At 41.0% G+C, this 243,793-nt stretch overlaps 2 protein-coding genes across 2 annotated transcripts; both read right to left on the bottom strand.

Moving 5' to 3' along the window:
• Window positions 1–554: 554 nt before the first annotated feature.
• dcbld2 (discoidin, CUB and LCCL domain containing 2) lies at window positions 555–116,609 on the bottom strand. Its single transcript, XM_060833688.1, has 15 exons — window positions 116,385–116,609; window positions 95,945–96,172; window positions 91,355–91,492; window positions 45,443–45,494; window positions 42,882–42,954; window positions 29,538–29,671; window positions 27,473–27,513; window positions 22,454–22,669; window positions 18,315–18,439; window positions 16,782–16,938; window positions 14,658–14,777; window positions 12,531–12,624; window positions 12,050–12,099; window positions 10,184–10,321; window positions 555–5,852 (listed from the first exon to the last, which is right to left on the bottom strand). Exons 1-15 carry the CDS (start codon window positions 116,476–116,478, stop codon window positions 5,404–5,406), a joined length of 2,109 nt encoding a protein of 702 aa, XP_060689671.1. The 5' UTR covers window positions 116,479–116,609; the 3' UTR covers window positions 555–5,403.
• Window positions 56,864–59,662, bottom strand: LOC132820883 (RING-box protein 1-like). Its single transcript, XM_060833242.1, has 2 exons — window positions 59,649–59,662; window positions 56,864–57,345 (listed from the first exon to the last, which is right to left on the bottom strand). Exons 1-2 carry the CDS (start codon window positions 59,660–59,662, stop codon window positions 57,042–57,044), a joined length of 318 nt encoding a protein of 105 aa, XP_060689225.1. The 3' UTR covers window positions 56,864–57,041.
• Window positions 116,610–243,793: the final 127,184 nt, after the last annotated feature.

Raw genomic sequence — 243,793 nt, 5'->3', positions numbered from 1 at the left:
TATTATAAAGGATGTAAGAATACAACATAATCTAGTAAAGCAAATTTATTACAATTCTTTAAGGAGGTTACACACAGGACAGGTAAAGGGGAGGCGGTGGATCTAATATATCAGTATTTCCATAAGGTGTTTGAGAAAGTACCTCACGTTAGGTCAGCCATGATCTCATTGAATGGTGGAGCAGACCCAATGGGTAACAGCCTCTGTTGCTCCTCCATCCTAAGCTCTAAGAGTATATTTAGCAATTGAGCCACAGGCATGCTTTTCCACTCTTATTTATGACTGGCAGGCAAACTGCCCTTTTACTATCTGACTGGTGTAAAATGATGAGCCAATCACCAGAAAGCAGTGTTATTTTATTATAGATAGAACTTCACTTCAATTGACAGTTGTTTTAACTGTGACAGTACAGTACTCGCACTAAATAATTTTAAAAAGTACTATAAGTAAAAAGGAGCAAAATTAGTGGCTTCTACATTGTGTAGAACTGTCGACAATAAATTCAATAAAGCAGTTTTGCTGACACATACAAAATGAACACAGGAAACTTGATGCAAATTTTGCACTGTAACAAGTAAACGAAGAAAGATCATTTATTAAGTACACTGATGTGATGACAGGGCTGCAACTGTGAAATCTATTTAGGAGCAGGGTCTGCAGTTCCAGCATAAAAACTGATTACCACAAAAATAAATTGAGGTGCATTTTAAGAAATGGTCTTGACAAAGGGTGATAGGTGACTTTACATGGGATTCATGTCACCAGTTCACACATAACAAGCTTTGGTGGTAAAATCATTGACCTTTAGCACTGAACCACTTTGTGATCAGGTTTAGGACTATTTTGAGTTCAAAGTAAAATTCTAGTTTGCTTCAAATTTTGTGTGGCAAACACAGACTGATTAAAGTCAGCTTCAGCCTTTTTTTGGGTTTGTTGTCACTCTTTAAATGACTGAATTAAAATCAGCACACAAAGCTGACTTCTAAGTAATGGTGAAGTTGAGATGGGATGAGATATGCTGATGATGAAAAAGCAAGGTTACATTTTGAAGTAAGGGAATGAGAAGCACCAAAGCTATTTTTAAGAAATTGCTGCTAGCTGACTCTCCTTTTCCCATGATACAATTCAACAAGTACATTTTTAAAAACAAGATATCATTTTGTTGTGCTGGCAAACATGCTAATGAAAACAAATGCACCTTGCAATGTAATACGGTGGAGGAAATACTAATTCAAACTATTATTTCACAGAAATAAATCATTTTGAGAGACATATTATTCCTTACAGCAAAATACATTAAACTTATTAGAATAAAGAAGCTTCTCTTGAAATGACAGTAGTTCTAACCTTCTGTGACAATTTAGGAACTCTTAATTCATCAGAAAAAGGTACCTTGCTAACAACATAGACTGCCCATATATCGTTTTATTTTGCTATATCCTCAGTCTCAATGGGTAAAGTATCCCAGCAAGCTGTGAGCCACCAGTGTTGTTTCAGATTTGCTTCTTTCCATCTTGTTTTTAAACTCAGTCCTTGAATGGGGCTGAGCTAGACCAAACAACTGTTTCAATTATGGTTGTCACACGTGGTTTTGGATTGGACTGTCTGTGTTTATCTCTGTGAGTGGGGCGTCTGGAAATTTAAAATTATGTCCAGTTTTCATTTTTAAGGAATTTCCATTTCCCCCCCAACTTCTGTGCCTCACTGCAGAAGCAATACTGAAATGATAAAGGCTTCAACATATTTGTCATTCTCAAATATACTTCTGAATTGAAGCCTTGATTCCCACCAGCACTTGATTTTGAAATAGCATCAACTCTAACCTCAGGGCCATTCCAGTTATGCTCACATTAAACCAGGTTTTCTTTTACAATACAGCATTTTGCAAACTAAAATTCATTTGAAATTTTAAGACGTACATCCTTCAAATCTCAGGCTATGAATTCTGAGAAACATCATGCTTCAGCTGGTGGAACTACAGAGTCTGAATGCACAAAGATTACAGCTGCATTCTCCCCATAATTACATATTAAAGATTAAAGAGGGAATAGTTGGTTTAGATTATGTGCACTTGACTAAAATAAAGAGTTAAAGAGAAGAGAATCAGGTCTCCTTACTGAGTGAGAGCAATTTTTGGGTGACCTCATTTCATCTACTTAATTTGAAGTGATTGAGAGAGTTAGGCTAAAAAAGCCATTCACTCTGTTTGCCTTTGTTCCAGAATAACAAAACAATCCAATATAAAATCCAACTCCAAGGAGTTCAGTGCCCCTTCTCAAACTGCTATTCTGAGCAACGTTGCATTTGTTGATCAATACCCTCTAAGTTGGTAAAAAATGTTAAATTTTAGGATGAAATAATTAAGGAGCAAATAATGCACCTTGCTAACAGCAAGTGGGTGTCCCCTAAAGTTTATTATTACTCAGTGGTATAAAACTGGGTTAAAAACTGGAGGCACACAGCAATCAGACGGAGGGAGAAGCAGAGTTAACATTTCAGTCCAATGATCGTTCACCAGAACTGCAGTTCCTAAGTTTGTTGTAAAAGCCTAACCCGCTGCATTTACAGACTCTCTTATGGGCAAAGAATATATATAATAATATATTAAGTTTAATGAAATCTTAAAAAGGTTAAATTTAAATGAAACTCAGATATTGAGGACATTCAAAATAAACCTTGATTTTTTTTTCCATTTCAAAATAAATGGCTTTAACCCAATAGCATCATGAAATGTGCAACAATCCAGCTTAACACAAGTTTAGGACTGTGGGATGACTTTCCCACTCTGAACTGTTAGAACCACAGTAATGTGAGAACCAGCTTGGTTTCAACCAGGTAGATGCCACCATTGAGACTTGAGGGTGCCATTTGTTTCTCACCCATCAGTTACTTTCACCTGATAACCTATGTATAAACGTTTCAATCGCAAATCAGCAGATCATCAAAAAAAATTTCTTCCGCTCTATGCATATGATCTAAATTCTACCAAAATATACAAACAATAAATTGACTACAGTACATGCTGAGGTAAGACAACCAAAAAAAAATACATTCTTGTAGAGAATGACTCATACCAGGGGTTTTAATGACAAACACCACGCTGGGCTGAAAATAAGCAATCTTATTTAAGGTGTAATGTGATGCATGACAGCTTTGCTCAAACAACAACAAAGGGACAGAAATATTAAATGGAGACCCATTACAGTCAATTTTATAATAAAATTGGAATTGCAAATGGCAAGAGTACAAAATAAACGTCTTTTTTCAGATTCCTTCCTCACTGAATGTAGACAAATGTTTTATATAAAATTCAATATGAATAAACATGCAGGTTGGTTCAGTATCTTTTCGGATTTGGATGTATTTCTTACGAGATCGAATTACCATCAGAAGCTGGCATAGCGAATCGATTCACAGCATCATTTACTGTCAGTATAAAAGGGGATTCTTATTGGCAGGCAGGTGGAAGGAATAGGTGCTGAGATGCAGACAAAAATAAATAAAATGATTAATAGGAAAAGTTTCTTTTCTTAACTCTGCTCTTGAGATTGAGTTTGACTTGATAGGAGTGCAACTTGGAAATGCTGACCCTCTGTCTGTGCTTGTGATCAGCAAAGCTCTGTGCCAGGTGCTGAATGGCTGAAAATTTACCTAACTTCGATTCAGTGCAGAGATGGTGGATAATTCTGGTCAATATTGGTGGTCAGCCTGGCAGGATGTCCTAGTCGCTTAGCAACAATGCAGTGTTGGCTAAGGAGTCCCTGCAACCGCAAATGGGTTTTGTATTGGTTAGACAAGTTACCCTCAACTATTATTAGATTAGATTAGATTAGTTACAGTGTGGAAACAGGCCCTTCGGCCCAACAAGTCCACACCAACCTGCCGAAGTGCAACCCACCCAGACCCATTCCCCTACATTTACCTCTTAACCTAACACTACGGGCAATTTAGCTTTGGCCAATTCACCTAACCTGCACATTTTTTGGGCTGTGGGAGGAAACTGGAGCACCCGGAGGAAACCCAAACAGACACGGGGAGAACGTGCAAACTCCACACAGTCAGTCGCCTCAGGCGGGAACTGAACCCGGGTCTCTGATGCTGCAAGGCAACAGTGCTAACCACTGTGCCACCGTGCCGCCTTATGCAGCAAGTTTTGTTTTTTGTCTTGTATAAAACTTAATAACTATGTAAGCTTGATCACTTAGACAAGGATTTCCATTTATCCGAGCAAAACGTTTCATTCAGAACCTACCTACGTTGGTGGCCGAATCACCCCTCTCTCAAATTATGGTAATGACAGCCAAAATAGCATTAAAACCAGGCTTCCAATGGCAGAGACATAACTGTGTATAAGAAACACTTAAAGCTGTTCCCTTATTGTTCCCAGCTCATTCAGGAGGATGAAGGCATTAGAAAATAAATCAGTGGATATCTAGACAGCTATAGTGCACATCCTGCATTAAAGTCCTTGGAAGCAAAATTCTGCATTAACTGAGCAAGTGTCTGAGGAAGCAGTTAGACAACTATTATGGCTGCTCTGTGTTTCATTGGAAAGTTAAACCCCAATACCATCAAATGTGTGATACGAAGATTCATTTTAATTTGCTGCAGCATTTTTAGAGAAAACTGACAGTCGCTGACTATCCGGAAGAGATATCATAAATTGCCGTTGAATAAACAAACACAGTGTCGGAGCAAAATTACTGCAGGGGCTGGAATCTGTACTGAAAACAAAATATGCTGGCGATCACAGTGGGTCAGGCTAATATTTTGAGTCTAGGTGGTTCTGAAGAAGGGTGATCTCGACTCCAAGTGTTAGCTTGCTCTTTCTCCATGGATGCTGCATGACCCACTATGATCGCTAGCATCCATTTTTTTTCAGTAAATTGCTGTTGCCAGCTGTTTGCACTGTTACTCTATGGGTCAGGGCAGGAGGTTGACAAAATCCCCGAGGAATTTCAGGGCTTGCATCAAAAGCCACCAAAACAGGCTCTCAGTTCTGTTAAGAAAAACAGCAGTGTTAAAATGAGAGAGGTGCGTCTCTTCTGCACATTGTAGAACAGGTTCTGGCAGGAAATGAGCTGAGCTAAAGCTAATGAACTGACCAGTATTAACATTTTGTCATAATGTGGCGCATTATCTAACCCTTTGGTACCAGGTGACATTAAACATTAAACCAGTATGAATCAACCTCTACATTCCAGGCACATGCAGTTGAATGGCAACATTCAAGAAGAATCCATCTTCAATCCATTCCAGGGTAACAGGCAACACTTTCTTAGCAGTCATCATGGCCCCAGCTTGCCTATCCATTTGCTTTGGACAATCAGTTATTTCGCTGCAGCAATGCATTCTGTTCTCCCCACCAAAAATGTCCTCTGTATGTGGTCTCCTTTCAGAAGTTCAGTTCGCATCTGATGTTGCTGATATGTGTGGTACACTAATTGGTACTTGGTATCCAAGTTCCTCTGTAGGCATTGGGACTACCACTCCTTTTGGTGTATCGTAGCCAGCCTGACCCGAAGAAGCACCCTCAGTTATGGGTGATAATGTGCTTAGACTGCCCACCACTGAAGGCCCTGTGCTCCCCACTGATTTAAAGGTGGAGGCTGCTGCTGATGCCAAGGTTCCGGTTGGATGACCGGAAATTTCCATTATGATCGGAGTGGCATACTCAGGGCTTGAAACTGGCAAGGGTTCTGCGTACGCATGATAAATCTCTGACACAGGAGCATCATAGTGACCATCCCCATCCGGCTCACTGTAGCCTGCTTCCGGATCTTCTTCGGGTTTAAAAGTGGATCCCTGTCGTAAGGTACCGGCTACTCCTGCCACAAGTGGCTGGGCATATTCTGTAAACACACAAAATCAGACCATTATCCCTCAGAGTGATGAGTGGAATGACCTTCTCTGCACTTTTGTCCAAGTAACAATAGTTCACAGTCTGCAAATACTATTCTCAGTCTCTGCCATGACATCTTTTCTTGTGATATTGCTACCAAATGAACCAACATTTACAAGAGACCCAGAACCCCTTAGGGTCATTTTGAAATAAACTGCTGCTCACAATTTTAAAAAAATATTCATTCACAGGATCTGGGTGGCCATGGCTCGGCCAAGATTTATTGCCCATCTCTAATTGCCCAGAGGGCAGTTAAATGTCGACCACATTGCTGGGGGTCTGGAGTCATGTGTAAACCAGACCACATTAATGAACTAGATGGGTTTTTCCTGATAGTCAAATCAACAATGGTTTCATGGTCATCATTAGATTCCTACTTTCAAATATCTATTGAATTGAAATTCCACCACCAGGATTCAAACCCAGGTCGCCAGAACATTACCAAGGCCTCTGGATTAATAGTCTAGCAATCATCCCAGTAGGCCATTACCTCCCTCAAATTTGGTTACAGCTTAGCAGAACTGTGACTTCCATGTGTGAAGGCGGTGTTTGATATACTTTCTTTTATTGGTCAGAGTATTGAGTACAGGAGTTGGCAGGTTATGTTGTGGCTGTACAGGACATTGGTTAGGCCACTGTTGGAATATTGTGTGCAATTCTGGTCTCCTCCTTATCGGAAACATGTTGCAAAACTTGAAAGGATTTACAAGCATGTTGCTAGGGTTGAGGATTTGTGCCATAGGGAGAGGCTAAACAGGCTGGGGCTGTTTTCCCTGGAGTGTCAGAGGTTGAGGGGTGACCTTATAGAGGTTTACAAAATTATGAGGAGCATGGATAGGGTAAATAGACAAAGTCTTTTCCCTGGGGTCGGGGAGTCCAAAACTAGAGGGCATAGGTTTAGGGTGAGAGGGGAAAGATATAAAACAGACCTAAGAGGCAACGTGTTCACACAGAGGGTGGTATGTGTATGGAATGAGCTGCTAGAGGAAGTAGTGGAGGTTGGTACAATTGCAACATTTAAAAGGCATTTAGGTGGGTATATGAATAAGAAGGGTTGTGAAGGAAATGGACCAGGTGCTGGCAGGTGGGACTAGATTGGGTTGGGATATCTGGTCGGCATGGAAGGGTTGGACTGAAGGATCTGTTTCCGTGTTGTACATCTCTATGACTCTATGTTGGGTGGGATTCGAGGAGGATTTGCTCATACTGTTGCAATTCCCAGGGAAATGGGAACCTAAGAGGGAATTCTGATACAATAAAAGTTGATTATGGAAAGTAGAAACTCTCCTATTAAAGTTGGTAACAGCACAATCAAATCTGAGAATCAACCAGGATCAAATTAATACAATTGTTAAAAAGCCAGAATTCAAAACTATCCGAATACTCATATCATTCACAAGATAGGTAAATTGGCAGCATTAATTCAAGTAAAAGAGTAGGATTTAATTGTTATTACAGAGACATGGATGCAGGATGACCAAGAGCGTGATCTCAACATTTAAGGATATTGAATATTTCGGAGGAATAGGCAAAAAGGAAATAGAGTGTTCATATTTAAACATCTATACTTGATTAATTAGGAGTGGTGGTCTTCCCTGTCCTTTAGTAAGTTGCCCCAGGCCCAGGTATAGCATTATGTTCAGGCAGAACCCATACATTTTCAGTCGTGATGGCAGGAGAGCTAGACTTGAGGGATAATGGCTGTTGACAGAGGTAGGGGTCTTTAGACAGAGTTCTTGTGCTTTCTAGAAGCACACATAAGGAAGGTCATGAGAAACCACCTCATACTTTGTTTTCCCGACTGACCACTGAAACTGAAAAGACCAGGCCCCCTACTCCCCCCCCCCCCCCCCCCCCCCCAAGTAACTGAACAGAGAGAACAAAGATGTGGAAAAACGAGAAGAGCTACCCCTGGGCAGATCTCTGGTGGTGTTAGCCCTGCTATGCCAGCTAGTGGTTGGGGTAGTTCACTGCCACACTGCTGCACCACCTCTCCTTTTGTTGCCCAGATCTTAAGGTTCATTTGGTTTCTGGTGCTAGAGGAAAACCACTTGTTAATTCGTGACAACAATGAGGGTGTAGTTTATTGCATGATACTTCAATGGTAAGTTAGACATTGTTACTACAGCTATTGTCAGACCTGTGGATGCAGGAAATCCTCACTTAAAAATCTATGGTTGCACTCCTAAAAATTGCGGCCTGAAGTGGAGCAACTTTAACTGAAGCACTGATTACACCAAATCAATATTAAAGCCAGAGTTAGGCTTATGCTGGCATTATTTGCTTGGAAAGAAAAAAATGCATAAATTGAAATACTGTACGTACAGTACAGTACAGAAATACTGTGTAGTTCTAGCTGAAACAAATTGCAAACTAAAGTAATTTACAAAGTATAAAATAAACACTTTAGTTCAGTACTTCAGGATCTTTATTATCGGAAAACAACTTTAAGACATCAAGTTGAAATGATGTTACATTCTTAAATGCTTACACAAATGAAGTACTCTTTTAAAATAATATACATTTTAAAATAAGCACAATGTAATTGTAATTACTACAAATGAATGTTAAAATACAAATTCATCTGATGAAGTTATAACTGACCAGACACCATCTAGTGGCAGCAGCTGGTCAGTGGAGGCAGAACTACTTGCATCAACCAAAATCTGTCACGAGGTGGAGCCCAGGAGCCCACTCCAAGCTTTAAACTGTAGGCAGCAGAGAAAACCAACACCAGAGGTTTAAAAAGTAGCAACTTAGAAGTAAGAATGGGAGCTGGGCTGGGGGAACTGAAAAAAGGTGGAGGGACAGTGCAGGAATGGAAGCAACTGGGAAATTGGAGAGCAGGAGTGACCACCTTCAGAAGGACAAATAAACTGAAGGTTATAGCCTCGAACTACTTAGAAAAATCAATTTACTGGGGTCTGGGAGGAGGACAAGTTTGAAACAACTACTTTCTGATAGTAAACACAATCTTAGTGAGTCAGTTAGCTCAGGTGGCTGGATGGTTGGTGAGAGATGCCAACAAGGTGGGTTCAATTCCTGCACTAAGGTTACCATGAAAGAATCTCCTTCTCAAACCCACCCCTCACTTGAGGTGTGGTGACCCTCAGATTAAACCAGCACCAGTTATCTCTCTCTTTGGTCTGGTAGGACTATGGTGACTTTACCCTCACTCTCAGTGAGAACTGACTTTGTTCTCTCCCCTGTGCCATAAGTCAACTTGCCAGCATGCAACCCAGCATTTTGGGCAAGATCAAAACCATTCACCCACAAACTTTATTCAAATTTGAAGGAGCTCTGTTGCCAATATTTAACAGATATTTGTTGGAACTTCAATTCTGTGACTGTGCACCTTGTAGATGGACTGCAGCAACTCACCAGAGCTCTTTTCACAGAACCTTCTAAACCCACAACCACTACCTCTCAGAAGGACAAGGGTAGATGATGTATGGGAACACCATTTCTTGCAAGTTGCTTTCCAAGTCACACACCCTCCTGACTTGGAAATGTATCATCATTCCTTCACTGTCACTGGGTCAAAATCCCAGAACTCCCTTTCCAACAACACCATATTTGTTCTTGTGCTACATGGACTGCAATAATTCAAGATGGCAGCTCACAAAGCACTTTCTCCAGGGCAATTGGGACAGGCAACAACTGCTGGCAAGACCAACAATGCCAGTGTCCCAAGAATGAATAACGAGCACTCCGTGATATGGAAGAATTATTGAAGGAGTTATTTAAGCAAAGGAAAACACACATGAAAAAAAAAATCAGTAATGAGAATAAGCAAAAGGCATCAATTTTAAACAAACATAACGGTCACGTGAAGGGTCAGCACATTAAGCCATCTAAAGACTTCATATTTAGCTGGTTTTACGGCATTTGATGTGGAAAAGAACTTGTTTGAAACCTTCCCAACCATTCATCTTTGTAACAATTTATTCTGTAGCTGTGACCATAAAAAGATACCACAGTCGATTCTGCTAAACACAGTAGTTCAGTTCCCATGCAATCCCATGTTATAAGAAAATCACGTAATAGCAGCACCATTCAAATTAATGGGGCCAAAATCATGTTAAAACCAATACACCCTTTAAAAATTCACACTTTAGAAACTGTGTCCCCAGTTCATCAATCGTGTTATAATGAATTCCTGTTAACTAAACGTATGTTAGAGCCGAATGACCTGTACTAATCCAGTGTTGCATTGAGTGGTTTCATGTCACTGCCGCTGCTAAGAATCGAATAATCTTGACATTAATCACTGATGCATACCTGCAGGTTCTGTCTGGATCATTGTGCTGGCATTCCGGGCTCTCAGGCGGCTCATCTCGCTGCTGCTGTAGCGCACAGAGGTGTCATCAGGCTCAGCATTTTTCGCAGGTAGAAACTGCTTCATTCCTTTCCACCAGCCTGTGCCATAATTCCCAATTAGTTAAATCGTCACATACAGTACCGCTGGGCAGAAGAGCTAAACAGGAGATCTACATTCTTGGAATGTTATCAGCAATGCTGATACTTGGATAGTTCATAGAATCCCTTCAGTGTGGAAGCAGGATATTCAGTAGATAGTCATATTGGTGCAAATTGTTTTACCTTATATCAGTGCAGAGTGAATAGCTCTGTGCCAAACCCACCAACTATTGAAAATTTCTTTCTCCCAACAAGAAATACTGATGCAATGCTATTTCATACTTTCCTGCCAGCACTTCCTGAATCTATTTAGTCATCGAGTAACTCTTTCTGAGTTACCTATTACAATTTCATTACAATTCTGACCTATTGTTTCTGAGCAGGCTCTTTGGAAGAGCTGAGCAATTAGTTTCACTCCTCTCTTTCTGTTTTAGCATTGCACATGCCTCCCCATCATGCATTTATCCACTTTCCATTTAGGAACTGCAATTAAATCTGCTCACACTACCATTTCAACCAGTGTCACAACACACATTTGTTCAATCAATTTCAGGAAAAAGAAAAATTGAAATAGAAAATGCTAAGGAGAAGAAAAGCTACTATGGTGGCCCAGTGGTTAGCACTGCTGCCTCACAACGCCAGAGACCCCGGTTCAATTCCCGCCTCAGGCAACTGTCTGTGTGGAGTTTGCACATTCTCCCAGTGTCTGCGTGGGTTTCCTGCGGGTGGTCTGGTTTCCTCCTACAGTCCAAAAATGTGCAGGTTAGTTGAATTGACCACGCTAAATTGCCCGTAGTGTTAGGTGAAGGGGTAAATGTAGTGAATGGGTCTGGGTAGGTTGCTCTTTGGAGGGTTGGTGTGGACTTGTTGGGCCGAAGGGCCTGTTTCCACACTGTAAGTAATCTAATCTAAAAGCCCATCTTCCATTTGAAACGGCAAATGGGGTCTGGATCACTCCAGGATTTTCCAACTGTGATTCATTTGCTGGCAATGGACATGCTTCCCTATGGCACTGTATTTGTGCATATGGAGAATCATCAACACAGATCTCTGAAATAATTACTCAATCGTAAAACTCTCATTAAACCACAAAATCATGTTAGCTAGCTTGGTGCCCTCTGGGTCCTGGTCACTACTTCCTGATAAACACCTGAGCTTGCTTTGTGGTGCTTGTCCTTGCATTTTGCTCCATGATTTAATAAAGGTGATGCTGGAAATCATACGGATAAACTTTATAGAAGCTAGAGACATGAGATTTCCTTTAAATTTTTAGGAATAGCTCAGAGATCTTGCCTTCCATCCAAACAGAACTTCCGTTTTATTCTTTTACCTTGCCCTTTCCTGCCGTACTTGCTTACAACTTGATGCATCTATAATTTTTCCTGATTTGATGAAAGTCCTTGACCAGAAACGTTAGCTCTCTTTCTCACGCCATGGATCCTGTCAGACTTGTTGAGTATTCCCTGTCCTTATTTCAGATTTCCAGCACCTGCAGTACCTTGCTTTTCAAAACACTGCATTCAATCACAGGTTTGCTGCCATTCTGTGACCATCACAGCTTGATAGCACTACCAAACGGACCATTTTACATTCAGAGATCAGTTCCCAGACTTGTACACTTAATTTAGGTGAGTGCAGTTTTATTAGTCTTTTGGATGAGATGCTAAACTACGCTCCCAAGTGTCTATTTGGAGGTAGCAGATCGAAAGGGTCCAAAGTGTTACTCACCTACTCGATCCCAGTAGGGCAGGCTGTATGGCCCTGTTACAGGCTTCTTTCTGCAATGGAAATGGCTTCAGTTAGTAGATGAATGAATGGGATGTAATACTTCATAGATAATGCATGGCACCCAGTTGGTAAATTCTTGCATATTACCCCATAGACAATGTGTAACTGGAATAAAGGCTTTTAGTATCAAGAGTTTATATATTCAGAAAGAACTGTGTCTGCCAAAACCCCCATAACGCATAAGTTAATAAATGATAATGAATGAAAAAAAACTCTTCCAAGTTTTGCTTACACATTTCTGAAGTTCATTAAGTCAGTGTTAACCATTTGATATACAAAAGCCTGATTTAATTGATAAATTACACTTTATCATTAAATTATTGGGAATAATATTTCAAAAGTTTAAACAAGGACATTTCTTTTTCCAGAAAGAATATAATGTTTATGCAATTCCCGACTCCTTGGCTGACCATTTGCTCACCTGTTTCTCCAATGCCAGCCACATACAAGGACCACTATAAGGCTAGTAAGCACCATGACTAACACAGGCACCAGGACGGCTGCCAACGCCACATCTGAAACCCATTGAAAACAGCTGCAGTTCAGCTAAAGCCAAGTACAGACTAACGTTTTGAAAAAAAAAGATCCATTAGGCCAGTAATCTCATATTTCTGTGTTTAAATCTGAAATGTGAAACTGAAATTTGTTTGCAAACACTTCGAACGTCTCTAGTGAACAGTAACATTTATCCTCTCAAAAGTTCACAGCGCACTTACAGTGCAATAATATTGGTTGTATTTGTATCAAAGGTGTTATACAAGAGGTATTTACTAACATTTTATATTGATTTTTTTTCATCTTTATAAATCAGAATGGTAATAATAATTCCAATGTGCAAGTCCTCCAGAAAATTATTCCACTTTATTTCAATCATCTTTAACTTCTCTTTCAAGCTGAAGGTGAATTATTCACTCAAAAGTGAGCTGGATACACAACTGAAGAACTGATTCTGTTATGAAGCATGTTTTAAATTATATGACATGCTGACAGAATGCAGATGGGAGAAACTGTAAAGAGGACTTAAAGAGGGATTACGTTGCTCAAATGTTAGCTTGCTGATTACCAGAGACACAGAATGCCTTGGGAAAAGTTTGCTGTTATATCAATAGGTCTGTGATTTCCGATATGGCGAGGAAGAACTGTTTGTTTAGTGTATGGATTCTTCTGTGGATGAAGAACAGTAGAGGTCCTTTGCAGGTTGTTATATCAGTAGACAAATCATAGCAAACTTAAGCTAACGCAATGCAATGGCTAACTCTATTTTTGAATTGCTGTAATTCTATTGCCAACTTGGGATCTATAACAAAAAAAAGGTAACTTTCTTAATTGATTGAATTCCCTGGGTCATCATTCTGCTATGAGCTTTGTAATGAAAGGTATTTAAACACTTAATCTGTCAATGCGATGGTTTAATGGTAACTAACTGAATTCCACTCTGAACTGCTGGGTAATCAGGTCAGAGGATTCATAACAGGACTACCGAGCATTTATAAATTAAGTCTCATTGGTAGGTCAAAAATAATGCATCATAAGGTCCTAAGATAACAAAGAATTTAGATAAGGAAGGAATCAAATTCAATCCTTGTATGACATTAGAGTAAATTGATCTCAGCTGGGAATGCTGACACAAATAGCACAGAAATGTTTACAGTTCCAACATCTGTGATGATCCACAAGGCAAACTGACCATCATTGTTAGTACTCATATATAAAAGACCAACCACAAGGAAAGGCTGGAGCACCACTCTGTTGGAATCATACCCAGCTACAGACCGCCACCTTCAGGACAGAAGGCTTAAAGGACAAAAGAAAGATTAAGTTTTATTTTGCAAAAAAAAAGTAAATTCAATTATGTTTATAATTCAATCAATGTCTTATGACAGCTGAACAAATTAACTCACATGTACTTCGCGAATTTTCAAAAAATTGAATTTTGTAATTTCCTTTTGTTTCAGCAAATCACAAAACTTACAGCTTTATTTATCACACGCAAAGGAACTATTAGACTCTATAATCAGCAACACTGATGCAATTTAAAAAATCAAATGCTGATTTTAATTGGATGAGATTTGACTTTTGTTTTAAAAACTTTAATGTTATAGATCCCAATCCACCATTTTACCATTTTTCTGTTAAATTGAAAATCTTTCTCCAACTGTATTGTATTATATAGCTCTCCTACGCTGTGTCTGGCAATAGATTACAAAGCCCCTTTCACTAATTCTGATTTGACTTAATTAAAGCAAGTTTTGCAGATTGTCTTAGTGATGCTCACACCATTTGTTTTTCACTGAGAAGTTGTGTCAGTGAAGTTTAAGAATTGATAATAATTGTCACTTTTTGGTAAGATAATAAAATAGTTATTGCAGGCATCTCACTGTATAGTTAAAATAATTTTGATTTTTAAGGAAGTCCTTACTATTCTCGTAATATTTCCAATTTGGTGTATTAAGACCCCCATTCCTATAATACAGCTGACTAATGTTGGTGGGTGAATAACTACCAATGCTCCAGTAAGTAAAGGACCTCACAGATGGTTTTGGCATACCTTTGGTTACCTTAGGAGTCACTGAATTATTCTTGAGTACTGGTGTAAATGTAGTTTCGGTAAATTTTGGAGGATTTCCTGTGCTGCGCAGTGGAGGCAGAGACTGAGATGGAGCTCGAGCTACAAAAACAAGCATAAGAAACAGGATGTAATTTTGGTCAATACCTCAGGAAATATTTTACATGCAGTCAGACCACACCTGGGTATTGTGCGCAGTTTTGGGCCCCATATTTCAGGATGGATGTACTGGCCCTGGAGCGTGTTCAGAGGAGGTTCATGAGAATGGTCCCATGAATGAAAAACATAAATATATGATGAACGTTTGAGGACTCTGGATCTATACTTGATGGAGTTTAGGAGGATGAGGAGGGATGTACTTGAAATTTATAGACTACTGAATGGCCTGGACAGGGTAGATGTTGGGAAAATGTTTCTATTGATAGGAGAGACGAGGACCTGAGGGTACAGCCTTAGAGTAAAGGGAAGACCTTTTAGAATGGAGATAAGGAGAAATCTCTTCAGCCAGAGAGTGGTGAATCTAAGGAACTCATTGCCACAGAAGGCTGTGGAGGCCAGGTCATTGAGTATATTTAAGACTGAGATAGATAAGTTCTTGAGTATCAAGGGGATCAAGAGTTACAGAGAGGAAGGAGGAGAATGGGGTTGAAGAACTTATCAGCCATGATTGAATGGCAGAGCAGACTCAATGGGCTGAATATCCTAATTTCTGCTCCTATGTCTTACTGTCTTATATTGCGATGGCTTGTTTCGGAGGACCAGTCTTCTCTTCTATGAGCTGGAATCAGTAATGTGACTATATAATTTTGTACCTTCTCTAAATCACCCCAGGAATAACTCCTACAGGAGGAAAACAATAAGCATAACACAGACTCAATTTAACACAACAACAATGAGAATGTTTCCTGCACTGTCATCTGCATGCAACAATTGTCTGGAAATAGCTGGAGTGAAGGGCTTACGTGTAGAAGAACTGTACACACTGGCAGTAACTATACCATCCTTATCAAGGCATTGGATTGTACTTTTAAGAGACAACAGTCAAATCTCAATTCTTAGTTAATAAAGAGAAGTGCAGCTTGGTAGAGTTTAGATGTATCAGTGAGTGTCACATGAATTAAACTGTTTAAAAAAAAAGGAGTATTGAGAAAGCATTTACTGATCACACATTCAAGAGTTCTTCAATCTAAGCAACTAGTGGAACCCTGGAAATTGTCAAACATATTACAGTTTTCACTGTGTAGAGTATTCACCTTGCAATAAATGTAGAAGACACGATTCAGACATGAAATTTGTTAGTAAGACTGAAGTAAGCTGGAAGGGAGCAGGATTGATGGTGTCTGGGGCAAGCAATGATATATGCCTTCATGGGATCTATCTTGCTGACCCCACCAAAGCTAAGAGAGATAAATGGAGGTCCTTCACAGTTCAATACTGATGTTTTCACCTGTGCCACAAGAGGAAAATCTGGGAGGTTCTAGTGCAATGGGTGGACAACATTGATATGTGTGGTATTTGTTGATTTTTCTTCAGGTATCTTGGCCTCAACCTCTGACTAGACCGCTTAGGTAGTCCCCATTATGGTATTACCAAAAGAATTTACTGCGTAAATGCATGGTCCCAAATTCAGTAGCTTCTACTAAGAAATCTCTTACATTGCTAGCTATATTTTGATACGGTGAAGATTTTACAGTAAATAGGCTGTTGCTGAATCCATAGAATAAGGCTGGACCTACTGGATCCAGCTCCCACACACTCCTGACAATGGCAGCACATGACTGCACTAGGGAAGCTGATGGTTACAGCTCTCAGGTCACACGTGGTATTATATACTGCATTGAAAAGCACTATTGAGATACGGACCTAGGGGAGACAGAAGGGATTAGTTTAATTTGGCGTCATGTTCGACACAACATGCTGGCCGACCCAGCAGTGCCCACATCCATTGAACAATTTAAAAAAAAAATTCCTTTTAGTATTTTAGCATTGCTGGCATGGTCAATTTTATTATCCATCCCTAATTCAGAAAGTGGGGGCTTTCTGCCACTTTGAATCACTGCATCTATGTATATGCACTTTGGCACCTAATAATTTAAGAGGTCTTACCCAATGAAGGTTGGTATAACTGGCAACCTAATAACTCTACTTTCAGTGCTGCCTTCTGGTGCCACTCTACTGGATTAATCTGGATGTAACGGGCAACAATGGGTGGGATAAAGTTGTTCCGAACTTCTTGGTAGTTGTTAGAGTTTCCTCGGAATATCTGTAGAAATTAATAAAAAGTAAACCATGGTTTTTGTCCCCGCCATGAAATCCATCTTTATGAAAATATTGTCGTTCCACTGTACCTTTCTTCTAGGTTTTTTTTATTGCGACAATACTCTTTCCTGGTTGAGAGCATCAGAAGATGGGGAGAGGTTTTCAGAAGGTGGGGGAGGGGTCGTTGGCACCCACATTTAATCATTCCCCATTGTAATTTTTAACCAATTATAGGCAAGAGCAAGCCTGGGCGGAGCATCTGTTGTGACATTATTTTATTCACTCCTAGTCAGGAAACTGGTTGTCACACAAAACCCTAAATGCCAGAAATGTGTAAATCAGGCATGCAGATGTTGCCCTGAGATGTGAAAATCACTTCAGAGTTAAACAGAACATCACTTTCTCGTACAAACTCGGAATCTTTACAGACACAGAGTGAAATATGCAGTGGAATTCGTCACTCTCACCAGGAGATGCATTCACTATCTGGGGAATGACTGCCGAACCATTCTACAATTTCAGCACCATTCAGGGCTACCCTGAGTCCTTGAACACCAGAAATTCCTCTTGGGAACAGATCCCGACTCAGAGGAACTTCCAGCTTTCAAGCCAGGCAATCAGCAGCTCTCCTGTATCTAGAACCAGGGGTCACAGTCTCAGGATCAGGGGTAGGCCACTTAGAACAGGGATAAGGAAAAATTTCTTCACCCAGAGAGTGGTGAACCTGTGGCATTCTCTGGCACAGAAAATGATCGAGGTCAAAACATGAATACAAATACTGAGGTCACACACCCAACGATCACCAAAAATTGCATGTTTTCCATTTACTATTCAAAAATGCAACTGCCATCCAAATTCTAAATTAGCTATGTGGCCAGTTGGTAATAATATATTGGAAAAGACTGGTTTGTCAGAAAACCACAGGCTTATTGCCTTGGAAGTTCCCTTCCATTCATGTCAACAAATGGAAAATGCAGTGAAGGCACTCACGATTTGTTGGTAAGTCATCTACTAACTTTAAAACTTAGATTTTAGAAGGGTCCACCCATTGTTTTCTTATATGCAAAGATACATGTTGACATAAACAATACCAGTGGAAAGTACCGAGAATCAAACACTCTAAATTACTGCAGTTCCCACACAACCATGAATATATCACTTGCACTTTAAAGTCCTGAAAAAGCAAAACATGTTTCAAATTCAAACAGCACTTGTATTATTGAAACACCCCAATGTTTATTAGCCCACAAATAAAAGGCATAAACACCTATTTCAGAAATATTAAGCATTAGGACGGAGTATGGTGGAGAGCTGTTGCGGAGATTTTTAAAAATCAAAAAACTTTGCTTTACCAACAGCAACTCACTTTAGTGTACTAACCATGTCCAGGTCACTGTTGGCTTCTTTATATACCTTCCAATCCTGCCCCTCGTGACGGGACAGGATTCTGTAAGCAGAGACATAAAAAGAATATTCACCCAGGGTGGAACCTGTAGTAATTATACCTGAGGATAGAAACAACATACTTAAACATAAAAGTCTAAAACTAGGAGTCAGTTAAAGTTACTGAGACTCAGTTGGCCCTGATGCAAAAAACCTTTAGAAAATGTATTGACTTGCAGCAAACCAGTTCAGAGCAACGTCATTCCTTTACCCTCACTGTCTTGATACCATTATCTAATAGTGGGAACTGGGTGGAGAATGATCAACATCACATTTCAGTAAAGCCTTTTGAATTAGAAGAAAACAGGATCAGCAGAGTTTGATCTTAAACATTATTGATAAAAGAAAACAAACAACGGATAATAAGAATCAACCTTTTGTACATACATATCAGTAATGAGGTCAGTAATTTGGTAATACAGTCAGTGCTGTCAAAATGCTCTACATGCATTGTAAATTCAAACAGCTCAACTTCTAAATGGGACCTCTGCAACACGTCTATAATGACATGTTGTGTCTGCAATGGTCATGAATCTCAATTTATTTATTCATTATACCAAATTTCATTAGCATGGAATAGAAATATTTACATTCATATTTGCATTGTTAAAAGCCATTCTCTCCATTTCAAGTATTGCCACTGGCTTGCATTTTATGCTAATTTGAAAACGTCAAGAGGAAATGTTATTAACTCTGTTCCTAAGTTAATTGGATTTCCTGGATACACCAAATATTGGTAATTGAGGGGATTGGAATGCATTTCTAGAAAGGAAAAGACTCTATTTTTGTCCATTTCCAGTGTAATCCCAGGATGTTCTCACTGATAAATTGAAAAACTGAAGAAAAGTAACAGAGAAGAAAATAGTGAGGTGTATTGTATAGAAGCAGCTCACATACACTGGCACTGGTGCTGGATAGACATAAACAAAAACAAAAATCGTCATTTCTGCGGACAATACAAAGATTGGTGAAGTTGCAGATAGTGAGGAGATTTGTCAAAAGATACAGCAGGATTTAGGTCAGTTGGAGGCATGGGCAGAAAAATGGCAGATGGAGTTTAATCCGGACAAATTTGAGGTGATGCATTTTGGAATGTCAAGTACAGGTCATTCACTGAAGGTGGCAGCACAGGTAGGAAAGGTAGTAAAAACGGCCTATGGCATGCTTGCCTTCACTGGAAGGGCCATTGAGTATAAGGATAGACAAGTTTTGCTGCAGCTTTATAGAACTTTAATTAGGCCACACTTGGAATGTTGCTTTTGTTCTGGTCACCATGCTACCAGAAGGGTGTGGATGCTTTGGACAGGGTACAGAAAAGGTTTACCAGGATGTTGCCTAGTGTGTGGGATTTTAGCAATAAAGAAAGGTTGGATAGACTGGGATTGTTTTCACTGGAACACAAGAGGTTGAGGAGTGACCTAATATGAGTTTATAAGATTCCAGTCATGGGATCTATCTTGCTGGCATGGAATTTGTGGGCGGCACGGTGGCACAGTGGTTAGCACTGCTGCCTCACAGCGCCTGTAGACCCGGGTTCAATTCCCGACTCAGGCGACTGACTGTGTGGAGTTTGCACGTTCTCCCCGTGTCTGCGTGGGTTTCCTCCGGGTGCTCCGGTTTCCTCCCACAGTCACAAAGATGTGCGGGTCAGGTGAATTGGCCATGCTAAATTGTAGTGTTAGGTAAGGGATAAATGTAGGGGTATGGGTGGGTTGCGCTTCGGCGGGTCGGTGTGGACTTGTTGGGCCGAAGGGCCTGTTTCCACACTGTAAGTCTAATCTAATCTAAACATATGAGGCATTTTCCAAGGGTGCAGGAGGTCAATTACTAGGGAACACAGGTTCAAGGTGAGAGGAGGGAAGTTTAAAACAGAGTATGAGGCAAGGCTTTCACACAAAGGGTGGTGAGTGCCTGGAACGTGCTGTCAGAGGTGGTGGTGGAAGCAGACAATAGCAGCATTCAAGTAGCACTGAACGAAGACATGAATAGGAAGGAAATAGGAGATATGGATCCTATAAGTGAAGACAGTTGCTGTTGCTCTAGTAATCCAATTCCCAACTTCTGAAAGCCTATCCAGCAAAGATACCTAACATGTCAGGAGAAAGTGAGGACTGCAGATGCTGGAGATCAGAGCTGAAAATGTGTTGCTGGAAAAGCGCAGCAGGTCAGGCAGCATCGAGCGAGCAGGTGAATCGACGTTTCAGGCATGAGCCTGAAGGGCTCATGCCCGAAACGTCGATTCTTCTGCTCCTTGGATGCTGCCTGACCTGCTGCGCTTTTCCAGCAACACATTTTCAGCAGTAACTAACATGTCAGCAGTGTTTTGGAATACTTTCAACTTGCCTGGTTAAGCGCAGCTCCAAGAGATTTGAAACCTCCAGGACAAAGAGCCTGCTTGAGTGACACCCCATCTATCATCTTAAACATTCACTCACTCACTCACGCTGCCCCACAATGTGTACCATCAGGAAGACACACTGCAGCAACTCAACAAGGCTACTTCAATAGCATCTTCCAAACTCAGGCGATATTAGTAGAATGAGGATAGTAAATGCATGGAAATACAGTCACATCATCCTGATTTGGAACTATCTTTTACTGCACTGGGCTAAGATTCTCAACGCTCTCCTTAACAGCACTGCAGATACACTTACACCATGAGAAAGCCACTCACTTCTACCTTCTCAAGGATAACTGGGGATGGTCAATAACTGCTAGCATATTACTTGCATATTAACATTGCGATTCATGCTAGAAATGTCTGTTGTTCAATAATTTCAGTTTGTAAAACTAATTAGAAATTCCTGATCTTTCTTACAACTGTATTCTGCAAACATCTACAATCAGTTTAAGGTTTGATAATAAGTATATCCCAAGGCAATATGCTAGCATTTTCAGATGGTTCATAAACCTGGTTCACTCAAAGCCCCTTCCTCTTGCCTCACTGTTGGCAGTCTGCAGAACAGAGATTGCACTGACCATGTATTTCATTAACTGTGGAGGGCTCTGAACACCCAAATGTTGTGAAAAAAAATCATCTAGACTCGTACTCTGGAATTCAAACTTAACACGTCCGGTCCCTCAGTTCCTTTAGAGACCTCCTTAAAACCCACTCCTTTAACCCAAGTTTTCCAATCCCTTTTTTTCTCCCAGCACTTCTGTTCCCTTGCCATTCTATAAAAGGCCACTGTATGTCTTTCTATATATTGCAAGTTGTTTAATCATAGCCTTATCATTAATGTGTGCACACCATAATCTATTTTGTGGTAATCTACTAACCCAATAACATTGGCTGGTGTTTCACCCAGTCCTGAAGAAGGGCTGCACCCGAAACATTGGCTTCTCCACCTCCTGATGCTGCCTGGCTTGCTGTGTTCTTCCAGCCTCCAGTTTGTCTACCTTGGATCCCAATTTCTGCAGTTATTTTTGTCTCTAACCGCCATTTATGTAGCAGCTTTCATATATTGTTCTTGTGAAGTGTCTTGCAAAGCTATCAAACAGAACTTAAGACCGGGTCACATAAGGAGATTCAGATAGACAAGTGTGAGGAGAGAGGAGTGTAAAGGTGACAAGGTCTACACAGGCAGATTTCAGCCAAGGGCTTTGCAGAAGGCGGAAATCCCATTTTAAACAGAGACCATTTCAAATGGATGACCAGCTCCCCACGATTTTCTGGAATGAAATGCTGACTATGTCCTGCTCTAAATTAACATTTAAGTTAAGCTCACACTTATATGAGATAGATGTATTCAGTTCTGATAGTTCCCACCGTCAGAAATTGAATCCACTGCAAATTGGGTTGAGATCTAGGCTGTTAGAACAACCTGTTTTAAAAACCCAACCTTGAGATCCTTCTCTATAAACCTATCCTCCATACCAGCAAAATATAAAGGAACTGGACTCCAGGTGTCACTCTTTGCAGCCAGGCTCCCCACACAGAGTAAAGGCTACCAGATAAAATAAGGAAAGCATGTGCCACAAGGCTTCCAATGCCATGGTGACCAACCTGAAACTTTTAATAGGTCTACATATAAAATCAATCTCTTCCAATGACAAGTTTCAGACAGTCAAGTTACCGGTTATTTTTTTCTCTTTCTTCAAGTCTATCTGTAGCCACTGTGGTTCATCAGTATGAAATGCAGCCCAGGGTGAACCAGGCTTTTTCAGGCGAGCCTTTTCTGGTCCCCAGACGTGAAACTGTCCCGAAGGGTCATGCCATTGTAGTACAGAGGATGCATTAATTTGGCTGTCGCCAATGACACCAGACTCCATTCCCAAGGTTCCATAGCAACCTATAGACCATAGAGCAAACATCTGAAATTATCAGATTGTTAACTGCCAAGTACATACAGAGAGTAAAACCACATAATTTTTTTAAAAATAAAGCAAAGACCAGTAGCTTGCAGCGTATCAGGTGAGAATTATTATTTTCAGTATTATCTGTACCTTTTAATTTCACGATGAGACATGAGATTCAGGATGATGGTGAGCTCCCTTCTTGAAGTGCTGGGAGCCATATAGCATTGGTATACCTGCAGTGTTTTTCGAGGTTGGTACAGAGAGTTTGTACTGAGCAACAATGATGGAATAGCGACAGCATTCCGACTAACCTTTTTAAAATTAATTTGTGGAATGTGGGCATCACTGGCTAGCACTTTGTTGCCTGCTCCTTGTTGCCCTTGAGCATGTGAAGATGGTGGTGAGCTGCCTTCTGAAACCCTGCAGTCCACTTTCTCTGGGTTGACCCCAGAAGGCAATCCTTTGAGTGTTGGCCAACACAGTGCCGACGGAAGAGGTTATCAGGCACCAAATACATGAGCCTGTCCATCAGAGTTAGTTCACCAAGAGTAGAGCTTCTATGCTGTTAGATGCAATTCCATGAAGGACATTTGTGCTGGTCTAGCCGTCATCCTATATGATCCTCAAGATTTGAAGTTAGCATTGCTCTCAATGATCCTAATGCAGCAGAGGAAGGTGGTCAATTCACTCTTATAGACCAGGACTTCATGGACTTTGAGGTTCCTGTTATCAAAGACACACTGTCTTGTGCTGGACTTTTTCATCAATGGTACTTCCTTGAGAGAGGTGGCTAACAGGAAGTGCTGCGCATACTCCAGTCACCTGTCCATGTGGATAGTACAGGGAAGGTCACTGGAGGACTCCCTTACCACTTTAAACATGTAGGTGATGTTGAAAATGGTGAGCATCTTTTGCATATCCCGTGCAGAGTGATCCATCATCAAACGATGATCTACAAATCAAAGGTTGTGGATGTTTGTGGGGGTGAGTTTGGCTTTTGCATGGCTGTAATCAAGATTGTAGAGCTTTCCATCAGTTTGATATTGAACACTGACAATGAGAGGCATGTCTCCTTGGCTGGGTTGGACTATAACGTTCAGAGGAACAGAGGAATCTTGGTGTTCAAGTACATAGATCCCTCAAAGTTGCCACCTAAGTGGATAGGGTTATTAAGAAAGCATATGGTATTTTAGCTTTCATTAATGGGGGATCGGGTTTAAGAGCCGAGCTACAGCTCTACAAGTCCCTGGTGAGACCACACTTGGAATATTGTGTCCAGTTCTGGTCTCCCTACTGTAGGAAAGATACAGACTTTGGACAGGGTGCAAAGAAGGTTTAACAAGATGCTGCCTGGACTGGAGAGCTTGCCTTACGAAGAGAGATTGACTAAGCTCGGACTTTTCTCTCTGGAGAGAAGGAGGGAGAGATGTGACCTGATCGAGGTATACAAGGTAATGAAAGGCATGGGTGGAGTCAATCGCCAGAGACTTTTACCCAGGGCAGGATTTACTGGCACGAGAGGGTCATAGTTTTATGATGACAGGATAAAGATATAGAGGGGTATAGAACCTTTACGCAAAAAGTTGTGAATGCATGGAATGCATTGCCAGTGGTGGTGGTGGAAGAAGAGTCATTAGGGACATTTAAATGACTGCTGGACATGCACATGGACAGCAGTGAATTGAGGGGTGCGTAGGTTAAGTTATTTTATTTTACATTAGGAATAATCTTCGGCACAACATCATGAGCCAAAAGGCCTATTCTGTGCTGTACTTTTCTATGTTCTGTGTTCTAGACAGTTGACAAACAAAGTGGTGCTGATCACACAGCCAGGTCTCATGCAAGGATGTGAAAGGTCTCAGTTTAGATCCTCCACTCAGGGCAGTAGCTCTTATATCATCATGCTGACAGGATGGAGACAAATTTCAACAGGCAACCAAAGAGCTGGAGGACAATTTATCTCCACATGATATTGATCACCCGAGCCTGAATATTGCTTAGGTCTTACTGCACACTTCAGACCACTACATCATCAAAGTAATGGCAATAAACTGAAGGCAATTAACAATGAACATCCCGCTCCTGACTAGTATAACACCTTGCTGCTAATTAAGTACCAGTTTATATTGTTGCTGATAATGCTTGCAATCGCTTTAATGCCCAGCAACAACAAACACAGTCATCAGTAATCAACTTTGCTCCAGAACATCTCTGCAAAAGTTCCTCAGGGTAGATAATTCTAATCATCAATTCAGAGATGTTATTACACACCTTTGGAACAGGTGGGACTTGAACCCAAGTCTCCCAGCTCAGAGGTAGGGACACCTTCACAGTGTCACAGGAGCCCTTAATTTCTTGGGGTAATGTCTCAGGACCAACCACCTTTAGCTGATTCAATAATCACATGGTCAGAACTGGGTATACTTGATGACTGCGCAATATTCAGCAGCATTCACGATACCTCATACTTAAGTTGTTTGTGCCCAAATACAGCAAGGCTTGGACAATAGCCTTGTTTAAGCTGACAAGGGGCAAATAGCATTTGTGTCAGTCAGGTGTCAGGCATTCTTGATGAAGGGCATCTCCCCGAAACGTTGATTCTCCTGCTCCTTGGATGCTGCCTGACCTGCCATGCTTTTCCAGCACCACAATCTCGTCTCAGGTGTCAGGCAATGACCATCTCCAACTAAATAGAACCTCTTGACATTTAGAAGCATGTTTAATTGCTAAATCATCCATATCAACATCCTGGGGGTTATGACTGCCCAGAAGCTAGCCACAAAAAGTGTGTGATTTCTATACAAGTCAGAGGCTGGGCATTTCTGAGTGAGTAACTCAATTTGTCAATCTAGACACTGTCCACCAATTACATGGAACAAATAAGGAGTCTGATGGGCTATTATCTATTTATCTGGATGGGTACAGACCCAAAATCACTCAAGAAGCTCAATACCAACCAGGACAAAACATCCTGCATGATTAGCATCCAATTCATCACATCCAACAGTCCTGTTCTTCATCACCAAAACAGAGTGTCTCACCAAACCTCCTTCAACAGCAAGATGTTAGCCCTTACCCTCCACCATCTAGGACAAGGACAGATGCAATGGGCATACTGTCATCAGTAAGTTCCCCCTTTCAGCTGCACTCCATTCTGATTTGGAATGGTACTGCTGTTACTTCACTGTTCTTGGGTAAAAAATCCTGGAACTCCATCCCAAACAGCATTTCAGGTGCCCTGACACACTCAAAAATTGTGGCAATACAAAAAAGCAGCTTGCTACTACCTTCTCCAGGGCAATTTCGGATTGGGCAATAAATTGTGGTCTGAACAACAATGTCCACATTCCATTAACATATAATAAACTAAAGGCTGTGGAGTGATAATGGAGTGATAAGTGGCCAAACTGAATTTGTCATGCTTTTTATGAGCAATATACACCTAGCCGATGATCCACACAATTAGCTAGATGCCAAAGTAATAGTTGTACTGGGACATCTTGGCTTGTGGTGCAGTAAATATGGGAGCACCAGTCTTCAGTTGTTGTCAGTGTCCATAGCCTTTGATAGCCCATAGAATTGGCTGAAAAATGGCATCTGAGATGTTGGGAAATTCTGACCTTTGATGACCTGTTACTAAACAATAGACTCGATATGGCAGTACTTTATTTAGCCATAACAACGTTCAGTTCATAGTTTAGAGTTGGAAACACACAAATGTTTCCCACATCATCTAATTAAAATCCACAGTACATAGACTCTGACCAGTTAGTTCAGAGCCAGTGCCAAGAGTGGGGAGAATTCCCGAGACTCCTGTTTATATCTGTCAGCCAGGACTCCCTGATTGGGGTGGTTAACCTGGGTCAATCAAGAAACTCACATTCCATGAGGTCCACCTGGCCAACTTTATTTCAATCAACACAGAAGGGGAGGATTTGATTTGATTGAACACAAGAAACAGAGGCAAGAACAGGCCATGCAGCTCCTCAAATTTCCTCTGCCTTTCAAAACAATCATGGTCTACCTTCTGCCTCAACTCCTTTTCACTGCTCAAACCCAATATTTCTTGATCTCCACCAAGGCCTAAAATGTAGCTTCACCTTAAATGAGTCTAACAATGGAGCATCCATAACCTTACTTCCAACATCTGTTCAGTGGAGACATTTTTTCTCACCTCAATCCCAAATGACCCCACCCATGTTCTAGACTCTCTAGCATGGGAAAACAACCCTTTCATGCTCATCCTGCCAAGCCTTTTCAGAATCCTGCGAGTAGCATTTGATCAAGTACTGACCCAGAAAGACTTGAATGTTTGCAGACCACTGTTCTGAGTCAGCTAATCCCAGCTGAGGAAGTTGTTACAACATTTTAATTGGCCTCTGTTTCCCAGTGCTGCAGAGTGGGAATGAATTATTTGTCAGCTTCCAACCACTTTGTTGGAAGATGTATATATGTGATGGCAAAATCAAGTGGGGCTGTGACGCCCGATTGGTTCCAGATACTCTGGAGGCTTATTGATGTAAAATGGCTATTTACACAAGGGCTGCCCCAACCTTTGGAACGGTATCCAGCATGTGTTATGGGTTCTTGGAACAAACAGAGGATAATAGGAATATTACACCTGTAAATATAGATGAATGCATTGGAACCAAGGTGTACTATGTCAACAGGCAGTAGGAGCAATTTGCAAAGACATTAATGTTACTTGAGTGTTGTATTTAGGAACTGAGAGACACTTAATACTGAAGGTAACATGCAAACAAAGTCACTGTAGACATCTTTGGCTGAATACTCACCATTGGTCTTGAACGTGAACAGACTAGCTGATAATGGTCCACTGCAAAATTAAAGAAAATAATAGATTAAATTATAAGTACTGTGAAGGACAATTTCTCAGAATTTATCATTTTACACATTCTAACAAAGCTACCAAATGTTAATTATACCGTGCTAAAATAATTCCATTACTTTTCTATAGAATATTTAAGAAATTATATACATAAAGGAAATGGCATCTCACTGGTCTGTCAGAATAACAGAGGTATCAATAAGTAAAAGATACACAATGCTGTTTCCAGGCAACAGTTATTGGCAGAAATAGTAAGAAAAGTCTCTGGTGGTGATGTTCAGCATACAACTGGAAGGTAAAACTCCAATAGCTGTGCTAACTAATGGAGGAAAGGTATTGGAGGAAGATAATGTGAATTACATTGCCAACCATATCACGGAGGTTCAAGCAGGGCAGATATATCACAATCATAAGCCCTCCCAATATTTAAGAGTGGGGTGGGGGCCAGTTTTGCCCAGCTCCACATGTTGTGCAGATTTAACATTACAGCACAGGTCTTTTATCCCCACATCATTAGGTTCCCACATGGTAGGGTATGGCTACCTGCTGGGGGGACAGCATTCCACAGGCTGGATTGCGTGTGTGTAAGCAAGGTTTGGGGAGGAGCTGATCTCCAAGCACAGACAGGAGTAGTGTTTTGAAATAAACTGTTAAGCAGGATTTCTTCTTCCATGTTTCTTTTGAAATCAAGTGCTGTAAACTTGGGGCAGAGCTGCTGGGCTCAGAGCAGACAATATAGCTAGCTTTGTTTTTTTAATATGCAGACAGGAACACACAGATCCAGGGTTTGCAAGTGTTTCTCAGTTGGTGAACTGGGATTTCAAAGGAAGATCCAGTCTTAATGGCTGCAAAAGCTTGAGTTCTCTCTTTTCTGTCTTCAAGTTTCTTTTCCTTTCTCCTAGTCTGCAGATCAAATGAGGGAGATTTTGTGGAATTTGCCTTTACCAAGGATGTTCATAGGATGTAGCTACATTGGAATAGCTAATCAGTAGTAGTTAATATATACATTACTTTGTTAAGCATTTTGAGTGTGTTATACCTTACAGTTAAGCCATTTTATTCTATTTCTGTACTTTAACTGCAGTACAAAATAAAGGGTGTCTTGCTTAAAGCTGAATAGTTTCACCATGTGAATTGCATCTGGAACACAACACCTTACACTAAAGGAAGAAAAATTAAGGGTCTAAGCTACCTGCTTGTCTTGTTTGAGGTGGTTTGGTCTGGTCGATAACAAAAGGCAAGGAAGAAGTATTTAGTAAGCCATGAAGCAGCACTATAGTACTCTTAATCCACAAGAAGCTGATCAGGGTTCATTCTGGAAGTTCATTTAAATCTGAGGCAGGAGCTTCATTAAGATATTTAAGAGTCCAATGTGGTCCTGGAAATAGTTTGGTTATATGACCCTAAAATGGTGGACCAGGTTTCACACTTTCAAAATATTCGATTTCACTTTACCTGAATCCATATATTTTGGGTAAATGAGATGGAAACTATGGTTTTGATGCAAGATTATATTTAAAACCTTAACCTTTCTCCTGCAGGTATTGATCAAACTCCTGTGCGTTTCTGACTATTCTCATTTTTATTCAGCTGACCAACATTCACATTTTGTCCTTCTATTTATCTCAGCTTTGTAGTTCCCAATTTCAGCGACACTGTCGCAATGAAGTATCAGGCTAAAGATTAATTAATCTCTGTCTCCCGCCACTTTCATGAAAGAAACTAGAAACAATGAGTAAATCAAATGCAAAGCTTTCAGCAAAGCTGAATTTGCACAAGTGTTGTGCAGTCGAGATTGTTTTGCCTTTTCAGTTGCATGAACCTGTGCCAACAAAGGAGGAGGAGGCACAATGGGGGATTTTCAAAAGGAAGCTAACATGAAACTGTGGATCCGTGAATAATCACATTTAGAGTTTCTCCAGAAGATGTATTTATCACTCCTCCAAATCTCATAAACAAATGATCACAGCATTAAATACTTTTCTCCCCTCCCCCTCAATGAATGAGCTTACAGTTTTGAGGAGACATTATTTGCAAGAGTGCTTTCATAGTACGGAATGCCTTTACTCATGACAACATTGATCCGGCCACCCAGGAAGTTTGACACGACACCAGCATGAACAGCAGCCATACACAGCAAGGACGACTGCAAAAGAAATGACACTAAATAGTTACAAAATCAAATAACATTTTAAGGAGTCAAATCATGTCTGTTTTCACTTTTCTTTTCAAAGACAGTTTTTGTTTTACTTACAACTGATTGATTGCCATGGTTAAGGTCAAGAGTTCAAACTTGAAGCAGTTCACTTAAAGGCTGGGTATTCAGGTTTAAGAAAGGAAATCAAGCTTTTTGTTTTCATCAGAAGATAACAAATTTAAGTATGTTACCTGGATAGACTTTTGACAGCAAGATCGAATTCTGATCACTTTCCCCAATTTTCCACTGAAACTGCAGTGTGATCTCTCTCACTGTGTGTAATGTTTACCAAAATATGTGGTGAGAAGCAGTTATTTACATTGATTCACCATGGCTTCTATCAACGTTCCACTGAATTCAAGATGGAGAATCCTGAAAGGTTCTATTATCTTCTCCTGACTTTCAAAAATCTTCTGATTTGCAAAAATTGTGTACTTCAATTGTTAACCATTACTTTGGTGTTGAGCTGACAGTAAAAGAACTTTTAATGGTTGATAATTTTTCCACTTACGAACAACTGTATATTTTTACACATTAATATATACCTTTTGACTGCACAATTGATGGAAGAGTACTCTAGCACATCCAGTTTTCTTGGTATGACTGTCTTTTACACCAGGAGCTGTTTAGACTTTCCTACCTCAAGCTTAGAACTGCAATTCATTCAAAATAAACTTGCACACCCTAATGGGAAGTTGTGGACAGAGAAATATGTAAATAACTGCCCAACTGTACCTGGCCTACAAACAGATTAGTTGTTTGCCTCCAACTAAAGTCTCAAACCTCTAGGTCCATAGTTGTATGCCAGTTTGAGGTAAGTTTCTTTTAAAATATATTTTCTAATCAAGCTATCCAGTGATTCTATTACAGACCTATGGAGCCTTGGACCTGGGTTTCTTGGTCTAAACTGTTTTAACTGTTCTCTCACTGATTAACTGTGGAGAGTGCCTTAACACAACGTAGGAGCAGAATAGCTGCACTTACACTGGATGGTAAGTGGTGACAATAGGGATTCACATTTATTCAAAACACTCTGGAAAAGTATGAGAAATAGAACTACAGGAGTAATATGGAGCTAATAACTACAGGAAGTCCTGATGAAGGGCTTATGCCAGAAATCTCAATTCTCCTGTTCCTCGGATGCTGCTTGACCTGCTGTTTTTCCAGCACCACACTCTCAAACCTGGTCTCCAGCATCTGCAGACTCACTTTCTCCTACAAGAATAATATGGTGCACATGTTTCTGATGGATCAATAATGAATTATGAAAATAAACAACGGTAGATCAAGGGAGTCACAATAAAATAAGCAGAATTCATTCGAAAGGGTTGTAATATTGTTTAGCTTCAAGGTAAGCACTAGTTTGTTTAAAGGAATCCATGAAAACATGTAACATGATATACTGGAACCCAATTACGTACAGATTTCTCAATTTCTGCTCATATTTACAGTCTGCAGACAATGAAACTGTCCTGACAAAATCAACAGGAATATGAAGGGAACCTGGCAACCTCACAATTCATACTGAGATAAGGCAAAGGGGCAAATGCACACTAATTTCTATCAGGATGAACCGGGGATTTGTTGAATTTTTATAAAATGCCAAGAGAGAAAGAACATGCTTCAATTGCTTGGATTCTTTTAATTCAAGTGAGAAATTTACAGGTGCAGACAGAAATCTAGATGTTTGGATGGCATTTGTGTATCTATATTTAGCACTTTACCTGCAACCTCCCCTACCCCCACCTCCATTCCTGAAGAAGGGTTATATCCGAACTGTTGACTTCTGCTGCCTCTTCCAGCCTACTTTGGAGTCTAACTCTGCAGGTTTTTTTTAAAAAAATCTATTTTAAGAGTAATCAAGGTTGCCTATTTTAAAATTCATTAAGCGTCCATATGAATTTGATGCACGAATGGACCATTCAATACGATCATAGCTGATCTGCTTGTGTTTTGAATTGCACATTTCCATCCACCCTAACATCCTTCGATTTCCTTACCGAACAAGGGTCTACCTCCACTTTAAAATATTCAATGATCCAGCCTCCGTCATCTTCTTGGCTAGAGTTGCAAAGTTGCAAAATCCTCCAAGAAAAAAACCTCCTCATCACCGCTGTGAAAATCTTAATTTATTAGACTCATCCTTTTCTGGGCTCATTCACAAAAGGAAACATTCTTTCCACGTCCAACCTTACAAGAATGCTCAGGATCTATTTTCCATCAATCAAGTCACACCCTTGTCCTTCTGAATCGCCGTACCATCAAGCATCATCTGTCCAATCTTTCTTCACAAGGCAATCCGCTCATTCCAGGTAAAAAACGAAAAGAACCGTAGATGCCGTAAATCAGAGACTCAAACAGAATTGCCGGAAAAGCTCAGCAGGTCCAGCAGCATCTCTGCAGAGAATCAGAGTCCATGTTTCGGGTCAGGTGACCCCTCCTCAGAACACAATGCAGGGTCACTTGACCCGAAATGTTAACTCTGATTCTCTCCACAGATGCTGCCACTCCTGTTGAGCTTTTCTAGCAATTTCTATTTGTGCTCATTCCAGCTATCAATTGAGTAGATTTCCTCTAAACTATTTCGCAATGTGTTTATGTCCTGCCATAAATAAGGAAACCAAAACTGCACAGAGATGTGATTGTGCAAATCCCTTAAACAACTGAATCCTTACTTTTACTGAATTTCTGTCAAGCTCAAATGACCCTTAATTATTTGCTTACAAATGGTACCCAGCTGCCATTCTTGGGATCTGCCCACCCTCAATTATGGGGATGAACGCAAGGGTGGAATAAGATGATAGTGGATTAGCTGCCCCACCTACTTCATATGTGCACCCCCCCCCAATCCAGCCCTATAAACACTTGGAGATGGTACACAATATCCAGACTATTGGAACTGTGAAAATCATTGGAACTGTTGATAGGACTTTCCAAACATTTCAGGAAAATCTGTCAAATATGTGAAGATATTTAAAATTCCTGCCATTCAAACCTGTGAAAATAATTGTCTGAAGTTTTTAAAAACAAATCATTGCTTGCTATTTCATTCTGTCTGCTGGTTTTTAAGTCTATCTACTTTGGATCCCAACATCTGCAGAGTTTTTAAAAATCTATTTTAAAAGCAACTAATGTTTTAAAAGCTGTCATTTTTTCGACCCTTGTGTTCGTCCTCATAATAAAGAGTGGGCAGATCCCAAGAAATAGTGCAATATGACTGATTACCCAACCCTTCATAGTCAACGCTTGATTGGCAAGTCGAAATAATTACAGATTCTGAGAGAAAAGGCCTTGAATTATAGTGCATACAGTCATTAGCATTTATAATTGAAGGTATTTAAATGGAATTATTATTTTTATGACATGATTTTTCATTCTGCATTAGAGACTGAGAACTTCATAAATCTTCATTACAGCACAGGTCCATGATAGATACTGAGTGATTCGTCAAGTTACGTTTAAGGCCACATGGTGTATGCGTGTGTGTTGGAGCATTGTGGCATAGATGGGCATGAAGATAGGTACAGATAGATGGGTACAGGGCTCTCCAGTGGATAGACAGCACAAGTTGGCATTGATGGGGCATGAGTAATGTGAGATGCTTTGAGGGCTGGAGGGATGTTTAGTTGTTTATTGCTTTTTAAACAAAGTTGCAAAGCCTTGAGACAGGCCATCTGACAACACACCTCCGCACTAATTCTGAGGCTGATTTCCAGAAACACCCCAACGAACTCCACACCCAATTCTGGAATGAAATGCCAGGGCATTTTCTCCTGGGTTACGTTTACAGAGCCAGGAAACAACAGGGCATGGTGGCCCCAATCTGGGAGCAAAAGTTCAGCCCTATCTTCTCGTTTCCTGGGAACTGGTATTTGTTTGACATCTTCCAGCTGCTCTGAAGCAGTGACAGTGTCACCAGCTACTTGACATTAGCACTAATAACACCATGAAAAAATGTAAGCCACAGTGCATCTTTGACAGATTTCCACAAACCACCATCTGCAAAAACATTTTCAAACCGTAAGTTGAATGAGTGCATTGGGCCTTACCACTGGAATGACTGAAACAGGGTCTGCTCGGAATCCTGCATGCGTGGGTGTCTGACCACAAATCACGAGTCAGTGCTGTATCAGGCACTGTGTAATCTCTTTATCTAATAAGAGACCACAACTGGAAGAAATGAGCACTGAACCGAAGTGAATAAAGCTAGAATGCGGAATGCACAATATTGCATTTTCCACTTGAAAGTGACCCAGTCGTCAGTTGCGAAGTGTTGGTTTCAGCTGGTTCTGCTGTATTTAGTGTCTGCTTCCCGATCAGTCTCCCCACAAAAATGTTCTTTCCAAAAATGGTCACAAGACAATTTCTTCAAAAGAACATTTTGGAATTCTACATGCAATTAAATTTGTTAAAAAATTTAACATTACCATTGCAAGGTTTTAGTTAGGTAGCTTTTATGAAACATAAGAACATAAGATGTAAGAGCAGAAATTGGTTCATTGAGTCTACTCCACCATTCACTGAGATCGTGGCTGATCTGATGGCTCAACTTTCCTGGTTTTTCTCCATAAACAGTGCTGTTTATATGACAATGAGTGTTCACATTACAGAAGAGGTGGTGCTGAAAGTTCAAAACGTATTAAGAGAGATAAATCCCTGGAACCTGAAGTGTCTCCCATGGATTTTTGGGAGGCTAGGGAGGAAATTGCAGGGCATCTAGCAGAGATATTTGTATCAACAGCCATGGGTTAACTGCCCAAAAATTGAAGGGTGGTTAATGTTGTGCCACTATTTAAGAAAGGGTGCAGGGAAATGATTGGGAACTACAGACCAATGAGCCAAACATCCATGGTGGAGATGTTGTTTGAGGGGATTCTGCAAGACAGGATCTACAGACATTGAGAGGAAAAGATTCATTTGGAATAATCAGCTTGGCTTTGTGCGTGGGAAACCCAGTGTCTTGGGAAATTGATTTGAGTTTTTTGACGGGGTGACAAAAAAAGTAGACGAAGGCAGTGTGGTTGATGTTCTCCACATAGACTTTAGCAAGGCCTTTGACAAGGTACGGCATGGTAGGTTGTTGAAGAAGGAGAGCTGGCCAATTAGCTACAAAATTGGCTGACAATAGAAGGCAGAGGGTGATGGTAGAGGGTTGCTTTTCAGACTGGAGATCTGTAACCAGTGGTGTGCCATAGGGATTGGTGCTGGGTCCTCTATTATTCATCATTTATGTAAATGATTTTGATGATGATCTAGGAGGTATGGTTAGTAAGTTGGATGATACAGTGGGCAGTGAAGGTTAGCTGGGAATGCAATGAGACCTTGATCAACTGGGCCAGTGGGCTGACGAACGGCAGATGGAGTTTAGATTAGATTCCCTACCATGTGGAAACAGGCCCTTCGGCCCAACAGGTCCACACTGATCCTCCAAACGGCAACTCACCCAGACCCATTTCCCTCTGACTAATACACCACACATGATGGGCAATTTAGCACGGCCAATGCATTTGGTCTGCATATCTTTTTTGGATTGTGGGAGGAAACTGGAGCACCCGGAGAAAACCCATACAAACATGGGGAGAATGTGCAAACTCCACAAAGACGGTTGCCCGAGGCTGGAATCAAACCTGGATACCTGGCACTGTGAGGCAGCAGTGTTAACCACTGAACCACCGTGCCATCATTTCATTTAGATAAGTGAGAGGCACTGTATTTTGGTAAGCGAATCCAGAGCAGGACTTAGACAGTCAATGGAAGGGCCCTGGCGATTGTTATAGAACAAAGAGGTCTCGTGATACAGCTTCATAGCTCCTTGAAAATGGAATCACGGGTATGCAGGACAGTCAAGGCGGCTTTCGGCATGCTAGGTTTCATCAGTCAGAGCACTGAGTATAGGCGATGGCACCTTTTGTTGCAGCTGTCCAAGACGTTGGTGAGGCCACATTTGGAGTATAGTATGCAATTCTGGTCACCCTACTAGAGAAAGGATATTATTAAACATGAAATAGTGCAGAAAAGATTTACTGGGATGCTACCTGGACTGGAAGGTTCGAGTTTATGGAGGGGTTGGAGAGGATGGGACTTTTTTCACTGGAGCATCGGAGAGAGAGGGGTGACCTGACAGAGGTATATAAAATCATAAGAGGTATAGATAGGGTGACAGCTTTTGCCCATGGCAGGGGAATCTAAAACTAGAGGGCATAGGTTTAAGGTGAGAGGGGAGAAACACAATAGACACTACGGGGACAATTTTGTCACACAGAGGGTGGAGAGTGTCAGGACTAGGCTGCCAGAGGTAGTGGTGGAAGCAAGTACAATTTTGTCATTCAAGAAACATTTAGACAGGTTCATGGATGGGACAGATAGATATGGAGGGATATGGACCACATGCAGGAAAATGTGACTAGTTTAAATTCTGGAAACCAGACAGCATGGGCAAGTTGGGCTGAATGGTCTGTTTCCATGCTACAGACTCTATGACCACTAATTCCCTTACTGATTAAATATCTGTCCAGTTCAGCCTTGAACATACTTAATGAAAATTAAGGTTTGGGGCAGATAAACAGCCAAAACTGCCTTGCTGTTGTCAGAAACCTGTCAATAGGCACTTTAATACAGATGTGTTTTCTGATGAAAGGTGGCACTAGCTTCATCAATAAATATAAATTGTGGCCTTATGATGTAATTAGGACATCAGCTTGAACTGGATATCATTGGAGGTCAACCTGCAGAGGAGGGTAAAAGGAGTTTATTGGCTGGATTGTGTGGGTGGGTGTGTTTGCAGTTGGTTAGTGAAGATGGGGTAGTTTACCATTACAATTTAAGCTCGTTCCCCCATTGCTTCGAGGAGGTATGCATGCCCCATTGTCACGCATTAACATATCTTTCCCTGGCTATGGTAATTCAACCTCAAATGATAATCGATACGCAGCTTTAATATATCTACGTAATAGAAAAGATGAATGCTAAAATTATGAAGAGGAGCAGAGAGGGCTGCGAGTTCACTACACAAGGATTTCAATGTGGCAGGACAAGTTGAGAAGACTGTTCATAAAGTATAAGGATCCTCAAGAATTATTAACAGGGAACTATTTTTCTGCAGCAAGTTATTAAGATCTGAAAGATGACAGAAGTAATTAGTATATCAAATATATTAGATGTATACTCACAAAGGAGGAATTTTCAGAGTAACTGGGAGAGACAGAAAAGTGGGACTGGCTGATCATCTCTTTTAAAAAATTCAATGGCTTGCTTCTGTACTGAGAGATAATGGCCAGTTCTCTTTGAAAAGTAATCCACCGCATGTGAAGCGCTTTGAACATTTCAATATGATGAGGAGTTAGATAAATACATGTTATTTGAACTATACCCAGGCTTAGCCTGGTCAGTATCTAAGGAGTTAAATCGTCAGACTGTCTTGACATAGGGATCCACGACCTGCAGTGCAATAAATAACGCCGTGTAGTGCAGTCCATCACTGTGGAGGAGAGGCCCCAACATATTCCTGCTAGAAATGCACTTTCCATTGGCTGAGGAGTGACCCTCAATTATCTGAAAGTCAGTAATTTGTCTCAGTCAGCAGCTGCAGGAAGTTGTAGGAGGTGAAAGGGCTCGTGGGAGTGGGTGTAGGGACAATGAGAGGAAGAGACAAGCACAGTGCAGGAGGGCAGAAGTTTAAATCAATCTTACTTATTTGATTTCACTTTTGAAGGCTTGAGGAATTTTAATTCTTTTTCCCAAAGTTTTATCCGTGTCTTTTTTTTTGTTTGACTCATTCTCAAAAATCAGTACCACTAAATGAATTCAGTGGGGGGTATTCCACAAAGCCTCTGAATAAACAAGTTTTATCCAAATCTCATTACTGGCTTCATATTTCCTTAACCTTTGTGTTCTCTTTGGTATTCAATGAAATCAACCCGATGAGTCCACTTTGTGGAATGCATGTAGTCAGCACTCTGTAAAGCTAAAGAGCGAAGTGGCTGGGTGCACTCTGTGCCCTCTGTTCCACTTATTCCTGCAGATTGTTGGAACCCAGCTGTTTCTGTGTAAGCTCTAAAGCAAGACCCGGTAAACCTCATCAAGTGAATATTTCTGCATAGTTGAAAGAAGTTTTCCAACAGCTAAGCTTGGCACCAACTAACAGTGCTGTGGGTACATCTAACTCTAGACCAATTCATCGTGAAGTCTGTGATCTCCAGCAGGGAATTACCGAATATCTTACCCGCAGCTGAGTGATCGCAACTTACTGTAGTACAGACTAAACTCCAGACCCTCCCATTATCCAACAAAAAAAACTTCAGTTCAAATATGCTTTTCAATCAATGAATCTTACGTAAAGAACATGTTAGAATTCCCTCTCATTCTAGCTAATTGGGAAAAAAAGGATTTTCAGTTACATGCAACTTTTCATAACCTCAAGATGTCCCCAAGAGTTTTATCATCAATTATGTGCTTTTTCCCTAAGCAGAGTAACAAATGGTTGGTGTCAAAGTCTTGCCTGCCACAACCTGGAACATTTCTTAATGCTTAATTACCAAAGCAATGTGTCAAAGGACATTTATGGGAAAGACTGTCATCATACATTGTGCTTGTTCTGTAGTATCATGCGTTTTAAAAAATACTGTACATCAAGAAATTAACACAATCGTACATGCACTTTCATGAAAAATTAATTTTGTTGAGACACTTTTGTGGTTTAATGTATAATGTAGAGACTCAAGTTAGATTTAAATACAACTAGAACAGTATTTCTTTAACAATACCATTTTTGTTACCATAAAGCAAAACTATGACAAAAGTAACACTTTCACCCAGGCTTTGTTTTAAAATACTATTAATACTTTCACATCAGTCAAGATCTAAGCAACACTGTGATCATTTCACCAAAAATAAGCCTACTAACTACAATATACAATCCAATAGGGGTATCTTGCAGAAAGGTACCGGAGGGTCTGTATGTTGAAAGTCACATATGTTGCTTGCCAACATTCCAAATCCACGCAAACTATTATCTTCCACTACGCAGTAAAATACTTACTTTTCAATTATACATCAAACTGTAAAAACATTCAGATTTAGTTTAATGGTGTCATTTGATGCTCTCAACAGTCGTCTGATATTGGAACACAGAACAGTATAGCATAGCACAGGCCCTTCAAACCTCCATGTTGTGCTGATCTTTTATCCTGCTCTAAGGTCAAACTAACCTACATACCCTTCACTGTACTATCTTCCATGTGCTTATCCAAGAGGCGCTTAAACGTCCCTAATGCATCTGACTCTACTGCTACTGCCGGCACTGCATGACATGCACCAACCATTCTGTGTAAAGAAACTATCACTGACATCTCCTTTAAACCTTCCTCCAATCACCTTAAAATTATGCCGCCTCATGATGGCCATTTCCTCAGTGGGAAAAGTCTCTGACTATTCACTCTATCTATGCTTCTCATCATCTTATACACCTCGATCAAGTCACTTCTCATCCTTCTTCGCTCTAATGAGAAAAACCCAAGCTCCCTCAACCTTTCTTCAAATGACATGCCCTGCAGTCCGGCAGCATCCTGGTAAATCTCCTCTGCACCCACTCTACAGCTCCCACATCTTTCCGATAATGAGGTGACCGGAACTGAACACAATATTCCAAGAGTGGTTGAATCAGGGCTCTATAGAGCTGCAGCATAATCTTGTGGCTCTTAAACTCAATTCCCCAGCTAATGAAAGCCAACACACCATGTGCCTTCTTAACAATTTTATCAACTTGGGTGGCAACTTTGAGGGAATCTATGAACATGGTTCCCAAGATCCCTCTGTTCCTCCATACTGCCGAGAATCCTGCCTCCCTGTACCCTGCATTCAAAATTGACCTTCCAAAGTGAGTCACTTCACATTTTTCCAGGTTGACTTCCATCTGCCACTTCAAGCCCAGCTCTGCATCCTGTCAATGTCCCATTACAACCTAAAATAGCCTCCATACTCTCCACAACTTCACCACCCTTAATGTCTTCGGCAAACTTACTAACCTACCCTTCCACTTTCTCATCCAAGTCATTTATAAAAATCACAAAGAGTAGAAGTTCTAGAACTAATCCCTGCAGAACACCACTGATCACCAAGTTCCAGGCTGAATACTTTTCATCTACCACCACCCTCTGTCTTCTATGGGCCAGCTAATTCTGTATTTAGACAGCCAGATTTCCCTGTATCCCATGCCTCCTTACTTCCTGAATGAGCCTACCATGGGGAACCTTATCAAACACTTTGCTAAAATCCATGTACAGCAAATCTACTCCTCTACCTTCATCAATGTGTTTTGTCGTATCCTGTAAGAATTCAATAAGATTTGTGAGGCATGATCTGCCCCTCACAAAGCTATGCTGACAATCTCTAATCAAACAATGGTTTTCCAGGTAATCATAAATCCTGTCCCTGAGAATCGTCTCCAATACTTTGTCCACCACAGACGAAAGACTGACTGACTTGTAATTCCTAAGACTATTCCTATTCTCTTTCTTGAACAAGTGAATAACATTTGCCATTCACCAAACATCTGGCACTACTCCAGCAGACAATGAGGATGCAAAGATCATTGCCAAAGGTGCAGCAATGTCTTCCCTTGCTTCCTATAGTAACCTAGAGTATATCTTGTCTGGCCCAGCGGATTTACTTGTCCTTGTTTTGCAAAATTTTCAGCACAACTTCCTTCCTAACATCAACCTGTTCAAGCATATCAGTCCGTTTCATGCTGTCCCTCTCAGTAATAAATACTGAAGCAAAGTATTCATTAAGGACCTCCCCTACCTTCTCCGACTCCAGGCGCTAGTTCCCTCCGCTATCCCAGATCAGCCCTACCATCCTCTTTTTCTTCACAAAAGTGTAGAATGCCTTGGGGTTTTCCTTAATCCTACCTACTAAAGCTTTATCATGCTCCTTTCTAGCTCCCCTAAGTCCATTCCTCAGTTCCTTCCTGGCTACCTTGTAACCCTCTTGAGTCCTTGCCTCCTCAACCTTAAGTAAGCTTCTTTCTTCCTCTAGCCTAGATGTTCCTCTAGCCTAATTGCATTGTAATTCTCCCTCTCCCAATTAAATACTTTCCCATACCATCTGCTCCCATCTATCTACGAGTATGGCAAAGGTCAGGGAGTTGTGATCACTATCACCAAAATGCTCGCCCACCTGGCATGGTTCGTTGTGAAGCACCAAATCCAATATGGCCTCCCCTCTAGTCTGCCTGTCTACATATTCTTAAGGTGTGAGGAGAAAGTTTTAAAAAGGACATGAGGGGCAACCTTTGTTTTTTTAAAGCACACAGTGTGGTTCACCAGAAGTAGCGGTGGTCACAGGTACAGTCACAACATTTAAAAGACATTTGGATAAGTACATAAATAGGAAGGTTTTGGACGAATATGGGCCTAACACAAGCAAGTGGGATTAGTTTAATTTGGTGTGGACTACTTGGACCAAACAGTCTGTTTACATGCTGTATGACTCTATGACAGGTATTGTTTCTGATAGCTGATAGTCAAATACTAACACTTGTTCACTAAAACTTGGATTTCAACAGTCTAGCAAGGTAAGGTTGGTCTTCACCATGTGTGGTTTTCAACAAAAAAGTTTTACATCCTAATTCAAAACTTAAAAGTTGAGAAATTGGCTTGGAGGATATTTTATTTTAATGCCAAGGCTGGAGGGAAAGGGAAGCATCCTTATCCTGGACTACTTAATGGAATAAGAGAAGTTACTATTTAACAAAACTGAAATGCTTCAAATAATTTGTCATCTTAAAAATATTAACTCTACTTCCACAAATTCTATTTGGAGCTGAATACATAAAATGGTTGCATTGACTGAATGCTTGTAAACTTCTGACTATTTTGAAGTACACTACATGAGCTATTCTACTATTGTCAGGCTCCAACCTGTAAAACATTTTGTTTTGATATGCTCTCCAACTAGACTATATAATGTAATTACATTTAAAATACACTATTTGTACATGCATAACCTCCCAAAGCAGCTCAGGCAATACATTATTTTTGAAAGGTTGTCACTGCTGTTATAAAGATTAATGTGGTAGCTGCCTTGCATTTAGTAAGATCCCACAAACATCAATGAACAAATGGTCAAATGTAGCTTATGTCAAGAGCTGCTGGCTAATCAGAGACCATTAATTCTGCTGAGCAACATACCACTGAGGACATAGTGAAGCCATGGAACATTGTTGGATTCCAAGAAATGAGTGAATGAGGGCAGGACAGTGCTCACTGGAAACAAAGGCCAGTAGCAAGGACTGGAGTTGGCTCTTAGCAGGCCCCACCCATGAGATACTGGGCCTCTTGATAAGGCATTAAATGCTTCTTAATCTACTTCTGAACCTTGCAAGGACTGTTACACAGGCTTGCTTGTCATGTTTCCCTCAAGCCCTTTGTTCTCCACTTAAAGGTTCCAACTGGCGATGGGAAGGAAAACATGCAGAATTCTCACTCACTACCCTCTTGCTAGATTAAATACCCTTTGTTGAAATCAAGGCGGATCAGAACTCAATTCTGCACAGATAAAGCAACTCGAGGAAGAGGTGAAACCTTTAAATTATGATAGTATTGGTATTAAATTGATAGTATTGGAGATCTGTGGAATCTTTCTGGATGGATGAAAGAAAGTGGGTCAAAGTGATTTATATTGGGAGCTTGTGAAATATTTCTTCCTTTTTAATTTGGACTAAATGGAGATGAAGTAAAGAATGATAAATTGTAAAAATGCCAAAAGCATACTGATTCTCTGAAGCGTTCTATCAGACAAATTGTAACCATGTTCCTCAGTGACTGCAACTCTGAAAGTTGTATTCTATTATTCATAATATGGAGAAGTCAAAAATGCCTTAAAAGAGGTAATTAGTAGAACAGATGGGAGTGATATATTAGTGAGAATTATGCCCCATAAGACGAAACAAATGCAATTTGTAAAGCAACAGATAACAGAAGTCAACCAGAGATAACAAATTGTAATAACTGGGTGACATCTAAACTCTTACAATATTCATCAAATTAGCTGTGGATCTCCGGGTGCACATCAGTCCGCATAAAGTACATCATAATTAAAGACTTTCATTAGGCTAATATTCAACAACATGTTTGCTGTCTGTCAATCTCTCTGTACTTACATCACGATAGCCATGAGGGATGGTTCCTGAAATGTCACCAAAAGGGGTCAAGCACCCTGCAGGACAGTACTTGCTGGAAATAAGAAACAAAGTCAGTCAAGCTGTGAATATAACCTACTCCGTTAGTGTGTTAAGGACAAAGAGTCAAGGAGGCAACAATGACTGAGCACAAGTTTAACATAATCAGAAAAAAAGGGTAGATCAGAAAGTTATTCTTTATGGAGGCGAGTCAAAATATAAAAACCACCTTTACAAACTATTGCTTTAGCAGAATAAATAAGCATTCCTAACAGACAGTTATTTAAACAAACTGCACATTGCAGAGTGTAGATCAAATTGAGGAAAACCTCAACAAAGAGTTGAAATACAAGAGAGCCTGTTTCTGTGCCAAAATGTTACAGTCCTGAAGCAGCTGCTGGGAACCCTACTGTGAGTTCACTGATACCCCTGTATTTTCCAAAGCCACAAAATCAGTCAGTGTAACACAGTTGGTACAGTTATATACTGATACCCAGGTTAGTACAAATTTTGAGCAGCGCTCCATTACCTCAAGTTTAGGTTTCAGCTTAGGTTTCAGCAAGGGGACACAACACTAACCTGGAGAAATGCCTCCCAGTGCCTCTAGACATCAGGTTCCTAAAGTTCTGTACCTCTGGGGGCTTCCTCATCTGACATCTTTGTCTGATGAAGATCAACTGATTGAGATTGAGTGCTATGATTAGTCAATAACTCTTGTTGTATCATGCAACCGCAACCATTGGTAGAAGGTGAGCAAAAACCCAATTTGCTTCCATCCAGCACTGTTCCTATGAGCTAGCTGCAAAGGCAAATGTTCTCTGTAGTTCTGGAGGGATCAAGAATTAATGTCAAGTCTATGCAATCCATACTAAGACAAATGGATCTCTCTCTGATTATTCCTCTGTAACTTCCCATCCTTAAGGTCAACAAGGATGAATTCCAGAGAAATGCTTGCATGACTTCAGCTTGCTGAAAGTGAATTTTGCATTCCTCTGAAATGCATTGCTGTAGAAGAGAAAGCAATAAAAGTAGTAAAAATAAAAACAAATTTTCCAGAAGTCTAAAACAAAGGTCCGACACATGTATGTTTAAAATTGTTTCATAAGCCAGCTTCAAGAAATTCTAACGTGGAAGTTGAAAGGTCCTTTTGCTCTGACTAGCTTATAGGGCCCTTTAGCAGTTTCTACACATTTCTAAAGTTAACAGTAGAATATTGCAAGTAGGTTCAATTTTGCTACTTCTTGCTGCCTTTATGAAACTCTTGCAGACCAGGAATGAAGATCCAATTGTCTGGGCACAGCCTAATGCAAAATAACGGAGTGGCACAGTCAGCACACAGGTTGAAGTGCAGATTGAAATTGCAAACAACATCAAACTTCATATATATTCATATCAATCATAATCTGTTGGTAACAATGATCTTCCTGGCATAAGTTCATTAGAATTTGAACCATGAACACATTTCTGTAGTAACTTAGCAACTTGGATATCAGTAAAAGATAATAAGTGAAAGAGAATATTAGAAAGCTATACAAAATGACACTGAAACTAAGGCCTTAAATATTATTACTGCCCATGTGTTAATCGAGCACATAAATAAATCATCCTGCTTAGTGTTCTCTATCCTCGCCAAGTCAAAGAATAGTGCTTTCGAACCATCACTGCATAATATGATTAAACACCGATGCATGATTTTCTCTTTCTCCTTGAGAAAGGCCAAGTCCTCTTATCTCACAACTTGAGTTAGTGTCCAACAGTAGCAACGTCTTTGTGCAACATAATATGCCTTGTACTGTCTGATGCATCAACCTGTTCAGAAATAAGGCTTAAAAACAACACACGCACACGGGTGGGACACAGTAGGTCAAAACAGGGAGACTGAGGGAGCTAGGATAGGTGGATACTTACAAGAATACGTCTAATAGGATAGGAGACTGCGGAAACTTATTTTGAAAGTGATGATGACATTCATTGCCAGAGTTACAGCTTGATGCAGAAACCATACAACCATTTTGATAGGTGCAAAGGAAAATAAAATACAGGATATGGCACAGAGAAGGCCAATGAGATTGGAAATTACTGCTCACAAAGATGATAAACACCAGGAGAAAGTGAGGTCTGCAGATGCTGGAGATCAGAGATGAAAATGTGTTGCTGGAAAAGCGCAGGAGGTCCTGAAGAAGGGCATATGCCCGAAACGTCGATTCTCCTGCTCCTTGGATGCTGCCTGACCTGCTGCGCTTTTCCAGCAACACATTTTCAGCGATGATAAACACCAACCAAGCATCCTTTTATTGTACTATAAGTCTCTGCAATTGGTGAAAGTTTTGTTAAGAATACTTTGGACTTCGTTTATCTTGGATCAAACTTGATTTTCTCTGTTAAAAGGCAATATTATTGTGTTTTAGGAAAAGGAAACTCTATCCAGAATAAAATCCTGCACTCGTTACAGAAAATATGAAGGAAATCCTTTCACCGCTTCAAAGTGTCCTTTGTTCACTCCACTAAAACAAATTCTAAACCTAACCTGTTTGAATCCTCACCTGAACTCAGGCTCTGTAAAGTGGCTCCCTTTGTCCAAACAAGTAATTAAATCTGTAGAGAAAATTTGAGAATGAATTAGGCCAATACCAATCAAAAAGACAGACATTACAAATAATTGACAGACAGGTTTGATCTTGCACACTTTTACCAGTTTTGGACCTGGAGCTGTTTTTTTCATCCACTTTGATAAATTGGAATCAGACTCCACAGAAACTAAGCATAAGACGGAGGAGCCAAAGTAGGCTATGTGGCTCACCAATTGATCATGACTGATCTGATAACTCTCTGCTCAGTTTCCTGCCTTATCCACATGCCTCTATTCCCTTACTGATTAAACAGCTATCTCCACCTTCAGTATATTTGATAACATGGCCTTGACAACCCTACATGCTAAAGATTTCCATATTCACTACCCTACGAGAACAGAAATTCCTCCTCAACCTTGTTTTAAAATGGTCAATTCCTCTGTCTCCAATCCCTCTGACAAGTGGACATAAACCTTTCTGCATCTATGCAATCATGCCCCTAAAGAGTCTTATGTGTTCTGGATGTAGGTTTGCTCACTGAGCTGAAAGATTAGTTTCCAGCTCAGCGAGCAAACCTACATCCAGAACCTCAACCTCAACTACAAATCTTCTCAAAACAAATCTTATATGTTTCAATAAGGTCTCCACTCATTTTTCAAACCTCTAAAGATTCCAAGTCTAACCTACTCAAACTCTCCCGCGAGCAAAAATGAACTCCATACTCAGAATCACAGCTAGTGAAACCTCCCTAAACTGTTTCAATGTCAGTATGTTGTTCCTTGGATAAAAAGACCCAAAACTGTTCACAGGATTCTAGCTGTTGTCTGACTGGTGCCTTGTGTAGTTTCAGCAAAATCTTTCCTCTTTTTAAAAAAATTCCATTCTCTTTGAAATAAAAGCCAATAGCATATATACCATCTCTATTACCCACTGAACTAGAATGCTACCTTTCTCTGATTCATGCACAAAGACTGCCAAATCACTCTCTGCAGCTTTCCTTGTTATTAAAGTTCTGCTCCTCCATTTTTCCTGCCACATTTTCTCACATTACATTCCATCTACTAGATTTTTGCATACTCATTTAGTCAGAGATGTACAGCACCTTTTGGCCTGCCTATATCCCTCTGTTCACTTTTTGTAACATCCTCACTACTTGCCTTCCTACCTATTTGTGTATCATCTGCCAACTTGGCAATAGTACATTTGCTTTCATAGTTATTAACATAAATTGTAAATAATTGTGACTTCAGTACTGATCACTGTTGCACTCCACTGGTTATTAGTTCCCTATTTTTTATATAAAACACATATATATATATCTCTACTGGTTCCCCTTTATCTATCTTGCTTGTCATCTCCTCAAGAAACTTAAAATAGATTTGGCAGGCCTGATATCTCTTCCTGAAGCCATGCTGACTCTACTTGACAATTTAATAATGTTCTATTTTGACCAGTTGATATATTTAAACAATTTAGTAATGTTGGAATGCTAAACTTGAAATTGGATGTCCTTAACCTGAAGACTGATGCAAATTATTTATTCAGCTCCTCTGCCATTTCCTGACTATTGTTTTCCTAATCTATAACCTACTTTCCCTTTGGCCTCTCTTCCATTTTACAAATTTAAAGAAACTCTCACTGTCATTTTATATATAAACTGCTTGCTCTTAGTCTACTTTCTCCATTTTTTTTGACAAAGAGATGGAACATTAGCAGTTTGGAGAACGTGTGACTTTGCAGAATTGCTACATGTTCATTGCAAGCCAAACACAATTATAGAATAGAAACCAATGACAATATATAGCAGGATCAAATATCAAACTTTATAATAGAAATAGGCAGATACATTTCATATGTCACAGGAAATGCAATCAGAAACTATTGTGTGCATTTTGACCACAGCGAGTTCTAATTCATGAGTTTTCCTTTACTCACTTCTACAAAAACAGTTACTATCAGGCAGCAATAATTGCTCAGCTTCCTGAACTGTTACAATCCATTCAGTGAGGGTACACCTATAGTGTTGCTAGAAAGGGAGTTCCAGGACTTTGACTGAGCTACAGAGAAGAAATACAATACAGTTGCAAGTCAGAATGGTGCATAACCTAACAGGCAAAGTTGCATGTGATGGCGTTCCCATGCTTCTGCTGACCTTGTGAATGAAGAAGTTGAGAAACTGGAAGATGATGCTGAATGCTGCAATGCACCTTGTATAGAGTTGATAATGTTGTCAGTGTGCAGCAGTGTGGGGTGAGTGCTGGATAAACAGACTACATCGCCCTAAATGACATCAAGCTTCTCAATGGAGATGCACCCACCCATGCAAGTGAAGAGTATTCCACTACATTCCAGGCTTTGGAGTCAGGTTCTTTCCATAACTGATACAGCAGCTATTCCACTTTTATTCTGTACATCAGGAGAGTTGATGCATGCTGTACACATATCCTGACCATTTAACTGAATGACCATATTATCAGACATAGCGTATGAAATGTTACCATATGAGGCTGTTTGCCCTCAGCTGCTGTGACAGAAAATGGAGCTCTCTGTTAAGTGCAGCAAGCCTGGCTGCTGTGGTCAGTTAATCAATGAGCTCCATTACTACTAATGATATAGCAAGGTCAGCTCTGCACTTTAGTGACTCCAACTTGAGCCACATTATGACCACCGCAAACCTCAGAACCAGTAGCCAAATATGAATGTCTTAGAAAATTAGATGGAAAGCCCCAGCTCAAATTTTAAGTGGACTGCTGGGATCAACTAAATTTTGAACAATCACAAATCCATGTCTATGGAAAAAATTGTGAAAATGATCCAAGTGAAAACTTTACAAAAATGTATCAAGATGTTAGTATTTACTATCACATAGCATAGCAATGTGGAACTGTATGTATATGCCAACAAGGAGATTGCAGAGAGGCACCTCTGACTTAAAATATTTATATTGGCTTCCTACTTTCCACATCATAGAGACCCCTGCATCTCTTTAATCACAGTGCGCTTTGACAGGATAGTGACACCTGTGGAAGCTGCCAATGACATTTGCAAGATTTTTTAAAACATTAATCAATGCACACTGCAAGACATAAATTACATCCAACTTGATGAATCTGACTCCCTTTTTTCCTTGCTATATACCCTTCAAGTTGGAAAAACAGGTAGGAAAAATGAATTTGCTGGATTAGGAGGTTGAAAACAACTTAACTCTATTAGGAGAAAATGCAAACCTAGATGACGGAAAAATAGGACATCACTAAACAGTTCACACTTATAAAAGCATAGATAAAATCACAAAGAATTGACTACACTAAATATCCTTTCAAACATTTCAATTTGAGTTTTATTTTTTTAAACATGTTGGTATTGTAACAAATAAAAAAAAATGACTCTGTAATAAGAATCATTGTGAAAATATTCTCATCACAAATTACAATCTGGCTTTCTTAACTATGTTTAACATTTCCTTCTGTTCATGGTCGGGGCTTTTAGAAACAAGAATCCATACAGAGCAATGAACTTGAATCGCTATCTAAGGAATATTTAATATATCCAATATGTTTTCCATCCTGTCACCTCATGATGTGGAAAGATGATTTATCCCAAGGGTTTTAAAGAAGGCCTCATTTGAATGCATGACATTTCAGAATACCCTGTACAACACACTCAGAATTTAACAATGAACCTAAGTCCTTCCCTTTTTAACCCGCATTACATAGAGAAAAGTGAAATTTACAACTGTACGTTGTTTTGTCCAGTTCAGGCCCCAAGTTCCTATATAATCTTATGCACATTCATAATCATCTCAACATCACTAAATTAACCAAGGAATTTCTTTAGTCCCCAAAACATATATTATTCATAAAACAAAGATGCATGTAGAACAATTCAAATATGCTGCCCACTGGTGTGTTTACAGGAAGGGGTTGACCTGTAAAATTCCTTGGGTGCTCACTGTGCCATCCTCACACCCTTCACCAATCTCTCTTCAATTTTACAAGTTGGTGAGGCATAGCAACTATTGGCTACTGAAGGGTCATTTCCCATTCAGCCTCAGTTCTGGACAAAACTGTCACAGACAGTGGTCTGCTCCATTGTGATAGCTGCCCATTGCTTTTCTGAATCCCTCATCACACAGTCTCCGATTTTGGAATGTGCCAGTGGTGGACACTTAGTTGTCAGCAAATTACAGGAATGCTAAACAGCCTCTTTCACTCAGCTGTTGAAATTTATTTTTGTGCCCATCCATTGATCAACCCACAGAACACAAGAGCCCTATATGATGGAGTTACTCAGTATGTCTTTTCAGACATCACAAGGAGATGGACAAAGGTCTCTTCCTCACAGAAGCCACATTGAGGGCAGTACGCAAACACATTACGAAGAAGGGGATCATGCAGGGATTTGAAAAACCACTGAAAACTTCAAAATAGCAATTTTGCTGGATTGGGAGCCAGCATCAGTCAGCAATCAATGATGAAGACTTGTGATTTAGGTTATGGGCAACTTTGGAAGATCTTAAAGTCTACAAAGGGTAACAGATGTGAGATTATCCAGAACATTGGAAGAGCAAAGCCTAGGAGGTTTAAAGAATGCCTAAAAGAGGGCTTCAGCAGCTGGTGTCCAAAGGCAGTGGTGAAGGAGGACAATGTTACAGAAGTGGAAACATGTGTCTTGATGACGAACTGGAGATGGGCACAGAAGTCCAACTCAGGATTTTAAAAAGTTAACAAGGTTGAAAATGGTTCAGGGTCAGACAGTGGCCAGGGTAAGGATGGAGAATGTGGCTGAAAATAAACTATAAATGTCTAAAATTAACAAAGGAGGAAATATAGTGGTACTGAACTAAAATGGACAACAGAATGGACTTCCAGTTTACTTCAGCCAGACAATCCCAATTGCAGTATAAGGAAAAAAAGACAAAAAAAGAGAGAGAATAGTCTAAAGTAAATACAGAGAAGATGCTGCACAACTTCCCGTTTGGTAGATCTTTTCTTCAGAATTTTGAAAAATGCCAAGAAAAGGAGGAAGACAAATGATGATACATTGAGCTTAATCTATGTAACTGTAGAGTACAACAGTAAATGCTTACTTATATGCAACTGACATCATGATTAGCTGTAAAACAGCTAGCTGATTATTCCCTAAACACGTGTAAAAGGTCATCACTGAGCAGGAACGGAACGCACTCCCACACTCTCCTTGCCCCCAGCCACTCCCACTGAGGGAACTGTTATCACTTCTGTACCAAAGAACAAGCAGATCAAAAAATGAATCAAAATTTTTACTAAGAATATGAATTCTTGTGCTGCGCTTGATTATTTGAAAAATAGCGAAGGTCCTGCATAATCTCATCACCAAGGAGTGAGACTTCCCATGGTGGTGGGGGTGGAAGGAGGTGGGAGCAGAGAAATGGGATAAGAATTTTAACTAGCTAACTATGTTTTCAACAGAGAGGGAAATTATATATTATGGACTACAGTATGGTCTGTGGATACCTGAGAGTTTGGTAAATGAGCTGATGATAGCAGCACTGAGACAGACAACATCACTATGATGTAGGCAGCCATGATGCTGATGGACTACCAGTAAGGTGCTCTACTGTTCAACTGCAGGTATATTTCAAGCTGTAGCATTATCACTGGGAACAGCCTGTAACTGAAATAGAAGATCTGATCCATAGGGTTATTGTGGACCCTAAACTATTATTACACCATAACTATTGCACTCAAACTGGAACTGAGGAGTATTAGTACAGAGAAAACTGTTACAGCACTCTGCTGTATGCTTACCACAGTTTAGACCCATCATTGAAAAAGAATAATAAAATAATAACTGACTTTGACTTCAATTCAAAATTACTCTCTCCAGGACACACAGAAAAACTTGGTGAGTCAGTGCAGTCAGTAAAACCACCTGTGTGCAGGCTTGCTCTTCTTTTCAGATTTACATTCTGATTTCGTGCCAAAAATACTATTATGTTGCAATCTAGCCCAAGACATTGGCTATTGACATAGGTCAAAGTGGCAATAGATATGTTGTGATTAATCTGACTGACTGAGTGTTCAAAACACAGCAGAGTTATTGGTGAGTTGAAATGAACAAATTAGTGCAAAGAGCATGACCTATCAAACTCTCTTGGCCTGTTGTAAGTAGCAACAAATGTAGAGAGGCTTGAAAAGCACTGTCCTTGTTACAATTGTCTCTCGATGTAACCTACTGGAGTTTCTCTTAATGTTGGATGGCAACACTGATTTGTATTTTTTGCTGGAATTAGTTTTTTTTAAAACGACAATATTCCTTTGACGTTAACTGCAGCACTCTTTCCTCAGAAATTATTAATTTCAGTTGAGCTGAGGGTGTTACTTTAGTGTCAATAAATAAATAAAAAGTGAGACTTATATATACACAATTCCAAATATTTCAGCCTATGTGCAGTCAAATATGCTTTTCAAAACCACAGGCCAGATTTTTGCCTCTTCAAAAAGGCAGGAATAAGCTCTCAAAACATAGGGCATGGTTTTATTTTGCAGGAGATCATATTTTATTCTTGACATTATGTCATTCTTGAGTGTAGTAGGAATTGGGTACAAAACTTACATACATTGCCTCCAGTGCCTGAGTCCCCATTAAAAAGGCCCAAAAGATCATGTGCCATTGAATGCCAGAATTCTCTCCTCCAAGGAGAGTTTGCAACCACTTGGGTAAGCCTACTGTCTATTAGACACTAGATTTCCATGTGCAAGTGTTTTAATGGTTCAGGCAAGTTGAACTATTGAATCGACCATCATTATGTAGGCTTTTACATCCTTTACTGTACTTTTGCTATTAAAAAATGTCCACATTTCTTTTCATTCCATTTGCAAGTCAAAGGTTTACTCAGAGTTGACATTTAGAAGCTTCATGTGTCTGCAAAGTCCTAGCCTCAGATTTAAGATCGGGAAGAGCATCAGTGAAGGTTGGTTTGTCTTTCTTTATCAGACAAAGCAGCTTTTTTTTCAATTTGTTCTTTGGATGGGTTTATACAAAGACTAGCATTTAATGTCTATTCCAAATTGTCCCTTCAGAACATGGAGGAACAATTCCAATTCCACTCAGTGCAACAAGGTGACAAGCTAACCAACAAAAATATTTTGAAATCAAGTTGCTTGGAGCTAAGAACACAGAAGTGCTCACCACAGTAAGACATTCCTTCAGTGGAGAGCAATCTTTTCCAGTACTCAAGACAGTTCAAATGTGAGGTAGCGAATGACTGCCACTTTTATACTAACGATGGATCAGCTAACTGAAGTATTAGTACACACAGCTGAGGGCACAGATCAAACCTACATTAAATGCCTCAAAACAGAAGTAGATATGGTAATAAACAGTCAAAGTTTAAACGGAAAACCATTATCCTGTGCATCTTGTGCGTTTGTGCTCCTGAGATATATATCCTGCTCTTCTTCTCTAAAACAAAATTTTAAAAAATATTGTTTTTTCCAGAATGTACCTCCATATTTGCAACTGCTTATTAGGCTGTATCTACAGCAGCAAAATCTCATCAGAGTAGTCCTGGCACATATTCCACTCAGGGCAATATAATTTTCCAACGCGTCATAAAACAGGCATTAGGATCTGTTCATGAAGTCTTTAAACCACCTCATACTGTTTCAGCTTGCTAAATTTCTGCTCAAGAAAGGAACTTAGAACACCACTGATTTGTAGCCTTGCACAGTTAATTTTCCATATACCAGTGATAATGTACTTCACCTGCTTGGCTCTTGATGTGGTACCTTATGCCAGTCACAGCATGGATAACCTAAGTGCATTCTACTATATCCCTAGCTATTGGGATAAACCAATGAAGTGAAATTAATATGGGCCATATTGTAATGATTAGTAGAAGGAACTTGTTACAGAAGACTTTCAGAATGTGTGTCTGCACTCTGATCACATAAATAGTCTAACAAGATAGCTTTCTTCATAAATGAAAGGGACTGAGCTAAATTAGAAAAGGTCAGGATCTTAGTATGTAATAATGTTGAAAAATCTTCTCTCAGAAATGCCACCCCTTCAACGAATGGCTCATGTTGTTTCTTTAGTCTTCACTCCATTGCCTACCTCTCACCTATAAGGCACACAATTCACTCGATTCCTTGGCATTAGGCAACAATAGATTTTTTTTTCTTAAATAGGGTTATGACAGTAAAACTGACAGAGTTTGGGATTGATTACAGTTATTTAGAGTCTACAATAGTCTGTATGGTTTTAATTTAAGTTCAGTTCCAATGATTTAAGAGCCAACTTTGGCAACGATGTCAAGCATCTTCCAGTTTTGTGTGTAGGATTGGCAGAGTGGGATATTGTGAAGGTGATAAGTATTTCATTTGAATTAATATAAAAATGATAACTCAGCCAACCCCAACCTTTAAATTGGGAGTAAGGGTCACATAAAGCAGGTACGGCTTAAGTCTCACATTTTTACTAATTTATTGTACCCTCTTGATCCTTTCCTGTTTATCACGTGGATTATACGACCCTCCCATTTCTTGGGGGCACAGAGATTGTTATACACTCCCAAAACTGCATTAATGACACTAAAGCAGCTAGCTGTCAGTAAATAAGAAAATCCCTCAATAATAATTTCTTTTCAGTGGGAATGTGTTGTGTTTGTACCAGACACACACTGGTGACAAATCTCAGATCAGGAGATCAATAATGGGAATCATATACTGAAATCCCATTGACATTATGACACAGGCCAAATAGATCACGGGACAGTCTTCTGAAATATTACAAAGGAATTCAAAAATAACACATACAATAATACTCTAACATTCAGGATACATGCAGCATTGGAACCAATAGCAGTGGAGATGATAGGAATGAAGAAGGAGACTGAAACCAGCCCTGTAACTGGGAGTGGGGCTACACCGATAGTGGAAGAAGGAAAGGGAACACACATTTCTGCACCAAAAAGAAAATATAAGTATTGCTTAACTTGGCCCACATTTGATCATAAATCCTTGTTATAGCAAATGCTGAGATCCTAACAAAGACAAGGTCTTACTCTAGCGACCTCTCAGTTGGTCTATTAGCCAGCAGATTCACAACGTTAATAACCCAGTCTTCATTTCACATATGAACTGAGAACCACAGGAGATAAAGTCTGGCTTTTCTTTGGTGTGCTCTGATTCTAAAGTATTCAGGAATTACATACACTTCTTCGCTTTTACAGGAGGCAGAACCCTGCAGAAAGCACTTACTGTTAAACAAAGAGAATAAAGTTTAAAGGCTAATTAAAAGAAAAAAATGGACAAGAAAAAAACCAGCACAAAATTACCAAATCTTTGGGGCTGGAAATGGTCAAACTGCTTGTTCAACATTTAAGAATTTGAAAAACAAATAATTGTCTTTCACTTCCTATGAGCAGGTAAGAGGAAACAATCTTTGATAACAAAAGACATGCTCTATTCTCATGTTGTTACAGTTAGGAAGGTCAACACATTTTCCCTTCTCTCCCTATAGGGAAAACATGCATTCTTCAACTGAGACACTTCCTCGGGATAGCCCTAACCAGACTTAAAGGGAGAACCTGAGCAGTTTTGCTCTCCTATAACAGTGAAGTGTTGTTCCAAATGAATGTGTTACTGTTGGTATTCAAATAGTTTCTCATTTTTATTACATGGACATTAATTTCAATAACAACACAAGGTGGAGTAATTAGTGGTGGCTGTTGGGATCAAAGTTTCTTATAACCACTGGAACCAACAAGCAGATTCAAGTACAATTCTACATACTAGACTGGCTCATTGTCTAAATACACACAGACTCAGCTACTCCGAAGGTGAGAAAGTCATCAGAGAAGTGGAGACCTCAGTCCAGTGGTCTTCCCAGGAATGGAGGCTGTATGCTGCTTCTTTATAAGGGTTACCAGACTCTTCTGCAAGGAATTTCTCTCATTCCCTAGAATCCATTCCATGCTCTCTCGGGAATGAAGTCATATTTGCAAGTAACCTTGACTGATAGTGCTGAAGTAATCATAACAATTTCCAGGGAGCACATATTTATATGGAACAGGTACATGTTCTGGTTGTAGTTGGATACTGAGGGAAGGGAATCCCTTTCTGATGTGTCCTGAAATAATTCCATGAAGGCCGGTGTCCAGTGACAAAGTCACCCCTTATTTACAGATGCACAGTATGTGGCACTGACTAAGCTAGCACTGAGCCGGTTCCTAGAGTGACTAGAACCCTTGACATTCCTGTTTTATTAAATCTTTTATCTTTCCCCAATATTCCTGTTTTTTTTTCAAAGCTTAAAGTAATTTATTAAGTGACAAACATTACAAACATATGCCTTTTCAAAATATACACAAATTACTTTAGACAATATTAAGTGAAAAAATGAAAGCTTCAAGCCAATAGATTTGGAATTAAAAATCAATACACTTACAGGTGTTTTGTGCAGGATAATATTGCATAATTGTATTTTATCAAGCAGAAGCCAACATTCTCCAAAAAATGTCAAGAAAAACAAACTGACATTTTATTTTAGAATATAGATGTTCTAAATTCAGTTTGTCTTAAATGAGAGAAAAAAATAGACTTCATGGTGCATTGGCAAACATTGTTACAAGTGTACAAGATAACAGACAGTTTGGTTAACATTAGTTCTCTAAACCACTCTTAGCTTGGGATGGCAAAGATGATTGATGAAAAAAGTGATGTTTGCTTAAAATCAGGTTACAAATATAAAGATTAGCTATTTAACATTGCAGCACAGGCAAGGTTATAATAATTTTCTTCCTGGTTTATAAATGTAGAAACCAAAATTAGGTCACCAATAGCTTCACATGTTGCAATACATGCATTTTCATAAAATCCACTAAGCTGGCCGATAGGTCTACTGAATTGATCAATTGTTCTCTTGAGTAACAGTCTTTGTAGGAGGAATGATTTCCCCATATTTGCTGGTAAAGGTAACACCTACTTTCTTTTTATGCCCAGTTCTTTCATCAAAACAGTTGCAGGAGTCAAAGGGTGGACTATACAAATGAAGGCTGACTGCCACCTCTGTATGACTCAGATTTTCAACTCTGTGCACCCCAAGTGAATCATTGATGTAGGTACATTGATTTTCTTGTAGAATGGTCTCAAGCTTCTTGTTCAGTTTTTTTCCTTTGCCATCAGGCCAACATTCCTGTTTATTTTTTTTCTGTTAAAGATTTTTTAAAATTAAATATAATACATAAAGAAAATCCTCATGTTATTCTATCCACAATGCAGAATGGGGTGGGAAAGCAAAACAAAAGTTTGTACAGAGTATGCTCTACACTATAATAGTGAGTACAGCTTTCAGATGGTTACCTTAAACCTAAGGTGAAACATTTGCAACTGCAGAAGGTTAAAAATATCTCTTTTTTTAAGAAACGGGCAGAGTTTATGGTCAAGTCTTTGCTATTTAAATAAACACTCTTCACTTAAAGATTCTGGGAAGGGGGAGCAGAGTGAGTGGAATGCTGATGCCACAGGACAGTGCAGCAGGGACGTTGCTATCAGCGAAAATTGAGGTATGATGCTGCTGTTTCCATTTAATGGCCATACTTCTGGAATTCCCACTCCCTGTTGTCCAAGGGGCAAACCTGTCTGGTCTTCAGCCAACGTGAAATGCAGTGAAAATGGAAGGCATGATTACACACACCCCAAGCAACAGTGCACTCCTCTGAAGTCGCCGAAGCCTGGTTTGCCTGACATTCTATACAGAGGTCCATGATGTGATTCCGGCAAATGGCACAGTTATCCACCACAATGTCCCAGGCCCAGAGGGCTACTGCATTCCACTTTTTAACCTCAAAGCGCTTCTTCCAGCCACTGTTGGTAGTCAGGCAGGGCTCTCTGATTGGGCCAGGTTAACAGCTCCAATCAGGAGCTCATATTCTATGAGATCCACCTGGCTGAGATGGTTCCAATCACTGCATGTCTCACTAGCTGGGTGCTGTGTACCCTGATGATGCACTGTACCCAAAGGGGAATTTAGTGGAATCCAATGGCCCTCAGGTGCTAAATGAATGTACTGTCCATCTCTGGCAAACAGGACATCAGTGATCAGCATGATGTACTGAGCAAATACTTTGGAGATGCTACTGAAGAAGCAGTTCCCAAATTATAAGTTGCAACACCTGATGAAGTCAAAGTAATAGCTTCTGTGAGTCATGAGTGCCCCTTTTTAGTGACAGTGGAGAGGAGATTATCCAGTTTAAAGACTCTGGCAGGGTAGCACTGTACTCATTGGATGATGCTGCCAAAGAGCAAGGGGTGGACATGAGCTCAAAATGCCCTGTAATCTTAGGGAACACATTTAGCAGTGAGTACTAAGCAGGTCAGGATGTGAATGCACCACTTTAATATAGCAAGAGCCAACAAAGTTTAAACCAGTAAAAAAAAGTGATTGCAACCTGGAGTGCAAGCAACGTCATGTAGCTGAGCTAGAAAATGACTAGTGGATTCAAACCGTACAAACGTACAAACTTTTGAAAAAAGTATTTATGGAATGTGGACATCGCTGGCTGGGCTAACAGTTACTATCCATTCCCAGTTACCCTTGAGAAGGTGGTGGTTAGCTGTCTTCTGCAGTCCATTTTGTACAGATACATGCACAATGTTGTTAGGGAGGGAATTCCAGGATTTTGACCGAATGACACTGAAGGAATGATGATATATTTCCATGTGAGGACAGTGCTTGACTTGGAGAGGAGTTTTCAGGTGGTGATGTTGCCATGTATCTCCTGCCTTTATTCTTCAGATAGTAATGGCCATGGATTTGAAAAGTGCAGTCTAAGGAGTGTTGGGGAGTTCTTAACAGTGCATCTTGTAGAAGATACACACTGCTGCTTTTCTGTTTTGGTGGTGGAAAAACTAAATGCTTTGGACATTGTACCAGTCAGTTGGCTGCTTTGTCCTGGATGGTGTCAAGCCTAAATATTGTTGGAGCTGCACTTATTCAGGTAAGTAGGGAGTATTTCATCACACTTCTGATCTGGGGCCTGTACATGGTAGACAGTCTTTGGAGAGTTAGGTGGTGAGTTACTTGCAGCAGGAGTCCTGGCCTTTGACCTGCTCTTACAGTCGCAGTATTTATATGGCTAACCCAGTTTAGTTTCTGATCAATGGTAATCTTGAGGATGTTGATCTTGTGGTACTTCAATGCTATTGAATGTCATGGGGTGATAGATTATCTTTTGCTGGAGATGCTCATTGCCCACTCTGTGTGTGGTGTGAATATTACTTGCCATTTGCTAGCCCAAAGCGTGAATATGGTTCAGGTTTAGCTGCCGTTGTACATTGAGAGCTTCAGCACGAGCAGTCTCAAATGGTGCTGAACATTGAGTAAGCATCAGTGAATGTCCCCATGCTGACGTTATTCATTATTGATAATTGATAAAGATGAAGATGGTTGGGCCTCTGTCACTACCCCAAGGAGCTAGAAAATATCTCCCCTGAAGAACTGAGGACTTAGAGGAGTAGTAAAGTAGGCCATTCAGTCCTTCCAGCCTCATTCAATTAGACCATGGTTAATGTGACTTTCACTTCAACACCACATTTCTGCCTATCTTTAATAACCTTTCATACCCTTGTTCATTAAGAATTTCCTGCCTCTAGCTTAAAAATATTCAACGACTCTGCTTAATCTGCCCAAAGACTCAAACCTCAAAGTAATTATCCTAATCTGCTTTAAATTGTTGACCTCTTGTTTATAAACCCACGTTTAAGATTCTCCTTCCTCTATCCACTCTGTCAAGTCACTTCAGAATCTCATTGCTTTCAATCAAGCTGCCTCTTACTTTTCAAACTCCAGCAAATACAGGCCTAGCCTGGCATTTTCTAATCTCATAAAGCAATATGCCCACTTCGGAAATTATTCTGTTAAACATTCTCTGAACTGCTTTCAACACATTTACATCCTCCCTCAAATTAGGAGATCAACCTGTACATTGTACTCAAATACTGTGTATGACTGCTGTGGTATCATCAATCATTATCAGCCCTGTGTAAAGGAAACATAATCTTCTGATTTTTGTCCTGAATTCCTTTCACTATAATCATAGAATCCTTACACTGTGAAAACTGTGAAACAGTTCAATGAATACACACCAACCTTCCAAAGAGCATTCCACCCAGTCCTATTCCCTACCCATTACCCTGCATTCCCCATGGCTACCCTGCACATCCCTGGACGCTATGGTCAATTTAGCATGGTCAAACCACCTGACCTGAACATCTTTAGACTATGGGAGGAAATCAGAGCACCCGATGGAAACCTGTGCAGACACAGGGAGAATGAGCAAACTCCACACAGACACACACATCTGAGGCTGGAATCGAACCAGTGTCCCTGGAGCTGTGAGGCAGCAGTGTTTACCACTGAGCCACCATGCCACCCTAATCTATAACAGTGTGCTTTCCTAATTATTGTTGTGAATATGGCAGGTTTCTGCTTCAGTTTGCCTGTTGAACCAGTTTCATATGCTGGAAAGATGACTCTTTTGCACAGGCAATGGCAATTAAATCAAAAAGGTGGAAATCTCCAAATTGCTGAAACCATCATGCTAAAACATACCGCGAGAAACGCAATTTGAAATCAATGGGCGTGATGATGATGTGTATGGGGAGCAGTATAGCACAGGCTGCCTCTGGGCCAGGACTGTGCCAAAGTAGGCTAGTTAGAAGGCCCACCTCAATTTGCTGTGACTTTGTTTCAGTTGTGTGATGTTCAAGTTGCTCTTGTCCAAACCCCTGCACCCTGACAATCACATTCCCATGTGAACTTGTTGACTGCAGATGCTGGAAACCAGATTCTGGATTAGTGGTGCTGGAAGAGCACAGCAGTTCAGGCAGCATCCGAGGAGCAGTAAAATCAACGTTTTGGGCAAAAGCCCTTCATCAGGAATACAGGCAGAGAGCCTGAAGGGTGGAGAGATAAGTGAGAGGAGGGTGGGGGTGGGGAGAAAGTAGCATAGAGTCCAATAGGTGAGTGGGGAAGGGGATGAAGGTGATAGGTCGGTGGGGGGTGTGGGTGGAGTGGATAGGTGGAAAAGATAGGCAGGAAGGACAAGTCATGGGGACAGTGCTGAGCTGGAAGTTTGGAACTAGGGTGAGGTGGGGGAAGGGGAAATAAGGAAACTATTGAAGTCCACATTGATGCGCTAGTGTTGAAGTGTTCCGAGGCAGAAGATGAGGCATTCTTCCTCCAGGCATCTGATGGTGAGGGAGCAGCAGTGAAGGAGGCGCAGGAACTCCATATCCTCGGCAGAGTGGGAGGGGGAGTTGAAATGTTGGGCCACAGGGCGGTGTGGTTGATTGGTGCGGGTGTCCCGGAGATGTTCCCTAAAGCGCTCTGCTAGGAGGCATCCAGTCTCCTCAATGTAGAGGAGATCGCATCGGCAGCAACGGATACAATAAATGATATTGGTGGATATGCAGGTAAAACTTTGATGGATGTGGAAGGCACCTTTAGGGCCTTGGATGGAGGTGAGGGAGGAGGTGTGGGCGCAGATTTTGCAATTCCTGCGGTGGCAGGGGAAGGTGCCAGGATGGAAGGGTGTGGACCTGACCAGGTGGTCATGGAGGGAACGGTCTTTGCGGAAGGCAGAAAGGGGTGAGGAGGGTGGTGGGGTCTGTTTGGAGGTGGGGGAAAGGTCGGCGGATGATTTGGTTTATGCGAAGGTTGGTAGGGTGGAAGGTGAGCACCAGGGGCGTTCTGTCCTTGTTACGGCTGGAGGGGTGGGGTCTGAGGGCGGAGGTGCGGGATGTGGACGAGATGCTTTCGAGGGCATCTTTAACCATGTGGGAAGGAAAATTGCGGTCTCTGTGTGTTCTGTGGTGGAACTGGTCCTCCTGGGAGCAGATACGGCGGAGGAGGAGGAATTGGGAATACGGGATGGCATTTTTGCAAGAGGTAGGATGGGAAGAGGTGTAATCCAGGTAGCTGTGGGAGTTGGTGGGTTTGTAAAAAATGTCGGTGTCAAGTCGGTCGTCATTAATGGAGATGGAGAGGTCCAGGAAGCGGAGGGAGGTGTCAGAGATGGTCCAGATAAATTTAAGGTCAGGGTGGAATGTGTTGGTGTAGTTGATAAATTGCTCAACTTCCTTGCGGGAGCATGAGGTGGCGCCAATGCAGTCATCAATGTTGCGGAGGAAGAGGTGGGGAGTGGTGCCGGTGTAATTACGGAAGATCAACTGTTCTACGTAGCCAACAAAGAGACAAGCATAGCTGGGGCCCATACGTGTGCCCATGGTACCCCTTTGGTCTGGAGGAAGTGGGAGGATTTGAAGGAGAAATTGTTTAGGGTGAGGACCAGTTCGGCCAAACGAATGAGTGTTGGTGGAAGGGTACTGTGGGGGACGTCTAGAGAGGAAAAAATGGAGGGCTTGGAGGCCCAGGTCATGGCGGATGGAGGTGTAGAGGGATTGGATATCCATGGTGAAAATGAGGCGTTGGGGGCTGGGGAAACAGAAGTCTTGGAGGAGGTGGAGGGCATGGGTGGCGTCTCAAACGTATGTGGGGAGTTCCTGGACTAGGGGGGATAGGACATTGTCAAGGTAGGTAGAAATGAGTTCAGTGGGGCAGGAGCATGCTGAGACAATGGGTCGGCCAGGGTGGTCAGGTGTGTGGATCTTGGGAAGGAGGTAGAACCGGACAGTGCAGGGTTCCCAGACTATGAGGTTGGAAGCTGTGGGTGGGAGATCTCCTGAGGTTCAGTATGGTCTGGGAGATGATGGTTTGGTGATGGGGGGGTTGGGTCATGGTCAAGGGGCGGTAGGAAGAGGTGTCCTTGTGTTGGTGTTTGGCTTCAGCGGTGTAGAGGTCAGTGCTCCAGACTACCACTGCACCCCCTTTATCTGCTGGCTTGATGGTGAGGTCAGGATTGGAGGGCTGTGCGTTGTGAGGGTGAGAGGTGGAGTGGGGGTAGACAGGTTGAGGCGGTTAATGTCACTGTGGCAGTTGGAAATGGAGAGGTCGAGGGCAGGTATTAGGCCAGCGCGGGACGTCCAGGTGGATGGAGTCTGTTGGAGGTGGGCGAAGGGGTCCTCGGAAGGTGGGCATGCCATCTCCACAGCCACTCACCAGTATCCATTGTGGGTAGACCTCAGCACACCAAGTTGTCTTGGCAGCCTAATCTCCTACAACTCTGTCCCATTATGCCAGGGTTCTGACCTCATTGGATGCCAGTGCCCACTCTCCTTCCTCTCAGTGATGCACCAAAAGCAACCTCTGCCCTTTTCAAAACTCTTAGAAGCCTGTGATCATGCACCAGAGCAGGCCTGATATGCTTCCAACTTTGTAGCCACTTCCCCTTAGCTTCTGAAACCCAATCGCCACTTTAAACTTGTTGATGAGAGAGTAGGGTTCTTGCCCCATTCTCCACTGCCACCATGGTAACTCCTACAGGCAGTGGAATTAGTGCCTTGGCATTAACTCTGCTAGGAGTTGGAGTTTGCAGGGGTGATACCAGATTCAGAGCGGCACGGTGGTTCAGTGGTTAGCACTGCTGACTCACAGCGCCAGAGACCCAGGTTCAATTCCCGCCTCAGGCAACTGTGTGGAGTTTGCACATTCTCCCTGTGTCTGCGTGGGTTTCCTCCAGGTGCTCCAGTTTCCTCCCACAATCCAAAAGATGTGCAGGTTAGGTGAATTAGTCATGCTAAATTGCCTGCAGTGTTAGGGGAATGGGTCTGGCTGGGTTGCTCTTTGGAGGATCGGTGTGGACTTGTTGGGCCAAAGGGCCTGTTTCCACACTGTAGGGAATCTAACAAAAAAAAATCTAATCTAATGCAGTGTGGAATCAAGGCAATGGAGAATTCCTTGCCAATATGACGGAGAGTACTACTTCCACTACTCCCAGCTCCACCTTCAGGAAAGTTAATTGTTTTATTTGTTGTGGGCAATTGCTCAACCTTTGTAAATCAATTTTACAGAATGGTCATTCAAATAGATTTTAGAATCCCTGTTTTAGACACAAAAGGGCCAACGATTGTTTGAAAGATACTGATTTTGCCCTGACCCAATGTAATTGAAGGTGAAATCCAGCTAGGAACATGTATATTTCCTGCTGCCATTTGGATTTCAGTAGTCCTATGGTAATATCTGAACTAAAGCGCCCGGACCAAACTCTAGGGCTCCAATAATCTACACAAAATAATCTACACAGCTTGTCTTGCACCATCATTTTGAGCTACTCAGCACAACAAAACAAACAACAGTACAGTACACACACAATGTCACTGTAATACCAGGCCTGACAGAACCCTTGGAGGTGACAACTCCTGGAAGACCCTTGCTCAGAAGGAACCAACTTGGAGGAACATAAGTCTTCAAGAACACCCAATGGCAAGAGGAAGTAGGGAAAAGGAACCCGAGAAAGGAAAGACAACAATCAAAGCCAATGATCAATTCCACCTGCTTGAAACATCTGCCAAATTTGTAGCCAAAGATATGACTCTAGTATCAGTCACACAAGGACCCACAGAACCCATGACAGTGACAGGGAACTTCCTGGGTGCACAATCTTACTTGTTAGCGAGTGATTGCTGACAATGAATGTCTTGCCTTCCCATTGCTGTTGTGAGACTGTTGTGTAGCTTGCAAACTAAAATAAATGTTTCAAGAAGGGATTATTGAAACACAACCACAAACCACATTGCTAACATTAAATGCTACCATTTTTCGACATGTCCGCCCATCGCCCTTTTATATGTGCACAATATAATTCTATCTCCCAGCAGAAAGGCTAAGATAGCATAGATCCATCTAATAAATTGAAGCACATTAACTAAAATGACAGGCAACCAATAGCTCTTAACACAAGGTCAGCCAGGGCTTTTAGATTACACCACTAATGGAGGAAATTTATACCTACTCATATTTCCTACATTCCGATCAATATCAGAGTGGCTAAGATGGATTGACGTGAGCATGCTGCATGAAAAGTCTGGATGTACTTCTATTTCTCATCTGCCAATTGCTAACCAACTAACATAAGCTGACTTCTCTCAGTGTAATGCCTGACATCTGTGCAGAGTCCATAATTATTGTCAGAGAAGCTCTGATGTGCAAATTTCTGCCATTTCTGACAGAAGAAAGTTGAATCAAGAATTATGATTCACATTAAGGGATGGTTTTGCACTAAAGATGTTTGCCCATGTTTCTTATGTGACAATATTTACATCAATGTAATTATCACTGCAATATTCATGCTACAATGGGAGGGGCAAAATTTGATTTTCTGCTCTGATTCAAACTTTCGCAGGCCCTTTGCTGCTTTGTGACATCTGGAAAGGCTACAGGAAGAGCTGAAATACATTTCTAAAAAGGAGGAGGGTGCAGAAAGAAAACAAATAAGTTCATCAGTCCTCAATAGTCTTGAACTGCACTAAATTACAGTTTCCTCATTTCCCCTTCCCCCACATCATCCTAGTTTCAAACTTCCAGCTCAGCACTGTCACCATGACTTGTCCGGACTTGTCCGACCTGCCTATCTTCTTTTCTACCTATCCACTCCATCCTTTCCTCCCTGACCTATCACCTTCATCTTCTTCCCCACTCACCCACTGTACTCTATGCTACTCTCTCCCCACCAGGGAGAAAAAGTGAGGTCTGCAGATGCTGGAGATCAGAGCTGAAAATGTGTTGCTGGAAAAGCGCAGCAGGTCAGGCAGCATCCAAGGAACAGGAAATTCGACGTTTCGGGCATAAGCCCTTCCTGATGAAGGGCTTATGCCCAAAACATCGAATTTCCTGTTCCTTGGATACTCTCTCCCCACCCCCAACCTCCCCAAGCTTATCTCTCCACACTTCAGTCTCTCTGCCTTTATTCCTGATGAAGGGCTTTTGCCCGCAACGTCGATTTCACTGCTTGTTGGATGCTGCCTGAACTGCTGTGCTCTTCCAGCACCACTGATCCAGAATCTGGTTTCCGTCATCTGCAGTCATTGTTTTTACCCTGTGATCAAATGCCTGGTCTCAACACAACAGCTCTCTTTGGGAAAACAGCAATACTGCATCCTACTCTTCCAGACAGCCCATTAAGAATGCTTACGTATTCTTCCAGTGAACAATTTAAATCAATGCCAAATTTTAAGATTACACAGTGGTTTTCTGTATTGGATTACAGTCAAGCATCAAAAAGGTACTTTTCCCAGCCGAAAAATTAGCAAAGACAAAATAAACACCCAGACTAAAGGGTGACTTAGATATTAGGTGGAGAAATTTGCAGAAGTATTTAACAGACTTTTAAATCTTTTACCTACCTCATGCAGAGTACATGCCATGAAAATGTGAGTGAACCAACATCAGAGAAGATGGCAGTGAAAACATTACCATTGTTAGCAACATCCTGAGGTTCAGGACACCATCAGCTAGGGCGATGATCAGTTCTGGCCATTAGCTTTTTAGCAAGGGTTACTGGATAATGTTTGGCCACTGAGTGCAATCTAAATTGAGCTCATTTGATCAAATATTCTCAAGGCTGTCCCAGAACCAAAAGCCTTTGGGATGTGAGGGACGAAAATGAATGGAAGATTTTTAAAAAGCCCAAATTAAATATAGAGAATGCTGGAAATTAAAATGGATTGCAATTCAGTCAGCACTACAAACAACAAGTTGCATTTATATAATAACCCTGCTAACATTTAAAGTAGTAAAATATCTGAAGGTAGTTCAAACAAGGCAATGTTTGACAGATGGCAAAAAGTTTGCCAAAAAGAGATTGGTTTTAAAGAGCATAATTAAAGGACAAAAGAGGGGCAGAGAAGTCTAGCAAGGGAATATAATCACGTTAATAATAAGGTTAATAATCAATTGCTCATCAGAAATCGATTAATTCTGTGGGATAGTTTATTTGAAATAATGAACCCCATGACAAATTATGAAGCAGGCATTACTGCAAGCCAACTGATTTCTCAGAGTGCAGCTTGTAGATCCACTAAGTCTTTAAAGGTGAACTCTCTTAAAAGGTTAGGAACATACACACCTTTTCTTAGAATATACGGGAACGTTGCATATATTCTCAATTACAAGTGGGCCTGCAACACTCTATATGTAATTTGCTGATGGGTTCAGATCTCCTGATGGTGACTCTGTCCTGAGATGTTGTTGATTTCCACAGTCAGTAATATTGCCAGTTGTCCCTGTTTGTTTTGTCAAGCTTTTTCTCACCATGGTTTATAGCTGCTGTTTCAGAACGCACCTATCCTGATGCACAACAGTCAAGCTTTCTTTCAGATTGACAGCTGGCTGATCTCAGTCTTCAAGCTATTGCAAATGATTCAGGGTTTCTTGGTGTGTGCTGTTTTGTTCCTTAAGCACATTCACTTCATTTTGGAGCTTCTGCTTTTACATCCTGGATTCTTCAAATTCTGTCAATGTTTCAACCTTCTGTTGGTCCAATATAATTTTCTTCTTTGTAATCTCCTCTGAAATAAGTCCAGTCTTTCCAAATCTTTTTTATTTCTGCTTTCTTGGAAGCCTGGTCCACTTCTATTTTCTGCTTAGGTTGTTGCTTGTTTGGCTTTAGATTCTCATAGTTATAGACATGCACAGCATGGAAACAGACCCTTCGATCCAACCTGTCCATGCCGACCAGTTATCCCAACCCAATCTAGTCCATCCTGCCAGCACCCAGTCCATATCCCTCCAAACCCTTCCTATTTATATACTCATCCAAATGCCTCTTAAATGTTGCAATTATACCAGCCTCCACCACTTCCTCTGGCAGCTCATTCCATACACGTACCACCCTCTGGGTGAAAAAGTTACCACTTTTTGGTCCCTTTTAAATCTTTCACCTCGCACCCTAAACTTATGCCCTCTAGTTCTGGACTCCCCCACCCCAGGGAAAAGACTTTGTCTATTTATCCTATCCATGGTCCCCATAATTTTGTAAATCTCTATAAGGTCACCTCTCAGCCTCTGCGCTCCAGGGAAAACAGCCTCAGCCTCTCCCTATAGCTCAAACCCTGACAACATCTTTGTAAATCTTTTCTGAACCCTATCAAGTTTCACAACATCTTTCCAATAGGAAGGAGACCAGAATTGCATGCATTCTGGTTGAGTTATTTCAATGGAGTATCAATGCTGACGTTTACTTCTGAAGGAACCACCTCATTTCAATTTCTACCTCCTATTCACTTGTTTGTACAGTCTCCACCAATTTGTGCACTTCTGTCAATTGGTTTTGCATCTACCATAGTCTTAAGGGTTTAGATAGAGAGGAATTGTATAAGACTGTACAAGAACATTTGCTGATTCAGTATGTGGGTGTGCTTACCAGAGAAGGTGCAAAACTTGATCTACTCTTGGGAATGAAGGCAGGGTGGGTGACTGAGGTGTCAGTGGGGAAGCACTTTGGGGCCAGGGACCATAATTCTATTAGTTTTAAAACTGTAATGGAAAAGGATAGACCAGATCTAAAAATTGAAGTTATAAATTGGAGGAAGGCTAATTTTGAAGGTATTAGGCAAGAACTTTCGAAAGCCGACTGGGCGTGGATGTCCACAGTTAAAAGGATGGCTGGAAAATGGGAAGCCTTCAGAAATGAGATAACGAGAGTCCAGAGGCAGTATATTCCTGTTAGAATGAAAGGAAAGGTTGGTAGGTACAGGACATGCTGGATGACTACAGAAATTGAGGGTTTGATTAAGAAAAAGAAAGCATATGTCAGGTATAGACAGGAGAGATTGAGTGAATATAAAGGCAGTAGGAACATACATAAGAGGGAAATCAGGAGAGCAAAAAGGGGACATGAGATAGCTTTGGCAAATAAAATTAAGGAGAATCCAAAGGGTTTTTAGAAATATGTTAAGGACAAAAGAGTAACTAGGGAGAGAATAGGGCCTCTCAAAGATCAGCAAGGCAGCTTTTGTGTGGAGCCGCAGGAGATGGGGGAGATACTAAATGAGTATTTTGCATCAGTATTTATTGTGGAAAAGGACATGGAAGTTATAGAATGTGAGGAAATAGACGGTGACATATTGAAAAAAGTCCATATTAGAGGAGGAAGTGCTGGATGTCTTGAAATGCATCAAGGTGGATGAATCTGCAGAACCTGATCAGGTGTAATCTAGAACTCTGGGAAGCTAGGGAAGTGATTGCTGGCCCCCTTACTGAGATAGACACAGGTGAGGCGCCAGAAGACCAGAGGTTGGCTGACGTGGTGCCACTATTTAAGGAAGTTGATAAGGACGTCGGTGGTGGGCAAGTTTGAATTTATCCTGAACCAGATGTTCAGCCTTTCCTTCTTGAACTTTCATTTTGCACCTTTTTTTTGTTTATTCATTGCCCATCCCTAATTGCCTGCAGGGCAGTTAAGCGTCAACCACATTGCTGAAGGTCTGGAGTCACATGTAGGCCAGACCAGGTGAGGATGGCAGATTCATTAGTGAACCAGTCCAAGAATCGACAATAGGATTCATTATTAAGCTCTTAATTCCAGATTTTTCTTGAATTCAGATTCCACCATATGCCATGGTGGGATTTGAACACAGAAACCCTGTTCTGAAGGAAGGTTGCTGGACCTGAAACGTGAACCTGATTTCTCTCCACAGATGCTGCCAGACCTGCTGAACCTTTCTGGGAATTTCCATTTTTGTTTCGGATTTCTAGCATCTGCAGTTCTTTCATCTTTCTCCCCCCCAGAACATTACTTGGGTCTCTGGATTAACAGTCCAGCAATAATACCTCTCGGCTGTCATCTCCCCACAGGCTTTCACTAAATGACATAAATTCTAATTCTAAATAGACTATGAATTGGTCTTCTAATGTGATCTGTAAAAATTGAGACTTATTAGCTGTTCAGGCATTACTCTGGCATGTTAACTTTGTTTAGACCTTCATCCTCAATTGTTACAAAAAATCTCAATGGCTCTATTTTTTGCACTGAATGTACTCAAACCTTGAAAGCATAGCTATGAACATGGTTTAAACCTTTTGAATTCTGTTAGGAGATCTGCTGTACCCCAATATAAACTGGGGATTTTTGCGGACATTTTGCTGATATGCATTTCACTTTCCCTTGCTTACAATGAGCAAGAACACAACTTGGTCACTTGCCTTTCACAACTGTGTGTAGTGACTTCTTGACATAATTTGTCAGCAAGTTATGTTCTCAACACTCTCCAACACTGTAACGAACAAAGTCAGATGGGGTTGGCTTATGTATTTCAGTATACTATAATAATGGTGTGTCTCACGTCCAGATTAAATCACTTGCTAGCTAATCAAGAATGACAGGCTTCAACACCCAATATTTTCTTCCACTATTCATCATGCAATGTTAGTAATGGTCTAATAATCATACATCAGGAATAGCTCAATTCCTTCGGTTAATTTTATTTAACACAGCAAAACACATTATACTTACTGAAGCAGACATAGCAACTCAATCGATTTGTGTATAGATTAGTGTTAATTAGCGATTTTAGCTTGACAGTTTAAGGCATAGCCACTATTAGTGGGGCAATTAAAAATCAGCGATGAAGAAGACATCAGAAAGAGATAAATACAGATCTTAAGAAGATTGCAGTGGTGAGAGGATGTTATAGAGGGGCAAGGCCATGTATAGATTTGAGAATAGGAATGATCACTTTAAAATCAAGACTTGGCTTAACAGGGAGCTAATATAAATTAATTTATAGAGGAGGTTGGTTGAACAAGACTTGGTGCTTGTTAAGGGCAGTAGAGTGTTGGATGACCTCAATGTTTATAGAGGATAGAATGCAGGAGAGTGGTGAGGACTGCATTGGAATGGAGAAGTCTACAGCTAGCAAAAAGACTATGAGGTTTTAGCACATCAGCTAAAATACAGTGGGGTCAGCTGTTGTAATAGTGGTGGTAATAGCTGGTCTTAGTGATAGTGCAGATATATGGTCAGAAACTCAACTTGGTGTCAAAAATGAACAGCGGGCTCATGCCCGAAATTTCGATTCTCTTGCTCCTTGGATGCTGCGCTTTTCCAGCAACACATTTTCAGGTCAAAATGAACAGTCTGGTTCAGCCTCACAGAGTTATCAAGGTATTGGAGCTAGGGAGTGGAGTTTGTAGTAGCGACTGTAAATAACAACTTCACAACATTTTCTTGCTTATCCAATATAAGATTCCTGAAAGCAGTCTGGCAATTCAGTGACAGTGCAGGAGTCAAGAGAGGTGGAAAATGCAAGTTAATGCGATAACAGCCTGCACTTATAATGTACCTTCTGGTGCTATATAATGATTCACCCTTTTGAAAAAGGGTTTGAACACAACATTGTAACTCAGACGCAAGGGTGCTTAAGATGACACCTTTTATTTCAAGGCAGCAGACTAACAAGTCACACTTGAAAAGTTTAATGGTCTTGTTTATTCATATGCTAATTAACCAGCTCTGAATTTCAAGCTCTTTAACATTTTGTACGTGCACAGTTAAACACACTCCAAGCAGCAGGATGAACATTTTTGAAACTTTTTCATAATAAATAAATTCATTTCATTGCATTACACAATTGAAAAGGAAAGTAAAATAAAATGAAAAAGGGAAGGGTATTGTGAATGTTTTTTTTTCAATTAGTTCTGGTTGGTCTCTGGGAACAGGCAATTGACCATAGCACCAACAGATGGGATAGAATCTGCTCTCTTTCTTGCAGCTGTTAAGACTGAGTTTGGTCAGGCTGTATGCAGTTCTCAGCAGACATCAGTTCATAACTTTGTCATTAAATATGCCACAAATAACACTAATAGGGTAGTCTAGCTCTGTGAGGTCAGAGGACAGTCAATACAGGAAATAGCAAAGACATTGTGTCACTGCAAAGATTCCATTTTAATGTTGAATCAATTTAGGTCTAAGTAATCATAGGGCAGCTGTACTATATAACCAATGCTATGGATAACCCAGAAGTGTCTGATTCTGTCATGAGCTCAAAGTGCAAGAATGTACTGTTAGCTCTCCTGTTGATAAGTAGAAACATTGATTTATGCAGGCTGTCAAAGTATTCATGGATTTGTGTGGTTGCAGACATAACCAGGCTGGATTCACCCCTGCTTTGATCACTTGGTTGTAGAGATACTTGGGCTATATCATGAGCAAAATTGAGAATTTGTGGCCCATCAGTAACACATCCCTGCAGAAACTGTAGATATTGAGTTACCAGAACCTCTTATATAAAACGATTGATAGGTGGTTTTCTGCAGCGTTGATTGCTCCCCCCACCCACCTCCCCCATTCTTTGTTTTCTATATCAGCAGCAGACACAGCTAAAAAAGGGACAGTTTAAGACTTGACTTGAGTGGTAGATAGGGAAGGAGCTGGAGGTATTTTCAATGCTGAATCCCATTGGAATGAGCGAAGTATTTGGATTGCATTATTTGAAGTATACTTCAGTTGTTCTAAGTATGCAGGTTTCCTTAAGATCTTTGAAACTTTATTTAACTTTCTTTCCAGGTACTTCCAAACGACGAAACCAAAATGTCATAATTTTTAAGTTACAAGTATTTCACTAATGGAGTTAAAAGCAATTGTCAATATCAGATTTATGTCTGTACATTTTGTGACCATTAAAAACAATGAACAACCCAAAGGTGACAGCTTATAACCATTTGACTCTAGTGAGCAATAATCTGTAAATTTCTTTGACATCAGATAAGCAATAACCAGGTACCTCTTGGTGGGTCAGAAATGCTAATAATTCAGTTATAGTCTCCTTCAGAGACAAACATCACCAAGGAAACTCTTACACAATACAATTGTGAGTTAGATCTATCATACAAAGTTGTGTTATTGATTCTACATTAACCCCTGGAATGGAATATGGGCATTTACCTTTCTGCAAAATAAGCTAACTGCTTCCCCCCACAGTATTGAATGCAACTGCCCTTTTAACCACATAATTTTGAAACTATAAACAGTTAAGGGGGTCAGCACTGCTGCATACCACATCTACAGGCAAAATCTGCACTCCTAACTCTGGGGTGCATAAGGAAAAAGTCTCTGTTATGACACAGCAGTGAACCCTTCTGTTAATTAAACCAAACACCCAGAAAAGCTCATCTCACATTGTAATCTGTTAAAATGAGTGACAGAGAGCTAAATTCCACAATTTAAAGAAATAATATCAATTTATTCCTTAACTCTAAAAGTGAACATTAAACAACTATTCACAACTCTAAGCCCCCTTTTCTCTTAACTGCTTATTATCTGCCTCCCGTTATTAATACCTATAACAATATACTGTTCCATTTTTTAAAAAATGCATTAAAATTACATCAACTTAATTTCAAAACCATAGTCAAGCAGCTGTTGTTGTCGGTGTCTGTCTTTTTTCGGTTAAAGATCTCCCTGTGTCGTCATCTTTCTTTTACTGTGAATATTTTTCATAGGAGAAAGGTACCTTTGATAGAGTGTGTTTTTGGATGGCAGTTACTCTGCCTGACTTTCAAACTGCCCGATTATTTTTAATATCCCTAACTTCGGTGGTCATGAAGTGCTTCGAAAGATTGGTCATGGTATTAATCAGCTCCAGCCTCCCCACTACTCTTGACCCACTCCAATTTGCTATCAGACCAACAGATCCATATTACTTGCCCATCATCCCTCCCTAGAACATCTTGACACTAAGAACAGCTATGTAAGAATCCTACTTATTGACTACAGTTCAGCCTTCAACACTATTATCCACTACAACTAAATTAGTGATCTCGGACACTAACCCCGACTCTCTGCAACTGGATCCTCAATTTTCTGACCCATAGCCACAATCTGTGAAGATTGGGGATAATATTTCATCCTCACTAACACTCAATACATGAGCTCCCCAGGGGTGCATACTCAGCCCCCTGCTATACTCACTGTATACCCATGACTGCGTCACCAATAACAGACTAATGCCATTTACAAGTTCGCTGATGACACCACCATAGTTGATCAAATCTCAGATGGTGATAAAACAGACTACAGATAGGAGGAGGAAGACCTGGGAAAATGGTGCACTGAAAACAACCTAGCTCTCAGTGTTTGCAAAAACAAGGAAGTCACTATTGACTTTCGGCGGGATGTTACTCATACCCTGCTACACATTGACAGCACAGAGGTGGAACGTGTGGAGAGTGTCAAGCTCCTGGAAGAGGTCAACCACAACAAGCTTTCTTGCACTCTTCATGTGGATGCACTGGTTACAAAGGCCCAACAAGGTCTTTTCTTCTTCAGACAGCTGACGAAATTTTGGCATGATGGCGAATACCCTTGCCAACTTTTATAGATGCACCATCGAGAGCATTCTGTCTGGATGTATTACTACCTGGTATGGCAACTGTACCATTCAAGATTGGAGATGGTTACAGAGAGTGGTGAACTCAGCCCGGACAATCAAAGGCCAACCTCCTATCCACAGAATCCATTTACCAGGCTCGCTGTCAAGGAAAGGCTGCCAGCATTCTTAAAGATCCATCACACACTGAATATTTTTCTACAACCTCTACCATCGGGGAGAAGGTACAGAAGCCGGTTTTGAAACTGTTTCTACCCTACTGTTATTAGAATACCAAATGGATTCACAAACTCTTAACATTCGCCTGTACCTGTGCTTTTGTTTTCGCTGCTGTTTACCTATTATTTACTTATCTATGCTACTTAACTCTGATCTGCCTGTAGTCCCACCAGACAAAGTTTTTTACTGTGCCTTGGTACATGTGACAATAAATTCAATTCATTCAATTCGTCTCATTGGTTCGATGTGGGCAAAAACAATAAATTCAAACTTATTTGGGTTCTAGTATGCTGGGCTACATGTCGTAGAGCCATAGAGATGTACAGCACAAAAACAGACCCTTCTGTCCAACCCGTCCATGCCGATCAGATAACCCAACCCAATCTAGTCCCACCAGCCAGCACCTGGCTCATATCCATCCAAACACTTCCTATTCATATACCCATTCAAATGCCTTTTAAGTGTTGCAATTGCACCAGCCTCCATCACTTCCTCTGGCAGCTCATTCAATACACGTACCACCCTCTGTGTGAAAGACCTTACAACTATATATATGTACAACTATGCAACTATACAAAATGCTAGTGCGGCCACACTTGGAATATTGTATACAATTCTGGTCGCCATATTTCGGGAGGAATGTGGAAGCATTAGGAAAGGTGCAAAGGAGATTTACCAGGATGTTGCCTGGTCTGGAGGGAAGGTCTGACGAGGAAAGGCTGAGAGATTTGGGCCTGTTCTCATTGGAAAGAAGAAGGCTAAGAGGGGATTTGATAGAGATATACAAGATGACCAGAGGATTAGAAAGGGTAGACAGTGAAAGTCTTTTTCCTAGGATGACGATGTCAGCTTGTACAAGGGGGCATAATTACAAATTGAGGGGTGATAGATTTAAGACAGATGTCAGAGTCAGGTTCTTTATTCAGAGAGTGGTAAGGGCATGGAATGCCCTACCTGCCAATGTAGTCAACTCAGCCACATTAGGAAAGAGTTAAATAATCCTTGGATAAGCACATGGATGATGATGGGATAGTGTAGGGGGACGAGCTGAAAATAGTTCACAGGTTGGAGTAACATTGAGGGCCAAAGGGCCTGTTCTGCGCTGTATTGTTCTATGCTCTATGTTCTAAAACGTTGCCCATTAGGTCCCTTTTATATCTTTCCTCTCTCACCCTAAACCTATGCCCTCTAGTTCTGGATTCCCCCAACCCAGGGAAAATACATTATATATTTATCCTATCCATGCCCTTCACAATTTAATAAACCTCTATAAGGTCACCTCTTAGCCTCTGACACTCCAGGGAAAACAGCCCCAGCCTGTTCAGCCTCTCCCTATATCTCAAATCCTCCAATCCTGGCAACATCCTTGTAAATCTTTTCTGAACTCTTTCAAGTTTCACAACATCTTTCCGATAGGAAGGAGACCAGAATTGCACCCAATATTCCAACCATGGCCTAACCAATGTCCTGAACAGATGCAACATGACCTCCCAACTCTTGTAATCAATACTCTGACCAATAAAGGAAAGCATACCAAACACCTTCTTCACTATCCTATCTACCTGCAATTCCACTTTCAAGGAACTATGCACCTGCACTCCAAGGTCTCTTTGTGCAGCAACACTCTCTAGGACCTTACCATTAAGTGTATATGTCCTGTTAAGATATGCTTTCCCAAAATGCAGCACCTCACATTTATCTGAATTAAACTCCATCTGCCACTTCTCAGCCCATTGGCCCATCTGCTCAAGATTTTGTTGTAATCTGAGGTAACCTTCTTCGCTGTCCACTACACCTCCAATTTTGGTGTCATCTACCAACTTACTAAGTATATCTCTTATGCTCACATCCAAATCATTTTTATAAATGATGAAAAGTAGTGGACCCAGCACCGGTCCTTGTGGCACTCCACTGGTCACAGGCCTCCAGTCTGAAAAACAACCCTCCACCACCACCCTCTGTCTTCTACCTTTGAGCCAGTTCTGTATCCCAATGGCTAGTTCTCCCTGTATTCTATGATATCTAACCTTGCTCACCAGTCTCCCATAGGGACCTTTGTTGAACGCCTTACTGAAGTCCATATAGATCACATCTGCCACCCTGCCCTCATCAATCCTCTTTGTTACTTCTTCAAAAAACTCAATCAAGTTTGTGAGATGATTTCCCATGCACAAAGCCATGTTGACTATCCCTAATCAGTCCTTGCCTTTCCAAATACAAGTACATCCTGTGCCTCAGGACCGGATAGTTCCCTGGCTTATCCTTACCACCCTTCTTAAACAGTGGCATGCCAGCCAACCTCCAGTCTTCCAACACCTCACCTGTGACTATCGATGATGCAAAAAATCTCAGCAAGAGGTCCAATCATTTCCCTATCTTCCCACAAAGTCCTAGGGTTCACCTGATCATGTCCTGGGGATTTATGCACCTTTATGCATTTCAATACATCCCACACTTCCTCCTCTGTAATATGGACATTTTGCAACATGTCACCAGCTATTTCCCCACAATCTAGATCTTCCATGTCCTTTGTGGCCAGTCTTGGGGTGTGAGAATCAATGCACTTTCTCAACATTTTTTACGGGTTCAAGATAACTTCTCAGTTTTTATACTCAATATCACGGTTTATTGTTAAAAGGCTTTCTTAATTCGTCTACCATCTTCAAGGATCTTCACCCATAAACCCAGAACTGTTCACGTATGTTCTTCAGAACTGGGTAACTAATTATGTAGCACCCTCTGTATTCCTTCTACCAAACTCAGGAATCTGGCATCCTGATGGAAGACAATATTTAAACAAAAACAAGCAAGTGAAATGTTTGAAAGCAAATTAAAAGTTTATGGTCAATAAATAGGCACACTCGAGTCAAGCACAGTGATTGCAAATAATTTGAGGAATGCAGACCAGCTAAGAAATAACATTTTCAGATTCAAATAGCATGCAACTAACCACAATCATCAAGCACTGAAGAAAATGGGGGTTGATTTGATTGCGTCTTATTGTGAAACATGAGCAGCAGATTGGCTGTTTTGTATCACTCATTACTGTGCATGAAAATAAAAGTCAGGAGAGATGTGAAACAGCTAGCCAATTTGCTTTAACCCACTTTCCATTATTGCACAATGTCAAAATAACCTCAATGTATGAGATAGAGATGGAACCAAAAGTCATGTGACCATTACATGCAAGATAAGGATTAGACAAAACCATTACATGTTTGCAATATTTCCGGTGATTGTTTGAGTACCTGCCAATGGTATCATGGATTGCATTTTAACACCATTCATTGTCTGGTTGAAGATTTGTAGCTCGGGTGTCTGTTGTTGTGGTTCTGTTCGCCATTCATTGTCCTACTCCCAAGGAAGGTAAACAGTTAAGGAAACTGGAATAGTTAAATTATAAAAGAATGAAAACCCTATGCCCACTACACTTTAAAAACCTGATCACTTATTACAATAGACTAATGAGGCAGCTTGTGTCAGCTTTTAGCAGCCATTTGGAATGAACAGCCGCGGGTCATTTTTCCCAAACCTCAAGAAACCCAGCGGCTGGGTTCCTGCCAATTCCACTAGGCAATCTGCATCCATTGGCACAATCCACTGATGTTCCACATCTTCATCCTTCCCTCCCACTCCTCCATCTTTTCCCATAAATATCAGAGCATTGTTGATTTTGGGGAAGAAAAGGTCACCGTGTGATCCAAGGTGTGTGATTTATCGAAGGGATTTAATGATTAACTTGTAGATATTTTTGCAGCCATGGTGTTTTTTTTAAAATGCGAAAGTGTTCCTGTTATGTAATTGGGTTTAGTAAACAGTTGTACACTAGGCTTTCAGCTTAGATCAGAGCTTTGTTCTTCTTTTTCTTTTGATTAGGGAAAACATTTATAGCTGGATAAATTTAGAATTAGAACTTAGAATTAAATTTTATTGTCACTTGTACTCAAGTATAGGAATACATGAGTACAATGGCAAGTGAAAAGTATGTAGCTTTTGGGATTCAGTTTGCCAGTTCTGCAGAAGCTTTGACTGAAGCTAGAAGTCGAAACCAGCTGCTTCTGAAGAAAGGAAATGGTTGAGAGTGGTTAAGAAATTGGTTACATCAGTGTAAGCAATTTAACTTGTACATTCCAGACTAGAAGTGTTTAGATACAATGCTGAGACAGTCTCAGCTCTGTTATATGAATGTCCCAGGAAGAGGCTATTTGATTTTCAAGGTGGGGAATTAAAGCCACAGCTATATTAAGCCGTACAGATCTGAAAGAGAAGTTTCTAGCACAAGTACTGGAAATTATCCTCAGTGACTAATGGAAGTGTATTTTACCAGGCTTTTGAATCTGTAAAGTTGTGTTATATGTAAATAGCTTGATTTGTTCTATTTAATCTGAATTTTTTTTGTTTTTTATTCTTTCTGTAACATTGCATATTTGTGTTTCACTTCAAGACCGCTTTGTTTTAACAAAAATAAAACTGATGATGCCAGATTTCAGTCTGTGATCTGACTTGTCCAGTAATAATATCAGTTGGGATTATAAATACTGGGGCTCCTGGTGGGAGTTGAATTCACTGCATTTAAGGGTGTGCATTTTTCTTTTTAAGGTAGCAGTTACTTAGTAGTTCTGGACATAAAATAACTAAATTGTGGTGAAGTTTATTCCGCAGAATTTTAAGATGACTTTCAATGTTGATAAGGGTTTTATGGAAGTGGAAGATATAACAGTGAATTATTTGAAATCGCTGACAAAAGTTAAACTAAGAAAGTTAGAAGATAAATTGAAGTTAGAAGTAAAAGCAGGGTCTCATAAGGGAGGGATGCTTCTAGTGATTATGCAACACTTAGAACTGGAAGAAAACTTTTTTTCTTCTATTGCATGGATCTCGAAGGTCAGTGCATGGCCACAACTTCCAGAATCAGATGTCAATGCTACAAATAGCATCAGCACACTCATTGCAGTGAGTGGATCCTCCGGGTAGCTGCACAGCCATGCAACTTAGATGAAATGCCTTGAAAGTGGAATCCAAGATAGACAAGATTGTGAAAAAGGCATTTGGTATGCTTGCCTTCCTTAGTCAGTGCGTTGAGCATAAGAGTTGGGAGGTTCATGTTGTGGCTGTACAGGATATTGTTTAGGCCACTTTTGGTTCAACTGCATTCAATTCAAGTCTCCCTGCTATAGGAAGGATGTTGTGAAACTTGAAAGGGCTCAGAAATGATTTACAAAGATGTTGCCAGGATTGGAGGATTTGAGCTAGAGGGAGAGCCTGAATAGACTGAGGCTGTTTTCCCTGGAGCGTCAGAGGCTGAGGGGTGACTTTATAATATCAGGAGGTGCATGGATATGATAAGTAGACATGGTCTTTTCCCTAGCTTGAGGGGAGTCCAAAACTAAAGGGCATTGGTTTAAGGTAAAAGGTGAAAAATTTACAAGGGACCTAAGGGACAACTTTTTCATGCAGAGGATAGTGCGTGAATGGAATGAGCTGCCAGAGGAAGTGGTGGAGACAGGTACAATTACAACATTTAAAAGGCAGCTGGATGGGTATCTGAATAGGAAGGATTTAGAGGGATGTGGGCCAAATGCTGGAAAATGGGACCAGATTTGCGTAGCATATCTGGTCAGCAAGGACGAGTTGGCCTGAAAGGTTTGTTTCACTGCCGTGTATCTCTAGGAGTCTATGATGGGGATCCCAACTGAAATGAATCAAAATACAATCAGTAATAAGAAACCGGATTTAGAGGAGAAAGACAAACTAAGTGAGATAGAATTTTAAAACAAACCATCAATTCCAGAGTGATCAGGAAATTAGAGGACATGAGTTGCCCATGGACCAGCTTAAAGCAAAGAAGAATAGAAGAATTCTAGAGAACAAAGAGATCAAAATAATTTAAAAGGCTGGAACCAAAAAGTGACAGAAATAAATTTACATGCTTCCACTATCATAACACTGGACATACCACAGTCAATTGCTAGTGGTTAAATGGGAGACTGATCGCAGTGGATGGAACATCTCAGGAATACTCTGAAAAAGGAGGGAGCAGAAAAGGATCTAAGTATTAAAACTGTAGTTTTGTAAAATGGGAATACAAAAAGAATAATGCTTCCTTAGAATGTACTAAGGAAGGCCAATCATGAAAATTATTTTCTGAAGATTGTCAAGGAGAATCAGACTGCTGTAGATTTGAGTATTTAAAATCATAGAACCCCTACACAGTGTGGAAACAGGTTCTTCGGCCCAACAAGTCCACACTGACCCTCCGAAGAGTATCCACCCAGACCCATTACCCCAACCTACACATCCCTGAACCCATTGGGCAATTTAGCATGGCCAATTCACCTAACCTGCACATCTTTGAACTGTGGGAGGAAACCCACACAGACACGGGGAAAACGTGCAACTCTATACAGTCACCCGAGGCTGGAATCAAACCTGAGTCCCAGGCAATGCGAGGCTGCAGTGGTAACCACTGAGCCACTGTGCCACACAAAATAAGAGGTGCTTCCTTATGCTTTGAATCAAGCAAGTCAATCAATACAAAATACTGAGACACACTGGAGCAACTCAGTCACTGATGCTACCATTAGTTTTTCAGAAGGTTTAATGAAGCAGCAAATATTACTTGATGGTATACATGGAAGTTACAAACTAGTCTTATTATACAGATGAGATGTTGAGTAACTGTGGAATGAACAAGTCATTCTGAGAGTAGTGAAACAAACTCCTCTGATGGAATTGATTTTATTTCGGGAAATGATCTGGCAAGTTTAAGAATATTGGCTCTCTAAGGGTAATGGAACAACCAGTGGAAATAAACGAAACAGAAACATAATGAGAAACATCCTGGATTGTTTCCAGATCGTGCTGTGACAATATCTTAGGCTCATCAAATTAAGCCTAAATGTGTCAATGAAACGGAATGATTTGGAAACGTAGTTATCAGATACAATTTCAAAAATTTAACTCAAAAGAATTAAGGCATAATATATATTATCACATATAATACAGAGGAACCTCGATTATCCGAACAACAGTTATCCGAAAATCAGATTATCCGAAGGAGATCTCGAGGTCCCGATAGAAACATTACATCAAAGACGTGTTTCCAACAGTGACTGCGTATTTTGTTTACAATGATTAAACAGGCACCGTCTCCAAATGACTGACCTTCCGCCCTCTTGCTCGCTCTCTCTCCCCTCACTTTCCCTGGAGTTCCACACAGGGGTGTAGCCTAAGCGCCCCTCCTTCCCCAGATAATCTCTCCAACATTGTCCTGTACAGGGGCAAATGTGGAACCTGTCAAAAAGTTTCAGTGAAAAGTTGTGAGTGCATGTGCGCTATTTGGAGACTTACCCCACAAAGGCAGCAGGAGCAGCAGGAGAGGGGGCAGTGATGGACTTGGGCAGAGGGCGGGAGGACAGTGTTGGGGTCACAGGCAGTGTTAGTACTGGGTTGGGAGTGGAGGGTGGGGTTGGGGGACAGTATTGGGCAGGATCAGGAGCTCGTGTTGGACAAGGTTGGGGGCGGGGGGGCAGTGTTGGATGGGATAGGGGGCGCGGGCGGGGGACTCGCACGTTGTGCGCTGCTGCAGTCTCCTGAACGGAGAACAGACTTTGAAAACTTTGAGCCCCAGAGCAAAGGCATTTAATTGATAACTGACTAATTGATTATCTGAAGAAAATAGTGCCCGCCCACCTCGTTCGGATAATCGAGGCTCCCCTGCATACACACAACAAATATTATAGGTTTAGTTCATTTTAAATAGAATTGTCATTAACAGATTCAAAATTAAAAATGTTCTATTAAATAAGGTACTCAAAAACTGAATTAAAAACAGAACCAAGTGTCAAATTTTGCCAGACATGCCATAATGTCAGGCAAGGGAAAGTGAGGACTACAGATGCTGGAGATCAGAGTCGAGTGTGTGGTGATGGAAAAGCACAGCTGGTCAGGCAGCATCCGAGGAGCAGGGGAATCGGGCATAAGCCCTTCATCAGGAATAATGTCAGGTAGTGGGGATACCCTAACCCTCAATTAATTCTGTGCCTTTAATTTCAATGCCACCTTTTGAAGAAACATTCAGTGGAATGCAAAACACTAGGGCCCCTAACTAAACCAAATCAGCAAAACTATTCTACAATGAAACAGGAGACAATGAGTCTAAGGATGGCTCTACAGTATTTTGAAATTTGGGGAAGAAAATTTAATTACATGTACCATTCTTCAGTTTTCTTGGAAACATTAGCTGTGATCGTAACCTTAAAAGTAAACAGGAATTTGGTTCACTGACTAAACAATACAGTTTTCTAACAAGGTGTGCATGCTGAAATGTTAAATTAGCTTTTATCTTCATAGCCTCTGACAAACCCAGAATGTTTCTGATACCCTGAAATAAGAGAACAGAAAATATTTGAGCGGCAAAATCTTAAATATCCACTGAGAGCAGTTTGGCTTTAATTATCATCCCTTATTTCGAATTACAACTCAATTCAGGGTTGAAAAGAGAAAACTACATGAACAAATTTTTTTCAAAAAATGCTTTAATAGACACTGATGCAAATAAAAATGGGACAATATTAAACTGTTAAAATATTAATGTCAAAGTTGAAGATCTGAGTAAACATTTGCCAATCATTTCTTAACCTGCTGGACAAAGCATTGCACACACCCATGACTTATCAACTACCTCATCTGAAATCCTTCTTTTATACAAATTCGAGAAGTCATATGATTTCTTATAATTCACTGTTAGTTATTTACAGACAAGCTCCGCCTGAGAGTTCCGCTGCACAGGAAGATGATGTGGTACAAACTGAACATTAACAGAAGAACTTTTTAGATCAATTGGGTATCATTATGGGCAGCATGGGGCAGTCAACTGTTGAGAAATAATGCACAAGTCTTCTGGGGTGATTCTCTTTCCCAACTGCAGCTGTTTTGATACTCACTTTGGGCTTTACATAAAACAAGAAACTGGCAGAGTCTCATATTCCTGTCAACCTTGTTTACCCAACATAAGATAAGTCTAAGCGACACAGCAGAAGCAGCAGCACAGAAGGAATCAAATTAAAGTGAGACACTAAAAGTCAATAAAAAAGACATTTGGTTGAGAGTGAAGTCCAGCTGTTTCTTCAGCAACAGCTGAACAGAGTTACACAACTTAAGAGCTACAGCAACCCCTGTGGAGTTTACGACCATACAGCTGAATACATTGCAATCAGAGCACAAACAGCTATCCCTAAGAGTCTGGGAGGAGAAGAAATGACTTAATTCGAGGGCTGGGAGAAGAGTGAGCAGCACAGCAATAAACAAATCCATTAGACAAAGGAGGGAAAATAAAGAGGAGCTCAAGTTGGAGCAAGATTGCGTGGGCAATCATTTTGGAGGTACCAGAAATATCAAGAGGCCATGGAGGGACAGGGATACATTAGAAGTAGGCCATTCAGCCACTGACCTCCGTTCTAGATCATAGCTGATATTTCTACCTCAGTTCCCCAAGCTAGTCTATACCCCTATTATCATTAGTATCTTTACTTCTACTGGATCTATGTTGAATATATTCAATGACTGAGCTTCCACATCTTTCTGGGGTCGAGAATTCCAAAGATTCACTACCCTCCTGCATGAACAAATTCTCTCTCATCACAGCACTAATGGCATAAACCTTATTCTGAAACTGTGTCCCCTACTCCCAGCCAAGGAAAACATCTTTCCTGTATATACCTCATCGAGCCTTGGTATGTTTGAACAAGATTCTCTCTCATTCTTCTAAATACTAACCATTATCGGCCCTTTTTCAATCTCTTAATTGTGCAGCATGGTCAAAGACACAGAGGAAAGTTACATGTTAGCAGCTATTTTTTGCTTTGGGAGGAGTATGTACCTAAGCATGGAGTGACAGGAAAGATAGGCATGGATTTAAGAAGTGATAACATGCTCAAGAACCGTGGCAAGGAAGATGTAGTCAGAAATGGGTTTCTGAGAAGGGGTTGATGACAGGGTATTAGAGAAGACGGGAGACCAGGGAACCATTCTCAATGCTAGTTGTGACAGAGGCCAAATGTTTAGCGATCAGCAGGTTTGTCAGAATAGAGTCAAAGAAGGAGTCCCGTAAACAACATTATACCAACTAACAAGAGAAGCCTGTGAAAGACATGGGTTCAGGCAAAAGGGAGCAGAGTGGAAGGTGAGATTTGACTTGGCATATACTGGGAACTTAAGGAACAGGTAGATGGTTTGAATTTAGTTTCAAAAATCTCATAAGCCCCTCACATTTGCTGTGGAGGGGAGCTTAGGGATTTAAGGAGACGTTGTACTTGAAAAACCGGAGCTCTATATTAGCTTGGAGAGGAAATTTAAGTCTGGAATGTTGGATAGTTTTGGCACAACTACGTGAGAGACATTAACTTTGATGTGGTGTAAAGAATTGTGTGTTAGGGACGTTTAAGTCTCTGCCCCCAGTAGGTTTCAGGGAACACCGATGACAAGCACAGCAGACAGAATGACTGTGTTGGGACAAATGTTCCTCCAAAGCTGCATTAAAGTAGCAAATCCAGGTGACTTAAAAGCACTGTGCAGGCTATAAACAAGTTGGCTGCTTCAAGTTACGCTGCAGAAAACTTAAGGGCCCACATACTTAAATGGCAGCCTACCAAAAAACAAAGTTTTGAAGGTACATTGGTTGGAAAACTATAAAAGCTTTTCCAGTGACAATCCAGGTTCGATTCCAGCTTCGGGCGACAGTCTGTGTGGAGTTTGCACATTCTCCCAGTGTCGGTGTGGGTTTCCTCCAGGTGATCTGGTTTCCTCCCACAATCCAAAAAAGTGCAGATCAGGTGAATTGGCCATTCTAAATTGTCCACAGTGTTAGGTGCATTAGTCAGAGGGAAATAGGTCTGGGTGGGTTACTCTTCGGAGGGTCGGTGTAGGCTTGTTGGACCGACGGGCCTGTTTCCACACTGTAGGGAATCTAATCTAATCTAAAAGATGTGCAAAGCGATCTTTTGATCACAATGATGGCTGCAGAGATATTGTAAATTGTAAAATAAAATGTGAAGGGCCACAAATAGATTGAAACTGAAGCAGTTAGTAATTTGGAGGAAAAGAATTCTCCCCTGTCAAATCCAGAAAGAGACTGTGTTGTAAGGAGTGTTAAAAAAGATAAGGTGAGAGATGGCCTTTCGAATTTTAGGCCAATTACTTATTTTTTGGCTTTGCACATAAAATTAGGACAAAGGGAAAATTTGTTCAAGGTTAGCCCTAAATGATATCTACCTTTGAAATAATGTATACACAGGCTTGCTGGTGCAAAATTGGTAACTTGGGAAGGTACAGAGGGCCGGTAAGAAGCAAAAGCTTCAGAGGAGGAGGGGCATCCCACAATAAAGAAAAATACTGCACTGCAAACTAGTGTAGTATAACAAAAATACTTGTGTATTTGGGTCATAAAATTAGAATGTGGATCCAATAATCATAAGACATGAGAGTTCAAATGTCAGTGAAACTACACCAAACTGATGCTTCTTCCAACAACCAAATAAGCAAACAGCAGCATATTATCCAGTGACAAAGCCTTCAGGAAAAGAACACTGCAGTTGGGAGGATGAATCTTTAAATTATCTGCCCAGAGTACCTGTCTGTGCAAGTACCCTGTGCAAACATTGACACATTCTAATGAACCTTAATCCTATTTTCTGAAAACTACTGTAGCCTATTGATTGCAGAAAAGGCTTTCAATATAAAACACCAACCAAATTGAGAAATAAAGAAAACTGGTGAGAACAAAGAAAAGTGCGATGTTTTCTGTCTCTATAATTTAATCACACACCCACAGTGGAGTATGATATAATATGAAACATTTTCAAGTAATTTAAAATACTTTTGATCTAACAATTCTCTCTCTAAAGTCTCTTTAAATCTTAAAAGGTGTGATGTCTAAACCTTAAATTGGAATTTGAAGTTCTCACTGGCCTGCAGGCCAATGACCAATTGCTATTTGGTTTTATTTTCAAACGCTAGGTTTGAAGATTATAAGGATGGTGGATTAGCGAGCTTGCCATACCAAAGGTTCCACTTCCAAGTTAACTGAAAAAGATTCTGACAGCATTTTGTCACACTGTGGTACAATGCTAATAATAGGTCAATGTTTTCTTTCAGTGGATTGAATCTGCGAGTGCTGATATGTAACTTGTGACCTAATGACATTTGGAGCTTGTTGATGAGGCAACTGGATACCGGGGTGAAGGGGAACAGGCTCGAACGAAGCAAGACCAGCTGGATCAACGCAGCTACAGTTCAGTTCAACACAGCATGTAATTGTGGCTACAGTTACAGCATAACTGAGCAGATACATGTAAGGATGTGGTGCACCACAAGTATACTCATGTCTTCAAGCACACATACTGTGCAATCTGTCTTCAATAGATTTTACTTCCTCGGTGAGTTTTTAGTGCCTGTGTTGTAGATAATCCAGTCAATAGAATTTAAAAGTAGTAATCCACTGTGGCGAGTTACTACTTGAATAACAATAGGTCTAAGAATGAGAAAACACAATGGAATTCAAATAGTTGAGTTCTGAATTGAGTCGCTTTCCCCTACTCTCTAGAAAAGAATTTTCTGACATATACAAAATGCCTTTTGCATTTATTTTAAAAAATTTCTCAAATGTGGATGCTTGCTGTATAAGTTGTACAATTTAATCTACTGAAAATTTTCAAATCAGCTACTGTTACCCAGTATCTCTTTGTCAACAGTATGCAGTCTTCCAAGAATACTAGCCTCACTTCTATTCCTGTAAATAAATACACAATCATGCTAGATGTCTGACTGGAATGTGCAGAACACACTCCTGACTGGACATCTTCAGGATCACCAGAAAGTTAAGACAGATGATGACTCAAGAGAAAAGCCGAGCATTCTCGTAAAATTTAAAATTTTTTTTATAATAAATGCTTTGTCTGCCAGGATACTGACTCACTAACGCACATAGATAAGATAGCTAGACGTGCATGCCAGCATAGATTTCAGACTGCACATTCCACTAATAGAATGTGTCATTTTAAAAAGCTGTAGAATACATAGTGTAATGTATTCTTACAGGCTCGACACCAATCTTTCACAGGAGCTTCAATTACTGTGGGAATTTCAAGTGCATGGAATAAATTGCATTTCACAGAAACATGTGGAGCAGTGCATTTTAGTCAAAAGGATTTGGTTGAGCATCAACATGTTTGGTCACATGAAGACCCATTGCAGAAACTCATAACCCAGCATTGGCACTATCCTCAAAAGGGGGATAGTTGCCAATAAGTTCAAAGAATGTTGCGAGGAAACATACTCTGAACAGTACTATTAACTTAGGTGGAGGAACACCCATGGATACAAATACATAGATAGGAAGTGACCAAATGAAAGACAGGTAGGAGTCAAGTCTTTACACATAAGAAACTGAATATAGAAGCAAGGAAGAGCTATAGAATTTGCACAAGGCTCGAGTTGAGCCACTGTTGAGGGTAATGCATTGATTCTTATGGGAAGGGTTTTACAGCCATAGAAATCACAATGGCTAAATAAGCTGCAGACATGAATAGAGAAGGTAATGTGAACAGGAAAGATTAAGAAAATGATTTTAAAACAACCATGTTTCAGAAGGTTGTTTCCAGTAGTTGGTAAATTGTTGATAATACACAAAGATTAATGATTATTGTTCGGTGATTAAAGGTAGAAGTGATTTGTTTGTTACAGTAGAAAGGGCTGTTAGAACATGGAATGTTTAATCATAAAAGATTATTGAGGCACTAATTATAGCATAATTTACTTGGGAACTGAGTACCTATTTGAAAAGGAAACATACAAAAGGATCTAGAAAGGACAAAAATAAATCAAATTGCAGTAGATAACATTAGCCTCTGCACAGCCACCTTTATGACATTTTCGTCCAAGGACATTATCCTTTATGTAATAATCGATTAGGAAAAGCTAAGTACACATTGATTCTGAATCCTGCCTTTCCTCCCACTTACAGCATTATTCCTAGTACATTCTTTCACCAGTATTACTATTCCACACAAGATTATTAACTATTTGCTCAGGGAAATACACAAAAATAAAAAAGTGCTGTAACAAATGTTAATTTTTAGTTTAATCTGCTGGATTCACATATTGAACTTCTAAAAAAGGCAATTCCAACTGAAAGAAAAGGGCATTTCATAAACAAGGGGCCACTGGCTCACATAAAAGCAGCTGTCAATTAGCATCACAAAGTAACCACATTCCATTTCATGACGTATGAAAATCTCAGCAGTAACAACATATCTCTGAGAAAAGTGAAAAATTCTACTTTGCGTGCTATGAAGAAGTGATTGAGACAAATGCCTCAATTTGAACTGTTGGAAACAGGACATTTAAATAAAATCATCACCTTGGCTATAAATCACAATGACTAAATAAGCTGCAGACATTGAATATTTGATTTATTTGAATATACAACCAACATGGAGAAAGGTCATGTAATACAATCTTCTGTCAAGATTGGAATTTGAGAGGAGATCACACTAGCTGCAACAACTATCTCCTTATTACTGCAGGCAGACAGAGAATATCTAACAGAACACTTCAGTTTCCACAGCAGTGTTTCTAGATGACAACATCAGTTACAACCCTAAAACTGCGAAATGAAAACCAAAACCTTTAGATAGTCACAAATACTAATACACTAGTAAACCCTTGGCTTGTTTTATTACTGAAATTTAATTAGCTAAAGTTAACCTCTTCTACTCTGTAATATGTACATTTTCATGTCTGGTTGAAGAGTGCAAGTTTGCAAGCAAGTTGCAGAAGTCAGAATTGTAGTTGCACCTTTCTAATATTTTTAGTTGGTTTTAGCACATTTGAATGAATCCCTTGTTTGTTTAACTCAAGAAATTCTGTCTGGCTAGTTCTTTACCATCTGCAGATAAACAGATGAGTATACAACAATTTGAAAAACACATGCATTTTAAATTCAAAAGCTCTGTTACAATCAATGAGAAAAGAACTGTACCATTCCATCACTCCACATTTGGAGGTAACAACTTAGAGGGAAGTAATAGGAGTTATAATTTGGAGACGCCGGTGTTGGACTGGGCTGTATAAAGTTAAAAAAAAAATCACACAACACCAGGTTAGAGCCCAACAGGTTTATTTGGAAACACTAGGTTTCTTCATCAACAGGTTGTGGAGAATAAGACTGTAAGACATAGAATTTACAGCAAAAGTTTACAGTGTGATGTAACTGAAATGATACATTAAAAAAGACCTAGATTGTTTGTTAAATCTCATCTTTTAGAATGACCATGTTGGTTTCAGTTCTTTCATATGTAAATCTCAAAAAACTTTTTTTTAAAAAAAAGTTACATTCTTGAGTGAACACCAAGCCAAAACTTAGAACTGGGGTACAGAGTGTTCAGAAGCAGTATTATTAAAGGCCAAAATTAGAAACTAAATAAACAAGAAGCAGAATATAACAAAAGGAATAATTTCTTCACATGAAAGGCTGTTAATTTGCAGAAAGTAGTTTATTCATAATAAGACAATGCTGTTTTTGGCACAAAATAAATTTGACTGTTCAATTTATCTATATTAAGGAATATAAATAAAGTTCAAAATCACAACACCAGGTTATAGTCCAATAGGTTTGTTTGAAAGCATGAGCTTTCATGGAGCTGTTTCTTCACCACCTGATGAAGAAACAGCGCTTCAAAACCTAGTGGTTCCAAATAAACCAGTCGGAGTTTAACTTGGTGTTGTGTGATTTTTAAACGTTGTCCACCCCAGTTCAACACTGGCACCTCCAAATCATGAATATAACTAACACAGCAAAGGAAAAACTGAGCTGCTATTTTACATTTCAGCATGCAAGTGCAATCTCTGCCCAAATGCAGTAAGATGTTGACAACATTCAGGCTTGGTTTGATCAGTGGCAAGTTATATTTTCATCACACAAATGTCAGGCATTGTCCATCTCTGATAAAAGAGAATCTTTTGATATTCAATGGCATTACCTTCATTGAATCCTCCACTATCAACATTCTAGGGGTTACCATTCAACAAAAACTGAACTGGACAGCCACATAAATACTTTAGCTAAAAGAGCAGGCTGGGAACTGGGGGATAAAAAACTCACCACCTAACTCTACTTGCCTGGATGAGTACAACTCCAACAACACTGAACACTAACCAGAACAAAAGGAGTCTACCGATTGGCTCCCCATCTGCGTAAACATACATTCCCTCCACATCAACACACTGTGGCAGCAGTGCACAACCAGATATTCTAGAGTACATCCTTTGACATGGGTTTGAAAGAACCTGAGCTTTCTCACTTATGAAAAAGAGGACAGAAGATGTGACTGCCTGTAAATTTCACAACCCTGACATGGGACCAGATTATTCCTAGGGTGTTGTTGGGTCAAAATCCTGAAACCCCATTTTCAACAGCATTGTGAGCTGTTGAAACCCCTCATGGACTTGCCATGGTTCAAGAAGGTCACTAACCAGCATCTTCTCATGAACAAAGAAGGACCGACAATAAAAGGTTAGTCAAGGCAGTGATGCCCAACCTTCATGAAGCAGTAAACAATATAATTTGACTTTGCTCTCTTTGAATAAAGACTGCAGTAAATTAGAAATTCTATTAGAAATGTTCCAAAAAAAAAGAACATATTGCTGTTTTAAAATAAACAGGTTTAAAATAGACAAAATAGGAATAGAATATCAACTAAATTATTGTCTTTTTTTTATTGTCCTGACCAATAATCCTCACTCAAAAAAATGCGAAGAAAAAGTCTCAAACTAATTAGTAATTTAGTTCACTCACTGCTATTTGTGGAACATTGCTAACACAAAATAGCTACTGTGTTTGCACATGTAACAATACAATGCATGTCAAAAATAAATTGGGTATAGCACTTTTGAGACACATTTGCAATAAAACAATTATCCCTTCCTGTGTGTGTGTTTAACCCACTTAACCCGCAAGTCCCACTTGTCTTTATTTTCTGATTGGATTTCATATTCCAAGAAGGCGGTTTTTATTTGAAAACACCATCACTTATTAGTAGCTCTCATGTAATTTCTAGCATGTTGCACAGAATTCTCGTTTATCTCCTCAGACCCTACTCTGCCACAGGGCCAGCAGATCACATTACAAGCACGTCAAGATAAACAAGTTATTGTAAACTTTCTAGTTTAGAATCCCACCATTCTTAGAATTTTTTAATTGAACAAACTGCTGCTTGACTGAAATGCGCATGAGCTGGGAATGACGTGTCCACAGAACTCGGCTGGTAATAAAACTGAATGAATTTCCTGGAAGTTGTGCAAACAGGACATATGGAAACATGCAACCCTTATACAACACCTGATATGTTTGATGTAGAGTACGATACAAGGAAGCCTCGACCAGAGACGTGAATTCCACTCATGAACTGAACAGTGGCTTCATTGCTTTCTGACTCAATAACCTTGTCCCACTGAATTCCAAGTCCACAATATTTACCTGGAAAACCAGCATAACGTTAATAAGCTTTTAAAACATTATTTGGATTATGTGTCATAAAATATGCATGAAAGAACAGTTTTATCAGTTATTGTTATAGTGATTAGAAACTTAATGTGGCTATTCTTTTGTGTTAGCTTGTACAGATAAAATTTAGAGCCCAGGCTAAAAATTTCAAGAGAGGTCATTTAAAAACACAAGTATCAGTTATAAAGATTATCAACCATCCCATCTTAACATTTTTCCCTCCATTCTCAGAGGAATTTACTTCTTTCTGTAGCCATTTTAAAAGTGTAATCTCTGGCAGAAAGTTGGCCAATTGTATTGAGCTCTCCTCTGAAATTAAACAGAATGTGTTTGAAAGCTGAGTACTTTTCCAAGAGAGATCACTGGGCAGCAACTAAGATCAGAAATTCAGGTTGACACTTAACATCCCATAGTTTAGTGCAATTGAAATGCTTTAACTGCTGCCCCAGCTGAGATCAACTGCTTAACAATGTGTGAAAATTGTACCTGAACAAAGTAGTCTGAATGCTGTGGTGCTACATCAAGCAGTGATCTGACCAAATAAGGCATCAATTGCATTTTGGTGACCAACTCTGCACCACACAGGCAAACCACTGATTCCTGAGTTTATTTGACACATCACAGTGAATTGCATTACTCATGCTTGCTTCATTTAAAAGATGAAATCTAAATTGAACAGGTCCCATCAAATATTCTCAGCTGAAATGCTTTGGAACTTTTCAAACACTCCACTCTCATTTGTCATGTTAAGGTCATCCATTGCCTTAAACCAGTGCTGCAGAATGAGGCAATGACAGCTCTGCTTAGGTCAGATTATGCTTTGTCTGCCACTTTTAATGCAAATCTCCTCAATCACATTTCTTTTCATGCAAAAAATGTCTCATGTGGTGTTTTCATGTGAATTCAAATTACTACATTTTGTATGAAAGCATTAAATCATATTATTTAGGATTCAGATCCTTGTTTAACAGTCTTTTATTTCCAAAGAAGAATGTACTGATGCAGTGTACTACCCAGTTCCCAGGAGAACACTTAACTAGATGCCAGTATATACAAGAGGCAGCAAAATATTCTTAGCGAATCTAGGCTAATGTTTTAGGAGTATTTGCTATCATTACTCTTCAAAAATGGAAAGCAAACTCTGCCGCCTGCATGTGGTTATACACAGAAATACAGAAGAGATTGTAAGCGATTCCATACTTCTTCACAGCACGTAAATGTTGAGGCGCCAACAAGTTACAATTAGAGATCACTGGCCATCACCTTTTCTGGCTGCAATACGGTTATTAAACCCACCCCCACCTTTCCAAACAAAAAGCCTTATTAAGTGAGGTGTAACTGCCTTTCAACAGTGCTAGAAGTCATAACCATTACTTTTGAACCTCTTTGGCCTTTGAAAACTAATTTTATGCTCATCTCATGTCAACTTTTCCCATGCTGACAAAAAACTTTTTCATGTTTTAATATGAAGTTATGATGTTGCAGCATGAATGTATATGCATCAATTGTTTACATTGCTCTCTATAAAATATAATAAAATTGATGGATTGTTAGTTCATATCATTCCTTAGTTTGCTATCTAGGTGCATTCAATTTGGATTAGCTGGTTAACCTATTTGATTACATCATTGTTACTGGAACCCTGCAGATTCAGGGTCAAAATCCTGGAACTCCCCTCTTCACAGCACTGTGGGTGCACCTCCATCCCTCAAACCGCAATGATAACAAGGACACAACTCTACCACCTTCTCAATGACAGTGAAGAACGGACAACAATTGCTGGCCTCACCAACGATGTCCACATCCAACAGATGAATAAAATAAAAATCCCCTTCATCCAAAAAGGCACAAACTAAATGCAAATAAATTACTTCTGCATGAGAACCATTTACTGCTTTGGTCCATTTTCCCAACTCAGATTTTTGAATGCACCCACATCTACTTTACAGCAGCACTACAATGTGCTATTCATTTTTTAAGTGAATAACAATCTTGGTTGCCTCTACCCTAAGAGTGAAGATAACAAAACTTCAATAGCAGAAATTGAAGGTCTGCTTTGTCATTCAGCAGTTGGAGGAAGCCAGCTTCCTGCAGACAATGCAGAGATGAGGAATTCCACTCAGATTTGACAGGAGTGCAACATGGAATTTCAACATTTTTTTAAAGGAGCCCTTGGAAAAGTACAAGACATACCACCATCAGGGAATCATTTCATCAAAGAGAGTATGTTCGGGAAATATCAGAATCTAGTCTTCAGCACTAATTTCCCTGCGCCTGCACACAGCCCCGTGACCATCCCCACCACAATTACTTAGAGTAACTGGCTGATACTGAACACTAATTAATAATTACTCTGTTGTGCTGCACAGTTTGTGCCAGAGAGAACTCTACGGAGTGCACATTCAAAGCAGATATTACTTAGGAAAATACTGCAAGGTAACCTGCATAATCTCTCTGATAATAGCTGACATTGTCAGTGATCTTGCAATACTTGGCTGACATTCCAGCTCACTTAATAAGGCTTTTTGTTTGACAAGGTGGGGGTGGGTTTCATAATAGCATTGCAGCCTGAAAGGTGATGGCCAGTGATCTCTAGTTGTAACTTGTAGGCGCCTCAACATCATGTGCTGAGAAGGAGTATGGAATCGCTTACAATCTCTTCTGTATTTCTATGTTTAACCACGCATGCAGGCGGCAGAGATGGATGTCCATTTTTGAAGAATAATGATAGTGAATTTTAAATCTAGGCATTATTTCAGCATTATTTCACTCTACATTCCCCTCTATCATTACATTAAGCTAAATCATTACAAAATTTCAATTTTAGCTTTCTATCTATCTCTCCACCATACTCACTACAGTACTTTAGACTTCCCTAACACTTGCCAGGTCAGGAAGGAGAGAAAAACATTACCACATCATCTAGGTCAAAACAGAATTATAGGATGCCTACAGTGTGGGCGCAGGCCATTGTGTCCACAGCACCCCATCCAGACTCACCGCCCTACACAATCTCTGTAACCCTGCATTTCCCATGGCTAATCCACCTAAACTGAACAACTTTGGACTGTGGCAGAAAACTGGAACACCCAAATGAAACCCACAAAGACATGGGGAGAATATGCAAACTACCCACAGACAGTTACCCAAGGCTGGAATCAAACCCACGTCCCTGGCACTGGGAGGCAGCAGTGCTAACCACTGAGCCACCATACCGCCCCAAAAACATACTGCATCCTTAAGTCAAAGTCCATCATTACCCTCTTCCTAACTAGAAACCAAGAGTAGTACAGATGGAAGAATGAATGTGACATTTTTGCACAAATTGGGTTTAATATCTGCAGAAAAACACCACAACATTTTTCCACAAATATATTTTGTGCATTCAAATTCCTTTACAAGTTATAGAGTCAAAGAGATGTACAGCATGGAACCAGACCTTTCAGTCCAACCCGTCCATGCCGACCAGATATCCCAACCCAATCTAGTCCCACCTGCCAGCACCCGGCCCGTATCCCTCCAAACCCTTCCTATTTCATAAACCCATACAAGTGCCTTTTAAATGCTGCAATTGTACTAGTCTCCACCACATCCTCTGGCAGTTCATTCCATACACGTATCACCCTCCGAGTGAAAAAGTTGCTCCTTAGGTCTCTTTTATACCTTTCCCCTCCCACCCTAAACCTATGCTCTCTAGTTCTGGACTCCCTGACCCCAGGGAAAAGACTTTGCCTATTTATCCTATCCATGCCCCTCATAATTTTGTAAATCTCTATAAAGTCACCCCTCAACCTCCGACGCTCCAGAGAAAACAGCCCCAGTCTATTCAGCCTCTCCCTATATCTCAAATCCTCCAATCCTGGCAACATCCTCGTAAATCTTTTCTGAACCCTTTCAAGTTTCACAACATCTTTCCGATAGGAAGGAGACCAGAATTTCACGCAATATTCCAAAGTGGCCTAACCAATATCCTGTACAGTTGCAACATGACCTCCCAATTCCTGTACTCAATACTCTGACCAATAAAGGAAACGCCTTCTTCACTATCCTATTTACCTGTGACTCCACTTTCAAGGAGCTATGAACCTTCACTCCAAGGTCTCTTTGTTCAGCAACACTCCCTAGGACCTTACCATTAAGGTGTGTAAGTCCTTAATGTGATAATTCAATTTTTAATAAAATGATAGCTCCCCCATTAAAGTAACATTGAGGAAATTAATACAATTTTATTTCTACGAGGATCATGATTTCACAATTGCCTTTATTCTCCCAAAGCTTTCATTGTTTTAACGAGTTCATTCCAGTTAGAGTGAAACTGCCCAGACACTCTTAAAATAAGCAAGCAGTATATACTCAGTATATCCCAGATATTGAACGTCATTCATGGATTACCTGACAATTATCATAAAATGATTGTTTACTTACCAAATTCAGTTCGGCCTGGACCAATTCCATTATACAGTCTTAGGTAACTCAGGTGACAAGAGGTAGAATCTTCAATATCAAAGTCGCCAAATTTAAATATAATCCTCAGGCTGGGCTGTACCCGTATCTCCCACTCACAAACAGTATTATTAGGGTATGTCTGAGGATAATTTATTGATGCAAAAGTTCCACTCTCTAGGCCAAGAACTGTGTGTCCACAACCATCACCTGAAAGAATATTAAAAAAAAATGAAGTTATAATAAGCAAAATATAATTTGGCAAAAAATTTCTAAATAATGAGGCATTGGCTTCGATGAAGCATTTCAAAACTTTTCGGAATTGGAATTTATCAACAATTGTACCATCAACATCACTGAGAACTCTTCTATTACCTTTGTACAGTATACAAAAATCCAATGACTGTTCTGTAACCCTGAATTGTGCAGAACATGGTTATCAGTCTTTACAGGAGTACTATTCAAGTCAAAGTGTGTAGGCTCAAGTCTCACTTGAGAACAGTTGATATCACAGCGCAGTCCTTAGGGAGTGCTTCAGTGTTGGAGGTATTGAGTTTTGAAGGGATATTAGAATCATGCAACATGGAAACAGAGCTGTAGGCCCAACTCATCCACACCAACCAGGTTTCCTAAAATAAACTAGTCCCACTTGCTGCTAAACCTTTGCTATCAGTGTGCCTGTCCAAATGCTTTTTAAAATGTTGTAATTGTACGCACCTCAACCATTTTCTCTAGCAGTCTGTTCCATATATGCACCACATTCTGTGTGAAAAAGTTGCCCCTCAGATCCCTTCTAAATCTTTCCCCTCTCGCCTTAAATCTATGCCATCTAGTTTTGAACTCCTCTACCAGTGGAAAAGAGCTTGGCTATTCACCTTATCTATGCCCCTTGTGATTTTATAAATCTCTAGAAGGTCAACCCTCAGCTTCTGACAATCCAGGGGAAAAAAGTCCCAACCTATCCAGCTTTTCCTTGAAACTCAAATCCTCATCCTTGTAAATCTTAGTTGCACTGTTTCCAGTTTAAAGACATCCTTCCTATTGCAGTGTGACCAGAATTGTACACAATACTCCAACGTGGCCATACCAATGTCTTTTACATGACACCCAAAACCCTGCACTCAGTTCTCAAGTCAATGAAGGCAAGCATGCCAAACACCTCTTTCACCATCCTGTCTACCTGCGATGCCACTTTCAAGGAACTACATACTTGTACACCTTGGTCTCTGTTTGACAACACTCCCCAGGGCCCTAACATTAACTGTGTAAATCCTGCACTGGTTTATCTTACCAAAATGCACCACCTTGCATTTATCCAAATTAAACTCCATTTCCTATTGAGCCAGTTGATCAAGCTTCCTTTGTACCCTTAGATAACATTCTTCACTGTCCACTATGCCACCAATTTTGGGGTCATCCACAAACTTACTAAATCACAATCTTGTATTCTCATACAAATCATTTATATACATGACGAACAACAGTGGACCCAGCACCGATCCTGTGTCACACTACTAGTCACAGACTGACAGTCTGAACAACAACCCTCTGTCTCCTGCAAACTGAGACAGGTTCTGGTCTCATGTGACTGAAGTTCTGAAGGAAAGCCATATTGGACTCAAAACATTAACAGCTTGCGAGTTCCACTGAAACTCTGTTTTCTTTCAGATTTCCAGCATGTACAGTATTTTGTTTTGTTTCAGGTGTGGGGGATCATGGTTTGAGGGTCAAAGAAACTTCGCTCAGAGTTACTTGCCAATCCTGAATAGTGCCTGGACTGTCTGAGTGTTATGATAGAACATTACTAGGGTGAAGTAAGGGTGGTGAGGGCAATATGAAATGATGAGTCAAGAATATCACACATTAAGGACATTGTAGAACTTGTACTAGTATCAGGTCAAAATAAATTTTCCTACAGTGCATCAGCTAATAAGCTAAATAAGGCCAATGACAATACTGACTTTATTTTTATCCAAGTGCACATTTTATAGTGGTCACTAGATAGCTGGTTTGGATGAACATTAAAGATAAAGAACAGATATAACCCATACAAAGGCAAAAGCACATCAGTGGAAGGTTTCACACTGTGCCAGTGTGGTAGGTTACCAATTTGGGACAACGTCTCAGTGAAATTCCTGTTCTCATGCCGGTAGATGCTTGGCAGAACAGTTTACCAGCAGTGGAGAGCAGAGAAGGAAACAAGGGGGAAAAAAACACTACTACTCAAAGAAACCTTACATAAAGGAAACAATAAAAGAATGTCCCTACAACATGCCAGAAAAGATTTACAAGGATGTTGCCAGGGTTGGATGATTTGAGCTATAGGGAGAGGCTGAACAGGCAGGGGCTGTTTTCCCTGGAGCATCGGAGGTTGAGGGGTGACCTTAGAGTTTACAAAATTTTGAGGGGAATGGATGGGATAAATAGACAAAGTCTTTTCCCTGGGGCGGGGGAGTCCAGAACTAGAGGGTATAGGTTTAAGGTGAGGGGAAAGATATATATATATAAAAAAAAAAGAGATCTAAGGGACAACTTTTTCACAGAGAGAGAGTGGTATGTGTATGGAATGAGCTGCCAGAGAAAATGGTGGAGGCTAGTACAATTGCAATATTTAAAAGATATTTGGATGGGTATATGAATAGGAAGGGTTTGGAGGGATATCTGCTAGCTGGTGGGACTAGATTGGGTTGGGATATCTGGTCAGCAGGGAAGGGTTGGGCCGACGGGTCTGTTTCCATGCTGTACATCTCTATGACTCTACACCAGAACTCTCCCTACATCTTCCCACATTTTCTCTAAAGATGTGATTAACACAATTCCTTTTGCATTTAAAGCATCCATCAAATAAAACTACTACAAGTTCAAACAAATAATGTTTGTACCTTGCCGGCTGTTAGTCACTCATTTCTTTTCTAAAATGCACCCAGCATTTTTCTAAGGCCTACTGCTCTCTTGTAAATGTCGATTTGTTGTTGTCAGATTGTCTGTTCTAATCCCTATAACTTTATTTAAATAATGCTCAGTTCTAATGTAAAAACCAAAGAAAAACTGCAGAAAGCTGCAACATTAAACAGACTTGAGTGTACTTGCGCACAAAACTAGCATAAATTAAAAGAAAAAAAACTGCAAATCATGGAAATCTGGAACAAAAACAGAAAATGCTGGAGAAACTCGGCAGGTCTGGGAGCATTTGTGGAGGGAAATCAAAGTATTTAACTCTTCTTCAGAAGATTAGCACACAAGTGCAGCAAGTAGTCAGGAAGACTGATGGAATGTTAGCCCTTATTTCAAGAGAGGTTGGAGTATAATCGTACCAAGTCTTCCTGCAGCTGTGCAAGGTGCTGGTGAGACCATACCTGGAAAACGGAGAGCAGTTTTGGACCTCTTATTTCCCTCAAGGGAGAGTCTCAGACCAAAGGACACAGCTTCTGAATAATGGGATTTTCAATTTTGGACTGTGATTATGAAGAATTTCTTCTTTCACAGGATGGTGTGTCTTTGGAATCCTTGCCACAAAATTGCGGGAGAAAAGTCCTTGTGTACATTTAAGGCTGAGGTAGGTAGATTCTTGGGTAGTAAGGGAAATCAAGGCTACAGAGAGAAGGCAGGATAATGGAGATGAAGAATGTCAAATCAGCCATTGAAAGACAAAGCAGGCTTGAGGGGCCAAATGGCCTACACCAGTTACTATTTCTTATGCTCTTAACATAAACCAAGAAGAAAGGTGCATGTCACTCTATAGCTCTGGGGTCAACATCAACACCCATAAAATGTACTTCTTTCTCTTCATTGCTTGATAAACTATACCAGACACACAGTTTATACTTGGTTTTAAAATATTCACCTGATGTCAATTATCCTTTGTCCATCACCTTACAATGTTCTCTCTCAGACAATTACCTAATTATGTCTTGAAAACCAAATTTCACATATGCAGATAGTGCACTTCAGATCCTAACTACATGTTGTGTTTTTTTAAAAAAATGCTTTTCCACAAGTTTCCATTGGTCTTTTTTGCTAATCAACTCAAATCTGCATCTCAAACCTTCTACCGTTGGGGACACATTTTCCTTTTCTGCTGTGACAAGATCTCAGGATTTTAACACCTCTATAAATGATTTTAAAAAAACACATCTGAACCCACAACAGTGAAGGAATGGTAATATGATAATAAACAACTTGTTTTAAAACTCTCAAAAACATAATTACTGGAATTATTTTAATGGGCATACACAGGGTAAAAAATGCACATGTTTGATCACAAACATGTTGAACATGGACACGACTTTCTGTCTCTGACTAAGCTATTGCAACGACAGTCAACTGCAGTGAGCACAAGACAAAATGTTGAGATACAATAAAAAGGACAATTTTGACTCACAATAAGAAGATAACCTTGCAGTTTGTAAATTATCAGTGCAGTCTTACTGTAGATACTGGACACAGCTCTGGCAGTCCTGGTTTAAAAGCAGCTATAGAAGGGAGTAACCAGAGTGATTGAGATGATGGAAGGATTAGATTATGATGAGCAATTATGTTTCGAGGTGATATAATCGTTCCTTTTAGGATTCTACAGGGACTAGACAGCATACAGCATGAAAAGCTGCTTCAGATTGACGAGAACTGTAGAATGAAAGGACATGATCTGTGCCTGAAGGGAGGCAAATTCAAAAGTAATCTGCGGAAATAATATTTCGATGAGCAAATGATCAATCTGTGGAACAGACTCCCTAGAGAGCCAGTGGAAACAATTAGTATTGATTCATTCAAATGAAAATTAGACAGATTTAGTCTCCTTATCTAAGGGAGGATATACCTTTCCTCGATAGAGTACAATCAATGATTTCTGGATGAATGAATGAATTGGTATAAGAGGAGAATTTGGTCAGGGTAAGTTTTGTGCATTTTTCTGAATTCTAGAGAGTGATCTTATTGAAATGTATTTAAAGGATTTCAGGCTGCTAGGAGACCAACTCCCCTGCCTGGGGAATCAAGAACAAGGGATCAGTCTCAAAATTAACATCGGTCATGTAGGATCAAGATAAGGAGAAATGCCTTCATTCAAAGTGTTGTGAATATATGGAATTATAAACCTGGAGTGAGCAAGTGAAAACTCAGTTATGGAGTACAGTTAAGATATATCAGAAGATTTTGGGATAAAAGGAAATCCAGAATTATGGGCGCAGCAAGGGGAGGTGTAGCCAAGGTATAAGATTGGCCATGAACTTAACAAATAATAAATCAAGCTTGAATGGCCGAATGAATTGCACTTGCTCCTACATCATATGGTTGTAATGTTTTTTTCAAGAAATAACTCTTTGGGATACATTGAGTAAATGGAGACATGACATGTGCTAACTGTAGCATGTTTGGGAGGAATAGCTGACTTCTGTAGTTCCCAGAATACTTTACCATTGTGATTTTCTTCACACCATAACTAGGCCTGTGGTAAACAGATGGATTAAGACCAATTCCTATGATTGTTCAATTACTTTGATAACATTTTATTATGCAACAACCAAATGGTCAAAATCAAACAAGATGAAGATTGTCATTCTTCTCATTGAACAATTCCTATTTGCAAGGGTAGGGGGAAGAAAAATAAAGGTGATCCAAAAAACTGATGCTGCTGTTGGAAACCTCAGAATAAACAAATGGAACAAGAATTAACATTGTTGACATTATAAAATGATTTACCTTATTATCCTTTGGAAGGTCACTGGGTAAACAATTTAGATTAGATTAGATTACTTTACAGTGTGGAAACAGGCCCTTCGGCCCAACAAGTCCACACCGACCTGCCAAAGCGCAACCCACTCAGACCCATTCCCCTACATTTACCCCTTCACCTAATGCTACAGGCAATTTAGCATGGCCAATTCACCTAACCTGTACATTTTTGGACTGTGGGAGGAAACCGGAGCACCCGGAGGAAACCCACGCAGACACAGGGAGAATGTACAAACTCCACACAGTCAGTCGCCTGAGGCTGGAATTGAAAGAATTTAATGGGGTCTCTTTTTTTTAATTGAAAGATGAGCCCATGATAATTATTTGACAGTAAGTACATTATTTACAGCTTGAAACTGCGGGACCAGTTATACTAGCTGTAAACAGGCAATGAAGTGCCAGATGTTTCTGGAAAGAGCAGGGTCTTCTCAAGCAGATGCTTTTAAGAGTCACAAATACACAGCACGGAAACAAACCCGTCGGGCCAACTCGTCTCTGCCAATCAGATATCCTAAGTAAACCTAACCCCATTTGCCAGCATTTGGCCCATATCCCTCTAAATCCTTCCTATTCATATACCCATCCAGATGCCTTTTAAATGATGTAATCGTACCATCTTCTTTTTATCCTTTGAAGTTAATGGAATCTGTTAACAAATATATAGTAACTAGTCAATCAAACATTTTAGTGTTTTAAACAGGTTCAAACTGCATATTGAATGAAAATCTGAGCAGTAAGTGTGTAACTTTATTATTAATACAATATAAACATGATAGGATCATTCAGGGTGTTATCAATTAGATTGTTACTGAATTTTTTTCTGTCATAAATTATCACCTAATTCTTGCCATATTTAACACCAGCTAGCTGAAGGTTTCTTTTTATTCTGATAGTTTACTCCATTTGTTGTACTTGCTAGCGTACAAATCACAACTACATCCGTGAATAAAAATTAACTTTGACTCTTAGCTGCTTACTTGCTGACAAGTAATGCATTGTATGACCATTCTTGTACGACCAGTATTCCTCCATCCACATGGATAAAATGTTATTTGTACATTTCCCCACAAATAAAAACTTACAGAAATTTGTTTACAGAAAAAAAAAGGTATAAAAATAACAAACTGAACAATTCAGTTAATGGCTATACAAAAATTAAAATGACACCAATTACTTTTTTTACATTTCCTAAATTTTGATTAAAATTCCTTATAAATTCTGCCAATAAATACCTCTCTGAAGATAATCAACTCATGGAATCAGGCCTATGACTTGAGGACTCATTGACACTGTTTAGAACATGACAGCCATGGTATATCCAATATATATTTAACAAAGAGACCTTCAGTGTGTTTTTTGTGGTTGGGTGCAAGTGTTTAATGGCAGTATCATACTCAACAAGACATTTTATCCAGATGAATTTTAATATGTTGTTGTTGTTGCTGGGTGTGCTCCAGCTGGAATGATGCTTAAGGCAAATACTGCTTCCTCCCCATATTCCTAACCTGAAACATATGAGTCAAAGGACTAAACATGTGTTTACCCAGAAGCAAAAGCTTGATTGCCATTTTAGGACAGTGCTAGCTTGAGGATGAGTTGTACACACTTCTCATTATAGGTTTAAAGAAATCTCATTTTTTTTCCCCTATTGATAAAGTAAAAATAAAAATGAGCAGTTGCAAACCAGGCCGCCAATTCACTTTCTCCGGTTTTGACCAGTGACAAACCGACAGCATTTTGTCAGTCATTAATCTTAAAATGTCTTAAGGTACCTTACAAGAGCGCTTCTCAAATAAAATTGGACACCGAGCTACATAAAGAGACATTAGACCACATGGACAAAAGCTAACCCAAAAGGCATATCTTTTAAGGTGTGACTTAAAGAAGAGAGCAATAGTGACTGAGTGATTGGAGGGGGGAGGGGGGTAGGGTAGAGGGGGAATTCCAGGGTTTAGACCTTGTAGGTTAAAGCTCAGCTGTCAATGGTGGCATGGCAAAATCACAGTTGTGCGAAGAATTGGAGAAGTGCAAAAGATCTCACTTCTAAGGCTGGCTGAGATTACTGCTGTGGCAGGACAGGACCATGAGGTCAGGGGTGAAACGTTTCAAGTGGAAGCATGACAAACTGGGGATCAATAAATATCAGGGAGCACAGCAGGAAGTGAGGAAACAGCATTTGCTGTAAGTAAACCAAAAAGACAGAGACTTTAAATGGGAATAAATGCAGAGTGGGTAAAACAGGAGGCTACTCGGGGAATGGGCAGATCTGGGATGAAAAGTACACGTAGAAGAGTGCTTCAGCTGCAGATGAACAAACTATTGCACCCTTTGCTCACCACTACAGCTGGCAGGCCGGTCAAAGAGTTGTCTAACAAATTAACTTTTACATTTTTCAGCAGTTGTTGTAGGCTCTACACAGCAAGCCTGCCTATTACTGGTGACTTCTGCTCCCTCTCCAATAACCTGCATTTTTCCTGAGAAACTGCTACCGTCCCGAGATTTAAAGCCACAAAGCAGTTCAGAATTGTGGTGTGCCCCAGCACACTCAGTGTCTGCCTATAACCCTCTTAGCCCAACGCTGTCAATAATAAATTCCCAAGAAGTCCCAATAGGAGCTTGGTCCAATCGGTGGCCCAGTCAAGACTGACCGAAGGATAAAATATGTTTCTCCATCAATCAGAACCAAATTTGCCAAAGAGAATACACTTGGCAAAAAAATAATTTGCAATGTTTTGGAAGACTCATGGGAAACCCTGTTCGAAAGTCATGCTGATGTTATAAAAGAACACTTAGAGTCCGCCAAGATAAAGTTCCCATTAACTTTATTTAAAAAAGCATCAAACTATAGTTTCATCTTGCCACAAGAGCACAACAGAGAGAAACTTCATGCATCATTGCACCACTTTCTGTGATGATGTACATTGAGTTTTTTTGCCAGCATTTGCCAGGATGGGCGGCATGGTGGCACAATGGTTAGCACTGCTGCCTCACAGCGCCTGAGACCCGGGTTCAATTCCTGACTCAGGCGACTGACTGTGTGGAGTTTGCACGTTCTCCCCGTGTCTGCGTGGATTTCCTCCGGGTGCTCCAGTTTCCTCCCACAGTCCAAAGATGTGCGGGTCAGGTGAATTGGCCATGCTAAATTGCCCATAGTGTTAGGTAAGGGGTAAATGTAGGGGTATGGGTGGGTTGCGCTTCGGCGGGTCGTTGTGGACTTGTTGGGCCGAAGGGCCTGTTTCCACACTAAGTAATCTAATCTTAAAAAAAAATTTATTGCCCATCGTTAATTGCACAGAGGACAGTTAAGAATCAACAACATTACTATGAATCTGGAGTCACAGGTAGGCCAGACCAGGTAAGGATGGCAGATTTCCTCCTCTAAAGGACATTAGGAAAACAGATGGGCTTTAATAACAACGGTTGCATGGTGACTGTTAGATTAGTTTTTTCATTATTTCCTGATTTTTTTTTCCCCGTTGAATTCCAAATTTCACCATCTACCACGATGGAATTTAAACTAATGCCCTCCAAACATTAGTCTTGGGTTCTGGATTACTAGCCTAGTGACACTATCAACATGCACCCTCGCATATCATAACCATACCAAAGCAGCCTATGACAACATGCAGTAATACCCAGACAATATTCAGGGCCAAGCTGAGAAGTGGCAAGTAACATTTAGCCATGTGGCAGACAATGACCACTTCCAGCAAGAGAGAATCTAAACATGACTCCACAACGTACAACGGCACTACCCTCAACAAATCCCCATGACCAACATCCTGAGGGCTATCTTTAACCTCACAGTGAAATGAGAGAGCTGTTTAAATACTCTGGCTACAAATACAGGTCAGAAACTAGGAATTCTACAGACAGTAATTCACACCTTGCCTCTTCATTGTCTGTCCATCATCTACAAGGCATTGCGTTAGGAGTGCAACAGAGAACAACAACACTTAAGCAGCTTGATATTATTCAGACCAAAACACCTTCCTTGACTGGCACTTCATCCAACACTTTCAACACTCACTCCCTTCCTCACTAAGGCACACTGACAGTAGTGTGTACCATCTACAATATGCACGCAATAATACTGTGATGGTCCTTTGATGGCACCTTGAGAATTGGTAACCAGTACCACCTCGGACAAGGGCAGCAGATGCACGTGAATAATCAACACGTTCCCCTCCAAGTCATACAGCACATTAACTTGGAACTATATCACCATTCCTTCAATACCAATGATGTCCAAATGCAGGACCTTACTTTCTTAACAGCACTGGATATTCATACACCTGCAAAGGTTCAAGACAGCAGCTCGCCAGGAAGTGCAGAATATTATTATTTCAATCTTGCTTTCACTGTGTTGCTTGTTTAGAAGAAACTTTGTCACCTTTACCATCTTCAGTCTCCTGAGAAAGCTTCCACATTGAGAGATTTAAGTCTCAAAGTAACCAGTTATAAACTCCTGATACCTATTAATTGCTAAACACAACACATTAGTTACTGCCACGCAAGAGCAGTAGCATTAAATCTTCATTTAATTAATGATGCACTTAATTAGGATTAAATAACCACTGTACCAGGGATTAAAATCTGCAGTTTTAATCCCTTGAGATACTACTTTCATTGTTCTCTTGAACATGCTCCATCCAATTTATGAGGGAAGACTCAAAGGGTTGTGCTTTTGCACCTAAAAATTTCTTCCAGCTGATCGTAGTGATAGTCTCAATCAGGGACTACATTCCCAAATAAAAATTCTCTTTGCCTCGATGAAGTGACAGTTGGAGAAGGGTGGAGCCAACTTCAAGTAATTTTCAATCAAATTTAAAAGTTCAGCATTTAATATTGTGTTATACTCCCAAAACAAATGCTAATTTGAAGTGTCTTATTCAACTGGAGGGTAATTTATAAATTTTACTGAAGTGAATATTACCTATATTCCCATCTATCAACTTCCATATCCAGTAATAGCTCACAAGTAGCCAAGTGAAGTAAGTGTTTAAGAACAAGGATCCAATGGAGTCATACACTCATGTCCACATCAAAGTTGAATTGAAAATAGAAAACACAACAGACGTTGCACAAAAGAACGATAATCTTGCTGCACTGTTGCAGCAAAGGAGGGACAGCTTAGAGCCATTGCACAAAATGAATCCAGCAATGTGCGTACCACAGATTTGATTGTTTCCAGTATTAGTTTTACTGTGTTGTAAGCAAATTAAATATTTGGGTGTGACCTTCCCTCCATCTTCAGGTCAGAAGTGAGGATGCTCGTGGATGATTGCACGATGTTCAGAATCATTCGCTACTCAGCTGCTGAAACCATTTTTATCAGGTTGCAATAGTTTCAAATAATTCTCAGACTGCTGGCTGTAAACAATAATTTTAACATATTTACTGTTATAAGAACACTCCCTTACGCTAGCCACTTCCCATACTCTTTTCTCCAAGATTTTCACATCACGAGTGTACGTTAGTTCTTTCTATGTCACTGCAAATTATCACTGTCAGTCCTGAAGAAGGGTTTATGCCTGAAACGTCGATTCTCCTGCTCCTTGGATGCTGCCTGACCTGCTGCACTTTTCCAGCAACACATTTTTCAGCTCTGATCTCCAGCATCTGCAGTCCTCATTTCCTCCTAGTCCTTTAGGAGACTCGGTTTATCAGATTCCATTAAAGTACAATGGGCATACTAAACTCCATGAGAGCCTGAAAAAAGGTATGCACCATCACTCCACCCAAGTCATGCCCAACAAACTCCAGACAGACATAAAAGCAAGATGTTGTTCTGAAGAAGGGTCACTGGACCCAAAATGTTAACTCTGCTTTCTCTCCAAAATGCAGAGTTTTACCAGCAATTTCTGATTTTGTTGCAGATCCTGGAAATGTGAAATAAAATCAGAAATTGCTAGATTTCATAATTTGTTAAGCATAATGTTTCTGGAGTAAGTAAAACTTGCACATGCCCAATTGCATAATAAGAATACTTCGTTAACTGCAAGTTAATTTTGTGATGTCCTGAAGTTATGTGAGGTACTATAGAAATACACAGATGCACCTTCTCTACAAAGATGCTGCCTAAACTGCTGAGTTTCTTTCGCCGTTTTGTTTTATAACTGATTTCCAAATACAGAATTATGCTTTGACTGCGTAAATGTAAGACATGTTTTTATAATATCAAACCAAAAGTGACTAAACCAGCTCCATGACATCAACCAAGATATCAAAAGTAAAAAAAGTACATTTTCTGAACTGCAACCACCATAACCTGCAGTGTATACAACCTGAACATTAAGAACAACACACTTCCACTTCAGCATACTGTGAACCATTCTTTCAGAAGCACCAGACAATTCTGCAAAACATTAATGTCATTTCACCACTATTAGACATTATACAATTTTTAATCACTTTGTTAAATGGTCAATACCATGAAAAGCTGTATGAGCCACAGCAGTTTAAAAATAATGGATTGAGTTAAAAGCTAAGAACCAAACAAAAATCCCCAAAAGTAGAGAAATATATTGATTCACAAGATGTATCATATCTGCAAGTTAGTTCTAAAGAAAACAAAATCATTTCCCCAATTAGGTTGTATTTAAAATTTGCTTTCAAAATTAATAGCGTTTTCATATAAAACATTTTAAGAAAAAAATGCATCAAGCTGTTTTATAAAGTTCTGAGCATTTAAATATCTAAGAAATAAAACATCAAAAAGGCTGAAGCATCTGTGCATGATTACATTTTAATGATTTTGCATTTAAATAAAGCTGCAATCAATGCAAACAGAGCAGATGGAGAGAGAATATCTAGCACAGCACTTTCCTTGCCTTTTAATAAAACTTCACAAAGCAATCCTCCCTCTATTCAAAAGGCATATTTTCCATTTGGTAGTAAATTAAATTTAAGCATTAAGGTAAGGAGTACCTTTACAATCAGAAAAAAAATAAAAGCAGAATTGTTGTGACTTTTAGAAATATTTGGTGAACACAAGTGAAAATTTAAGTGAAACCACTCTATTCCAGGATCATCTCCTCATGCCAAGAAAATTTTTGTCTTCTTTTCTCCATTCTAAGTAATCTTGTTAAATTCCTTTCCTTCGTGCATACCATTTCTCATCTTGACAACAAGTGCAAGGACATGGACATCTTTGGCCTCACGACTGAGATGATCAGATCAGATGCCTCAGCCACTTCACTTCCTCTCTGAACCCACCAGACCAAACTTTCTCGAAGGAGGTACCCCTCCTTCGCCAACCTTGAACTGTTTTGCTTTTCTAAAAAAAAAACAAATCTCTCTCATCTTCCCTCATCCCTTCTTTGAGCTCACCATGTCAATAAGAGACAGATCCTGATCCCTCGACACTATATCCACTAAACTGACCACCCAACTTCATTCCCACCCCCAAGGCAGCTGATACTGTTATTCTGTCCGTCACAAATAATCATTTACCTTTGTCCTTGTAAACTCTCTAAACTTCCTCCCTGTCCCCTGCAAAACCTTTGAATGTACTGAAGCTTCCAAATTGCACACCAGTCTTTCCAAAAACTCCATGTCTGATCACTAATCAGGTTTCTGCCTTGACACAGAACAAGAACAGTGTGCACATTCATGAAGTGAAACGCAAGTGACTATGAGAGCAATGAATTACAGTGCTTCTTCTTCCTCAGCCCGACTGCCCCATTATCCTCTCCTAGTCCTGTGCAATTCTGTGCAACAGATCTCCACCAGTTTTCAGAGGAATGAGTGCTCCACCAGTTTTTAAGAGGAACAGCACCCATCTGTTTCTATCTACCTAATTATAGCAATGGCTTCTCTTTCAGTACCCAAGCTGTAATCTCTGAGGTCTCCCAAATATTAATCCTTGGTGTCCCTTCTATTTCTCATCTTGATGCTGCTTTTGTTGTCATCATATGCAAGCATAAAGTCAACTTTCAATTGTACGTTGACGACAGCATCAGTATCTCTCGATTCCTGCACAGTCTCTAAATTATCAGGCACCTTTCCAATATTGAGTACTTGATTAGCTGAGATTTCATCCAATTAAATATTGGAAAGAACAACATGCTATTGTCTTCAGTCTTGGCTCCAAACTCAGTTCTCCAGTTATTTGCTCAACCTGACTCCAGGGTAATAGCCTGAAACTAAAGCAACCTTTGTGTCAGTGATCCCAAATTCAGCCTAACCGTATCTGCGTACCATCACAAAGAACTGCCTATTTCTATCTCCGCAAAGTTGCTCAACCTGGTCTATATCTAAGCTCATCACCTGCTGAAACCCTTATTCATGCCTTTTTCAGCTCTTGACTTGACTAATCCAATGCATTTTTGTCAGGTCTCTGTATTCAATCCCAAGTAACTTTCTCAAACCACACATAACAGCCATGTTCTTTGATCTACAGCGGCTCCCATTAAGCAATGCATTGATTTCGACATTATCATTTTTTTTTGTTCACTCAGATTCCTCCAACACCTCATTCCTCCCTGCTTCTTCAATAATTACAGCCCAACAAACAATCACATAAGTCTTACAGCGGAGGAGGCCATTTTGCCCAGCACAACTGGACTGGCTCTTCAAAGCAGTCTCATTGACACAGGTAATCACCAGGTTCCGCCCACCCCTACTCATACAACTTATTTGTGCTGAGTTAATTATTCAGTGTCATTTTGATTGCCTCAAGTCAACCTGCCTCCAACATATTTCCAGGCAACGCATTCTATATCCTAACTATCCACTGTGTTGTATTGGAGTGCTTGTCCACAAATCCCCGAAGGCAGCAGACAGGTTAATAAGAGTGGTTAAGAAGCCATATGGGACTTACTGACAAAAACTATTGAAAATTACAGGTCAACCTAGATGCCAAATATAGCCGGAAACTTGCATTTTGGCACGGAAGAATGGCATTGTCTAATATGCTGGGGTCAAGATATTCGCCACTATCCTAGATGCCAAGTATACCCCATCAATCTGAAGCAATACTGGAAACAGAATCAATTCATATCACCAGCCAGAGTCAGATTAGGACATTTTCCAGCACTAAGCAAAATGTGACAGTGTGTTGTTCAGCTTTGATCAGTTGACAAACAGAGCAACCTGTCAGCCTGCAGGTATTTCACGAGGTTCTCAAAACCATTCTACTGGTTACTCAAAGCCTTTTAATTGCTCTTCCATATCCAACTGATTTGATTAAAGATTTACTTCATCCCACTGATGATTCTCTTCTTCTGGAGAAAATTGGAGTAAAATTTATTTATAACTGCAAAGAGTTGAAATGCTTAAAGTAACAAGTTAACATTTTTTTTGTCACATTAAACACAATGTATACTCCTCAATTTTGATATGTTTAATAATCTCAATGAGCCAAATGGCTCAGTATTGGATCCAATGTTATAAATTTAAAAAGAGACGACATGATCTAGCTTCCTCTAATTTAATATACCACACCGAAAATTAACCAACAAAAATTCAACTTGAAATTTATTACAGAAATTACAGGTCTATTTTATATTCTGTGTTAATGAGTCCTCTTTGCTCCTGTATACATATAAATCTATAATACTTGTCACTGTGGTCACGGTATCCAATATATTTAAAACAGAGATAGATAGATCCCCTTGATACTCAAGAACCTAAGTTTCCAGGGAGAAAGCGGAAGAATGGGGTCAAGAAACTTATAGTCCATGATTGAATGGCAGAGCAGATTCAATGACCTAATCTCTGCTCCTATGTCTTATGGTCTTTTTGATCAGTTCATTGGAAACTAGTGTTGCAGTTTTCTGATTTTACCCTGCTCTTCACAGTAGACACCATCAACTAGTAGGAAAAATAATTCAACTTCCTTTTTGTTCCCTGTACAATTGTCTGCTTGTCAACTACCAGCTCAGGAGATGAAGAATGAATCAGGTCCTAATTTATCTTAAAGCAGACAAAAGTCTTTGCAATATCATCCAACAGACCAATGTACCACTGGCACGTCAATCAAAAAACAGCCACTCACATCTAACAACCACCACACACATACCAACTCAATCAATCCTGCTCATTTTTTTATTGCAATGATTTGACCGACAAAATGTTTGTAATATTGATTTTGCTGGTCTGTAATCTGGAACAAGGCCATTGGTATTTATCATAAATGTTGTCTGTCACATTAAAGCAACTGCTCAAGTGGTCCTGTGGCTGCTGATAGATTTCAGGCTCCAAGTCAGAGAACCCCAGTCTGAAATGTCTGCCTTTCATTTGCTTTCTTTCAAAATTATTTTCCATCTGTAACAGCATACAACAAGAATGTGATGGTTATACAATTTTTATTTATACACTAATCCTCCACGCAGAAAACATTACATCAGATTAGATTACTTTACAGTGTGGAAACAGGCCCTTCGGCCAACAAGTCCACACTGACCCGCCGAAGTGCAACCCACCCAGACCCATTCCCCTACATTTACTCCCTCACCTAACATTTGGCCAGGCTAAATTGCCCATTCACCTAACCTGCACATCTTTGGACTGTGGGAGGAAACCGGAGCACCCGGAGGAAACCCACGCAGACACGGGGAGAATGTGCAAACTCCACACAGTCAATTGCCTGAGTCAGGAATTGAACCCAGGTCTCTGGCGCTGTGAAGCAGCAGTGCTCACCACTGTGCCACCATGCCACCCATACAGGTAATCAGATGAGATGTGAAGTGACATATTATTGAAGTGAGAGAGGATACATTGTACAAAAAACAAAGAATTGCAGATGCTGGAGATCAGAAACAAAAACATTACAGGAAAAACTCAGTCGGTATGGCAGCATCTGTGGAGAGAAAGCAGTTAACATTTCCGGTCCAGTGGCCCTTCTTCAGTACTGTCTTTTGTTAGAGAATGTGTTATAAATTTGCTGAGGAGATCAATGTTGTTTGTAGGTAATTATGGCCCAAACACTTAAAATAATGGTAAGGCCATGTGTACTCTGCACTATTTAACCACAAACATCACAGTAACTCCAAACAAAGGCGAATGAGCAATTAAACACAGAAAATGAAAAATTGCAGCCTATGATGTGGCACTCCATACTTGCTTCACTAAGAGTATCATGTGGTCTGGCTGTCCAATTAAATGCTTAAGTCATGTGAAGTTGCTGGCCTTGCACAGTAGATTATTCACAAACAGATCATTCATGTCATTTCAGTCTAAGCAATTTTTAAATTACCTGATAAGTCTTAATTATTTTCAACCAATCTCCCTGACAGAAAATTAATTCCAACAGAGGTAATGCATTTTGGTAGAGCAAATCAAAGCAAGACTTACATACTTAATGGCAAGTTCCTGGGGACGGTTTCTGAACAAAGAGACTTTGGAATGCAGGTTTATAGTTCCTTGAAAGTAGAGTCCCAGGCAGATGGAATACTGAAGGCGGCATGTGGTACACTTGCCTTTATTGGTCAGTGCACTGAATTGAGTTGGCAAGTCGTGTTGCGGCTGTGGTTAGACCACTTGTGGAATATTGCATGTAATTCTGTTCTCCCAGCTTTAGGAAGGATGTTGTGAAACTTGAAATGGTTCAGAAAAGGTTTACAAGGATGTTTCCAGGGTTGGAGGGTTCGAGTATAGGGAGAATCTGAATAGGCTGGAATTATTTTCCTTGGAGTGTTGGAAGCTGAGGGGTGACCTTATAGAGGTTTATAAAATCCCTGCAAGCAGTCTGTCCAGCCCTATCAGAATTTTATATTTCAATGGGACCCCCTGCCCATTGTTCTAAACTCCAGTAAATACAAGCCCAGTTGACCCAATCTCTCCTCATATGAAAAACGTCATCGCAGGAATCACCCGTGCACATCTGATACACTCCTTCTATGCTAAGTACATCTTTCATGAGGTAAGGGGACCAAAACTGCAAAATGGTGTGTAATCACATTAAGCAACCATAATTTACACTTTCATGTTCACTTCACAATCCGATTAGTTAAGATGATATACAGTTGTTTGCCCACTTCCTTTCAATCCTAAATGCCCTGTAGAGGTTGCCACACTGTTTCCATCACATACTTCCAATGGCTGGCAAGACAAATTAACACAGAAATTAAATTGTCTTGGGGATGTCTAACTAATGACAGGTGATGACTAGTTCCAGGAATTTTGTGGTTAACATACTTCATGTATAGATTTCTAAAGTATTGAATATATTGGAATGCTATGAGTCACTTCCTCAAAATTGAGTATAGACAGAAATTGTTGATGTGTCTTCAAGGATTGTGTACACAGTAACTGCATGCATGTAATTCTGATCACCTCAAATTTGATCTGGATTGTGATGGGGGCAGGAGGAACAATATAGATCAGGCTAATTTTAACATTTACTAAGTTTATAATCCTGGATCTGCATTTTAATGGTAGTGGCTCTGAACAAACATGTTGCAGTTGTTTTGCATTTTTATTTTAAATGTCAGACTTATTTTGTGAGGAAATTATTTGTTGAAAAGTAGGTAATAATCGTATACTTTATTGGCACAGGGGACAGTGAATAAGATTCAGCAAAAGCATTCGGAATTAGAAGTTCCAGTTGCTTCTGGGTCACAAAGTCTAGTACAAAAACAAAGTGCCACTTACGACTTTCAGATGAATGGGGTAGTTTCATTGAATTTTAAGGGTTCTTGAGTTGTCATAAAGCTTGTGATCATGAAAGCTAAGGTTAATCTCGCACTGGAATACTGACATACTGTAAATGGCTGAAAATGTGTTGCTGGAAAAGCGCAGCAGGTCAGGCAGCAGCCAAGGAAGGGCTTATGCCCAAAACGTCGAATTTCCTGTTCCTTGGATGCTGCCTGACCTGCTGCGCTTTTCCAGCAACACATTTTCAGCTCTGATCGCCAGCATCTGCAGACCTCACTTTCTCCTCGAATACTGTAAATGGTATAGGTTAACCTTAACGCTAATTGCAAAGGATCACAAACAGGGGAGGCAACATTAGAGCACTTGCAGTTACTGTGGATTGTGGCATAATCGGTTTAACAAGGAGATAGCCGTTGCACTGGCTCTGGCTTACTGCACTGGCTGAAATGGTGGCGTTGGTGGTAGTTTGGGGGGGGGGGGGGGGGGTCCATGTTTCCGTGGTAAGAAGAGAGAGAGCTGGTTGAGGACATAGATGGTATTTTGAAGTGAAGCTACTAGTCAGTGTCATAACAGAGGGTGGTAGAGAAGCTGAAATGATTAATATCAAAAAAGCACCTGCAATTGAACTAGGATAGTGGTAACACTATTTCTTTAAAAAATTTACATCTAGATCAGATACACTAAACTACAGGGACGTTGTAAGGTGCTCTGAAACCATCATTTTTGAATCAAGGTCACTGCTGTACTGTAGGATGTGCAGCCATCAATTTGTAATAACAAATAGTGATAATAATCAGATAATCTGTACTGATGGTGTTGACTCAGAGGCAAACATTGGCCAGAACACCTCATGGTTGTTCTTCACACAACATCATTTTAAAATAAAATCTATGAATACCCAGGGAGACAGATGGGGTCCTTGATTTAATGTTCCATTTGTAACACAACACCTCTAACAGCACAGCATTCCCTCAGGGATGCACTCAAACTGTCAGCCTAAATTTTGCCTTCCATTCTATGGACTGAAACTTAAACCCCAGGGTCTTCAGACTCAGAAGTGGCAATGCTACGACTAACACCCACATAAGTGCATAGGATTAGAGGTTACAGGGAAGCTTGGACATTTTGGATTAAAACAGAAGAAATAGCAGCAATGCAAATTCTAAATCAATTATTTATAGTCATGAAGGCAAACGACAAACTTTCACTCTTGTTGATATTTCAATTAATTCAAGACTGCCTACAATATATGATGATTTTTCATCATTGAGAAATTTTTTTTTTCACATTTTGAAAATTGCCAAGATAAATAGTGTCTTGTTTGTGTCTGTTGATATAACAACATTATCAATGATTAGCCACCCACTGCCAATGAGCCTAGTTCTGGAGAACAGAATTATTTATCTATAACCACTGGATCTAAACCTAACCTGAACTCTTACTCATGGCAGAACTCAAACAAGAGAAGATTGGCAACATTTGTATGCGGGTTGCATATTCTTGACTGTACAATAAATTTAAAGGATTTATTTGTATCCAACATGGAAATGTGTTTTTATTCCTCCTCTCCAATGTTACCAAATCAATTTCAAAATTATCTCAGTTTAGCATGGGGCTTAAGACACACCTCTTACAAACACAACTTCAAACTAATGTTCAGAAAGTAACACGAATGAACCATTAAATAAGACAATGACAACTGCAAACTTTGAAACATTGCAACATTCAAAAAGAGATTGGCTTTAGTTATGGTTAGGCACGAAGCTTAACGACTATAAAAGGAGAATTAGTCTGTAGGCCATGTACGGAAAAAAAACCTGCCTCTTTAAAATGTTCACCAGAAACCTGATGGAAACCCATCCCCCATCCCCAGCTTTCCACTCAATCTCTGAACTACTCCAGAAAACCTTCACTTCGCTGTTTCATGGCCCAAGGGGAGAGATAAAAATACAAACGTACTAAACATTTATTAAAGAGCACAAACTAACTCAACAAGAGGCATGGCAAGCCCCTCTCCCCACCGAGAGAGAAACTACTGTGAAGAGACAGAGAAATCCCAGAGTTTGCTGCCGCCGCCGTCTCTCTAACCCACCTTTCTGTCCGATCGCGCTGCCTAATGCTGTAAGTAAGTAGAAAAAGATGCCGAGCTTTCTGATGGCTTTTCCTCTCAGCGTCCCAGCCTCCATGCCGAGATGAGAAGGGAAGGCATAATGTGGCGGAGTTGTTGAACGATCGCACTCCGGCTCCCTATCTCTCTCTCTCTCTGCCGCGATTAAGAGCCAATTGTCAACCACATTCACTGACTGGTCAACCACTTCCTCCGCTTCCGCTCATCCCACAATGCAGCCTGTCTGTTGGACACATTCCCCTGGGTGGGCAAGGCTGCTCTATGTACTCTCCCTTGATACCCTTCCAGCCCCGTTCAGCTGCATCTCCCCCCACCCCCCACACCATTATTGACTTTACCCCCCCTCGCCAACACTTCGAGAACTGAGTCAAGATGTTCCTGCAGTTGGGTTGCACCTGAACTTAGCTTGGACAACGGAAATTCACTACAATATTTCTATTTATTGCTTTTATTCACATACATTGCGGGACAAATGAGTTCAGTGATACCAACAGAAAACTCAAGGACAAAGTGCAAATATTCTTAATTTCAATGCCACCTGGGGATGGTGGGGGGGCTGGTTGCATTATGGCTTTTGAACGTGTAAGGGAGGACATGGGTGAACCAGTGCCCTCATGCTACAAAAAAAATCAGCTGAATCCTCATTTCCATTTCCACCAATCACTGCTGCTGGAAAATGCACATCTGGATAAGGATGGGTTTTATTTGCAAGCTGCTCTCATGGAAAAGCTTGCTGAGCATTATAGCCCAACATGAGTCACCATACTTAGAGAGAAGAAAATTTACACAGGCTGGTTTGTTTGTAACACATAGTGCTAGATCTTGAAAAGTCATGATCTGAATGCTCTGTGACATCTCGTTGTATGCGAACAAAGTAATATTTGGAAAGACAAAAGGAAAATACTGGAGATGCTAGAAATCTGAAATGAAAACAGAAATACTCAATAAATCTGGCAGCACCTGTAGAGAAGAATATAGAGAATGATTCAGAACCATGACATTTTCATCGACAATGTGAAATATTAACTCTATCTCTCTCTCTGCAGATTCTGCCGCCACTGCAGAGGATTTCTGGCATTTTCCATTACCGTTTCTAAAGATCACACAACACTAGGTTATAGTCTAATAGCTTTTGGAGTGCTGCACCTTCATTAGGACAAGCACCTGAAGGAGCAATGCTCCGAAAGCTAGTGCTTCCAAATAAACCTGTTAGACTATAACCTGGTGTTGTGTGACTTTTAGATTTTGTCCAGCCCAGTCCAACACTGGTACTTCCAAGCCATTTCTAAAGAGATCTTTAGAGTCTAATTCTTTCTCAATTACTGTTTACAATTGACCATAGGTTGCTGCAGAGTAATACAGGAAAGCTTTTGTTTTGTAAAAGGCATAATAAAATTGATTACTTCCTGTAAAATCACTAATATTTCTAAGTTAATCCAATTAAATTTTAATTCAAAAATTTTTTATCTGCTTCCTTCACAATGGTTGCATTAGGCAAGGCAGGGGTGGGTTGTGCACTCTTTGGATTAGAGCTGGTGATATTGCTTAAAATTTTGTTTAATCTACTTATGTTAAAATTGTACTCGCTGAAGTAATAGCAATAGCTGGAATTGGCATCATGCCTGTGTGAATTCAATTCATGTTCCTAATGGTTTGTTCCCAAATTCTTTGTTCTAGCCATTGGACAGATCTGCTAGTCACAATAACTTTCCTTTATACCAGGCCGGGGGTCCCTTTCCTTCTGCCAGATTTCCATTGATGGGCACCAATATGTTAGCACCATCTGTATTTAAGATACAGATGATTAGGAAGAGTGGACAACTCAGGGTGATAAAAGTGAGTGGGAGTCTGGTTGAGGGGAGCACAGGCACTTGTCTGGGGCCTCCTCCAATGTGAATGTACATAATTCTTTGAGCAGCCCCATGCTCAAGAGGAATTATGGAAAAGGAACTGGAGAATGGAATGCCAGCGACCTTGAGGCTAAAGAACCAGTTTACCATTTGGAAGTACCTGCCAAATGGTGGGTTGGAGATGTGGTTCTAGGGTCAGGTTCATTAGCCACATGAGGACACACAGAACCCATGATCAGTGACACAAACTTTCCAAGGTGGACAATCATACTCATTAGGGAATGATTGCCATTGTTGATTTAAATGCGAAATCTTTCCTTCTTGCTTTTCCCTTGTTTCCACAGCTGATTGTAAATCAGAGGCAACCAAGGGAAATTTAACTTGAAACAACCAACCTTAGATCTGAAAATTGTCAAGTAAACATCACGATACAACTGCTGAAATGAAGTAACAGCTGCTTAGGAATGAGCTTCTGATATAAACATCTTCTCACACAGCAGAATGCAGCATTTTCCATAGGTGAGTCATCACATCCCTTCTGAGAAACAGCAACTCAATACAGTAATGACACATCCCAGTTTGATGGCATTTAGAAAGCCTGGAAATAAGAGAGAACATGCAGCTTACAGTCTCACTGACTGGAAGTACTGGGATGCAAATATTACTGTAGAATAGGGAGGATCTTCTAGGAGAAAGTGAGGACTGCAGATGCTGGAGATCACAGCTGAAAATGTGTTGCTGGAAAAGCGCAGCAGGTCAGGCAGCTTCCAAGGAGCAGGAGAATCGGCGTTTCGGGCATGATGTCATTCCTGAAGAAGGGCTCATGCCCGAAACGTCGATTCTCCTGCTCCTTGGATGCTGCCTGACCTGCTCCGATCATACATTGGACAAGCTGTTTCAGCACCATAATGATATCTTTTACAAGAACTTGATTGGAGGCATGACCTTCAATGCAAGTCCTTCTGTCCTCAGCTTTCCATCTGTCTCAGCATTATTTCCATTGGTTTTAATAGAAACAAAAATCAGGAGAGAGGTAAATCAGGTGTTGATTTGTGATCGTCCGTTTGACAATATCGCACAAAGATTGATGGTTGAACTGGATGTGGAGAGGTCAGTGATGAGATTTTGGGCAATGGGGAGATAAGGGGTTAGGACTGGCAGTAGATGAGGTTATGGGGCACAACATACAACTTGGATCAGGGAAGACCAACATTGGCTGTAGTATTAAGGAAATATAGGGCTCAAGAGGGAAGGAGATCAGGGTTTGGTGTTGAGAATGGGGAGGGGAATGTTGGGAGTTGTGGAGGTCAGAGATTGGAAATGCGAGTGGGAAGGATCAGGAGTCAGCACCATTAAAGTGAATGTCCAAGAAATGCATGCTTACATTTGATTTGTACCGTGAGGATCCCTCTAGTGCAACCTGATTACATATCCACATCTTTTCTTGAAGTATGCAGTCAGATTGTGGGTTACATTGTACCAGTCCTTGGTCATGAGAAAGTTGGAAATCCACAGCTTACAATGCTTAATGCAAATTAACACACAATGTTTCTTTAATGTGACAATTAATCCTGAACGGTTACATCATAAGTATAAAACATAGGGTGGCACGGTGGCTCAGTGATTGGCACTGTTGCCTCACAGCACCAGGGACCCAGGTTTGATTCCAGCCTCAGGCAACTGTCTGTGTGGAGTTTGCATATTCTCCCTGTGTCTGCATGAGTTTCCTCTGGGTGCTCCAGTTTCTTCCCACAATCCAAAGATGTGCAAATTAGATGAATCGGCCATGCTGAATTGCCCATAGTATTCAGGGATGTTTAGGTTAGGTGCATTAGTCATGAGAAATGTACAGAAATAGAGTAGGGAATTCAATTTGGGTTTGGGTGGGATATTCTTCAGAGGACTTGTTGGCCCAAATGGCCTGTTTCCATACTGTTGGGATTCTATGATTCTATGAAAATTCAGGTGATAGTGTTCCTATGCATCTGCTGCCTATATCCTTCGAGTTGGAAGAGGTTGCGGGTTTAGATGGTGCTCTCGCAAGACCTTTGGTGAGCTTCTGGAATGCATCTTGTGGGAAGTACACACTGCTGCCACAGTGTGTTGATAATGAAGAGAGTGATGTTGAAGATGGAGGACAGGGGATGATATTCAGGCAGGATGCTTTGTCTTCGATGGTAAAAAATGAGGTCTGCAGATGCTGGAGATCACAGCTGCAAATGTGTTGCTGGTCAAAGCACAGCAGGCCAGGCAGCATCTCAGGAATAGAGAATTCGACGTTTCGAGCATAAGCCCTTCATCAGGAATAAGAGAGAGAGAGCCAAGCAGGCTAAGATAAAAGGTAGGGAGGAGGGACTAGGGGGAGGGGCGATGGAGGTGGGATGGGTGGAAGGAGGTCAAGGTGAGGGTGATAGGCCGGAGTGGGGTGGGGGCGGAGAGGTCAGGAAGAGGATTGCAGGTTAGGAGGGCGGTGCTGAGTTGAGGGAACCGACTGAGACAAGGTGGGGGGAGGGGAAATGAGGAAACTGGAGAAATCTGAATTCATACCTTGTGGTTGGAGGGTTCCCAGGCGGAAGATGAGGCGCTCCTCCTCCAGCCGTCGTGTAGCTGTGTTCTGCCGGTGGAGGAGTCCAAGGACCTGCATGTCCTCGGTGGAGTGGGAGGGAGAGTTAAAGTGTTGAGCCACGGGGTGGTTGGGTTGGTTGGTTCGGGCGGCCCGGAGGTGTTCTCTGAAGCGTTCCGCAAGTAAGCGGCCTGTCTCACCAATATAGAGGAGGCCACATCGGGTGCAGCGGATGCAGTAGATGATGTGTGTGGAGGTACAGGTGAACTTGTGGCGGATATGGAAGGATCCCTTGGGGCCTTGGAGGGAAGTGAGTGTGGAGGTGTGGGCGCAAGTTTTACATTTCCTGCGGTTGCAGGGGAAGGTGCCGGGGGTGGAGGTTGGGTTGGTGGGGGGTGTGGATCTGACGAGGGAGTCACGAAGGGAGTGGTCCTTGCGGAACGCTGATAGGGGAGGGGAGGGAAATATATCCTTGGTGGTGGGGTCCGTTTGGAGGTGGCGGAAATGGCGGTGGATGATACGTTGTATGCGGAGGTTGGTGGGGTGGTAGGTGAGAACCAGTGGGGTTCTGTCTTGGTGGCGGTTGGAGGAGCGGGGCTCAAGGGCGGAGGAGCGGGAAGTGGAGGAGATGCGGTGGAGGGCATCGTCGATCACGTCTGGGGGGAATCTGCGGTCCTTGAAGAAGGAGGCCATCTGGGCTGTGCGGTGTTGGAATTGGTCCTCCTGGGAGCAGATGCGGCGGAGACGAAGGAATTGGGAATATGGGATGGCGTTTTTACAGGGGGCAGGGTGGGAGGAGGTGTAGTCCAGGTAGCTGTGGGAGTCAGTCGGTTTATAATAGATGTCTGTGTTGAGTCAGTCGCCCGAGATAGAAATGGAAAGGTCTAGGAAGGGGAGGGAGGAGTCTGAGACAGTCCAGGTGAATTTCAGGTCGGGATGGAAGGTGTTAATAAAGTTGATGAACTGTTCAACCTCCTCGTGGGAGCACGAGGCAGCGCAGATACAGTCATCAATGTAGCGGAGGAAAAGGTGGGGGGTGGTGCCAGTGTAGTTGCGGAAGATGGACTGTTCCACATATCCTACGAAGAGGCAGGCATAGCTGGGGCCCATGCGGGTGCCCATGGCAACTCCTTTAGTTTGGAGGAAGTGGGAGGATTGAAAAGAGAAGTTATTCAGGGTGAGGACCAGTTCAGTCAGTCGAAGGAGGGTGTCAGTGGAAGGGTACTGGTTGGTGCGGCGGGAAAGGAAGAAGCGGAGGGCTTTGAGTCCTTCATGATGGGGGATGGAGGTGTACAGGGACTGGATGTCCATAGTGAAAATAAGGCGTTGGGGACCGGGGAAGCGAAAATCCTGGAGGAGGTGGAGGGCGTGGGTGGTGTCCCGAACGTAGGTGGGGAGTTCTTGGACTAAAGGGGACAGGACCGTGTCGAGGTATTGGGAGATGAGTTCGGTGGGGCAGGAGCAGGCTGAGACAATGGGTCGGCCGGGGCAGGCATGTTTGTGGTATTTGGGCAGGAGGTAGAAACGGGCGGTGCGGGGTTGTGGGACTATGAGGTTGGAGGCGGTGGATGGGAGATCCCCTGAGGTGATGAGGTCCTGGATGGTCTGGGAGATGATGGTTTGGTGGTGGGAGGTGGGGTCGTGGTCAAGGGGGTGATAAGAGGAGGCGTCCGCGAGCTGGCGTTTGGCCTCAGCGGTATACAGGTCAGTGCGCCAAACTACCACCGCGCCTACCTTGTCTGCGGGTTTGATGGTGAGGTTGGGATTGGAGCGGAGGGAGTGGAGGGCTGCACGTTCTGAGGGTGAGAGGTTGGAGTGGGTGAGAGGGGTGGACAGGTTGAGTCGGTTAATGTCACGGCGGCAGTTGGCTATAAAGAGGTCGAGGGCGGGTAGGAGGCCAGCACGGGGTGTCCAGGTGGATGGGGTGTGTTGGAGGCGGGAGAAGGGGTCGTCAGAGGGTGGGCGGGAGTCTTGGTTGTGGAAGTAGGCACGGAGGCGAAGGCAGCGGAAGAGTTGTTCAATATCTCGCCGCGTGTTGAATGGTATCTTCGCCGCGTCTTCGATGGTATCAAGCTTCTTGAATGTTATTGGAGTTGCACTTGTCCAGGCAAGTGGAGAGTATTCTGTCACATTCTGACTTGTGCTTTCGAGATTTTGTGGACAAGCAGTGGGGATACAGTATTTCTAGCCCCTTATATACCTTTTCTATGTCTAGCCTAGTTCACTTTCTAGCCATTGGTAACCTCAAGGCTGTTTATTGTGGGAGAATTCAATGATGATAATGCCATTGAATGTCAAGGGGTAATGATTAAATTCTGTCTTGTTGAAATTGGTCATTTCCTGGTACCTGTGTGGGGAAAGTGCCATGCATTGTTGTATATAATCACAGATTCTTCTGTATTAAAGGACTTATGAGTGTTGGACTATAACCAGGTGTTGTGTGATTTTTAACTTGGTTAAATAATGGCATCTGTGCTGCTGGCAACTTCAGGAGGAGGCTGAGATGGATTATCTGCTCATCACTTCTGGCTGAAGATGGATGCGAGTGCATCAGCCTTGTCTATTGCACAGATCATTCAGGATGGAGATATTAGCAGATCTTCCACCTCCTGCCCATTGTTTAACTTTCACCATAATTCATGGTGATATGGCAGGACTGCAGAGCTTACATCCAATCAGTTAGTTGTCAGGTCATTTAATCCTATCTATTGCATGCTACTCCTGCAGTTTGGCATACATGTAGTCCTATGTCAACATGTTCCAGGTTGACACTTCATTTCTAGTTATGCCTGGTGCTGTTCTTGGCAGGTCCTCGTGCATACTTCATTGATCCATGTTTGATCCCCAAGCTTGATATAATGGTCTAGTATCAATATTGAGGACTCCAGGGCAGCTGTCCCCTAACTGCATTCCATTGCGCTGCCACCTCAAATATGATTTGTTGTGTATGTCAATGTCAGGCTTTTACTTGACTGTTTTGTAGCTCTGAGCAGAAAATGTGTTGCTGGAAAAGCGCAGCAGGTCAGGCAGCATCCAAGGAGCAGGAGAATCCACGTTTCAGGCGTGAGCCCTTCTTCAGGAAACTGTTTTGTAGCTCTCCCAATCTTGCTACAACCCCCATATAGAGTCATAGAGATGTACAGCATGGAAACAGACCCTTTGGTCCAACTCGTCCATGCCGACCTGATGTCCCAATCCAAGTTAGTCCCACCTGCCAGCACCCGGCCCATATCCCTCCAAATCCTTCCTATTCATATACCCATCCAAATGCCTCTTAAATATTGCAATTGTACCAGCCTCCACCACTTCCTCTGGCAGCTCATTCTATAAATGCACCATCCTCAGTATGAAAAAGTTGCCCCTTAGGTCCCTTTTATATCTTTCCCCTCTCACTCTAAACCTGTGCCCTCTAGTTCTGGTCTCCCCCACCCCAGGGAAAAGACTTTGTCTATTTATCCTATCCATCCCCCTCATATTTTTGTAAACCTCTGTAAGGTCAACCTTCAGCCTCTGATGCTCCAGGGAAACCAATTCCAGCCTGTTCAGCCTCCTCCTGTAGCTCAAATCCTCCAACCCTGGCAACATCCTTGTAAATCTTTTCTGAACCCTTTCAAGTTTCACAACATCTTTCCAATAGGAAGGCGACCAGAATTGCATGCAATATTCCAACAGTGGCCTAACCAATGTCCTGTACAGCCGCAACATGACCTCCCAACTCCTGTACTCAATACTCCTGACCAATAAAGGAAAGCATACCAAATGCCTTCTTCACTATCCTATCTACCTGTGACTCCACTTTCAAGGAGCTATGAAACTGCACTCCAAGGTCTCTTTGTTCAGCAACACTCCCCAGGACCTTACCATTAAGTGTATAAGTCCTGCTAAGATTTACTTTCCCAAAATGCCGCGCATCACATTTATCTAAGGTAAACTCCATCTGCCACTTCTCAGCTCATTGGCCCATCTAATCAAGATCCCATTGTAGTCTGAGATAACCTTCTTCCCTGTCCATTACACCTCCAATTTTGATGGCATGTGCAAACTCAGTAACTATACCTCCTATGCTCACATCCAAATCATGTATATAAATGATGAAAAGTAGAGGACCCAGCACCGATCCTTGCGGCATTCCACTGGTCACAGAACTCCAGTCTGAAAAACAACCTTCCACCACCACCCTCTGTCTTCTATCTTTGAGCCAGTTCTGTATCTAAATGGCTTGTTCTCCTTGTATTCCATGAGATCTAACCTTGCTAATCAGTCTCCCATGGGGAACCTTGTCGAATGCCTTACTGAAGTCCATATAGATCATGTCCACCGTTCTGCCCTCATCAATCCTCTTTGTTACTTCTTCAAAAAACTTAATCAAGTTTGTGAGACATGATTTCCCATGCACAAAGCCATGTTGATTATCCCTAATCAGTCCTTGCCTTTCCAAATAAATGAACATCCTGTCCCTCAAGGTTCCCTCCAACAACTTGCCCACCACTGACATCAGGCTAACTGGTCTCTAGTTCCCTGGCTTGTCCTTACCACTCTTCTTAAACAGTGGCACCACGTTAGCCAACCTTCAGTCTTCCGGCACCTCACCTGTGATTATTGATGATACAAATATTTCAGTAAGAGGCCCAGCAATCACTTCCTTAGCTTCCCACAGAGTTCTAGGGTACACCTGATCAGGTTCAGAGGATTTATCCACTTTATGCATTTCAAGACATCCAGCACTTCCTCCTCTCTTATATGGACATTTTTCAAGATGTCACCATCTATTTCCCTGCATTCTATATCCCATATGTTGGTACACAGAACTTTGCAAGATCATGTATCTGCTGTTGTCATTTTTGGTGCCTCGGTCAATGTTAGATAGTTCTTCCTATTTCATTCCCTTGTTTAGACTTCATAGCAGTTTTCCAACTGAGTGGCTCGCTGGGCCATTTCAGAGGCAACCACAATATTGTGGGGGCAATTTAGCATGACCAATTTATCTGCACATCTTTGGACTGTGGGAAGAAACAAGAGCACCTGGAGGAAACCCAGGCAGACACGGGGAGAATGTGCAAACTCCACACAGATAGTCGCCTGAGGCTGGAATTGAACCCCGGTCCCTGGTGCTGTGAGGCAGCAGTGCTAACCACTGATCCACCGTGCTGCTAATTATATGCCCGACATTAGGTTATCTTTTAATTCCAGATTTTATTGAAAACAAATTTCAAGCATCTGTTGGGGTGGTATTTGAACTCATAATCCCCAGAACATTTACCTGGTGCTCTTGATTACTAGGAGAAAGTGAGGACTGCAGATGCTGGAGATTAGAGCTGAAAATGTGTTGCTGGAAAAGTGCAGCAAGTCAGGCAGCATCCAAGGAGCAGGAGAATCGATGTTTCGGGCGAGAGCCCTTTCCTGAAGAAGGGCTCATGCCCGAAACGTTGATTCACCTACTCCTTGGATGCTGCCTGACCTGCTGCGCTTTTCCAGCAACACATTTTCAGCTCTTGATTACAAGTCCAGTGACATTTCTACTTATGCTGCCTACTCCATAATGTTCGTTATTAGCTTTGTACCCCTGCAAACTATAGTAGCAATTGTACCATCTACAAGTCACACTACAACAACTTGCCAAAGTTGCTTTAAGAGTGTGTCTTAAAGATATACCTTTACTTTAATATTCCTACAAGAATAAGGACAACAAGTGCATGGAATATCATCATCCGCAAGTTGCCATCAAAATCATTCACTTTCCTGATATGGAAATATATTGCTATTCCTTCATCTTCACTGGGCCAAAATCCTGGAGCACTTTTGCTAACAGCATTGTAGGGACACTGAGCAGTCAATCAAGAAAATTCTTCACTTTTTTTAATGATCTCCTGCACAGGGTGTCAACATTGGTAGCTAAGGCAGAATCTGTCACACATACCTATCTGCCATTAAGATGGTGCTCATAAGTCACCTTCTTTGAATACAATGGACAGGTTTGCCAGGTCATTCAGTAAGAATCAATCATGGGGCTCTGAAGTTACTTATGGTTGAGGCCAGACAAGGACAGCAGATTTCCTTCTCAAAGGGACTTTAGTGAACCAGAGGGATCTTCCCAACTATCTGGTAGTTTCAAAACCATCAATACTGACAGGGATGAGCAATAAAGGCCAACTTTGCTAATGATTAAACAATCTAAAGAATGACATAGAAATGAACTGATCATTTCAGCTTCTATTCAATGACCATTGTTATAGGTGTGTGTGCGTGCGCATATTGATTGAGGACAGGATCAGGTTTAGCTGTGATGTTTTCTGTGGTTGAATGTCATTGGTATCATTCTCAAGGCTGACACCTGAACAAACCAATTGTTGGGTGAAAGGTCAGCAGAAAGTCATACTAAGAAATAAGTAATATATTTCAAGGAGAGAATAAATATGTTTAATACTTCCAGTAGTCCCTGGATTAGTGAAACAATTCAGTTGATGATTGGAGAGCTTTAAATAGACCAGCAAATATGCATTACAATAAAGCATTTGTCGGAAGATTTGAGTGTTAGACCATTGTTCTCAAGAGTGCATTCCCTGTGTCTGCTACAGTACAAACATCTTAATATTCCAGCCCCTCTGAACTTAATCACTTTCATATTGGCAGAGGGTAGCTTGACCTTTTCACCTTCCATTGATTCCATTAAATCTACCATGTCTTTTGTGGGCAGTTTCTATTTGGTCTGCAGCATGTTGTCTTTATTTTGTTACCGTTGGCAGAAACTATTTGGCACGGGTTACAAAGATGAAGCAAATGAAGTTTTGTTTTTCATTAAGTTGCTGTGTAGAACCAGCAAAATAACCTATAATAGCTGAGTACTCAGCAGTTACGAGCAAAGGCTATCATACAATTGGCCAGGCAATTACTTGTAGTACTACCACAAATGATTCACTGCAGCGTCACCAGCAATCAAATTGGGGAAGTAATGTAACGGTAGACTGTAAAAAGCCACTACTTATGGCAAGGCAATTAAGTATGATTTTTTAAAAGACTCTTAGTTTTTAATCTTAAAACTAGGATCCAAAAAACTTTTTCACAATGTCATGTGGTATGAACAAATACTTCACATATTTATGGAAAACTGTTACCAGGCAAAATTGATGAAGATTTTTTTTTAACCTGTTAAACAATACATTTCCATGCCATTAAATGTAAAACATTTCATTGAATCACAGCAACACTGTCTGGCTTATACATACACCACAATACATACCAAAGCAGAAAAGGAATTGCTTGAAAAACTCAGCAGTTCTGACAGCATCTATGTGAAGAAAGCAGAGTTAATGTTTTGAGTCTGTTGACTGTTTATCAGTCTCCAGACCCGATTGCCAAGGGAATCAAACATTACGGGGAGAAAGCAGGAAAATGGGGTTGAAAAACCTGTCAGCCGTGATTGAATAGCAGAGCAGACTTAGTTGTCTGAATGTCCTAATTCCTGCTCCGAATGACTTCTGCTCTTATGGTTTTATTACATAACGAAGCACAGTGGAACTGCCATTCAACAGGTGCAAATAAAAAGGAAATTAAAAATAGGTTGATTCAGTAGTCAGACGCAATCTCAAGAAGAATGGAAAGAAAAGTCGATTCATCAATGTTTCTATGTGGAAACAGATGAGACTTCTCCAGTAATTGTCAACTTTACTCCTTTTAAACCTCCAAGACCAGGAAGCTGGTTCAAGACTGTTGGGATCTTCCCCAGTTCCCTGACATTATAGAGTTTGTTCTCGATGCACATCATCCTGCTCAGATGGACTCACCACCGTAAAGAACCTTAGTATGGTTACAGTTCTGAGGAAGGGTCACCAGACCTGAACTGTGAACTCTGATGTCTCTTCACAGATGCTGCCAGAACTGCTGAGTTTCTCAAGCAATTTATTTTCTGCTTTGATATGTGTTGTGGTGTATGTATGAGCCAGACAGTTTTGCTGTGTTTTACATTTAATAGCATGGAAATGTATTGTTTAACTGGTAAAAAAAATCTTCATCAATTTTGCCTGGTAACAGTTTTCCATAAATATTTGAAGTATTTGTTCATACCATGTGACATTGTGAAAAAGTTATTTGGATCCTAGTTTTAAGATTAAAAACTAAGAGTCTTTTAAAAATCATACTTAATTGCAATTTCTGTTTTTGTTTCTAATTAGTTACATATTGCAGCAGGGCTGGGGAGAGTGCTGTACCCTCCAGCCTGTGGGTTCCTGGTCTTGAGCTACCAATATTGTTTGCTTAACCTCATCTGTGTACTGTGCATTTCTATGCTTCCTCCTCAACTTTGTTGTCTCTCTGCTCCAGTATACATCAGTTGTCTTTGAAAGGATACCTCACAAAATCTGGTTGCTCTTTGCGTAGTAACAGATAGTCCAGGGCTCCACTGCTCAAAATCGCTTGAGCTTGAGCCTTTCATTGGCCACATATTTGTAGGATGTCTCCCCCTGAGTGAACAGTGCAGAGTTTAAGCAGCCTCTCTATCGTCCTGCACCTTTCTTCATCATGTTAATTGGTCTGCTTGTAGCTGTATGTCATGCGTCAACCCCACGGCAATCAGAGTTCAAATTGAAGGGTCAAAGTCATGCTCATCATCATCTTTCTCCAACCCCACCTCTGCACTTTAACTTCATCTTTTCACATTCTGTCTCAAATCCATCAACATGAGCTTACCAAGTTGGACATTGAAATCTGTCTGAAGGCCTCCCAGCTGCAGATCACTGGATTATTGGCTATGTGGATTTTCAGCAGGGTTTTCAGTTTCCAAACATGTTCTGTACACTTTAGTTGCTTTATAAACGTTTGGGTAGGCATCTTGTATTGTGGCAATCATCCTAACTTCCATTTTCTGAATTGAGAAATTCTATGAGGAGAATGAATGGCAGCTTCAGTGGACAGATGTAGGACCACGGGTAAAATGGTTTAAGTCAGTAGAGCTCTGGACTATACGTAAGTGTGGGGAGAGTAATCCGATTGTGAAATGTTAAACTCCAACAAACAATAACTAGCAGCTGTATATTCAGATATTTATTAGATGAGGTAGCCAATCCCAGATCAAAAAGCACTTCCGAGAAAAAATTAGGTCTGCAGATGCTGGAGATCAGAGTTGAGAGTGTGGCACTGAAAAAGCACAGCAAGTCAGGCAGCATCTGAGGAGCAGGAGAATCAACATTTTGGACATAAACCCTTCATCAGGAATGAGGCTTGTGGGCCAGGGGGTTGAGAGATAAATGGGAGGGGATGGTGTTGAGGGAATGCAATAGATAGATGAAGGTGAGGGAGAAGGTGATAGGTCAGAGAGGAGGGTGGAGCAGATAGATGGGAAAGAAGATGGACAGGTCAGGAGGGCGGTGTCAAGTTGGAGGCTTGGGACTGCGATAAGGTGAGGGGAGGGGAAATGAGGGAACTGGGGAAATCCATATTGATCCCATGTGGTTGCAGGGTCCCAAGGTGGAATATGAGGCGTTTCTCCTCCAGGCATCGGTTGGTAAGGGCGTGGCAATGGAGGAGGCCCAGGACCTGCATGTCCTTAAGTGGGAGGGGGAGTTGAAGTGTTCAACCACTGGGTGGTGGGGTTGGTTGGTGCGGATGTCCCAGAGATGTTCTCTGAAACGATCCGCAAGTTAGACGCCATTACTAGTTGGATGCCAGGTTGCAACTTGGATGCCAGCACTACCTGCATTATCACGGAAACTGATAGGAGCACATTAGTCCAAGATTGTCTCTTACCAGCTCCTTCTTTACTCCGATCAATTTGCCATCATTACATTGGGTGGTGTTTGCTGCACTTGATGAAATATTAACACACTCAGCCCTATTTGAGCTTGAAGTCTTTTTTATCCTCATAATTATTAAAACATTATATCTTTGTTTATGTATTTAGATCTACTACTATCTCATGCACCATCTTAAAAGTTCAGATAAGCTAGATGTTGTGGCATTCTACCCAAATATTTTGGTTTGGACTTGGAACAATGGTTATTTTTTGGCAGGAGATTTCACATCCAGTGATGTTATTTGGGGGAACTGAGAAATAAGAAAGGCTTGATCACCTTACTGGGATTACACTGTAGTTCCCCAATAGTCAACGGGAAATTGAGATGCAAAAGTGTAAGAAAATCTCAGCTATCTGTAAGAATAATAGGGCTGGAATGATAGGGGATTTTAAATTCCCAAACATAGACTGGGACTGCCATTGTGTTAAGGGTTTAGGTGGAGAGGAATTTGTTTAGTGTGTACAAGAAAATTTCTTACTCATTATGTCGATGTACCAACTAGAGAAGGAGCGAAACTTGACCCTCTGTTGGGAAATAAGGCAGGGCAAGTGACTGAGGTGTCAGTGGGAGATCACTTTGGGGCCAATGATCATAGTTCTGTTTTTTTAAAATAGTGATGGAAAATGATGGACCTGATCTAAAAACTTAAGTTCTAAATTGTAGTAAGGTCAATTTTGATGGTATTAGACAAAACTTTCAAAGGTTGTTTGGGACAAGTTATTTGCAGGGAAAAGGATGGTTGGAAAATGGGAGGCCTTCAGAAATGGGGTAATGAGAGTTCAGAGACAGGATGTTCTTGTTTGTGTGAAGGGTAAGGCTGATAGATGTAGGAATGCTGGGTGACTAGAGAAATTGAGGCTCTGGTCGAGAAAAAGAAGGAGGCATATGTCAGGTATAGACAGCTGGGATTGAGTGAATCCCTGGAGGAGTACAAGGTCACTAGGAGTATTAGTAGCTTAAGAGAGAAATCAGAAGGCAAAAAGGGGATATGAGATAATTTTGGCATTTAGAGTTAATGAGAATCCATAGAGATTCTACAAATGCATTAAGGACAAAAGAATAATAGGGAGAGAATAGGGCTTCTTCAAGTTCAAAAAGGCCATCTATGTTTGGAGCCACAGGAGATGAGTGAGATCAATGTCGATTTCACCAGATCCTTCACCTCCCCTTCCCATATCTCAGCCCAGATCCAACCCTCCAACTTGACACCGTTCTCTTGAACTGTGCTACCTGTTCAACTTCATTCCCACCTATCTGCTCCACCCTCCCCTCTGACCCATCACCATCACCCCCACCTGCATCTACTTATCACTTTCCCAGCTACCTTCCCCCCAACCTCATCCCTTCCAACTATTTATCTCTCAGCCCCTTTCTACCCCAAATTCCTGATGAAGTGCTTATCCCCGAAACGTCGATTCTCCTGCTCCTCGGATGCTGCCTGATTAGCTGTGCTTTTCCAGTGCCACACTTCTTGACTCTGATTTCCAGAATCTGCAGTTCTCACTTTCTCCGAGAGCATTCAGTATGTACTTATGGAGAAGGACATGGAAGTTAGAGAAATTAGGTAAGTAAATAATGATATCATGAAAATTGTTCGTATTATAGAAGAGGAGGTGCTGGATGTCTTAAAGGGCATAAAGGTGGATACATCCCTGGGACCTGATCAGGTGTATCCCAGAATTTTGTGGGAACCAAGGGAAGAGATCACTGCACCCCTTGCTGAGATATTTGTATCATTGGTAGCCACAGATGATGTCCCGTAGGACTATAGGGTGGCTAATGTGGTGACCTTATTTAGGAAAGGTGGTAAGGAAAAGCCAGAGAACTACAGATTGCTGTGTCTGACATCAGTGGTAAGCAGGTTACTGGAGGGGATTCTGAGGGACAATATTTACATGCATTTGGAAGGGCAAAGACTGATTAGGGACACTCAACATGGCTTTGTGCATGGGAGATGGTGTTTCACTAACTTGATTGAGTTTTTTGACAAAATGACAAAGAAGATTGATGAAGGCAGAGTGGTGGATGCTACCTAAATGGATTTCAGCAAGACCCTGAATAAGGTTCCACACGGTAGCCTGGTTAGCAAGGTTGGATTACATGGAATCCAGGGTGAACTAGCCAATTGGTTACAAAATTGGGTTGAAGAAAGGAGACCGTGGTTGGTGGCGGAGGGTTGGTTTTTGGATTGGAGGCCTGTGACCAGAGGTGTGCAACAAGGATCAGCACTGGGTTCACTACCTTTTTGCCATTTATAGAAATGATTTGGATGTGAACCTAGGAGGTATAGTTAATTAGTTTGCAGATGACACCAAAATTGGTGGTATAGCAGACAGTGAAGAAGGTTACCTCAGAGTACAATGGAACTTTGATCAGATGGGCCAGTGGGCCATGAAGTCACAGATGGAGTTTAATTTAGGTAAATGTGACATGCTGCATTTTGGCAAGGTAAATCAGGGCAGGACTTATACAGTTAATGATAGAACCATGGGGAGTTTTTTTTCAAACAAAGAGACCCTAGGGGTGCAGGTGTGCAATTCCTTGAAAGTGGAGTAGCAAGTAGACAGGGTGGTGAAGAAGACATTTGCCTTCAGCGGTTAGAACATTGAATATAGGAGTTGGGATTTCATGTTGTGTCTGTACAGGAAACTGGTGAGGCCACTTACAGAATATTGCTTTCATTTCTGCTCTTCCTGAGACAGAAAAGATACAAAGATGTTGCCAGGATTGGAGGGTTTGAGCTGTAGGGAGAGGCTGAACAGGCTGTAGCTTTTTTCCTTGGAGTGTCAGAGACTGAGGGGTGACATTACAGAAGTTTAGGAAATTGTGAGGGGCATGGATAGGATTTAGTCAAGGTCTTTTCCCCAACGTAGGGGAGTCCAAAACCAGAGGGCATAGGTTTAAGGTGAGAGGGGTAAGATTTAAAAGTGACCTGAGGGGCAACCTTTCCAGAAGGCGGTGCATGTATGGAAGGAGCTGCCAGAGGAAGTGGGAGATGCAGGTAGAATTCCAACATTTAAAAGGCATAAGGATGGGTCCATGAGTAGGAAGGGGGTAAGAGATGTTTCAAGATGGTGGTGGCATCATAGTAGGAAGTGTGCAAGCTCAGTGCCCGCGTGATCCTGCTCACCTGGCTGGCTGCATTCTTTTTCATTTTTATTTTTGTCTTGTTTCTTCATGTTTTCATTTCTCTCTTTATCAAAGTTTACCTTTTCTCCTTTCCTGTGGCTGTGGTGGAGGAAGGTGATTGTGAGGGCCTGTTGCAGCAGTGTGGTGGACCCAGATGTCCGTTCTTTGTGGCCATAGTGGCTGTGGCTTGGTTGAAACTTTCATCGTCAGTAGGTCTGGTTGGTGGTCTGGCAGTTCCAGTGGTGGGCTAGGCATAGTGGTTCTGGTTGATTCCACGTGGCTATGACAGCAATGTGACAGCTTCGGCATCGGTTATTTGGTCTGTCCCTCCTTGCTATAGTGGCTTTGGTGTCAGCTTCACTACTGGACAATGTGTTGGGTCTGGTCCAGTCCAGAAATCTTTGATTTGTGGCCTCAGAGATGGCTTTAGCAGCCTGCTCCTGGGGCCACTCCCAAAACCCAAATTGCTGTGGAGGGAACAAAAGATGAACTTAGCCTTAACTTTGTCTCAGTTATTTCTTTTTATAATTTCTGTAATTAAAGTGGCACCAAATTGAGGTGATGCGTATACATCCCAGGGTTTTTTCATAAAAAGAAGTGACAATGAATTGCTATTCAGTCCTGTTTGAGAGGGGTATGGGCCAAATGCTGGCAAATGGGATACCTGGTGTGTATGAGCACGTTGGAACGAGGGGTCTGTTTCTGTGCTGCGTGATTCTATAAGACAGTTGATGTGGACTGTGTTCTTGATGGCCTGAGGTCTTTGTTCTCTTTTGATCTGAAGGGTCTTTAACTTCTTATTTATTTCATGGAAGATTTTGGTGGTATACATCTAAGGCTTTATAACTGTCAGTGTGACCCTGCTTTGGCAGACACTCTTTTTGGCAGTACCTTGGATCTTTGTACTTTATTTATATCTTCTTAATGATGTCATCCATGGAGTTGCATATGCCACACCTTCAATTTGCATCAATGATATTTGAATCTTATTCTGCCTCCAGATCCGTGCTGGAGTAAGTGAACTTATAACCTCAACTTCTTGAATATTTTGATCTTTCTCCTTCTCTCTCCATGATTGAAATCAGTTTGTAAATTTTCACAATTGTGTTATCTGGAGATTCAATCTTGCTTGATCTGGTCTTGTTTTGGGGGAGGTCAGATGTTTTGGTTCAACTTGTCCTTTGTTAATCATTTCTGCACCAACAGCAGACGTGTCTCTTTGCTTTCACTTGGTTTTGAAATTAGTTGTAACCTGGAATCTGAACTTTCTTCAGTGGAAAACATTTGAACTGACTATAATTATATTTGATGGTATGAAATAAACTTTTCGCTTGGACATAACTAACTTCAGGAGATTCTGCATAGGTTCGGATATGAGCCTGTGGACCCCAGCAAAATTTTCGACCAGTTTTTCATTGATCTTTTGATGTATAATCTCTTCCATTTTTGAATGGGTTCTTTTTATACGTCTCGTTGCCTCCACTCCACACAAACATATCCATGAGACTATCTTTTACTTCCAGATCTCAGCAAGGGTACTATGAAGAGATAACAAACAAATGGTTGGGTGATTGTGATAAAGAATTAAAAGTTAGAGTCTGAGTAGTTGTGAGTATATGTTGCAGTACAAATTTCTGGGCAGCATTACAGAGACCTGGCAATAAGTTCCATTGCCAATTTTTGTCCAATTATAGCAGTAAAGAAAAATCCAATGTGGGGAAAGACAAAAGGAATAACTTTCCATAAAAGTAAATAATCAAACTATCAACATATTTTCTAATGCTTTCTTCTGAAGCCTTATAAAATGTAGGTTTTGTTCATCAAATTTTTCATTTGCAGTATTTCATAAATGAAAAACACATGAAACTAATGTTAAATGGATTCCACTATTTGTTTTTAAAGTTGAAGTTAAGTAGTAAACAAGGAACTTTTATTGCTTGTGATTATTGTATGTATTTCTCAGCTGTTTCTTATTCAACTCATTAAAGTGCTCTGTGCTCAGTTAATTGGATTACCACAATATCTATTCCCTAAGCCCATGTGATGTCTCTTTAATTGTTTCAATTTGAACAACGTCACATGAAGAATTAGATTACATGAATTCATGTGATATCGTCTGTCTATAATTTGCAACAGAAAAAAAATAGAGAATTCTGGTAGTCTAATATCATAAGCATATTCTGTTCAGAACAAAATAATGAGAAACAGAGAGTTTCTTAATATTTTCTTCTGTGTTTATAGAAGATGAAAGTAAATGCGAAAATATGGGAGTATCTGAGAAGATACTACAGCCACAAGAGCAGGTCAGAAGCTGGGAATTTGCTGCCAAGTAACTCACCTTTAGGGTCTGTCCACTAGCTACAAGGTGCCACTTGAGAATAAAATGGAATACTCTCCACTTACCTTGATAAGCACAGCTCCAAGAACACTTTAGAAGTAGCCTGCTTGTTGGTAACACATCTGTCACTTTGTACACTCGTTCCCCCCACTCCAATGGCAGCAGTGTGCACCATTTGTGAATGCACTTCAGAAATACACTTCTGTTGTGTGTGTCACCCTATGGATGTTCTAATTATATGGGTATTTTCAGGACTTCTGTGTTCTAATGTATGTGTGTGTGTGTGTGTGTATGAGTATGCGAGTGTAGCCACTTATGGTCAAATGAGAAGAGTCTTCTTGAGTAAACAGGATGTAGTTTATTGTATCTTGGCAACTACTAACAGGTTATGAGAATAGGCTCTGCATGACTACTAAGACTGTTGGAAGGACCTTACCTTGGGTCTGTCATCTACAAGATCCTACTTTACTCTCCCACTCAGTCCTCGTGACATCATCGCTATGGGTGATGCTTATTGCACTCAGCCAAGTATTGCCCCTTTCAGACTTACGTACAATATCTCAACCAAGACTGTCTGATTATTATTTTTACACATTTATTTGTATAATCATTTTGCCATTTCTTCCCAAGTCTTTGACTTTACCAATTCAAGTGATCAAAGGTTTCACTATTCTTCCAGAAGGTGTTTTCTTGGAAGAATGGCAGTTTGTTGGTTGGAAGGTACGTGTTATGGACTGTCTTCCAAAGGACTTCAGGTCTGAAATCTTCTTCTGAACTGGAGGACCTTTCATGTTTTGAAAGTGTTTTGCAGACTTGGTCCTAATAGAGCACATACCTTTTCTACTGGCGCTATCTTGCTTAGCTCTTCTGAGAGGTGTCTCTCATAGAGTTGTATGCACCACATCTGCAATTTGTTTTAGTGGATTCATGTTCTCAATCTGATTGTGGATTTGTGCAGAAATAGACAGAACTATTACTTCAACTTGTTGATTAGTTTAGACTTTCTCACTCATCCTCAATACTGAACTATTGCTAAAATTAACTTGTTCACTGCCTCGATTTTGTTATCCAAACAGTCCATCTTGCTTGATGTGATATTGATTTATAGTTGAGATTTCTTCTTTGGAAAGTAGGGAGATCAGATATTCTCATTGAAGTTAGCCTTTCCTAGTAATCCCAGCATTTAATGTGTGGCACAGATTTGTCATAACCAGTTGTTCAGTGTACTGCTCAGGAGTGAGAATTCTTAGTTTTGCAGCTTACATTGGTATTGGGTGTCTCTCGTTCGAATGTATCTTGTGGCATAGCTTGCATATTAAGCATAGTGTCACTGAGATTCAAAAGTTTAACTTCAGTTAGCTGTGAACAATGTTTTGTCAACTAAGGGGTGTTATTTGATAATACTCACAGTGTTTAGAGTCTGTTGCTTCTTTTACCCACTGGTGAGCTGTAACATCATCTATTATACGCCAAATTTGCAATGAAGCGTATACAGTATACTTGTTCAGTCTCTGACTTAGTTTAAAATCTTTTCTATACCTCAAGAATTATTTTCCCTGGGATTCCTAATTTTGTGTTTACTTCACCCATCACTGAAATGAAACCTTCCTGACAATATTTTTGAGGCCTTGCCCATCTTCTTTCGGGCATTTGGGACGGGCAATAAATGCTGGCCCAGACAACAAAATTCACACTCCATGAATGAATTAAAAAATTGACATTGTGTGATAGAGTAAAAGAGGTGGTAGTGAATCAAACACTCATTTTATATCTGTCAATTATTATTTCCATTGAAATCACTACATTTGCTTTATCTAAAAGAAAAAAAAATTGAACTAATGACTAAAGCCTGAGGACTGACATCTATAGCATCACAAATACATCAATTACTATTGATCAGCCTGACTGATAGGTGTGACAAGCGGTCTGTTTTTGATATGTCACGCAATCTGGTTGACAACTTTGAAGTCAATAAAACACCAGCACCACAAAGCCAGCCGGAATCATTAACAAAACCTTCACTTGCTAATAAAGCCCAAGCATGGTTTGTAGTCTGGAGTGCAGCCTAACTATGACTCCTCCCAGCATACATGTGCCCTAAGACTGATAGAAGGAAGGAGTACATTCTGAACCAACGTGGTCCCTTGCATATTTAAACATTGACAATTAGGTGAATTGTGTCACAGGAAAATAGCACATTAATGATTGCCTTGAAACATGTTCCAGCTTGTACATCATTCATAGCAATATACACAGAGAAAATTAATAGAACACTTCCATTCAGTTATTATCATCTTTCTTTTTCACAAACACCGTTGGTAGAAGACATCCATGGACAAGCAGGCTACTGTTATTGAATCAATTGATGTGAATGTGATGTTGGGTTTAAATGTACGGGGTTGCAAACACATCTAATCTCTGTATAATGCTTCCATCTAGTGGCCATTGTACAGAAAGCAATTTTACTGGGATAATTAATTAAATTCTTGGTATGTTCCTCTCCCCAGGTTGCACATTTTGTCAATAGTCCTGATATTATGAAAGTGTTTCATCGATATAAAATTATAACTAGTCAATCTGCACGCTTCTAGTTCCAGGACCTACACAGATTTTGAAAATATTTTATGGACAGGTGAAGGAATATGTGTTTGCACAGGAACATAGGACATCGGAACAGAGGAACAGGAGTAGGCCATTCAGCCTCTTGAGCCTGTTCTGCCATTTAATGAGATCATGGCTGATCTATGGCCTTTGTCCTATATCACTGAATACTTTTGTTTAACAAAACTGAATCTATTTCAGACTTAAAATTGACATCCTTGCTAATGTAGATTTTCCAAAGTAGTTAGACGTGGCAGGAAATACAAGCAACTCATTTCATAATACAAAAACTAAATTCACTCAACCTACTCCTATCAAATTTATCTCGGGGGTAGTTTCATAATTCCACTAACATAATCCTGTTCAGTCCATGGGAACGAATTGTTTTCGTAGCACTGGGAACCTCATTTTCACTAAATGTATTGACTTCAATAGAAAGTAAAATTGAGTTGGGTGTGAAAGGGGTTACCAATCCAACCCTGACACTTGCAGCTAGATGGAGATTAAAATAATTCCCAGAGTCCTGATAGTTATTAAAAGATGTATTGAATGAAAGTTAAACTGACATGTTATATTGCTTTAGGATTATGCTGTTCAACAAAATCTCCATCGAATATACTCAAAAGATAGTGTTAATGGGTGAGGTACATATCATTTCATATTAATTAATTGAACAAATTTGTTTTTATATTGTGCTTTTCATGACCTCTGGATGTTTTGAAGAACTTTATAACAAGTATTTTTGAAGAGTAGCCATGCATAATATATGCTTTTTTACAATTCTCTACAGAAAGGTGGGAACATGTAATCATGTAAAAGAAAGGTAGACCGTAGAAGGAGGGAGAATTCAAATATGTAGCCAAGATTTGTATTCAACAGACATGTGAGAAGAAATAGGATTACTACGAACAGTAGAGCTGAAGACAGTTATCTACGTGTAGCAGTAATCAGCATTCAATGGAATGCTAAGCTATTTGGCTCCAACAGTAGAATTATAAATAAATAAATTGGAGGAAGTCATCATTGAGCTGATCATTTAGTATCTCGTTCTGATCACAAAGACACTGAGGGATACCCCAGAACCAAATGTAGTGCAGAGAATCTCTGTAAGACTAATTGCTTTTGGTCAAACTCCGAGTTTTAAGAATGGACTGGAAAAAAGTATGATGGGTAAATCAAGGAAATGACGTTAAATTAAGTGAAAAGAGAAGATAGATGCGGTTTTAACTAGTACAGACACAAGTTTAGGACAAAAAGTGCTTCGTCAAACAAAGATATAATAGAAGATCATTGAAAAGTCAATTTGGTGTTTCACTGATAGGACTTCAGAGCTATTATGGGTGAGTGGGCCAAATGGAATCATGCTAGTGATTTGTGATTACTAGCAATAGTACATTATCTGAGCATATTAACAATACTCACCATGGGGTACAAAAATTAAAACTTAGCCAACACACTATATGATAATCGTTATAATTCCCATAAATATACATGAAACATTCTCAACTATCTTCCCTAAAAAAAACTCTTATATTCATCTCACATTTGTGCATTTAATTACAGGTATGTGGATGGATAATAAAGATTTTTCAAAGTTTGTTTTTTTAATTTAATTTTCATTTTCAAATTAGTGCAATCTTTGGCCATACAATTAATATATATGTAAATATCCCTCTGAATGATTCAAAATTGATCTGCCATCTTGTGGTAGAATGGGACAATTGCAAGAATTGAAACTCCTGGTATAAAGGAGGACTTTCCCATTACAAGAAGAGTTCCCCCACCCCCCTCTCATTTATTTCTCCACCCTGGAGGCTCCCCGCCTCTATTCCTGATGAAGGGCTTTTGCCCGAAAGGTCGATTTTCCTGCTCCTTGAATACTGACTGACCTGCTGTGCTTTTCCAGCACCACTCTAATCCAGACTCGGGTTTCCAGCATCTGCAGTCCTCGTTGTTACCTAGATGTTTATATCATACTTTCTATGACCACTAGATGTTTTGAAGCACTTTACAGTCAATGGTGCACCTTTTGACATGTGGTCTCCTTCTGAATGGAGAAAAAGTGGCAACCAATTTATATTCAGCAAAGTCCCACAAACAACCGACAAATAAATAGTGTGCAGGACGCTGGAGATAACGTTACCTGCAACTCTTCAAAGAAGTGCCTTGGGTACATTTTCATTCATTGGAACTGGCAGATGTGGTCTTGGTTTAATGTTTCATCAAGAAGAAGACACCCCAGAAATACACCTGCTCCCTCAATAACACACTAGTGCCAGCCTTCCCTTATATACTCAAGACCTGAAGTGGAACTCGAATCCAGGACCTTTGATTCAGGGGCATGTGATCCACCAACTGAGTCATGGCTATTACACTAGTGGGAAATAGTTTGATTCATAGGGCACCATTACACCAATGTACAATTATTGCCATGGAATTTTAAAATAAATTTCTACATATGTAGGTTTTGCTCACTTACAAATTAAATTCATTTTGACTCACCCAATGTGAGTTTGTCCCTGACAGTTTTGATTGGCTGACTGTGAGGGTTGCATAGATTTGCAGGCAAAGGCTAATTTTGTTAAGGTCAATAAGGAATAAAAGAACCAGGTCTCATGCATGAATAGTACAAACATGATATGAGACTTTTCTCAACAGCAGGAAGACCGTGACTCTTTCCAAAGTGCTTCATTTGTGCATTCTGAGTAAGGTATGGCACTGAGTTGTAGGTCATGTCAGATGGGTTTGAAGGATTGCCTTCAGAATGGAAAGTGAGTAGAGAGGTGAAAATCTGTGGAGAGAGTATTCCAGACCTTAAGGCTCAGGCAACTGAAGGAGTGACCAGAAAGGTGCAGCAATTAAAATCAAGGATGGTTTAGAGTCTAGAAGTTGAGTAGCACAGTTATCTCAGTTTTGGAGCTAGAGGAGATCATAAAGATAGGGAGGGAGGAGACCATGGAGGTATTTGTATACCAGGATGAGAATTTTAAATGCAAGATATTCTTTGACCCGATGCCAGAAGAGGCTTAAGGCAGAATGTGAGTTAAGATGAGTTAAGACTCGATAGCAACGTTCTAGATGGCCTCAGGTTACGGAGGGTAGGATGTGAAAGGCCAGGCAGGAGTTTGAATAGTCAATTTTAGAGGTAACAAAGGCATGGTTTCAGCATGAAGCGAGTTAAGAAATGGTGAAGGCGTAATGCTGTGCAGATGCAAGTTTATTACCTCAGTGATCGAGTGAAAATTAAATCAAAATCTCATCTTGTGCTAATTGTCACTCTAAGGTTCTGAACAGACTGACTTAATCTCATGGTTACCAGGGAGCGTAATCAATTTGAGAAATACAGTCAATGGTTTAAGTCTTCCCAAAAACAGATGATACTGCAAACACTCATCAGGCAGCAATTGTGTGTCAGACAGAGAGATGCAGATAACACTTGAGAACCTCACAATTAGCTGATCTGCCAGCAGGATGTAGGCTTTGCTTCTCATCAGTAATGTGTATCTAAAAGGGACTTACCTCAGGAGTCAGGCCTCCATTTTGCCAGAGCGGCGAGGAGAGAAGGAATGGTGAAGTGAGGGCTGCTGGGAAGGGTGCGTTTTCCCACATTAAAAGGGACTTCGGGAGTCGGGTCTCCATTTGCTGAGAGGTGTGAGGGAGGACCGAAGGATTTCTGGGAAGTCATATATTTGTGTGGTTGCGTTATCTGAAACACTACTCGGGTAGTGTCTCCCACCCATCCTCCTCCAAAAAAAAAACGGTTCTGTGCACCAGATTGGTAAGGTAACGAGTTTATTTTTTATTCCTTATTTTTCAACAGTGTCTTTGGGAATTTAGAAAAGTGGGAATGGAGGTGAGGGCAGTTGAATGTTCCTCCTGCAGAATGTGGGAGGTAAGGGTCACCACTAGTGTCCCTGCTGACTACATCTGCGGGAAGTGCACCCAACTCCAGCTCCTCGAAAACCACATTAGGAAACTGAAGCTAGAGCTGGATACTTTGGATCATTCAGGAGGCAGAGAGGGTTATTGAGAGGAGTTACAGGGAGGTAGTCACTCCTCAGATACAAGAAAAAGGCAGATGGGTTACAGTCAGGGGACAGAAAGGGAACCAGCAGGCAGTGCAGGGATCCCCTATGGCCATTCCCCTCAACAATAAGTATACCGCTTTGGATACTGATGGGGGGGATTTACTTACCAGGGGAAAAGAGTGCGGCACAGGGGTCTGGCACAGAGTCTGTCCCTGCTGCTCAGAAGGGAAGGGGGAAGAGGAGCAGAGCAGTAGTCATTGGGGACTTCATAGTTAGGGGGACAGATAGGAGGTTCTGTGGGGACAAGAAAGACTCACAGTTGGTGTGTTGGTGCCAGGGTTCGTGATGTCTCTGATTGTGTTTTTGGAATCCTTAAGGGGGAGGGGGAGCAGCCCCTAGTCATGGTCCACATAGGCACCAACAACATAGGTAGGAAGAGAGATGGGGACTTAAAGCAGAAATTCAGGGGGCTAGGATGGAAGCTTAGAGCTAGGACAAACAAAGTTGTTGTCTCTAGTTTGTTGCCCGTGCCACATGCTAGTGAGGCAAGGAATAGGGAGAGAGAGGAGTTGAACACGTAGCTACAGGGTGCAGGAGGGAGGGTTTTGGATTCTTGGATAATTGGGGCTCTTTCTGGGGTATGAGGGACCTCTACAAGCAGGATGGTCTTCATCTGAACCAGAGGAGTACCAATATCCTTGGGGGTGAAATTCGTTAAGGCTATTGGGGTGGGTTTAAACTAATCCAGCAGAGGGATGGGAACTAAAATTGTAGTTCAAGAATAGAAAAGGTTGAGAGTAGGGAGATCCAAAATCAAGTTTCAGGGACGCAAGATGGCAATGGCAAGCAAGAAGTTGGTTTGAAGTGTGCCTACTTCAACGCCAGGAGCATCTGGTCTAAGGTGAGTGAACTTGCACATGGTTTGGTACCTGGGACTTCGATGCTGTGGCCATTTTGGAGACATTGATAGAGAAGGGACAGGAATGGCTGTTGCAGGTTCCAGGATTCAGAAGTTTTAGTAAGAACAGAGAAGGTGGTAAAAGAGGGGGCGGTGTGGCATTGTTGGTCAAGGACAGTATTACAGTTGTAGAAAGGATGTTTGGGGACTCGTCAACTGAGGTAGTATGGGCTGAGGTTAGAAACAGGAAAGGAGAGGTCACCCTGTTGGAAGTTTTCTACAGGCTTCCGAATAGTTCCAGAGATGGAGAGGAAAGGATAGTAAAGATAATTCTCGATAGGAGTGAGAGAGACAGGATAGTTGTCATGGGGAACTTCAACTTTCCAAATATTGACTGGGAACACTATAGTACGAGTACTATAGATGGGTCAGTTTTTGTCCAGTGTGTGCAGGAGGGCTTCCTGACACAGTATGTAGACAGGCCAACAAGGGGCGAAGCCACATTAGATTTGGTACTGGCTAATGAGCCCGGCTTGGAAGTAGGTGAGCACTTGGGTGATCGCGATCATAATTCTGTTATGTTTACTTTAGTGATAGAAAGAGATAGGTGTATACCACTGAGCAAGAGTTACAGCTGGGGGAAAGGCAATTACGATGCAATTAGGCAAGATTTAGGAAGCATAGGATGGGGAAGGAAACTGCAGGGGATGGGCACATTAGAAATGTGGAGCTTATTCAAAGAAAAGCTCCTGTGTGTCCGAGATAAATATGTACCTCTCAGGCAGGGAGAAAGCTATAGAGCGTGGGAGCCGTGGTTTATGAAGGAAGTGGAATCTCTGGTCAAGAGGAAGAAGAAGGCCTATGTTGGGATGAGATGTGAAGGCTCAGTCAGGGTGCTTGAGGGTTACAAGGTAGCCAGGAAAGACCTAAAGAGAGCTCAAAACAGCCAGGAGGAGACGTGAGAAGTTGTTGGCGGATAGGATCAGGGTAAACCCTAAGGCTTTCTATAGGTACTTAAGGAATAAAGAATGACGAAAGTAAGATTCGGGCCAATCAAGGATAGTAGTGGAAAGTTGTGTGTGGATTCAGAGGAGATAGGGGAAACACTCAATGAATATTTTTTGACAGTATTCACTGTAGAAAATGACTGAGGTACAGGCTACTAGACTAGGTGGGATTGAGTTCACCAGGAAGAGATATTAGAAATCCTGCAGAATATGAAAATAAATAAGTCCCCTGGCCGGATGGGATTTATCCTAGAATCCTCTGGGAAGCCAGGGAGGAGATTACCGAGCCTTTGGCATTGACCTTTAAATCGTCATTGCCTACAGGAATAGTACCAGAAGACTGGAGGATAGCAAATGTGGTTCCCCTGTTCAAGAAGGGGAGTAGAGACAATCCTGGTAATTATAGACCAGTGAGCTTTACTTCAGTTGTTGGTAAAGTGTTGGAAAAGGTTATAAGAGATAGGATTTATAATCATCTAGAAAAGAATAATTTGATTAGGGATAGTTAGCACAGTTTTGTGAAGGGTAGGTCGTGCCGCACAAACATTATTGAGTTCTTTGAGAAGGTGACCAAACAGGGAGATGAGAGTAAACCAATTGTTGTGGCGTATATGGATTTCAGCAAGGCGTTCGGTAAGGTGTGCCTAGAGTAGGCTATTATACAAAATGCAGAGGAATGGGATTATGGGAGATATAGCAGTTTGGATCAGTAATTGGCTTGCTGAAAGAAGACAGAGGGTGGTGGTTGATGGGAAATGTTCATCCTGGAGTCCAGTTACTAGTGGTGTACTGCAAGGGTTGGTATTGGGTCCACTGCTGTTCATCATTTTCATAAACTGCCTGGATGAGAGATTGAAGGGTGGGTTAGTACATTTGCAGATGACACTAAGGTCGGTGGAGTTGTGGAGTGAAGGATGCTGTAGGTACAGAGAGACATAGATAAGCTGCAGAGATGGGCTGAGAGGTGGCAAATGGAGTTTTTTTTAATAATATATTTTTATTAAGAAAAATAGATTTTTAAATATTACGAAAATACAAAACAATGCAATTCAAAACAGTACAAAAATAGTACAAAACTAAACCCAAATAATAAAAAAAATTCCCCAACCCACCTTCCTATACGAATGTATAAACATATATAGAGAAGTATAAAATTAAAAAAAACCTAAACTAGCAATTTAACTAACTAAATAAATACCTAACAACAAACAAATAAATAGTAATAACTCAGCCCAGCCAAACAAAACACTCATATAATCACAGTTCCTCCTCCCTGGATATTGGACTCATGAAACACAATCATTACAGTTATATAAAAGCCCTTGTTAGTGTGGCAGACAAATCTGTGTCCAGGTATTTCAAAAAGGGTTCCATGTCTTGTAAAAATTCTCAGTTTGTGGTGTACCATATTTGTGAGAAAATCCAGGGCAATATGCTCCATAACAATCTTCCGCCAATCCGACAGGCCTGGGGGTTTTTCGGATATCCAACCTAGCAAGATATTCTTCCTTGCACAGAATGTAAGAATATTGAAAAGTTTTGTCTTATGCGAGTCTGCGGGAAATACGATGGGTAGGCCCAAAAGGAGCGAAATAGGGTCCTTCTCCACCCCTACACCTAAAATCCTCTCCATTGCACCCACCAAAGCACTCCAATATGTTTGAAGCCTGTCACAAGAACAAATACAATGGGTAAGAGTGCCCGTACAGACCTTGCACTTGGGGCATGCTGAAGATACCCCTGGTTTAAATTTTGACAAACAGTCTGGGACTAAGTGGACCCTGTGGAGAATCTTCAACTGTAAAGCATGGGTCCCATTGCAAATTGATATCTCCCTTGCATTCTCCCAAATATCCTCCCATGCCTCTTGAAGAAACATCAACACCCAGCTCTCTTTCCCACATCTTGCAGAGTCGATCAGACTCATCTGAGGTGGCACCTCCCAATTGGTGATATAGAGTACTGACAGAGAGTGTACTCTTAGCCCTTAGTACTCCTCTTTCTATGTCAGATTTATAGGGATCAGTCAAAAGTGGGTCTTTTTGAAAATCCCTAACTTGAAAAAACTAAAGTGGTCTCTATTAGGTAACTCGTACTTTCGTACTAATTGATTGAAGGACATTATTACATCTCCCTCAAATAAATCACCCATGCAGGATATACCCATAGCTGCCCACCGTTTAAATCCTGAATCTATCACACCTGGTTGAAAACTCGGCATACCCACTAAAGGTGTAAACAAAGATGTTTTGCCAATATTACCTTCCCTCTGCCGAATTGCCCTCCATGCTTTAACAGTATCGATGACTATTGGGTTATGCCAATATTCCCTAACTGTCCTCACCTTGTCCAAAAACAGCAAACTGGTAAGGGGGCACTTTGCCTGGGAGACTTCGATATCTAGCCATATTGAAAGAGGGGCCCCACAAACCCAATCACTTACGTACGTCAAAAGCGAGCTTAATTGGTAATTTTTAATGTCTGGAAGGTCTACTCCCTCCAGTCTGTGAGGCAACTGCAGTTTTGCTAATTTAATGAGGGGCCGTTTACGGTGCCAGATAAAGGAGCTAACAACTGTTCAGTCTCCTGAGTATTTGTTTATTGAAAATCAGAGGGAGCATCTGTATAGGGTGTAGCAAACGAGAGAGAATATTCATCTTAATAAGCGCTATCCAACCCAACCATGAGATTGGAAGTGCCTCCCATTTTGGAGATCTTGTTTAATTTTTTCAAATAATTGAGTAAAATTGGCTTTGAACAGCCAATCCAGAACTGGAGTAATGAATATGCCCAAATACACAAAATCCCCCTGTGACCACTTAAATGAGAATCTATAGTCACTCTCAAGAGCCAACTCTTTTGTAAGACCACCCATAGACATTGCCTCTGATTTAGCAAAATTAATCTTATAGCCTGAAAAAGCACCAAACGCGTGAATGCATTGTATCAGGCAAGGCACTGAAACTGCTGGATTTGTCAAGAAAATTAGAACATCATCTGCATACAGCGAGACCTTATGTAATTTTAACCCCACGTCTGGAGCTGATATATTGAGATCCCCATGAATGGCCTCTGCCAACGGTTCAATCACCAACGTAAAAAGTAATGGTGAAAGGGGACAGCCCTGCCGGCTGCCCCTAGAAATATTGAAATTGCTTGATCGTACCCCGTTGGTAATGACTGCTGCGAGAGGTACACTGTAGAGAACCTTTACCCATCTTATGAAAACTTCGCCCAGACCAAACCGGTCTAGAGTATAGAAAAGATACGGCCACTCAACTCGGTCAAATGCCTTCTCTGTATCTAAAGAAATCACCAATCCCTGTATTGACTGCTGTTGGCATGCTTGAATTACGTTAAGCAGCCTCCTAACACTATTAGAGGATCGGCAACCTTTGATGAAGCCCGTCTGATCCTCTTTAAGAATAGAGGGTAACACAGTCTCCACCCTTAACGCAAGAGCCTTAGAGAGGATCTTAAAGTCCACATTAAAGAGCGAGATGAGCCTGTATGAAGCACAGTCTTCCGGATCCTTCCCCTTTGTAAGGATAAGTGAAATATTGGCCTCTTTCAGAGATGGTGGGAGACAATCATGACTGTATGAATCATTAAACATATTGAGCATCGGGCCTGACGGTATACTTATAAATTCCTTATAGAATTCACTAGGAAGTCCATCAGAACTGTGCGCCTTTCCACTCTGAAGCTGCCTCATAGCTTCCTGCACTTCTTGCTCTGATAATGGGGCATTGAGAAAGGACTGTTGTTTGGGAGTCACACCCGGGAGCTCCAGATCTCTAAAAAAGGATTCCATTTTGGCCTGCCCCTCCTCACAATCCTCAGACTGATATAACTTAGAGTAGAATCTCTGGACCGCCACATTAATCCTTTTAGAATCACATGTTAGGTTCCCAGACCCTTCCCTAATTGCTGTAATGGTTTGTGGGGCACTTCTCTTTCTGGCAAGGTATTCTAAGTTTTGCCCGGCTTGTCACCATGCTCTTATAACCTTTGCTTTGTAAAAGCCAGCTCCTTCTTTGCCGTCTGCGTGAGCACGGAATTTAGTGCAGACCGCAGTGCCGTAATCCTCTGTAGTTTGACCAACGAGGGTCTGTCAAAATAGGCCTTCTCGGTTTCCTTCAACCGTGCTTCAAGAAAACGTTGCTGCTCACCCTTCTGCCACTTCCTACTTGTGGAATATGAAATAACTAACCCTCTGGCATAACCTTTGGCAGTTTCCCAGAGAAATACTCCACAAACTTACTGTCCATGAGAATAAAGGGGTCCATTCGCCAGTACTGTAACATCCCTAATCTTAACCATGAGGTACACTGGAGCATGATCAGAGATGGCAATATTACCAATTGTACAGGATGCCACCAGATCCAGGGTTACCGTAGGGGTCAGAAAAAAAAATCCTCATGTGACATCTGTGCAGATTGGAGAAAAGCGTGAGGGTGGAGACACGTCTAGACGTCCTAATTCTCCACACAAACCCAATATCTGTTTAGTTTATGCAGAGGGTATTGAGGGACCTTTAGGCAATCTGTCTATGTGGGGTCCATGAGGCAGTTAAAATATCCCCCTATAATGATGTGCCAAGACTTGACTTATCAGTTTAGAAAAAGCATCTACCAAGAATTTAAGAGGATGAGCTGGGGGACAATAAACATTTAAAATACCATATTCTTCCCCATTTATCAAGGATTTAAGAATTACAAACCTCCTGTATGTGTCTTTAACTCATTCCAACAATTTAAATGAGAGATTTCTCCTTACCAATATAGCCACTTTCCTACTTCTGGTATTAAATGATGAAAAATAAACTTGGTCAAAGCCATTCTGCTGTAATTTCAGATGCTCCTTGTCATCCAAATGTGTGTCTCCTGTAACAAAGTATTATCCACCTTCTCCTTTCTAAGACTCAAGAGTACCTTCTTCTTCTTAATTGGTGAGTGACTTCCCTTCATATTCCAGGTACACAATTTAATCAAATCATTAGCCATAACCTTCTGCAATTATATTTAAATTCCAGAGAGGAGGAACCCAAACCACAAATTGCTGAGCCTTAGTGTCACATGGTCCACCAAATATAAAAATACATAAACTAAAACCATGACATTTAACAAATGTACAAAATTATTAAAAATAAAAAAACAGAAAACAAACCAACATATAAAGCACCAATAGCATTGAGTAGGGGAACTCACCCCCTGCCCGGAGGGGGCAACTACCCTTCCTGAACTTCCCATAAATAGGCATCTAACCATTTCAACCACCTTCACTTCTCCCAGCTAGAGCCGCATCACAAGCACAAGCTAAAAAGAATAAACAACCCATAGAATATCGAAAGGAATAAAAAAAAATATTTTATTAAAAAAAGGGGAATAAATACCTCACCCATCCTTTGGTATGTCCTAACTTAGAAATTTAAAATGTACATCTTAACCACTGCCAGATACAGTTTGAACCAAATTATTATTAATAGAGGTAAAATAAAGGGGAAAACCAACCGGATTTCCTCTATTTCTTTTACAGAATGATAAACGCATACCCAAACAACGATATTTTTCCATACTACAATTGTCTAAATTAGGTTAGTTTGTCCACAAAGTCTCTTGCCTTCCCTGATGTGTCAAAGAGATGCATGGATCCATCTAAGGTGATCCGAAGCACTGCCGGATATCTCATGGAGTACTGAATCCCAAGCTCCTTCAATCTTCTCTTGACATCATATGATTTTCATTTCTGCATGACTGCCTCTGAAAAGTCCTGAAAAAACATGATCTTAGACCCCTCGTAAATTAGGGCCTTTGGATCCTTCCCCTGGAGTCTGGAGGCCTCCATGACTCTCTCCGTATTCCGGGAATGATGGAACTGCACCAGGAAAGGATGAGGGCATTGACCTAGACCTGACCTCCGTGCTGCTGGGAGACCTGGAGAAGAGGACGGATGTGGTGGAGCACAGGGTCACAGTGGTGGAAGCTAATGCCAATTAATTCAAGGAAGAGATCCAAGCCCTGAAGACGCAGGTTTGTAATTTGCATGACCAAGTGGATGAACTTGAAAACAGGAGCAGGAGAAAAAACATTTGTATTATCGGTCTGCCTGAGGGTAAGGACCTGTTGAGCCCTCTCTATCCTCAATCCTCTCATGCCAGTCTCCAAGTCAAGGAATTTCGGAAGCCAATCTTCAACAAATTCCGCAGGACACTCACCTTCCTTACCCTCAGGCAGACCTAATAATACATTACCCCAAACAGATGCACATGTTGTTAATAATTTATTTGGGGTGTGGGGGGAGAGTGGACTGACAGGGTCATGGAGATGAGGTTGTTTCCTCTTGAAGGGTTGATGAAGGGTTTTTTGCCCGAAACGTCGATTTTCCTGCTCCTCAGATGCTACGTGACCTGCTGTGCTTTTCTAGCACCGCACTATTCTAGACTCTGATTTCCAGCATCTGCAGACCTCACTTTTGCCTTATTTCCTCTTGTGGGAGAGTCTAGGACCAGGTGTTGTCTATTTAAGACAGAGATAAAGAGAAGCTTATTTTCTCAGAAGGTAGAATGTTTATGGAATTCTTTACTGCAAAGGACTGTGAAGGTTATACCATTATGTACATTCAAGGTTGAGATAGACAAATTTTCAATCAATAAAGGAATCAAGGGGTATGAGGATAAGACAGAAAAGTAGAGTTGAGGATTATCAGATTGGCTATAATCTCATTGAATGGTGAAGCAGACTTGAGCAAAATGGCTTATGTTTGCTCCTACATCTTGGTGGTCAATAATTATACTAACAGAGGTTACAAAATTAGCATTTCAAACTTCAGTATGACACTTTGAAGATTTGGCAACCTATCCTGATCTGGTGGTCATAAATCCATCTGGAAAGGTACATGTTGTGGTCAGTTCCACTTGTTTGACAACTTAGTTCATTTACTGCTAGTCGCTGTCACTCAACATGACCACACTGTCTACATTATCTTGGTTTTTTTCTCCTTCTCACTTTGTACGGTGGTGTGCCATACAGTGGTCTGAGCTGGCTTCACTTCTTTTTCAATGTAGTACCACAATCAGTCATAACTTTCGTATGATCTGGGCTGGTTGCATATTTTAGAAAATTTTGCTGGCAACCACGTATTTATATTTATATTTCTGACTTGCACTCTGTGCTCACTGTACTGTTGTGATAGTTTTCTATTTGCTTACTGGTCATGTATCTGTTTCAGTCTCTTTTGACTTTGAAGAAAAATGTCTTGTATGTCAGAATGGTCAGATAATTTGTTTCTGGGCAAGATTGTTCACACTAGCTGGGTAACAATGGGATATGAGCCACTCCCTAATTAGCACACTTGAAACGGTTTGTCAATGCATTACAGCTGAATGTCAGACACCATCTATTAGATCTCACTGAAGAGCTAAAAATAGCAGTCATTATGTACTCATTGTGTTGTTCAGTCGTCAACAATGGGAAATTTGGAAAAGTAATTTGTTCAAAGGAGTAATCTTCCTTATATTGTGTATAGATCTGTGACTGTGGATGTAGGTTTGCTTGCTGAGCAGGAAGGTTCATTTTCACACGTTTCGACACTATACTAGGTAACATCTTCAGTGAGCCTCTGAATGAAAGACTGGTAGTGTAGCCCATTTTCTATTTATATGTTTGAGTTTCCTTGGGTTGGTGATGTCATTTGGTGGTGACATAATTTCCTATGGTGATGTCATTTCCGGTTCTTTTTCTCAGGGCCTGGTAAATGGGATCCAAATCATTGTGTCGGTTGATAGAGTTCAGGTTGGAATACTAGGAATACTCATACGTATCTCTATTTGGTTTGTCCTAGGATGGATGTGTTGTCCCAGTCGAAGTGGTGTCCTTCCTCATCTATATGTAAGGATACTAGTGAGAGCGGGTCATGTCGTTTTGTGGCTAGTTGATATTCATGTACCCTGGTGGCTAGTTTTCTGCCTGTTTGTCCAATGTAGTGTTTGTTACAGTTCTTGCAAGCTATTTTCTAAATGATATTAGCTTTGCTTGGTGTCTGTATAGGCTCTTCCAAGTTCATTAGTTGCTGTTTTAGTGTGTTGGTGGGTTTATGGGCTACCATGATGCCAAGGGTTCTGAGTAGTGTGGCAGTCATTTCCAAGATGTCTTTGATGTAGGGGAGAGTGGCTAGGGTTTCTGGATGTATTTTGTCTGCTTGTTTGGGTTTGTTGCTCAGAAATCAGGAGTGGACTGTGTTCATTGGGTACCCGTTCTTTTGGAATACACTGTATAGGTGTTTTTCCTTTGCTCTGCGTAGTTCCTCAGTGCTGCAGTGTGTGGCCGCTCATTGAAATAATGTTCTAATGCAGTTTCATTTGTTGATATTGGAATAATGGTCAATATTTGGTCCATATGTGATGTTTTCCTGTAGATGCTGGTTTGAAGGTCCCCATTGGCTGTTTGTTCTCCTGTTATTGTTTTCCTCCTCTTTATTGAATTTTATGCCAGTAAGGGTATTATTGATGGTCTTGAAGGTTTCCACTAATTTGTTTCGTTTAGTGATGACAAAAATGTCATCCACATAGCAGATCCAAAGTTTGGGTTGGATGGTTAGCAGAGTTGTTTGTTCAAGTCTCTGCATTACTGCCTCTACTAATAACCCTGATACCGGAGATCCTAAACAGAGACACGCACGTGGATTCCTAGAAGCAGGGCATTTCAAATGGAACTCTATCAACAAACACATTGACTTGGATCCCATTTACCACCTCTGAGAAAAAGAACAGGAAATGACATCGCCATAGGGAATGATTTCACCATAGGAAATTACATTGCCAACCCAAGGAAACTCAAACATATAAATAAAAAGCAGGCTACACCACCAGTGCTTCATTCGAAGGCTTACTGAAAATGTTACCTAGTATAGTGATGAAACATCTGAAAATGAGCCTTCCAGCTCAATAAGCAAACCTGCATCCAGAACCTCAACCTGAGCAACAAATCTTCTCAAAACCCACTCTCTGTGGCTATATTTATCCAAGGACTAAGTGGAAAATGGTTCCTCTACTGCTGGGACTGAGTTGGGAGGTCATGTTGTGGCTATACAGGACATTGGTTAGGCCACTGTTGGAATATTGCATGCATTTCTGGTCTCCTTACTATTGGAAAGATGTTGGTTCAGAAAAGATTTACAAGTTGCCAGGGTTGGAGGATTTGAGCTATAGGGAGACGCTGAACAGGCTAGGGCTATTTTCCCTGGACCATCGAGGCTGAGGGGTGAACTTATAGAGGTTTATAAAATCATGAAGGGCATGGATAGGATAAATAGACAAAGTCTTTTTCCTGGGGTGGGGGAGTCCAGAACTAGAGGGCATTGTTTTAAGTTGAGGGGGAAAGATATAAATGAGACCTAAGGGGAAACTTTTTCATGGAGAGGCTGATACGTGTATGGACTGAGCTGCCAGAGGAAGTGGTGGAGGCTGGTACAATAGCAATGTTTAAAAGGCATCTGGATGGGTATATGTATATGAAGGGTTTGGAGGGATATGGGCCGGGTGCTGTCCGGTGGGACTAGATTGGGTTGGGATATCTGGTTGGCATGGACGAGTTGGACCGAAAGGTCTGTTTTCGTGTTGTACATCTCTATGACTCTATGGTACATTTGACATGCCTCCCATACAGTCACCAGTCACTGAATATCAGGCAAATTCACAGATTCATGTGCTGGCTGTCTGTACATTCAATACCCATGTGGCCTTGGTATAGCATGGTCATAATGTCCTAGAGTAATGATCTCTGTATTAGGACTTGTTTGCCCTTGAAAACAACTTGCTGTGATAAATCAAGTTAATCTCTGCATAGTCAAAGTGAACAAATCTTCTCAGGACTGTCTTTACTCCTGTCTGGACATCCCTGGATAACATCATTTGCAACTCTCGGAGTTGTTCAAATTTGGCAGCTGCTATTTGCAACTGCTCACCCTGCTCTGGCCTAAGTGTAACAGATCTACTGAGAGAATGTCTTCAATTTCAACTCATTTAATTGTGTCACGCGTTTTCCCATTCCACCACAGTGGGTGTGGTATGACTTCCATGAAGTGTAACTATACTGAGATCTATGCATGGTGGTTGTCCTGTCACTGCTGGATCATTGGTATCCACCAGGTTGAACCTTTCAGAAAACCATAATGGCTTGTGCATTGGCACTGCAGTTTGACTCCGCCAATGTACGAACTGGTCATCCATTGTATGTGTGAGATGATCTCACATACCATGAAGCACCACTTGCTGAGGTACATGTCTTTCCAAATATGTGGTCATAATTTATTGCATTAGTTCTTGTATTTATTTCAGAATTTAGGATGTTAATCTGCCTTTTCAGGACCTATGATGTTTATGGTCATTAAAACAATAATCAGGTGCTGTCATCATGCTGTTGGACATTAATGATATGGAATGCTTTTTTCTTTCAGGTTATTGAATTTACAGATCTCTACACACATGAATTCATTTGAAAACCAGGGTTATCAGCAAGTTAATGTTTAATGAAGGTTCCAAGTATCTGCCATTGAGAACTCGGACTCTTGTATAAGTCGCTGCTTACCAAGTAATGGGCTTTGCCGCCAGGAGTGTCCTTGAATCTGATCTGTCAATGCTTATATTCACGTATATTAATAACATTAGAACTAGGCATGGGCAGAATGGAATTGAAAAACAGGTTTATTAATTTCTTGATATACAGTCAGAGACACTTGAGTACCTGGGCTCTTTGTTTACAAACAGTAGCATGCTTCTTACCAACACAGTATCCTTCAAGTAGTCAAAATGGAGTCTGAGACATTTATACTTTCAGGTCACATGCTATGGTACAAAAATGATATCATGAGCATATCCTTTAAAGGTATTCTGCTAATTATTTGTAAGATAGAATGCAACATTAGCTATTTTTCTGTCAGCCAAATGTTTGCTGAGCAATCCAAAACTAATCCCATTAGCCTGTTTTCTCCTCATAGGCTTATATTTTCTTCTGATGCAAACTTTAATTGAATTATCCCTTCAAATATGCAGGCGTGAAATCTCCTCCAGATGACTTTATGCGGGATAGTAATCATAAGGGAATGACCTGTTAAAGGCCTCTAACTCATTACAGAAAAAAACTGAATCTGAATTCTACTCCAAAAATAACAGTAGTGCTCATTAAGGTCTGGCACAAACATATTCATCTCATTTAATTTAGGTCAGGACATTACAGCAAATATCTCTGCCCTGTTACCCTCTATTTGCGTCACATCCCTTCCTCATCATATCAGAGGTAGTAAAAGCAGCTGTAAGGTACCCTTGAGATGCATAACGGTTTGAAGAGGTCATTTTGCATATTGTGACTAAAGGCTTGTGATCCTCTGCCTGCAATTACTTGCAATATATTTGTGGTTAGGAGGACACAGAAAGTCTGCAGAGAGGTATAGACAGGAGAATGGCTTGGGGAACAGCTTGGCAATGTGGGAAAATTTAGGTTATGCACTTTGGCAGGAAGGTAAAAAGGCTGCAAGTTATTTAAATAGAGAGAGACTGCAGAGCACTGCAGTACAAAAATGTTTGGGGCATGCATGAATCACATAAAGCTAGCGTACAAGTTCAGTGGGTGAAGGGGGAGGTGAATGGAACTTTGGCCACTGTTTCAAAGGAAACAGATTGTGAAAATTGAGAAGTCTTGCTTAAACCATAAAAAGCACTAATCAGGCCATAGTTAGGATATTGTGAACAATCTTGGTCCCCTTGGAGAAAGGTCACTGGGTTGACATGGGGAGTAGGTTAGGCTTATACTCATTGGAGTCCAGAAGAATGAGAGGAGGCCTAATTAAAACATACAGCCTCTGCATGTCTCTGAACTTCTGGGAAATCAAGCAGCTCAAAGCAATTTTGAGTTCATACTGGATTTCTCCATATTTCTCTCATTTGTCTTGAGACTCCAATTGGCATAATCAATAACCGCACTTTTCTAGCCTTGGATGTGTGACAGCCTTACTCCTAAGCCAAGGAGACTAATATTGGATTCCAATATGGAAGGAAGATGGAAATCTGGGTAGCTAAACTCAGGAGATGAGACAGGCCTGTACAAAATCAGAATTAGAATAGCCTTTGTTGCCACATGCACTCGAATGAAGGCAGTGAAAAATTTGTAATGTTGCCTTTCAGCACCATCTTAGGTATGGAGTATTTAGGTACGGAAAATTTTCAAGCGTTGTTAGAGTAAAAAAAAAGGGTTGCTACAGAGTAAAGAATAGATTAGCATGAAACAGTTGAAAAAGTTTAGAACGATAACATAGGTACATAGGTTCCTGTCCATGCCAACCCCAGAGCATGAGGCCACTATATGCCGGCCTCCATCCAGAACTTTGCTACACCGCAGGACTCAGCCTGTGCTCACTCTGACACCGCGGGACCCGGCCCGCGCTCACTCTGTCACCGCGGGACCCGGCCAGTGCTCACTCTGTTACTGCGGGACTCGGCCCGTGCTCACTCTGTCACCGTGGGACCCAGCCCGTGCTCACTCTGTCCCTGTAGGATCCACTTCCTCCAGAATCTCCTTTGAATCCTCTCACTTCCTCCAGACCAAAGGGGTAGCCATGGGTACCCTTATGGGCCCCAGCTATGCCTGGCTCTTTGTCAGCTACACAGAATAGTCCATCTTTCGTAGTTACACTGGCACCACTCCTCACCTCTTCCTCCGCTACATCGATGACTGCATTGGCACCACCTCGTGCTCCCACAAGGAGGTTGAGCAGTTCATCAACTTCACCAACACATTCCACCCGACCTCAAATTCATCTGGACCATCTCTGACACCTCCCTCCCCTTCCTGGACCTCTCCTTCTCCATTAATGATGACCAACTTGACACGGACATTTTTTACAAACCCACTGACTCCCACAGCTACCTAGATTACACCTCTTCCCACCCGACTGCCTGCAAAAGTGCCACCCTGTATTCCCAATTCCTCTGCCTCCACCGTATCTGCTCCCAGGATGACCAGTTCCACCACAGAACACACCAGATGACCTCCTTCTTTAGAGATTGCAATTTCCCTTCCCATGTGGTTAAAGGTGCCCTCCAAGACATCTCATTCACATCCCACACCTCTGTCCTCAAGCCTCACCCCTCCAACCGTAACAAGGAGAGAACCCCTGTTCTTCACTTTCCACCCTACCAACCTTTGCATTAACCGCATCACCGCTGACATTTCTGCCACCTCCAAATGGGCCCCACCACCAGGGATATATTTTCCTCATCACCCATTTCTGCTTTCCGCAAAGACCATTCCCTCTGTGACTACCTGGTCAGGTCCACGCCCCCCTACAACCCACCCTCCCGTCCTGGCAGCTTCCCCTGCCACCGCAGGAATTGCAAAATCTGTGCCCACACCTCCTCCCTCACATCCATCAAAGTTTCACCTGCACATCCACCAATGTCATTTATTGTATCCGTTGCTCCCGATGCGATCTCCTCTATGCTGGGGAGACTGGGCGCCTCCTCGCAGAGCGCTTCAGGGAACATTTCCGGGACACCTGCACCAATCAACCCCACTTCTCTGTGGCTGAACATTTCAACTCCCCCTCCGACTCTGCCGAGGACATGGAGTTCCTGGGCCTCCCTCACCGCTGCTCCCTCACCATCCGATGCCTGGAGGAAGAACGCCTCATCTTCCGACTTGGAGCACTTCAACCCCAGGGCATCAACATGGACTTCACCAGTTTCCTCATTTCCCTTCCCTCACGTCACCCCATTTCCAACCTTCCAGCTCAGCACTGTCCTCATGACCTGTCCTACCTGCCTATCTCCTTTCCCACCTATCCACTCCACCCTCCTCGCTGACCTATCACCTCCATCCCCACCCCCATTCACCTATTGTACTCTTTACTACCTTCTTCACAGCCCCACCCCCCTCATTTATCTCTCCAGTCTGGAGGCTCAGTGCCCTATTTCTTTTGCCCGAAACGTCAATTTTCCTGCTCCTTGGATGCTGCCTAACCTGCTGTGCTTTTCCAGCACCATGCTGATCTAAAAATTGTAGGATCTGGCCCGTACTCGCTCTGTCACCGTGGGACCCAGTCCGTGCTCACTCTGTCACCTCGGGACCCGGCCCGTGCTCATTCTGTCACTGCGGGACCCTGTCCGTGCTCACTCCATCACCATGGGACCGGCCCTTGCTCACTCTGTCACTGCGGGACCCAGTCCGTGCTCACTCTGTCACTGTGGGACCCAGTCCGTGCTCACTCTGTCACCATGGGACCGGCCCGTGCTCACTCTGTCACCGGGGGACCCGGCCCGTGCTCACTCTATCACCGTGGGACCGGCCCATGCTCGCTCTGTCATCGGGGGACCCAGCCTGTGCTCACTCTGTCACCAGGGGAGCTGAACCGTGCTCACTCTGTCCCTGTAGGACCCGGCCCGTGTTCACTCTGTCCCTGTAGGACCCACCCCGTGCTCACTGTCACCGAGGAACCCGGCCTTTGCTCACTCTGTCCCTATAGGACCCGGCCTGTGCTCACTGTCACCGCGGGATCCGGTCCTGTGCTCACTCTGTCACTGCGGGATCCGATCCCGTGCTCACTCTGTCACTGTGGGACCCGGTTCCTTGCTCACTGTCACCGGGCGACCAAGCCTGTGCTCACTCTGTCACTGGGGGACCCTGCCCATGCTAACTCTGTCACTGGGGGACCCGGCCCGTGTTCACTCTGTCACCGTGGGACTTGGTCCCTTGGTCACTCTGTCACTGCGGGACCTGGTCCCGTGGTCATTCTCTCACCGGGGGACCCGACACGTGCTAACTCTGTCACTGTTGGACCCGGCCCATGCTCACTCTGTCACCACAGGACCTGGCCTGTGCTCACTCTGTCACCATGGAACCCAGCCTGAGCTCACTGTCACTGTGGGACCCGGCCTGTGCTCACTCTGTCACTGGGGGACCCGACCCGTGCTCACTCTGTCACCATGGGACCCGGCCTGAGCTCACTGTCACCATGGGACCCGGCCCGTGCTCACTGTCACAGGGGGACCCGGCCAGTGCTCTCTGTCACTGTGGGGCGCGGCCCGTGCTCACTGTCACCACGGGAGCCGGCCTGTGCTCACTCTGTCACCGGGGGACCCGGCCAGTGCTCACTGTCACCGGGGAAACCGGTCCGTGCTTGCTCTGTCACCATGGGACCCGGCCTGTGCTCACTCTGTCACTGTGAGGCGCGGCCCGTACTCACTGTCACCACGGGAGCTGGCCTGTGCTCACTCTATCACCGCAGGGCTTGGCCCATGTATACCTATTCACTCCGCGACCCGACCCCTACTTACTCTGCTTCTCGGCTCCATTCCACGTAGTTTGGGAGGTGGGGTAAGAAATGAATACGAAGCTGAAACAAAAGAGAAGTGACTGGCAAGCAGAGGAGCTCCTACTGGAGCATCCTACTGTGCTGCCTTCTTTGATTTCTCCCTCATCCCGTAAAGTCTCCACATTCTGGGACGCAACACCCTGTGATGTTTCATGAACTATTTCACCTCGAATGTACTTTTCTACTAGCTGTTCCAGCATTCCCTGATATCCTCAGCAAAGCATGGAATGAGACAACCAACTGTGCAAAACCTTGCACAGGCCTCCTACAATAACTGACTAAACCAGGAAAACCACACAGATCCCTCCCAACTCAAGCTGGCAACCCTGTACCCCATGGATGTTTTCATCATCAGGAGCAATGCCTTCCTGGCTAATGAAGTGCCCAATGTTCTATAGTTTTATCCAGAAAAGTTGGCACTTCTTTGAGTCGTAGTCATAGAGATGTGCAGCATGGAAACAGACGCTTCGGTCCAACCTGTCCATGCCAACCAGATATCCCAAACCAATCTAGTCCCACCTACCAGCACCCGCCCCATATCCTTCCAAACCCTTCCTATTCATATACCCATCCAAGTGCCTCTTAAATGTTGCAATAGTACCAGCCTCCACCATATCCTCTGGCAGCCCAATCCATACATGTATTACCCTCTGTGTTCAAGTTAACTTGTGACAAGTGAGCCATGACATATGTCTAGTCTTTCATGATCTCCTGGAATGTCAAGCTGAAGATGAGTTTACTGTCCAGGTACACAAGGACAGACTGGAACTTTATTCATTCACTCAAATGAAAGTGGCAGGGGCATTACCGAGCCTGAGCAGCATTGATGTGTATTTGTATTCATTGTCCATTTAGAATGTTATTTTTTCAACGTATTGTTCTGCAATTGGTAACTGGTTATAACTGTGGGCCAAACTGAGACTGCAGAGATACTTTGCACCTCTGAGAATTTGCAATGCTTCTCAATCCTAGGGAGAGGGTAAGCATCCTTATGAGTCTTTGCATTGAGTGCTTGGTAATTGACACACACCCTCAGTTTTCTTCCCCACAAGGAGTAAGGAGGAGGCATAGCTCCTTGATAATTCTCAGATGATGCCTCATTTCAAAGTTCTCTGCAAGTAGTTCCAGAATTCCTCTTTACTGGATGGGTCATCTTTAGTCACAGTCCCATGATTCACCAGGTCATAAAATCTGATCACATCATCAAAGTTACTGAACGTCATCCTGGACTTGCTGAGAGTAGAAACAAGCTGCCTTCTTTGGTTCTCCTCCAACTTGCAATGTCCAACTTTGAAATGTGAGTAGTGATGTTTCATCCAGTCAGTCAACAGTCCACAATACTGGTAGGGTTAAGGATACCAAAGGGCTTTCTTGGTTGGAGGTAAATATTTGTGTTACTGACATTGGCAATCTACAGGGTACCCTGCCCTTTCCTTCACACTGAGAAGAGTGGCTCCCAGAGTTGCATCAAATGGGAGCTCTGCCACATGTGGCATGTGATACTGATGTTGACCATGAGGTTACGATTGGCATGAACCTTCAGGAACAGTGATGGTTTGGGGAGGTAAACATTCAGCTCAATTCCCTACCACTCAAAAATTTCTCAGGTCTTGTAGAAGCTGAGCCCTATCTGCTGATCTTGCTTCCAAGGACACCAGGATATCTCTTAATATGTTCAACCCTTAATACATATTCTCAACTTCCTGACTTCCGCAATAGTATCATAAGATCATAAGACAATAAGAAATAGAAAGGGGAATAGGCCAGTTGGCTGCTCAGCCTGACAATTGATTCATGGCTGCTCTGATATTCCTCAGATCGTCTTTCCTGCCCTTTGTCTGTAACCCCTGATTCACCTACTGATTAAAAATTTCCTATATCAGCCTTACATATACGCAAGAACTCTGCATTCATAGCTTTCTGCGCCAAGACTTTCAACCCTCTGAGAGAAGAAATTCTTCCTCATCTTTTCAATGAGATCACCTCTCATTCTTCTAAATACCAACAAGTATAGACTCAACCTGTTTAGGACTTTGCTCATAAGACAACCCCTCCATCCCAGGGATCATACTAAACAGCCTCCTCTGAATTGTCATAGAGTCATAGCAATGTATAGCACAGAAACAGACCCTTTGATCCAATTCGTTCATGCTGACCAGATACCCCAAATTAATCTAGTCCCATTTGCCAGCATTTAACCCAAATCCCTCTAAAACTTTCCTATTCATATGTCCATCCAGATTTTTAAAAAAATGGTATAATTGCACCAGCCTCCACCATTTCTTCCATTCCATACACACATCACCCTCTGCATGAAAACGTTGTCCCTTAGATACCTTTTATATCTTTCCCCTCTCACCCTAAACCTATGCCCTCTAGTTTTGGACACCCCCACAACAGGGAAAATACCTTCTCTATTTTCCCTATCCATGCCCCTCATGATTTTATAAACCTCTGTAAGGTCACCCCTCAGCCTCCAAAACTCCAGGGAAAATAAGGATTCGCAGTAGGTTAAAATCTTCGGGTAAAAAATGAGGTCTGCAGATGCTGGAGATCACAGCTGAAAATGTGTTGCTGGTTAAAGCACAGCAGGTTAGGCAGCATCCAAGGAATAGTCCTATTCCTTGGATGCTGCCTAACCTGCTGTGCTTTAACTAGCAACACATTTCCAGGGAAAATAACCCCAGCGTATTCAGCCTCTCCCTATATCTCAAGCCCTCCAACCCTGACAACACCCTTGTAGATATTTTCTGAACCCATCTGAGTTTCACAATATCTTTCATATAGCAGGGAGACCACAACTGAATGCAATATTTCAAAAGTGACCTAACCAATGTCCTGTACAATTGCAAAGTAATCTCCCAACTCCTATATTCAATGCACTGACCAATAAAGGCAAGCATACCAAACACCTTCTTCACTATCCTATCTACATGGGATTCCATTTTCAAGGGACTATGAACCTGCACTCCAAGGTCTCTTTGTTCAGCAACACTCCCTGGGACCTAACCATTAAGTGTATGAGTCCTGCCCTGATTTGCCTTTGTAAAATCCAGCATCTCACATTTATTTAAATTGAACTCCGTCTGCCACTCCTTGATCCATTGACCCATCTGATCAAGATTCCATTGTACTCTGAGGTAACTTTTTTGCTGTTCACTACACCTCCAATTTTTGTGTCATCTGCAAATCTACTAACCATACCTCCTACTTTCACATCCAAATCATTTATATAAATTATGAAAAGCAGTGAACCCAGCACCGATCCTTGTGGCATACTGCTGGTCACAGGCCTCCAGTCTGAAAAGCAACCTCCTCCACCACCCTCTGTCTTCTACCTTTAAGTCAGCAAATTGTCTTCAATTAAATGATACCTTTTGTTAAATGAAGGAACAAAACTGTTCTCAGTAATCCAGATGTGGTCTCATCAGCACATAGACTAGTTGCATTAAGAAAGATTTCGCCTACTCTTTACTCCAACCCTGTAGAGATAACGGCCCATGTACCATTAGCCTTTCTGCTTACCTGCTGCACATTGTGTGCTAGCTTTCTGTGCTTCATACATACACAGGTATGCCCAAGGCCCTTTTGCGTTGCAGCTTTCTGCAGTTTTTCTGCATTTAACTAATGCTGTTCTTTTGTTTTCCCTTCCAAAAGGAACAGCTTCACATTTTCATACATTTATTCTCAATTTGACAATTTACTTAACTATCAATATCTCTTTGCAAACAGTTTGTATCCTTCTTATAACCTGCCTTTCCACCTGTTTTCATATCATCTGCAAACTTGGCTACAGTACATTTGCTCCCTTCCCATTAAGATAGGCGATAAACAGTTCTGGTCCTAGTACTGATCCCAGTGAAACCCCATTGGTTACAGGTTGCCAATCTGAAAAAGGACCTCTTCTCTCCACTTGCTGTTTCCTGCACTTAGCCAATTCTCTATCTATGCCAATATACTACCTCTAGCACCATGGACTCTTATCTTATGACTTAACCTTTTGTGAAATACCTTGTCGAATGCTTCTTTACAGCTTAAATATGACACATCTATTGATTCCCCACAATCCACTCTGGTTGAGACTGCCTTGAAAAACTTAAATGAATTAGTCAGATATGATTTCCTGTTCAGGAAACCATGCTGACTTTGTTTGGTTAGATTATGTTTTTCAAAATATTCTGCTATTACTTCCTTATAATTGATCCCAGTACAGTTCCAACAAATAGATATTAGGATAATCAACCTATAGAAAAACATTATTGGCCTTCTTCCTTCAGATCACAAAAAAACTGGAAATTCGAAGATATGACAGATGTACTTGAGGACAAGTAGGGAGAACTCAATGAAGCCATGGTAAGACATGTCCAATCTTTGCAAAACAAAGAATGAGAGAAGAGAAGTTGATCTGCTAACACTGGTCATCAAGATGCTCACAGATTGATGGTTGACACCTTCACTTCAATGTTAATTAAGCACAAGGCTTCCATCTTGCCAAATTTCAAACTCACTGGAGGGCAACATCTTATCGCTCTACATAATACTGTGCCTCATCATTAAAGAAACTCCTGCCAACTCTCAGCAGAAGGGCCAACAATCTTAATGTCTGACAAGAAAGGAAAACCATTGCTATCGATCCTTGTGGCACACTGCTGATCACAGGCCTCCAGTCCGAAAAGCAACCCTCCACCACCACCCTCTGTCTCTATGGCGGGGTCTCTATGCCTGACAACAGTGATGGTTATTGTTGTTACATTGCCCAACCCAGTCGCAATTCCAGCATTTCTTTGAAGCATTCCTTGGGCATAACTTAATTGGAGATTGATCAATAAGGGCTGGATCTGAAACGTAAAACAGGAAGTGCTGGAGAAACACAGCAGGCCAGGCAACCTCATTGGAGTGAGAAACACAGTGCAGTAATGTCATAATGACTGGAATGGCAGAGATTAAGCAGTTGGTACTTTGAACATGCAATTTCAGAAATGCATTTTTCCTCAGGGACAATCAAAGAAAAATTTCTGCATGCAGCTGGGAATAGAGAGCAGTTCCTTATGAATTTCAGGTGGCATAGTGAAGAATGTGGCTTGCGTCACCATTTCACTTATCTGCTGCAAAGCTCCTCTCTCTCTCTCCCCTTTGGAGTAAGTTAAGTGATGGTCCAGGATTCCTTTCATGCTGTACATTTCATGCTATAATTCCTATTTTAGTTATCATCCTGGAATGATTGAATCATCCTTCCAGAAGTTCATAAATTGCACCCAGATTGTGATCAATTCCACCACAACCTCATTACTCTAACTCCTATTTCTAACTGGATATATCTCAATCTCTACTTATTAGAACATGTTACTCTATTATCTTTGTAGTCATTCTTAGGAGAGGTTGTTTTCTTGGTGAGGAACAACAGGGACTGTTGGATTCTAGGCTGTTGGTAAGTTTATCTGTTATTAAACATTTTTCTATTTCCCGGGCAAGCCTTAGGATGAGGCTCAACACAGAACCTGGGTAATATGATTATTAACGGAAAATAAAAAAAATCATAGCAATTATTTTGGAGTAAATAGCTAGAAATTTATATAATTGCATGCATTATTTCAAGTGCCAAAGCTCAACTGAATTATAAATTTGCAACAGAATGTCTGCTTCATTGATGTTTAGACAGATGGTTGCCACATTGTGCATGTTACAGACAGATTGATCTCCTTTTCTATTTGCTTTGTTTCATTGTTTGGTTTTCTCACATAGAGTTCAGTCCCTGTGGAAATAACTCTAACAAAGAGACCAAGATCATTCCTACAATATGAAATAAATATCCTGACACGCTCAACTTCCGAGAATGTGGTTGAATCAAAGAGTAGTCTCATTGATGACCAGTCTCAGTAACTACCACTTCGATGACACACAGTCTGTTAACAAGAAGCCCTTTGCTAGTCTACATTTGTGGAATTTGTATAAAGCCCCCTGGCAAGGACGCACAGACTTTTTGGAAATTCTGAAACTTAAAACAAAAATATGTAGGTTAGAAAACAGACATCGAGCAATGATACCACTTCTGAGCGTATAAGGCAGAAATGCATTTTGTAGATATTAGCAGATGAGCACCAGATGCAGTCAAATAACATTTCGCCAGGTTTACAATTTTAATGTGGTTAACACCTCAGACAGAGGAATGTCTGATGAGTATGTTCCCTGTTGATCTGCTAAGACTGGTAATTTCTGGGTTTACATTACTGAAAAGATGAATGTTACCTTTAGATATTTTCATATTGCAGTGATGCATTTCACTATGGTTGGACTCCGGCTACTTTGTTTTGGAATTAACATGAATTAGTTTTTTCTTTTAGTTTCCTGCGAATCCAGACAGTCATTAGCAAGCCCAATGGAATGCCCATGCTGAGCATTTTACAGCTGCAATGGATCATCTGATGATGGTATGAATGTCAGATTTGGAGATTACAGCAGAGATGTACTGAATTGCAGTAATAAAACAGAAAGAATCAGAAGATAAACAAATAGTAAGAACTTTGGTTTCCTCCCACAGTTCAAAGTTGTGCAGGTCAGGTGAATTGGCCATGCTAAATTGCCCACAGTGTTAGGTGCATTAGTTAGAAGGGAATGGGTCGGGATGGGTTTATCTTCGGAGGGTTGGTGTGGACTGGTTGGGCCGAAAGACCTGTTTCCACATTGTAGGGAATGTAACCTAATGTAAAGAGTAGATGACCCAGCCCCTTGAAGCTTTTAAATTCGATCATGGCGAACCTATATCTTAGCTACAGTTATTTGCCGAAGTTCACACCTTTTCAATACATTCTTGGGATGTGATCATCACTGACAAGGCCAACAGTTATTGCCCAACCCTAACTGCCCTGGAGAAGGTGGTGGTGATCTGCCTTCTTAAACTGCTGCCTGCCATGATGTGTAAGTACATCCACAGTGTTGTTAGAAAGTGATTTCCAGGATTTTGACCCAGCAACACAGTAAATGAGTACATCTAAAATGGCATGAAAACTTCAAGGCTCTGATCTTTATTTCAATTGGGCTTTGGGCAATTTGGCAGGAAAGTGAGGTAGAAACTCACCTGCCACCCCAGAATTGAGGCCCAGGCTGTTTTAACTTTTGAGGCTCATTTAAGTCCTTCTGAGTTGCTTTCCATTAGAAATGGGTGAAAACTTAACTGAAGTAGCAGAAAATTATTGGGCCAGAGGCTGTCCAATGGCACCAAGAAGTCATAAAGATGATAGGATTGACCGAGGAGCCTGCATCAGGAAACAAGCTAGAGTTTGGAAGGTTTATGTTTTCCTGCAGGGTTACCATGGTCTCAGAGGGTACCATGAAATGTGAAATGCCTCTTCTAGTCCCAACTCCTCTTCCTCCTGTTTATATCTGGCTAGTAAGCCTCAAATTCTTCTTCATTTCATTCACCTATGGGAATGGGACTTGGGTTGGGTTACAGCAAAGGGCTAGTGGTGCTAGAATGCCCATATGCTGAAGCTTTAGTTGGAAGACACATGGTCAGTGAGAACTTATGTCTGACTAGGAGCAACTCTCCAACAATTGATAATTGTGTGGCCCTGGCGGTGTTAAGAAAGGAAATTGCAAGGTGCAGAACTTTTCCTGGATTAGAAGGGGAAGGATTTCTCCTGTCTGACTTATGACCAATGAAGCTTCAAGCCCAGTTTCTTTGGTGAAAACCCTGATAAGCCCCTAGTGGCATAGGCATGCACCAAAGCTATTCAAACACTGGGAGACTTTTAACAACAAAGCAATCTTTGATGGTTTCAGGAGTTTATAAACATATTTCAGCTTTCAAATGCCCCAGTTTTTGTGACCTCCATATTAGGCTGAAAAGAATGAAGACATTTCTATACTTGAGCTGTTTCCAATCATAAGTTTGATATGATTTATCTATGACACTGCTCCACCAGCATTACTTTTTCACATTCATTTAGCTTCCATTAATCTAACCTGACCATAGTTACATTTAGAATTTTCCTCAAAATTTAAGAAGGATATCGTGGGGCTTACCAGCACAGTTTGTTGCAGTACCTGGAAATACATTAATGATGCTTTTTGGTGTGTTTATTTTTATCTCATAACTGAATTAATTGCTTTCAGCATATGCACAGAGACTCTCCCAAGTACCTCTTGGACATTGTTGCATGATATCAGATGATGGTAGAATGTATTGTGGTTGAAGACTTTTGGCTGGCTGATTCAAGAGATGATAATCTACACTGATCTTTATTGTTCTAATTTGGATTTTATCATTTTCATGTTTAAGATTGCCACAGTACCAAATCAGGGCATGAGCTAGAAAGTATTCAGTTGCTTGCCCAAGGCACATACTTCATGTGTCAGACAGAACAGGAAACCAGTAGAGGTTCCAATAAAATCAAATGGTTTACACCAAGTTGGGTGTGACTGGATTGCTATATACCTTAAAATCCATTTCAATGCCAGAATAAAGACTATTTGTTCCAAATTAGAAGTAGTTGGTGAACTATTTTAACACTAGTTCAAACAGTTTCACAGGGTTGTTATGCTTCCAAAGAAACATTCACGAATACCTTTGGAATTGCCATTCTTCAAATATCCTCAATGAATCCATTACTTCATTTTATCTTACAAGTACCAACATTGAACTGCCAACTTATAAGGGTTACTTAGTCAGAGAGAGTTGTCATTGAAGAATTCCTACGGACATTGGTGGTTTCCATGATGTCAACCAAGTTTTCCTGTGGGTGCGTAGTCATTCTCAGCTGCTTTCTCCTTACTTGGACTGGGTTGTTGGGTCTCCTGCTTGACTGTCTTCTGCACTAAGAGGTCAGAAATATTTCTTACTCCCTTGTCAGTAGCATCATTGTATTCAGGTTCAAGGAGTAGAAAATCATCCACCATAACCAAGTTGTGAAGCAGAGAATATGTTTCAATAATCCCACAGTTTCTGACTCAACGTTATTGCTGTGCTTACCTGAATTTATCCAGGTAACTAAAATGGGATTTTGGGATGCCTTAACTTGATCGGTTCCACCTAGCTTCAATAGCAGTCTCACTGGAATTGGTCAAAAGTGAAAGAGCTCTCCTGGTCACCAAATACCTGGCCTGACAGATGATTTGGATCATGACGGCTGGGATAATGGATTGCTGCAATCTGGCAAAGTCAAAGCACCATCAGGGTACCTGGTGAATATGTGTTGTAATATATGATTAAGACTGCACACTATCTAAAGTTGATGGAATTAAATAGTAGGGGTTGTTCGCAGTTTTGGATTCTCCCTTCATCTGTGGAAAACCCTCCAGCCTATAAGAACTCGATAACTCTTTCTCTTTACTTCACTAGAAAGAGTATAAATTGTGAGGCCCTCTTGAAGTGACATTGTTACTGCAGTGGTGAATGACTGACCATTTAATAAGGTACAGAACACACATGTTATCTGGAAGGATCCAAATGTAAAGAAGTTTAAGATAGCTGACCTGAACTCTAACAGATAATGTAGTTCAAGTGAAAATAGCATTTAATATTTTGGCATTGTTGGTATATTTCTCTAAATTCCTGAAATACAAACATTTAGAGGAATTGAAGTAAGGCTACCTCAATTTCCACTGGTGAATATTTATAAGTAGGGAAGAGATTTTTATGATGCCCGAAACTAAGACTTGTTAATCTAGCTTTTTTATATACTCAGGCAACACTCTGTGTGGAGTTTGCCCATTCTCCCTGTGTCTGCGTGGGTTTCCTCCGGGTGCTCCGATTTCCTCCCAAAAATGTGCAGGTTAGCTGAATTGGCCGTGTTAAATTGCCCATAGTGTTAGGTGTAGGGGAATGGGTCTGGGTGGGTTGCTCTTTGGAGGGTAGTGTGGACTTGTTGGGCCGAAAGGTCTGTTTGCACACTGTAAGTAATCTAAAGAGCCAAGCACTTTGAGCAGATCTAGGTAGAAGCTGCTATGCAAACAAGCGAGCATCAACATTTTAATGGTCTCAGGGCCTTCTACTATTGGCACTCTAACAGTGATATTTACTATTTACTATAGAGAGAGTGAATGAAACATTGAACACGTACTTTTAATCCTATTTACATTGGATGATGAACGCTTTCAAAGGAAGCCTTTTGGAGACGAGAGGCAGGTATAGTTTTTGCATTGGCTCAAGCAACTCATCTTGCTTTCACACTGCACTAAATCTACCCAAAAAATAAAGGGAGATTCCCTCTAATCCACCCTATATCTTGCAAGGTCTACACAATCTATTGGTTAGCATGATAGGGTGAAACATTCTTCCTTTTTTAACATATTTATTAGCTGTTAATATTTGGAATGTAGATCTGCCAACAATTTAAGACTTTTTATCCTTGCATGACTCTTGGTACAGTTGTTCTAGAAACCCAAATATAAAACATCTTCTTTTCTCTGTTTTTCTTACATTTCTTTACCTCGGTGATTTGTTAGAAAAAAAATCTCATTTAAAATGAATGACACCAAGAATGTGTTCACAATGAAACCTGACTGAGTTTCTGTGTTATATATAAACTGAAGGAGAAAACCTGAAGAAATATGTTTACTGTCTAAGAATGCAGAAATGCCTTACTGTCTGGGTTTATCTATCACACTGTGAAATCAGATGGCTTTTATGATTAATAAGTCTGAGATGAAATGACACAGCAGGTTTATGTTAGAAAATATCTCTTGTTAAAGCATTGATGACCCTTTGTACCTGAGAAAAAGTAGCTTGATTCCAACAAAAACATTAACACAATCCATATTGGATGGCATGCATTTATGCTGCTGTAATATTTTAAAAGAATATCTGTATATTAGGTAATTCCTGCATCAGAGCTTTTGTCTGGGCATACATAATATTACACAAGGTCATTTAAGGGTCTGAGTGCACACAGTTAATAGACAAAGCTCTTCTTATAGAATCCTCAAATCATAAAGTGGGCCAACATCAACCTAAATGATTAGTGTGAAACAAAGCTAAATGGACAGTTCAGAGAAGCTTGAATACACTGGAAAAAGCACAAAAAGAAAATTCAAAATAATTACAGAGGAGGAGCTGCTGGATGCCTTTAAATGCATAAAAGTGGATAAATCCCCAGGACCTGATCAGGTGGGGTGGCACAGTGGCTCAGTGGTTAGCACTGTTGCCTCACAGCACCAGGGTCCTATATTTGATCCCAGCCTCGGGCGACTGTCTGTGTGGAATTTGCACATTCTCCCAAATTGCCCATAGTGTTAGGTGCATTAGTCAGAGGGAAATGGGTCTGTGGATAACTCTTCGGAGGGTCAGTGTGGACTGGTTGGGCCGAAGGGCCTGTTTCCACACTGTAGAGAATGTAATCAGAACTCTGTGGGAAACTAGGAAATTAATTGCTCAGCCTCTTGCTGTGATATTTGTATCATCAATAGTCACAGGTGAGGTGCCAGAAAATTGGAGGAAGGCTAATGTGGTGCCACTGTTTTAGAAAGAGGTAAGGACAAGCCAGGGAACTATAGACCAGTGAGCCTGACATTGGTGGTGGGCAAGTTGTTGGACAGAATCCTGAGGGACAGGATTTACGTGTATTTGGAAAGGCAAGGACTGATTAGGGATTGTCAGCATGGCTTTGTGCATGGGAAATCAAGTATCATGAATTTGATTGAGTTTTTTCAAGAAGTAACAAAGAGGATTGATGAGGACAGAGTGGTAGACACAATCTGTATGAACTTCAGTAAGGCGTTCGACAGGTTCCTCGTGGGAAACTGGTTAGCAAGGTTAGATCTGATGGAATACAGGGAGAACTAGCCATTTGGATACAGAACTGGCTCAAAGGTAGAAGATACAAGGTGATGGTGGAGAGCTGCTTTGCAGACTGGAGGCCAATGTGCCACAAGGATCAGTGCTGGGTCTACTACTTTTCATTATTTATATAAATGATTTGAATGTGAAGATAGGAGGTATAATTAGTAAGTTTGCAGAAGACACCAAAATTGGAGGTGTAGTGGACAGAGGTTACCTCGGATTACACTGGAATCCTGATCAGATGGGCCAATGGGCAAAGGAGTGACAGATGGAGTTTAATTTTGACAAATCTGAGGTGCTGCATTTTGGAAGAGAAAATCAGATCAGGACTTATACACTTAATGGTAAGATCGTAGGGAGTGTTGCTAAATGAAGAGATCTTGGAGCGCAGGTTCATTGTTCCTTGAAAGTAGAATCACAGATAGATAGGATAGTAAATAAGTCATTTGATATAATTTATTGGTCATAGCTCTGAGTATAGGAGTGGGAGGTCATGTTCTGGCTGTACAGCATATTGGTTAGGCCATGTTTGGAATATTGCGTGCAACTCTGGTGTCCTTCCTACAGGAAAGATGTTGTGAAACTTGAATGGGTTCAGAAAAGATTTACAAGGATGTTGCCAGGGTTGGAGGATTTGAGCTATAGGGAGAGGCTGAAACGGCTGGGGTTGTTTTCCCTAGAGTGTAAGAGGCTGAGGGGTGACCTTATAGAGGTTTACAAAACCATGAAGGGCATGGATAGGATAAATAGACAAGGTCTTTTCCCTGGGGTGCAGATGTCCAGAACTAGAGGGCATTGGTTTAGGATGAGAGGGGAAAGATATAAAAGGAACCGAAGGGGCAACTTTTTCACACAGAGAGTGGTGCGTGTATGGAATGAGCTGCCGGAGGAAGTGGTGGAGGCTGGTACAATTGCAACATTTAAAAGGCATCTGGATGGGTATATGAATAGGAAGGATTGAGAGGGATATGGGCCAAGTGATGATAATTGGAGTTAGATTAGGTTAGGGTATCTGGTCAGCATGGATGAGTTGGACCAAAAGATCTGTTTCCGTGTTGTACATCTCTATGACTTTATGACTGTAATTGAATACCTCACTGACTTAAATGAACCGGACAACCAAAGGCAAAATGTTAAAGAAGATAATAGTTCTTGACAAATGAAGGGAAATGAAAAAAACAGTTTTAGTTCAACATCACAGTGCGCATTATTGAATGGAGATCGCTCTACAATAGTTTGCTATATCTAGATGTTTGAAGTTAACTTTGGGTTTTTGCAATGTACAAACACGGCTTGCTTGCTGAAAAGGCACTTGTTTCCAGTCTTCAGTGTGGGATGACAAAGTGGAAAATAACATCACCTCATTCCTCAACTTTTATCTCTTTCACTTCTTTTAAAAAAATATGAAGATCATTTGAAGACTTTGCCAGTTTTCTGTCTGTAGTCTTGCATGGTTAGGCAGGGCCAGCATGCTCACTTCCTATCCCTCTGAAACGCTGCAGCAGCATATACTACTGTTGTTCAACATCTGCATTTCCCAAAAAAAAACCATGCTCCTCCTAACAGCGTAAAATGATGCTCTTCAGTTGTGTCTTCTGTCTCAATATGTGCTAATACCCACCCTCAATAACTTATTTCTCTGTGATGTATAATGCTGCTCTGTGTTTGCACACATTGATAGAAACACTTGTTGTTGAACAGAAACCCTTGATTTATTCCTAATATTACAGATTCAAATTAGTAAAGAGAAAGAGACTATGTCTGTACCTCACACAATGTCAGTGTTTTAACACGTGAAAATTGTGAAACGGGCCATTGGTTACAAAGCAAAATAAAATAAATGGTGAACAGTAAATGCAATGAAGGTCAAAACAAAACACAATTGTTTGACGGATTCTTGTGACACAGTGGTGGTGTCCCTATTTCTGAGACAGGAGGCCTGTGTTCAAGTCCGACCTACTTCAGAAGTGTGTCATAACATGTCTGAGCAGGGTGAGTTGAAAAAAGAAGCAGAATTGTTATGAAGTGCTGTCTTGTTCTTTGCCACAGGCTATACTGGAAGGTCAGATATTGAGGCTTCAAGTAATACAGGAAGAACATTTGTTGGAATATTGACCTCAAGGCATACTTTCAAACAAAATTTGCATTGCAAATTGCTGTGTGCCTGTTTTTTTAAATGTAATATTCTAAATCCAGTGAGCTGGACGAGATATAAGAGGACTATGGTACCAGTCTTGAGTTTTGACAGGCCCTCAATTTCAATTACACCATATCCTTATGGATAAGAACATTTTGGATGATCATCACCTCTCTCTGAGTTAAAAAATCTTCCAAAAATCTGTCAGTTAAGGGATTGTGCATCAGCTAGCAAAGTTGTGCTATCATGCTTTTACTGATTTCAGCTCTTCTGAGATGTCAGTATCCTAATGATTTCAACAGTACAAGCAGTGCCTGATCATACATTTTAACGTAAAAGTTGGACAACGTACACCAAAGACACTAAATGGGATAAAACATTTAACGGGAACAGTCCATCCAAACTGTGCATTTATTTCTAATGTACACAGTCATTCTGATGGTCTTGGCTCAGTAGCAGGGAAGCTGAACTCAGTCGAATTGGAAAACGCTGATAATGTCATCACAACTAACAAGTAAAAGAAAGGGGATGGATCTTTGAACCATCTGCCTTTTTAAATGGAATTTAGAGGTCCTTGGCTCTTATAATTCAATACTTGAGATCTCCTGTATGAAGCCTAAGAATTCTGGCAGATTTAGAAATAGTGGGTGGAATCTTAAAGGGGTCCTAGTGATATGAGCTAAGGCAAACATTTATGACAGAATCAGGTGAGAAGTCCTTAGGCCTATCTCACTGTTGGGAACAACTCGCTGCATCCTCTATGCATCTACCGAGTTTTGAGTGGATGCAGCAGTGAGTTATCAATTCAGGAGATTATTATTTGTCAAATGTCTTATTAACTCCACAAAAAGACTCATTAATAGTCAGCTTCCTATCTCATCAAATATGCTAAGCAAATTAGACATTGATAATTCTCGACATAGAGGTCAGTGCAGTTACCCATGACTTCAACTCACCAGTAGATGTAAGGAACCTCCATTCTGCTCAGCGTGAAGCACAATCTCAGGGCACAACGGTGGCCACTAACTGTACAGACCACTGATCCACTGACATTGACATCCAAAATTTGCTAATCCCCACACAATCCTCACGCCATTTCTCTGATGAACTTTTGGCAAGTACAGACCTGCATTGCCAGTGACGTCAGCAACTAGCATATGTTGTGATGTGAATAGAAATGAAAAGATCCCAAACTATTTTTTAACAAAGCGTGTACATTTTTATGGTGGCTGGTTATTCATTGTCTCATTGACTGTAGCTGGTCTTACTTGCATGTCCAGCCATTTTACCCTATCAAAACTCATTTATCACACTTGAAGAATTTCATCACTTCAAAAATAATCAGGTTATGGTCATTTGCAAATTAAGATCTTGTGAGATACCTTGTCCCTTAGCAGATTTAAATACAACTTCAGGTGATAAATTTCAGAGATTTCTAGATTTTATCTTGAGAAGTGTAGAAGATAAAAGAAATAATGCTGTGAAATTATCAAACCTTAGTCAGAGTAGGGAACTTTGCCTCAGAGGTATTTTGGGGATTTCTGGTGGCTGCTGGCCACAGACCAGTATCCCAGCTTAGCAAGGAGCAATACTTTGTTAGTAGCTGTTAAAGTGACCATGTGTTGAATTAACTTGTCGTTAGGTTGCTTTGAGTGAAATCAATCGATTCACTCTGCACCATTGTATTAAGATCCACTGCTTAGGTAAGTATCTAAATTTATTAGCTTCACAAAGGAATCTTCTAAGCAGGGAGAGCATGTCATTAACATTTATAGATATTTTCTAATCAACTAGGGTGGCATGGTGGCACAGTGGTTAGCACTGCTGCCTCACAGCACCAGGGTCCCAGGTTCAATTCCAGCGTGGGCAACTGTCTGTGTGGAGTATGCACACTCTCTCTGTGTCTGCGTGGGTTTGCTCCAGTTTCCTCCCACAATCGAAAGATGTGCAGGCAAATATGCTAAATTGCCCATAGTGTTAGGTGCATTAGTCAGAGGGAAATGGGTCTGGGTGGGTTACTCTTGGAGGGTCGGTGTGGACTGGTTGGGCTGAAGGGAATCTAATCTAAACTTGATTTGGAGATGCTGGGGTGTACACAGTCAAAAATCACACAACGCCAGGTTATAGTCCAACAGGTTTAATTGGAAGCACACTAGCGTCGCTCCGAAATCACCTGTTGTGTGATTTTTAACTGTAATCTAAACTTGTTCACCAATATTATTACACACTATTACAACATTTAAAATTCAGCTGGATGGGCTTATAAATCAGTTTAGAGTGACATGGGCCAAATGCTAGCAAATGGGACTAGATTAATTAAGGATATCTAGTTGAATAATTTGGACCAAAGGGTCTGTTTCCACACCATATGGCTATATGACTGTATGGCAATATGGCATCTGGATCGGGTGGGAATACAACCCTGGTCAGACTGATAGGATTCCCTCAATACACTAATGGTACTCATAACATCAAAAGCACCCTGTGAACGTGATTTGTCTTAAGAGCTCAGAAGACCCCATTTTTGAACACTGAGTTCAAACATTATTTCCAAGAAAACATGTAACATAAGCTAATTGGCTGTAGAGTTAATTGATGAAAGGTTACAAAGTTGAACTGTTATGATATACAGAAAAATAGATCAGGGCCAGAATTAAGTTTCAGTTGAGAAGAACAGTTTCATACCAGAAGAAGGAGAGTTTAGTTTGTGACAGACTAGGCTTTCAGACCTTGTCGGTTAAACAATAAAGAGTTAAGATAGGAGTAATACTTCATGGGGGTCAAGTGAATGTAAAATAGTTTGTTGTGAAAATGGCTGAAATCTTTCATTTTACTGTTTATGTAATGATATATATTGTATTTTGTTTTCTTTTCTTTTGTATAAAAGAATATTGACAGCCTGATGTGAATATATCCAGTAACTGACCACCACAGTAAGCAAACTGAAAAAGAATAATTATGATCCATCAACACAATCAGAAATGACTGGAGAAACTCAGCAGAACTGACAGCATCTCTGGGGAGAAAAGAGAATTAATGATATGAGTCCAGTGACCCTTCTTCAGAGCTATAGCAATGGCCGCCAGAGGATTGCTGGAAAATCAGATAACCTGCTGATCCTCTGGCAGGAGGTGACTCTACGCTTTCAGTGATGATGTACTTTGTCCGGATGTAGGCAGTAACAGCAGCAGCAAATGCCATAAAATGTAGCAGCAAAATGAGGCCATTTGGCCTATTGAAACCACTCCACTATTCAATCATGGCTAATATGTTTCACAACCTCATTCTCCTGCCTTCTCCCCATAATCCTTGATCCCCCTACTAACCAAGAACCTATCTATCTCTGTCTTAAATACACTCAATGACTTGGCCATCACAGACTTCGGCAACAATAAGTTTCACAGATTCAGACCCTCTGGCTGAAGAAATTCCCCTTCAGCTCCATTCCAAAAAGTTATCTCTTCATTCTGAGGATATGCCTTTGGATCCTTGCCTCTCCTACTAGTAGAAACATCTTTTCCTTGTCCGCTCTATCCAAGCCTCTCAGTTTCAGTCAGATCCCCCTCTTCTCCTTCTAAACACCATCACATACAGGTACAGAGTCCTCAACTGCTCCTCATATGAGACACTCTTCATCCCCCATGATCATTCTTATAAACCTCTTCCGGAACCCTCCAATGCCAGCATGTCTTTCCTTAGATATAGGACCCAAATGTGCTCACAACATTCCAAATACAGTCTGACCAGAGCCTTACACCGTCTCAGCCATGCATGTCTGTTTGTGTTTTCTCATCTTCTTGAAACAAATGCTAACATTGTATCCACCCTCTTAACAGCCAACTGATCCTGCATGTTAGCATTAAGGGAATCCTGAACTAGGACTCCCAAGTCCCTTTGTGCTTCAGATTTCTAAAGCAATTCCTCATTTAGAAAATAGTCTACACCTCTATTCTTCTGACCAAAATGCACAACCTCACACTTTCCCATGGTGTATATCATCTGCTCCTACTTTTCCCACTCGCTTAACTTGTCTTCCTCAACAGTACCTTCCCTCCACCTATCTTTGTGTTATCTGTAAACTTAGCAACAATTTCCTTCATTCAGATTATTAATATTTGGCTTGAATAATTCTGGTTCCAATACTGACCTCTGTAGAATTCCACTAGCCATTGGCTGCTATTCTGATAGTGAAATTGCTCAGAGCTGTTCTGAGGAGGGGTCACTTGTTGGCACCTTTTATTCCCTATCCTCTACCTGCTGCCAATCATCCAATCTTTGATCCATGCCCCTTATACAATGGACTCAGTTCACACACTCCTATACGACACCTTGTCAAAGGCCTTCTGGAAAGCCAAACAGATCATTTCCATTGGCTCTCCTTTAACTAACTTGCTGATTACTTTCACAAAGAATTCTAACACACTTGTCAGGCATGACCTCCCCTTGACAAAGCTGTGCTGACTCAGCCTTACTTTACCATTTTACCAAGTACACTGCAATCTCATCGTTAATAATGGCAAGCCGGTGTATAGCAAGCTTTGGCCCTCATAGCAGAGAAGCTGGAGAAATGCAGCTGTTTCAGCAATACACTGCCTTTCATCATCCAGACATGCAGCAGTGCAGTCAGCGCAGCAACACACTGTCTGTAATTGCTCAAGCTCTGTGTCTGTCTGTTTGCCTCCATGGACATGTCAGCAGCTGGCATGCAGAGACATGCCCAGCAGCCTCCAGGGCTGTTGCAAAGTCAATAACACCTGTGTTGGCAAGAATACCATCAGCCTGTTCAGGCCCAAACACCTCCGTGACTGCCTGACAAAATCCTCAGTGCCAATGGGATCCCTGTAGAACAGGCTCCCTCCACTCCATCTACGGAGCAGAGGAGCTGAGCATGTCTCAGCAATAGGGAGAGTGAGAGAAAACTTGACTAATGGTACATAAGGGCTATGGCTGGGAAACCTAAGTAAATATTTTGTACAGCAGACAATGTGATGTAAATAGTTTTCATCTGGCATATAATGGCATGTATATTTTATCCAAATGTTATGGTAAAAGTTTGGTTTTCATATGTTAGCTCAACAGTTCTTACATTTCATAAAACTTTGTATTTCAGTGTTCATGTGGTTATCCCTGTATCTGTTTTGCCTGTAGATGTTTCATAGTGTCCTGTGGCAGCATTCTGTGCAGAGAAATCCGAGTTAACATTTCAGATCGAATGACCCTTCCTCAGAACAGCTCTGAGCAATTTCTGTTTTTGTTTCTAATTTGTGGTATCTGCTGTTTTCTCAGTTGCTACTTTCACACAGATCCCTTTGAGGCAGTGCAACAACCATGGCACACCTCTTCTAGAAATCTGACTTGAACCATGACCTATGGCTGCTGGGTCTTCTCAAATGTCAGCAAAATGAAGGAGCTGGTCATCGACTTCAGGAAACAGAGTGGCGGACCCACCCCTGTCTGTGTCAATGGTGCAGAGATGAAGATGGCTAAGAGCTTCAGGATTCCAGGAGTAAATATCACCAACCTATCTTGGTCCATTCATGTTGATGCCACTGTCAAGTAAGCACATCAATGCCTCTAATTCTTCAGAAGTCAAAGGAAATTCAACATATCCACAATGACTCGTATCCATTTTTATAGTTGCACCATAGAATGCAACCTTTAATGATGCATCAGCATGGTATAGCAATTGCTCTGCCCAAGACAGCAAGAAATTGAGAGTGATGAACACAGCACAGCCCATTGTGCACACCTACCTTCTATGCATTGGCTCTGTCTGCACTTCCCACTGTCTCAGGAAAGCTGCCAACATAATCGAAGACCCCTCCCTGCCTGGTTTTCATATGTTAGCTCAGTAGTTATTACATTTCATAAACTTTTGCATTTCAGTGTTCATGTGGTTGTCCCTGTATCTGTTTTGCCTTCAGATGTTTCACACTCTTTTGCCGGTCAGAAGATACAAAAGTTTAAAAACACCAACAGGGTTCAAGAACAGCTTCTTCCCTGCTGTTATCAGACTTCTGAACAGACTTCTCATACATTAGAGTTGATCTTTCTCTGCACCTGCCCTACAGCTGTAACACTATATTCTGTATTCTGTTCCTGATGAACTTATGTGTGGTATGCATGTGACAATAATAAATCAAATCAAACATGTCCCCAGTTGTGGCATTCCCCCATCGCACCATCTCCAATCCCACACCACTAGCTTATGTAGAGACCTGTCTGTGACCAGGTCCCTGGAGCATGGAGTCATGGACCTCTTCTGCCAGGCACCGCTGACCAGATGACTGACTATGGTTGAAGTACCTTGACTGATAGGTGCCCCCATAGATTTCACTGGGGACGACTCCCCCAAGACTTGCTGCATGTCGTATCACTTGCTGCAGATGCCATGTATTTGGCATTGTTGCTGCTGGCAGAGCAGTGGTACAGGTACCAGGATGACGTGCACTGATGTAAGGTATGGTGAATCATCTGAGGATTGTTGCACAGCACAGCCACTGCCTAGTTGTGTAACTATGCCAATTGGCAATGTACAGCATGGGAGGGCAAGGCAAAGCATACTTTGGGTGTGCCAATTGGGTCAAAGTTGAACATGTGATTGAAGAGCAAGGGAGCAGTGTTGGTGTGCAGCATGGTCCATGTCATGTAATAGATTCCTCTTCCTGTGTAGTACCTAATGCAGCCGTACACTGCTAATTGTGGGTGTGCCTCCCGGACCAGTCTGCCCTTGAGGAGTGTATTGCCAGTGCATTGGAGGATACCATGATGATGGAGATGACTCTTTGAAAGTGGATTATCAATATCTCTGATACAAAAAATAGGTTCAGTGGGTGCAGGGGGTTACTACAGTTTATCAGTGGGCAAGAATGAGATCTTTTGGGTCAATGGAGAGTTGAACCTATCAAAAAGTGTGGAGCTGGAAAAGCACAGTAGGTCAGGCAGCAAGAACCAAGGCAGCTTCCATATTGAATTTTCTTGAAGGTGAGTTTGATAAAATCGCAGCCTGTGGTAAGTTGAAGTGTCAATAAGTCATCTAACAAACTACGATGAGCATCAATTAGGAACTCTCTGCTGACTATTGAGAATCTTTCAGTGACACTTGAGAAAAGCAAACAAGGTGCAACAAGATGATTACAATATCAAAATGGGTTTGTCTAACATCTTGTCCAATCCTAACATTCATCTTATGATAACCCACATTGCTCAGAGTCTGGTAAGATTACATCCCAATTTCTAATCTATTCAAGGAAGGCACCTTTAGTTTGGAGGAAGTGGGAGGATTGAAAAGAGAAGTTATTCAGCCATGGGCACCCGCATGGGCCCCAGCTATGCCTGTCTCTTCGTAGGATATGTGGAACAGTCCATCTTCCGCAACTACACTGGCACCACCCCCCACCTTTTCCTCCGCTACATCGATGACTGTATCGGCGCTGCCTCGTGCTCCCACGAGGAGGTTCAGCAACTTTACTAACACCTTCCATCCCGACCTCAAATTCACCTGGACTGTCTCAGACTCCTCCCTCCCCTTCCTATACCTTTCTATTTCTATCTCGGGCGACCGACTCAACACAGACATCTACTATAAACCGACTGACTCCCACAGCTACCTGGACTACACCTCCTCCCACCCTGCCCCCTGTAAAAGCTCCATCCCATATTCCCAATTCCTTCGTCTCCGCCGCATCTGCTCCCAGGAGGACCAGTTCCAACACCGCACAGCCCAGATGGCCTCCTTCTTCAAGGACCGCAGATTCCCCCCAGACGTGATCGACGATGCCCTCCACTGCATCTCCTCCACTTCCCGCTCCTCCGCCCTTGAGCCCCGCTCCTCCAACCGCCACCAAGACAGAACCCCACTGGTTCTCACCTACCACCCCACCAACCTCCGTATACAACGTATCATCCGCTGTCATTTCCGCCAACTCCAAACGGACCCCACCACCAGGGATATATTTCCCTCCCCTCCCCTATCAGCGTTCCGCAAAGACCACTCCCTTCGTGACTCCCTCGTCAGGTCCACACCCCCCACCAACCCAACCTCCACTCCCGGCACCTTCCCCTGCAACCGCAAGAAATGTAAAACTTGCACCCACACCTCCACACTCACTTCCCTCCAAGGCCCCAAGGGATCATTCCATATCCGCCACAAGTTCCCCTGTACCTCCACACACATCATCTATTGCATCCGCTGCACCCGATGTGGCCTCCTCTATAGTGGGGAGACGGGCCGCTTACTTGCGGAACGCTTCAGAGAACACCTCTGGGACGTCCGGACCAACCAACCCAACCACCCCGTGGCTCAACACTTTAACTCTCCCTCCCACTCCACCGAGGACATGCAGGTCCTTGGACTCCTCCACCGGCAGAACATAACAACACGACGGCTAGAGGAGGAGCGCCTCATCTTCCACCTGGGAACCCTCCAACCACAAGGAATGAACTCAGATTTCTCCAGTTTCCTCATTTCCCCTTCCCCCACCTTGTTTCAGTCGGTTCTCTCAACTCAGCACCGCCCTCCTAACCTGCAATCTTCTTCCTGACCTCTCCGCCCCCACCCCACTCCGGCCTATCACCCTCACCTTGACCTCCTTCCACCTATCACATCTCCATCGCCCCTCCCCCAAGTCCCTCCTCCCTACCTTTTATCTTAGCCTGCTTGGCACACTCTCCTCATTCCTGATGAAGGGCTTATGCCCGAAACGTCGAATTTCCTATTCCTTGGATGCTGCCTAACCTGCTGTGCATTAACCAGCAACACATTTGCAGCTCTATTCTATTCAAACAGATTTCAGCATTTTATTCTGATGAAAATATTGTGAATTTCTTCCCGCCCAAACTATTTTCTAATTCTTTTTATCTGTCACACCAAAGCATCTGAGATTTTCTTGAATTATTCAGAGATCTGGAATACTAATTCTTCAATCTATTTCTACTTCTGATATTTCACAGTTTTGTGCTAACTGAAAGCAGTAGAATTCACCATTCTATTTCTGGTTGAGACACCTCAGTGTGAGTAACATTGATTTCTTCAAAGGTTTGTATTACGTGCTTTTCTGGCTTAACTGCCCTCCAGGTTTGTGGAATCCTAGGAATGGTGTAATTACTTTAGGTAAGACAGTTTGATGGATGAAGGGTTTGAAAGGCTAGTTCTGTGTGCCAAGTATCGGGTTTGAAAAGCTGGTCACAACCCTCTGACCTCTTTCCAGCTGCTGTGCAAATGAGGCATTTTTCTAATTTAGTTTATCTTAGTATGTAAGCTCTGAAAATGTTAATTGCTGTAGTGATTATCATACTTACCGAATAGAGGAAAACATTTCTGCTTGCAGATTACTTCGTGATCCTTTCCTAACTCAAGTTATTCCCAAAAGCCCACTAAAATATTTTATTCCACATTTCACATCAGAGAAAAGCCATAGCATCAGCAAATTCATGATTGAAATATCTTGCAAAGGTCAATGGTCAAAGGAAAGATTACTTATGAGTGTGATACTATATCAGTTGGGCATGAGGTCATATTTCTGTTCAAAGTAATAATTAGATCCTCCTATGAACAACGTAGGAGGCAGCACAGTTATACAAACATACAAAACAGAATAAGTGGGGCGTTTGTGCATGTCCTGCCATTCGATAAGATCATGCCTGATCTGTTGGTTTCAAAGTCCACATTCCTAAGTAAGCCAAATAAAATAAAGTTTGATTCCCTTGCCTGACAAGGACCTATCTACCTCTGCCTAACAATTGCCTAACAAGGATGCATCTACCTCTGCCTTAAAAATAATCAATGAACTCACTCCCTTCTGAGGCAGAGAGTTTCAAAGTTGCACAAAATTCAGATAAAAAAGTATTCCTCATCCCTGTCCTAAATGGGCGACCCCTCATTTTTAAATAGTGCCTCCTAGTTTTGGATTCATCCACAACATAGAACATCCTTTCCGTATCCACTTTATCAAGGTTGCCCAGACTCTTATATACTTCAACAAAAACAGAAATTTCTGGAGAAACACAGCAGGTGTGACAGCATTTTGGGAAGACAGCAGAGTTAAATTTTGAGTTCAGAGACCCTTCAGATTTTCCAGCATCTGCAAATGCTTGTTTTATCTTATATACTTCAAACCAGTGACCTCTCACTCTGCTAAACTTCAGTGAAACAAAATTATCTTGTTAAACTTATCCTTATATGTCAACCCACTCAATCCAGGTATTGATCGAGTAAACCTCCTCTGAACCAACTCTAACCAATTTACATTTTCCCTGAAATATGGAGACTGCACATAATGTTTGAGACATGATCTCACCAATGACCTATATAACAAATATAAAATCTTTACTGTTATGCACAATTCTTCTTGTAATAAAAAAAATCCCACTAGCCTTCATAATTAATTGCTGTACCTGCTTAACTAACTTTTGTGAACTATGTATTAGGACATCTAGATTCCTCTGCACCGTGAAATTCTGCAGTTGTTCCCCATTCAAGTAATTCTTTGATTCTTTATTCTTTCTACAAAAATGAACAATTTCACATCTTTCCGTATTATATGCCACATTAAATCTGCCAGATAAGATGTTACGAAACTTGAAACGGTTCAGAAAAGATTTATAAGGATATTGCCAGGGTTGGAGGGAGAGGTTGAATAGGCTAGGGCTGTTTTCCCTGGAGCGTCAGATGCTGCGGGGTGACCTTATAGAGATTTATAAAATCATAAGGGGTATGGATAGGGTAAATAGACAAAGTCTTTTCCCTGGGGTGGGGGACTCCAGAACTATAGGGCATAGGTTTAGGGTGAGAGGGGTAAGATATGAAAGAGACCTAAGGGGCAACCTTTTCATGCAGAGGGTTGTACGTGTGTGGAATGAGCTGCCAGAAGAAGTGGTGGAGGCTGGTACAATTGCAACATTTAAAAGGCATCTGGATGGGTATATGAATAGGAAGGGTTTGGAGAGATATGGGCTGGGTGCTGGCAGGTGGGACTAGATTGGGTTGGGATATTTGGTCGGCATGGACGGGTTGGACTGAAGGGTCTGTTTCCATGCTATACATTTCTAAGACTCTATGACTCTATGTTCGACCATTCATTCAACCTTAATTGTACTGATGTAATTCTTCCTTATGTCCCATTCACAATGTATTTGCTTACCTATCTTTGCTGTCTTGTACACATTTAGCAACCACACCTTTCCTCCTCTCATAGGCCATTTATACATTATAAACTGCTGAGTCTCCAGCTCAGACTCAGGTGGAAGTCTACTTGTCACATCCTGATAATATGGAAAAAAGGCCTATTTATGCATATTCTTTGTTTTCTGCCAGCCAGCCAATCTTCTGTCTGTGCTAATATGTTACCCCCTACTCCATGAGCTCCTAATTTGTGCAATAAACCTTTGAATGGTACCTTGTCAAATACCTTTTGGAAATTCAAATATAGTACATCTACAGGCTCCCCTTTACCAACACGCATAGTAATCTTTTGAAGAACTTAAATGAATTGATTCAACATGTTTTCCCTTTCACAAAGCCATGCAGGCACTTCCTGACTACTGAGTAGTCTCAAAAATGTCACAGTGGTAGAAGTTTGAGCATCATTAGATTTGAGGAGATAGTGGGAATAGAGGTTTAAATGAAAGTACACATAGAGTCCATATTCATAGTGGGTAGCCACAAGAAAAAGCAAGCCAAATCCTGTTCCATCCAAAGTCAATGAAAGCCACAAAGTATGACAACTGAAAGACATATATGTTATAAGCAGTAAAATATTAATAGAGTAAAGGTGAGATTACATTAATCATCCATAAGTCAATAAACCTCTGCATTTGTGTTTGTCCTTGAGAATCAACAAGCACAAGTACTTGGTTCGAGGAAACTATTTTAACTCAGAATACTTGTGAAGGTTTGACCATATCTTGGGATTGATTCTGGGTAGAACAAAGCATATTTTTTTCTGAAAACTTTAGGATGCTTCTTCTACACCTTGCAATAAATATGTATTCTGGTTAATCTCTTCAAGTTCAATTATTGAGCTTGACTCTTCCCAATGGGAAACCTATTTTACATGATAGATATGCTGGATGGCAGGCCAGAGCTAGTTCACACCAGAAGGATGCCTACCTACCCAATGTAATCTCTTCAGAACAAACACATACGCTTCCCAAGACATTTCCACTTTTTATCTTATTCCCCAATTTTATCAAAATCTCTCTGTAATTTGGGTTGTTCTTATTATAAATGTTGGTATCATCTGCAAATGTTGGTACAGGCCTACATTCAATTGCTTAATATACAACATAAACAGAAATGGCCCCTGAACTGATGTTTGTTGGATCCCAGTGTATCAAACATCAATGGAGGAGCATTTAGGAGATGATGGTCCTTGTATTGTAACATTTAGAATGATGTTGGAAAACAATGAGCAATAAGCCAAAGTAAGAAAAATCAGTTGGTGGAGACTTCAGTGGAGGCAAGAACAGAGCTGAGCAGACTGGAACATAGGGTTGGGAGGGAAAACAGTGACTGAAGAATAGACCATCTTCAAAGAGCAGATGATTCAGGTACTATTGAAGTAAGTCTCCTCAAATAGGAAAAATAGACCAAACAAATCCAGAATTCACTGGATGACAAAAGACATAGAAATTGACATTAGAAAAAAATTGTGTGTTTATGACATGTGTAGAAAATTCAGTTCAGAATCAAGAGGAATACCGAAGGTTGAGAGAGATGAGAAAGAAAATAAGAGAAGCAAAAAGGAAGTTTGAGCTAGCAGCTAACTTGAAGGGAAATCTTAAAGTCTTCTCATGTAAAAGAGTGGTTGAAGGGGGAGTAGGGCCAATTGGAAATTAAAAGGACATGCAGGAACGAAAGGACTTGAGGTTATGCGTGCAGTCATCTTTGAAGGTGGCAGGACAGGTGGAGAGGACTGTTAATAAAACGTTCAATGTCCACAACTTTATTAATAGGTGCATACAAGATATAACAGCAATGAGGTGATGTGGAATTTGTATAAGACATTTGTTAGACCTCAACCTGTGTACAGATGTGAATCCATTGGAGAGAGTGCGGAAGTCATTTACAGCATGGGCTCCAGGAATGAAAAACTTAAGGTACGAGGATAGATTGAAGAAGTTGGGACTGTTCTCCTCGGGGAGAAGAAGGCTGAGAGGAGATTTGACAGAGATTCTCAAAATGCACTGAATAGATTAGATACTGTGAAACTGTTCCAGCTGATAAAAGGAACAAGAACAAGTGTGTGTGGATTTAAAATGGTGTGCAAAAAAGCAAGGGTCATAGAGTCTTAGAGATGTACAGCACGGAAACAGACCCTTCGGTCCAACTCGACCATGCCAACTAAATATCCCAACCCAATCCACTCTCACCTGCCAGCATCTGGCCCATATCCCTCCAAACCCTTCCTACTCATATACCCATCCAGATGCCTTTTAAATGTTGCAATTGTACCAGCCTCCACCACTTCCTCTGGTAGCTCATTCCATACACGTACCACCCTCTGAGAGAAAAAGTTGCCTCTTAGGTCTCTTGGTGATATGAGAAAAGGATTTTCACACAGCAAGTAGTTAGAGTATAGAATGGACTGCTTGGAAATGTGATGAAGACCTGGAAATGTGATGATGGCAAATTCATTTGAGGCATTTGAGAGAGGCATTTGATGATTATCTAGATGGAATAATGTACAAGTGTATGGCGATAAAGCTGGCGATTGGCAGTAGGTATTAATGCTTGTTTGAAGAGTCAGTGTGGCATAATGGACTGAATGGCCTTTTCTGCACTGTAACAATTCCGCGATTCTGTGAAAATTATAGTCAAGTTAATTAGGCTAAAGGAAACCAAAAGCTGACGAGTTTTGTTCATGAAACTGAGGGAGCTAATAGATGAAATTGCCAATGACTTCGATGTAAACCCTGCGAGCAACTGGAATTTCTGTTGTAAACTCCATAAAAGTTATGTGGGTGAACAGCAGCAGCTCTGATGGTCTATAAAGCTACATGCTCAAGTTTACTATATATTTGAATGTAAAGTTCATATGTTGTGTAAGACATTTTAGTTTTAACGTGAGTTCGGTTCTTGATATAGATTTTTAAAAAGTTGTTTAAGCCAAACCATAAAAAATGTATAATGATAACTTAGATGTACCTACCAAATTAAAAAATGCTTTTCTGTTTAAAACAATGTAAGACTTGTAATGTTGTTATTATTGAAACTTTGAAACTATTGAAAAGTCATTTTATCATTTGACCTCATAACTAATTAGACTTTATTGCAGAAAGACTGGATACAAAAACAGCTGAAGCAGACTTCACACATGGGGGCAGTGTTGAACACGATTCACACTCAACATACCATTGCAGTCATATTATCAATGGACAAAGTGGATTAAAACAAAGTTAACAAGATTACACATGTATTTTCTAACAAAGTGAAATACAAATGAAGAAAAAGGAGTCAAATAGTTGTATTCTGAATTGGGTTTTTCTTCTCATTCTATCCCAGGCAATATAAGATTATATATTTATTCTCCTTTGTTGCAGAAAAAGTCTTTTTAATAAACTTCTCATAATTTTTTGTCATTACAAATTGCTGAGTGAGCAATATTTCATATAAATGCAAAGCTCAATTTTTTTTTGAACAAGTAAATAAAATGTTCCTGTCCATAGAGTTTTAAATTGCAAACAGGAATTTAGCTTTTTGTATGGAAAGCCCAGGAGTCTCGCTTTCCTCACAAACTGTAGAGTTTTGTTCTGCATCTTTTGGCCTAGATAGCTTCGCTGTCTGGAAGTCAGCCTATTTGGCAGGCTCAACATCCAGGCAGGCAGTGGACACATGCCAGAGCAGACTAGGTAAGTCTGATCCACGACAATGCATTTTGCAGGTGAGGAGTCTGATCTCTAGAGTAGAGTTGAGTAGAGTCTAGTTCTGATTTTAGGAGGGTCACATTGCCAATTGTGCATGATAGAAGGTGACTAGTCTAGGATTAGTATCTATACTTAATCAAGCTGAGATCCTCTGTAGGCGATGTCATACGTTCATACATGCAAACATATGAGTTAGGAGTAGCACCAACACTGCATATCCACAAATGTTCTCCCATTTGCTTATGAAGACTCTATCTACCTTTGCCTTAAAAATATTCAAATACTTTGCCTCCACTGTCTTTTGAGGGCAAGGGTTGAAAGACTCACAACTCAATGAGGGGAAAAAAATTCTCCTCATCTTTGTTTTAAATTGGTGAACTCTTATATTTAAAAAGTCACCCTTAATTCTAAATTCTCCATAAGGAAAAAAAACTTCCTTGCCACATTGGCCATGTCAAAGCCCTTGGGACCTTTTATGTTTAAATCAAGTGGTCACTTATTCTTCAAAACTTCAATAGATTCAAGCCTAGCTTTTTTATTACAAACCTATTTGAGTGCCCTTCTATCTTTAATCATAACATATTTAATCATAACTTCTGGCATTTTCTTTATGACAGGTTTTCATTTTATTCACTCCACATGATATCAAGAAATGGTTCTAGGTGCTGGATACTGCAAAGGCTATGAGCCCTGACAACATTCTAGTCATACTACTGAAGACTTGTGCTCCAGAGCTAGCTGCACCCCCTAGCCAAGCCATGCCAGTATGGTTACTACGCTGGCTTCTACCCAACAATGTAGAAAATTGTCCAGGTGTGTCCTGTACATAAAAAAAGCAGGACAAATTCAAACTGGCCAATTAGCGCCCCATCAGTCTTCTCTTGATCATCAGTAAAGTGATGGAAGGTATCATTAACAGAACTATCAAGCAGCACCTGCTCAGCAATAACCTAGTCAGTGACGCCCACTTTGGGTTCCGCCAGAACCACTCAGCTCCTGACCTCATTACAGCCTCGGTTGAAACATGGATAAAAGAGCTGAATTCTGGAGGTGAGCTGCAAGTAACAGCCCTTGACATCAAGACTGCATTCAACCGAGTGTGACATCAGGGAGCCCTAGCAAAATTGGTGTCAATGGAAATCAGAGGGAAACCTCTCTGTTTTGTTGAAGTCATACTTGAAACAAAGGAAAATGGTTTTGCTTGTTGGATGTCTATCATCTCAGCTCCAGGACATCTGTGCAGGTGTTCTTCCCAGTGTAATATCCGAAGCCCAATCATCTTCAACTGCTTCACCAATCACCTTCTCTCCATCATAATGTCACAAGTTGGGAAGTTTGCTGATAGTCAAACAACATTCAGTATTATTTGTGACTCCTCTGATACTGAAGCAGTCCATGTTCAAATGCAGCAAGAATTGGAGACTATCTAGGCTTGGACTGACAAGCTTGTCCTATCTGCCTATCTTCTTTTCCACCTATCCACTCCACCCTCCTCCCTGACCTATCACCTTCATCCCCTCCCCCACTCACCTATTGTACTCTATGTTACTTTCTCCCCATCCCCACCCTCCTCTAGCTTATCTCTCCACCCTTCAGGCTCTCTGCCTTTATTCCTGATGAAAGGCTTTTGCCTGAGTCGTTGATTTTACTGCTGCTCGGATGCTGCCTGAACTGCTATGCTCTTCCAGCACCACTGATCCAGAATTTGGACTGACAAGTGGCAAGTAATATTGATAGTACACAAATGTGAGCCAATAACCATCTCCAATTAAAAAAATCATCACACTATCACTATTTGACATTCAATGATGTTACTATCCCTGAATCTCCCACTATCAACATCCTGGAGTTACCATTGACCAGAAACTGAAGTGGACTGGCCATATAAATACAGTGGCTACAAGAGCAGGTCAGACGTCAGGAATCCTGCAGCAAGTCCTGATTCCCCAATGCCTGCCTATCATCGACAAGACACAAGTCCGGAGAGTGAAGGAATACTCCAGTCTTGTCTGGATGGGTGCTACTCCAACAATACTCAAGAAGTTTGACACTATCTAGGACAAAGAAGTTCACTTAACTGGCATCACAACCAAAAATATTCACCCTCCACCATTGATGCTCAGTAACAGCAGAGTGTACCATTCAGAATATGCAGCACAGAAATTCATCAATGCTCCTTAAGGAGTAACTTCCAAACCTATGACCACTTCCACCTAGAAGGTCAAGGGTAGCAGATACATCCAAGCCATTCAACATCCCGGTTTGGAAATATATCACTATTCTTTCACTGTCCTTGGGTTAAAATCCAGGAATTCCTTCACTAAGAGCATTGTGGGTCCACCAATTGCACATGGACTGCAGCATTTCAAAAGACAGCTCACCATGAACATCTCAAATTCAATTGCGGATGGGCAATAAATGTTGGCCCAGTGAGTGACGCACATGCTCCCTGTTCCTAATTTCCTCTTTCTCTCATCTTTACCTAGCCTATTTCTGACACTTCTCCTCCCTTCTTGACTTCTCTGTTCCTATTTCTGGGATTACCTGGCCTAAGATATCTACTACAAACCCAATGACGCCCACATTTACTTGACTACACTTCTTCCTTCCACCTTGCTTACTGTAAGGACTCCATTCTGTTCTCCCACTTTCTCTGCCTCTGTCATATCTGCTCAGATGATACCATTTTCCACAGGGGTCTGTATGACATGTTTTCCCATTTCCACACCTAAGGAAATCCTATGTACTTCCCCACCTTTTGACCCACACTGTGACAGGACCCTCATCCATGTTCAACCCATTTCCTGCATTTCTGCCCACACCTCATCCTCTGCTTCCAAAGGTAAGGTTCACTTTGGTCCTTACTTTCCACTCCAGCAGCCTTTGCATTCAAAGCCCATCCTGTACCATTTGCACTGTCTCCAGCAAGATGCTACCACCAAAAACACATCTTCCCTCCCTCCTTTATCTCCATTCTGCAGGAACTGTTCATTCCAAGACATCCTGGTCCATTCCTCCAACACTCCCAATATCTCTTTGCCCCTGCTGATACCTTTCCCCATGCAAACACAGAAAGAATAACTCTTGTTCTTTAAGGTCCTCCTTCCTCTTAGTAAAGACACCAAATACATCTTCCAGGTGTACTACTTTCAGTCTAGTCACTCCTCATAGCACAGTCTCCTCACATCCAAATGCAGACTAGGTGACTGTTTTGCAGAACACATTCATTCTGTCCACAACCCTAACCTTGACTTAATTGTCATTTCAATGCACCATCTTGCTGTTATGTTAATATTTCAGTCCTGGCTTGCTGCAGTGCTCCATTGAAGCTCAACAAAAGCTGGAGGTATAACACTTCATTTTACGTTTAGGAACTTTATAGCCTTTAGGACTTGACATTGCGTTCAACACGTTCAGATGATGAACTCTGCTCTCCATTTTGTTTGCATTACAGCTGAGCTATACAGAAGCTAGTACTCAATTTGCAACAGGGCCTTGTACTGAATTTGGAACCAATTGTTTCTTCCAATAATAATCATTTATGTCCTGGTGTATGGTGTTGATCTTGTAATGTCATTTAATTCTTTTAAATTACTTACACAATATATTTAACCTGACAGCTATTCATAACATCTTTCTTGCTCAATGCACTTGAAAAATTCCAGCAACTCTTCTGAAAGCTCCCCAGTGTTAGTACCATGAAGAGTATTCACAATGAAGTAGGCTTGCATATAATCTTACCTCTGCATCTCACCCACATCTCACCAGTCTCTTCCATGCTAGTCTTTACAAGCCTTGAAAACAGTCCCTATCATATCAATGGGACTCTGCATTTCCTTCATTTTCCTCCCCATTTTGAATTATAATCTGCTCAAGTATATAACTTTAATCATCTGTGGGTTATGTTATTTTCCAGTAATAGGCCAGATCGGTGGTGTGCTCAAACACAGTTCTCTCCTAGAATTCCAGTTCCTAAAGGATGATATATTTACTATACATATATTAAAGAGACAAATCATGTCTAAAATATTTGGATGTTTTAATCACAAATAATAAAAACACGGATCTAATTTCCTTGGAATGTTCATACTTACAATCCACAAACAACAATCTATTATGAAATGTGCCATGTCACCAATTGTAGAGGTTTAATAAATACTTGAAAGAGGACAGCAATTTTTAAGATTAAACAAAAACACCAACATAAAAGGGATATGTTTAATCAAATGTTGAAATCTTGTTTCATTAAGGTGTGGCTTCAATTCACCAAGACTAAATACTGCACTGGCAACTGAGCCACTGATTCAAGTTGTGCTCAACTGTTTACTAATGTCTGGTAGAGAAGCCAAAGACTGAGTGAAAACTATAAACCGTAACTCAAAGCCTTCAACTCTTCATCTCTTAAACAATTTGCCTCATCAGTCTAGAGTTACCAGACCATATGGAAGCAACCTTTAAGATTTAACAATTTACATATTTCTAACTTATTTTTGTATGTAGTGGAGTTAGACTTCGGCAGTTTTCAATTTTGATACTTAGCATCAGTAGCAAACATTTCCTGACCAATTTAATTTTGGTCTTTTGAAACATAAAACTCTCTGTAAACTCTTTTGTTCCTGTATATTCCCACTTTAAAAAAATATTAATAAAAATCACCAAGATTGTCATTTTTCATTAAATTGGTCAACAAAATGAGCATCTGCCTATTTGAAAATATATTAAGACAACTTAAGGTAAGTTTATATTGTGTCCTAAGAGTAGTAGAAAGAAGAAGCTTCTACCAACGTGTTGTGGGATGGTGTTAAATTTCAGACCCATGAATGAAAGACTGTTACACTAAAACACAACACACACTTGGCTTAAATATTAGCAATTCTATATAATATTGCTTCCACATAATTGTTCATTTCTAAAGGACTAAGACAAAAAAAGGAGATAGTTATGTTAAACCTGTATAAAATATTAGGGACACTACTGTTGGGAGTATTGCAAACACATTTGGTCTTATATTATAAACAGGATATTAAGGTACTGGAAAACATGCTAAAATGATCTCCCAGAATGAGGCCAGAGGTGAGAGGTGATAAGTCTCACGAAAAGTTGAACACGCTGGTCCTCCTTTCACTAGAAAAGGGAATGAACTGGAGGCTGACCTGACAAGGGAATTAAAATTTTTGAAAGGTTTTGGTGGAGTAGATTTAGCAAAGTTGTGTTCATTTGTGAGATAGAGGGTCGATCAGTCACTAATAAATACCATAGGGAGATGAGGGGAATCTTCCCCATCCACACAGTGACTAGAAAGTAGTATACGCAAGGAGTGATTGAGGCAAATAGCATTAGATCCATTTCAGCAAACTTGATAAGCACATGAGAGAGGGAGACAAAAACAAAGAATGTGTTGATTGTGATAGATGGATGATATCAACATGAGACATAAAAAATGGCATTCAACTTGTTCAGTCAAATGCCCTGTTTTTGTGCTGTAAATGTTCTGTAATACTTTGTAATTAATCCTGTATCATTGCCCTTAAAAAAGTAATTAAATTGTTATTCAAAATAATATTCAAATGGAATAGATTTTCCAATAGCTTTCACTTGGATTATCAGTCTCTCTTTTATTTATTAAGAATCCCAATAAGGATTTAGAATTGTGACCAAGAATGAAGCTTCACTCGCTTACTTTGAATGGGATTCAAGAAAATACCACAGTTATTTCTAGGATTCCAAATACATAATTTGGGTCAACATTTGGATTCTTGGAGTTTTTTTTAAACAGGTTTGACAAAAGCATTTCTTTGCTATCTGATTACCAAGAAGCAGACTGTAAGTGAGGCATTGACAAGTTTCAGTGTGGGAGCAGACAAAAAAATATCTCTAGCATTTCCCTACACTACAACAGAGACTACATATCAAAAGTACATCATTGGCTGTGAAGTACTTTTAGACATCCAGAGGTCATGAAAAGTGCTTTACACATCCGACAACTTTCTCTCTGTGTGATACTAACTTTCACAAATAAATGTGAGCTTCAGAGTATTTGGCAGTGTATTTGTTAAAGCTAACTCTATGATAGAGTTTATCTGGACTTTCTTCCTTGGACCAATATCAATGTTGAAGTTGGCTTTCTCAGAGTTCTAATCCCTGCATTTTGTGATCAGTTACAATTAAAGGTCTGGTCCCATGAATAATATGTCATTTGTAATGCAAGTAGTAGATAGACTATAAATTGAAGGATGGAAAGTGCTGTCCATTCTGGCTATTATTAAGTTTATGATATGTTGTGCAAATAGGTAGAATTATCATGGGGAAACGTTCCTGGGAGTTGGAGCCCACTTGGAAGCAGAGGTAGTGGGTGGTAGTGTCTGGGGATGGGCATAAACAGGTAGTGTCTATCCCACAGTGTGTTTCTGTTTCTCTATTACCAAAGATGGTGTCAATGCAATGATGACACCCCAACAGCTGCAATGGGAAGCCAGTCATACCTAAGATGAAAACATATTGCTGGAAAAACTCAGCAGCACCTGAGAAGGGAAATAAAGTTAATATTTCAGGTCAGGCAAGCAATGTGCAGTAATTTGCTGGTGTAAATAAGATTTTGCCAGCATTGCTTATGTCTGCAGCTTGGAAGCTGACAGGATGTTCATGTAACATAGGGAAAGCAGAGCGTCATGACAAATAAATTAAAACTACTATCTTAAGGTCTAAATTGTCTAGCCTGAACTCCTCTGATGTAAAGGCGCAAGTGTTGGACTAGAGTGTATAAAGTCAGAACTCACACGACACCAGGTTATAATTCAACAGGTCTATTTGAAATCTCGAGCTTTTGGAGTGCTGCTCCTTCGTCAGGTGAAGTATGGACTTTGTGGATTTCAAATAAACCTGTTGGAGTATAACCTGGTGTCGTGTGAGATGTGACTGAGGCCCACTGTAAGTTTCAACTTGTAATTTCCTGCAGAATGGAAAAAATATTAACAGAGAGAAAGTGATGGCTGTTGCCTCCAGGCATTTCACTCTTTGTGGTTCGGCCTTTCCTGGCCCATAATGAATGGCTGTCCTCCAGAGGCACACCTAACAAACGTTTATGGCTAGTTGTACATTCTTCCACACAAACTCAGCACCCTCTCTACATAACATTCCTGCTGTGCCTCAGTGATGGGGGGGCCTCTTAAATGGACTCTGTTATTAAATTGGGGAGATGTTGAACTAGTAATATTAATCCAGATACCCAGGTACTGGTTTTTTTTAGATTAGACTTACAGTGTGGAAACAGGCCCTTCGGCCCAACAAGTCCACACCGACCCGCCGAAGCGAAACCCACCCATACCCCTACATTTACCCCTTACCTAACACTATGGGCAATTTAGCATGGCCAATTCACCTGACCCGCACATCTTTGGACTGTGGGAGGAAACCGGAGCACCCGGAGGAAACCCACGCAGACACGGGGAGAACGTGCAAACTCCACACAGTCAGTCACCTGAGTCGGGAATTGAACCCGGGTCTCAGGCGCTGTGAGGCAGCAGTGCTAACCACTGTGCCACCATGCCGCCCTGGTCTGGGGACTCAGGCTTGAATCCCACCCGGAGGGATGGTGAAGTTGAATTCATTAAAGAATCTGGAATTAAGTGTCTACTGATGAAAGTAAACCATTGCCGATTGTCATGAAAAAAAAATCTGGTTCACTAATGTCCTTTAAGGAAAGAAACTGCTGTCTTTACTGGTCTGGTGAACATATGGTTCCAGACCTACAGCAATGTAGCTGACTCTCAACTGCCCTCTGGGCAATTAGGGATGGACAATAAATGCTGGCTAAACAGCATACATATCTCATGAATGAATATATTTACAATATCCTAGGAGCTCAAAATGGTAACAACTCCAACAAATATTTAAATATTCAGTCTAATATTTCAAAGTCTGAAGCTCTTAGAAATTGATTCAAATGAAACATTCAATTATATACTGAATCTTGAAGTCTTCCTTAGATATGAATAGGCATGTGATGCACTGAAACAGCTAAATTTGGTATATTGTCAAGAATAAAGAACAGGGCACACTTTGGATCATCTATTTAGTAAATGGTGCTGCAGTTTTGCCATGTTACATAGAAACATACAAAATATGAGCAGGAGTAGGCCATTCAGCCTGTCAAGACTGCACTGCCATTCATTCTGATCATAGCTGATCATGCAATTTCAGTATCCTATTCCTGTTTTCTCTCCATTCCTCTTGATCCCTTCAGCCGCAAGGGCCACATCCAGCTCCCTCTTGAATACATCTAATCAACTTGCCCCAACAGCTTCCTGAGGGAGAGAATTCCAAAAATTCACAACTCTCTAAGTAAAGAAATTCTTCCTCATCTCAGTCTTGAATGGCTTATCCCTTATTCTCAGACTGTAACCCTTAATTCTAGACTTCCCCAACCTCAGAAACATTCTTCCCGCTTCTAGCCTGTCCAGTCCCATCAGGATTTTATATGTTTCTGTAAGATTCTCCTCCCTCATTCTTCTAAGTTCCAATGTGTACAAACCCAGTTGATCCAGACTTTCTTCTTATGTCAGTCCTGCCATCCCGGGAATCAGTCTGGTGAACTTTCACTGGACTCCCTCAATCGCAAGAATGTTCTTTCTCAGACTAGGAGACCAAAACTGCACACATTACTCAGGGTGTGGCTGCAACAAGACATCCTTACTCTGATACTCAAATCTTCTCTCTATGAAGGCCAGAATGCCATTAGCTTTCCTCACTGCCTGCTGCACCTGCATGCTAATCTTCAGCGACTGTTCCACCATGACATCCAGGTGTCATTGCACCCCACCTTTTCCTAAACTGCCACCATTCAGATAATAATCGGCCTTCCTGTTTTTGTGACCAAAGTGGATAACTTCACATTTATATACATTATATTGCATTCACCAACTATTTGCCCACTCAGCCAGCTTGTCCAAGTCACCCTGCAGCCTCGTAGCATCCTCCTCAAAGAACACACCACTGTCCTGCTTAGCGTCATCTGCAAATTTGGAGATATTGCTTTCAATTCCATCATTATATCAGATGACAGGGTCAGGACCCACCCTGTATTTCTCACAATGGCAAGCCTAAAGAGGAGCTGAGGATAGACATTTTCGTGCATAAGATATGTTGCACTTTCATGCACTCTTTAGTTATTGTTCTTGTGGATTTTTCTTCCTTTATAGAATCCATACAGTATGGAAGCAGGCCATTCAGCCAATCGAATCCATACCAATCCTCCAAAGAGCATTTCGCACCCTACCCTATCCCTATAATCCTGCATTTCTGATTCATGGACACTATCAACAATTTAGGATGGCTAATCCACCCAACCTGCACATCTTTGGACTGTAGAACGAAACCAAACCACCCGGAGGAAATTGATGCAGACACTGGGGGAATGTGCAAACTCCATCTGGATAATCGAATCCTGGTTCCTGGCTCTGTGAGGCAACAGTACTAACCACTGAGCCATTGAGGGTGGGGGAGGGGAATTAACTTGTAGCCAGGACTACACACGGTCCTGATACTCAACACCTGCCTATACTGTTACTGGGAATCCTTTTTCTTATCTAAGCTGGTCATAATCTTGAATACCTTCTCAGACAGATTTCTTGTCAATGTCTTCTGTTCCAAGCGGTACAACTCCACATCCTATAACCTATCAGTAGGACTTATAAAAGTAAATTTATTATCTTTTCCTCAGTAGCTGAAACTTACCTCCTTTTGAACTTTTTCCATCCTGAATATTAAATATTGCTTTGATATGAAACAAACTCTGGTGGAGAGAGTCAAGCAAAATAATAGGATTCACCTGTTTCCTTCTATTAAACTGAATTGCAGGTAAACTCAGCAACTTCTGTGAGGAAAATGAGATTGTCCCTTCATTTTCATTTGTCAATGAATTTTCACTTCTACCCTCAACTCTGCCCAAGCAATAGTGATAAAATCTATCCCAAGCTGTTTTAAATGTTTTATGGTATGTGACACTGATTGCATGAACAAAACAGTTCCACATTAGGACAGAAGTCATGTTCATTTCTTATAGCTCCATCACAAATTAAGAAATTAGGTAATGCATTCTTCCGATTATAATTCTAATTAAATATTCCCAAAGGCACCCAAAGATGTTTCCACTGTAATTAAAGTACAGTTTTGCTGACTCAATATGTTTAGTTAAGTAGGCAAATATTAAGAAAGTCTTACTTGTAGGAGCAATAGATACATGTTTAATGCGTTTGTGTTTATCACAGTATTAAACAGCTTATTTGAAGTGTGTTAAGGAGTCCACTCAAATGTTTGACAAAATGATCTGATCCAAGCATGTTAGAGATAACTCCACTAATGTCCCATCAGAAATATATGACTTGGCATAAAATTCTGGCCCAGTGGCCATACAGTGCACAGTTCAATGCACCTGGCTGCTCTGAAGATCAACTTCCATTCTTGCTCAATTTTTTTTTAAAAAAGACAGCCATACAGCAGAGCTCTGACTGGAATGTTTAATCATAAATTACAAAATGCTTCAAACATTGGGCAGGTTGAGTATCAGCTGTTATGTTTGAGGGTGACAGGTAGTAAAGACCCCGGACTAAACATTTGTAAACGGCCCAATTGCAGAGCATTTCTTAAGATTATCAAAATCAGAGTTTGATTTCTTTGTTTGAAATTCCATACAAGTTTAGCTGTAAAATGTTAGTCCTAGGTTGGATCTGTCACACAACATGCAAAAAAACATAAAATTTCCTTCACCAATTGTATAAGGACAGGTTAAGATTATGTCTTTTACTGAAATCTAAATATTTTTAACCTTGCTTTTCAGTTCCTTCTTGACAGGATGTATCAGATTTGCTGTATATCTAAAGCACTTAATGTTATTCCTTTTCACTTTCAATGGCCTTTGATATTCAATGGTATTACCATCACTGAATCCTTCATTAACAACATTTTAGAGGCTCATCATTGTCTGGAATCTGAACTAAATGAGCCATACATCATGGCTATACTAGAAGGTCAGAAGTTATGAATTCTGTGGCACCTAACTGATCCACTAATGCCTATCTAAGATCTACCAGGACCAAGTCAGGAGAATGATGGAATATTGTCCACTTGCCTGGATGAGTAGATCTCTCACAATGCTCAAGAACCTTGATACCATCCAGGACAAAGCAGCCTGCTTGACTGGCATCTCATCTATCTCATTCAATACTCACTCCTTTGCCACTGAAGGACTGTGGAAGAGTGTGTGCAACACTGCAGCAACTTACCAAGGCTACACCAAGAATACCTTCTAAATTCTGTACCTCTACCTAAGAGGAGAAGGACCGCTGATACATGGGAACAGCAGCACATGCAAATTCCCCTTTAAGGCACACACAATCCTGACTTGGAAATATATTGCTATTCCTGAAACGCTGGGACTCCCCTTCTAACAGCACTGTGGGTGCCCCACCTTAACAGGTGGCATGCTGGCACAATGGTTAGCACTGCTGCCACACAGCACCAGGGATCTGGGTTCAAGTCCAGCCTCGGAGTCTTTTACTTGTGTCTGCGTGGGTTTCCTCCGGGTACTCCAGTTCCCTCCCACAGTCCAAAGATGTGCAAATCAGGTGAATTGGCCATGCTAAATTGCCTGTAATGTTAGGTTCATTAGTCAGAGGGAAATGAGTCTCTGTGGGTGACTCTTCAGAGGGTTGGAGTGGATTTGTTGGGCCAAATGGCCTGTTTCCACACTGTAGGGAATCTAATCCATTCTTTAAAGACAGAAACAATTAATTGCATGTGAGATGTTGTTGATTCAGATTGATTTTGAGCAATCCTGCACCTGGGAGGAGATGCCAGCCAATCAGAGACACCTCAGTGGGTAATGAATGACTCTTTTGTTAATTAAATGAGAAGGCTTCCCAGGTGATTTAATCAGGAAAGAAGCAGGAAAGCAATGTGGTCCATTTCTGGCATCATCCCACCCGAATATATTCTCTTCCCACATCCAAACTCACCTCAGGGAGAGCACTAAATTCTACTGTAATTATTGCACATCGACCTAAATTTCTGAAGTTGCAGAATATTTGCGGAGAATGCTGGTTTCAAATTATATTTCAAAGAAAAATATAAGGTGACCACCCACAGAGACTTGTTATTCACCCTGTCGACACTCCAATCACACCATTTGTAAAACCTTTTCATCTCTCTGCCTGTACATTCTGTGCCTGTGTGCTTCCCTTCACTTTACCAGATGAAGGAACAGCGCTTTGAAAGCTTGTGATTTCAAATAAATCTATTAGACTGTAACCTGGTGTCGTGTGGCTTCTGACCTTGTCCACCCAAGTCCAAAACCTGCACCTCCACATTGAGAAAAACATATGTATCCTTTTTAAAAGAATGTCTTAGTTAAAGGCAGTTTGTTTCCATGTATTATCAGGACTTAAGTCTTTTCAGAATAACATAGCTTTAAACTTTCATTTAAGCAAGGGATTTGTCAACAGTTCACAAATGTCCACCTTCTTTATGTCTTCTAATCCTGGCCTCTTGTCCCTAACTGCAGGACAGTCAGGCAGCTTAGAATGTTCCTCTCTGACTGTCCTTATTTTATACTCGATGCAAGAGCATGTAGAGTGCACAGGGTAAATAATCCAGAAATTTCTCAGACATTAATTCTTGATCTCTATCTTCATCTTGATGGCATTCTTGAGAATGAGAACTTGGTGCCAAATTTATATCTAACTATATTATTGGGCACCTACTGTACTGCACTATTATTCTGCCAATTTTTAAAGCCATATTTACTTTGTTCAGTCTATGTTCTCCAGTCTGTGAAGAGCTTTAAAATCTGATTGAAGCACAAGTATTCCATCTTTCTGAACGATGCCTTTCTGACATGATGTATTCATCTGGCTTTTTATACTCAAAATAAAACAAACCATTTTGTTCAGCTTGTATATTTTTGATTTGCTAAAATATATGATCAAAGATCATCTGCAGCTAAGGATGTTTAGGTACAAGCAGATAGAACTGGGGTAATGTTCCATTTTAAACAAAATTATTTCAACTAAGCTGTGATATTTCCATCCGTCACCCAAAGAAAAACATGTAGGTCATAGAATTCTCCAGTGCTTTTTTATTGTTTGCTTCATAACTAAAGTAAAGACTTCAAATAATATTTTGAGTTATGCAAACTGCTGTACAATATACAATTTACTTTAAATCTGGTAGAATCGACTGCAGCTTATAAGATAAAGGAACTCCAGGAACTGTAACCTAGAAAAATAATATCTTCTTTTGTCTACCATCAACCTGTTCTTTGATCAGCTTTCCTCTGACATTTCTGGTCGCTTTTCAATTCAGCACTATTACGACCACATTACACCTATACCTTTGATTAAATCATCCGTCAGTTCCATAACCGCTCACGATTCGACTAGGCAATTCAGGGAAGTCCCTGAATCAATATATTCCCCCTCTTCCTGACCTTCAGTGCTGAATGCTTAGCATTCATAACAACATTCATCAAGGGTTGAAAATAGGATCTTCCAAATTTCATGACACTGGCTTTTCTCCTCTTAATTGAGATCCAGGGTGCAACACAGCCTGTAGAACTCTTTCCACAGTGCTAATCATGGATTTGCTATGAATCATTTGGTGGTACAGAGTTGTTAGTCTTATTTGTTTTGATTTCTTGTTTAAATCAGTGGGAATTACAAGTTTCCTACAGAAGGATTGGAGGAATCAAAACCATTGAATTTTTACAAGACAGCAACACTTGGTCCTATTGTGTCTGCTCTGCCTCTTCAATGAGCAATGCACTTCGTGCCACTCCCTCACCTGAACCATGGACATTTTTTCCCTTTCAGATTGCTGTCGAACTCCCTTTTGAACGTCTCAGTTGAAACTGCTGCTACCACAGCCTCAGGCAGTGCATTCCAGATCATAACTAACTACGACTTGTAAAAGATTTTCCTCATATCACATTGTTTTTCTTTTGCAAATTTCTTTACATCTGTGCCTCATGTTCCCGATGTTTCCATAAGTAGGAACAGTTCTTACCTATTCACTCTGTCCAGGCCCTCCATGATTTTGAATATCCCAGACAAACCCCCTCAACCTTTTCTTCACTAAAGGAAACAATTTAACTTCATCACTAAAGTCTGTCATCTCAAGAACCACTGTCATGAATCTTGCATCCTCACTAATGTCTTTGCATGATTCCTCTAGTGCAGTGCCTAGAACTGGATAGAATATGCTCGCTGAGGTTAAAAATCCAGGATACTTTATTAATTTCTCTCAAGCTGTCATGTTGTCCTCAGTATATGCATAAAAAGATCAGATCTCTCTGACCCTGAACCAACTTTAGAGTTGTACTATTTTTTATGTATATTGTCTCTCCATATTCTTCCTACCAAGTAAATCATATTTCTCTGCATTAAAATTCATCACCAGGACACCCGTATCAAATGGGTGGCACGGTGGCACAGTGGTTAGCACTGCTGCCTCACAGCGCCTGTAGACCCGGGTTCAATTCCCGACTCAGGCGACTGACTGTGTGGAGTTTGCACGTTCTCCCCGTGTCTGCGTGGGTTTCCTCCGGGTGCTCCGGTTTCCTCCCACAGTCACAAAGATGTGCGGGTCAGGTGAATTGGCCAAGCTAAATTGCCCGTAGTGTTAGGTAAGGGGTAAATGTAGGGGTATGGGTGGGTTGCGCTTCGGCGGGTCGGTGTGGACTTGTTGGGCCGAAGGGCCTGTTTCCACACTGTAAGTCTAATCTAATCTAAAACTGATTCCATTGCCTAGTGGCTGAACACTTCAACTCTCCCTCCTACTCCATCAATAACATGCAAGTCCTGGGTCTCCTCCATTGTCACTCCCTAACCACCCGATGCCTGGAGGAAGAACGCCTCATCTTCTGCCTCAGAACCCTTCAATCCCATGGCATCAATGTGGATTTCACCAGTTTCCTCATTTCCCCTCCCACCCACCATCTCCCAGTTCCAACCATCTAACTTGGCACCACCCTCATGACCTGTCCTACCTGTTCATCTTCCTTCCCACCTATCCACCCTCCCCTCCGACCTATCACCTTTACCCCACTTCCATCTAACTATCACACTCTCAGCTAACTTCCCCCCAGTCCCACCCCCCCATTGATCTCTCTACCCCCTCAGCTCACAAGCCTCATTCCTGATGAAACATTGATTCTCCTGCTCCCCAGATGCTGCCTGAACTGCTGTGTTTTTCAAGCACCAGACTCTTGACTCTAATCTCCAGCATCTGCAGTCCTCACTTTCGCTTATTAAAATTCATCTGCTGTTCATCCTTCCATTCCACCAACTTGAAAATGTTCTTTTGAAGTTCTACAGTATACTATACATATACACACACACACGCATGCGCGCGTGCGCGCACACACACACACAAGCACACGCACACGCACACGCACGCACACACGCACACACGCACACACACATCCCAACAACTGGAAACTCTGACAAAAACCTTCCTCCGGCATGAAAATATCCACTAATCATTACTCTTTGCTTCCTGTAGCTCAAATAATTTTGTAACCGTGATGCTACTGGGTCTCTTTTATTCCAAGAGCTATAACTTTGCTCACAGATCTGTTGTGAGGCACCATATCAAAAGCCTTTTGAAATCCACGTACACTACCTCAAAAGTATTGTCCTCATCAAACTTCTCTGTTACACAGAAATATAGAAAATAGGATCAGGAGTAGGCCATTCGGCCCTTCCATCCTGCACCACCATTCAATATGATCATGCAATTTCAGAATCCCACTCTCACTTTCTCTCCAAACACCTTGAGCCCTTTAGCCAGGAGTCCCACGTCCAACTCCCTCTTGAATATACATATCAACTGGCCCAACAGCGTTCCTTGGGAGAGAATTCAACAGGTTCACAGCTATCTCAGTACTGAACGGCTTATCCCTTATTCTTAGACTGTAACCCCTACTTCTTGACTTCTCCAACACTGCGAACATTCATCCCGCATCTAGCCTGTCCCATGCTATCAGGATTTTATATGCTTATATGAGATCCCCTCTTCTAATTCTAATTTCCAGAGAGTACAAGTCCTGTTGATCCAGTCTTTCCTTATATGTCAGTCCTGCCATCCCGGGAATCAGTCTGGTAAACAGTTACTGGACTCCCTCAACAGCAAGAATGTCCTTCCTCAGATTAGCAGACCAAAATTGCACACAATTCTCAAGGTGTGGTCTCACCAAGGTCCTGTATAATTGGAGCAAGACATCTCTAACCCAATATTCAAATCCTCTCACTTTGAAGGCTGAAATGCCATTAACCTTCCTCACCTCCTGCTGTAACTGCATGCCAACCTTCAGCAACTGTTCCACCATGACACCCAGGTGTCATTACACCTCAACTTTTCCTAAACTGCCGCCATTAATAATCTGCCTTTCTGTGTTGCAACCTCCTCAAACAACATCCACATCAATTAAAAGTGAATTTCTCTTCAGAAATCACTGTTGGTTTCCCTTACTTAACCTGGTTTTGTCCATACAACTATTAATTTTGTTGCAAATTATTATTTAGAGTCATAGAGTCATAGAGATGCACAGCTGGAAACAGACCCTTCGGTCCAACCTGTCCATGCCGACCAGATATCCCAACCCAATCTAGTCCCGCCTGCCAGCACCCTCCACTACAAAGGTTAAAATAATTGATTTGTAGTAGTTCTCCAGTCCTCTGACATTTCACCTGAGTCGAAGGAAGTCTTGATAATTGGATAATTAGTGTTTCCAATGATTTACATTGTCATTTCCCTCAGTTTGCTTGTTTGCATTTAGAGTCATAGAGTCATAGAGATGTACAGCATGGAAACAGACCCTTCGGTCCAACCTGTCCATGCTGTCCAGACATCCCAACCCAATCTAGTCCCACCTGCCAGCACCCAGCCCATATCCCTCCAAACCCTTCCTATTCATTCAGATGCCTTTTAAATGTTGCAGTTGTATCAGCCTCCATCACTTTCTCTGGCAGCTCATTCCATACACATGCCACCCTCTGTGTGAAAAAGTTGTCCCTTAGGTCTCTTTTATATTTTTCCCCTTTCACCCTAAACCTATGCCCTGTAGTTCTGGACTCCCCCACTCCAGGGAAAATACCCTGTCTGTTTATCCTATCCATGCCTCTCATGATTTTATAAGCCTCTATAAAGTCACCCCTCAGCCACCAATGCTCCAGGGAAAACACACCACCCTATTCAACTTCTCTCTGTAGCTCAGATCCTCCAACCCTGGCAACATCCTTGTAAATCTTTTCTGAACCCTTTCAAGTTTCACAACATCTTTCCAATAGGAAGGAGACCAGAACTGCACACAATATTCCAACAGTGGCCTAACCAATTCTTGTACAGCTGCAACATGGCCTCCCAGCTCCTGTACTCAATGCTCTGACCAGTAAAGGAAACCATACCAAACACCTTCTTCACAATCTTATCCTACTGCAGTTCTACTTTCAAGGAGCTATGAACCTGCACTCCAAGGTCTTTTTGTTCAGCAACACTCCTTAGGACCTTACCATTCAGTGTATACGTCCTACTAAGTTTTGCTTTCCCAAAATGCAAAACCTCGCATTTATCTAAATTAAACTCCATCTGCCAGTCCTCAGCCCATTGCCCCATCTGATCAAGATCCTGAGCTAACCTTCTTTGCTGTCCACTGCACTTCCAATTTTGGTGTCATCTGCAAACTTACTAACTATACCTCTTACGCTCGCATCCAAATCATTTATATAAATGACAAAAAGTAGTGGACCCTGCAGCAATGCTTGATCCACTGGTCACAGGCCTCCAGTCTGAAAATCAACCCTCCACCACCACACTCTGTCTTCTACCTTTGAGCCAGTTCTGTATCCAAATGGCTAGTTCTCCATGCATTCCATGAAATCTAACCTTGCTAACCAGTCTCCCATGGGGAATCTTGTCGAACGCCTTACGGAAGTCCGTATAGACCACATCTACTGCTTTTCCCTCATCAATCCTCTTTGCCACTTCTTCAAAATACTAAATCAAATTTGATTAGATTAGATTAGACTTACAGTGTGGAAACAGGCCCTTCGGCCCAACAAGTCCACACCGACCCGCCGAAGCGCAACCCACCCATACCCCTACATTTACCCCTTACCTAACACTACGGGCAATTTAGCATGGCCAATTCACCTGACCCACACATCTTTGGACTGTGGGAGGAAACCGGAGCACCCGGAGGAAACCCACGCAGTCACGGGGAGAACGTGCAAACTCCACACAGTCAGTCGCCCGAGTCGGGAATTTGTGAGAATGATTTCCCACACACAAAGCCATGTTGATTATACCTAATCAGTCCTTGCCTTTCCAAATACATGTACATCCTGTCCCTCAGGATTCCCCCCAATAACTTGCCCACCACCAACGTCAAGTTCCCTGGTTTGTCCTTACCACCTTTCTTAAATAGTGGCACCACCTTAGCCAACTTCCAGTCTTGCGACACCTCATCTGTGACTACACATTTTATTCCTTAATTTATCCTATTGCTTCCTTCAACATGAATATGCCTGTGGATGACTTAGGCATACCCCTTTATGTTAGCTGAGAGAAAGTGAGGACAGCACATGCTGGAGAGTCAAGTTGAAAAGTGTGGTGCTGGAAAAGCGCAGCAGGTCAGGCAGCATTCGAGGTTGGCAGGAGAGTTAATGTTTCGGGCAGGACGTCAACTTCCCCTCCACGTGGTCAACAATGCCCTCTAGTGCATCTCTTCTGCTTACTGATCCTCCGCTCTTGAACCCTACCCCTCCAACCTCACTAAGGATAGAACCCCTCCACCCAACCCCACACCATGGTCCTCACCTTCCAGCCCACTAATATCTGGACACAGCGCATTATCCTCTGTTATTTTTGCCACTTACAATCAGACCCCACCACCAGAAATATATTTCGCTTCTCACCCCATCTGCATTCAGCAGAGACCATTCCATCAGCGACTCCCTCGATAGGTCCATGTCCCTCACCAACCCACCCTTCACTCCAAACATCTTCCCTTGCCACCACAACAGGTGTAAAACTTGCACCCACACCTCCCCCCTCACTTCTATCCAAGGCCCCAAAGGATCCTTCCACATCCAGCAGAGATTTTCCTGCACATCCACCCACCTCATCTATTGTGTCCTTTGCTCTCAATGTGGTCTCTTCTACATTGGGGAGACAGAATGCCAAGTCACAGAACGTTTCAGGGAACATCTCAGGGACACATGCACCCAACAACCTCACTGCCCTGTGGTCGAACACTTCAACACCACCTCCCACTCCGCCAAGGACATGCAAGTTCTGGGCCTCCTCCACCACTAAATCCAAGCCACTCGATGACTGGAGGAAGAATATGTTATCTCCCACCTTGGGACTCCAACCACACAGCACCAATGTAGACTTCACTAGTTTCCAAATTTCCCCTCCCCCTACCCCATCCCAAACAGAACATAGAACATAGAAAAGTACAGCACAGAACAGGCCCTTTGGCCTACAATGTTATGCTGAGAATTAATCCTAATGTAAAATAAAATAACTTAACCTACACACCCTCAATTCACTGCTGTCCATGTGCATGCAAATGTCCCTAATGACTCTGCTTCCACAACCACTGCTGGCAATGCATTCCATGCATTCACAACTCTCTGCGTAAAGAACCTACCTCTGATATCTCTTCTCTACCTTTCTCCTAATATCTTAAAACCATGACCCCTTGTGCCAGTCAATCCTGCCCTGGGGAAAAGTGTCTCAGTATTGATTCTATCCATGCCTCTCATTACCTTGTATACCTTGATCAGATCACCTCCCTTCCTCCTTCTCTCCAGATAGAAAGATCTGAGCTTAGTCAACCTCTCTTCATAAGGCAAGCCCTCCAGTCCAGGCAGCATCCTGGTAAACCTTCTTCTCACCCTCTCCAAGTCTCTGTATCTCTCCTATAGTCAGGCGACCAGAACTGGACACAATATTCCAAGTGTGGTCTCACCAGGGACTTGTAGAGCTGTAGCAAAACCTTGCAGCTCTTAAACTCAATCCCCCTTTGATGAAAGCAAAAACACCATATGCTTTCTTAACAATGCTATCCACTTGGGTGGCAACTTTGAGAAATCTATGTACTTGAACATCAAGATCCCTCAGTTCCTCCACACTGCCAAGAATCCTGTCTTTAATCCTATATTCAGCATTTGAGTTCAACCTTCCAAAATGCATCACTTCACATTTATCAAGGTTGAACTCCATTTGCCATTTCTCAGTCCAGCTCTGCATCCTGTCTATGTCGCGCTGCAGCCTACAATAGCCCTCAATACTATTGACGACACCTCCAACCTTTGTGTCATCTATAAATTTACAAACCCATTCCATAACCTCCTGATCCAAGTCAGTTATAAAAACGACGAAGAGTAGAGGCCCAAGAACAGAGCCCTGCGGGACACCACACACCACTGACCTCCATGCAGAATACTTTCCATCTACAACCACTCTTTGCCTTCTATCAGCCAACCAATTCTGAATCTAGATAGCCAAATCTCCCGGTATCCCATACCTCCTGACTTTATGAATGAGCCTACCATGGGGAACCTTATCAAATGCCTTGCTGAAGTCCATATACACCGCATCCACTGGTCGACCTTCGTCAACCTGTCTTGTCACCTCCTCAAAGAACTCAATAAGATTTGTGAGGCATGACCTGCCCCTCACAAAGCCACGCTGACTGCCTTTCATCACGCTACGCTTTTCCAAATAGTCATAAATCCTAACCCTCAGAATCCTTTGCAAAACCTCGCTGACCACAGACGTAAGACTGACTGGTCTGTAATTACCAGAGATTTCCCTATTACCCTTCTTGAAAAGAGGAACAACATTCACCTCTTTCCAAACCTCTGGTACGATTCCCGTGGAGAGTGAGGAAGCAAAGATTTTTACCAGCAGCTTAACAACCTCCTTTCTTGCTTCCCGGAGTAGCCTAGGATAAATCTGGTCGGGCCCTGGGGACTTATCAATCTTAATGTTTGCCAAAATTTCCAGCACATCAACTTCATCAATCTTAATCTGGTCAAGCCTGTATCCCAGCACCTCAAAGTTCTCATTCACAACAAGGTCCCTTTCCTTAGTGAAAGCCAAAGCAAAAAACTCATTTAGGGCTTCCCCTATCTGCTCAGACTTCCCTACGCTTTCCCTGATCATTCTCTTATTCCTCACATATGAGTAAAATAACTTTAGGTTCTCCCTAATCCTCCCTGCCAAGCCTTTTTTGTGCTCCCTCCTTGCTCTCCGCAGTCCATTTCTGAGCTCCTTTCTAGTAAGCCTGTAATCCTCTGAAGCTGTGCTGGATCCTTGCTTCCTCCACCTTACATGAGCTGCCTTCTTCCTTTTGACGAGAAGCTCCTCTGTTCTCAACATCTAAAACTCCTTAATCTTACCCCTTTTTACCTGTCTCACAGGAACAAATTTGTGCATCACTCGCAACAACTGCTCCTTAAACAGTCTCCACATGTCTGCTGTGCCCTTTCTGTGGAACAATTGCTCCCAGTCTGTACTTCCCAACTCCTGTCTGATAGTGTCATACTTTCCTTTTCCTCAATTAAATATCTTCACTTAGTGATTGCTCCTTTCCCTCTCCAAGGTTATGGTAAATGTGAGGCAATTGTGGTCACTGTCATCAAAGTGTTCTCCCACCGCGAGATCTGACATCTGTCTTGGCTCATTGCCGAGAACCAAATCCAAAATGGCCACTCCTCTAATTGGCCTGTCTACATACTGAGTAAGGAAACCCTCCTGAACACACCTGACAAAAACAGCTTCATCCAAACCATCTGCACTGAGAAGGTTCCAGTTGATATTAGGAAAGTTGAAATCACCCATAACAACAACCCTGCTACATCTGCATTTTTACAAAATCTGCTGGCCTATGGGTTTTTTGATCTCTGTACGGCTATTACAGGGTTTGTAGACAACCCCCAATGCGGTGGCTGCTCCCTTGCTGTTTCTAACTTCCTGCCATACTGACTCAGTAGACAAACCTTCCTCAACAACCTTCGTTTCTGTAGTTATGATGCACTCTCTGATTAGCAATGCTACACCCCCTCCTCTTTTTCCACCCTCCCTGTTCTTTTTAAATGTTCTAAACCCTGGAACATCTAGGAACCGTTCCTGCCCCTGTGAAACCCTCGTCTCTGTTATGGCCACAACATTATTGTGGAGAAAGTGAGGTCTGCAGATGCTGGAGTATCAGAGCTGAAAATGTGTTGCTGGAAAAGTGCAGCAGGTCAGGCAGCATCCAAGGAGCAGGAGAATCGACGTTTCAGGTAAAAGCCCTTCATCAGGAAGGGCTTATGCCTGAAACATTGAATTTCCTGTTCCTTGGATGCTGCCTGACCTGCTGCGCTTTTCCAGCAACACATTTTCAGCACAACATCGTTGTCCCAAGTACTGATCCATGCTCTAACTTCATCACTCTTATTTCAGACACTCCTTGCATTAAAGCAGACTCACTTTAACTGATCCCTTTGTTTCATCATGTGAAAAACCTTTCTGATAGATTCACTATATCCTGTCACTGCCCCATCTACAACTGTCCCCTCTCAAATATGTTACTCTGATTCCCACTCCCCTGTCAAACTATTTTACGCCCTCCCGAACCACACCTCCCACTCAGGACATTAGTGCCCCTCCAGTTCAGGTGCAACCCGTCCTTCATGTACAGGTCCCACCTTCCCCAGAGGGCATCCCAATGGTCAAGATATCAAAGCCCTCCATCCTTCACTAGCCTCTCAGCCACATATTAAGCTGCACCCATTGCCTGTTCCTCATCTCACTGTCTCGTGGCACCAGTAGCAAAGGCAAGATCACTACTCAAATTGTCCTGCTCTTCAGCTTCTGACCTAGCTCTCTGCAGTCACTTTTCAAATCCTCAGTCCCTTACCTGGCTATATCATTGGTGCCAATATGTTCCACGATTCCTGGCTGCTCACCCTTCCCCTCCAGAATCCTGTAAACCCGATCAGCAACATCCCAGATCCTGGCACTAGGGAGGCAACATACCTTCCGGGAGTCCCGATCCTGACCGCAAAATCTGCTGTCAATCTGTCTAATTTATGAGTCCCCTATCACTAGCGCTTTTCTATTCTCCCCCCTTCCCTTCTGAGCCACAGTGCCAGGTTCAGTGCCAGAGACCTGACATCTATGGCTTCCTCTGGTAGGCCGTCCCCACCAGCAGTGTCCAAAACTGTATACATATTGCTGAAGGGAATGGCCACAGGGGATCCCTGCCCTATCTGTTGATTCCCTTTCCTCCCCCTGACTGTAACCCAGCTGTCCTTATCCTGTGTCTGAGGAGTGACCACCTCCCTGTACATCCTCTCAATATCTCCCTCAGCCTCCCAGACGATCCGTAGTTCATCCAGCTCCAGCTCCAGTTCCTTAACTTGGTTTTCGAGGAGTTGGAGTTGGGTGCATTTTCTGCAGATATGATCGGCAGATCGAACTCTCCAACTCGACACTGCCCTTTTGAACTGTCCCACCTGCCATCTTCCTTCCCACCTGTCTGCTCCACCCTTCTCACTGAACTATCACAATCATCCCCTCCATCTGCAATCACCTATTGCCTCCCCAGCTACTATCCCCTCCCCCAGCCCAGCACTACCATCCTATATATCTCTCAGTCCCCTTCCCCGTTTCCCCCCCCACCCCTACAACAACTTTCCTGATGAAGGGCTTATGCCCGAAATGTCGACACTCCTGCTCCTTGGATGCTGCCTGACCTTCTATGCTTTTCCAGCGCCATACGGTTTGACCCTTTATGTTAGCTGCCTTTCAACTTTTTATTCTCTGTCCTTGCTTTTCTTATTTATTCTCTCACCTTCCCTCTCATCATTCTATATTTCGCTGTATTTTCTACTTGATACCCATCATCTGCACACTTCTGCTTTGTGCTGGATATTATATGCCTCTGTCAGATGTGTTTTTGTCAGGGCTGCATGCAAGATGGGGGAGTCACCATCTTCATAACCATCCCCAAGCAGGTGGTATGGAGGGTGGTAAGGTGCCAAAGTCACCAGCCCACGTATGTCAAAAGCTCAAGTAATGCCAACATTACCTTGCTATGCCTGAAGGTCTGCAGGCTTTTTATAAAAAAATAGTTTTTAAAACAATGGTAATGATGCTATTTGCTATCTTTGGAAGGTCATCTTTGCTCATCAGCGGCACCTCCCAAGGAGACAGTTCCCCTTCCTTCCTTCCTGTCTATACTACATAATCCTTCCCTACAGTGTGCACACACTCCTTGTCCCTCTCTGTCTTTTGCACGAATATTATCACAGAATATATTTGTACAGTTACATTCCCTGATTATATCTATTCAATGATTTTTGCATTTTCTTGCATTTCTTATTTTCCCACTTCTGGTGACCTATGGATTAAATCAATGTAATGTCATTGCATCTTTACTGCTTCATAACTGTAGCCAAATAGATTCCCCCCAGGGTATACATTTTTCCAGGACTGCAGGGGTCTCCTGAATCAATACCACCATCCCACTTTTTGATCCCTTCCTAGCTTTCTTGATCACCTTGTATCCAGGAATATTTAACAGCCCTTCTTTGAGCCAGGTCTTTTGCAGTCACAACACTTGGCAATCTGTGCTTATAACTGACCAGTTATATTTATCACAGTCCTTGCATTCACATATGTACATAGGACACTGATTTAAATGGTTTTACTTTCTACTGTACTCTGCCACCACCTAGTCTTTCCATTATGCTGTCTATTGCTGTGCACCTTGATATTTCTCTCTGATAAGTTCTTTTGATTTCCACTTCCCTGCTGAACTTGTTTCCATTTCATTCTCAAATCTCAAATTTGCCTTTATAGGAAGCAGGTATAGAATTTTTCACAGCTGTATTGATTCATCCTGCAGTCAATATTCTGTACAAATTTGCAGACACGTTTCAATTCTTCTTTGCTATGTCTTAAAATGGCTGGTAGTATAAAAGCCACAGAACACCCAACTCAATTTCAGATGTATATTCCTTCCACTGTGACCAGGTTGTGGGTAAAATAGATTCTGCCTCAATAATTTGTTTTACCTAAGGTGACCTCAGAAGTCACATGACTTTGGCAAGTCACAGTACACAAAAGACACTGGTGCTATGTGCAACATCATGGATTCCACAGACCTGTGTCAATTTGTTTAAAGTGGTGACCCACAAATGAATTTATTGAAGGTCATTGTAAGGTTAAATGATGGAAAATGCTCATCCCCAAAAAAAATCTAAGATCAGAGACCAATGCAATGGGAACTGTAAACATCTACAGTTCTAGAAGGTAAACACCGAGCAAAATGCCCTAATCTCAAAGAGATAAGTCGAAAGCTGTGCAAGAAGAGATTTTGCATGGTATCAAACCATTAACTGCTGATCAGATTCTAACAAATTACAAAATGCTTTTCCTCAGTCCTGAATGTCTTCCTGGTGATTATCAGCAGAGTACAGAGTGTGAGACTAACTCAGCATTTGGCAAGGAATGATCTAACTGCCCCTTGAGTTCAGCCTAAAAGACAAGATAGAGGAGTTTGAAAAGCTGGTAGTAATTAAGGAAGTGACACCTTCTCCAGACTGGCTTAGCAGATTGGTAGCAGTGAAAAGACCTGGAAAGCTGAGAATGAGCGATGATCTAAAAGACCTCCATGAAGGTTTGAAAAGATATCACTAGCCCATTGCCAACCATTGAAGAAATTTTGCTGCTGCTTGCCAAGCTCTTTACCATCTGGGTACAAATGATGGAAACACCAAGTGAAGTTGGATATAAGCAGCAGTTTTCTGATTAAATTCTGGGCACCATTTGGGAGATGGAGTTGTTTGGTAAGGTGTAGTTTTACTGAACTAGTAATCCAAAGATCCAAGGAAATACTCTGAGGACATTGGATTCAGATTTCACTATGACAGGTGATGGACAATTAGTGAATCTGGAATTGAAAGCTAGTCTGCGTAATGATGACTATGAAACTATTCTCATTTGTCATAAAGACCCTTCAGTTTCTCTGTGTCCGAGAGGTAAGAAAATCAGCTTTACTTTCCTGCAATTAGGGATGAGCATCAAATATTGACCCTGTAAGAGATAGCTCCATCCAATGAAAGGATATAGAACAAATTATTTGGCCTTTCTACTGCACCAGAAGAATATCAAAGCAGGCAATGTGAAATAGTCAATGATCTTCTGGGACTGAAAGCAATTGAGGATAACCATGAAATGTGGATGTGGTGATATAATATAGGAAGCTATTGAAGACCACTCTCAGAGTCCTGTAAGACTATTAAAGGAAGTTTTCCAGATGAACCTGAAACTGAACAAGAAAAATCTGTGATAAAACCAGGAAGTGCTGAAGAAACAATTGAAATTTCTCAGTTGACTTCACGAGGTGCATCTGAAATTTCCTCCATTCAATCAGAAATTTCAATGATCATGGGAAATTCATCATGAATATTAAATTGATACCCCATGTTGAAAAGTGTTGGAGTATTAGGCAGTAATCCCACATGTTCCACCCACTGCACAAGCTATAGGGATCATGCATGAAAATCCGCAAGAAGACACATTGTAATACTAATCTTATTTTGCAAGCATTAGGAATTGGTCCCAATTAAAACAGACAGTACTTTCTGTGTTTGAAGTGTCTGACTATGGTTTGGTGGAACAGAATGAGTTTTCAGTAATACGTAGTTTTCTTTTTAATGTGCTCCTTCGTCAAGTAGAATTGAATAACAAGAGTTGCATGAGCTGATCAGTGAAAATATTTTATATTGTGGAACACACTTTTATTGCATAACTTCAAAGAGTGATAGTTTGAAAAACAATGGAACATTTACCATACCAGCACGTTCTTGGAAATAAAATATTTTTGGGAAATTTACATTCATTTTTGTTGGAAAGTTCACACTTGATGCTTTGATTCTGCTAATTTGCTGTGAATTAAAATATGAAACGCAAACAGAAATGTAGGAGTTTACAGCAGTTTAGCAATGCTCAGTTTTCTTTCTCTCATAAATGCTGATGGATCTGCAATACATTTCTAACAATTTTTTTTGTTTTTATTTTAGATTTCCAACATCTATGGCTTTCATTTAAGAATTTTGTATTATCCCTGGAATACTTAAATAGTCACGTTGACCCTCATAAATATTCATTCACAGATCTTATGGTAATATGATATTGCAGGAAAAGTGAAACAAGAACTAGGTGGTAGTGGGGGAGATTTAGGAAATCAAGTCTGGAAGATGAGAGACAACAGCAATTTTTTTTATGTTCAGGCACGGATGCAGATGAGGAGCTGGCGTTAAAATTCATGCATTCTTTTGGATGCTGAAGAAACAGCAGGGTTCACTGCAAAACCAGGCCCGAATTGTTGAAAAACCTGGAATCCAAACAGTTGCCATAATAAACACAATGTTCTTGATTTTATCAGATATTGTTTAATGGGTTAGAGTGAGAATCTCCCGTAATGAGTATAAGTGTATGGCTCGGTAGCAAAGACTTGTACAGAAATAAATAAATTAGTTAACAGTAGCAATTATGAAATATGATCACAATTGAGTGCAATATTTTTGTAGCATTCTGTTCATAAAATATTCTGTTGACCTTCTGGCAAATAATTTCAAAACTTTACTGGAATTCCAAAAGCGTGGTGTAACAACCAGGTTATCTGAGGACTGATTTTAATTAGCTTGTTCTAAGTCCATTCATTGTTGTTGCTGGAATGTGTTTTGACGTGGTCTGAATTTTCAAGGATGTCACAAAAATATGCATCGACTTATTAAAATTAAATGAATGAATTTGTTACATTGCAACGAAGTTCTCCACTCATCTGTAAAAGTTATCCCATGGGTGGTGCTGGGAGTATTTGTAAGCACTTTCACAGTATGATTTCCCACCCACTGTATTGATTGGCAGATTCATATTTTTGATAAACTGAAATGAAATAACATGCTATTATGTTGGCCTCAAGACATATTAAGTTGAAGGTTAAAAATTTTGGCTCTGCAGACCTGCCTCTTGTTACCTGTTAGCTTGTCCAACAACAGGGAGGGAAATGTGTCAGGCAGTGTATTGCAATGTGTTTGGGTAACGTGACTATGTCATCATGAAATATTTGGCACTATGTGGAGGTGGTGAGAGTTGGGTATGAAACTTGGAGCAGTAGTAAATCTGCGAGGTTGAGATGGAGCATATGAATGTTAAACATTAGTTCTGCATGGTAGAAAGTGCTGATGCGTGTGTGATGTGCAAACATTGCATTGAGCAATGTAGGAGGTTGGTTGTGCACTTGGTCAGAAATGGCATTTCAAGCTGCATTCACCTTCTTTGACCACTCCTGTGAGGACATTCAGCATTTTCCGATACTATATTTTAGGTTCTCAAGGCCAGAGCACCTGTGGAAAGCTGAGCTTTCTCTTTTTTCGCAATGTGAATTAGCCAAGGTTTGCAGTGCTGTTTTGGGTACATGGGAGGCCTCCAACTAGCATGCTGCTCCAGTGCTCTAACTTCTTCCAGCTTAGAAAGTCTTCCCTAATCATTTCTACCACCAGATGCAGCCAACACATTTAAAAGTGTAGGCTGGCTTTAAGAACACAGGAACATGGAAAATAGGGAAGGGAATGGGTGTTCAGTTCATTGAGCCTGCTCCACCACTCAACTAAACTGAACTTTTCCCTCAAAACCATTTTCCCAACTATCCTTAACAATGGGTGTAAAATCTATCCATCTCTGTCACGAATATGCTTATATCTATGCTCCACAGCCATCTGAGTAGGGAGTCTTCAAGATGTACCAACTCTGAGTGAAGATACATTTCCTCACCTCAGTTCTAAGTGGCGTATACCTTACAGTGAGACTGTGCCCAATTCTAGAATTACTACCCCCATTCCCTCCACACTTCACCAGGCAGGGGAAACATCCTTCCTGCATATTCTCTGCTAATCCCTGCAAGAGTTTTGTATGCTTCACTGAAATTACCAAAGTGGTTGGTTAACCTTAATTGATGCTGTTTGCTGAACATGCAGCCATGCAACAATGCATTTAGCACTGGGATGAATACTGTAACCATGGAGATGAGCAGGAAGTGTGACGTTTGTACGTGTACTACATGGAGTTCAAGCTGACCTGCTGACAAGCTGATCCAGCAAATCTGTCCCACATTCAACACAGCTGGCAGATCATGTCCAGAATCCTCCTTCCCCACTCCCATAAATGTTGTTAAAAAATCTCTAGTTCCATGTTCACTTCTATTCCGGTAGCTTCCCTCTAATTGTCACTGAATTTTGCTGAAGTACTGTTTCATAGACAGCCCTCAATAACACTTCATAGAATTGACATTGCGATTGTGGAAACCTGAATAGCAAGTGTCTCATTCATTAAAGATGGCAATGTGATCCAACCTGGTCATTCACTATTCTGACATTCATTGTGCACTTTCTATTGATCATTGGTTGGATGGCCATCGGGAGCGGGAATTTCAGTTAATCCACTTCCTCCTTTGGCAAAACAACATTGAGGCAAATATGGTGCTACAAAATAGCAGCCAAGCTGAGGTTGTCTATTTTAGCCCAGATTAAACTTTGTATAACTTGTTTACCATTTCAGTCACCATTCTCATTCATATTAAATGTCAATATATGCATGATCTAATTCAATTTGCAGTTAGGCCCGGTACGTGCTAAATATCTCAGTTCTCTCCTTTCCATAGCTTGGTTCACTCTTGGTTCTTTTTTGGCTTAATGAGCAGAATGTACAGCCAAGCATGGTCTCTATTTCTATATTTCAGTAGAAAAGCATTCCTGTCATAACATTCTTTGCACTTAGTTTGTACCTTGGAAGCTGTCAGCAAACATCTGTTCGGACTTGATCCAAAAACATCATTTTTTTTTGTGAATAGTTGCCTTTGTCAGCATGAACTTCTTTTAGAGTATATATTAAAATGTAAAATCACCTTTCAGAGTATATATTAAAATGTAAAATCACCTTTTGCCTCTACATCATGCAAAAGAAATTGTGCCGATTTTGAATTGCAGTTCAATGGACATATGTCAAAGGTGTCCCAAAACATATGATGTTACCATAGGTGAGTAATTTAGAAGAATGTTTCAAACATTTCCCAATGTCCTTCTATCAAGCTATCATTTTGATAATGTTATGATATTGTACATACTCTTGATATCTAAGAGTTAACCCTTCTGCTGTCAAAATGATACATTTGGTTACACAATGTTATCTATGGTACTCATTTCTTCATTTATGTCCTTTATCAAAAATTTAACAATAGTTGTTAATTAACTTTCTCCTTACCAATGATTCAACCTATTTATTTAAAGATCTGAGCGAAATCAGGGAAACAAACTGTGTATTTGATGTGATTGATACCTGAACAATTAAACACCAGTTCAGTTAAAGAGATTATTCACATCCAATGAAGTAAACCCCAGCTGTCAGAATGAACACAGTTCAGTTCTGGATGCAATAGCAGCAGAATACAATCAAGTGAGCTCATGGTGTCTCAGATGTGTAGATGGGTCAGTGAATCCCTTGCTACACATGGTGCAGGTGAATGGCCTCTCCTCAGAATATGTTTGCTGGTATTTCATCAAATCATTGCTGCTCCTAAATCATTCTTCTAAAATTCTCGCCTATAGTAACATCATATGTGCTCACCGTCAAAGCATTTAAATTGTTTCTCATTGGTGGGAAGAAACCTGTGTCTGATGAGATTGGAGGACATGGCCTTCTCTCTTCAATATATGAACATTTGATGCTACTCTTATGCACAAGTAGTGGCCCCAAATAAAATCACAAGATGAGGAAAGTCATTGGCCCAATTTGACTCATACATCCAGAAAGAATAGGTAATGCTCCCGATGGGTGCATTAATTGATTTTAATAAAAATTTCAAGGTTTACAGCCACAAGACTCCACATGAAAGTGTTTTTGTGTGAGTTGATTACTGTTTAAATAAGAATAACCTTCAATTTTCCTTTCATTAATTTTAACTGGATTTTCTTGTCTAGATTTAGTTTATGGAAATGTTCCAGAGTTGCCTTCTTTATTTATTATCTAACATAAGATCTTGCTTATTTGCCTATTTTCTAGGTTGCAGCACACTTTAGTCTCCCATTATAATTTGAACCCCCTGCTGCTGAGGATCAGGATTCTCCTCATTTCATAGTGATCGAAATTTAAGGTCATGATCTGACAAAATCAATTTGCAGCTTGCAATTGACCTCGTTTAGTTCATAGTCTACTGATTTGGCAAATCTTGTAGCACTGTAATTGTTACTCTGCAACCTTAGGGCATGTGGAATGTGCAATCTAATGAAACTCTACTTCTCTTTTGATTTAATCTTAATTTATTTCAATGTTATGTGATTACTTATGTAAGCTATATTAATTTTTTTCTCTTTTTATTTGTGATAGTTGTCCATTTATAATGTCACATGTACTAATATTAGTTATTACCTTTACAGAAGTTATGACACTGATTTGACAATCTTTCTTCTCAAATTCCAGTTGATTGTAATCTGGACACAGGGATTGTTTGCAACAAAATTTTTTTCAGATTTTTGGATTTTCTCTTTTCTTCAGAGCAATGCTGATTATTCCTTATGCAGAAATGAATAGGCCTGGTTGTGGGATTAAACTAATGGACTGAATTTTAGAGACACTAGCAGGTGGGTTAGGACAAATGTTACAAATTTTAAAACTTGAACCTTGACACCAATTCATCTCCAAATCAGCTACTTCTAGGTTTAATAGAGGCTGGATACAGGCTGTGCCGACTCTAATTTAAACTCCTTCAAAGGTAGGAAACAGGGCAGAAGTGGGAATGGGTTCACCACCTCTTGAAAATGCAGCAGTTAAAGAGAAATGAGGACACAGATGAGGGAAGTATAAGTGCAATTAAAGCAGTTCTTGTGGTCTGAGAAAAGCATAATTCCTCACAACCTTCAAATTTACATGCCACTTCCATTCCCCTCGTAAAAAGGCTCTTAGATTCAGAACTCCTTCTGGGGTTGGAGATCAACCACACTTCCTCCAATGGATTGGATTAACACAAAGGAAATTACTTTCCTCACCACTGTCTTCCACTATCACAGAGATACAGGCTGTCCTGCTATAATGCGTGTTTTAATAATGTGAATTTACTGTAATGCGATTGACGAATTAGGGACACTGTTTCTCAAGCGTGAACATTTAAAATGTTTGTTGGCTGTAAAACAATTACATCCCCAACACTTTAAGCACTGTTTCTAAAGTGCAATTTATCTATAATGTGAGGGTGCACAATAATGCAACCATCAAATTATATGGATCAGATTCCCTCCTCCTCCGTTAGGATTGGATCCTCAGGATTTCTCGAGATTGACTCCTCCCTGCTCCTGCCAGCTGGGTTGTTGACTGCAACTTCCTGCTCTGGAGATCTACCATTTGACTGCAAAATAGCTTCTTCTGACCCTCAGGCGAGGCAATCTGTTCATTGGTAGGAAATGCATGCTGTGGGGAAGCATGTGGGGAAGCATGAACACTATCCTTACAAAAATCTTTCTATTTCTTCAACTTCCCTCCACTTCCAATATACATTATAAAGAGGAATTAAAGCATTGTGTGTGTTTCAGTAAGGAACATTTTACAGCTGTAACTAGATAAGTGTATAATCTGTAACAGAACCAGTAGGAAGCAGTCTGGAATAGTCTGAGTCAGGATCTCTTACGTGTTAGCAGCCTCAGAGAACTAAAGAAGATAGAGTTCTCATTTCTCCAAATTTGAAATGTGATGGTTCAAACAATACAGAACACACATCAGCATGTATTTTTAAAAGCAGAAAAGTTAGAAAGAGTTAGAAAGGTTGAGGTGTAAAGGTCTAAAAATTGGCACCAAGATCACTATGGTTAAGATATTCCTTGTTTCCTCTGTTAATCCAGTAGGTCACTGTACAGTTGTTGATCTCTTTATTCATTGATTTATTGTATCACATTTATCAAAGACAAGTGAAAAGCTTTTTTTGCAAAGAGTGCTGGCAGATCATAGCAAGCAAAGACATACAATTCACAGGATGCTTAGACAGAGTAAGGCATACAGATTACACTGCACAGGAGGCGCATGAAGCAAGATCAACATTATTTGAAGTTAGAGAGTCCATTTATCAGTCTAACAACAGCAGGGAAGAAGCTGTTCTTGAACATTTTGGTACGTGTGTTCAAACTTCCGTATCTTCTGCCTGATGGAAGAGGTAGTAGGAGAGCATTACAGGGTTGAGAGAGTTCTTTGATGATGTTGGCTGCCTTTCTGCAGCAATGAGACGTGTTAATGAAGCCCATGGATGGAAGGTTGGTTTCTGTGATGCTCTAGGCTGTGCACACAATCTTCTGCTTTAAATTTAAAATTTGAATGTAATGTACAATATATATTTATATTTTGAGAGTTGTACTTCAGTGTAGAGACAGATGGTTCTGTGGCAAGTTTCTTTCTTTCTTTCTTTCTTTCTTTCTTTCTTTCGTTCTTTCTTTCGTTCTTTCTTTTCCGAAGTACAGCGAAAAGCTCTATTTTCAACCAGTATAAGCAGATCATTGTTGGCAAGGACATACAGATAGTCGGCTGAAAATAAATCTCTGACAGAGTAAGGCATACAGAATACACCACACAGGACGTGTGCTAGACAAGATCAATGTTACCGCGATCAGCATTATTTGAAATTAGAGTTAAACAGGTCAGAAAGTCATTTGGACTTAGTATCCTAACTACATCAGTTCCAGGAAAGGATATAGTTGCAGTCCAGTGCTTGGAAGAACCTCTCAAATATTAATGAATAAAATGTTCATACTGTTAGGTTTATGAAAGGAGAGTCAATGCATTAAGACATTCAGAAGAACTCAGAGTTCAGTTCAAATTTTAAACCATTTCTCCAAGTAGGAGTATGAAGTAGTTCAGAGTAAGCATTCTCCTTTTCATATGAGGAGCTTCCAAGGCAGAAGAGTGTGGATGTAAATTATCATGATGTGTTGGTTTATCACTCAACCACCAATACAGAGATCCAGACTAATGTATTTTCAGTGCTGAGATAGACAGATGTTTAATCAGTAGGGGGAATCAAGGGTGATGGGGAAAAGGCAGAAAAGCAGAGTTGACCAATATAAGATCAGTCATGATCTCTTTGAAAATGGAGTAGACTCAACGCGCTGAATGGCCTATGTCTGCTCTTACATTTAATGGTCTTATCTGGTGCATTAATGCCCTTTAAGAAAAGAAGTCTGAAGTCCTTACCTGGTCCAACTCCAGACCCACAGAAAGTTGATTAACTCTTAACTGCCCTCAGAAGTATTTAAATAGTTTAAAGGTGACAAGGGATGGATAACATACCGGCCTTGCCAGTTATGCTCATATTCCCATTACAGGAATAAAATATAAGCAATCTTCAAGACCTTAGAATTGAGAAAATTTAGGCCATGACAACTGTGAAAGATTCATAGCAGCAAACTTGGAAAATAATTGTAAAATTGTCTCTGCACTTCAAGTAAAACAAATTGCCGAAAGTCAGTTAAGTAGAGACTGATCCTCCATAACAGACCAGGTTGGGAAACAGGATTGAAATTTTGTTTTGATCTTTCTGTTATAATCTTTTGAATGGTCTTCTATATACATATCACTTTGCTTATTTCTCCCTTTGTGTAATAAACCTATATTATGTTGTTAAAGTATATCTGCAGCCTCATATGAATATGTGTAGATTCTTCCCAGCCCTAAACATCATGGCCAATGGAAAATGAGGTGTCATTGGAAAAAGTAGCCTGATTTTCTACCCAGAGATTCAATGATGAGACAAAAATCCTGTTAGTAAGTAGTGAAAGGCCTACTTGCATGTGCTAATAACTCGTAATTACCTAATCTCACCTAATTTATATGCAGTTTGTTATTTTCCCAGGTGGTGGAAACTAGAGGGCAAAGTTCAAAAATAAAACATAGAATTGCTACCTGGCAGTTTAAGCTCATTCCTCACACTTCTGAGTTTCAGGTCACCAGAATTCTCCAACATCTCAAGACATGCTCTATAGACAGCAGCCACCTGCATTCTTCATCCCAGGAGGTTGACTTCAGACATGCACCTGCCTCAATATATCATCATGCTATGTCATGGATTCACTAATAATATTGATTACCACTTCAAAATTACATTTTCAATGTATCCCAGAAGGTCCTGGCAGTGTTTCCATTGCTGGTGATCACATGTTAATACAAGTACATAATGATGCATACATAATGGGAATTTTGTAGGTTAATGTGCTGGAGTTCATGGAGAGAAATGCTCCATAAAACTTTCTGAAATTGGCATCAGTTGATCTTTTAGTAAAATACAGCCCTTCATTTCATTGACTAATTATCACATTAACCACCCAAAAAAATTAAACATATAATCTATCAAACCAAGTTTCATTCTGTGTATAGCAGGAGAATACAGAACCACTTAATTTACATTCATAGCTAAAATTATTCATTTAGAAATAAGTTACTAAAGGCTTCTAAATGGAGCATTGCTTTTCTTTATCAAACAGAAATATTATTCTACTTTACAATCACTTATATTGAGGAAAAAAATAACAATGGTGGATGGAAAATTGGTGACCATAGACAGGGTTACATTACTTTACTGGCACAATCAAAATGATTATTTTAAATCTATTCAACTGATATTTGACAGAAAAGCCAATATTGACATGAGATACCACCCTTACACTGCACATAATAAAAGAGGAAGATGTTATTGTTAAATTAAAATCTCCTTATAGATTATATCAAAATTCAAGTGGTCCAGTTCTCAAAATGACCAATATTGAAGAATAATTCTTCTGTTACAGCTGCAATAAGATAATTTGCTTTTATTTCAGGAACTGGGTGTGTTTTTCTCAACATTCATGTTTGACAATCTGAAAGGAATTTCCAGTCTTCCCAGACCCTGAACTGGGCCAAACAATTTGATACCTTGCAAATTAAAGTTAATGATTGAGCTCTTAAGTTTTGGTTTTGGCACACACACAAAAATGAAAGGCTTTTTTCATGAAATTACAAAATAAACATTCTTCACCTAGAATAGCTTGTAATGAAACTTTTCCTAATAAGATACAGATGTATGCTTGTTTGAAGGATACATACAGAATGTGGATAATCTCTTTAACTTATTACAGGCAATGTGTAGCATCATGGGTGTTTCCTAACGACCTGCTGATTTTAGTGACTTCTTTCCTTTGAATGCTTCAGGATCTTGGTTTTAACACTATTCACGCAACTAGAACTGACTGGGTGAGTGTTTAGAAGTTTGGTAATACGATTAATATTATCTCCCTGACAGAGCTGACTTGGCACTAAGTTAATCATATTTCTTTCATACAGTTGGCAGAGGCACCAGCCACAGGCAAGTGGGGATTTTGTAGCACTTTTAAAGTCAGTAGCCTATTGGATACAGGTTTGCTCGCTGAGCTAGAAGGTTCAGTAGCCTATATCATAGTCAGGATGTGTGCCACTCTTCCTGAAACATCACAGAAGTTTCAGTGACTAACCTGCCTGATAAAGCAGGCAATGTTATTCTCTCAGAGCTTCTGAAACAGCAGTTAAAGGGGCACTTGTGTGCAGCATATTGGATTATCGGTTCCACGGCAAGCAAGCTGCGAATTTCCAGTTGCTTCATTTTCATTTATTTTTTGGCTTACCAACAAAAGTCAATGTTATCTGCTTAAGATGGGCACTGTTATTTCTGTTGTGTTTTGAGGGTGGAGGATCTACAGGAAGGGGAGGTGAGGTTATGGACCATTGTAAGTAAAGGGTAATGTAAATCAATCATCGGGTTAACTGATGATGAAATAATGGCATAAGCAGAACAATCAGAGAGAGACTTAAGATGGAGCTTGAGAAGGAAGCCACACTTGTACTTGACTTCATAATGTATTTTATCTGAATAAAGAGTTGGGATTACTTTACTAAGCCTAGTCCAGGTTATTGGAGCTGATGAGGGTTACCAACCAAATGAAAGGGAATAAACCAAACCTAAGATGTAGGGCAGATTAGACTTTGGTGCAGAACCTCCTTCCATGGACAACTTCCTCAACTCAAACCAACCAGTAGTAGCAACAGCTAGGCCCAAAAAATGGTAATAGGCAATGTGAAAGACCATGTTCAGTATGCAAGGCGAATAAGCCCAAATCACTTTCATGGACTCATCAGAAAAGCAGTGTGCTCAGAGCCTGAAGTTCTCTAATCAGGCTGTTGTATATTTGCTGTAGACTCCTGTACCAGGACTTGCTGCCTGTTCAGAAACGACCCTGTACTTTGCTGATGGCTGTCAAATAAACTACAGTAGACAGGCAGGAGGCTGGAAGAACACAGCAAGCCAGGCAGCATCAGGAGGCGGAGAAGTTGACGTTTTGGGTATAACCCTTCTTCAGGAGTGGGGAGTGGGTGTGGGGGCAGCTGCAGATAAAAGGGATGGGGGGCAGGGTGGTGAGGTAGTGATAGGTGAACACAGATAGAGAGTGCAACTTGATTGGTCGATTGGGGGAATGAATCCGGTTTGTGGCTAGAAGGGTCGATGAACGGAATGGAAGGGTGGGGGAGGGGCTGGGAATGGAGTCCCTTTCTCACTGCTCAGTAACCTCTTCAGCCCTCAGCTCTTTGACCACACGATGAAACAAACTCGCTACTAGAGCCACGTAATGTTCCTCAATTGCTGTCTTTGCAGCCATCTTATTCCTCAAGGCCTACAGGCCAAAATCCCTTCCCAGCCCCGCCCCCTCCCTTCCATTCCTCTCATCAACCCTTCCTTCCAGCCGTCAACTGGATTCATTCCTCACACCGACCAACCAAATCACACCCTCTACCTGTGTTCACCAGTCTCCACCTCACTCGCTCGCTCCCCACCTTTATCTGCAGCTCCACAGTCCTGAAGAAGGGTTACACCCAAAATGTTGACTTGTTCACCTCCTGATGCTACCTGGCTTGCTGTGTCCTTCCAGCCTCCTGCTTGTCAACTTTGGATTCTAGCATCTGCAGTCTTTTTGTTTCTGTCAAAGAAACCACAGCATTTAACATATGTACCATTGAATCCTTCCAAACTCTACAGAGCCATTAGCTACATCTCTGACTCTGCAGCGCAGAGTTATACCAAAGTGCCAAATATGTTTAGTTTTGTGTAATACATATTAGTAAACTTTAGTTCTTTTCCTACTATCTATCCATGTGCATTTGTTAAAAGGTTTGCTATCTCTGATACTCCTACAACATGCTCCACAAAATTATTATCATGTTTGCACCCTTCAAATGCACATGCTCAGTGGCTTTGGGTGCTGGAGCCTCTTGCATCATTATCAGTGCTTTGCTTAGGAAGAGAACTAAGTTGTACAGTATACTGTCTCCTGAAATGTCCATTCCACCAATAGGTTCTGCATGCTTCATACATATACACCCCAATTCCTCACAATCTAACCTATACAAACTGCTAATGTCTGAGCTGACAGCTTGAGGGATGGAACATGTGGCAGTGCATCCTCGGGGGAATGTATCCCATTGTGAGGTGCCACCTGCTAGAGCTATCCATTGCCAGAAAGGACCTAGACTAAAATGACAGCAATTAGGATGACACAGAGGACTTGGATATGAGCAGGTGACCATCTTGACAATGAAGCTTGAAATTGTGAAATTGTTGAGATGAATGAGCGGTAAGAGTAATTTGTTATAACTCTAACTGGATAAGCCACCAACTCTAATCTTCCTGATACTCCTGCGACTGCATAGTTTTGAGCTCTTGGACATCTTGTTTTGCATGTGTGAGGTTATAATAATGGTATTCCATCCCATTCTTGGTCCTCTCCTTGGAATTAAGAGTTGTCCTTCTTTGCAGTAAGAGAAGGTACAACTGAATAGCTATTGAATAGTTGAGTAGAGATTAGAGACACATATGCACTTTGTGTTTTATGCCAGCTAGAGAAACTGCAAGACTGAATGAGAATGGGAAGGTGCTGAATACAGATTAGAGTCAGGTTCAGCATCAACACAAACTTTATTTTACCATTTGCTGCTTCCAAGCTGCCACAGGTGATATGTGCCATTCATTCAGTCAATTAACCAAAACATTGCTGCAACAGTCAGGCCATTGCAGCTGAATTGACCAAAGCCAACATATAGAAAGGAAGGAGAAGCTAGAGAAGGTCCAGGATGTCTGCCAATTGACCTGGTACCAAATACTCAGGGTTTCACTGATGCCCCAAGTGGCTGTTGTGTACAAAATCCCATGCAAGGACTGCACAAAACACTACATAGGACAAACAGGAAGACAGCTAACAACCCGCATCCATTAACACCGACTAGCCACGAAACGACACGACCAGCTATCCCTAGTAGCCATACACTCAGATGACAAACAACATGAATTCGATTGGGACAACACCACTATTATAGGACAGGTCAAACAGAGAACAGCCAGGGAATTCCTAGAGGCATGGCACTCATCCACAAATTCTATCAACAGACACATCAACCTAGACCCTATATAACGGCCACTGCAGCGGACAGCAACTGACAACCGGAAGCGGCAGATTCAAACCACTATAAATGCCGGAGGAATCAGCACAGAAGCGCTTCACAGGAGGCTCCCAAGCACTGAAGATGTCACCTAGAAAGGGGACGAAACGTTTGCAACAAAAACTCCCAGCTTGGCGAACAGAACCACAACAAACCAGCAGCATATATAAATCATGTGGATTTTATTCAATCAAAACCATGTGATTTGGGGGAAAGCATGAGGCTTCCATTTACAGAATTGCACATTACTGGAATTATTTGAGGGAGAGATAGAATGGCGCGATTGAGTGACAGGAACGTCAGTTAAAAGTAACAGTTTGTATCTCCATGTACTGTCATTCCCTGAAGACTGTACGTTGTTCTTATAGGTTTCTTAAATACTGAAGTTTAGATTTTTAATTTTTCCTTACTTTTAATTTCTCTGCTTTCTTTCTTTATCCATTCTTTCTGTTCCTTATTACAGATGGGGAGAGATGATTTGTCCTTTATCTCACCTCTTGACTGACTGCAACTAAATGTATTTTTAAAGGAGTGTTTTAATCCATTGAGTACTGAGACTTTAAAGAACTAGGCTTTCTTGCATGTTTAAATCAGAAGAAAAGATCAATGTATTTTTTTCACAATACCTGAAATGTAATCTCAACAAGAACCCACTCCTGACAATATACACAACAATCTAACACGCTTAGCTTACTTTACAAAGGTCAATTCAATTTCCAGTCCTCAGGATGGTAGTTTAAACATGGCAGGTTTGAATGACTTCAACTTAATTCACTGCAGAAAATAGGGTTTGGATGTTTCCATCTTTTCCCATCAAAGTTGTGGCCAAGCTTCTAAATTGAAGATATATTCCTGAGGTAATATGAATTAGTACCACTTCTCTGCCTGAGGGCACTTATCAAGGCAGGCTCTTTCTTTTGTCATTCAAGATGGTCTCCCTCTGAGACCTTTATCTATACTGACTTGCCCTGCCCATTCCTTGTGCATTAATACAGTATGTACAGTTCTTTCTATCACAAGTGTGATGTGATAACCATATCAGTGTATCTCCATTGTCCATACAATGTGTTCATGATATATGTACTTGTCACACAGTCAGAAATGAAGGACATAATTCTCAGCAGCTTGTAATAAATGATTCCTTCACACACTTTTGTTGTGATTGTAATGAGGTTAACCAGGTGGACCTCATAGAATATGAATTCCCTGATTGGGGCTGTTCACCTGGTTCAATCAGGGATCCCTGGCTTACAGAGAAGAACAGGAGTGTCAAAGTTCTGTTCACTCTGAGAGCTGGTTCTGAGGGAGCTGGATCAGCTTTGAGGACTCTCCACGTGTAAATAAAGGGTGACTTGAGGATGGGATACTGGCCACTCTGGAGTTACTTCAACTTCCTCATTAAATTTCAGATGTACTCACCAAGTCTGGGTCAACTATAGTATTAGTGTTTCTGTCAACATCCAGACAATAATAACTGTACATTCTACAACTAGTGTCTCTTCAATGGAAGATCCTCCAGGAAAACCTTTAAATTCCAATGACTTTCCAGAGACATATTCAGAAATGAAATAATCCTTGTCTTTATCAAAATCAGAAAAGAAGTCACCTAACATTCTGGAGACAATTTGATAAGGTAAGCTGCCCATGCTGCCTTTCAAACATGGTGTCCATTTTCTGAATATTTTTTACACGTTTATGATGTAATCAAGATCACCTCACTTCATTCCTTTCTAATTCACCTAATTCCGTATCTTTAAAGTCACAGCACACAGTTTCTTTCTTTATTTTCACATTTCAATGGTTAAAAAAGGCAATCAATTCATGGTTCTCCATAGTTCTAGATATCTTAATGATCTCAGTATGCTATTGCCAATTTCCACTTCCAGCCACCGGTGAGGCAAAAACAATTGGAAACATGGAAGGTGAGAAAAAAAAAACCCAATTCAGCGTATTCTATGAAATATCTGTTGCTTGCAAATTCTGCATTACTATTGCTCTTTTCCCGTTGAGTCAACTTACGTTCCCATTGAAATAATGGTACTTCTGAGAAATGAACAAAACTACAATTTATTGCTAAAACCAATGAGGTTGCAAAGAAAATACAGCTTCTTATTCCCGGGAAAGCAATTTTGGAGATAAAATAAAAAAAATACTGTATAGTACCAAGATTAGAAAGCTTTTTAAATCTATTTGGTGAGTACATGAATGTTGAGATTGCAGGGAAGAATGTTTTGTTTTAGTATGTCTGCACCTACAATATTTTGCTTTTGTAATCATGATGTGCTATGACTTTTTCTCTGAAGTCAGGTATGCAAAAGTAGGAGAATTCCCAACTCTGTGAAAGTCACCTGTAAAAATAATCCTGCAACCGCAGGAAATGTACATACAACGTATCATCCGCTGCCATTTCCGCCACCTCCAAACGGACCCCACCACCAAGGATATATTTCCCTCCCCTCCCCTATCAGCGTTCCGCAAGGACCACTCCCTTCGTGACTCCCTCGTCAGATCCACACCCCCCACCAACCCAATCTCCACCCCCGGCACCTTCCCCTGCAACCGCAGGAAATGTAAAACTTGCGCCCACACCTCCACACTCACTTCCCTCCAAAGCCCCAAGGGATCCTTCCATATCCGCCACAAGTTCACCTGTACCTCCACACACATCATCTATTGCATCCGCTGCACCCGATGTGGCCTCCTCTATATTGGTGAGACAGGCCGCTTACTTGCGGAACGCTTCAGAGAACACCTCTGGGCTGCCCGAACCAACCAACCCAATCACCCCGTGGCTCAACACTTTAACTCTCCCTCCCACTCCACCGAGGACATGCAGGTCCTTGGACTCCTCCACCGGCAGAACACAACTACACGACGGCTGGAGGAGGAGCGCCTCATCTTCCGCCTGGGAACCCTCCAACCACAAGGTATGAATTCAGATTTCTCCAGTTTCCTCATTTCACCTCCCCCCACCTTATCTCAGTCGGTTCCCTCAACTCAGCACCGCCCTCCTAACCTGCAATCCTCTTCCTGACCTCTCCGCCCCCACCCCACTCTGGCCTATCACCCTCACCTTGACCTCCTTCCACCTATCCCACCTCCATCGCCCCTCCCCCTAGTCCCTCCTCCGTACCTTTTATCTTAGCCTGCTTGGCTCTCTCTCTCTTATTCCTGATGAAGGGCTTATGCTCGAAACGTCGAATTCTCTATTCCTGAGATGCTGCCTGGCCTGCTGTGCTTTGACCAGCAACACATTTGCAGCTGTAAAAATAATCACCTGCACTCTCTATTTCAGTGCAGAGGAGGGGAGAGAATGCTGCAGGATTGGATGTCAAGTTGGCTAAACTGGGAAATGAAGATTTTCAAAATGGAAGCAGACTGGATGGAAAATCTGCCTTGAGATTCTGGCACAGTGTTCAAAATTACAATAAAACAGTAAAGTATTCCTTTAGCATTCACACCTCACATCATTTCCACACTTTCTCAATTCCACATCTTATTTATGCCCTGTTTATGCCAACTCATATAACCTAATATCCTCTAAACAACCTTTGGCTCCTCATATCCCCTTAGTAACTTTATGCCTATTTCTTTCTATCACATTTACCCCTTTCATATGTTATACTGATGCGCCTCTTGTCCACACAAACCAAGGTACACGGGAGAAAGAAATAAAAATCAATTACTCCAAGTTTACATGGCAGACTACTCTGTCAAGAAAAGCAGTCTCATTTGTGAAACTCATACTGCTAGACTTTCAAATATATTCTTGGGTGTCTCTGGCAAACAAGCTTTTATTACTCATCACCAGTTACCACTACCATCACTATCTCTCCCTCTTGACATGGTTAATGTTTATTGATATTACTTGACAGTTCTTGGTTAGGTTGACAGTTCTTGACAGGTTTAGTCAGAGTAAAGTTGACATTTTTTGACAAGTCTTGAAATATTGATAAGTATTGTCTAGTCCTTTACAGGTTTGATAGCTCTAAGGGGATCACACACAATCCTTTTGACGGTCAACAATTCCAAAGTATCTCTAATCACTTCCCAACCCCTCCTCAAAGATTACCCAACTCCAACTCTCCCAAATGCCAAAAGCCCCTGAACCCCTTTCCAAAATGCCACATGACCACAGTATCATTCAAAAGATACCTGACCTACACCCCTAAGGTGGTGTGGGACTATTGACCCTGGCCATCCAAAGAAGATTCACTGACAGGAGACCTATTTTAAGCTGTAATGATTTGGAGATGCTGGTGTTGCACTGGGGTGAACAAAGTTAAAAATCACACAACACCAGGTTATAGTCCAACAGGTTTAATTGGAAACAGATTAGCTTTCGGAGCTGAATCACCTGATGAAGGAGCGTCGCTCAGAAAGCTAGTGTGCTTCCAATTAAACCTGTTGGACTATAACCTGGTGTTGTGTGATTTTTAACTTTGTACTTTAAGCTGGTCTGTCTGTGCACTTTCAGATCAATATAACTGGGGTTTTCAAAATGGCATTTGAATGGAGCCAGCAGACCTTTAAAATGGTTAGTTGTCTCTGAGAACCACATACACATAAAATCTGAGTTGACTATATTCCCACCCACATGGAAATGGGAATATCCAGGTTTCGGAACAGGGTTTTAGAGCACATCCACCATTTTCACCAGTTCAGAGAGTTTGTTTGATATAGTTTTGCCTTAATTTTGTGATGAGGTACCCCAATTTCTCATGAATTATTTTTTATCTCCTCTTCCATAACACTGGCCATTTATGTCTCTGCATTACCTGTGTTGTCAGCAAATAATTGGCAGCTGTATTTTATCACCAACCAATACACTGTTGAAAGTGACCTCCCAAAGTGCCTACAGTCAAGATAATGATGGCACTAATACAGTTCACTCACAATTACTCTATGATGCAATAATTTACATTCTGTGTAACCCTTACAATTTGACAGTAGCCATCACTGCTACTTTATTGCAGTTCTACACTGACACAACCAAAGCAGAGATATTCATAAGACATAAACAATGGACACAGGCAAACATATTCAACAAGAAAAACCAAAAATGCACACTCAGTCCACTATAATGATTAACAAAGTGAATTTACTTCTAGTATGCCTTGTCGTCTCTGTTTCTTCCACTGTACAAAACAGAAACCATCATTGTTCAAAGGTCAAGCAAAATGGCTTAATCCTGCAATCTTCCATAGGGTAATACAAAGATAATGTCATATTGAGTGTACTGGTGGCCTTCACTGATATCGAATTACAACAACAATTACACTTTTATGATGCTTTAATATCATGAAGTATCTAAAGAAGAAGAGGGGATGTAGAATCAGACACCTAGCAAGCTGAACAATACATACATTTTATGATAGCTAAAGTTAATTTATTCAGCATATAGGACTATGTCAACTGAAAGCAAATAGAGGAGAAGATACAGTTGTCTGAATTATAAAGTGAAGACACGTGTTGTGAGAGCAAACTGAAGGAATATTTGACATCACATTGTATTTTTAATGTTAATTGAGTTTCCTCACTGCAGACTCTGCTCTGTTGGGCAGGAAAATAGTCCAGTATTGTTGCAATAAGGAAGCAAAACATATACAGTGAAATCTTAACATGAGACAGGGAAATGATTTATGATTTGACACCATAAGAAACACTCAAAGTCATTCACTGCCAGAAAAAAAATCTAATTTAAAATGTGACATAATTTTAAATGTTTACCATAATTTTTTGTCACATGGCGGCAGAAAATCATTTGGCCTCTTTTAGTGTTTATATATAACCTTGTTTTAATGTATGTTATTTACATCTTAGTGTGGATGGAACAATGAATACAATCACCCATTAAAAGATTAAAATAACTAAATCTTTCCTTGTTCTTAATGTTAAAAGTGATGTTGGCAAACTTATATATGGTAGTACTCAGGATTTTATGTTGATGCTGTTATTGGAAGGAAACCATTTAAAAGTCTCCAAAAGGATACATGTCTACAGCTTGGTTAGGAACAGATGTCTTTCCTAGTGTCTAAAACAACCTTAGTTAAAATATATATATCTAATCTGAAGAGCTGATTATTTGGGCACTGGGATGGAGTAATATTTAATGATGGAATATGGCTGTGTTTCACTGTTTCTTTAAAGAAAACAAGAAAAACTGGAGATTCGTGTGCCAATCAAAACTTCAATCCCGAGTATAGATCTAATGGATTGCATGATTAATCAAGACTTTGCAAATATCAAGTAACAGTTTTATGATAGCTAAAATAATCACAGTTGGAGATCATGGATAGTAGCCCATGCAGCCTGACAGTTTGGCTCTTTCTTTGTCTGGATCTTTGTTAACTTTGGTATGAGCATAAAAACCTAGTTAGTTACAACTCTTCAATCAGGGATGAGGCATGGCAGTGTCTGAATTAAATCATACAAATAACTGGGCAAGAGCTAGCTGAGTTCAAACACTATTGCAACGTGGCAGTTTTTATTTAACATTTACATTCAAGTTATATTAAGCACCAAACATATTGTGGACAAGCGTATTGGGGAAAGGGGTGAATGGGGGGAACAGTTGCGTAGTAGAACTCCAGAAGGCTACTCCAGAAATGAAGAAATGTAAGCCTTGAGGATAAAATTGTAAATACAAAACATTTAAGGGTACAACTGCAACATTTAAAAGGTATATGAATAGGAAGAGTTTAGAGGGATATGGGCCAAGTGCTGCCAAATGGAACTAGATTAGGTTGGGATATCTGGTTGGCAGGGACTAGTTGGACCAAAGGGTCTGTTTCTGTGTTGCACATCTCTATGACTGTATGACTCTATGACTGGGATCAAATGTAGGTCAATGTATTCTATGGCTGCTTCTACAATGTAATGTCATTAAATTTAGATCAATGGGAATTCAGACCACAAAATGTACTTTATATAGAATATTGACAATGAAAAATCAGTGAATGCTATTAATTAAATTTGTTACCTGAAAAGGGGAAATAAAGTTATGTGATAGAATTGCTTTAATTTAGTATTTGTTCCGTTTTTTGGAATAGAGTCATATTTATGACGACTAATTTTATCAAATTCATTCTAACATACAGGTCTTTACTGAAAAAGACTTACTGCGGACTGACCAATTTTATGTGTTGATATGTTTTCTTTTGTTTTTGCATGCTTGATTTTATTTGTAAAATACTTTAGCTCTATTTAACCACCATTATTATACTAAAACTTGTCTTCTCCAGTGCAAGAAGATAAACTGGTGAAATAAGAGAGTAATTCATTATGTGCAACCACTCAGTACAGATAGCATGTTACTACAATATGGTAGTATGTCTGAAAATAGCATGTGAGATTTTTCTCATTGACAACAATGAGACCCCAATAGTATGTTGAGAGAAAGGAGATGGGAACAGAGAACAGCCAGGGAATTCCTAGAGGCATGGCACTCATCCACTGATTCTATCAACAAACACATTGACCTGGACCCAATATACCGGCCACTGCAGCGGACAGCGACTGACAACCGGAAGCGGCAGAGACAAGCCACTATAAATGCCAAAGGAAACATGACAGAAGCGCTTCACAGGAGGCTCCCAAGCACTGAGGATGTCACCCAGAAAGGGGGTGAAACGTTTTCAACAAAAACTCCCAGCTCGGTGAACAAAACCACAATAGAAAGGAAATGCTTATGACAATGGATATCATGGTTGACAAAGAAATGAAGTAGTGGACTTGGGAAAGTCTTTTTTATTTAGCTTTTGATAAATCATTTCTGAGATAACTGAAGTAAAGAAATACAATCTCCATTTTCTGCTACTATACTTCCCAAATTTGGAAAGGTTACCCCTACAATCTAAGACAGAGAATTCCGATAAGGTGCATTCATAAATATCTTTGATCAAAATTTGACTTTGGCTGGTATCTCTTATAGCAGAAGAGGAATGTTTGATGTATCTAATTGTATTTTTCCAAGATAAAGTTATTTTTCCATAAATTGATTGGATTTCAAATTGGTTCCATAAGATTTCAGGAGTAATATTGAGAATGGGTATGAATGAAATATTTTGGAAAGCCATTAAAATTTATCATTTCACATAATCTAATAAACTAGGCTCCAAACTCTGGAGGACAGTGAGACTAAATAACTCCTAGCCAGAGGAATGCTTCTGTTAATTTACATTTCATTGAAGAATGCAAGAATTTGTTTGTTCTGTCTGTTTCTGGGCCTCGCTCATGTTTTGTGATCCACTCGGATTCATTTAAAGATTTACAAGTGTATTCACAATGTAAATTTTTCCATCAATCTTGCGTATAAATTAGTGCGAGCAATAACCAAGACTTAGGTCAATTGGTCGAGAAAATACGTTTTTGAAATCCTGAATTGACCATGGGTGTCTGTCATTTTAGACACAATTCAAAACTTTATTTTCACACTATTCAAGGAGGTGCATTTTGTCAAAATTATTTGTACTTAAACTGCAGTTCTGCTTGATTTTATTTATTACAATTCATTAAATGATTTTTTCTTTGCAAAAGCTCCAATTTTTGATTAACATGTTGAACTTGTTCTATTATAGTAACTTACTTTTGTAATCTCGATCTGGAAGTTATAATTTTTTTTAATAAATGATTTGTAAGTCTTTCCTATGTGTCTTTATGTGGTTATTTCTAACACAAAGGTGTTTTTGTTTTGCTATGGCAATGCATAACTACTTGTTTTAATATAGTCAATTCCTCTCTTACATTAATGGATGTTATTGATTATTCCTCTACATTAGCAAATGTTATCAATGTCTTATCAACATTACACAATAAGACCAATGCTTTTAGTTTGTCCTTCAAATGATTGAATGCTATCGAAATCACCCTTATGTCATGCACTCATCAATTTCTCCAATACATGATTGAATATCATTAACATGTCACTGAGTACTATGAGCTGCCTCAATCAATAGCCACGTTCCTTTATGACATCAAACCAGATAAACTCCATAAGAATTATTAGGAATAAGGCCAATTTTGGGCCTTAAAGTAAGCAACAAGTTTGTCACCTACTCATCTTCCAGGTATCCCTATCTTGCTTGGAAATGTATTGGTCACTTTGGTTATGTACCCCCTCAAGCAATTTATGTGTGGGATTGAAGCTGGACATTCAGAATAGACCTTAATGGAACAATACATAAACATTTTGCTCATTAATCAGTGCTGAAGGATTGCTAAACACTAAATCCAAATTAACATTTAAAAAAAAATGTATTTGTTTTCTGTAATTACCTATTAATCACATTCTAAATAACATGTAGAAAATAATTACTGGATACTTATTCGAAAGTTATTGCAGAATATGAAACAAATGGGATGATTGATAGCTCAGAGATTCTCCTGTTCTAAAGACCACCAAGCATGATGAAATATACACATTTGTTATGAAATGTATTGAGTATCTAATTGCCCATAACTAATGTACCTAGTTCAACGTGGTTTAACTTCTTCCACCCAAGCAGTAGAGCATGTCATGTTAATGTTTCTTCAGCACTATAAAACAAAAGAGACGCATGTAACTATGTCCAAATATTTTCATTAACTACTGTTCATTTATCAAGCTTATTCTGGCACTGGTTTATAGGGTCTCATTTGTTTGACCTGCCTTTTTCTTTCAATGACATTCTTAAGGGGATATTTTCATAGTTATACTGTATTTACCAAAGGACATATCTTCCATCTTTTGGGGAATGCTTTCAACTTAAATTCATTTTCCCTCTCTTACAAATGTGACATTTTCATTTCCCACACTCTTTTCAAGCTACTCTGCTTGTGTGGTTAGGTGAAGCTGCTAAAAGAACCTTTGTTTATCTTCACTGACCTTAGTGGCTAAGAGCAGATGACATGCTGCAGGAGAGGCTTCCAAATCTGCCTCCAGATTTACCATTAATCCTAAGCATTGAATTGTTTGCCACTTCAGAATGTAAACACTCTTGTAAATCACATCACAAGTAGACTTTATGAACACCATAAAGAAGATTAATGGTAGGGCCTTGGATAGTGAGGCACCGTGGGGCTTAGATACATAATTCTTTGAGGTTTGCATCACATATAGACAGGGTATTTAAAAAGGCATTTCATTGCTCAGTCCTTTGAGTTTAGGATTGGGAAGTTACATTGAGTGTGGATAGGACATTGGTATGGCCTCTTCTGAATTACAGTGTCCAGTTCTAGTTGCTCTGTTATAAGAAGGATATTATTAAGCTAGAGAGGGTTCAGAAGTGATTTACCAAGGATGTTGCTCAGTATGGAAGGTTTGAATTGTAAAGAAAGGCTGGATAGGCTAGGACTTTTTTCACTGGAGCCTAAGAAAATGAGGTGACCTTATAGAGATTTATAAAATCATGAGAGATATAGATAAGGTTAATGGTTGGTGTCATTTGCCCAGAGTGGGGGATTTCAAGACTAGAGGGCAAATTTTTAAGGCGAGAGGAGAGAGAGATTTAAAAAAAGATATGGGGGCATTTTCTTTTACAAAGAGGGTGGTTCATGTGTGGAATGAACTTCCTGAGGAACTAGTGGATATGGACACAGTCAAACCTTTAAAAGACACTTAGATAAGCACAAGATTAGGAAAGGGTTGGAGGGATATGGGCCAAGAGCAGGCAGACGGAACTAGTTTAGTTTAGGATTATGTTCGGCATGGACTGATTGGACCAAAGGGTCTGTTTCCATGCTGTACGACTCCATGATTCTATGGCTATTAATTTCTTTTAATGAATTAAGTGGATATGACAGATGTGCTTCAATTGTAAAAGACTATATTTTAGCTTTCTTCCTTCTTCAAGTATCAAAAACCGTTTTGCTAAGAATCCTTATTCATTACCTGTGCAATTGAACAGTGTTGCCATTTGCACATTAAACATACATAGATATAACACATATATTTCAGTGCAGCACAGACAAAATACACCTTAAACACTTATCCATTTGGAAATGGATTGAGTATTTCTGGCAGCTTTTCTGCACTGCTCTGAACTTTGTTCAAAGGAGAGTAGAGAAATAAGACAGTGGTTAGAGCAGCAACAATGTAGCATTTGCAGAAAACAAGCTGCTTGGATGGCGATACGGAGTGTTTGAAACTTACAGAGAGAGATTGCATGACCCAGTTAGTGGTTGAACTAGCTCAGATTGGAACACGTGGCATTTGAGATAACTTACCTCAGGAGCAAAACATTTTGCCCTGTCTCTTTTTTTCTGAAATCCCTTTCATTACATTTTATGATATTGAAACCTACCAAAAAACTCACTACCACAAGTGAAGAATTCTTAAAAGAAAATTTGGAATCTACACCACTGTCTCCAGAAAAGTGAGTTCAGCTAGCTGGAACTATTCCAAGAAGCCACGCTACTTCCCTCCAAACCAAGAGCTTGTATATGAGGTGACTTTGACCAGAAATCACATTTAGGAAAATTCGTAACTAATTCTTATTTCTTGAATTTAACTATTTCATGCTCAATGTACTTTTAACCTACGTGTGCTAGTTTTCAAGAAAGATAGTTAAATATAGTTGCCCAGTTGAAACATTTTGTAAATAGTCTCTATGATTGGCCCCAGCAAAAACTTTATGTTCCTGTTATCCTGAGAATATACCTCTCTTCAATAAAAATACAATTACCCACTGTCCATAATAGCCAAATGCTACATTTTCTGGAGTGAAAGAATAGGCCATTTTATTATTTGTTAAGTGCCAAAAAATGGGATATCAGGTATACACAAGTACAAACTTAAAAAAATAAGAAAAGTGTCCAGTTCATAAGAAATATAAGTCGCAGTTTACATCCTTAGCTTGTCCTTGAGATATAAAGATGTAAACCTAAGACCATGATTATTTAATTGGTGTCTTGTATCCTCAACAGATGCAGATCTCTTTATTTTCTTGGTGTTCGGATACTTTTCTACAATTTGTGTGGTCACCAGGTGCTTTGTTCTCAATAAGCAGAGACAGCACATTTCCCAGCTGGTTCCAGTTGCAAATCAATCTTCCTCTGCTCTGTCAAAAGTGGCTCCCTGAAATGTAGCTGGTTTGTGTCTTCACATGTCTGAATTCATTGTTTCCAAGTTGATAATTGCAGATGATACCTTTCATTTCTAAAATGCGATGCTTACATTAAAGATGTAAATCACTAGGAGCTGAAGACTTCTTCATGACTGATCGAGTGGACTAATTTCAGTATCTTTTGATAAAAATGTTAATTTCTGTTTGGACAGCTTTGTTTATTCCAAGTTGATTTCCCAAAGCAAACACCACATCTCACCTATTCAACCCATCACATCCACTCAACAAGTTATCTAATTAGTCTCATCCTTCTGTCCTTTTCCTATAACCTGTAAACATTTTCCCTCCAAGTATTTATCTGAATTCTTTTTGGAAATTACAATTGAATCTGGTTCCAATAAACTACCAGGCATTTCATTCCAGGTCATTGTGACTCTGCAAAAAAAAAGGTGAGAAGTCAAGTTGCAAGGTGCTAAATTTGATGGATCAAACCAAGCAATTCCTGTCTCAACTGAAGTCCAAAGTACTCTCTTTAAACATATGCTGTTTACTTTTATTTTCAGCTTGCGTAAATTCTTCTTATAAACTAATGTTATGACATGGGATAAACCTGACATACAGAGAAGCTCACCTCACACTGTGATCTGTTAAATTTTGAGGTGCAAAGAACTATCCCACAGGTCACTATTTAAAGTAAAATTAACAGTTTTATTTATTAAGTCCAAAAGAGAACATTAAACAACTGTTTAGAACACCTCTCTCTTAAACTTATCTTTTACCTCCTACTCTATTAGTCCGATAAAAGAAAAAACCCGATTAAGATTTACCAAAAAAAAAGCAAGTTTCTAAACCAGTGAGCTTTGCCCATTCTCCTTTGTAGATTTTCCTTTGTAGATTTTTCTCTATTTCCACTTTGGTGTTGTGCTGTACAAATTTCTTATGGACAGGTACCTTTCAGAAAGCAATTTGGCTAGCAGTCTATACTTGTTGAAGTTCTTGGCAGTTCTCCCACTAACTGTTTAAAATGTCTGGTTTTAGACTCCAAAACATCAGGCCATTTAATTGGTTTGATGTCATTAAAACATTAAATACAGATTCAATTGAATTTTGGTATCTGGGGCATAATATAAACTGATTGGCTGAATTTGAATTTGTTTTTGTTCCATGGCAATGAAAGTCCAGCTATTTGTTTCAACCAAGTGTTACATTTCTAAATTGTTGAGGAGACTCTGTGCTTTCAGTCAGCACTTGCTAGTTTCCTCTATCTCTTAAAGATACAGTATGCTCTTACACCTTTGTAACTAATAATGCAATAGGCTAAATAATTAAAATCATTGTAAGTGTGCATTTTTCCTTCTAAAACAAAATAATGAGTAGCACATACTTTTTTTTTTATTTAAATGATTTCTTCCTGTTGTTTTTCAAAAAGCTGATTAGAAGTGATTAATGCATGTGACAAGATATACCAGCAGTGAATTCTACATAGTCAGGGAATATCAGGTTTAACTTTCTGGTATTCAATCAAAACTCATTTTGTGAGAATTAAGTACTGATGTATAATATGAATTTTTGGCAGTATCAATGTAAACACATTTCGATGAAATGATACTGAAGACCTTGAGAAGCAGCCTGATTATATGGTCAGAATAACAGACCCCACAGCAGAATCCAAAGAAGTCCTCCTTTCTGTGACGCAATCAACAATTTTTGCAAATGCTGACTGTCCTAATGAGGAAAATTATTAGCCATGATGTTAAGGTGCTGGTGTTGGACTCAGGTGGACAAAGTCAGATGTCACACAACACCAGGTTATTGTCTAACAGATTTATTTGAAATCACAGCACTCTGAAAGCTTGTGATTTCAAATAAACCTATTGGACTATGACTTGGTGTCATTTTACTTCTGCAAATGTGTTGCTGGTCAAAGCACAGCAGGTTAGGCAGCATCTCAGGAATAGAGAATTCGACGTTTCGAGCATAAGCCCTTCATCAGGAATAAGAGAGAGAGCCAAGCAGGCTGAGATAAAAGGTAGGGAGGAGGGACTAGGGGGAGGGGCGATGGAGGTGGGATAGGTGGAAGGAGGTCAAGGTGAGGGTGATAGGCCGGAGTGGGGTGGGGGCGGAGAGGTCAGGAAGAGGATTGCAGGTTAGGAGGGCGGTGCTGAGTTGAGGGAACCGACTGAGACAAGGTGGGGGGAGGGGAAATGAGGAAGCTGGAGAAATCTGAATTCATACCTTGTGGTTGGAGGGTTCCCAGGCGGAAGATGGGGCGCTCCTCCTCCAGCCGTCGTGTAGTTGTGTTCTACCGGTGGAGGAGTCCAAGGACCTGCATGTCCTCGGTGGAGTGGGCTCAACACTTTAACTCCCCCTCCCACTCCACCGAGGACATGCAGGTCCTTGGACTCCTCCACCGGCAGAACACAACTACACGACGGCTGGAGGAGGAGCGCCTCATCTTCCGCCTGGGAACCCTCCAACCACAAGGTATGAATTCAGATTTCTCCAGCTTCCTCATTTCCCCTCCCCCCACCTTGTCTCAGTCGGTTCCCTCAACTCAGCACCGCCCTCCTAACCTGCAATCCTCTTCCTGACCTCTCCGCCCCCACCCCACTCCGGCCTATCACCCTCACCTTGACCTCCTTCCACCTATCCCACCTCCATCGCCCCTCCCCCTAGTCCCTCCTCCCTACCTTTTATCTCAGCCTGCTTGGCTCTCTCTCTTATTCCTGATGAAGGGCTTATGCTCGAAACGTCGAATTCTCTATTCCTGAGATGCTGCCTAACCTGCTGTGCTTTGACCAGCAACACATTTGCAGCTGTGATCTCCAGCATCTGCAGACCTCATTTTTTACTCGTCATTTTACTTCTGAAAATATTTAGAAGAGGGATTCTACTAACTTCTGAACTTTCACTTAGAATTTAGCTGAGAACATGGTAATATGTAAACCAATCAAATTGCTGTGGGTGGATCAGATGGAGGTATCTAGTTCAGGATACCCTCAGTGAGCCAATTGAAGCTGGACTTCCACTAGTTTTGCTCTCTTCCACATATGTACCTAAAAGGAGAAAAGTGTATTTCTTCTAAAATTTGCACTGCAGGCATATGTTGCAAGATTCAGAACATGATGGACGATTTGTGAATATATTGTGATAATACTATGGCTTCAAGAAGTGTATTTTGTCCTTTATTTAAGAGGTTTTGAACCATTGGTAACAATCTATCTCCTCCAAGCTAATAAAGTAGGCCTCTGGTGAGGCCTTTGGTTCACTTTAAAAGTTGGAACAATAGAAGCAACATGAATGGATTCAATTAGGCTCTGACAGAACTAGGGTTTTAGTTTAGCTTT

Source organism: Hemiscyllium ocellatum, chromosome 12, assembly GCF_020745735.1.
Source record: "Hemiscyllium ocellatum isolate sHemOce1 chromosome 12, sHemOce1.pat.X.cur, whole genome shotgun sequence".
NCBI classification, from domain to species: Eukaryota; Metazoa; Chordata; class Chondrichthyes; order Orectolobiformes; family Hemiscylliidae; genus Hemiscyllium; species Hemiscyllium ocellatum.
This window is presented reverse-complemented; position numbering and strand designations above follow the sequence as displayed.

Excerpts from the sequence above, each read along its gene's own strand:
- dcbld2 (XM_060833688.1), bottom strand. The coding sequence starts at position 116,478 with ATGGAGGCTGGGACGCTGAGAGGAAAAGCCATCAGAAAGCTCGGCATC. Across the intron at positions 42,955-45,442 it reads TTTACAGAGCCTGAGTTCAG|CAAGTACTGTCCTGCAGGGT; the intron begins GTGAGGATTCAA and ends TCTTATTTCCAG. Across the intron at positions 27,514-29,537 it reads AATAATGTCTCCTCAAAACT|TGGACCATTATCAGCTAGTC; the intron begins GTAAGCTCATTC and ends TTAATTTTGCAG.